This window comes from Aotus nancymaae, unplaced genomic scaffold, assembly GCF_030222135.1.
Source record: "Aotus nancymaae isolate 86718 unplaced genomic scaffold, 86718_ANA_hifiasm-v0.15.2.pri h1tg000015l_1, whole genome shotgun sequence".
NCBI lineage: Eukaryota > Metazoa > Chordata > Mammalia > Primates > Aotidae > Aotus > Aotus nancymaae.
In genome coordinates, this window is record NW_026988427.1 from 3,614,474 (window position 1) to 3,902,831 (window position 288,358).

Sequence of the window (288,358 nt, forward strand, 5' to 3'; positions counted from 1 at the left end):
ACAGATCTTAAAAAAAAAAAAAGACAGATCTTGTTCTGTTGCCCAGGCTGGAGTGCAGTGGCACGATCACTGCTCACTGCAGCCTTGACCTTCCAGGCTCAAGCAATCTTCTCACCTCAGCCTTTCTTGTAGCCAGGACTACAGCCACATGCCACCATGCCTGGCTAATCTTGTTTACTTTTTGTAGAGACAAGGTCTCACTATGTTGCCCAATGGGTCTTAAACTCTGGCCTTAAGTGATCCTCCCACCTCAGCCTCCCAAAGTGCTGGGATTATAGGCGTGAACCAACACTCCTTGCTTAACCCTCTTTATAGTGTCTTTTGAAGCACAAAATGTAGTTTGCTTTTTTTTTTTAAGAGATGGGGGGTCTCACTATGTTGCCGAGGCTAGACTCTGACTCCTGGGTCCAAGCCATACTTCCATCTCAGCCTCCTGAGGAATTGGGACTAAAGGGATGCACCACTGCACCAGCTGATTTTAATGAAGTCCATTTAACCTATTTTTTTCTTTGGTTGCTTGTGCTATTTTTATAATAATCCCAAAATGTTGGGATTATTATATCTAGGAAACCATTGTTTGCTGGGTGCAGTGGCCCATGCCTGAATTCCCAGTACTTTGGGAGGCAAGATAGCTTGAGCCCCAGAGTTCAAGACCAGCCTGGACAACATAGTGAGACCCCATCTGTACAAAAAAATTTAAAGAATTAGCTAGGCATGATGCTGTGTGCCTGTGGTCCCAGCTACTCGGGAGGCTGAGATGGGAGGACCACTTGAGAATAGGAGGTTGAAGCTTCAATGAGCCATGATCATGCTATTGCACTCCAGCCTGTGTAAGAAAGCAATACCTTACGTCCAGAAAATAAAAATAAAAAAAAGCAAAAAGAAACCATTGTCTAAGGCCATGGAGAGCTACATTCTAAGAGTTTTATAGTTTTGGCACTTATACTTAGGTCTTTGATTAATTTTGAATTAATATTTTTATTGTGGTAAAATATACATGACATGAAATAACATTTTTATTTTTTATAAATTTATATGAAATAAAAAAATAAAAATAAAAAAAGAAATAAAGATGGGGTTTTGCTATTTTGCTTAAGCTGGTCTAGAACTCCTGGCCTCAAGCAATCCTCCCACGTTGGCCTCCCAAAGTTCTGGGATTAGAGATGTGAGCTACTGCACCCAGCCTGATTTAATATTTATAAATGGTGTAAGGTAGGGGTCCAACTTCATTCTTTTGCATGTGGATTTCCAGTGTCTCAGCATCATTTGTCAAAAAGGTTATTCTTTCCCCCATTGCTTTTTTCTTTTTTTGAGACAGAGTTTTGCCCAGGCTGTAGTGTAATGGTGTCATCTTGGCTCACTGCAACCTCTGCCTCCCGGGTTGGAGCGATTCTCCTGCCTCAGCCTCCGAAGTAGCTGGAATTACAGGCACATATCACTGCACGCAGATAATTTTTTGTATTTTTGGTAGAGACAGGGTTTCACCATGTTGGCCAGGCTGGTCTCAAACTTCTGACCTCAGGTGATCTGCCCGCCTCAGCCTCCCAAACTGCTAGGATCACAGGTGTGAGCCATCATGGTTGGCCATTCGCTCCACACTGAATTGTCTTGATATCCTTGTCAAAAATCAATTGACCATAAATGTTAGAGTTTATTTCTGACTGTCAACTTTATCTCGTTGATCTTTTATATCATAATTATGAGAGTACTACACTGTCTTAATTACTGTAGTTTTAGAGTAAGTTTTGAAGTTGGGAAATTCAAAGTTGCATTGCCCTCTTTCTGCACTGTTGGATTCCATTTGCTAACATTTTTTTTTCAGAATCATAAACAGCTCTTTTATTTCTGTATTAAAATGATTTTTTTTTTAAAGACGGGGTTTCACCATGTTGGTCAGGCTGGTCTTGAACTCCCGACCTCAGGTGATCCACCCGCCTTGGCCTCCAAAGTGTTGGGATTACAGGCATGAGCCACTACGCCCGGCCTTAAAATGATTTTTTGTGGCATATTTGCCAATTTACAAAATTGTTATCTTAGGTTTGGAGGTACGTGTGAAAGTTTGTTACATAGGTGGTAAACGTGTCAGAGGGGTTTGTTGTGCATACTATTACATCACCCAGGTATTAAGTCCAGTACTCACTACTTATCTCTTCTGCTCCTCTCCCCCCTCCCATGCTCCTTCCTCCAGTAGACCTACAGCTGTTGTTTCCTTCTTTTTTTTTGAGACAGAGTCTTGCTCTGTCACCCCTGGAGTACAGTGGCTTGATCTCAGCTCACTGCAACCTCCGCCTCCCAGTTGCATGCGATTCTCCTGCCTCAGTCTTGCAAGTAGTTGGGATTACAGGCGCCCACCACCACACCTGGCTAATTTTTGTATTTTTAGTAGAGATGGGGTTTCTCTGTGTTGGCCAGGCTGGTCTCTAACTCCTGACCTCAGGTGATCTGCCCGCCTCGACCTCCCAAAATGTTGGGATTACAGGCGGGAGCCACCATGTCCGCCTGTTTCCTTCTTTTGTTTCCTTCTTTGTGTTCATAAGTTCTTATCATTTAGCTCGCATAACATTTTGTTCTAAATTATTGCATCTACATCTATGTTTATGAAGAACATTTGTCTCTCTCTATATATTTTTTGAGACAAGAGTCTCGCTCTGTTGCCAGGCTGGAGTGCAGTGGCACAATCTCGGCTCACCACAACCTCTGCCTCCAGGGTTCCAAGCGATTCTCCTGCCTCAACCTCCCAAGTAGCTGGGATTACAAGCATGCGCCACCATGCCCAGCTAATTTTCTACTTTTAGTAGAGACGGGATTTCTCCATGTTGATCAGGCTGGTCTCAAACTCCTGACCTCAGGTGATCCTCCCAAATTTCTGGGATTACAGGTGTGAGTCACTGTGCCTGGCGTCTATAGTTCTTTTTTCCTTGAAGGTCTTTGTCCACTTTTTATATCAGATATCATATTGATTTTATGGAAGAGAAAAAGGAACTCTAAAGAACAGAGGAATGCAGATAAGAAGAAGAAGGCACTACCCCTACAGCTGAGATACTGCACTTGAGGAAGAGGCCCCTCTAGGGCTGAGAGCCAGTGCCCCGTTGCTGGAGGGGATATGGCCGTGGCTTGGTGAATGGCAGAGAAGTTCCTCTTGTACCACACCAGTGGAAGTGGCTGGAAATCCCCTCTAGGACTTGCTGATGATATGCCCTGTAATGCTGAAGGGCTGTTTATAAGAGGTACCCCACTTGGAGCCATTCTGCTATGAAACTACCGGGTACTATGAAGTACCTGGAGAAACTGCTGGTTGCTAGGTGATATAGGCTTCTGTGTATTGCAGGATCTGGGCCTTGGAGAAGCTGCCCACCACCACAGAAGCCTGGTGCTGGAGCAACATATCTACTGAAGGAGCTACACTAGAGAAGCTTGTTTGTGCCACAAAAGCTAGGCACTACAAAGGCTGCACACAGCGCAGGAACCTGGCACTGGAGAATCCACCCAGGCCATGGAAACCTGCTGAGTAATGAGCCTCCTGCAATGTCTCTCCAGTGCCCTCTACTGTCAAAGCTAAACATTGTGCCAGCTGGCAAAGAAACAATATTTAAAGGGCCCATATTCATTTTCACAGAGCAGGCAATGAATAGTGAGTTTGCATCTGAGATTCAACAATTTGATAGCTGGCATAATGTTCTACCTGAAAACTTTAAAACCTATGTTTCACAACTCTTGGATATAGGGAATTACAGAAATTAAAGAATTTGCTACAGGCCCTGTGCGGTGGCTCACGTCTGTAATCCCAGTGTAGGATTTGGGAGGCCGAGGTGGGTGGATCACAAGGTCAGGAGTTTGAGACCAGCCTGGCCAACATGGTGAAACCCTGTCTCTACTAAAAATGCAAAAATTAGCCAGGCATGGTGGCAGGTGCCTGTAATCCCTGCTATTCGAGAGATTGAGGCAGGAGAATTGTTTGAACCTGGGAGGAGGAAGTTGCAGTGAGCCAAGATCATGCCACGCACTCCATCCTGGACAACAGAGTGAGACTTTGTTTCAAGAAAAAAAAAATTGCTACAAATCCAAATCTATGGGATATATGTAAAGCACGTATCTCAGGAAAAACTCATATATCGAAGGAAAATTCATAGCCCTGTTAAAAATTTTTAGACAAATTACATTAAAGCAGAATTTATTTAAGCAAAGAATGTTTCATGAATCAGGCAACCCTCAAAACCAGAACACGTTGAAATATTTGTAGCTTGCAATGTGGGAAGACAGCATTTATGAACACCTCTGTTGATTACAGCTCAGCATTAGCTTCATTTGAATATGGTCTAATCAGTTGCCCACCTGCAATTGACTGACACTTGGCTGATGTGACTGGCTGAGACTCAGCTACTGTTACAAAAGTATACCCTAAGTTAGGCTTGTAGTTAGTTTATGTGCTAAGGTTACAATTTGTTCCATAAGGACTCAAGTACAGAGGCATCCTCAAGCCAAATTTAGTTTAACAAGTCTTCCATTTTGGTCAACCTCTCAAAAATTGAGAGCATTGATGCCACTCTCTGGCACCATTACAAATGGACCTATTTGGTTTTAGTATGAAATTCACAAGTCACAAAGTCACAGCAGTTGAATAATTCTTGATGTTCTTGCTGATCTAATTGAAGTGAGACCATTGAACACTCAATGGATGGCTTCATATAGACATTCAAGATGACATTTAAGATGGGCATGGTGGCTTACATCTGTAATCCCAGCACTTTTCAAGCCGAGGCGGGGGAATCACCTGAAGTCAAGAGTTCGAGACCAGCCTGACCAACATGGAGAAACCCCGTCTCTACTAAAAATCCAAAAATTAGCCGGCCGTGGTGGCACACCCCTGTAATCCCAGCTACTTGGGAGGCTGAGACAGGAGAATGGCTTGAACCTGGGAGGTGGAGGTTGCAGTGAGTTGAGATTGCGCCATTGCACTCTAGCCTGGGCAACAAGAGTGAAATTCTGTCTCAAAAAAAAGATAAGAGGATATGGTGTACTGGGGGACCATTATGATGACTGTCGGGTGAATAATACCAAAAGACTGAAGAATACTCTTTATTTATTTTTTATTTATTTATTTTTTTGAGATGGAGTTTCACTCTTGTTACCCAGGCTGGGTGCAATGGCGCGATCTCGGCTCACCGCAACCTCCGCCTCCTGGGTTCAGGCGATTCTCCTGCCTCAGCCTCCTGAGTAGCTGGGATTACAGGCACACGCCACTATGCCCAGCTAATTTTTTGTATTTTTAGTAGAGACAGGTTTTCACCATGTTGACCAGGATGGTCTCGATCTCTTGACCTCATGATCCACCCGCCTTGGCCTCCCAAAGTGCTGGGATTACAGGCGTGAGCCACCGCGCCCGACCAAGAATACTCTTTAATAGGAGCCTTTATGAACCAAGCATCCAAATCAAACAAGTCAAAGTTCATACAATATAGGCATCTGAGTTCATTTGGTCATAGTCCTTGTTGGGGCACAACAGCAGTTGAGGAACCATTCTACATAGTTCACTGTAGAATGAATCTGATTTAAAGAGGTATCCAGTTTTGTCGTTAGCCTATTAACACAAGTCATAGTAACCTGAAGACCCACTAGAAGAAGATAAAGATTGGAAAACCTTGGAAAAGCCAAGCTTGCCATCCACCGTTTAGGATGTCTGCAAGCCAACTGTTATTTGCTTCTATAAATATATCATGCTTCCTTTTTCTTGAGAAATTTCCTTAATGTATTTGGTGGCAATATCTTAAAAAAAACCACAATATCAGGATGGATGCGGTGGCTCACGCCTGTAATCCCAGCACTATGGGAGACTGAGATGGGTGGATCATCTGAGATTGGGAGTTTGAGACCAGCCTGACCAACATGGAGAAATCCCATCTCTACTAAAAATACAAAATTAGCCGGGCATGGTGGCGGGTGCACCCAGCTACTCAAGAGGCTGAGGCAGGAGAATCACTTGCACCAGGAGGCAGAGGTTGCAGTGAGCTGAGATCGCATCATTGTAATCCAGCCTGGGCAAAAAGAGCGAAACTCTATCTCAAAAAACAAAAAACAAAAACAAAAAAAACAATACTCTGCTGTTACCAAGAGTGAGCCTTCAAGAACCCTACTGGAATTGTTGCTCGGTGGAAACTAACTTGTCTTCATACACCCAACAATTGCTCTTTTTTTTTTTTTTTTTTTTTTGCTGGAGTATAAACCCTAGCTAAAGCCATCCACAAGTTATGGTCCCATGGATTTTCCTGGAGAGAAAGGGAAAGGATTAGGGCAGCAGGGAAGAGGGGGTCAGGGGAGGATAAGGCTTTCATGGTGCAAAGACGTCTTGATCCATTATCTTCGGAAAGAGTCCACATCTGGAATGCCTTCTGCTTCTGGAGGGAAAAGTTCACACATCAGCTTTACCTTAAAGTCTTCAACAGGTATACAGCTCCAGGAGCCTTGAGGGGCTCCTTCGAATTGAGAGATGTGGATCCAAATCTCAGAGCACTGAAATTTTGCTGCAGAGAACTTGTTATGGTCCCTTCCAACAGAGTTCAAGGACAGTCTTTCTCTGGTGTCATTTCCAAAAGACTCGATATCTGAGTTTTGGACTCTGAGGGATCTAGTTGTCATCTGTTGGTGGGTCATGAAGGCCTTTTTTTTTTTTTTTTTTTTACCTAGTGAAAATATGCTTTGGCATAATGCATTAAAGCCTTGCAGGATTTAGCCATAGCAGAGTTTCTAAAAGTAGAAGATACATAAAGTTTTATTCTTAGGGGCATAGGCCTTCCAGTGACTGTTTCTTTCTTTTTCTTTTTTTTTTTTTTTTGAGTCGGAGTCTCACTCTGTTGCCCAGGCTTGCGTGCAGTGGCATGATCTCAGCTCACTGAAACCTCTACCCCACCGGTTCAAGCGATTCTCCTGCCTCAGCCTCCTGAGTAGCTGGAACTACAGGCACATGCCATGACACCCAGCTAATACTTTATTTTTAGTAAAGACAGGATTTCACCATGTTGGCCAGGCTTGTCTCAAACTCCTGGCCTCAGGTGATCCTCCCATCTTGGCCTCCCAAAGTGCTGGAATTGCAGGCATGAGCCACTGTGCCCGGCTCAGTGACTGTTTCATAGACGGTCAAGTTACATTTTCCTCTGAGGGAGGAATCTGATTGCCATCAAGGCCAATGGTAATACTGTTAGCCAAGGCAATCCAGTCAATTCAGTTAACTTTGCCAGTTTCAGTTCCAAGATGCCATTTGTCCTTTCAACCTTTCCAGGAGACTAAAGGTGATGGCAACAACGGTAATGTCATTGTGTTTTCAACACCTTATTTTATTGCTTTATAACTTTCCCAGTAAAATTGGTGCCTCTGCCAGTGGAGCATTCTCCATGAATGCCCCATAAAGGAAACACATTTTTTAGTAAACTTTTAGCTACTGTTACAGTATTGGCCTTCCTCCATGGAAAGCTTCTATTCAGCCAAAGAACATAGACTATTACAAGAATATACTTATATCCCATTGAAGGTGGCAATTGAGTAAAATCCCTGTGAAAATATTCAAATGGCCCATCAGGTAGCAGAAATGAAGCAAAACCTAAAGTTTTGTCTTTACAGAATTGTGGGTTTGACAAACCAAACATTGGTTACCACATCAATATTTTTTCTGTAATTTATATCAATTTTTTCTACTCCATGGTGAGCTATGGCATGCATAACTTTTAATACTGGAATTTTTTTTAAAAAATGAGATAGGGGCTGGGCGCGGTGGCTCATGACTGTAATCCAAGCACTTTGGGAGGCCGAGATGGGTGGATCACCTGAGGTCAGGAGTTTGAGACCAGCCTGGCCAACATGGTGACACCCCATCTCTATTTAAAACAAACAAACAAAAAAATGAAATAGGGTCTCATTCTGTCACTCAGGCTGGAGTACCGTGGCATGATCTCAGCTCACTGCAGCTTCAGCCTCCTGGGTTCAAATGATTCTCCCACCTCAGCCCCTTGAGTACCTGGGACAACAGGCATGTACCACCACATCCAGCTAATTTTTTTTTTTTGGTATTTTTTGTAGAGATGGGGTTTTGCCATGTTGCCCAGGCTGGTCTTGAGCTCCTGGACTCAAGCAATTTGCCTGCCTCAGCCTCCCAAAGTGCTGGGATTACAGGCATGAGCCACCATGCCTGGCCTAATAATGGAAGCTTTAAGGACTCAGGAAGTACCAGGCAGCCATCCAGGCTCTTCATGGGTCCACGCTTAACATTGGATTTACATCCTCTTAAACACCATCTTATTTCTTTAATTCAACTGCATAGCACTGTTTATTAAATAGGTTATCACAGGTCATTTGACTTGGATCAATCTTATGGAGTCATTCAAACTGCATATCTTAACAATTTCATTCTGGCTGACTTGGCATGAAAATCTGTCACAACAGTTCTTTGGTATTTAATTCTTCTTCTACTTGATGTTGGTTTAGCAGTTTTATGAACCAGTCAGTTTCTTCATTAGAGTTCTGGTAATTCTTAGTCCAATGGTACGATCTTTTTTTTTTTTTTTTTCCTGAGACGGAGTCTTGCTCTGTTGTCAGGCTTGAGCACAGTGGCGCAGTCTCCGCTCACTACAACCTCCACCTCCCGGGTTCAAGTGATCCTTCCACCTCAGCCTCCTGAGTAGCTGAGACTATAAGCGCGTGCCACCATGTTCGGGTAATTTTTGTATTTTTAGTAGAGATGGGGTTTCACCATGTTGGCCAGGATGGTCTCAATCTCTTGACCTCGTGATCCGCCCGCCTCGGCCTCCCAAAGTGCTGGGATTACAGGCATGAGCCACCGCGCCCGGCCTTCAATTTTAATTAATTAATTTATTTATTTTGAGACAGAGTCTTAGTCTGTCGCTAGGCGCCAGGTTGGAGTGCAGTGGTGCGATTTTGGCTCACTGCAACCTCCGCCTCCCGGATTCAAGCAATTCTCCTGCCTCAGCCTCCCGAGTAGCTGGGACTACAGGCGCAGCACCACCATGCCCAGCTAATTTTTGTATTTTAGTGGAGACGGAGTTTCACCATCCTGGCCAGGATGGTCTCCATCTCCTGAAGTGCTGGGATTACAGGCGTGAGCCACCGCACCCGGCCGGTATGATCTTCAAGTTATCAGAAACCTGTAATTGTCAGAGTCCTATCTATGAATTTACTTAAAGATAAAACATTTTAGGCTTATAGTTGCTCAGGAAAGTACCAGAGTACACAACCACTTGTGAGTTACAAAGATTAACCATTTGTGAATGGTTTAAGATCTGATTAAAGTTAATTATAATGTTAATACAATTAATAAGGAAATTTGATTATTTCTCTTGCAGACAACATTTTAAAATAACTAGAATTGTGAATAACATTTTACCAGGACTATTAGATTTCTATAAATTTCATACAATTTCTAAAACAAACATTAATCACATCCATACAAATATAATTCAAAATAGGTTTAGTATTACTTTTATTTGGCAATTCTTCCCATATAATTTAATATATTAAATAAGCCCAATTCATGTAATATCTCTCTTTTTATAAGGAAAGATATCATTCTGAGATAGTCCAAGAACCCATCTGAAAAATTCCAAAGTTAATTCAAGGTCAATAAAAAGACTTCATTTAGATTTTTATTTTGGGGACTTCATAAAAAATATCAAAGATTTAAAACATTTGATCAAAATAGGATCACAGGTCACTGTGAACAATAGTAATTCATTTAACCAAAGTGACAATTAAAAGTCTTCAAAAGCAATACAGAAAGTTACATAGCTGTAAAAAAAAAAAAAAAACCTTAGCTCAAGTGTATAAAACACTGCCTCCTGGGTTCAAGTGATTCTCCTGCCTCAGCCTCCTGAGTAGCTGGGAGGCTACTTACAGGCACGAGCCACCATGCCCAGCAAATTTTTGTATTTTTAGTAGAAATGGTGTTTCATCATGTTGGTCAGGCTGGTCTTGAACTCATGACTTCATGATCTGCCTGCCTCAAACTCCCAAAGTGCTGGGATTACAGGCGTGAGCCACCACGCCTGGCCTGATCAGTTTTTTTTTTTTTTTTTTTTTTACAACCATGTACCTTTCTGTATTTAATCAATTTAAGTGACTAAAAACCTAATAAAAACAACATGAGGGCAAGGCCCAGTGGCTCATGCCTGTAATCCCAGAACTTTGGGAGGCCAAGGTGGGCGGATCACAAGGTTAGGAATTCGAAACCAGCCTGACCAACATGGTGAAACCCCATCTCTACCAAAAACACAAAAAAATTAGTTGGACATAGTGGTGCACATCTGTAATCCCAGCTACTCAGAAGGCTGAGGCAGGAGAATCACTTGAACCCAGGAGGCAGAAGTTGCAGTGAGCCAAGATTGCACCACTGCACTACAGCCTGGGCGACAGAGCAAGACTCCATCTCAAAAAAAAAAAAAAAGAAAAGGACAACATGAGGCTGGTTTCAGTGGCTCATTCCTGTAACCCCAATACCCTGGGAAGCTGAAGTGGGAGGATCAGTTGAGGCTAGGAGTTTAAGACCAGCCTGGCCAACATAGTGAGACCACATCTCTACAAAATAAAAAATAAAAAAGTAGCCAGGTGTGGTGATGAGCACCTGTAGTTCTAGTTACTTGGGAAGCTGAGGCATGAGGATTGGTTGAGCCCAGTAGTTCAAGGCTACAATAAGCTGTGATTATGCCATTGCACTTCAGCCTGGGCAAAAGACTGAGACCCGGTTTCCTAAAAAAAAAATAAAGCACAGGAAAATTTCTTGATGAAACACAGAATCTTTTTTTTTCCCCTAGGCCAATTACTAAAAGGTGAAGAAAATATGTTCACAATTTTCTTTTTCTTTCTTTTTTTTTTTTTTTTAGAGATGGGGTTTCACCATGTTGGCCAGGATGGTCTTGATTGCTTGACCTTGTGATCTGCCTGCCTCAGTCTCCCAAAGTGCTGGGATTACAGGCACGAGCCACTGCACCCGGCCTTTTAATAGAGACAGGGTTTCACCGTGTTAGCCAGGATGGTCTCAATCTCCTGAACATGTGATCTGCCTGCCTTGGCCTCCCAAAGTGCTGGGATTATAGGCGTAAGCCACTGCACCTGGAACACAATTTTCTATTAAGAGCAGAGGCCAATACTCCAATAAAACGTTGTTTTAACAGAAAGGATCAAATTATAGTTTTGCGTCCGTGTAATTTTGCTATTATTGCTCAATTTTTTAGAAAAAAACATTCTAAATAATTCCCTTCTAATCTTAGCCAGCTAGATCACACATAAAATTTATATTACAATATTCATCTTCCACACACCTACAACCTTCTTATCCATTCAGGTTTTGCTCCTTTGGAACAACTAACCATTCTCATTTGGAACAATTAACCATTCGACTTTAAGAAAAAAAAATTACTCTCTTTTTCCCTTAACAAAAGCACATTTTTCATACATCATAGCTGTACCTACCAAAACTGTGTCTTACTTTCCTTGCATGCAGAGTTGTTTTCCTTATTGTTCCTAGTTTTTTTATTTTTTTGAGACAGGGTCTTACTCTATCACCCAGGCTGAAGTACAGTAGCATGAGTAGCATGATCATGGCTCACTGCAGCTTTGACTTCCCAGGCTCGGACAATCCTCCCACCTCAGCCTCCTAAGTAACTGGGACTACAAGCACATGCCATCATGCCCAGCTAATTTTTTCGTTTTCTTTTCTTTTCTTTCTTTTTTTTTTTTGAGATAGAATCTCAGTCTGCCACCCAGGCTGGAGTGCAGTGCTGTGATCTTGGCTCACTGCAGCCTCCATCTCCCAGGTTCAAGTGATTCTCCTGCCTTAGCCTCCCTAGTAGCTGGGATTACAGGTGTGTGCTACTACCCCTGGCTAATTTTTGTATTTTTAGTAGAGACAGAGTTTTGCCATGTTGGCTAGTCTGGTCTTGAACTTCTGATCTCAGGTGATCCTCCCACCTCAGCCTCCCAAAGTGCTGGGATAACAGGCGAGAACCACTGTGCCTGGCCTAATTTATACATTCTTAACAATTATGCTTAAATTTCTCAGTAAACAAAGCTAGCCATTGAAGGAGTTCAGGAAATGCCACCCCCAAATATGTATATTGGGTACACATATTTGTGATATATTGATTACTTCAATCTGAAGGCACTTGAACAGCAAAATACAGAGGTTTTCTGAGTTCCCTTCCATCTGCCTAAAATCAGAGATCCTACTAAAGGAGTCAGTAAGCCTCTGAAGATTAACTTTTACCGCAGGAGAGGAGGCCAGAAGTCCACCTCAGCCAGCTAGACTCTGTCACAAACCATCATCTAGTCTTCTAAGTGTCCATTTATCCTTCCTGGTAAGCATTTACTCTGAGGATCTCTCTTTTTTTCACCCCCTGACCATTTTACCCATTCCAGAAGGGATTTGAGAAGAGTTTCAGTCAACGGAGAGGTTCCCATGGGAAGTGTCTACTCAGTTCAGACACAAGGGTCTTTTGGACTTGATTTGAAACCTTCACCAAAGAAATATCATTTTTCCTCTTTCTCTCTGAGAGACTGATGATTGTCCCAGTAGTGAAGCCTTTGGGAACTTCTTCAAGTGGAAAAATAGGGCAGGCTAAAGGGAGAGAGTCTATCAGATAGTTGGTGTAAGAAATGGATAATTTCTTTTTCAGTGCCTAGCTGTTTGTTTATTTATATATATATCCGAGATGGAGTCTTGCTCTGTTGCCCAGGCTGGAGTACAGTAGCATCATCTCAGCTCATTGCAACCTCCACCTCCTGAGTTCAAGTGATTCTCCTGCCTCAACCTCACAAGTAGCTGGGATTACAGGCATCCACCACCACACCCAGCTAATTTTGGGGTGGTTTTTTTTTGGTATTTTTAGTAGAGATGGGGTTTCACCATGTTGGCCAGGATGGTTTCGAACTCCTGACCTCAAGTGATCTGCCCTCCTTGGCCTCCCAGAGTGCTAGGATTACAGGTGTGAGCCACTGCACCTGGCTGCTGGCTGTTTATGATAAAGGCAGACACCTCAGAATACAGGGTTCTTTCGCCTGGCACCCCTCAATATGGTTTAAAATATGTGTGAGGAAGTCCTCTTGTCCCTGTAGCTGTTGTGGTTATGAAGACACGTTTGCCTTTTGCAAGGAGTTTCCCCATTCTGGCCACTGTAACCCTAAGTTACCTTTGCTAAACTTTACCCATTTCTCTAGAAAAGCATGGGTTCTGGGCCTATTCCTCTTAAACATGAAATTGGTGGCCGAGCACGGTGGCTCACACCTGTAATCCCAGCACTTTGGGGGACTGAGGCAGGTGGATCATGAGGTCAGGAGTTCAAGACCAGCCTGAGCAACATGGTGAAACTTTGTCTCTACTAAAAAATACAAAAATTAGCCAGACGCGGTGGGGTGCACCTGTAATCCCAACTACTCAGGAGGCTGAGGCAGGAGAATCACTTGAACCTGGGAGGCCAAGGCTGCGGTGAGCCAAGATCTCGCCACTGCACTCCAGCCTGGGCAACAGAGTGAGACTCCATCTCAAAAAAAAAAAAGAAAAGAAAAGAAATTGGCTTGAGTTCCAGATGGAGTAGTTATAGACTCCTTGGATCCAGAGGAATCCAATATTTCCTGTTTTCTAGTAACATACCCTCTACTGAACCCAGTCTGGTTTCTGTCTGACCTAGTCAACACAGAAGGCCTCTCTACAGGACCCAGTTCTGCTTCTGTCATGACTTCCAAACCTAGTCTAGATCAAAAATGCTCAGATAAACTTGAAGAGCTCAAAATATAAGTTTGTGAAGCCCAGAATCTCAGTGAGAACTCACTTATAACCTCGGTTGCTGTGAGAGGTCAACGGGCCCAGTGGACACCTTTGGTTGGTCACTCAGTGGTCCTGGGGATTGCTGGAGGTTTACATTGCTTTTCTTTTCTTTTTTTTAAGACAGTTTTGCTCTTGTCGCCAGGCTGGAATGCATTGGTATGATCTCAGGTCACTGCAACCTCTACCTCCCAAGTTCAAGCGATTCTCCTGCCTCAGCCTCCTGAGTAGCTAGGATTACAGATGCCCACCACCATGCTCAGCTAATTTTTGTATTTTTAGTAGAGTTGGGTTTCACTACATTGGCTAGGCTGGCCTCGAACTCCTGACGTCAAGTGATCCACCCTCCTTGAACTCCCAAAGTGTTGAGATTACAGGTGTGAGCCACCGTGCCTGACCTCTTTTTTCTTTTTTGAGACAAGTGTCATTCTGTTGCCCAGGCTAGAGTATAGTGGTGCGATGTTGGCTCACTGCAACCTCTGCCTCCTGGGTTTAGGTTCAAGTGATTCTCGTGCCTTAGCCTCCCAAGTAACTGGGATTACAGGTGCATGCCAGCATGCCCGGCTTAATTCTTGTATTTTTATAGAGACGGGGTTTTGCCATTTTGGCCAGGCTGGTCTGAAACTCTTGTCCTTAAGTGATCCAGTCACCTTGGTCTCCCAAAGTGCTGGGATTACAGTCATGAGCCACAGAACCCAGTCATAATATCTTTTATAATAAACTGGCATATGTAAATAAAGTTTATCCCTGAGTTCTGTGAGCCGTTCCAGCAAATTATTAAACTTGAGAAGAGGGATTGTGGGAACCCCAATTTTTTTTTTTTTGAGATGGAGTCTTGCTCTGTGGCCCAGGCTGGAGTGCAGTGGAGCAATCTTGGCTCACTGCAACCTCCACCTCCTGGGTTCAAGTGGTTCCCATGCCTCAGCCTCCCATGTAGCTGGGATTACGACGTGCACCACCACAACCAGCTAAGTTTTGCATTTTTAGTAGAGCTGGGGTTTCGCCATGTTTGTCAGGTGGCCTCAAACTCCTGTCCTCAAGAGATCCGCTGCCTCAGCCTCCCAAAGAGCTGGGATCACAGATGTGAGCCACCACACCCTGCCAAAGGAGGTTTACTTTGGATCCCACTTCTGATGCCAATCTGTTAAAAACTTCAGACAAAGTAAATTTAGCAGAGTTTATTTGAGCAAAAAACAATTCACAAACGAGGCAACCCTCAAAACGAAAACAGGTTCAGAGAGCTGTAGCCTGCAATGTGGTCAGGCAGCATTTATGGACAGGAAATGGAGGTACAGAGACAGCTCAATTGATTACCGCTGGCCATTTGCCTTATTTGAACATGGTCTCATTGGCTGGCTGCTGAGATTGACTGAAGCTGGGCTGCTATAATTGGCTGAGACTCAGATATTAGCTCCAAAAGTATACTCCTAAGTTCGGCTTTTAGTTAATTTATGTACTAAGTTAGGTTGCAGTTCGTTCTATAAGGACTTAAGTATGGAGGCATCCTTAGGCCAAATTTAGTTTAACAGAGGTAAAACACCTGTATCAATAAATATTGAACAGTTGAGTTTAAATTAATTATATTTCCAATTTAAGGTAGAAAAAACAAAAGAAAACACAAAGAAAAAAATAATAAAGACGAAAACAAAAAATAATAAAGCCAAGAACTGAAAAACAGCAGATAAAAATAAATCAAAACGCTGATTCTTTGAATAAAGTCAGAAAATAGTCAAGCATGATCTAATTTAATTTAAAAATATGTGGGAAGGAGAAGGCTCAACTATGCAGAATACGAAACGGCAAGGGAAAGAGACCATTACTTCTTTGTCGTTGTTGTTCCCCACGAACGTGCGCTGGGGCAGTGGAGAAACAAACTGTTACTATAGAGGAAGCTGGACAGTTATAGGAGACTGCTTTGAGGTGGTAGCTCATGCCTGTAAGCCCAGCACTTTGGGAGGCTGAGGAGGGCAGATCATGAGGTCAGGAGTTCAAGACCACCCTGGTCAACATGGTGAAACCCCGTCTCTACTAAAAATATAAAAATTAGCCGGGCATGGTGGCATGTGTCTGTAGTCCCAGCTACTTGGGAGGCTGAGGCAGGAGAGTCGCTTGAACCTGGGAGATGAGGTTGTAATGAGCCGAGATCATGCCATTGCACTCCAGCTTGGGCAACAGAGTGAGACTTCGTTTCAACAACACGATAAAAAAGACTCTTTTGCATACATGCCTTGTCTTAGTCCATTTAAGCTGCTATAACAAAATACCACAAACTGGGTAGCTTATAAACAACAGAAATTTATTTAACACAGTTCTGAAGGCTGGGAGCCCAAGATCAAAGCAAGCAGATTTGGTATCTGGTCAGGACCTGTTTTCTGACTCATAGATGGTGCTTCTAGCTGTGCCCTCAAATGGTGGAAGAGGTGACAGACCTCCTTTGAGCTGACTTTATAAGGGCATTAATCCCTGTGAATGTTGTCAGAATCAAAATGGAGTCACCTGGGTTAAAAAAAAAAAAAAAAAAAAGGGCCGGGCGCGGTGGCTCAAGCCTGTAATCCCAGCACTTTGGGAGGCCGAGGCGGGTGGATCACGAGGTCAAGAGATCGAGACCATCCTGGTCAACATGGTGAAACCCCGTCTCTACTAATACAAAAAATTAGCTGGGCATGGTGGCGTGTGCCTGTAATCCCAGCTACTCAGGAGGCTGAGGCAGGAGAATTGCCTGAACCCAGGAGGCGGAGGTTGCGGTGAGCCGAGATCGCGCCATTGCACTCCAGCCTGGGTAACGAGCGAAACTCCGTCTCAAAAAAAAAAAAGAAAAATCCTGAAATGCAGAGCTGGGAAGGCCATGAAGCCCTGACAGCAAAAGCTATCATGAAAGAATGCAAAACCCATGACCTTGCACAATGCCACAACCTTACACAGAATAATTCCTCTTCGAGGACATCTGCCCAGCAACTGCCTGTCAGCCTTGGACTGACGCCACCCTTGTCATTGATCCTTTTAGCCGAAGAGGATTATTTCAAAGCAATTATGTAATCCTTCTCATTTGTTCTTTAAAAACCTTTGTCTTCCTTTACCTCCCTCAATATGCATGTAGTTTACTATTGTGGGTATATCCCCATTGCAATGCCCATTTCCAAATACGATTTTCTTTTAGAGAGTCTCCCTCTCTGTCTGTTATTTAGGATGACATAACACTCATGGGGCTCCACCCTCATGACTTAATCATTTCCCAGGCCCCACTTCTTAATACCATCGACTTAGGGGTTAGGATTTCAACATAGGAATTTGGGGAGGGACACAGCATTCAGACAACAGCACACATCTATGCGAAGAAATTTGAAAATCTAATGAAATGGATACTATCTTAGTAAAATATAGTTGAACAAAATCGACCTTACTGAAAAGTTAAATAAATTTCAAGGGAAAAATATAGCATGCTATCAAGGAACTAGCCCACATCCAAACATCAAGCTCACATGGTTTCACAAGAGGATTTTATAAAAATTATTAGCAAATAAATAGTGCTACTGTTACATAAATTATTCCAGAGTAGAGAAAATGAAGGTAAATTTCTTTTTTTCCTTTTTCTTTCTTTTTTGTATCCTTGACCAAACAAAGGGAAATTTCTAAATTATATGAAGCAGGTTGACATTGACACCATAAGCTGATAAAGAGATAAGACACAATATCATTTTAAAAAATTCTAAATATTGGCTGGGCTCCGTGGCTCATGCCTGTAAACCCAGCACTTTGGGAGGCTGAGGCTGATGAATCACCTGAGGTCAGGAGTTTCAGACCAGTGACCAATTTGGTGAAACTCTACCTCTACTAAAAATACAAAATTAACCAGGTATGGTGGAGCATGTCTGTAATCCCACCTACTTGAGAGGCTGAGGCAGGGGAATCACTTGAACCTGGGAGGCAGAGTTTGCAGTGAGCCAAGATCACGCCATTGCATTTCAGCCTGGGCAACAAGGACCAAACTCCATCTCAAAAAAAAAAAAAGCTAAATATCACCTCCTTTAAATAAAAATTAATAAATAATGTTAAATAAAATGTTAGCAAATAGATGCAAATACCACATTAAGAAAATAACAAACCATGACCAAGTGGAGTTAATAACAAAAATGTAAGAAAAGACCAATATTGCAAAATCTATTAATATAATTAAACACATTTATAGATCTAAGAAAAAAATCATATGATCATTCCCATATGTGCTTAAAAAGCTTTGACAAAACTGGCTGGGGACAGTGGCTCGCACCTGTAATTCCAGCACTTTGGGAGGCCGAGGCGAGCAGCTCACTTGAGGCCAGGAGTACAAGACCAGCCTGGCTAACGTGGTGAAACCCCATCTCTGCTAAAAATACAAAAATTAGCCAGGAAGGGTGGCATGTGCCTGTAATCCCAGCTATTCGGAAGGCAGAGGCAGAGAATTGATTGAGCCTGGGAGGCAGAGGTTACAGTGAGCCAAGATGGAGCCACTGCACTACAGCCTGGGTGACAAGATCGAAACTCCATCTCAAAAACAAAACAAGGGGCCAGGAGCAGTGGCTCACGCCTGTAATCCCAGCACTTTGGGAGCCCGAGGCAGGTGGATCACGAGGTCAAGAGATTGAGACCATCCTGGGCAACATGGTGAAACCCCATCTCTACTAAAAATACAAAAAATTAGCTGGGCACAGTGGCATGTGCCTGTAATCCCAGCTACTCGGGAGGCTGAGGCAGGAGAATTGCCTGAACCCAGGAGGCGGAGGTTGCAGTGAGCCAAGATCGCGCCATTGCACTCCAGCCTGGGTAACGAGAGCGAAACTCCGTCTCAAAAAACAAAACAAAACAAAACAAAACAACAACAAAAAAAAGAAAAAGTTTTGAGACCAAAAAAACCACAGTAAACAAAAAACAAACAAATAAAAAACTTTGACAAAACCCAGAATCCTTTGTAAAAAGTAACAAACAAAAACCAAACAACAAAAAAACTCTTGAGGAATAGGAATGGATTCCTATTTCCATGACACAATAAAAACATATAGACCTTAGTCTTGAAGCCAGTATCTTACTTCAGGGAAAACACTAAAGACTCAGAATAAGGCAAGGAAACACACTAGTTTCACTACTATTTAACATTGTCCTGGAGATATAAGCCAATGCAATTAGACAAGAAAAGTCAAGTTAGGCATAAGAATTGGAAGAAAATATATAAGTATCTCTGTTTGCCAAAGTTATGATAGCATACCTGGTAAATCCCAGAGAATCATTCATAATGCTCAAACAGTAATAGAATTCTGCAGGTACCGTATATAAAACTAATATATAAAAATTAATAGCTTTCATACAAACAATAATTAGAGCACAATCTTGCAGGAAAAATCATTTACAATGATGACAAGGAAGATAAAACATTTAGGAATAATGTTAACAAGAAATGCCCAACATGTGTATGGGAAAACTTTGAAACATAAGAAGTAACTTGAAGCTGGTGCATACCTGTAGTCCTAGCTACTTGGGAGGCTGAAGTGGGAGGACTGCTTGAGCCCAGGGTTTTTAGCCTCTTGGGGAAAAAAAAAAAAGTAGACTAGAATGAATGGTAAAACATGCCTTGTTCTTTGATAGGGTGATTCAACTTACTCCCCAAATTCATCTATGATATTAAAACTGGGCCCAATAAAAATACCAACAAATTTTGTTTTAGTGATATGGACAAGTTGATGTTAACTTCAAATGAAAAATATGGATATTTTTTCTTTTCGAGATGGAGTTTTGCTCTTGTTGCCCAGGTTGGAGTGCAATGGTGCAATCTTGGCTCACTGCAACCTCCACCTCCCAGGTTCATACATATGCAGAAGTGGGGCCAGGTGTGCTCATGCCTATAATCCCAGCACAATGGGAGGCTGATGCAGGAGGATTGCTTGAGTCCAGGAGTTGAAGACAAGCCTGAGCAACATAGTGTGACCCCATCTCTACAAATAATAAAAAATTAGCCAGGATAGTGGTGCATATCTATAGTCCTAGGTACTTGGTAGACTGAGGCAGGAAAACTGCTTGAGCCCAGGAAGTCAAGGCTGCAGTAAGCTGGGACTGTGCCATAGCTCTCAACTTGAGCAACATTGTGAGACCCTGTCTCAAAAAAAAAAGAAAAGAAAAAGAAAAGAAAAGAAATGCAGAAAGGTTTTCATTGCTGCATTGTTTACAATTGCAAAACACTGAAAATGACCTAAATATCTAAATATAGGAAATAGGTTGAATAAACTATGATACCTACAAGAGATACTCTACAGCTGCACCAAGAAAGACGACAGTCTCATGTACTGACATGGAGTGCTTCCCAAGATATTTTGTTCAGTGAAAAAAACAAAATGTATATTTAGAAAGAGGGAAAATATGAAAGCAGACATACATCTGTTTATCTTTACTAAAAGAAACATGGAAAGTATATAATAGAAAAAAATAAAGTTGGTTATCTACAATCTATTGGACTTTGGGGGTGGAGAATGAGTAGAAGGAATATGGAAGGAGTGCCTTTCTATTTTTTTTTTTGAGACAGGGTCTGGCCCTGTCGCCCAGGCTATAGTGCAGTGGTGTGATCTCAGCTCACTGCAACCTCTACCTCCTGAGTTCAAGTGATTCTGCTGCCTCAGCCTCCTGAGTAGCTGGGATTTGACATGTGCCACCATGCCTGGCTAATTTTTATATTTTTAGTAGAGATGGGATTTCATCATGTTGGCCAGGCTGGTCTCGAACTCGTGACCTCAAGTGATCCAACCATCTCGGCTTCCCAAAGTGCTGAGGTTACAGGTGTGTGAGCTACTGTACCTGGCCCCATTCTCTGATTATACTTTTTTCGTATGATTTTTCTTTTGGAAGCATTCTATTATTCTATATATTCAAAAATAAAATTAAGGCTGGGCTCGGAGGCTCACACCTGTAATCCCAGAACTTTGGGAAGCCAAGGCAGACAGATCACCTGAGGTCAGGAGTTCAAGACCAGCCTGGCTAACATGGTGAAACCCTGTCTCTACCAAAAAAAAAAAAAAAAGTAGCCGGGCATGGTGGCGGGTGCTTGTAGTCTCAGCTACTCCAGAGGCTGAGGCAGGAGAATCACTTGAACCTAGGAGGCAGAGGTTAGTGAGCCAAGATCACACCACTGCACTCCAGCCTGGGTGACAAGAGTGAAACTCCATCTCAAAAAGAAAATAATAAATATATAAATAAAACTAAATCAGCAAGAATGAGGAGATCTAAAACACCTAAAACTAAAAGCAAACTAAAACAAATAATTTAACAGCATTTCCGATGAATAATATAAACACATTGAAGGAAAGAAAAGAACTAATTCAAGTAACTTTTGAGGACACTATTTGTATATATGTTCTTGGTTTTGGTCAGGGTTGGGATTGGGGGGCAAATTGCAAACAAACCCCGAATTCCTTTTTATTAGATTTGGTTTTTGTATTGATATGGGCAAAACAACACAGAAACGACCTTAGGTATATCATAAGATTGAGCAAATGAGTAGATACATTGATATTATTGGGAGCCAGGGTCCTGGAGGACCCTTCATTGTGGAGGAAGGGCGATCTAAGGATGGGGGAAGGTCAAGAACTCAGTGGAGATGGGCTAAAATGGAAGATGTTAGTGTGAGCTCACCTTTTCTAAAATACATATAAAAATGTTTTAGCCGAGTCTCACTGTGCATGACTGTAGTCTCATCCACTCAGGCTGAGGCAGGAGGATCACTTAAGCCCGGGAGGTTGAGGCTGCAGTGAGTTTTAATAGCGCCACTGTACTCCAGCCTGGGTGACAGAGTGAGACCCTGTCTCAAAAAAAAAGAAGGAAAAAATAAAGATTGGTTCAGGGAAAATCATCAATGGATACTAAATATATAAAAGAAATTTTAATGTAGAGCTTGATATTTGTTTGACTATCTTAAAATATCTTCCCATAGATTGCTTATTTGTTGCAAGAGAAAAGAGAGTAACCGTAGAGAAGAAAAAAATGGACGACACCTTGACCAAAGGATCAAAATTAACATCACCAAAGAGGGGCAGATGGACACCTTGTGCTTTTGGATGGGATGCCCTGACAGTGATGCAGCAGCACTTGCTGAGCGTTCTCACTGGGTGTGCATAGCCTGAACGGAATCATGAGGAAATGGCAGTCAAATCCAAGTGGAGGGACGTTCTGTAATAAAAATGAGGGCTGCATTTTTTTTTAAAATGTCAGTAAAGAACAGCTGAGAAACTGTTTCGGATTACAGGAGATTAAAGAGACCCAATTCAATAAAGGACATTATTGGGTTAATTGATAAAATTGGAATATAAGTGGTAGATTAGATAAATTTATTGTATCGGTATGAAATTTCCTGAAGTTAACAACTGCTCTGTGATTATATAATAAAAGAGAATGCTCTTATTCTTAGGCAAAACACGCTGATGTATTTAGGGGGAAAAAGACAGGACATATGCAACTTATTCTCAAATGTTTCCTCCCCAGAATTTACATACAAGAGAACAGATAGAGCCGGGTGCAGCGGCTCATGCCTGTAATCCCAGCACTTTGGGAGGCCAAGGTGGGGGGAGGGGGATGTCACCTGAGTCTGGTCAATGTGGTGAAACCTCGTCTCTGCTAAAAATACACACACAAAAAATTAGCTGGGTGTGGTGGCGCGCACCTATAGTCTTAGCTACTAGGGAGGCTGAGGCAGGAGAATCGCTTGAACCTGGGAGGCAGAGGTAGGTTGCAGTGAGCCAAGATCTCACCACTGCACTTCAGCCTGGGCAACAGAGTGAGACTCCGCCTCAAAAAAAAAAAAAAAAAAGGGAATCAATGGGACAAAATGTTAACAATAATTGCAAACGATATGTTGAAATTCAAACAAATTGTTTGAAATTATTTCCAAATAATTTATGCTCTCACATGTGTCTTCAGGTCAGCTGAGACTGATTAATATCAGCTGGATTTTGCCCCAGCAGAGGGTGTCTGCCATCTTCCTTGGACCACTGGGCTAGGCAGGATACAGTCCTCTCATGATTAAGGCACTAGTGCAAGAAAGAAGGCATGGCTAGTCAGCCATGACACAAACACAGGTGTGGCCCGCTGCTGCGTCACATCTGGCAACATCCCACTGACCAAAGCAAGTCCCACAGCCAAGCTCAAAGTCAGATGGGGGATGTACATCCTGTCTTTAAAAGCAAACGAAAACAAATGGATTTAACAGCATTTCCGATGAATAATAAACCACACTGAAGGAAGGAAAAGAACGAATCCAGGTAACTTATGAGGACACTATTTATACATATGCCCTTGGTTTGGGTCAGTGTTTGGATTGGGGGTAAAGTACAAACAAACCCTGAATTCTGTTTAATTAGTTTTGATCTTTGTACTGAAATGGGCAAAACTATCTTCGGTATATTATACAATTGGGCAAATGAGTAGATACATTGATGTCATTGGGGGCAAGGGTTCTCGCTGTGGAGGAAGGGAGACGTAAGGATCGGGGGGTCCAAGAACTACTTGGTGGGAGAGAGCACAAGGTCCCAGGCAAGAGGTTTGGATGCATGGAGGGGTGAAAAACTGGGACCAATAATAGTTCAACCTACCACAGGTGGCCAACATGAGTACACGGTAGCTATCTAGAAAAATATTTGTTAAATTACAGCAAGCCAGGAATCTAAGTTAGTAGGGATGAAAATATTGCTTTTGGCTCTGAAAGGGCAGTGTCACAGCTAACAAGTAACAGAGAGAGGCTGGTTCCCCTAGCCTGTCTTACTGAGGCATCATCTCTACTTACTGAAAAAGCATGACAAGGAGGCTGTCCAAATTCAAGTGCCTGGTTTGATATTTCCATGGGAGGAGCAAGCTCAGGGAAATGACAAAGAACAGATAGATGCATATGATGGAATTCCACATTGTTCATTTATGCTGGGGAAATTAACCACCCAGCCCTGGTCACTTGTGCTAGGGTCTCCCTCCTGATGTGGCAGGCAGGACCTTTCAAGATATCCAACTACGGTTTTTTGTTTGTTTGTTTTTTGAGGTGGAGTCTCACTCTGTCACCTAGACTGGAGGTGAAATGGTATAATCTCTGCTCATTGCAACCTCCACCTCCTGGTTCAAGTGATTCTCCTGCCTCAGTCTCCCGAGTACCTGGGATTACAGGTGCCCACCACCACGCCCAGCTAATTTTTGTACTTTTAGTAGAGATGGGGTTTCAACATGTTGGCCAAGCTGGTCTCAAACTCCTGACTTCAAGTGATTGACCTGCCTCAGCCTCTCAAAGTGCTGGGATTACAGGTGTGAATTAATGTGCCTGACCCAACTATAGTTTAGACAGTTGCTGGTTAAACAAATAATTCGAGCAGATGGAATTGGATCTTCCTAAGGAACGTTCCTGTTACCTTGTGACTTTTCTTTCTCTAGTCTACAAATAAGATAAACTTTTCTCTGGATAACTGGAAGCAATCCTAAAAATCAGAGTATTGTGCCCTTTAAAAAATGTTTAGATAGAAGAATCACTTAGGCGAAGGCTTAGACAGGAAAATTGCTTGAACTTGAGAGGCAGAGGTTGTGGTGAGCCAAGATTGCGCTACTGCACTCCAGCCTGGGGGCCGGAGGGAGACGCCGTCTCAAAAAAAAGGGGCTTAGGTGGATCCCTGGCAGGTGAGGAGTAATTGCTCATAAGCAGCAAAGCTGTATGAGGCATTTCATGCATCAGAGCCGTAGGTGGGTAGACCTTTCAAAAGCAAACAGTGGCAGACATGAAACCTTTACCTCATAGCCCCAGCCAGCTAAAATTACACACCCTCTGACAACAGGAGGCCAGGGCCCAAACTGAGTTGTACACTCCCTGTACAGGTATGTAAGGGATAGGGCTTCTGTTCCCCCCATTCTTCTCCCTCACCGTACCTGGACTGCTTTTGGAAGGCAACTGCTAGGGGTCCACAAGGCAGGCCTGTACACATTCCAAGCAGGAAATAAAGCACATTTCATTCTGCATGGTGACATCAGGTATTCATTAAAGGAATACACGACCTGTGGGTGATTAAAATATAACGGAAACAGATATTCTTGGAATGGCTTCCAGAATCCAGGCAGGAGAGCACTGTTAAATGTTTGCAAATTACTGTACAGTTAGAGCATCTATACTCCCTTCTCTCCCAGACAATCCTGGGTCAGAATTGATTTTCCCTGTCTCTGTTCTTCTGCTGGGCGCATAGTCTCTCAATTGCAACATGGATCGTGATATTGTCAGAGGTGTGTGAACCAGAACAACTCCATCTTGAATAGGGGCTGGGTAAAGTGAGGCTAAGACCTGCTGGGGTTCATTCCCAGATGGTTAAGGCATTCTAAGTCACAGGATGAGATAGGAGGTCAGCACAAGATACAGGTCATAAAGACTTGCTGATAAAACAGGTTGTAGTGAAGAAGCCAGACAAAAGCCACCAGAACCAAGATGGTGACAAGAGTGACCTCTGGTTGTCCTTACTGCTCCACTCCCACCGGCACCATGATGGTTTACGAATGCCATGGGAACGTGAGGGAGTTATCCTATTTGGTCTAAAAAGGAGAAGCATAAATAACCCACCCCTCATTCAGCATATCATCAAGAAATAGCCATAAAAATGAGCAAACAAAACCCCTCGGGGCTGCCCTGTCTGTACAGTAGCCAGTCTTTTATTCCTTTACTTTCCTAATAAACTTGCTTTCACTTTGCTCTATGGACTTGCCCTTAATCAATTCTTTCCTTCCTTCCTTCCTTCCTTCCTTCCCTTCCTTCCCTCCTTCTTTCCTCCCTCCCTCCCTCTCTCTCTCCCTCTCTCTCTTTCTGTCTCTTCTCTTTCTTTTTTTTTGTTCCTCAGCTAGAAATCTCCTCTTTCTTTCTTTCCCTTTCTCTTTTTTCTTTTCCTTCCTTTCTCTCTTTCTTCCTCCCTCCCTCCCTCTCTCCCTCCCTCCTTCCCTCCCTCCCTTCCTTCCTTCCTTCCTTCCTTCTTTCTCTGTGGCCAGGCTGGAGTGCAGTGGTACAATCTTGGGTAACTGCAACCTCCACCTCCCAGGCTCAAGCCATTCTCCTGCCTCAGCCTCCTGAGAAGCTGGGACTACAGGGGTGTACGCCACCACGCTCAGGTAATTTTTGTATTTTTAGTAGAGACGGGGTTTTACCATGTTGGCCAGGATGGTCTTGATCTATTGACCTCGTGATCTGCCCGCCTCAGCCTCCCAAAATGCTGGGATTACAGGCATCAGCCACTGTGCCTGGTCTGCCCTGAATTCTTTCTTGTGTGAGATCCAAAACGCTCTTTTGGGGACCAAGACCCCTTTCCGGTAACAGCATGACTGTAAAGTGGAGTTGCTTTGTCTATATTCCCTTCTAGAGGTGAACCTTGAGGGCAGGGACAGTCTCATTCATCTTTATGGTCCCCCACCCACCCCCGCAATGCCCTTAATACCCAATTGTTGAATGGACTTGGTGAAACTCGTAATCTCTAAATAGGCCTTGTTAAAGCAAACTAAATATGGTATGAGAAGGACTCTACTTCCATATCTGAGTCCTTGTGGACAAACTGCAACCTAACTTAATAGGTAGACAAGATGAAAACCTAGCTTAGGAGTATGCGCCTGTAACAATACCTGAGTCTTGGCCAATCCCAGCGGCCATACTTCAACCACTCATGCCCTGCTGAGTGTTCAAACTGTGTAAAAATAAGGCAGACACCAACCGGTAACCAAGCCAGCTGTTTCTGTACCTCACTTCTGGTTTCTGCATGTCGCTTCCCTTTTTTTGTCTATAAATTTGTCCTGACCATGAGGCATCCCTGGAGTCTCTCTGAATCTGCTGTGATTCTGGGGCTGCCCGATTGGCGAATCGTTCTTTGTTCAATTAAACTCCCTTAAATTTAATTCTGCTGAAGTTTTTCCTTTAACAGCCTGATATTTAAAAAAAATTGAAAATACACATGCTCCCTGAATCCATATGCTTTTGAGGACTCTTTTGTGACCAGTGACAAAAACTTAACCCAAAGTCACTTAAGAGAAGAAAATCACTGGTTCATTGATTCACCTTCAGGCACAGCTGGATGCAGAGATTCAAACAGTGTCACCTACACTCTATTTTGGTTCTGCTTTCCTTTATATTAGGCTTTGTTCTCCTGTGAGCTCTGCGCTTGAGATGACCAATATGGTTACTTGCATCTGTAGGCTATATTCAGCCAGCTTAGCAGGTACAGTAGAGAAGAGCTCCCCAAGGCTGGGTGTGGTGGCTCACAGCTGTGATCCCAGCACTTTGGGAGGCAGAGGTGGAGGGATCACCTGAGGTCAGGATTTGAGACCAGCCTGGCCAACATGGTGAAACCCCATCTCTACAAAAAATACAAAATTAGCTGGGCGTAGTGGTGCACGCCTGTAATCCCAGCTACTTGGAAGGCTGAGGCAGGAGAATTGCTTGAACCTAGGAGGTGGAGGTTGTGATAAGCCAAGATCATGCCATTGCACTCCAGCCTAGGCAACAAGAGTGAAACTCTATCTCAAATAAAAAAGAAAAGAAAAGAGCTCCCCAAGGTCGGGCATGGTGGCTCACAGTTATAATCCCAGCACTTTGGGAGGCAGAGGCAGGTGAATCACCTGAGGTCAGGAGTTCAGGACCAGCCTGGCCAACATGGTGAAACCCCGTCTCTACTAAAAATGCAAAAAATTAACCGGACATGGTGGTTTGAGCCTATAATCCCAGCTACTTGGGAGGCTGAGGCAGGAGAATTGCTTGAACCCAGGAGGCAGAGGTTGCAATGAGTCAAGACTGTGCCATTATGCTCCAGCCTGGGGTACAGAGTAAGACTCCGTTAAAAAAAAAAGAAAAAAGAAAGAAGGAAGGAAAGAAGGAAGGAAGACAGGCAGAGGTTGCAGTGAGCCGAGTTTGCTCCATTGCACTCCAGCCTGGGCAACAAGAGCGAAACTCTGTCTCAAAAAGAAAGAAGAAGAAGAAGAAGAGGAAGAAGAAGAAGAAGAAGAAGAAGAAGAAGAAGAAGAAGAAGAAGAAGAAGAAGAAGAAGAAGAAGAAGAAGAAGAAGAAGAAGAAGAAGAAGGAGGAGGAGAAGAAGAAGAGAGCTCCTCTTCCTCAAAATCTCTAGCAAAGGTCCAAGGACCAAGTCTCATTGGCTTGGCTTGGTCATCTGTTCATGACTGAGCCACTTGTAGCCAGGAGACTGGGTTGTACTGGTTCCTCAAAAGAGGTTCCTCAAAGGAAAATGAGGGCAATACTACCTGAAGAAAGGAAGATAGATTATGAGTAGTTAAAATCACAAATGTCCACCATATATAAGCATTTGACAATTCAAGTGTGTGTCTGTGTGTGTGTATGCAGATACATGTAATTAATATATATGAGCAAAAGCTAATTATATGCAAACCGATTTTATTAAAATGATGTCAATAACAGTAATAACGATAGGCTACGATCATCTGAAGTTCACTATGTGCTGGCACTGCTCTAGTTGCTTTATATACATTAACTCATGTAATCCTGATGCTAACCCATGAGGCAGGTGCTACTGTGTCTTCACTTTAAGGACAAAAATTTAGATCTGCCTAAACTCAAATTAGTTAACATGTTACATTGTCTCACATTTAGAAAACATAAGTCAGAAGTGTGCTAGGGGCTGGGTGTGGTGGCTCACACCTGTAATCCCAGCACTTTGTGAGGCCAAGGCGGGCAGATCACCTAGGGTCAGGAGTTCTAGAACAGCCGGGCCAATGTGGTGAAACCCTGTCTCCACTAAAAATACAAAAATTAACTGGGCATGATCGAGGGGGCCTGTATTGCCAGCTGCTAGAGAGGCTGAGGCAGGAGAATTGCTTGAACTCAGGAGTCGGAGGTTGCAGTGAGTCAAGATCATGTCACTGCACTCCAGCCTGGGTGACAAGAGCAAAACTCCATCTCAAAAAAAAAAAAAAAAAAAAAAAGAAAGTATACTAGGGTATTTGATACTTTTTTCTTCCCCTCACTACCCTACTGGGTGGGCCCATTCATGCAGCAAACACTGAGCACTATAACGTGCTGTCTCCTACCAGATACTCCGGAGACAGAGAAAAGGAGCATGAGATGCCTGTGTGGAGGGTTCCAGTCTGGTGGAGTAGACAGACACATAAACACAGGATTATAGGGCAGTGCGGTAAGTTTTACAGCAACAATTCCTTTAAAAAAATTTTTAAATTAAATGAATTTTTTTTTATTTATTTTGAGATGCAGTCTCACTCTGTCACCCAGGCTGCAGTGCAGTGACACCATCTGGGCTCACTGCAACCTCCATCTCCTGGGTTCAAGCAATTCTCAGGCCTTACCCTCCCGAGTAGCTGGGATTACAGGTGTCTACCACCACGCCTGGCTAATTTTTGTATTTTGTTTAGTAGAGACAGGGTTTTGCCATGTTGGCCAGGCTCGTCTCGAACTACTGACCTTGTGATCCGCCCATCTCAGCCTCCCAAAGAGCTGGGATTACAGGAGTGAGCCACCGTGCCCAGCCTACAGCAACAGTCTTTATGTGGAATTCTCCCTTTTGTTTCCTTCCACACAAAAGGTTCAGAAATATCTTACTATAATTCAGCAGTGTTATGGAAAGAAGATCAAAGAATTTCAGTTAAAATAAATAATGATTTCTGCCATAGACTTCATTGAGCATTATTAGATCCAGAAAAGGGTGATCAAATGGAGTGGTCCTGTTCAGATTTCACTTTGCAGTTATGAACATGTACTTAATGTTCCCCCGTTGCCAGCTTCCAAGTGCCACGTCCACCTAGTCACGTTTCCCATCACGTCTGTGTTCTGGTTAAATTGTCCTGGGTCCCCTAGATGTAACAAAAGCATTGCAATTAATCCACTGATTTTAACGTGTGGGAAAGGTGAAACGGCACTGGGTTACAGTGTGCAAATTATCACCATTTTCAGTAGTCTTGCCATTATTTTGTTTTATTAAAACAAAAAAGTATAAAACGTTAGTCTAGTGTTCGCTTGTCTTTAACATCTCCTTTAAACATGCTAATCTCTAGAGAGAACAGGCCTCAGAGTCAGAACTTTTTAAATAGACAGCTATACATAGCTGGAACTCGATACCATTTCACTCACTTTTACAGTTACCTTCTAATTATGGAACACTATACAAGTTTTCCAATTATTTTCACAGATATAAAGCTTGCTTTTAAAGAAACGTGTTCACCTTTTGAGTTAATCTATTTAACAGGAACTATTAAGTAAATGCTGGTACAGGTGGGCTGTGCACATGGCGATATTTGCGATGGTGCTGCTCAAACAGCTCCAGTTTGGGAAACAGTGTCCTCATCTATTGGGTCCCATAGTTTTGGCCTTTTAGGCAGCTTTTCACACGCTTCACACTCAGCCAGACTTTCCTTTTTGCTCTGTGCCCATTGGACATTTTGTGCAGACGTTCTCATAACTTTCCCGAGTCCCCTGCGGCTATTAGTAGGCGTCTTCCTGGCTAGACTGCGGACTTCTCTCATTCATTTCTTCGTCTTCCCAGAAACAAGCCTGTCCCAGAGTGGGTTCCAGAAATAAGTTAGTTGTTTCTGTGCTCTTGTGGATAAAGATGGAGGTTTCAGGTTTGTACAGACAGGCACCAGACTCATTTTCCTCATTCTTTTTTTTTCTTATTTTTGAAACAAAGTTTCCCTTTTTTTGCCCAGGCTGGAGTGCAGTGGCGTGATCTCGGCTTACTGCAACCTCTGCCTCCCAGGTTCAAGTGATTCTCCTGCCTCAGTCTCCCAAGTGGCTGGGATTACAAGTGTGCGCCACCATACCTGGCTAATTTTGTATTTTTAGTAGAGGTGGGGCTTTACCATGTTGGCCAGGCTGGTCTCGAACTTCATAGCTTATTGCAGTCTGGAACTCCTGGCCTCAAGTGATCCACCTGCCTCAGCCTCCCAAAGTGCTGGGATTACAGGTGTGAGCCACCGTGCCTGGCCTATTTATTTATTCTGGAACAAAATCTCCCTCTGTTGCCCAGGTTGGAGTGCAGTGGCACGATCTCAGTTCACTGCAAACTCTGCCTCTTGGGTTTAAGTGCTTTTCCTGCCTCAGCCTCCTAAGTAGCTGGGACTACAAGTGTGCACCACCATATCCAGCTAATTTTTGTATCTTTTGTAGAGATGGGGTTTCACCATGTTGCCCAGTCTCAGACTCCTGGGCTCAAGCCAGTATTTGCTTTCACAAACAAACCCTTTAATTTTAATTTTATTTAATTTTAAGTTCTGGAATACATGTGCAGGACAGGCAGGTTTGTTACATAGGTTAAGGTGTGCCATGGTGGTTTGCAGTGCCTGTCAACCCATCACCTACATATTAAGCCCCGCATGCATAAGCTATTTATCCTGATGCTCTCCCTCCCATCACCCTCCACTACAGGCCCCAGGGTGTGTTGTTCCCTTCCCTGCGTCCATGTGTTCTCATTGTTCAGGTCCCATTATAAGTAACATGCGGTGACAAACCAACCCTTTCTTCCTCTACTTACAGCACTAGCAAAGAGTGTATTTGAGAGTTTCTCTCTTCCTGAGACTCTCTCCCGCTCATCCCCCATGGGGCATCTGGTTTGGATTGATAATAAGCCCACAGAGTAGAGTACACCCGGAGAGAGAAAGTCTCCTAATTGTGTTTGTCCTACTTGCCAGTGGCAGGATTAATCACTTAGTTTCTCAAACTTGACTTACTCAAGTTCCCTCGGGGCCTGGGCCCTGGTGCCTGGCCTGAAGCAGCCCACTGCAGCCAACATTTCTTTCAAGTCTGCAGTTTTATCTTAAAAATTCAGATGAGGTTTGAATTCTGATGCATAACATATTCTTGTTTGTTTTAATATGAAAATATCAAAGATAACTTACTGGTTAAATTGCTTAAATCTTTATTCCTCATTTTTTTTCCTATTGCCAATTTTTTGGTAAAAATGAAGTTTTCCAGGAGCAACTTTAGGTATCTCTTAACACACTGCTGCTGTGTGCACCTGGGAGCCAGCCCCAGTGTGAAGGTGGGTCCCTGGGTGATCCCAGCAGTTTCTGAATGACTTCCAAAATACGCACAGGGCTCTGGACACACTCCCCTACAGGAAGAGGGGAGACTGGTGGCAAAGAGAGTTTGCAACCAGAGAGCACCTGCCTATTCATCCCAGAGTCTGGCACAGTTAAAGGAAAGTTTAGGATTAAATAGGTCGACAGAGTTTCTCTCTCTCTTTTCTTTCCCTCCCTCCCTCTCTCCCTCCCTCCCTCCCTCCCTCCTTCCTTCCTTCCTTTTTTTCTTTCTTCTTTCTTTCTTGCTTCCTTTCCTTCCTTTCCTTCTTTTTTTTTTGACTGAGTCTTGCTCTGTCCCCAGGTTGGAGGTGCAGTGGCGAAGTCTCGGCTCACTGCAACCTCTGCCTCCCGGGTTCAAGCGATTCTCCTGCCTTAGCCTCTCAGGTAGCTGGGATTACAGGTGTGCGCCACCATGCTCAGCTAAATTTTGTATTTTTAGTAGAGACGGGATTTTGCCATGTTGGCCAGGCTGGTTTCAAACTCCTGACCTCAAGAGATTGGCCCACCATGGCCTCCAAAAGTGCTGGGATTACAGGGGTGAACCATCGTGCTTGGCCTCTTCCTTCCTCCCTCCCTCTCCCTCTTTCTTTCTTTCTTTCTTCCCTCCTTCCTTCCTTCCTTCCTTTCTTTCTTTCTCTTTCTTTCTTTCTTTCTTTCTTTCTTTCTTTCTTTCTTTCTTTCTTTCTTTTCTTTCTTTCTTTCTTTCTTTCTTTCTTTCTTTCTTTCTTTCTTTCTTTCTTTCTCTCTTCCCTCCCCTCCCTCCCTCCCTCCCTTCCTCCCTTCCTTCTTTCCTTCTTTCCTCCCTTCCTCCCTTCCTCTCTTTCTCTGTCTTTTTAGAGACAGAGCTTTGTTCTGTCACCCAGGCTGAAGTGCAGTGATACGATCATAGCTCACTGCAGCCTGGAACTCCTGGGCTCAAGCGATCCTCCCACCTCAGTGACCATTGATTACAGGCACGCACCATCACGCCTGGCCCAACAGTGTTTCTTAAGTTGGATATAAAACCTCCCTATGAGAATACATTTTTAAAAAATGGAAAAAGACCTTCTCTATGAGAATGTTTAAATTCTGAGTTTCCATTTCAATGATATTGTAAAAAACGATAGATTGCTAAAAGCCCTGAATTCAACACTATGCAATGTATCCATGTAATAAAATTACACTTGAACCCCATAAATTTATTAAAACAAAATAAAACAAGTAATAGATGCATAGGCATATTCTGGAGAATCTGAACATTGGCCCCAACAACTGAGTTCTGCTGGCAAGTGAATTAGGGTCTCAGGCTAGGACTTCAAAGTTCATGAGCTAAGGAGAAAAGAATCAAGTCGACTTCATACATTAGTGATATATTTGTGCCAAATGAGTGTTAAATACACCACTATGTGCTGCTTTAACAAAGCTTTTTCCAGTATTTCCATTAGAGAAAAATGAGTCATCACAATACTCAGAATATATAGGCAGATTGATTCCAAAAACTTACTTCGGTGTGGTTGCCTCCATCCTGTCAGTGTGAGTGGAGATTAATTTCAGCAAAGCTGAAAAAAATCAGTATATGTATGTATGTATATACATATGTATGAATTAAAAATAAAAAGCACCATCAGGTCTCCTGTTAATGTTGTTAAGGTAAACTCTGTTGGTTTTGTGCTTAACCTGTAGAAGTTTTTTGTTTTTTTTTTTGAGATGGAATCTTGCTCTGTCGCCCAGGTGGGAGTGCAATGGCGTGATCTCGGCTCACTGCAACCTCCGCCTCCCAGGTTTAAGCGATTCTCCTGCCTCAGCCTCCCAAGTAGCTGGGACTACAGACATTCACCACTAAGCCCCGCTAATATTTGTATTTTTAGTAGAGAAGGGGATTCACCATGTTGGCCAGCCTGGTCTTGAACTCCTGACCTCAGGTGATCCACCCACCTTGGCCTCCCAAAGTGCTGGGATTACAGGCATGAGCCACTACTCCTGATCCAGTATTCATTTTTTATTTGCATAATAGCTACAAGGCAACATGTTTATGTCTGGCTTATGTATAAAATATACATTAATGTTATAATTCAAATCATTTAAGTTTAAATACTGGGAGACTATAAAAATGTTATTATCTTTAAGATGGGTGGGTACAAACTCAAATTTGAAAAACTGTTGTCTTAGTCTATTTTGTGTTGCTATAACAGAATACCACAGGCTGGGTACTTTATAAGGAATAGGGTTTTATTTCTCACAGTTGTGGAGGCTGGGAAGTCCAAGGTCAAGGGGCTCACCTCTGGTGAGGGCCTTTTTGCTGTGTCATCCTATGGCAGAAGCAGAAGGGCAACAGAGACAGGTACAAGAAAGGGAAGGATCCCTCATGCCTTGGTGCTGTCCTTGAGTGAATGAGTCCTCATGAGATCTGGTTGCTTAAAAGTGTGTGGCACCTCCCACCCACTCTCTCTCTTGCTCTTGCTTTTGCCATGTGAGATACCTGCTTCCCCTTTGCATGACTGCAAGCTTCCTGAGGCCTCCCCAGAAGCTGAGCAGATACCTGGCACCATGCTTCCTGTACAGCCTGCAGAACTGTGAGCCAATTAAACCTCTTTTCTTTATAAATTACCCAGTTTCATGTATTCCTTTATAGCAGTGCAAGAACAGCTTAACGCAGTGATCTAAAACGACAATGGAATATTAACCTTAAAAAGGAAGGAAATTCTGACACATGTTACAAAGTGGATGGACCTTGAGGACATTATGCTGAGGGAAATAAACCAGTCACAAAAGGACAGACACATATACAAGGTACCTAGAGTAGTCAAACTCATAGAGCCAGAAAGTAAAATGGGCCAGGTGCGGTGCCTCATGCCTGTAATCCCAGCACTTTGGGAGGCTGAGGCAGGTGGATCACCCGAGGTCAGGAGTTAAGAGACCAGCCTGGCCAACATGGTGAACCACCATCTCTACTAAAAATACAAAATTAGCTGGGTGTAGTGGTTCATGCCTTTAATCCCAGCTACTTGGGAGGCTGAGACAGGAGAATCACTTGAACCTGGCATGTGGAGGTTGCAATGAGCTGAGATCGTGCCATTGCACTCCAGCCTGAGCAACAAGAGCAAAAGTCTATCTCAAAAAAAAAAAAAAAAAAAAAAAAAATGGCCAGGTGTGGTGGCTCACCTGTAATCCCAGCATTTCGGGAGGCTGAGGCAGGCGGATCTTGAGGTCAGGAGTTTGAGACCAGCCTGGCCAACAGAGTGAAACCCCGTCTCTACTAAAAATACAAAAAAAAAAATTAACCAGATGTGGTGGCAGACACCTGTAATACCAGCTACTTGGGAGGCTGAAGCAGGAGAATCGCTTGAATCTGGGAGGCAGAGATTACAGTGAGCTGAGATTGAGCCACTGCTCTCCAGCCTGGGTGACAGTGCAAAACTCCGTCTCAAAAAAAAAAAGAAAGTAAAAGGAGGGTTGCCAGGGAGTTGGGGGAAGAGGGGAGAGTTGGTGGGTTAGCGTTTGATGGGCACAGAGTTTCAGTTTGGGAAAATGAAAAATTTCTGAAGATGGATGGTAGTGGTGGCTGCCCAACAATGTGTTCCTAACACTGCTGAAGTGAATACCTAAAAATGATTGAAATGGTAAGTTTTATATTATGCATATTTTACCTCAATAAAAAAATACAGTAAAAGTAGTTTAGCAAATTCATGTTCACAGCAGCATGGGCATGACCTGGTTCTCAGATCTACATGGAAGCCCCCATGTGCTTCCCAAGAGCTGCCCTATCTTGATTCTTCTAAGAGGGACTTCCAGAGGGCTCCAAGTGAATGTTCTTACGATCCTAGATAAATGCAGGGAGAAAAATCAGCAAATCTTCAGTTCTTTCCAAACGAAAGACTAACGTGGCCTGGGACTTCGTCTGTTTGTCTATAACAGAATACCACAGACCGAGTAATTGATAAAGAACAGGGAGTTATTTCTCACAGTTCCAGGGCCTAGAAGACCATGATCAAGGCCCTGGCACGTGGTGATGGCCTTTTTGCTGTGTCCTCACCATGGTGAAAGTCGGAAGGGTAAGAGGGGGATGATTGCTGTGTCCTCAAAGAGCAGAAGAGCAGCTGGAACCCACTTCCCCTGTCAAGCCCCTTTATGACGGCAACTAATTCCACTCACGAGGAAGGGGCCCTCATGGCCTAATCACCACTGAAAGGCACTACCTCTTAATACGTAAAGGCCAATGTCACATTGGCAACATCTGAATCTAGGAGGGACCACATTCAAACCGTCGCAGCCTGGTTCCCCTGCTGAGGATAGTAACTAACAGGCACCACCCAACCCAGATTCCTCATATTTATTCATTGTAAGGCATAAACTAAATTTAATATAGTGAAGTTCTGAATAATGCTTAAAATTTAGGATCTACAGCAGCATACATTCCAAAGTATGTTCTGTGGGATGTTCATAAATGTTACATGTGAAAGAGCATTCTGTTGTCAAAGATATTTCGGAAATAACTGGATTGAACTAGGTTAAACAGCTTGCTAATTGCAGGCTTTGGAGTCTTTAATGTGGCAGTGTGTGGCCCTCAAGGAGGGAGATTTGGAGGATATTCAGACAAGTGTTTGTCAAATCGATTTGGCCACAAAACAGCTCTTCATGATCATGTTGAAGGAGGGTGTTTCATAAACACACTTTGGAAAGATGTCCATTTTGGGAAAAAATAATAAAATAGAAGATAAATATATCCTAGGCAGGGGTCATTAAGCTATATGGTCCTTGGGCCTAAACCCATCCAGATGCATGTTTGTTTTTTTTCACAGAGCTAAGAATGGTTTGTACATTTTCAGATGATTGTATTTTGAATAGTTATGTAAGCACTTGCATAACATTCTGGTTTTGCCTCTTGGTTTGCAAAGCCCTGAATATTTACTGTCTGACCCTTGAAGAAAAAGTTTGCCAACTCCTGTACCAGGCAATAAAAATGTCTGAAGTTTTTTTTTTTTTTTTGGGACAGAGTCTCACTCTGTTGACCAGGCTGGTGTGAAGTGGTATGATCTCGGCTCACCGCAACTTCCACCTCCTGGGTTCAAGTGATTCTCTTACCTCAGCCTCCCAAGTAGCTGGGATTACAGGTGCTCACCACCATGTCTGGCTAATTTTTGTATTTTTAGTACAGACAAGGTTTCACCATGTTGGCCATGCTGGTCTCAAACTCCTGACCTCAGGTGTTCCGCCTGCCTTGGCCTCCCAAAGTGTTGGGATTACAGGCATGAGCCACTGCACCCGGCCTGAAGATTGTTAACCTGAAGATTCTACTCTTCACAGAAACAATAATAATTATTATGTGCTATTAGAAGGGCCTACTATGTGTTAGGTATACATTATTTCCATTAATCTTTACAACAATTCTGTGAGAAAGGCACTACTGTCTCCATCTTATAAATGAGGACATCGTTTTAGAGAAGTAAAATGCATATCAGAGCCAGAATTCTCACCCGAGTCTAACCCTAAAGCCCAGAATTGTTCCTTTGTCAGTGGTCTTCAAAGAGGATTCCATCAATCCCAGGGAGTATATAAGACAAGCCATCGGGGCACACTGAACCTTCACTCTTTTCATTGTGTATTTTTTAGCATGTCATTCAGGCATGTTTAATTTAGCATATATATTTTATTACGGTACATAACACATCAACTAAAATTAGCCTAACCAGTAGCCAATAGACAGTTTCTTTATTTTAGTGACAGGGTCTCACTCTGTCACTGAGGCTGGAGTTCAGTAGTGCAATCATAACTCACTGAGGGGTCAATCTCCTGGGCTCAAGGGACCCTCCTGTCTCAGCCTCCCGAGTATCTGGAACTACAGGTGCACACCACTGTAATTGGCTTTTTTTTTTTTTTAGATGGAGTCTTGCTCTGTCACCCAGGCTGGAGTGTAGCAGTGCAATCTCGGCTCACTGCAACCTCTGCCTCCCAGGTTCAAGCAATTCTGCTTCAGCCTCCTGAATAGCTACGATTACAGGCATGCAGCACCATGTCTGGCTACTTTTTGTATTTTTAGTAGAGATGGAGTTTCACCATGTTGGCCAGGCTGGTCTCGATCTCCTGACTTCAGGTGAAGTCAAGAGTTTCCGAAAGTGGTAGGATTATAGGTGTGAGCCACCACGCCCAGCTGTAACTAGCTAATTTTTATGGAGATAGGATCTCGCTACATTGCCTAGGCTGATCTTAAACTACTGGCCTCAAATGATCCTCCTGCCTTGGCCTCTCAAAGTGTTGGGATTACAGGTTAGCCACTGCTTCCATCCACAGTAGACAGTTTTTAAGGAGGCTAACAAATAGCTCCCTGTTCTCCTCACCTGAGTTCAGAATTAACTGAGAGAGAGGAATCCGAGCGATAGAGAACAAAATGTTAGGTTTATTCTTGAGAGGGCCATGGGAGAATCCGGCTTAGGTGTGGTGCCTGGCAGTCATGGTGTCTCAAACTTGAATCTGAGAATGAAGACATGCTCACTGACCCAGTCACAGGCACCCCTGAAAGGCACTGGCCTTCTCCCACAGCCAGGGGGCAAATGGAACATGTGTCCCTGCGCCATCTGATCCTGAAGAGGAGCGAGGCTGAGCTGCGCAGGCTGGTTCCTGCTCCCCTAAATATCATTCATTCTTTCCTAGGGAGAGAGAGGGCTGGAGCCTGACTGTGACTGCAGCTCCATTCACATGGAAGGGAACAAACCAAGCATGGGGTGTTTGTAAGTTTCCCACCTAACAATATTGTCCATACCACTTATTTATTAATCCATGTATTTTGTACATGTCTCTCTCTCTATATATATATATATAATTTTCTTTTTTTAGATTGCTCTGTCATCCATGCTGGAATACAGTGGTGCTGTCTCGGCCCACTGCAACCTCCACCTCCCTGGTTCAAATGATTCTTCTGTCTCAGCCTCCTGAGTAGCTGGGACTACAGGCATGCACCACCACGCCTGGCTAATTTTTTTGTATTTTTAGTAGAGATGAGGTTTCACTATGTTGGCGAAGCTAATTGCAAACTCCTGACCTCAAGTGATCTGATCACCTCAGCTTCCCAAAGTTCTGGGATTACAGGCATGAGCCACTGCACCCAGCCACATGTTAACATTTTTACTGAGGGGTATGCAATGAAATCTGAAGTCCACTTTTCTATACTATAATGTAGAAGTATCGAAGGCCGGGTTCCATGCAGTTGGAAGGGAATAAGGACATGGTTTATTGTAGGATCTGGGCCTCCTGGGTCTTAATAGGAGACGAACGTGGGCTTTATTAACAGAATATGTATGTTCTGTACACTGCCATCATTTTGCAAGTCTCTAAAGGAAAACGTGTTTAGGAGGTAGAAACATTCCCTACCTGGTGGCTGTTTTCTGAAGTTTCATATATGTGGCAATCTCACTACAGGTTGAGTATTCCTTATCCAAAATGCTTAGGACCAGAAGTGTTCTGGATATCAATTTTTTTTTTCAGATTTCGGAATACTTGCAGAATACACACACTGGGTGAGTGTGCCTAATGCAAAAATCTGTAATCTAAATGCTTCAATGAGCATTTCCTGCGAACATCAGGTCATTGCTTCAGATTTTGGAGTATTTCAATTTTGGGTTTTGAAATACTCAATTTGTATGGCTGGGCACGGTGGCTCACGCCTGTAATCCCAGCACTTTGGGAGGCCGAGGTGGGCGGATCACGAGGTCAAGAGATCGAGACCATTCTGGCCAACATGGTGAAACCCCATCTCTACTAAAAATACAAAAATTAGCTGGGCGTGGTGGCGTGTGCCTGTGGTCCCAGCTACTTGGGAGGCTGAGGCAGAAGAATCACTTGAATCCAGGAGGCGGAGGTTGCAGTGAGCCGAGATTGCGCCACTGCACTCCAGCCTGGTGACAGAGCAAGACTCCATCTCAAAAAAAAAAAAAAATACTCAATTTGTATGGGAAAATCCTTTCAGACAACTCCAAGGTAGACCAATAGCAAATAGGAAAGCTTGGAGTTGATGAGCAGCTCTCTGTGGCAGTGAGTTACAAACAGAATTTGGGTGAAGGATGTGGCTAAGGTTAGATAGGTGTTATGGTTCAGGTAGAACGCAAAGCAGAGCTGAAGTTTAAAATTTGACATTTTCCAGACTTTATTAGGTGAAACTGCTCCTGATAGATGCTCTGTGAATGGTATCACCATCAAATACATTTGGGAAACCCAATATAAATAAACCCCTCTCAGACATTCACATTGCACAGTCTTATGTAAGAAGCTGATTTACATAAGAAGTCCTGCAATAGCCTTTATTTAACACAGTAGTTCTCAAACTAATGTATCCACAGAACACTTACTTCCAAATTCCTACTGACATTTGCTCTGGAAAACACTTTGGGAAATGCTAAGTGGGAAGATTATAGATTTGGGGACTGTTATGGTAAGGGGTTTTGGGTTCAGATGTCCAAGTTCATCCTTTTACTAGCTGTGACCATGGGTAAATTAATCTCTCAGACTGTTAATTTCCTCACTTGTAACATGGATATAATATTTCCTATCTGTAAGAACTGTAGTGAAGATGAAAAGAGATAACAGCTATAAACTTCTCAACTAATAGCATGTACTCAATAAGTGTTAGATCCTGGCCGGGTGTGGTGGCTTACACCTGCAATCCCAGCACTTTGGGAGGCCAAGTGGGAGAATCACTTGAAGACCAGGGTTCATGACCAGCCTGGCCAACATGGTGAAACCCTGTCTCTGCTAAAAATGCAAAAATTAGCTGGGCATGGTGGCACACATGCCTGCAATCCCAGCTACTTGGGAGGCTGAGGCAGGAGACTTGCTTAAACCTGGGAGGCAGAGGCTGCAGTGAGCCGAGATTGCATCACTGCACTCCAGCCCGGGCGACAGAGCAAGACTCTTGTCTCAAAAAAAGTTAGACCTTTTTCTTAATTACAGAGCTAAGTTTGGGGAAGAGAAAATATTTCTGGAAGAAGATTTGGAATCCCAGGAAATAGTTTTATCAGGATGAAAGATGCGCTTTGATTAACGTTGGGGAGGGGACATAGCTGCCATGAAGGACCAGCTTTAGTACCAGATACACCAAACACTAGCTACGCGAGCCTGTGTCCAGCACCTTTATCTTTCCAAAATGTAGTGTCTTCATATGTAAAATGTAGATCTCTACTTCACATTTTGCATTTTGAGGATGGAATAAAATAGCGTATATGTGGCCAGGCGTGGTGGCTCACGCCTGTAACCCCAGCACTTTGGGAGGTTGAGACAGGCATATCACTTGAGGTCAGGAGTTCGACCAACCTGGCCAACATTGTGAAACTCCGTCTCTACTACAAATACAAAAACTAGCCAGGTGTGGTGCTGCACCCTGGTAATCCCAGCTACTTGGGAGGCTGATGGTAATTCCAGCTACTTGGGAGGCTGAGGCAGGAGAATCACGTGAACTCAGGAGGTGGAGGTTGCTGTGCGCTGAGGTCTCACCACTGCACTCTAGCCTGGGCAACACAGAGAGATCCTGTCTCAAAAAAAAAAAAAGAAAGAAAGAAAGAAAGGAAAGAAAAGAAACAGTGTATATAAAATGCCCTGCAGTCCTGGAAATCAGTACCAGAGTATCATTTTTGAACATGTAGACTATACCAGGCAAGGTGCAAAGCCCAGCCACTTCTCAGGATGGAGCATGTGGATTATTTCCTTAGAACAGATTTTTCAGGATATTGATTCCTGCTGAGTTAGACTTTGAGGGAGTGAAGCTGAGAAATCTGTCTTTTAACAAGCTCCCTGGTGAATCATTAAGGTCATTAAAATTTGAGAACCATTGATTGGGAAGCATGAGTTGCAAGATGCTGAAGAATCCCACGTGGACCAAATGATACTTGGACGTTGAAGACCGAGGACCTGGAGAAGCGTGTCCCCGTGATGGGACTCTTGGACCTAGAAACTCACCTTAGAGGAGGGAGTGTTTGCAGGTATGTGAGGGTGAGACAGCTGGGTCATGTTCAGCATGGCTAAAGCAGTGTGACAGGGCCGGGCATTGTGCCTCATGCCTGTAATACACGTTCAGCATGCCTAAAGCAGTTTGGGAGGCCAAGGTGGGTGGATCACCTGAGGTCAGGAGTTTAAGACCAGCCTGGCCAATATGGTGAAACCCCGACTCTACTAAAAATACACAAATTAGCTGGTGGTACATGCCTGTAATCCCAGCTACTCAGGAGGCTGAGGCACAAGAATCGCTTGAGCCTGGAAGGCGGAGGTTGCAGTGAGCCAAGATTGCACCATTGCACTCCAGCCTGGATGACAAGAGTAAAACTCCTTCCCCCAAAACCAAACCAAACAAAACCAAACCAAAACAAAAACGGTATGACAGGGAAAGGTGAGTGTGACACTTCCAAGTGAGACCTGAAAGAAGGTCGTGGGGCAGAAATGTAGTGAGAGAGCATGTAGCCCGCAAAGAGAAAGCCAGGTTGGGTTCCTGATCATAGTCCCGTTGCCATCCCATCCAGGAGGCCGATGCCCCTTCAGACCCAGCTGGAAGGCCCATACCATTGCCAGTCCTGCTATCATTAAGCACTCTTGGTTTGGAAGAACTTGGGTGAACCCGCTCCCATAGGGGCTCGGAACACGTGACTTTTTCCGTTTCTTTTTTTTTTTGAGACACACTCTTGCTCTGTCATCCAGGCTGGAGTGTAGTGGTGCGATCACAGCTCACTACAGCCTTGAACTCCTGGGCTCAAGCAATCCTCCCACTTTAGCCTCCCAAGTTGCTGGACTGCAGGTGTGCACCACCACAACTGGCTACATTTTTTTTTTTTTTAACTTTCAGTAGAAGAAAAGTCTTGCTATGTTGCCCAGGCTGGTCTCAAACTCCTGGGTTCAACAGATCCTCCCGCCTTGGCCTCCCAAAGTGCTGGGATTACAGGTGTGAGCCACCACATCCTCTGACTTTTTCCTACTAATAGGAACACAGATTAACATATTTTTAATATATTAATAACCATTTTTCCTATGTAAGTTCTGCCGGAAAGTCATTATATTGTTTCCTCCAAGCAAGGATGAATGTTGCATATAAATCCCTTCCCTCCAAGTTCTTTTGTTCAGTGACTCTGCTGGTTTTCTTCTTTCCTTAGGAAGGTGGGGTGGTGGTGTCCTGTTAGTCACCTGGGACCAAGGGGGCTCCACACTGGGGTTGATCTTGCCTTGGCACTGCCTTTGGGAAAGTACTAAAACATTAGGCAGTGCTCTCCACCTCCCAGACGGCCTGGGTAGTCCTGCGGCCCGAACGTGGCGGCATTTCCCACCCCCGACTCCCAACCTCCACCGAGTATTTTTTTTTTTTAAGACGAGTCTCGCTCTGTCACCCAGGCTGGAGTGCAGTGGCGTGATCTTGGCTCACTGTAACCTCCGCCTCTGGGATTCAAACGATTGTCCTGCCTCAGCCTGGGGAGTAGCTGGGGTTACAGGCACCCACCACCATGCCTGGCTAATTTTTGTAGTTTTAGTAGAGATGGGTTTTGCCATGTTGGCCAGGCTGGTCTCAAACTCCTGACCTCAGATGATCCTCCTGCCTTGGTCTCTGAAAATGCTGGGATTACAGGTGTGAGCTATCGTGCCTGGTCCCCTACCAAACACTCCTGATCATCAGGAGGCAAGGGCAGCAAGAGGTTCACCATGCTTTGGACATAAAGGAAGCTTTCCCCTGGTTTGAGGACATTGTAGTTAAGAGAATGAAGGTGCACTATGGCCCAGAGAGGGGTCACCCCTATTTCTTGGCAGTGCTCAGACACAGTTGGCATATGTTTCTGTTCTTGGATCCCAAAGACCCCAGGGCACAAAGCTATGTACCCTTTCTCCTGCCAAATAAAATCCACAGACACTGCATCTTCGCGATGAAGCTTGAAACCAGTCAAGCACTTTTATTTTAAAAAAAAGGGAAAAAAAGTCTAACGGTAAAGTATATAGCCTATACATGCTACAGCTAGTTGTTCTCACCCCTCCCCTCATATCCTATGTATCATTTATTTAAAGTGTTAAGGGAAACAAAAGCCACCACCAGAATGCCAATTTGCCAAGAGGGTAGAGCGCGGGGATCTCCAGCGTCATCCTATGAGCAGACACGAGGTGGTGGGCGGTGCCCACTGTTCCCGGAGGGAGGTAAGAAATGACCTGTTACTTGGAAGCTCCCCAAAGCAGGAAATGTGGGTTGTAGTCTAGGTGACCATAGTTTATCATCACCCCTCTAAGTGAAAGGGGTGCTAACAATTACATGGGCACAAAGGCATACAAGGGCACACACTGGGGTAAAATACGGACACCACTGTTACATTAGAATTGCTTATTGCTGATGTAAGCCTGGTGGGGCACGTTCTTTTTTACATGAATAGGATGTCTGAAAGTGAAGGCTACTGGCTGTGGCACTGTGGTTGGCCTCTCTGAGGACAGAAGAGGTCGAGCCCTTCATCCCTGATTGGAGCTAAGAAGGCTTACTTTGGAGTCAAGGATAGAAACGGGAAGATGGAATGTTGAAACATGACGAGGAGCTCGATAACTTGGCAGGATAGCACCAGAAACCAGACGTCACCCCACGGAGCTGGGCAGTCCATTCTGTAGAAAGGTGCTCTTAAGGAGGTTTATGAGCAGGCAAGGACCGTGGGACCTCCAGTGCTAGCTCTGCGGTTCTGCCTGGGACCCTCGTGGAAACTCATTCTAGCTAGGAGCAATTCCTCCAGGCCAAGGAAGGGTGCCCTGCACCCTCAGGCCTCCATGCATGCTGCTCTACCTGTCATCAGCCCACAGTCTGACACGAGGTCATCTTTGGTCTGTGGTGAGGTATGGCTGTCTGCAGTCTATACAAAAGCCCTGCACATTGGGCCTGGACAACCCTTGGGGGATAAGATTGCCACGCACAGTTCAGGCTGTTTGGTGTTCACTGTCACAGTCCAAAGAGAAGGGTACGGCCTCCATGGGGGCAGCTTAACCCAACATGTAAGACACTTGGGCACAATGAAAGGATAGGAGCCCAGCTAAGAATGTTTTTTTTTTTTTTCTTTTTTTGAGACGGAGTTTCACTCTTGTTACCCAGGCTGGAGTGCAATGGTGCGATCTAGGCTCACTGCAACCTCCGCCTCCCAGGTTCAAGTGATTCTCCTGCCTCAGCCTCCCGAGTAGCTGGGACTACAGGCATGTGCCACCACACCGAGCTAATTTTGTATTTTAAGTAGAGATGAGGTTTCTCCATGTTGGTCAGGCTGGTCTCGAACTCCTGACTTCAGGTGATCCAACCGCCTTGGCCTCCTAAAGGACCGGGATTACAGGCGTGAGGCATCACACCCAGTCTAATGTTTTTGTTCTTGATGCCAAGTTGCCAGCTATTGGAAGGCAGGAGCAGTTTCTTCTTTTTCCCACTCCGTGAGGGGTACCTGGGAGAGGCTAAATACCAGACTGTCCACTCCTCAGCCTAAGGTCCTTTCCAAGTCCTGGCATACTCGGCGCCTGCTTGTTAATGTGACACAGGTGTTCCCCCATTTTCTACCTGGTAATGAAATCCCCAGTGGGCACAAACATTTTAAGGTGAACATTGCCTTGGAAATGGATTCTCTGGCGTGGCCCTGTGGCAGAGGTTTAAAACGACTACTGTAAATTGGCATGGGCTCTAACAATCCCCAGATAGGGAAGGGCCATTAAAAGCGGTTTAAGCTGGAGCTCAGCTCTCCCCAAGTCTCAGCCGAGACAATGACATACACCCACCAAATGGTACAGAAAGATTCTGAGCAAAAAAATGTGAGCAAAGGCCTCTTTTATCGAGAGGTGGTCCGAAGACTCAGATTTTCCAAATTTTTGGAGGTACCACCAGCTGTCCCTTTGCCCTGTGATGTAAGGTAAAGTTGTCATCACATTGTGGTGGTAAGCAGGGGTGAAGGGAAGAAAAAAAAATCTTTGTCCACCTTTTCGGTTGCCATTTGGTCTGTGACCTACTGAAATGTGTGACCAAGAGGTGGAGGGAACAGACACCAAAATTCAGAGGGAGGGTCACTTGATTCCCTGGAAGCCCTATGCACATTTCCCTGCGAATGGCAGAGGAAAAGTCATGGCAAAAGGATAAAATAAAGAAACCCAAACCCTAGATCTGAGTCCCAGCTTGGCCACTATTTGGACAAGGCTGGGACATGTGACCTCTCTCTCTGAACCCTAATTTTCTCACTATAAATCAGGGCTGGTCCTATCTGCCTCACAGGATTGCCACAAGGATTAAAGGAAGGAGTGTATTTAGGCACCGGTCACCGGCCCGGTGCTTGGCACAGCTGTCACAATGGGCCTGGACACCTTCTAGAGCCATGACTCCAGGAGAGTTCTGCGTATGTCCCACCAATTGTTCAAAGAATAGCGACCACAGTCCTGGATGGGGTAAATCTAAGTCCCCAGGTGAGGACAGCGACGAGAGTGACTGGCCATCCAGACCTACCCACTGCCAGCTCCCTGGGGAAGTGTCTAGCACTGTAGGAAAAGGAGCTGGATACAGATGTCCTCAGGACATAGACAGGACCCGCGGAGAGAATAGTGAACAGAGAGGAATGTGGCTTCAGTACCTACAGTTCATGTCAGAATAATAGTTATCATCATAGCAAAAAAGAAAGGCAGATTCTTTCATTTGCAGGAACACTTTCTGTCCAGAGGAAGGCGGGGCAAGTCTGTTTCTACCCAGCTGACCCCTGGGAGGAAGGAATGAGGCAAGAGAGAAACTCCTTCCGTGAAGTCAGCAGACAGAACTCAAAGCTCTTCCAGCTAGGGATGGAGCCACATACATCCCAGTCTACTCAGTGCCTAGCACATGGTAGGCACTCACAAAATACCTGAAAATGTCACTGAAAGCCAAAGAGCAAATCAGAAAAAAAAAAATGTGAGTTTTGTCTTTTGAAATGTAGTCAAATCCCACATAGCCTCACAAAAGTTGTTTAAACCAAAGTGGATCAAGAACTCAGAAAAGCTGCCATGGGGCCTCCTCTCAAGGGAGGGGACCCTCGAGTGGTGGCAGACCTTCCCTGCCTCCCTTCTTCCCCTGGCTGCCATCTGTCCCCAAGGTTCTGGGCACAGGGGCAAGTGGGCCCTGCAAGAGGTGCCTCAGGGCCCTGCCCAAGCCTCTCTGGGGAATGGGATTTGCAGGCCGACTGGAGGAAGGGACTAAAGATGTTACAGGTGAGCAGACGAAGCTCCTTCTCATGCAGAAGCAGCCAGTGCCCACGTGGCAGGGGGTAGAGCTGGGCAGCGGGGCAGAAGAAGGCTGTTCCAGAAAAACTCTGGCACTGCAGGTAGACAGTGAGCATCCCCCCAAAACACTGGCTTTGTGGGTCCAAAAGTATGTCAGCGGATGAACACTGTGAACTGGAGATCTCGGGCAGGGCAGGGCTACCTCGGTTGGGTAGAATGGGAAGGACTTCTGCTCTGCTCTCTTACTGTGGGCTGGGAGTCAGAAATGTTGGGTCCTGATTTTGTTTTTGCAGTGACAGCCATGCCTCTCCATGCCTCAGTTTGACAGATGACCACATCTACCCTGGGCTTCGTCCAGGGAGAAAACAGACTTGTAGGTGCATGAAAAAAGGAAAAAAAAAAAAAAGACAAATGCCAGAGAGGAGCAGGAAGCAGCTCTGCCCGGCCCTGGGCTCCCTGTCTCCTTATGGGACTGCTGCATGCTATGCTTAGCCCCTCGAGGCCGGCCCGTGAGGCCACCTCAGCTCCCATTGCTCCATCAGCTCTATTCCCCAGGGGCAACAACTCAGAAGCAGGGAACAGGGCTCTGTGCCAACCACCAGGACCCTGGCATTCTCCTGCTATGAAGACGCAGCTGTTGAGTCCAGGACAGCCTTTGGTATAAGCTGCTGTGGGCCAGAGGGATTGTGGGTGTGGGAGCAGCCACGAAGGCCCCCTCACCCCCACCACAATGAAGCCACTTGGCCACCTGCTCCTGGCACCTAGCCAGCTTCTATCTCTTCCCTGCCTGGTTTGCCTTTTATAGAGGGGAGGGCACAGGTATGGAAGTCAGGCAGGCCTGGACTCAAATCCTCTTCCCTCTTCTTCCTGGCTGGTGTGTCCCTTTCACATGGAGCCTGAGTTTCCTTATCTGTAAAGGGGATATAATATCACAAGGGAGGTTGTGAGGGTCAAAACATGAATGCAAAGTGCCAAGTACAATGTTTGGCACCACTGAGGCACTCAGCAAAAGGGTGCTCACGAGGGCACGACTTGTGAATGGGCCTCTTACTCAAACAGACTTTGAGATTCTTGCTTTAGGTAGGCAAAAATGAAATGCTTGAAGCTGGGGAGGCAATTCTTATTGAGAAGCCCCAGTGGGACCGGAGCCTACAGCAGGAAAGCGTAGCATGTGCGGGGCTGGAACCACCCTTCAGGGCTGACCATGGTCCCAAGATAGAAGGTGGGAGGCAGGGCTGCCAAGCGGACCTCCAGACCCACTCCTGGGGGAGCTGCATCCAGTGGAACCTCAGAGGTGCACAGTCCTGAGGCCTCGGGGAGGGACACTTTCCCTGGGACTGGCAATGGAATGGACTTCTTCAGGATAAAGGTATTTCTGGTACCAGGCATTTTAGGAAGAGTGAATAAAGCCATGGGCTTTTAGAAACATGAAGTTGGAGCAAGTCATCAAGGACTGGGTGGGCTGCCCCTTACTGTGCCATGTCCAAGCCATGAGACCCTTGCTGGAGTTTCTCCAGGTGATGGGCTCCAGTCCTGGAGGCCTTGGAGAGTCCTGGTCCCACTGCTGGGTGGCAATGCCATTGGCCAGGAGGAGTTCTCTTAAGGCAGGGATGCTGACGTGGACAGAAAGCAAGGGCTGTGGGGCTGAGCCTCCAGGGTGCTGTGATGGGAGGGATCAGACCCAGGGGCACCCAAGGGATCTGAAACTCACTCTCTGCCCACGGGAGGCCAGAAGCCATGGTATCCCAGGTCTGTCTGCCTTGGAAGCTGCGTGGAGAATGATAAATTAAGAGGTGTATTAAATACGTGGTAAAGCCAGCAAGGACCAGCGGGCCCTCTAGGCAGAAGGGGAGTTGGCTACGGCTTCTTTCTAAGATAGTTGGAAGGAATCCACCCTTCCCAAGAAGGGGCTCCACTCAGGACCTGGCAGAACCACCAGCCACTGCTGTTCTTCTCCCGGACTTCAAACACCGTCCCTTCCTGGAAGCTGCTGGTGTCTTTGTCTCCTTCAAAGCTGGCCACGGCCACATACAAAGAGTCCTTCAGGCCATCGGCATTGGGGACGGAGGCTACAGCTGCTTTCTCCCAGTTTTCTCCAATCTTGCCGGCCCCCCGTGGCCCCAGGCTGCCTTTGCTTCGAATATCATCTTCGCCCCCTAAAGAGTTGGAGAGAAAAGGTTTGGCTTTTGGAGGGACTTGGAGAGCATGGCCTGGGGTGGAAGCGGCCCTGCTTTCGTGGGCTTCACGCTGTGGACCTCTGATCTCTACGAGAGGCCCGGCTGACGAAGAGGTTTTCTTGGGAGGGGGTGGTCTCCGGGGTGGGACCACAGGTCTCTGCTGGGGAGCCTCTTGGAGAGGAACAGGCACGCTCTTAGACACAGGATCTGTGGTCTTGGCTGGCCTCGGAAAGGCTCTGCAGGACATCTCTTTTGGACTGAGCCCATCCGGTTTGCCCGTCCTGTCCTGGGTGCGGCCAGGCCCCTCTCCTGGGAGGAAGCTTCGGCTGAAGGCCACGTCTTGGCCCCCTACTGCCTGGGGGCTCTCCCCATCCAACAGTGACTTGTCCTGGGATTTGGCAGGCCTGAGCTTACTCCTGAGGTTGCAGATGTCGACTTGGTCTTCGCCCTGAGGTGGCTCTGTTTTGGGGGAAGGAGCTGGTTTTGGCCTAACCTGAGGTCTGGACTTCAAGAAGGGATTCTGGGGATTGGCTTCTGGCTTCTCCTCCGGCAGGTCAGTTTTGGATTTGGAGACAGGTCGCAGGTTGGGCTTCTTCACTTCCTTGGCCAAGACCTTGTGGCCATACTCCAGCCCCATGTCATTTTTCAGCTGGAGCAGTTTGCTTTTGTCAGGTTTGGGCTCTGGCCTCCTACTGTCCCGGGCTGGAGGGGTGTGCTTGGCTGGAACCATCGGCAAAATCATGCCCGGAGGCTTGGGAGCGGGGCCCCGGAGCTGCTGCGTCCTCTGCCGCTCACGCTCCAGCAGCTCCTCTTCCGACTTGATGATGGATTCTTTCCGCGGAGGGAGGCTGGGCTTCTCCTCCATGTCGGGGTCTGAGATCTCCTCATAGCCTGCTGACGCAGACATGTCTGAAGATGGCTTCCTCAGGACCTCCTTACCGCCCTTCCAGTCTTTAGACCACGGCAACCCTGAGTCCATGGCCCCATGTGGTGCCTCAGGCAGGGGCCGGGAGGGGCCCGTGGCTTCGCTGCCCATGCTGTTCTCTAGTGCTGCTGCATCCCCCAGCCGGAGCTGGGTCACCTCGTGGGGCAGGGGAGCCAGAAAGTTGGGTCTCGAGGCATTGCTGGTCTTCTTGTACTTGTCAATGAAGGTTGCCGGGGCCCATCCTTCCTTATCTTCAATCTGAATGTACCACCAGCCACTCAAGTTTTTCTCTATCACCTGCAAGGGAGGATAGAGAAAGGCACTTGGGTGCGATGCCACAGCCAGCAGATGGAATGGTTTGGGAAAACCCAACTGGAGCTCTAGAAGCTGTCACTTTGTACTTAGCAGCTTCTGCAAGTACAAGGGGACCACCAATGGAGATGTTACCATGTTCTAGGAATATTTTACCTGGGAGTAGATTCTTGTCTAATTGAATTCCCCCTAAAGCATTCCATGAGACATGGACTTGGGTATAGGTACTTTTTTTTGTGTGTGTGAGATGGAGTCTCGCTCTGTCACCAAGCTGGAGTGCAATGACACGATCTTGGCTCACTGTGACCTCCGCCTCCCGGTTCAAGTGATTCTCCTGTCTCAGCCTCCCGAGTAGCTGTGACTACAAGTGCACGCCACCACACTCAGCTAATTTTTGTATTTTTAGTAGAGACAAGGTTTCTGCATGTTGCCAGGATGTTCTCAATCTCTTGACCTCGTGATCTGCCTGCCTCAGCCTCCCAAAGTGCTGGGATTACAGGTGTGAGCCACCACGCCTGGGTGGGTGTAGGTACTTAATTTGAGAGTTGGTCTTAGGAAATACAAGTAAGGAAGTAGAGAGAGAAAGAAGGGAAGGAGGGAGGCCAATTATGAGCAAGTTATTGCTCTGGGCCATGGGGTTTGATCTGCCGGGGACCCTCAGAGAGACCACGAAGACAGTGCCTCAGAACGGTCCCTCTGGGGAGGTGCGCATTTATCTATTAACTCCCAGCCCCTCTCTACCCAGGGCATTAACTCCTCTCCCCTTCTGGGAAGCTGTCAGCTTGCAGGGCGCAGGTGAATTCAGGTGGATCAGGGCACCGGCAGTGCCTGTTATAATTCTAAAGACAATGCAAAAGCCAAAGCTACGCTGGATCCTAGCTTCTCTGGTTAAGCACCGGATGAAGAAGTTAGCTAGTCTTTATAGAGGCCACAACATATGAAAAATACCTACCTTTTTTTTTTTGAGACAGAGTCTTGCTCTGTCACCCAGGCTGAAGTGCAGTGGCATGATCTGAGCTCACTATAACCTCCACCTCCCAGGTTCAAGCGATTCTCATGCCTTAGTCTCCCAAGTAGCTAGGATTACAGGCGTGTGTCACCATACCTGGCTAATTTTTGTATTTTTAGTAGAGATAGTGTTTCACCATGTTGGCCAGGCTGGTCTTGAACTCCGGGTCTCAAGTGATCTGCCCGCCTCAACCTCCCAAAGTGCTGAGATTACAGGTGAGAGCCGCCACACCTGGCCTGAAAAATACCTATCTTTGAACATAGGAATTACACTCAGCTTGAAGAGATGCTCGTGTTTATAAACAGGGGACCTGGGGCTGGTGGAGTAGAGTAGAATTTCATCTCGTCTCTACTTCCCTGTGGATACTTGCCTGTTGGATGGAATGGTGGGTGGAATCACCCATGTTGTTTAAGATCTTGTTCTGTCTCTTTCTTGTCCAGCACTGCATGGCTGAATTTACACAGGTGAAAGGTGTGCTTGCTATTATGGGCCGAACTGTGTCCCCCTACCCAAATTTATATGTTGAAGCTCTAGCCCCCAATACCTCCAAATGTGACTGTATTTGGTAACAGGGCATTTAAAGAGGTGATTAAAGTTAAAATGGGTCATTAAGGTGGGCTGATAGACTTTGGATGTATGTCCCCACCCAAGTCTCACGTTGAAATGGAATCCCCACTGTTGGCGGTAGGGGCTGGTGGGAGGTGTTTGGGTCATGGGGGTGGATCCCTCACGAATGGCTTGGGTGTCCTTCCCATGGTAACAAGTTCCCACGAGATCTGGTTGTTTAAAGTGTGTGGTGTCTCCTTGCTACTCTCTCTTGCTCCACTCTCGCTATGTGACATGCCTACTCCTGCTTTGCCTTCTGCCATGAGTAAAAGCTCCCTGAGCCTCCCCAGAAGCCAAGCAGATGCTGGCACCATGCTTTCTGTACAGCATGCCGAACTGTGAGTCAAGTAAAGCTCTTTTCTTTATAAATTACGCAGTCTCAGGCATTTCTTTATAGCAATCCAAGAATGGCCTAATACATGGGCCCTAGTTCAATATGACTGATGTCCAGATAAGAAGAGGAGATCAGAAAACACACAGAGGCTGAGGGATGACCGCATGAGAAAGAGTGGGCAGGTGTCCATATAGAAGCCAAGGAGAGAGGACACAGGAGAAACCAAACCTGCTGACACCTCGATCTTGAGCTTCTGGCTTCCCAAACTGTGAGACAATAAATTGCTGTTGTTTGAGCCACGCCACCCAGTCTGGTATTTGTTTATGCAGCCAGCAGAGATGCACACTACAATTCCCTAGTAGGCTCTCTCTGTACTTGGAAGACACCCTGTGAGTTGGGGACTGTCACCTCACTTTACACATGCAGAATGAGCCTCAGGAGAGCTGACGAACACACAGCAGGTCGTGTAGAAAGTCCAGCGATCAGAGGAGAGTCAAAGGCAGGGGGTGGGCTTCAGAGTCACCCAATCTCACCTCTCAGAAGAGACCCTGCTTGGAGAAGGGCTGCGTCTGGGGTGAGAAATTGCAGAAGGAGCAGAGATGGCTGCGGGCACACTGTGACCCCTCTGGGAGAGGGACGCTAGCCACAGACTCAGCGCCAGGACGCAAAGTCTGGGCTCTGGGCCTGCAGTCCTGGGTTCTAGTCTTGGCTTTATCGCTTACTGCCTGAGAGGCCTGGGGCAAGCCATGTGCCTCAGATTCCACATCACAGAAGGAAGATGATAAGAACAGTTTAACACCCACTTGTAGAATTTTTGGAGCCTCAAGCGCTAGTGCATACAACAGCACTTGATAAATGCTGTGCGCTTGGTAAATGTTCCTGTGATTAAATTTGAGCGAAGGTCACTAAGCCAGCAGGATGCACTTGACAGGCAGCACTTAATGAGTCCCACTGGAATCTCCAGGAAAGGCCACTGATAAATGTAAGCTCTTTATGTGAGGAAGACTGGCATCTTATCAACACTTGATAACTCTGGTAAAAATTGCAGGCCATGCTAGGCATACAAGTCGTTGTCAGCACATTCATAAATCCAACATTAATACTCAATTCTGTGAGAACTGAAAATAGGATAATCAACATTAGATGTATCAGTAAGATTTGTCAAGTTTACACTCCATGCAAGGTATTGTGGTAGAAGCTCTGAACATGTGTGTTCTGAACCATGATAAATGGGCGTTTTCGTTTACTAGAGGGAGGCCACGAGCTACTATGAATAAAAGCAAATGCGAGATCAGAAGCCGGGCATGGTGGCTCACGCCTGTAATCCCAGCACTTTGGGAGGCTGAGGTGGGCAGATCACCTGAGGTCAGGAGTTTGAGACTAGCCTGGCCAACATGATGAAACCCCATCTCTACTAAAAATACAAAAAAAAAATTAGCTGGGTGTGATGGTCGGCACCTATAATCCCAGCTACTTGGGAGGCTGAGGCAGGAGAATCATCTAAACTTGGGAGGTGGAGGTTGCAGTGAGCCAAGATTGGGCCATGGCAATCCAGCCTGGGTGACAGAGCAAGACTCCATCTCAAAAAAAAAAATCGCAAGAATGAAGGAAAAGAAAAGAGAGTGGGCTTTAAAACCAGAGAGACCAGGGAGAGGGCGAAAACAAAACAGAAAAAACAACAGAGAGATGATCTGGCTTCACATCCCGACTCCATTGCTTCCTAGCTGTGTTACTAGAGGCAATTAATTTACCTAATGCCTCCAAGTCTCACCTATAAAACATGCTGACAGAAAAAAAAAAAGAAAAACCAACCAACCAACGAAGCAACGCCATGCTGCTGGCAGGGACTTCGTGGGACTTCTGTGAAGATCAGTTATCAAGGAGGTAAGGCACCTGACACAGAAGAGGTGCAGAGGTGAGTAAATTAAACCTCTGCCTCCCAAGGCGGAGTGGGGAGGATCTGACCACCTCTTACGCATGACAGAGTGGACTTGGTGATACCTGTGATTGGCTCACCTGCTTTTGAAACTGTCTCAAGAACCATCTTTGCCAAAGGGTTCCAAGCCCTGGCCCTTGTTGCCATCCCCTTACTTACAGGTTTTCTTGGAAATATGAGAAAGAACTATCTTTAAGCTCCAACCCCATGAAGAAAGGAAAGAAAAATACAGGAAGAGAATCCAGGGAATAAAGCCAGCAAGCAGAGGAAGTGGGAAGAAAAGGAGAGAGGAGAAGCAAGAATGGAGGTGGGAGGTGGTAAAGAAAGGCACACAGCCAGTCACACAAGACCACATACTGTGGGATTTCATCTACGTGAAATGTCTAAAACAGACACCTCTATGGAGACAGGAAGTGGATTAGTGGCTGCCTAGGGCTGGCAGGGAGGATTGAGGGGAAATGGAAGGTGACTTTTGATGGGTAAGGGGTTTCTTTTTGTTCTGGAATTAGATAGTGGTGAGGGTTGTGCAACCCTGTGAATATCATAAGCCACTGAATTTTACACTTCAAATTGGTAAACTGTATGGTATGTGAACTATAAAACTGTTAATCTCCACCCACCCAATGAAGTAGGAGGTGACAGGGGAGAAGGAGGAGGTGATGCCTGGAATCAGGAACCACAAGTAGGCAAAGGAACACCAAGGCCACTCACCTCGACCTTCAGGCCTGCCTGGAAGCTGATGCCATCTGGGATGGTTGTCTGGAACTCGGCGATGGTGTAATACTCTTCCTCCACTTGGGGTGGGATGGGCGGCTTCGGCAGGTTGAGGCCTCGAGGCTGGTACGATCACACACAGGGTTATCTCCAATGCTAAGTGCACTCCTGTGACCCTGTGCCAGGGGATACTGAGGGCCTGGGGCATGCAATCATCCTCACGAGGGTGCTGGGGACCTAGTTGGATTCTAAGGGACAACACAAATAGGACCATGCAGATCGTCATTTCCTCGGTAAGATCTCACTGGCCCATCAGCTTTAGGGAGATGAGAAGAAACATGGGGCATCCGGTTACAGTCATGAGAATCTGGAGCAAGACCATATTCTCTGAAATAAGAGGCAGTGAGGGTTGTGGAGGGAACTTGGGTTTGTTGGTTAGATCCATCTGGGTTGGAAATGCTGACAGTGGGAGTGACCTTGGGCAAATCACCCCCTTCTAGAGCCTCAGTTTTCTCTCCTGTAGAGTGGGCATAACGGTGTCTACCTGGTGGGGTTGTTCAAGTATTAAATGAGTTAATGATGTGAGGCACTCAGCACACTGTGTGGCACGCAACAGGTGCTTGAGAAATGGCAGACACTAAAAAAAAAAAAATACAACCCTGACAGCGCAAACCCCATCTCAAAAAAATATAACAAAAAAACCCCCAAAACCCATTGTTCAAAGTACTGGCTGAAAAGGTACCTAGAATTTTACAAAATGGAGTATGAGCGCAGACACAGATGGCGTACGAACACAGATGGTATTTGTGTCTCACCTCAGCTTGGGCCTCAAGTTGCTTGACCTGAGAAGACCAATCTAAGACCCAGAGAAGGGCTCAGGGAGCAGAAAGCAGGTCCCAAGGCCCAACTGTCACAAGAGCACTCTGGCCCCGTGGGCAAACTGTTTCACCTGCCTGTCCCTCAGTCTTTCCACCTGAGAATGGGACGAGCATTTATATAGCCTGTTTCTCAAGGCTGTTGTGTGGACAGGCAAGAAAGCATTTCTGGAAGGGCGAGGGGCGTGTGAGGGGCTGGTGGACACCCTTCATGGCCTTCAAGTCAGTGGCCACTCCCCAGTAGCAAGGGTCGACTTACAATGGTCATGTCCCGGCGAGGAGGGGGTCTCTGCCTCATCTTTGGTGATCCTATGGAGAAATGAGAGCTTATTACACTCACGTGCAGAGTGCTACAGATGAGATTCCTGAGCTGGGCACCAGGACAGATCTATTCTCTCCTGCAGAAGATTGAACACAGGCGTTTGCATGCTGCTGCAACCCTTCCTGCGAGAAGAGCCTGGGCAGGAAGGAGTTGCTCACGTGTGGCTCATGCTTGGCTCAGGACTCTCTTGATATAGTTTTTCCTGGATCTTTTCTACACAGGAATGAAGGGGGATGGTGGTGAGTCCTCAAGTAATGAAAATTCTCCAGAAAGGGCAAAAAGCAAAGTCTTCAGAATAACACAGAGATGGGTCCCAATCCAGCTCTGAGGCTTGCGGCTGCTGGCACCGGACAGATGACTGGACTCTGAGCCACAAGGCCCTCATCTGTAGAACTGGCATAGTGTGTGCCACCCAGGGCAGCGGTGAGGATGAAAGGAAACATCAGTGAAGCTCTTGGCATGTGGCAGGCGTACAACAAATGTTAACTGCACCTGGTTTTGTGCTCTAGAACAACCCAAACACAACAATACACAAACGCACTGAACCAAACACACTTGGGCTGATGACTCAGGGGTTTATACTCTGGAGGGGGCTGCCCTAGCTCTGGGTCTCAGGGCCAGGAGGATGAGGACTTTGCAGTGGTCCAAGGCTCCTGGCTAAAGGCAGAATGTTGACCAGGTTCAGCACGGGTCCATACAGAAGGGTAGTTTGGAGTTGGGGTGTAGAGGAGATTGCTAATCTCTTAAATTCCCATTTACCTGTCTTCTATTAGAAAAAATAGCAACAGAGTTTTGGCCAAGACACTTAGCTGCCTATATAAAGACTTCATTTCCCAGACACCCTTGCAGCCAGGTATTGCCATGTGACTCAGTTCTGGCCATTGGGATGTGAGATGAAGTAGAAAGTGTGTAGCTTCTGAGCTGTGCCCCCATTTCTCCCCCACTGCTTTTCATTGGCTGGACTAGTAGTGAGCCATTCTGGATGAGATGGATGAGGGCAACAAGACACATGCGGAGTGATAAGACTCTTGATTGCCCGGAGCTGCCATACCAGCTCTGGACATATACATAGAGTGTTTTGTGAAAAAGAAATACATACCTAGATTATTTGAGTCACTGTTACTGGATGTGTGTATATGTGTATATTCAGTGGTGGGGGGGGGGTGTCTTTGTTTTAGCATCTGAAACTACCTATCTATCTATTTTTTGAGAGACAGAGTCTTGCTCTGTTGCCCAGGCTGGAGTGTAGTGGTGCAATCATGGCTCACTGCAGCCTCAATCTCCTGGGCTCAAGTGATCCTCCCACCTTAGCCACCCTAGTAGCTGGGACCATAGGTGCGTGCCACCATGCCCAGCTAGTTAAATGTTTTTCTTTTTTTCTTTTTTTTTTTTTGTAGATAGGGTGTCTCACTATGTTGCCCAGGCTGGTCTCAAACTCCCGGCCTCAAGTGGTCCTCCAGCCTCAGCCTCCCAAGGCACTGGGATTACAGGTGTGAGCCACTGTGCCCAGCCTGAACCTATATACTAACAAAAACATTGAGGTTGCAGAGTTTCATATGCTCCTGTAGTCTTAATGGGAATACACCTATCCTCTTGGCCATGATTGACAGATTAGAATCACACAAACTCAGCTGGGTGTGGTGGCTCACACCTGTAATCCCAGCATTTTGGGAGGCTGAGGTGGGAGGATCACGAGGTCAGGGGTTCGAGACCAGCCTGACCAACATGGTAAAATCCTGTCTCTACTTAAAAATACAAAAATTAGCCGGGAGTGGTGGGTAGCTATAATCCCAGCTACTTGGGAGGGTGAGGTAGGAGAATTGCTTGAACCTGGGAGGTGGAGGTTGTGGTGAGCCGAGAGTGCACCATTGCACTCCAGCCTGGGTGACAGAATGAGACTCTGTCTCAAAAAAAAAAAAAAAAAAGAATCACACAAACTCGGGGCTGGCCAGAACCCCTGCCACAGCACATGAGAAAACACGATCCGTGACTTCTCAGGGCAGCTGAGCAGAGTATGAAGCTTGGTTGAGGGACTAAAGAAATTAATTGCCACTTAAAAATAGCGGGGAGAAGCCCAGCCAGGGGCGGTGGCTCTGTGGGTAGCTCAAAGTCCTTTCTTAACAGACAAGAGTCCACTGCCCTGCATGACCAAGACAGGATCATGGGCACTGTGTGTGAGTCCCGGGCACCAGTGTGCCCATGCAGACATGGTATGGTAGCCAGTGTGACCAGGCTGACCACAGTAATGAACTCTACTCTCAGGTGTGCTGGGAACATTAAATAGTAAAATATACACGAGGAGGCTTTGAAAAGCAAGATGGGAGAGGCACTGGTGCCGGAGTAAACCCCACAGGGTCGTCTTCTTCTTCCTCTGGCTTAGAAACAAGGCCACATGGAGGAATAGAGAGCACAGCACTGTCAGGGTCAAGTCCCTGTCGCTGACGTCCGCTAGCTGGGGGCCTTGGGCACACCCTCTCACCCTTCAGACTCCCAATCTGTAAAACAGAAAAAGTAGTAATTCCCTCAAAGGTAGTTAGGAGGAGTCAATGAGACTGATTAGAAGGTTTCTGGCATGTAGCAAGTGCTTGAAAAACAGTAGCCAGTGTGACCACTGTGAGATGGTGGAAAGAATGTCACCTGGGGTAGGAAAGCAACAGCTTTTTTTTTTTTTTTTTTTTTTGAGATGGAGTCTTGCTCTTGTCACCCAAGCTAGAGTGCAATGGTATGATCTTGGCTCACTGCAACCTCCACCTCCCAGGTTCAAGCAATTCTCCTGCCTCAGCCTCCTGAGTAGCTGGGATTACAGGTGCCTGACACCACACCTGCCTACTTTTTGTATTTTTGGTAGAGACAGGGTTTCACCATGTTGGCCAGGCTGGTCTCAAACTCCTGACCTCAGGTGATCCACACACCTCAGCCTCCCAAAGTGTTAGGATTATAGGCATGAACCATTGCACCCGGCCAGCAATGGCTCTTGACTCAGATTCTGCAACTCATGGGCTGAGTGACCTGCAACAAGTTACCTGGGGTCTCTGAGCCTCTGTTTTCTTATCTAGAGGATGGTGGGGTGGGCAGCTGGGCAGCTGGGCCACTGTGAGGATGAGGGATGATGTGAGGAGCCCTAAGCACAGAGCTGGCATACAGGGGGCCCCGAGCATTGGGAGCTTGGGTGGGCATCACTCACTCTGCTTGGCATCGCTGTCGGGCACCGGGCGGCCTTCAAACCTCCCATCCTTCTGGCTGCTGAGCAGCTCCTTCTCCCTGCCCACTGCGTTCTGCTGCCGGGAAACACCATCCGAGTCAAGGGCACCCAGGTGGGCGGGTGAGCCGGGACCTGGCTTTGGGGGCAAGGGCTCCCCACTGTTCTTCTTTAAGTAGGAGGCAGGGGCCCAGCCTTCTTTGCCCTGGTACCTGTGAGGAGGAGGAAGGATGCTGTCAAACTGCTTTGCCAGGCCCAGGGGAAGAAGCCTTGCTCCTACTGGGAATCACATGACAGGTCCCAGGGGGCAGAAACAGGTTGTGACTGCCCAGGGCCAGAGGTTGGCACACCATGCACTTCCTCTGGATGAAGCCTAAGCCCTCAGCTTGGCATTTTCAAGGCCTTTCCAACTCGGCCTCTACTTCTCCCCCTCACAGCACCCTCCACGTCCCACTCAGTCAGAAGGGCTGGGCTTAGAACCTCTGTGCTTTGCTGCCTCTTCCCACAGCCCCAGCTCTGGGGCCAAAGCCTGGCATAGACAGACGGAGCTCTGTTCACGCTGGTTAACACGGAGATTAAACATGTTTTCACATGGGATTAGCAGGTCGAGGGCTGGGTCCAGGGCTTGCCAAGTGTCAGCTGGCCGTCACTAAACTGCAGAGTGATTGAAAACCTGACAGAACAGCTTGGTGTCCTCCCAAAAGGGAATTCGATGAGTGTCATCATCACCTAATCTTCTGCAGGACAGATTCAGTTTTTGAGCTAGGGTCTTCCTGTCATCCAGGCCAGAGTGCAGTGGTTCAATCATGGCTCACTGCAGCCTTCAACTCCTGGGTTCAAGTGATCCTCCCATCTCAGCCTCCTATGTAGCTGGAATTACAGGTACATACCACCATGACCAACTATTGATTTATTATTATTTCTTGTAGAGATGGGGTATTGCTGTGTTGCCCAGGCTAGTCTCAAGCTCCTGAACCCAAGTGTTCTTCCTGTCTCAGCCCCCCAAAGTGTTGGGATTACAGGCATGAGCCACCCTTCCTGGCAAGATTTCAGTTTAATAGCAATGACCAGGAGTGTGCTGCAGTCAGTCACACCAGCTGTGACAGCCAGTCGGGCACATCTCTCCCAATCTCTACATTTAGTCACATCACACTGATAGCTTGAAATCGACCACAGTGGCAGTATTTGCACCATGACAACTGGCAAACACCATACATAACTCACAGTACCTTCCCCTGGAGAGCTGGTCGGTAAACATTTACCAGCACCCACAAAACAGGTGTCCAGACCTTTGGGGAAAGCTGAATAGACCCAAAGGTAGGGTCAAAACTCTTGTCAAGTATTAATTCAAGAACTAAATAGCACTGGGTTTTAATGAAAAAAAAAAAAAAAGGTCTTTCTTGACTGGAAGCAAATTTAAAAGGAGGTAGAACTCTGCAGTTTAGTGTCTATCAATCTTAAATACGTGCTGAGAGGGAATATCCTAATTAGAAGATGTCAGGCTGTATATAACCCACACCCTCAGTGTGACACCGTTCATTGTTTGGGGACACAGAGACGTAAGATGGGAGGTGATGTACAGTGCTGAGTGGGCTCTGAAATCCTGACTGCCGTTTTCCAGCTTCAGTCAAATCTTCAGATGACTGCAGCCCTTACTGACTTCCTAACTGCAACCTCGGGAGAGATCTTGAGTTTAATTAAGCTACTCTTGAATTCCAGAGCCACTAAGTTTTGGGACAATTTATTATGTTGCAAGATAACATACTATTCAATAAATATTATCCCCCTTTTTTTTTTTTTGAGATGGAGTTTCGCTCTTGTTGCCCAGGCTGGAGTGCAATGGCGTGATCTCAGTTCACTGCAACCTCCACTTCTCAGGTTCAAGTCATTCTCCTGCCTCAACCTCCCAAGTAGCTGGGATTACAGGCATGTGCCACCATTCCCAGCTAATTTTGTATTTTTAGTAGAGACAGGGTTACTCCATGTCGGTCAGGTTGGTCTCAAACGCCTGACCTCAGGTGATCTGCTCGCCTTGGCCTCCCAAAGTGTTGGGATTACAGATGTGAGTCACCGTGCCTACCTGTTTGTTATGCTTTAAAAAAAAAATTAATGTCTTTAATTTTAGAGATGGGGTCTTGCTGTGTTGCCTAGCCTGGAGTGGCACCATCATAGCTCATTGCAGCCTCAAACTCCTGGGCTTGAGTGATCCTCCTGCCTCAGCCTTCTGAGTAGCTGGGACTACAGGCATGCACCACCATGCCTGGCTAATTTAAAAGATTTTTATGTAGAGACAGGATCTTGCTATGTTGCCTGGACTGGTCTTGAATTCCTGGTCTCAAGTGATCCTCCTGCCTTACCTCCTAAAGTACTGGGATTACAGGCATGAGCCACTGTGCCCGGCCCATGTTTGCTATTTGATATGGTTTGGCTGTGTCCCCACTGAAATCTCAACTTGAATTGTAACTCCCAGAATTGCCATGTGTTGTGGGAGGGACTCAGGGGGAGGTAATTGAATCATAGGGTTGCTTTCCCATGCTATTCTCGTGATAGTGAATAAGTCTCACGAGACTGATGGGTTTATCAGGGGTTTCTGCTTTTGCTTCTTCCTCGTTTTCTCTTGCTGCCACTGTGTAAGAAGTGCTTTTTGCCTCCCGCCATGATTCTGAGGCCTCCCCAGCCATGTGGAACTGTAAGTCCAATCAAACCTTTTCTTTCCCAATGTTGGGTATGTCTTTATCAGCAGTGTGAAAACAGACTAATACACTATTACTATCATTATCCTTCTTCAAATTTAAGTTGAGATCTCTCCCAGGAAGCCTTCCTGACCCCCAAGCTGAGGAGCCCCTCTTCTGTATACCAAAGTCCCCATGCATCCCTCCAACACGCGGCCAACTACCTGCTCTATCACTGTTTATGGGTTTGTCTTCACTGGGTGGTGTGAGCTTCTGTGTCTTGCTCACTGTCGACTCCCCAGCTCCCAGAACAGGACTGGGCCCAATAGAGATTCTTGGTGTGTGTTTGTTGAATAAATGAATGAATGCATTGCTACATGCTCAGCTTCCTGGAAATGGCCCGAATGTCCTGAGACAATCATGGTGCAGACACTAGATCACAGGAACCTTGGCTTCCTCTCTTGCCCTAATTTCCTGTGGTCACACTGTGCCTATTGGGGGTGATCAAGGAGGGGTTCCCAGGACTTTTATTATTAAAATTGGAGAAATAGCTGGGTGTGGTGGCTCACGCCTGTAATCCCAGCACTTTGGGAGGCTGAGGTGGGTGGATCACAAGGTCAGGAGTTTGAGACCAGTCTGGCCAACATACTGAAACCCCGTCTCTACTAAAAATACAAAAAATTATCCAGGTGTGGTGGTGTGTGCCTGTAATCCCAGCTACTTGGGAGGCTGAGGAAGGAGAATCGTGTGAACCTGAGAGGTGGAAGTTGGAGTGAGCCGAGATTGTGCTACTGCACTCCAGCCTGGGTGACAGTGTGAGTCTCAGTTTCAATAAATAAATAAGTAAATAAATATATAAAACTGGGGAAGTCCCAGGCAAGGCAGGATAAGCTGGCCACTCTGCCTGCCTATATGGCTCTGATTTCATCACATAGGTGAAAGCTACGAAAGGCGTTTGGAATGCAGATGCCCTGCTTTTACCACTGGACTTTTTGAGAGATGAAGGCAGATTATCAGCTTAGGACGAATTACAGTCCGTGACATGTTTATCCTCCATCTTGTTCTCAGAATGGGGCTGGAGGGGGCTGCCACTTACACGGGGCAGCTTTGGTCTTCAACTGCTCATTATGAGAAACATCTGGAGGTGGAAACCAGCCTTGCTTAACGGGGTTGCTGCTATTTGTGGTTCAGTTGTTTGGAGAAGGTTTTGCTTATTATGGACTTTTAGGGAAGGGTATGGGTAGGGAGGGAGGCCAAACAACACAGAGGAGAAGTATCCTTTTATGGTTCAGGCAGAAACTTCACCCAGATGCAATCACTTACTGACCTCTGTGAAGCCGGAGCCCATGTGACCCCAAACCCACCCAGTGACAGCGGGAGGCAGCGGCGGGTACCTGATCTTCCACCAGCCTTCCAGGTTTTTCTGGATGACCTCCACCACAGCCCCCCTCTCCAGGTTCATTTCATCCTGGTCCCGAGCCGTGTACGGGTAGATGACTGTGTACTTCTCCTCTGTGGGGACAAAAGGAAGCTGGGGTCAGAAGAGGACACCAAGAGGCCTGGGAGGCTGTGATCCCTGTGAAGGCCTTGCTCATCGGAGGGAAGATTTCCTCCAGAGAGTTCTGGGCACACCCCTGGCCCTGACCTAGCCCTAGATGGCCCTGCAGGTAGCAACAGAACACAGGACAAAGCGCAGGTCTCTATCCCTCTGAAACCCCTCAGAGCCACACACTCAGCCTCACCTGCTTCAATCTGTGCTTCGAGGTCACCTTCCTCGACCACCTTATACAGTATTTCCATCCATGGCATTCTCATCCCCCTTATCCCGGTTTATTGCCCCCCACCCATACCAGGAATTATTTGGCTTATTTATTGTGTTTCGTAAGTGTGTGTGTGTTTCCTCTGCTAGAATATGAACGCCATGAAGGCAGGGTTTTGTCTGTCTTATGCATTCCTATGTCTCCAGCACTGGGCATGGTGCTTGGAATGTTTAGCAAATCAGTCAATATGCAGTAAATGAGCAAGACCTGAAGCCCCGGTGGGAGCCACCTTGATCACACAGAGGGGGTTAAGCTGTCTGTGGCTCTTTACCAGCTCTTGCTGGTGGAGTTCAGGGAGAAGCTGAACTTCGGCAGTGGAGGGTTTCAGGCTGAAATCACTAAGGAGGAAACGGCTCACGATTTTCATTACCTTGCTGGTGGTTGATCTTCACTTTTTATTAATTAGGTTCAAGTCTTTGAATTCAGCCATGCTCAAAGCCTGAACTTTCATTCTTGTGACTGGAATGTCTTCTACCCCACTTTCTGCGGTCCCTCTGATCACTGAAGCCGTGGGACCATCTTTACGGCCTCACCCTCCTCCCTGAGAGCTGCCCCCAGCTGCGTCCCCTCCCACAGTAGCCCTGGAGGCCTTGGGCTCAGCGGGGTGGGTTGCTCATCATCGCACTCTGGCAGGGTGTCCCACAGAGCCAGGAACAGCTCCCACCCTCAATGTTATCTGCTATGACAGCTGAAATGGAGAAAAATGGATTTGTGTCTCAAGGGAGCCAGGCAAGGCAAGGAGAGGGCTCTTCTGTTTTGGTTCCATTTCTGCCCCTGGTGAGTGCCTGAGCCAGCTGTGGCCTGGTGTCATGGTTAATATGCTGCTGCAGACGCTGTCTCTTTGGGAAGACACCACATGCCGTCCGCGGCCTGCCCAGCTGGTGCAGAGGGAGGCGGAAAACACACAGGGCGTTTATTTATTTATTGATCTAGCCTGCTGACCTGCTCGGTTGGGGGTGAGCTGACTCAAGCTGCACATATCCTGTGCTCAGCACAGTCAGCTGTTCCCCTCCTTCACGGAAGCTGCAGGCTGGGCTGCTGGGCTGGAAGGGGTGGAGGGAAGAATCCAACCCTAGGTGCACAGAAGTTCTGTTTGGTCCAGGTGGGAAAGGGTGCCACCTGGGTCTCAGAATGAGTGCAGTCAGTCCTATGAGCCTGGACTCCTGGGGCCCACACCCTTCAGCTGAGCTGCACGGATGGATTTTCTATTACTGGAGTCCCTCTCTGAGATCCATGGGATGCTCAGTGATTGCACACACAGCAGAGGCTGGAAGACCTTGCAGACTGCATGCCTGCGGCTTCCTCACTCGTGTGCATTTGCCCTTCCTGTCTCCACGGCTTAGTGAGGCCAAGCTCACCACCTCCTGGAGGGAAGGAGTAGGTGTGGGACCCTGGCCTGGCCAAAGTGTTGCAACTCCCAGCCACTGTGACTGGCTTCATGGATGGCAAGTGACCCTAGTGGGTCAGCTGAAAACAATCCTAGGACTTGTGTTGAAGGAGAAGCTCTTTCTTTGGTGATGTCCCTGAACGGCACTTGGAACTGCTGTCATCACGAGAGAATGATGCCAACAAGCAGAGAGGTGGTGAGAGAGTCCCAGGTCCTGATGACAGTTTCAACCCACCGGATCCAGCTCTGTTTGAAGCTAGCCCTACCCTGGGCTTTTTAGTGATATAAGTCAATACACTTCCCCTTTTGCTTAGCCTGGTTTACATGGATTTCTTTCCCTTGCAAGTCAAATGAGCCTGAATGAAGGAACAGGTCACTGGTTCAGCCTTATAGAAACCTGCAGGCATCATTTTTTAACCTGAGACACTTTAGAGCCCCAAGGCCAACAATACCCAGGCCCACTCCTCCCAAACCCACATGCCAACAACATACGCGTCACACAAGACAGACGAGATCACTGTTTCTCACATGCAACAGGCACGGGCGGTCCCAGAGCAGGGAGGCTCATGCAGGTGCAGGGACCTGGCTCCAAACACCGAACGGGGAAGAAAACTCCGAGGTAGGCACCTTGACGCCAGCTGATGGCATACAAGTCCCCCAGAGTCCGGCGGCGGCCCAGGGGCCGGGGCAGAGACCAATACCTCCATGAGACTGGACGGGCAGCATGTAGGGGGAAGGGCAGAGGGCAGAGGTAAGAAGAAGGCACCACAATGTGTAGAGGCAAACGTGGCACGAAGCACATGTCCCCACCCGGGATAGCATTATTTCTGAGTCTATTCCAAGCCCCAGACATCTTAGGAAGACCAAGTTCCTCAGTATTAATCATGAACTTGGGTGAAGAGGCTTCCAGCAGACATAATTCCATTTCTAGCATGATTATAAAGAGATGCTAGGCTGAGGTGGGAGGATCACTTGAGCCCAGGAGTTCAAGGCTGCAGTAAGCCATGATTGTGCCACTGCACTCCAGCCTGGGTGACAGAGTGAGACCCCATCTCAAAAAAAAAAAAAGCCAGGTGCTGTGGCTTACGCCTGTAATCCCAGCTTATGGTAGGAGTTCGAGGCCAGCCTGGCCAACATGGCAAAACCCCGTCTCTACTAAAAATACAAAAACTAGCTGGGTGTGGTGGTACACGCCTATAATCCCAGCTACTCGAGAGGCTGAGACAGGAGAATTGCTTGAACCTGGGAGGTGGAGGCTGCAGTGAGCTAATGCCACTGCACTCTAGCCTGGGCAACAGATCGAGACTCCATCTCAAAAAACAAAACAAAAAAAGGTACTACGTGTGGTCGAGGGAAGAAAATAAATGTACAAACTCAGGAAAACGTGGTCTCGTTCTCATCTTCTAGCTGTGTGACCCTGGACAAGTCTCCCTGCCTCTCAGACCCCATTTCCTCATCTGTAAAATGGGGACAGTCATGAGTGCCTGACAGAGGCGCTCTCACGGTGGTCATCATGAACCATCTCAGGGCCTCTAGTTTCCATGCAGTACATCACTAAGGGATTAATTTAACCCCTTAATCTGAGTTAATTCTGGCGGTAACCTCGTGTTACCCCCTAGTGCCTGGCGGGCCCCACAAACACAGAGCAAACCAACAGACGTTTTGCTCTGAGGGGTGTTGGCTGTAATAGAACTCAATGCAAAACCCTATGTCAATTTTTGCTAACCTTTGAATATAGAAATATCCCCCTTCTTCTGATACTCTTATCTGATGAAGATACGTTTTATGTGGCTTTGTGCTTTCTCATAACAGTCAACTAAAAGCCAAGAAAACTCAACTCTAGGTCAGGTATTGCTGATACAGTAATAACTGTTCCTGGTCATTTACTGTTCTAGGTTCTTTGCATGTGGATCTCATTTAATTTTTTTCAAAAATCCCATGATATAGATATCATTGTTTCCATTTTTAGATGAGGAGGCTGAGGCTTAGAGAGGGTAAATTACTGGCCCAAGATCACTCAACCAGTAAGTGGTACAGTTGAGATTAAAATTCAGGTGTGTCTGATTCCTAAACCCCTGTGCTTTTTGTTTGTTTGCTTGTTTTTGTGTGTGTGTGTTTTTTTGAGACGGAGTTTTGCTCTTGTTGCCCAGGCTGGAGTGCAATAGTGTGATCTCAGCTCACAGCAACCTCTGACTCCCAGGTTTAAGCGATTCTCCTGCCTCAGCCTCCTGAGTAGCTGGGATTACAGGCATGTGCCACCACGTCCAGCTAATTTTGTATTTTCAGTAGAGACAGAGTTTCTCTATGTTGGTCAGGCTGGTCTTGAACTCCTGACCTCAGGTGATCTGCCCGCCTTGGCCTCTCAAAGTGCTGGGATTATAGGCGTTATAATCCCAGCCTCCTAAAACCCCTGTGCCCGGCCTCCTAAAACCCCTGTTTGTTAGTGAAGGTGAACTCATGCCCTAGTTTTAGGAAAGTTTCTAGGGGGGAAAGGGAGTCGGTTGGGACTTAGCATTTCTGGCATGGCAGAAATCACCATTCAGGTCATGTGTAGGGAAGGTTCTCTGGGAAACAATGGAATGTGTGTGTGTGGGTGAGTGGAGGGGGATACCTGGTCAGGGCCACTGAAACCCATAGAGAAAACAGAGGCCTTTAAATGGATGGGATCAAAAGTCTTGCAAATGAGCTGAAGCAGCTCCACCACCTTGGCCACCAGAATAATTCTAGGGAGGAACAGTGAACTGTTGTTGGGGATCAGGCTGATCTGACCCCTCCTGGGGTCCCATGGAAGGGTTAGGGCTTGAGCTCTGGCCAGGCTCACCTAGGTTGCTAGTAAAGGCCCCTAAGAGAGGGTGGGCTTGCTCCTCAGCCCCAATACCATGGCCTGGTTTTTGGTTCACAGGCTATGGAGCCTGAGTCAGTGGGCTGCTGTGATGCAGAGGCAGAGGCCAAAAGAAGAGATTGGGTGAAAAGGCAACCCAGTATGGGTGATGACTCTACAGGTCCTCCCCAGCGAGCAGAGGCTCGAGCTCCTTCCTACCTTCTTCAGGCTGCAGGGAAAACTCATCCTGCACCCCATCCTGGCCTTCGAGGCATGTTGCAGGGACCCAGCCTTGCTCCTCAGCAGTGCTGACGAACCACCAACCTGGGGAAGCGAGAGTGCAGAATGGTGTTAGTTGGGTCAAGTGTGAGGCATGGGGGTCAGAACATAATAATCTATTCGGCCAATATGCCAGTGAACTCTGGGGTAAGGCTAAAGTTACCATTTTACTGGTAGAAGACAACTACCAATGTTACCTGCTAACTGCTAAAAGCAGGTTCAGAAACTTGCTCCTGAACCCAAGACAGGGAAGAGTAAAGTTATCCCAAATGACAACAATAAAGAGGCCGGGCATGGTGGCCCATGCCTGTAATCCCAGCATTTGGGTGGACTGCTCGAGCCCAGGAGTTCAAGACCAGCTTGGGCAACATGACAAAACCCTGTCTCTACAAAAAGTTTAAAAACTAGCCAAGCATGGTGGTGCGTGCTTGTAGTCCCAGCTACTTGTGAGGCTGAGATGGGAGGATCACCAGAGCCCGGGAGGTCAAGGCTGCAGTGAGCTATGGTTGCCCCACTGCACCCAGCCTGGGCGACAGAGTGAGACCCCATCTCAAAACAACAACAACAACAACAACAACAACAACAACAACAACAAAAGTTCCCCTTCACTAAGATGTGTGATGCACTCATCATTTTACTTGCATTAAATATAATCTTCACATTATCATCCCAATTGTACACATGAGGAAACAGGCTCAAAGAGGCAAACAGACTCATCCAAGTTCACATGGCTCGTGAAAGAGCCGTGATTTGTGCACAGGGCTGTTTGACTCATCCAAGTTCACATGGCTTGTGCAAGAGCCGTGATTTGTGCACAGGGCTGTTTGACTCATCCAAGTTCACATGGCTTGTGCAAGAGCTGTGATTTGTGCACAGGGCTGTTTGATTCTAACGGCGTTGTCCTTATCTGAGATGCAGATTTAGTATCTGCTTCACAGGCCTCTCACCCTGTGAGGCTCAGACATTCCCTACGGAGAAGTCCGTGTCTGAATCCCCCAAACCTATAAATATATTAAGTTACATGGCAATCATTAAGGCTGCTAATCTGCTGACCTTAAAGTAGGGAGTTTACCCTAGATTCTCTGGGTGGGCTTAACATAATCCCAGGGGTCCTTAAGTACGCAAGAAGGAGGCAGAAGTCACGGGGAGACGTGGCTGTTGGGGAGAGACACAGAGAGGTGCAACGCTGCTGGCACTGAAGAAGGAAGAAGGGGCCATGAGCCAAGGCGGCCTCCAGGATCTGGAAAAGCCAAGGAAACCGATCCCACTGGGAACCTGAAGAAAGCAATGGGGCCCTGTCGATTCCTTGATTTTAGGCCAGTGAGACCATGCTGAACTTCTGACCCACAGACTGTTAGGTAAACACGTGCTGTTGGCCGGCTGTGGTGGCTCCTGCCTGTAATCCCAGTTACTAGGGAGGCAGAGGCAGGAGAATCACTTGAACCCAGGAGGCAGAGGTTGCAGTGAGCTGAGATCGTGTCACCGCAGTCCAGCCAGCCTGTGAAACTCTGTTTAAACAAACGAACAAATAAGTAAGTGCTGTTTTAAGCCACTGAGTTTGTAGTAATTCATCACAGCATCAATGGGAAACTCTACAGGGACCAACTGGCTCTGTATAAAATAAATGGAAAAATGGGATCTGTTCCCCAAGATCACACACCTCCAAGCCCTAGAGATCCCAGAGGAGAAGAGAAGGAAGGCGCAGACTCTTGAGAAAGACTGCTGGTCTTACAGAGAGGCCTGTGCTCTCCACCTTCCAGAAATGGAAGCTGCCTTCTGCTTTACTTGATGTCAGGTTCCAAAATACCTGTGATGGTGGCTGATTGTTCTGTGTGTATATGTGAGTGAGAATAAATGGAACTCTGAGGCTCTTAAACCTGTGGAAAACCAGAAATTAGAAAATATGCTCTACGATTTTCTAAAGATTCATATTTGTAAATATTTGTATGAAGATAAGGAAATGGTCATAAAACAATAATAGCAATGACAGCATTGATGTGTCAGATACTGTCCAGAGTGCTGCACGTCCACTCCTACCTTGCTGGATCCCCACCACAGCCTTATGAGGTGTGTACCATTACTGCCCCCATTTCACAGATGGGGAAGCCAAGGTTCGGCAACTCTCTCAAAGCCACAAAGATAGAAAGTAGCAGAGCCAGGTTTCAAACCCAGGCTGTCTCTGAGCTCTAAACTATTTTTACGAATGCCTCACGCATTGCTAGAGGGAGGATAAATCATAACAGCCACTGTTTTGGAAGCAGATAAATTGGTGGTATCTTAAGACTTAAATATGTGTATCTTGGCTAGGCACAGTGGCTCACCTGTAATCCCAGCAGTTTGGGAGGCCGAGATGGGTGGTCAGGAGTTCAAGACTAGCCTGACTAATATGGTGAAACCCCGTCTTCACTAAAAATACAAAATGTAGCCAGGTGTGGTGGTGTGCACCTGTAGTCCCAGCTACTCAGAAGGCTGAGATAGGAGAATTGCTCGAACCAGGGAGGCGGAGGTTGCAGTGAGCCAAGATCTTGCCATTGCACTCCAGCCTGGATGATACAGCGAGACTCCATCTCCCCCTCCCAAAAAATAAATAAAATAAAACATGTGTATCTTATAGTCCAGCTGTTCCACTTCTTGGAATCTAACCTAAAGAAACTGACATGCACACTGTGGCACTGTTCACAATGGAGTATGAATACAAATATATGAACATGGCTTACTCAGGCATTGAATACTATGCAGATGTGGAAAATCAGAGGAGCTAGATACTAACTAAAAAAAAGTTAGCTGCAGATCAAAATGTATACAATAACACCACTGGGTTTTTAAAAAGCCCACAAAAATACACACAAAATATAATGTGTTTATGTATATGTGCATGTATGTATGTATGAATGAGTACATGTGTATGTGTGATTGTATATATTCACATATACACACACACACACGTGTGTATATAATATTTTCAAGAAAGGGTCATACCTAATGAATAGAAGGGTTATCTGGGGCTCAGAAAGGGGGTTAGGGTTGAAGCTGGTGGAAAAAATAGATTTTAGTTTTATCATTAATGTTTTAAGAATAATGTATCCATGCATTACTTGGATAAGTACAATATAATTAAAAATAAATGTCGTTATTGTGTTGGCTACTTGAAGATGTACCCACTCATCCTCTCCCTTCTTTCTGCTACCCTCTGGACATACCAGCACTCGTTCCTGGCCCCCACTCTTCTTCCCAGTAACCCCACTTTCCTGACTTCCTGCAAGCTGGGGGCCCAGTGCAGTGGGTGCTCCTGTCTTTCTGTCTTTACGTCCCCATGGTGTGTCCTAGCCACATCACACAGTCTGCACACATTCATTCTCAGGAATTGGAAAGTCACACGGCCTTAGGGGCTGCTGGAGTTGGTTTGGAAGTCCAGCTCTGCAGCCCGTTGTGAGATGTGGGGTGAATGACTGACTCACTTGGAGTCATGGTTGCATTAGCTGTGAAGCAAGGATGGCAACTCCTATATTGAGTAATGAAGGAAGTTTGGCTGGCTGGTGTTGGTCTCATGACTAATGCCACCATGATCCAGTTGATGTTGGAAACATCGTCTTTCCCCTGTTCTTTGGATCTTAACTAGCCATTGGGCTGTCACAGAGACTGACGCACTAATGATATGATTAGCTAATGTCACATGGTAGCCACAACAAACCCAGTGGTTTCCACTGCATTTTCTCAGGGAGGATCTGCTTATTTTCTGCTCTTTGCCTTCAGTGGGGTGCAATGGCTGCTTTGTGGCTAAGGAAGGCAAAGGCGAAGGAAACCCACGTTTTTTGAGCATCTACTATGTGCTAAGCACAAGTTTAAGCACTCTTTACATATTACGTCACTTCATCTTTACAATCACTCTTTAGAGCAGAAGTTTTTATTTTGTTGATAAGAAAAGTAACAGAATAAAGCCACCTGAACCACTGTGAAATGTGGAATTCCGATGGAAATCCAGGTTAAGGGTCTTAATCATACCACATTCTGCCCCAGACCCAGCCAGTGTCCATGACCAGTGATCCCTATGATGGGCAGGTAGGCTAAGGACACAGGGAATATGTCTGTCCCATTAGAGCCCAGAGTGATGGAGCCTTCTTGAAGACTCTCATGGGTAAGCAAAGGCAAACCAACAGAGCACATTTCCAGTGGAGTGCTGGACTCTGTGTCTGCAAGTGCTTTAGAACCAGAAGGAATGTTTATAAAATGTGAACCTCAGAACAAATCGGTACCATCTGACCCAACAGGATACTGGTGAGTGGTGACCAGGTGGGATGTTCGAGCACAGTGATCAAACAGGGACCACTTTCTAAGAGACCTTCTGCCAGATCTGTGGGAACTGGCCAGCCTGGAATGGCCATTTCCGTTTCTGAGTTTCCAAATGTTTCCTGTCCTACGGGCTTGGTGACAGGGTAGTAGGAGAGGGAGGTGGTCTAGGTCCCCACCTGACTCATTCTTCTCGATGATGTCCACCACCTGCCCCACGCCGAGGCTGATCTCTGAACTCTCCTGCTTCTGGTAGTTGGCCACCACCACATACTGCTCCAGGACCATGGGGTCCACTGAGGTTTGGTCACCTCCTGTGGATAGGAAACAGACATGACATCTGGCCACCACCCATGCATGAAAGAGCAGGAGCCAGAGCAGTAGGGTGGGTCAAGAGGGCATTCCAGATAAAAAAGAAGCAGTTACAGGACTCATCTCAAGGGTGACTTCATCCATTCATTCTTCTATTCATGTGCTTATTCAACCACCCAAATTGACCAAGTGCTATTCTGTGCATGAACTGGGGATTCAGAGTTGATTAAGATATGGTACCTGCCCAGAAGATGCTGACACCCTAGTGTAAAAACTCATTCATTCATACTTAGCCATCCATCCATTCATTTTTCCATCCATATGTCCATCTGTCCATCCATATGTCTGTCCATCCATCCAGCCATCCAGCCATCACATGTCATTATCCAACCATCCATCCATCCATCCAACCAAACATTCATCTATCTGCCCTCCATTCAGCCATCTATCCACTCATGATATATCCAATTAAACACCATCATCCATCAACCATCTCGTCATCCATCCAAAACACTCACCTATTAATCTACGAAATCACTAGTGATGTTGACTCCAGATACTCTGAAGAGTACAAAGGTGAATAAAACAGCTATGACTCCCAGCCTCAAGTAACTCAGTCTAGTCACAGAGATAGACACATATGTAATTGATAAGATATAGAATTATATAAGCATTAGTTTATGATAAATTGCTGGAAACAACCAGGATGTTGGGACAGAAAATGAAGGGAAAAGACAATGTTATATTAAACGGGGTGGCTGGCAAGACCTGAGGCAGGAGGAGGGATCATGATGAGAATGGGGGGAGAGTAGTGTAGGCACACTCTGAGATGCGAAAGGACTTGGGATCTTTGGGACTGGGAGGAGGCCAGGTGAGGAAGTGCATGGAAAGAGTGGTTCTGAGTGAGGTCCCCGAGGCAGGCACGGGTCAGATCAGGCAGGATCTTCAGGGCCAAGTAAAGAAGTTGGATTGCTTTTAACCTTGAAGAGGAAAGTCAGTTAAGGGCTTTAAGAAGAGCATAACAAGATAAGAGTTACATCTTTAAAAAGATAATTCTGGGTGGGGCATGGTGGTTCACGCCTGTAATCCCAGCACTTTGGGAAGCCAAGGAGGGTGGATCACCTGAGGTCAGGAGTTTGAGACCAGTGCGGCCAACATAGTGAAACCCCATCTCTACTAAAAATACAAAAATTAGCTGAGCATGGTGGTGCACACCTGTAATCCCAGCTACCCAGGAGACTGAGGCATGAGAATCGCTTGAACCTGGGAGGCAGAGGTTGCAGTGACCTGAGATTGCACCACTGCACTCCAGCCTGGGTGACAGAGTGAGACTCCATCTCAAAAACAAAAAAAGACAATTGTTGAGTAGCGTGTGAAAGCCAGTGCACAGAACTGACTTTGTGCATCTCTCCCCACTCTGTTGGGTGGTGTCTTGTTGGTAGCTCGAAATTGGCCATGGTGGGAGTATTTACACCACAGAAATTGGCAAATGCTACAAAGCAGGGCTTCCCCACTGGAGAGCTGGTTGTTATGTATCTACCAGCACACCACTGCACTCCAGCATCTGCCACCAGAAGCAGCACAGAAGCCCCTTGTTAGAACCATGCGGTCCGGATTTTTGATATGAAAAAGCAGAATAGGGCATTGTAGCTGGGTGAAGGGTCCTGCTTCCTGGCTCTGTGCCCATGCTCTGGCCACTCCCGCTTCCTGCCTGATGGTAACAGGGAAATAGGAGGGCCTTTAGGCTGGGGACAACCCTGCCACTTGCACCCTGCATAGAGAACGCACAAGGAGAACAGAGGAAGAGAGAGCAGGAAAGAAACGGAAAGATGCAGACTGACGGTTCAGAAGATCGGGCAGGAAGCAGCCTTAATGAGGGCCTATTACAGGCCACAGACAGCACATAAACCATCTCAATGCATCTGCCCTGCAAGCTGAGTACTGCCACCAGCATTCTGTGGGCAGGAACACAGAGGCTCAGAGATGTTAAGTGACTTTCTCTGGATCACACAGTTGTCTATGGACAAAGCTGGACTCTGTCCACTTGGCTGCAGGCTCTCCTGTGTGTCAGGGCACAGCAACGACGAAAGAAAAGATGATGGAGGAAGAAGGGCGGTCTGAGGTCTGCAGGCTCTCCTTCCCCCGGGGCCTGCTCAGGCTCAGTCTGACATCTCTGTGCATCTCAAGGCTTGTCTGCTATTGCCAGCCCTCTCCTCAACCTCCAGTTCCCCTGAGGTCAGGTGGCAGGGCCAACTTTTTCTAGACTCAAGAAGCCAGTTCCCCCAAGCCGGCTCAGTCACATGAGCAGTGGCCTGAGAGTGGGCTGCTTCATGTCCCCTTCCTGCTGCCCCACAAACCATGAGCTTCTTGAGGGCAGTGGCCTTGACTGCCTTTGAACCACCTGGTACTTACTAGCTCCTTGAAGGTGCTATCTGGTGAATGAATGAATGCATGTAGGATGGTGGCTTTTAGAGGCTCTTGACTACCTGTCCTGGTCATCGGACTCACTCTTCACTGTGAATCCAATCCAGTCTACCCCAGGATACAGTCTGCCCAAGGGCTCAAAACCCAGGAGTGCAGCTGCCCTTCCGTTTGGGCCCTCAGGTGAGCTGGACCAGGTAAGTGTGCTTCCCTGTGCCTCAGCTTGAGAGAAAGTACTGGAAAGAAAAGAGGAAAAGCACCCACTTCACAGACAGGTTGGTGCCCGCACCTGCTGCCCAGGTTAATGCTCAAAGAGAAATGCCCACGTCTTCCAGGCAGGCAGTCGGCAGCTGGTGTGGGGTCAGGGAGTGGCTGTGAGGACTTCCTCAAAGATCCACAGGCTTCATTCGGGCAGTTTTCTCTTCAGTGCTCCAACACCCGGCTTCACCATGTCCTCATGGAGCCACACCCTCTGTACCAGGGTCTGAGGGGGGCTTTCCCAGGGTCCAGGGAGGGAAGGCAGATGGTGTTACTGGTCTCTGTCCCGCCCCTCCAGTATGCCCTCCATACAGCAGCCAGAATGCTTGCTCAAAAATGCTGCTCTGATCATGCCACTCCCTGCTCAGCACCTGCCATGGGCTCAGCTTGCCTTCTGGCCACTTTATCCCTGGTGCACCTGCAAAGCAAAGGTGCCTTTGCAGAGGCTATTTTCTCTACCTGGGATGTCCCTTCCTCTCCTTCCTATTTCAATGGGAACCACCTATTCTTAGCCTCCTAACTGGTCCCTGCTACCAGCCTTGATCCTGCCTTTTTTTTTTTTTTTTGAGACAGAGTCTTGCTCTATTGCCCAGGCTGGAGTGCAGTGGCACGATCTCAGCTCACTGCAATCTCCTCCCCTGGCGCTCAGGCAATTCTCTCGCCTCAGCCTCCCGAGTAGCTAGGATTACAGGCATGCGCCATAATGTCCGGCTAATTTTCGTGTTTTTAGTAGAGATGGGGTCTCACCATGTTGGCTAGGCTGGTCTTGAACCCCTGACTTAAAGTGATCCGCCTGCCTTGGCCTCCCAAAGTGCTGGGATTGCGGACTTGAGCCACCATGCCCGGCTGCAATCTGTTTTCAATATAGCAGCTAGAGTGATCCTTTTAAAAGATGTGTCAGAACATGTTTCTCAAAGGTCAAGTCTCTGTGATGGTCCTCGCCTCACTTGTGAAAAGCCTCAGTGGCCTACAGGGCCCTGTCTAATCCACCTCTGATCACTTTTCTTTTCTCTTTTTTTTTTTTTAAAATAGAGATGGGGTTTTGCCATGTTGCCCAGACTGGTCTTGAACTCCTGGGCTCAACAAATCCACCCGCCTCAGCCTCCCAAAGTGCTGGGATTACAGGTGTGAGCCACCGCGCCCGGCCTGTTTTTATATTTTTTAAGCGCTGTAAAGAAGGAGAAGAGGAAAGAGGATGAGAAAGAATGATTATTAGTAGTAGTAGTGACAGAGACTGTGTGGCCTATAAAGGCTAACATATTCACTATTCGGCCCCTTAGAGAAAGTCTGTCAACCCCTGGCCTAGAACACGGATGGCTTCTTACTAGGGCTCAATAAGTGTCTGAATGAAGGAAGGAACCAGTTTAAAACTCAGCTTTGCTGGGCATGGTGGCTCACGCCTGTAATCCCAGCACTTTGGGAGGCAGAGGCAGGTGGATCATGAGGTCGGGAGTTGAAACCCCGTCTCCACTAAAAATACAAAAATTAGCCAGACATGGTGGCATGTGCCTGTAGTCCCAGCTACTTAGAAGGCTGAGGCAGGAGAATCACTTGAACCCAGGAGGTGGAGGTTGCAGTGAGCCGAGATCACGCTACTGCATTCCAGCTTGGGCAAGGGAGTGAGACTTCCTCTCCAAACAAACAAACAAACAAACCCCTCTGCTTTAATGACGTCCTATCTCAGGGAGCGTTCAAATGCCTTCCTTCACATTTCATTTTGTTTATACAAGTGTCTTTTCTACCAGACTGTGAGAATGGTTTCCACCTGGGAACCTAGAGCACCGCCGGGTACAGATACAGTTACTCATTCAATATTAAGCACCTAGTAGGTGCTTAAATTATAAATTAATTATACATTTATAAATAAATATTGAATGAATAACTGTACCTGTCTTGTTCATTCAGCATCCAGCATAGGTGTGCAACAGACATTTGTCAGGTGAATGAACAAAGGAGAAATGAAGACTTCTAGAAACTCTTCCTACACTATACAAGGCTCCAGGCCTTCTTATAAGTTTATAATCTTATAAATTAAAGATGACTCCTTCTTGCCTATGTAGAAAGAGGGCTTCAGTTGAGTTACTCTGTCCAAAAAGCTCAACTTTTGCCACCCAGTTTTAACACCTCATGGTGGCACAGTTGCACCACGCACAGTTTTCAGGACCCTGATGAATGCGCCGGGCATTTCTGCACTAATCTCCTAACCAGTCTGCCAATGGGATTTGGCAAAACTATGAGCAGTGACAGAATGACAGAACCAAGGAATCATGAGATTTGCTGTGAGCAACACATAGAGCCAGGAAATGAGGAGGGCAGGGAGCTCTGGGCTGGGACTCTGGGTTAGCTGGAGCAGAGCATGGACTGGCACAGGGCTCAGGGCTGGCACTTCCTCCAAGACTTGCTCTGGGGCCAGGTCCAGGACTACCATCTCCTTGCTGTTTTTCCATGGCAGTAGCTTAGGCTAGTTCTCTGCCATGAAGTGGTTCAGAGAATGCATAGAGTTGCTGTTTCAGCACCAGTTCTTTCAGAGTAAGTTGGCTTATTTTACTCAGAGCACTCAGCTTATTGAAACTGATGAAAAAAGTTCATTCATTTGATCTACCAGGAGTCTCAAATTAGGCTTCAGGCCATTTACTTGTTAAGTGAAGACACCTACTGGTGGAGGGTGATATTGCGGCCAAGCTCTATAATGCCATAATAATTGCAATGTCTAAGTGTTGAGGCAGGCAGCTAAAGCTAAATTCTAGGAGTTGCCAAGTGTGAAATCAAAGGATTCCTAGGCAAGGATATCACTTTTGTGGCCCAGTCAGAAATATGAGAGAAGAGGTGATGAGAAAGAAAAGTCTGACATTGGAAGGGCGATTTTATTATTAAGTGTTATGAAATATTCTTAAGATGCATAGTGTCCAATCTACCACAGAAGTTTTCTATTTGGGCATATTTTTTCTTCATGATGATATGTCTTGAGTTTTTAAAATGATGGGTAAAGTGGGATTTTCCTTCCAAAGATTCACTATACTGCCAATCTTGCTGAAAGAGTCAGTAAACAAAGAATGCTTTTAAGTAAAGGTTAGAAAAATCAGGAAGAAAGATGCTCCTCAAATAATCGGATGATCTCTTGACTTTTGGTGAGAAGATTCATTTTCTACAGCAAGAGCAGAATTTGAGACCATATTAGCCAAAGTCTGTAGGAGCCAGCCAGTCAGTCATGACTGGGAAATGCCAGAGGCAGATAAGCCTTCTCCAAAGCAGAGTTTTGGTACAGAAATCTCAGGAGTTAGTCTGTCAATGTTAGATCCCTTTAAAATTCAATCCAAAACGCCAATTCTAAAATAAAGGAAGTGTTCAAAGGTCAATAAGATACACGGCTAATCCCAGCTTGGGTTCTTAGTTTGAATGAAGAAAGATGCTATTTTCCACCCAGTTGAATTATAAATAATCCATCCCCATCATTTCAGGTGAATGATACAACAACAGTCACCACAAATTAGAGCTTCTTCCCACTTTTCCAGACAAGACCCCTCATCAAGCCCATTCCGACTGGACATTTGTGTTTGTCACAAACCAGAGCTGTCTCTTTCCTCTCTTCTCTCCCCTCCCACACTCATTCCTTCTAGGGAAAGTCTCTACACACTCAAAACCAGAAACTCTGCCAGCCCAAGAGTGGCAGCTCCTCTTCTCTCTGCTCTTTTCTAAGAAACATATAATTATCCCCGGGGCTCAGGAACTATTTGCAGCTTTAGCAGGATACCACGGCTCTGGCCAGTACCCATTAAACTAGAAAGAAGAGCTATAAGCAGACTGTTGGGAAAAGGCTGAAGTTAATTCCGACGCCATTCCTTGAGGCAGAGAGAATGACTGTGGGGCCTGTCAGGTTGACCACAGGGCCCGTACTCAGGGGCAGCAAAGGTACTGCGGCTTTTTAATTTGGAATTTCTACTTGATACGGTTTGGATCTGTGCCCCCACCCAATCTCACGTCGAATTGCAATCCCCAACATTGGAGGTGGGGCCTGGTGGGAGGTGATTGGATCATGGGAGTGGGTCCTTGATGAACGGTTCAGCACCATCCCCTTGGTGCTGTCTCGAGACGGAGTTATCAGGAGACCTGGTTGTTTAAAAGCGTGTAGCACCTCCCCTCTCTCTCAGTCCTGCTCCTGCCGTTTAAGAACTGCTCGCTCTCCCTTTGCCTTCCACCATGATGGAGAGCTCCCTGAGGCCTCCCCAGAAGCTGAGCAGAAGCCTCTATGCTTCCTGTAAAGCCTGCAGAAGCATGAGCCAATTAAACCTTTCTTCTTTATAAATTATCCAGTCATAGGTATTTCTTTATAGCAGTGTGAGAATGAACTAATACACCACTGCTGGTCAGGGGCACCCATGTACTTTAAGTAATAGTAGTAGTAGCAGTAAAAACAGCATCAAACATACATTACCAACCATGCGCCAGGCACTGTTCTAGGTACCTTACGAATATGATTATATATCCTATAATAATCCCCTAAGGCAGCCTGCCATGATAAACCCCATTTTACAGATGAGGAAACTGAGGCCCATGAGAGGATGCATCCTTTTTCACTTCTAGGATCTCTGCTTGCACCCCGATCCTCATCAACCCTCTCAAACCTCCTAGAATCCTAGGAAATTAGACAGTGTTGGATTCTGGAAGTTGTGAAGTCCACATTGGCTCCAGGTGAGGTATGGGCTGGGGCCTTTGCAGATGATCTTGGGTGGCAAGAAGAAGAAGGTGGGCCACTGTTTACATAAATTTATAAACCCCAGGGGAGAACTCAATCATTCCTCTGTGCGTTCCCAAATCCCACCTTCTCTTTCTCCATGATTGCTTCTGAGAGAAGAGTTGTGTCGTCCAGGCAATGGAAAGATGATTAGGAAGCAATATAATGTACTTTAGGGAGGATGGCAATAGGGATGGGAATTGCTTGACACTGCATCTGTCATTGCCCAAAACAGGGGCTGGGCCTGGTGCCGAGGATGTCAAATGGATACGGCCCAAATCTACCACACATTCCTGCCCCCCAGCCTGTGCTTGGCCATCCCCTCAGCCAGGGATGCCCTTTACTCTATGGAAAGCTCCAGCTCCTTTGTCAAGACCCAGGAGGAAGCTGAGGCCCATGAGAGGGTGCATCCTTTTTCACTTCTAGGATCTCTGCTTGCACCCCTGATCCTCATCAACCTCCTCAAACCTGGAATCCTAGGAAATTAAAGAGCGCTGAATTCTGGAAGTTCTGAAGTCCACATTGGACTTCTTTCTGACCCGTTATCACACCTGCAAAGAATGCTCTAAGCTCTCAGCTACCATATTACTCTGTATAAAGTGGAACAAAGGCATTTACCTCCCGATATCATAGCTAGGAAGAAGTCTGTCTCCCCATTTCCATGAAGGCATTCCCTGGAAAAGACTCCAAGTCTCAACCACTTGCCAGTTTTTTTGGCGTATTAGATGAAACAACCTCAAATACTATTTTTGGGAAATGGGATGGGGTATCACCCAATCAATCAAACATCCATCCATCCATCCATCCATCCATCAATTCACCCATCCCTCCTTCCCTTCCCTCCCCTTCCTCCCTCCCACCTACCCACCATCCATCCATCCACATCACTGTATCTCCAGCATGGAACCCAGGGCCTGGCACACAGGAGGTGCTCAGCTGGAGTTTGCTATACACTGAATAAAGAGAAGAAAATAGAGAATATTCTTACCAGGTTTCTTTTTCCCAACGTGCTCCCTATACAGGAAAGAAAGGGGGTGGGAAAGAGTAATAAGTCAGTACTTGTCATGTATTAACATGATCTCCACCCCCCAACAACATCATCAGTGAATGAATAAAATCCAGGCCAACTAGAGGGATGCTGACTTCTCCCATCTCTACTAAAAATACAAAAATTAGCTGAGTGTGGTGGCATGTGCCTGTAATCCCAGCTACTTGGGAGGCTGAGGCAGGAGAATCGCTTGAACCTGGGAGGTGGAGGTTGCAGTGAGCTGAGATCATGCCATTGCACTCCAGCCTGGAAGACAAAGTGAGACTCTGTCTCAAAAACAAAACAAAACAAACAAAAACTCATCCTTTAAAAGTATAAAATTTACTTGTTTTCAGTATATTCACAAGGTTGTCCAACCATCACCACTAATTCCAGATCACTTTCATCACTCCAAAAAGAAGCCCGGTACCCATTAGGAGTCACTTCCCATTCTCCCTCCTCCAGCGCTTGGCAACCACAAATCTTCTTACTGTCTCTCATTTGCCTATTCTGGACATTGCATATAAATGGAATCATATGATGTGTGGCCTTTCGTGTCTGGCTTCTTTCATTTGGCGTAATGTCTTTGAGGTTCGTCCATGTTGTAGCATGTATCAGTACTTCATTCCTTTTTGTAGCTAAGTAATATTCCATTGTGTGGATAGACCACAATTTGTTTACCCATTACTAAGTTGCTGGACATTCGGGTTGTTTCCACTCTTTGGCTATTATGAATAATGCTTCTGTGAACATCTGTGTACAAGTTTTTGTATGGACATGTATTTTTATTTCTCTTGGTTATATACTTAAGAGTGGAATTGCTAGGTCTTAAGGTAACTCCAGGTTTAACTTTTGAGGAACTGCCACACAGATGTCCACAGTGACCGCACCATTTTATATTTCCACCAGCATTGTATGAAGGTTCCGTCTTCTTCATATCCTTGACAACACTTGTTATCTATCTTCTTTTTTTAATTTTAATTTTTAGATGGAGTTTTGCTCTGTTGCCAAGGCTGGAGTGCAGTGGCATGATTTCAGCTTACTGCAACCTCCACCTCCTGGGTTCAAATGATTCTCCTGCCTCAGCCTCCCAAGTAGCTGAGATTACAGGCACCCACCACATCTGGCTAATTTTTGTATGTGTAGTGGAGATGGGTTTCACCATGTTGGCCAGGCAGGTCTTGAACTCCTGACCTCAAGTGATCTACCTGCTTCAGCCTCCCAAAGTGCTAGGAATACAGGTATAAGCTAGCATGCCCAGCCTATCTATCTTCTTGATTACAGCCATTCTAGCAGATGTGAATTAGATCTAGTGATATTTCATTGCAGCTTGGATTTGCATTTCCTGATGGATAATGATGCAAGTATCATCTCATATGCTTATTGGCTATTCGTGCATTTTCTTTGGAGAAGTGTCTATTCAATGTCTGGGTTTTAAACCACCAAGTAATAATGGTTTGGAGCAACCTGGGAGAGAGCAGGGAGGGAGCTAAGCCAAGCCCAAGAGCCAGGGGCTGCACTCCTCCGGTATGTCTGGGAGGTGCAGCAGAGTCTGGCCAGGTTGGGCTGGGGCAGTGGTGATGTCCTCCCTCCAGGTATTACATCCCTGAGGTTGACCTTCACAGCGCCCGTAAGGAGACGGTGAGGGTCAGAGTGTATGTCCTAGCCCACCTTCACTGGCACTCACTGGGTTCCAGTCAGAAAGCTACATCTGGGCTGACTCACTACATCCTTACACATCCCTCTGAAGATTACTCTATTTTGCAGATGGAGATACTGAAGCCCAGAGGTGAGGTACGAGGCCCAAGACTGGAACCCAGGAAGTCTGGCTGGAGCCCACTCTCCTGACCACCACCTGGACAGTCTAGTGACTGAAGTTCCCCTCTGGGCTGCTGTTCCAAGATGCACTAACCAAGGTTCCTCCAGGCTGCTTCCACAGAAAGCACCAGCTGCCGGAGTTGCTGTCCAGGCCCGCGAGCTGAGCCGTGGTCTGTGCTTAAGTACTGGGCTCTTACTGGGCCACACACCCCTGCTTCTATTGTCCCAGGCAGAGCAGGGGAATGGGGATGGCAGGAGACTCGAGCGTTCAGGCAGCTGCAGCATGCGTTCGCTCAAGCAGGTGCGTCATCTTCTTGGTGTGACACGCTTGGGGTGTTCCCAAGTTTTCCTATTCATGGCAGCCAAAACCCTCCTCCAATAGCACTAGCTGGCTAGGAAAGACCCCCAAAGTCCATCTCAAGCCCTAACATGGGATGAGCTTCAGGATCCTGACCAACAGAACAATCCCACTGAGTGTAACCCTCAAGTTCACTATCCCTAAATCAACAACCAGGGCCCAGCTGAGACTGCCTGCTGTGCCTCCAGAACCACCTCTTGGGCCCTTGGCAACCTCCCCACCTTCCTTCCTTTTCAAATCCTGGCTTAAAGATAGGAAGGCATCACTAGGTAAGCACCTGCCCTGTGCCAGACACCGTCCTTTATGGGCAGGATCTTGCTTAGTGCTCACAACAAAGCTGTGAGCCAGGGTAGTGGCACCCACTTTACTGATAAGGAAATAAGCTCAGAGAAGTCAAGTCATTTCTCTGAGGTCACATAGCTGGGAAGGGACAAAAAGATTTGAACCAGACCAGGCGCGGTGGCTCATGCCTGTAATCCCAGCACTTTGGGAGGCCGAGGCGGGTGGATCACGAGGTCAAGAGATCGAGACCATCCTGGTCAACATGGTGAAACCCCGTCTCTACTAAAAATACAAAAAATTAGCTGGGCACGGCGGCGCGTGCCTGTAATCCCAGCTACTCAGGAGGTTGAGGCAGGAGAATTGCCTGAACCCAGGAGGCGGAGGTTGCGGTGAGCCGAGATCGCACCATTGCACTCCAGCCTGGGTAACAAGAGTGAAACTCCGTCTCAAAAAAAAAAAAAGATTTGAACCTTCCCTTTCTTTCCAGGAAGGCTCTCAGAACCACATACATATACTCCAGCACGATGCTTGCTAGCTTAGCTCAGCTGTTACTTGGCGCTTTCTTTGGTACAGTCTAGGCTGTGTTTCGTATTTTTAGTGGATGTTCTATTTGTGTATGCATGGGTGCCTGTGTACCCACATGTTCACGCCACCTTTCCCACCACTGTGGAAGTCAGCAGGCCCTCCTTATCTGCTGATGAATGAAGAACAAAGCCAGTGGCCTTGACTGGATGCAGCATGGGCTGAGAAATCCTGTCTCGCGCTGTTTCCACAAGCCCCAGCCAGCAAGCTAGCAGGGCTGCCTCTGCCACCAAAGAGAGGAAGCCAGAGAGTGCAACAAAGCCACCATGCAGCCTCCGGGACTTCCCACCTCCTCTTAAGGGCTGGCTCCCACCTTGTGTCCCGGAGTGTCCTTCCTTCTTGAAGATGACCAGACTCCTCCCAGGCACAGCAGCTGCCCCTGGCCTGGCCCTCTCCCCTCTATGTGTCTAAGTTGGTCTGAAGCTTGCTCAGAGACTGGGGCCACTGCAACCACCTTCGCCAGGGAGAGGCCAAAGCCATCCTAGCACTAACATTCGGAAGGGCTGCCAGGGCTGGGCTGCTTCATTTCAGGTCCATGTACAAGATTCTGCACAAATGAGGACGTCCTGAAACTGCAGGTGCTCTTTCAGGAAGAGGGAAGAAAGCTTTTGCTGGAATCTCTAAGTGGTCCATGATGCTCCCCAAAGTTAAAGTCTCTGGGACACTGAGATAAGGGAGAAGAAAATCTGGCTATCTTTGAATCCAGGGGTCCATGGAACACGAACCAACGTCAATACTACTCTCACAGCTGGCGTTTTCTCCCTTCCCTGCGCTTGGGCAATCAGGTCTGTAGAGCATGTCCCAGGTGCTTTCCTCTACATCTTATTTGATTCCCCAGGCAATGCTGTGAGGCAGGTGTCATCAGGCCCATCTTACATAAGAGGAGACTGAGGCAAGGGGTGGAAAGCCCAAGCTCACCCAGTTTGAAAGTGGCTCCTATAAACTGAGTTCATATGTGGAAACCCTAAACCCCAGTGTGATGGTGCTTGGAGATGGAGCCTTTGTGGGTAATTAGGTCATAAAGATGGAGCCCCAGGATGGGATTAGCGCCTTTATGAGAAGAGACACGAAGGTAAGAGGATCACTTGAGCCCAGGAGTGTCAGACCAGCCTGGGCAACATAGCCAGACCCTGTCTCTACAAAAAATTAAGAAAAAAAATAGAGAAGACATAAGAGAGCTGGCTTTCTCTCTCTCTCTTTTTATCTCTATCATGTGGGGACACATCTGCAAACCAGGAAGTGGCCTTCACCAGGCACTGAAATAGCTGGCACCTTGATTGTGGACTTCCAGCCTCCAGAAAGTGAGAAATACATTTCTGTTGCTTAAGCCACCCAGTCTGTGGTATTTTTGTCATAGCAGGTGGAACAAACTAAGACAGTAGTCAGGCAATTCTTCCCGCTGAGGGTGTATCAGGCTGGGCATCTTGATCAACTCTTAAGAGACAGTGCTGGAATAAAGACAGCAACGTCTGGGCATTCCGAGAGGGGCAGTACCATGAGCTGCCACCTCCTGAGCAGCTGGCATGGTCTTAGAATTTTTCCCTGTGGCAGTCACTCAGTCCTCGCCATTACCCTAAAAAGTACAGCTACTCCCATTTCACAATGGAGCAAGTGTGGAAGCCCAGAAGCAAAGTGAGGGAGGCCCACGCCACACAGCCCAGGAGTGGTAGAGGCGGGATTTGAACCTGGGTGTACTAGACTCCAAACTCAAGTTCTTATCTATTAAGTAAGCCTCTTGTGTGGGACTGAGCTTAGGTTCAGACTCAGACTGACACAGGGAAAATTCATCTTCACCTCTTCCAAACTGTGCCTCTCTTTCATTATTATTTTGTTAAAATTCTCTTTTATCATTCTGAACCTCAGCTGCCTCATCTGTAAGCGAGGAATGACAGGTTTTCTGTTTTTGTTTTTGAGACAGAGTCTCCTCTGTTGCCCAGGCTGGAGTGTAGTGGCAGCGATCACTGCTCACTGCAGCCTTGACCTCCTTGGCTGGAGCAATTCTCCCATCTCAGCCTCCTGAGTAGCTGGGACTAGGCACCACGCCACCATGCCTGGCTAATTCTTTTGATTTTTAATAGAGACAGGGTCTCACTATGTTGCTCATGCTGGTCTCAACTCCTGTGCTCAAGCAATCCTGGCTTAGCCTCCCAAAGTGCTAGGATACAGGCGTGAGGGAATGACAGTTTTTATCTGGCAGTTTTGTGAGAAAATGAAGTGGAAAGGGAACACAATGAGCTCTGTATCCTTTGATTCACCTTGTGCAGAAATTGTAATTGAAGCCAGAGGCTACGAGCCTGAATGGCAGTTCACTCCTGCAAGCCTGGGAGGACTGTAGACAAAGGTGGTCTGAGAATATTTCCCCATATTTCCTGATGGCAATACAAGTTGGGAAATGCTCACCAGTTACCAACGCCAAAGACACTAAGAACAAAAACATTAGCCAGCATGAGCTTAACACCCCAAATTATCAGATTTATATTCTGTATCTTTATGATTATTTTTAAATTGATGAAACCGTGTCTTGGTTCCTGTGTTGGCAAGACATTCCCTTGTGATGTGTGATTCAAAGGGTTACCGTTGCCTGTTACAGAATGTCTCCCTTGACTCCAAAACCACGCGCTTCTGTGCACTCACTATGAGAAGCTGTATTTATTCCCTCCGTGCTCATCACAGGAAATGGTGCATACTGGAATATATTTTTGCAGGAACTTAGGTCTACTCAGCTGTGTGCTAGCAAACCATCCATCCTGAGTGGTGCACTCAGAGACCTGTGGCCTGTGAACTTAATTTTGGAGGTCACTGTGTGTATGTATAAATTATAAATGGCCTGACTTCACTTGTTAAAACACTTTGATGCTTTCCTCTCACGAGTCTATTTAAAAAATTTTTGTGACTCCAGCAGATCATTTCCAAAAGGCAGCACCTGTCTTTCTCTCTCGATATGTGTACGGTGCTCAGCACACCGCCCGCCACGCTGGCTGTTAGGCAAACTCAGCCTTGGTTATGGCTGCTGCCTGGGGCATCCAGTGAGCGCAGGGCTAAGAGCGGCTGCGCCTACTTCTGGAACAGAGCCTGGCTGGCACTTTTTAGCCCTTCTCGAATGAGCCCGGACGGACCCCAAACTCTGCCCACTCTTGCTCCTGTGACCCCAGGACACTCCCAGCACCGTGGGCAGGTCTCTTTTCCCCATTGCTATTTCTCCATTAGCCAGATCCCTTCCTGCTTTCCCCAAAGCACCATGCGTATGTCAGTGTTTCGGGCCAGCCAGGGTGTTGGGTGTGTAAGTGCAGGTAGGCAAGTGGTGCTTGGGTTTTATGTGGTGTGCACTACGGCATCTGGGCATGTGGCCTGTCCACTGTAGGGAGAGGCGACAGGGAGGCAGGGCTGTGGTGGACATTTTGGACAGCTTTGGAGCCTGGCTGAGCAGGATGAAATCCTGGCCCTGTCACTTGCTGGCAATGGGATCGTCGTCGGTTTGGTTTGCTCCTGCATCCACGCCCCCGGCAGTTCCTGAGTACACCCACCTCTGTGGACAGAAGCTAGATGAATCTACGGCTCAGCCCCTGCCTCGCAGGCTCAGTCTGCCCAGTTCTGACACACCTTGATAAGTGCTGTGGGCAGGTGCAGAGTATTATGGGATGACAGGAGTGGCACTCAGCCAGTTTCCTTCACCTGTCAAACGGGACACTTACTATCCACTTACAGTAACTCTGAAGGCTACGTGAAGTGTGGTCTCCCAGGGGCTCAGCTGATGAAACCCACTTTGGGCTGCACTTTGCTTTACTTGGGGGTGGCTGGACTGGCAGGAGGAGGGCTGCGGGGCTCCATCTGGGGAAGCCCACAAACGAACTTACTCTTTGGGGGGATTCAGGTCTTCAGGTCTTGTCTCAAAGAACTGCAGCACCTCATCACACTGAGAGATGTAGGGAGGCAGCTGGATGAGGGCCTGGAGAAGAGAGAGGCAGGTGAGTGCAAAGGAGGAGAGAGGGCTGGGCGTGGCGGCGCACACCTGTAATCCCAGCTATTTGGGAGGCTGAGGCAAGAGAATTGTATGAATCTGGGAGGCGGAGGTTATAGCGAGCGGAGATCGTGCCACTGCACTCCAGCCTAGGTAACAGAGGAAGACTCTGTCTCCAACAGATACACACACACACACACACACACACACACACATGCATGCACACACACAAAACCAAAAAGAAAAGGAAGGAGAGGGGTGTTAGCAATGCCATACACCAGTGCTCTCAAACCCAGGAAGGCACCAGAATCACTTGGAGGGCTTGTTAAAACACAGATCGTGGAGCCCCACCCGAGTTTCTGATGCAGTAGTTCTGTGGAGGGGCCTGAGAATGTGCATTTCTAAAAAAGTTCCCTGGTGATACTGCTGGTTTGGGGAACAACACACACACACACACACAAGTCACAGTATATTTGTTCAAGTAATATGTCCACATTTAGGCAAAACCAGACCATACTGTACATGCTATTTTGTAAACCGATGCTTTCACTTAGCTATAAATTGTCAACTTCATGACATTTCATTATTCTTATTTATGTATTTATTTTGAGACACGATCTTGCTCTGTCACCCAAGCTGGAGTGCAGTGGCGCAATCTCAGCTCACCACAACCTCTGTTTCCCGGGTTCAAGCAATTCTTGTGCCTCAGCCTACCAAGTAGCCGGGATTACAGGCATGTGCTACCATGCCCGGCTAGTTTTTTTTTGTATTTTTAGTAGAGACGGGGTTTCGCCATGTTGACCAGGCTGGTCTCGAGCTCCCAGCCTCAAGTGATCAACACACTTCAGCCTCCCAAAGTGCCAGGATTACAGGTACCTGGCACATTTCATTATTGTTCTATAACATCATCTATACTGGATACTGGATGTCTATCTATAGCTGTAGCACACTGTATTCAACTAGTTGTCTACTGGTGAATCTTCAGGTTATTTCCAACATGCTCACATACATGTCTTAACTCACGAATCTGAAGCATTAAAGTGAAGGGACTGTTTTATGATTTGGAGAGAGGTTCAAAGTCTCCAAGTTAATGTGGGGTTGAAATAGATCTTCCATTAGCCAAAGTCCACATTAATCTGCCCCAGTCACTCACTGGCTGTGTCATAGAGCCTCAAGTGTGTCTGGCAACAGGTTGGACAGAGGGTAGGTGCAGGGCATAAAGTAGCCCTCCACAAAGCTGGTTTATCTACTAGCAGGTATTCATTCAATGATTCAATGAGCATTTTCTTTTTTTTTTTGAAACGGAGTCTTGCTCTCTTGCCCAGGCTGGAGTGCAGTGGTGCGATCTCGGCTCACCGCAACCTATGCCTCCCAGGTTCAAGCGATTCTCCTGCCTCAGCCTCCCGAGTAGCTGGGATTATAGGCATGCACCACCACGCCTAGCTAATTTTGTATTTTTAGGAGAGACAGGGCTTCTCCATGTTGGTCAGTCTAGTCTCGAACCCAACCGCAGGAGATCTGCCTGCCTCGGCCTCCCAAAGTGCTGGCATTGCAGGCGTGAGCCACCATGCCCAGACTCCATGGGCATTTTCTTTGTGCCCAGCACTGCACTAGTTTCTGTGCCAAATACAAGAGAACTGCAGGGTACACTCTGCTTATTAAGGGATCTGAAACTCAGACATGGCCATCATGAACAAACAGCTCAGTTTAACAAATATTTACTTAAGCCTCGTTTGGCCTGGGTCCTGGACCAGGGTAATGAGGATGCAGATCTGAGGGTGGTTCAGGTGGTTCACGCATACATTCTGTTGCAAACACCTGTGCAGAGAGCACACGTGCATATGCATGAATTGCACAAGTGATTCTGCCAGCCAAGCCACCCAGGCAGTGCATGCTCTGCATGAGGCTGGACTCTTCTCTCCTAGAGAGCCTGTTTCCTGGTGCCTCTCCTGTGCCTTCTCACCATGCTGAGCCTGAGTTTGGAGTCTGGGCTAGAAGAGAATGTGTCTTGCATTTTCTATATAGCCAGCCCTTAATAGCTCACCACCCAGCTCCCAAAGTGATATGTCAACCCTGCAGCAGTCCTGGGCTCTCATGGACCAACGGAGAGATGAACGAAGTCTCCAGTGTGGTACCTTTTACGGGGCTTCAGGGATATCTCGACCCTACATGATTATTTCTCCCATTAAAAAAATTAAATTGTGGTAAGTACACACAGTAAAAAGTTTACCATCTTAACCATTTTAAGTGTGCTGTTACAGTGCATTAAGCATTTCATACATTCACACTGCTGTGCTACCAGCACTGCCATCCATCCATCCACAGAACTCTTTTCTTCTTGCAAAACAAACTCTGTACCCGTTAAATAACAACTACCCTTCCACCCTCCCCCTGGGAACCACCAGTCTACCTTCTGTCTCTAGGGATTGATGGTTCCAGGTAGCTCATGTAAGTGGAATCATACAGTGTTTATCTTTTCGTGTCTGGCTGATGTCATTCAGCATGCTCATCCATTCAAGGTTCATGCTTGTAGCAGGCGTCAACACTTCCTTCCTTTTAAAGGCTGAGTAATATTCCATTGTATGGATACACCACCTTTGCTTTTCATTCACCTGTCGCTGGACACTCGGGTTGCCAATCCTACATGACTTTGAGTCAGGCTCTAACTTTAAGCCAGCTCCCCCGAGGTGCGATCTGCTCCAGACTCAAAATGGAAAAACACATCTTGAGGGATGGGGATGGCTTAATAGGGCACCTTCCCCAGTCACTGTCCACCCTTCCATCCTTCTGAAGGGTGACTGAAGGGCTCACTGATTTTTCACATTAGCCTTTAAGCAGCTTCTGCTCTGCAGCAAATCCTTCAGGACGGACTGTTTCCAGAGCTGAAGCAGGAAGTCCCAGAGACAGGACAGGCCTTTCCTCCCCAACCTCCTGTTTCTGGTCTCCCTTCATTTTCTGGTTAGAGCAGTGAGTGGTCATTCTCCTGGCCAGGATGAGCTGCTGTCTGCTCCCCCCTCCCCACGGGCCTCTTTTTCCTCTGAAATCCTGCAGCCCTTGCAGTTGGAGCCACATCATGAAGGAGCTGATTATATGCTGGACTGTGGTGTGTCCTGGCTGCTTTGTGTGCAAATATCTTGTGGCTCCCCCAAGACTGCAGTAACAGCACTCCCCGACCTTGGCTCAGCACTGGGTGGCTCCTGAAATGTGTTCATCTGTGTCACTTTATGTAACCCTGGGAAGGCTGGCCCCCTTAAGAAATGGGGAAATGGAGGCTCTGGTGAGGTGGCTTGGGCTTGAGAGGTCAGGAAAGGCCGACTGCAAACCTGTACCTTAAATCCACAAAAGGCGGCCGGGTGGCAGCTGTTCCTCCTCCACCTTCCCTATGTGCCTTGACAGTGCCGGGGAGACCCTAAATAACATGAGGGAACAGCCCGGAGCTGGCCACGTGTCTCTGTTAGAGGAGAGCTGGGTGGGTGTGGGGCACCGCACCTGGAGGTGGTCATTGTCTCTGCCTGGAGGGGGCCTCCCAGGATGGGCAGAGGCCCCAAATGGACCAGGAGGGGAAGGGACAATGACGCCCATGGAAACCTCCCGATGATGCCAAGTTCTTTTCTGGTTTTGAGCTATTCCTAGGAAGTAAAAGCCAAACCAAACCCCCAAACCATAAAAGAAGTCAAGTTAGTAATAAAAGGCAGGGCTGAATGCTTTGATGTTGGCCCGTTTCATTTGGGATGGACTTGGCTACCAGTGAAATGTGACCCGTGCCGAGAAACCATTCTGCTTCTGCTTCCAGGACTGTCCTAGGTTCCGTCAGTAGTGACAAAGAACCACAGCTCCAGCAAACTCAGTCCTGTTCTGGAAGGAATTCCGGTGCTTTGGACAGATGTGGCTGATGCAGGCACGAGAGAGGAGAGCAAGTCCTGCTTGCAGAGGGTAACAATAAAGGTCAGACAGAAACAGCTCCTGATTGCAGCCTCGTCACTTCCTGGCTGTGAGATTCTGGCCAAGTCCCACTGCCTCTCTGAGCCCCAGTCTGCTCATCTGTAAAGTGGAGCTAAAGAACACCCATCTTGGAGGGATGTGCTATAGAATGAGGAAGTGGCTGAATGGTTTCCATCGTACACTAGCTGTTGACAGACAGTGGTTAACCCTGTTGGCTCTCTATACTGCCCCCAGGTACAAGAATATAGTGGTTTCCAAAGACAATTTCAGAGGCAGCCAGATGACGATATTAAATGACAACGCCTTGGTTAGAGAGAAGGTTCAGGTTTTTTCAGTTCTCTTTCAACCCTCTTTAATTTAAACAAGAATGCCCCAGAGAAGTAACACTCGTCTACCTTGCTTCCTGAGAGCAGGATGGGTTCTGCGGAGCCTCGGGTAGGCAGGCAACAGCAGCTAGCTAGATTTAAAAACATTTTCTGTTGTTGTTTCATTGTTTTTATTTTTACTTTTATGGCAGGCACATGATACCCATTTTTGTTTTGTTTTGTTTGCCTTTGAGACTGTGTGGCTCTGTCGCTCAGGCTGCAGTGCAGGGTGGGATCTCAGCTCACCGCAAACTTCACCTCCTGGGCTCAAGATCCTCCCCACCTCAGCCTCCTGAGTAGCTGGGATTACAGGTGTGCATTACCGTGCCTGGCTAATTTTTGTATTTTTAGTAGAAATAGGGTTTCGCCATGTTGCCCAGGCTGGTCTCAAACTCCAGGGCTCAAATGATCCGCCTGCCTCAGCCTTCCAAAGTGTTGGGATTACAGGCATGAGCCATTGTGCCCAGCTGATATCAGTTTTATGTTATGGTTGGGATATAAAGTTTCCTCTAAGATATATGTTTTCAGAAGTTCAAAAAGTGAGGAAGCCCCCTTAGCACAGTAGGCAGCACATCAGTCTCATAATCTGAAGAAGTTCAAAAAGTGAGTTGAAGAAAAATATTAATAATAATACAGGTGGGTAGTATATGACAGAACTCCAGAAGGGAAGTCTCAAGTGACTGAAGCCTGGTAAATACTGCTGTTATGTTGCCCATAGTTTAAAATACTATAGCAGGGGGACGCACACTCACATGTGTGTATGTTTATGTGTGTGTTAGATTTAAGCTACACTGTATGAAGGTTAGTTAATACCTGAAGTTCCCTCATTGGGAATAAACACTGGTGCAAGTGAAAGACTCTAATTAGAAGTCCTTACTTCAGAAAAGGCTGCTTCAGGGCTTTAGCTGTCTTCATAGTAGATCAATGAAGTTAGGCCGTCATTCATTAGCCTAACGGTTGTTAGAAAGAATTTTTTTTTTCTGCTGGTGAAATGATCCTAGAAATATTCTCAGACACTCTGGGCCTTGCATGAACAGAACCTGGTGAGCCCAGTACTGTACCTTCTTCAGAACGGGGCCCTGGGTCTAGGATTTGGGGTTCAGAGTCTTCTTGAGGATTTTACTGTCAGACCACGGTTAGGATGAGCTGACCCTGCCTCTAGAACATGGCTGCATCTGCCTCGAGGAGTCATTCATATAAAGAGGTATCAGACAGACAGCTGGTATTTCAAGGAGCTTCCAGAAAAATCTGAGTAACTATTTATGAGGTGGCTTGATAATAAATGCTTGTATGCATGACAGGATTCAGCTGACTCATATTTTCCTTGTGTCTTTCTCGATGAACAGAAGTTCTTATATTTAATGTATTCAAATAAATCAATCTTTTTGTGCCTGGTATGCTTTTTGTATCTTTAGAAATCCTATACCTAGAGATTATAAATATATTTTCCTCTGTTATCTCCTAAAACCTTTTGTAACATTGCCTCTTACATTTATGTCTTTAATTTTCTTGGAAATGATTTCATGTGTGGTGTGAGGCAGGGATTAGTTATCTTTTTTGTTTTTTCTTCCCATGTGGATACCCATTTATTGAGGAATAATCTGCAAGGCTGCCTTTTTCAGTATCACAGTGTCTATCCAAATACTCATGGATCTGTTTCTGGGTTTTCTATTTGTTTCAAGGGTTTGTCTATCCCTTGTGCTAATACTGCACTATGTTAATTACTGTAACTTTACAATAGGTCTGGTAAAGCAGAAAGTTTCTTCCATTGCAAAATACACCTGGTAGCTAGCTTTCTGATATCATCTATAGCCCTCATTTATCTCTATCTGTTAGAGACCTTCCACTTTTACTAAAATAAAACTAGTTGTGATAGATCAAATTGGCTTAAGTCGGTTCACAACGTCAGTAACAGACACCCAAATGTCATGTAACAGCCTATGTAGTCTATAAAAGAAAGGGATCGTTTCATCTCTCTCCAGGAGGGCAGTTCCTTTGAAGCTGCGTCCAGGGAATCTGGCCAACCAAAACTCCAAATATCCACTCTATTTCTTACGTTTCATTAATAGCAGGGGGTAGTAACTTCCACGTGGCTCATTTAACATAAGCAGTTTCCTCCCTGTGGTTAGTCCAGGTGAATTCATTATCTCTGTACCATTCCAAGCATCAGGCAGATGCAGACAGCTGCTGCTATCCTGTATTACTCCCAGATTTTAAATTTCCTTTTCAAAACCAAAAGTCTAGGAGTTGGTGAAGCCCTGGGTGCAAGGAAAGTCTGACTCTGGAGAGAAGTCAGGTGGGCTAGGCAAGAGGCAAAACAGGCTGATTTGGGCTGAGGGACAACAGATTCTGGGGAAGGTATGAACTAGAACTTCCCAGCTGGGCAAGGTGACCCTTTTTTTTTTTTTTGAGATGGAGTCTCACTCTGTTATCCAGGCTGGAGTGCAGTGCCACAATCTTGGCTCACTGCAGTCTCCAACTCCTGGATTCAAGCTGTCCTTCCACCTCAGCTTCCCAAGTAGCTGGGATTATAAGCATGTGCCAATATGCCCAACTAATTTTTGTATTTTTAGTAGAGACAAGGTTTCACCATGTTGGCCAGGCTGGTCTCGAATTCCTGACCTCAAGTGATCTGTCTGCCTCGGCCTCCCAAAGTGCTGGAATTATAGGTGTGAGTCACTGTGCCTGGCCATTTTGTTAATGGTACCTTTTGAGATATAGAAGTCTGTAAGACCATTTAATTAAGTTCAGTTTTTATCAGTTTTTTTTTAAAGGCTCCCACTTTTGGGGTCATAGCTAAAAACTGCCCAACTCAAGGTTGTGATAACTTTCTCCTATGTTTTCTTCTAGAAGTTTTACAGTTTTAGCTCTTATATTTAGGATTAGGATCCACTTTGAGTTGATTTTCATGCATGGTGTAAGTGTCTAACTTCATTTTTTTTCATGTGTATAGCTGTTGTGGGCTATATTGCTTTGCTCCCCACCCCCCATTCATATATTAAAGTCCTAACCCCTAATCCCCCAGAATGTGAATATATTTGGAGACAGGCTCTTTAAAGAGGTAATTTAAAGTAAAATGAAGTCATTAGGGATATGCCTTAATCCAATATAACTGTGTCTTTATAGGAAGAGGAGATCAGGACATAGATAGGTACAGAAAAGACCTTGTAAAGACACAGGGAGAAGAGTCATCTCATCTATATACCAAGAAGAGAGGCTGTCTAGACTTCCAGCCTCCAGAACTGTGAGAAAATAAATGATGTTGTAAGCCACCCAGTCTGTGGTATTTTGCTATGCAGCCCCAGGAAACTAATGCAACAGCTGACTGTCCCAACTGTTTGTTAAAAGACTGTCCTTTTCAGCCTGGCATAGTTGGCTCACGCCTGTAATCCCAGCACTTTGGGAGGCCGAGGTGGGTGGATCATTTGAGGTCAGAAGTTTGAGACCCACCTGGGCAACATATAGTGAAACCCGTCTCTACTAAAAATACAAAAAAAAAAAAAAAAATTTGCCAGGCCTGGTGGTGGGTGCCTGTAATCTCAGCTACAAAGGAGGCTGAGGCAGGAGAATCACTTGAACCCAGGAGGCGGAGGTTGCAGTGAGCCGAGATTGTGCCACTGCACTCCAGCCTGGGCAACAGAGTGAGACTCTGTCTCAAAAAAAAAAAAAAAAAAGGATGATCCTTTTCCCATTGAATTGTCTTGGCACCTTTGTGGAATATCAACTGATCAAACATTTTGTAAGATTTTATTTCTGGACTCTCAATGTTGTTCCGCTGATCTATATGCTATTTTTGTCAGTACCATGTTATCCTGATTACTGTACCTTGTAAGTGTTTTGGCTGTTCTGGGTCCTTTATATTTCTACATACACTTTAGGATTTGCTTGTCAATTTCTATAAAAAACCTATAAAAAAGATTTTGACAGGGATTGTATTGAATATGTAGATTCATTCTGGGAGGAGTTCCATTTTAACAACATTGAGTCTTTCAACCCACACGTGTGGACTGTCTCCCCATTAATTTAGATATTCTTTAATTTTGTTAAAATGTTTTGTAGTTTCAGTATATAAATCCTGCACTTCCTTTGTTAATTTATTGCTAAGCATTTCATTCTTTTTGTTGCTATTGGGAGTTGGACTGTTTTCTTAATTTCATTTCTGGATTATTTGTTCCTAGGATATAGAAATACAACTGTTTTCTGTATATTGAGCTTTTATCCTGATCTTACTAAACTCAGTTATTTGTTCTAGCATTTTTTTTGATGGATCCCTTATGATTTTCTACATAGAGAATCATGTCATCTGTGAGTTGAGAGTTATATTCCTTCCTTCCCAATCTGAATGCCTTTTCTTTCTTTTGTGTGTGCTTACACTGACTAGTCCCCCAGTAAAATGTAGAACAGACGTGTAAGGGTAAACATACTTGCTTTGTTCCTGATTTGAGGGGGAGTTTGTTCACTGCTCCATGTAAGAAACATTTCTTGCTATTCCTACCCCTCTCCTATTAGAATCGCTAGTGATTTTAAGGTGGAGAAATAAATACCAAAGATAAGAAAAGCTGCTAAACAAAATAAAAACATGCATCTTTCTGACTGTAGCCTCAAAACAAATGAAATATAACCAAAAGACAGGTCCCTTGTTGTTTAGAACGTTCAAGGGACAGGAAGCTGCTGTACCATCAAATGAAAGGGGTTGGTTAAATAACTTTTGAGGCATGCTTGTATAATGGAATACTACATGGTCATTAAAAGTAGGCTTAAGAGGATTTTTTTTTTCTTTTTGAGACAGAGTCTTGCTCTGTTGCCCATGCAGGAATGCAGTGGTGCAATCTCGGCTCACTGCAACCTCCGTCTCCCAGGTTCAATCAATTCTTCTGCCTCAGCCTCCCAAGTAGCTAGGACTACAGGCATGTGCCACCACACCTGGCTAATTTTTGTATTTTTAGTAGAGATGGGGTTTCAACATGATGGCCAAACTGGTCTCGAACTCCCGACCTCAGGTGATCTGCCTGCCTTGGCATCCCAAAGTGCTGGGATTACAGGCGTGAGCCACCATGCCCAGCCAAGAGGATGTTTTAATAGAAGAGAAACTCTCATATAAGAATTAGGGCAAAAGAGAAAGAGAGACAAAATAACGCATATTGAATGGTCTCAACATCATTAAGAAATGCACATAAAGAAAAGGTGGAAAGGAAATATATAAATCCCTTAATAACTGTTGTCTCTCGGTTTAATGATTTTCCCCCCTGATTTCTTTACATTCCATTGAATTGCATAAATTTTTATCAATGAGCATCTTGTAGTGAGAAAAAGAAAAGAAAACAGAACACACCTACAGGGAAGACTGTGTGGGCATTTCCCAGCCTTACCTTACAGTATTCATCAATTGGTATCAGGCGTTTGACAGCCACGTCCCGGATGTGGCTTCGTCTGAAGAGAATCTTACCTGCAGAAGATGAGAGCAAAGACAGTGTTGTCAGGGAACAGGGACAAACTCTCAGCAACCTGAGAGGGTGTGGACGTGGCTGTTTCTAAGGCAGGTCTGAGTGGTGCCAAAATTCCTGGCTGTGATGAAGGTTCTCCTGCTGGACTTCCGTGGGGCTTGGATAAGCCCATATTAGGCCCCCTAACCCCTGTTCATAGCTTTAGCTCAAGAGCTTGGGGGAATCGGACCCATGGAATACGTTTTGGTGAGATAAAGGAGGCTGAAAACAATTGTGGAAGGAAGCCACTCCTACCCGATGAAGAAAGAAGGTTGGACTCAAGGATGTGAGGTCCTGTCCAACTCCAGGATTCTGACTGGTGAGCAGGACAGTGGGTAAGCAGACATGCCCTCAGCAATAGTTCAGTCCTTCTCCCTTTTCTTCATTCACCTTCTGCCTTCTCCTCACGTTCCCTAAACACCCCTGCTCTACCATTCTGAGCCCTCCCCTCTGCCTGCACACAGCCCATGCAACCCCGCCACCCCCTCATATGGGTTAAGAGTTCTTGGCTCTTTCTGACTGCACACATTATTTATTTTTATAGCACTTCTTTTAAATTTATTAAATTAAATTTAAATTTTAAATAATTTATTTAAATTTATCTAATTAAATATTTATTATATATAATATATAATTAAATATAAATTATTTAAATTTAAAATTTAATTTAATTTTTAAAAAGCACTTCTTTTTAATTTATTTTACAGCACATTCCTCCCTCCCTCCCTTCTTCTTTCCTTCCCTTCTTCCCTCCTTCCCTTTCTTCCTCCCTCCCTCTCTCCCTTCGTCCTTCCTCCCTTTCTACCAGTCCTATCATATGCACTGCACAAATAGGAACTGACTGCATCTCAGTCCATTTTGTGACACTAATGTTTGATAAATGTATGAATGTGGCTTCCACCTACAAAGATGACAAATCCCTCCAGTTCCTTCCCCAATTAGTGTTTGTAAGAAAAGGGTTTTGAGTCCTCCTATTTCACCCAGTATTAACTGAGAGCCCACTACCTGCTTTATGACACCCGAAACTTTGGGGCATGGGGCTATGAACCACCAGTATGACACATGAGTAGAGAATGTGGTTCACAGGAAAACACGGGTTTTCATCCACACATGATGCCACTGAAGATCTCTAGAAATATCCAAGACATTGACATATCATGGGCGATGTTTGTTTAAAGCAAATCAGTGGGCTCTCTAGAGTCTAGATAGAATATCCTCTCTTTGGGAGATGGAGGTGAAGTATACAAACTAAAGATTAAGACCACCTGGCTCACCATTCTGGCTCTACCACAGTCGGAGGTGGGGGAAATCAGAAATAAGACATAAAGAAGGGCCAAAGACGTGGGGGATGGAGATAAGCACCTCTACCAAGCTCATGCAAAGTGACTGGGGGAATCTATGGGTAGGTCAAGGGGAGGGCGTGGGAGGACCACAGCTGCTCTGGAGAGCAGAGCATGGAGACCTACTAAGAGCTCTCTATATTTTCTGGTCCTAGGATGTTGGTTAAAAAGACGAATTTGAGTCAAGAGCCTGGCAAGGTGAGGAGAGATTACTATTGATCTAAGATGGTTTCTGGTGAGACCACTGTCTCCACAGATCAAGCTTGGGTGAGCAGGGATAGGATGGCATAGAAAAGGCTAGTAAGGGCCAGGCACGGTGGCTCATGCCTGTAATCCCAGCACTTTGGGAGGCCGAGGCAGTGGATCACTTGAGGTCAGGAGTTTGAGACCAATCTGGCCAACATGGTGAAACCCTGTGTCTACTAAAAATACCAAAAAAAAAAAAAAAAAAAAAAAAAAATCAATCAGCCAGGCATGATAATGCATGCCTGTAGTCCCAGCTACTCGAGAGGCTGAGGCAGGAGAATTGCTTGAGCCCAGGATGTGGAGGTTGCAGTGATCTGAGATCACACCACAGCACTCCAGCCTGGGTGACAGAGTAAGTGAGGCTCCCTTTCAAAACAAAACAAAACAAAACAAAAACGGTTAGTACAGTAAGAATTTTCACAATATGACAAAACTGGAAGGGATGCTGAAAAACAACCCTACTGACTTTTAAAGATTTGCAATGCAAAGTGGTAAAGGAGATTTGCACCCAAAAAGACCATATGGCTAATCCAACATTTTAAATAACTGGACAACTTTCTCTGATGCCAAAGAACACTATTTGGAAACTAGGTAGACATGGTAAATAAAAAAAAAAAAGAGATAGAGAAAGCCTTTTTTTCTCTCTCATTTTCACCAATTAAAAAAGTATCTAGGCCGGGCACGGTGGCTCACGCCTGTAATCCCTACACTTTGGGAGGTCAAGGTGGGTGGATCACCTGAGGTCAGAGGTTTGACACCAGCCTGGCCAATGTGGTGAAACCCCGTCTCTGCTAAAAATACAAAAATTAGCTGGGCGTGGTGGCACATGCCTATAATCCCAGCTACTAGGAGACTCAGGCAGGAGAATCGCTTGAACCTGGGAGGTGGAGGTTGCAGTGAGCCGAGATCGTGCCATTGCACTCCGGCCTGGGCAGCAGAGCAAAACTCTGTCACAAACAAACAAACAAAATCTGGATGAATCAGCTTCACGGAGTTCAAAGTGCTTGTCTTTGAGGAATAGAAGTGAATTCTGGTTTTCTTCCTTACACTTTCTCCTCAGTTCCTGCCGTAAACATTTATTGCTTTTAGAATCAGCAAATTTTCATGTCATTAGCAAAAAATGTAAATGAGGCAGTGAAGTGGGAGGGGTTTTGCAGCTGGATTTCCCTAGAGCCGATGATCTTCTTCACTGAACAGGCAGTCTCTGTGTGAGCCCTTTCTGTGCCGCGCTTTGGGGCTGTGGCCTGCCCTCCTGTTGCCGACAGCTGGTGCTTCCCAAAAGCAGGGGAGGGGGCCCTGCTGGAGTTTGGGTGGGGCAACGCTTCCCTGGACTGGCCCTGCCCTATAGGGTGTTTAGCATCCTTGGTCGAAATCCAGATGAAGCTGGTAGGCTTCCCAACCCCACCCACCTCCAGTCATTGTGACAATCAAATACTCCCCATCTCCATTTTATTGTCCTCGTAGGTGGAACTACTTGCAATATAGAACCCCAGGAATGTCCTGAGCCTTCAGGAAAAACAAAGAACGTGTGCCTATGAAGAGAAATCCTACCCAGCAAATGCTCCCTGCACTCGAATTTATTTCTCAAAATGGGAGAGGGGTCCCTAATCAAAAATATTTTGGTCCCCTTCTGTAAATTTTTCCTCTGTAAAACAGGGGAAGGGTGGAGGGTGGGTGTACAGGCATCTTACTGAAAAGGTCGTGAGCAGGCTCAAAGCATCTCCAACCTCACGGGACAGCGCTGGCCCATGGCAATAGGCACAGGCTTGTCCTAAGGCTGCCACCGACTAGAGACCAAAGGTAAGGATCCACGCAAGGCTCGGTCTACAGGAGCTGAGAGGGAACAGAAGACTCGGGCGCACTCAGCATTTCCTGGGGGGGTGACAGAAGGACAAAGTGTCACTCCTGTACCTGTGTGACCTCAGTGAGATGGGAATCTCTGGGTGCATGTCTGGTGCCCTGCCAGCAATGAGGGCAGGATGCCCTGTGGCAGCAGCGGGGCCTACTGGAGAGGTTCTGCAGTCAGTGAGGCCCTGGCCAATCCCAGGCAGCACCCCTTTGGGGAATGCATTTACCTTCCGGAGCCTCGGTCTCCTCATCTGTGAAATGGGACAGCAGCCCCTAGCTCTTAGAAGCCATCTCCATGATACCCAGCACAGGGGTGGCCCTTAGTAGTGCTTGCAAAGGGGCAATTCCTTATTATTTTTTTTAGACTTTAGATGACTCATGCACTCCCAGCTTTCTTAAACCTGCCTCCTATGGGCTAATTTGTCATTTATCCATAGCAGAGCCCGAGTTGTGGCTCAGGTCCTGGCCATGGGGCAGACCGTGTGGCCAGTGGTAGGCATGGGAGCCAGCACCTCCTTGGCCTGGGCCTCCCTGGTGAGGTGCCATGGGCAGCAGCCCTGGCTTGTGCCTGACATGAGGTGTTTCTGAGAGCATCTCGGGGAAGGAGGGGGAGCCGGTTGCCTTCCTGGAGTGGAAAGGGTGTTCAGAGGCGAGCACGGCCTTTGGTGGGAACGGTCGGCTTTTGTTTTCCACCGTGGAGGAAGGCCAGACTGTAATTCCTATTTTTCAGGCAGCATCCTCTGCCAAGTTGGCTTCCCCAGCTCCTGCTGGGATGGAAAACTGTGCAGGCTGCTCTCCCCTCCCCCGTCTCTGTGCTAACATGAGACTTGCTTTTGTTCTGCTGACGCGGCAGTCTCGGCAGAAAACTGACCCCTGGAAGAGGGGGCGCTTCTCTGTGCTTCCCTGCCTTGGCCTCACCCTCGGCCTCGAGGAAAAGCTAAGAGGCGGCTCAGAAGGGGTGGTCCGGGGTCCTGGGGCCCAGCGGGACCTCTCCAAGCCACAAGTGGGTGCCTTGAGCAGGGACCAAGTCCCGGGAAGGGCATTTTGATTAATTCTTTGGTGGAGAAGGATTACGTAACCATGAAAGCGTTTAAGAGCTTGGGAGAGGGTCGGCTCAAGTTCTTCTCTGTCTTGGGTAGTTTTCCAGAGCTGGTTTTGCCTTTTTATCCAGTAAAGAGTTAGAAATCACTGCTTTCCTTTCCTTTCTTGATTTTTTAAAAAAAAACCCACATTAGGAGTCCAGTATACCTTGAATATCCAGAATGGTCATTTAAGGAGGTCTCTAACATGTGAAACCAGGAGATTCCAAAAGCATGTCCCAGAACCCCGTTTCTGCCTTTCCCAAGAATCTACTATGTGCCAGGAGCTGGATCTTGTGAAGTAGGGGTCACTGTCCCGTTTTTAACAGATGTGGAAACTGAGGCTCAGAGGGGGATGTCGCTTGCTTGAGGTCACAGGCTGGTCTGTTTGACTCTGAGGCACACGCTTTGGAGAGCTGACATTTGGCTGTCGCAGCTGGCCAGCTGGGTTTTTTTCCAGCAGGAAAGAAAATTCCAGCATGGTTGTACACTTTGCCAGGGAAGGAACTACAAATGTTAGCTTTTTTGGGTGAAGGATTCTCCCAGCAGAGGAGGCCTGGCAAACATATGTGCCCCGTCTCTAAACCCATTAAATGATGGCAATACCTGAAGAACCCACTATGTCCTGGACTAGGGGGTTGGGAGACTGGACTTGTGTGACCCAGGGAGTCCCCCACCATCTCTGGACCTGTTCCCTTCTCTGAAAAAAGATGTTTTTTTAAAAATTTCTGAGATGGAGTTTCGCTCTTTCGTCCAGGCTGAAGTGGCGTGATCTCGGCTCACAATAACCTCCACTCCCCGGGTTCAAGCCTCAGCCTCCTGAGTAGCTGGGATTATAGGTGCCCACCACCATGCCCAGCTAATTTTTGCATTTTTAGTAGAGAAGGGGTTTCGCCATGATGGCCAGCTTTGTCTCAAACCCCTAACCTCAGGTGATCCACCCGCCTCGGCCTCCCAAAGTGCTAGGATTACAGGTGTGTGCCTGGCCTTGAAAAATATCTCAAGGGCCCGTCCAGCTCTAAATATCTGTGACTTAGGGTGATTGTCAGATTGTTGATTTTCAGTACATAAAAATCATCGAAGTGCTTGATGGCTGTTAGCGACCTGCTAGGCATTTGCATAATCATCATAACAACTTCATTATTTTAGTACCATTATTATCTCCAATTTGCAAATGAAGTCATCTACCCAAGGTGACAGAGTTGGTGAGGGGGGCATGCTGGGATTGGAATCCAGGTTGTCTGACTCCAGGCATGAATTTTGGAGGCAGCCATACTTGTGTCTGAATCCCAGTTTTGCCATCTGTGCAAGGGCCTATAGGTTCCCTGAGCCTCAACTTACTCATCTGTGAAATGGGCACAGTAATGCCTATGCTGCAGGGCTGCTCTGAGGACCAAACGAGGTAATGAATGTAAAGCACTCAGTGACTGGCCAGCAATAGGGAGCTATTATAATACTTGAAGCAGTAATGCTGGTTTGGGTAAGCCCTCTCTTTTTTTGAGACAAAGTCTTGCCCTGTGGCCCAGGCTAGAGTGCAATGGCAAGATCTTAGCTCACTGCAACCTCTGCCTCCTGGGTTCAAATAATTCTCCTGCCTCAGCCTCCCAAGTAGCTGGGATTACAGGCGCCCACCACCACGCCCAGCTAATTTTTATATTTTTAGAAGCGACGAGGTTTCACCATGTTGGCCAGGCTGGTCTCCAACTCCTGACCTCGTGATCTACCCACTTCTGCCTCCCAAAGTGCTGGGATTACAAGTGTGAGCCACTGTACCCGGCCAGGGTAACCCCTCTCTTTGAGCTGAAGCCATGACAGTATTCTTTGGCAAGAAATTTTGGGGGATGGAGACTGACTGCCTTGGGAACAGAGACTATGCATAATTGCATTAAACACTGCACAGCAGCTGGTGTGTACCTGGTAAGCTGTGTGAGGTAGGTTCATAAACTGTCTAAAATATCCCCCAAGGATGTGCCGCCCTAATCCCCAAAGCTTGTGTATGTGACGAGCTATTATATGCCTTATACCTTAAAAGAGGGAGATTATCCTGGATTAGTCAGGTAATAACCGTATGAGTCCTTAAAAGCAGACAGCTTTCCCTGACTGGTGGCAGAAGGTGAAGTCAGAGGGATCCGAAGCCCAAGTCAGATTTGCTGCCCCACTGTTGGCTGGGAGATGGAGAGGGCTCCTGTGATGAGGGATGTGGGAACCTTTTAGAAGCTGAGAGGGTGACAGCCAGCAAGGAAACAGATCTTGGTCCTGTACATGAAGAACTGAGCTCTGCCAACAATCTACGTGGAGGCTGGAAGCAGACTTTTCTCTAAGTCCTCCAGATAAGAGCTTGCTCAGCTGACATCTTGCTTTTAGCCTCATGAGACCGTGAGCAGAACCCAGTTGGGCTAAAAACCCTGCCTGCACTTTTGGCTCACAGATCTGTGAGGTCATACATGGGTGTTTTAAGCTGTTAAACTGGTGGTAATTTGTTATGCAAGAATAGAAAACAAATACCATAGCTATAGAAACAGAAAGCACTCACTACAAACACTTACTGAGCTTGAATTATTCCCATTTTAGAGATGGGAGCAGCTGAGGATGCCAGAGGTAAAGGGTCTTCCCAAAGTCATTCATCAGCTAGTAAATGGTGTAGTATCTAATGCCAAAACCCAAGTACTTAGTCATTAACCTACTTATGCTTAGCGTTCCATTATTGGAACGCTAAGTATGTGGGAGTTATTTATATCCTACTGCTCAAGGTCACCACTAAGGTCTGATTTTCCACTCATGCAAAAATTTTAAAAAATTGCAACCTCTGGCATAAATGGGTTAATTTCTACAAATGGCTGAGATTCTGGTCAGTGGGATGGTGTCCCCTGATAAAGGAAGACAAGCTGATAAAGTCCCAAGGGTCTGGGAGTCCTCAGTGTCCCAGACTGAGAGCACCCATCTCACCTACCTGGCAGAAAGGGAATGATCCGCTGCTTAGGGTCCTTCTGTCCTCCTTCCATGGGAAATTTGTCCAACATCTGCATCTAAATAGAGGGGAGAACACCAAAAACAGAAACCTTTCACAATACAATAAACAACATCTTGGACCTTTTAAAGGAATGATGTGAAATATGTGATGTGACATACAAAAAGTTCACTTCATTCAGCTTTCCAGAAACCCAAACTAATGGGAAAGGCAATTTCAATTGGATCTAGAAACTCCATAAAAACAATGTTTATATTGACAGCTGCCAGATTTGTGAAGGGTCAGAGTTAGGAGAGACCATTCCTGGCTTTCCTGGAGTTCTCTATCCACAGGATCTGAAACGTGAACAATACTCTCAGGGCCACCAGGATTTCATGGACAGCAGGTCATCCTGTTTTTTAAGAATTGCTGGGTTGAGTAAGGAATAAATCACTAACATTCAATCAATGTGGTTAAGTTTACGCTTATGAGAGTACTGTATTCCCCTGACTCAGAAAGAATTCCCCAGGTTGGCCTTCCAGTGTTGGGATTACAGGCGTAAGACACTGTGCCTTAACTGGGTTTTCACTTTCTGGTTTCTTTTTAATTTTTAAAATTTCATTTTTAATTGACACATAATAATTGTATATATTCATGGGGTACATTAGTAATGTTGTGATTCACATAATATGTAGTGATCACATCAGCATATTTAGCGTATCCATCATCTCCAACATGTATCATTTATTTGTGTTAAAAATATTCAGTGTTTTCTTTCTAGTTATTTGAAACTATATAATACACTATTGTTAACTACAGTCATCCCACAGTGCTATACAACAGTAGAACTGGCCTGGCATGGTGCCTCACGCCTGTAATTCCAGCACTTTGGGGAGGCCGAGGTTGGTGCATCACCTGAGGTCAGGAGTTCGAGACCAACCTGGCTAACATAGTGAAACCCTGTCTCTACAAAAATACAAAAAAATAGCTGGGCATGGTGGCAGGTTCCTGTAATCACAGCTACTAGGGAGGCTGAGGCAGGAGAATCACTTGAACCCGGGAGGTGAAGGTTGCAGTGAGCCGAGATCACGCCATTGCACTCCAGCCTGGGCAACAAGAGCTAAACTCCATCTCAAAAACAAAACAAAATAAAAAACCCCAAACACTAGAACTTATTCCTCCTATATAGCTGTGACTTCGTATCCTTTTACAAATCTCTGTCTCCCCACTTCTCGGCCTCTAGTATCCTTTCTGCTACTTTTCACTTTTATGAGGTCAGCTTTTTTAGCTTCTACATGTAAGTGAGAACTTCTGTTCCTGGCTTATTTCACTTAACATAATGTCCTCCCGTTGCATCCATGTTGGTGCAAATGACAAGATTTCCTTCTTTTTGATGGCTGAATAGTATCCAATTATGTAAGCATACCACATTTTCTTCTTTCTTTTTTTTTTTGAGACAGACTTTCACTCTCGTCACCCAGGCTGGAGTGCAATGGCTCAATCTCAGCTTACTGTAACCTCTGTCTCCTAGGTTCAAGCGGTTCTCCTGCCTCAGCCTCCTCAGTAGGTGAGACTACAGGCATGCACCACCAAGCCTGGCTAATTTTTGTATTTTTAGAAGAGATGGGGTTTCACCATGTTGGTCAGGCTAATCTCGAACTCCTGACCTCAGGTGATCCACCCACCTTGGCCTCCCAAAGTGCTAGGATTAGAGGCATAAGCCACCTCGCCCGGCCCATACCACATTTTTGTTTAATCCATTCATCTGCTGATGGGCACTTAGGTTGATTCCACACCTTGGCTGTTGTGACTAGAGCTGCAATAAACATGGGATGTGTTATCTCTTAGATATATTGATTTCCTTTCCTGTGGATAAATGCCCAGTGGTGGGACTGCTGGATCACATGGTAGGTCTCTTTACAGTGTTTTGAGGAACCGCTACATTGTTTCCCGTGGTGGCTATACTAATTTATGTTCCCATAACTATGTATAAGTGTTCCCTTTTCTCTACATTCTTGCCAGTATTTTAAACATGTGGTTTTATTTGTGGTTTCTAGTCATTATCCCCTGCTCAGTGTTGCCTGGTGAGGCGGAAATGCTTGGTCCACTGTCATTCAGAGACAGGTGAGGCCACACTGGGGCCTTGCTGGAAAAGGCAATCTTTCTTTTGTGAATCCAAGAGCTCTTCAATGCCAGCAGGTAGTCAAGTAGGTGCTCAATAAAAACTGGCTGAACCAGCTGTTGCTAAGGGGACGTTGTGAGTGGGGAGGACAAGGGGGTATGCCCTATACTTTCCAGTCAATTTTTCTGAGAACCTAAAACTTCTTTAAAAACAGAAGTTTATTAATTAAAAAAAAAAAGGACTGAACCAATGAATGCAACTAAGTGAATGGTTTGGGAGGCAACTTCAGGAGATGCTTGCTAAGTAACTCTGAGGAATAATATTCATATTACTAATATTAAATAATTAGTAATCACAACCAACATTTCTATAACAGCTCACAGTGAACACGTCCTCTTATATACAATTTCATGTGACCTTCACAGTAACCCTGTGAAATAAATGTTACAATCCCCTTGTCACAGATGAGGAAACTGAGGAGCAGAGAGGGCAGTGAACTTGTCTGAAGTCACACAGCTAAGTGGTGGTCCAGCAAGTCCAAGCATCTTTGTCTAAATTCCATTCTTTTTGCCTAAGACCACTCTTTGAAGCAGCTGCAGAGTGTCATCTGAACACTAAAGTCAGCCTGAGATGAGGTGAGTTTAATATTCTGTGCACATGTGGACAGCATGCTTTCTTTTCAAAAGCAGAGCCATTAATCAGTCTCAGCTGTGGAGTATTTTAGAGATTTATAGGTTTTTGCCTAACACTATCTACTTTTTCCCTTCTCAATTTTATTTGTTAAGACAATGAAACATCGTTAAGGGGAACTTTATTTTTAAAGAACTCACCAGTAATCCATCTACCCTAACACGACTATTTCCAATCTCCGAGTTCCTTTGCAGTCCCCGCCTGAATGTACATATCAGCCAATGAGTCCTGGCACTGTTGTGTTTTCAGTCCTCAGAGGGGTCAGTACCGCCTGGTCTTAGGAAGCTGCTCTCTCGCCCTTTGTCCTGACTTGGTTTTACCCAGATCAGCATGGCCCAAGGAGGGGAAGGGCTTCCCTTTGTGTTATTTATTATCGGAGGAGGCAGATCTGGGTTTAAATGCTGCAGAGTCTAACCACAGACATGACTGCTGGGGACCCAACAGCCCTGGGGTTCAATCCTGAGGCTTCTTCATGCCAGCTGTGTGTCCTTGGCCAGACACTTCATCCCCCGGGCCTGTTTGGCCATCTGCAGGATGAGGGACACGGCCTGCTCCGCAGCGGGGCTGGGCAAATGAGTGCCGTGTGGAAACTCTGGGGAGCGCACCAGATGCTCGGCAAGAAATTCCCCCTCCTTGCACTCTGCCCATATTGAATGTTATTTTGAAAGTTATTTGGGGATAACTTTTAGTGGTCTGTGAGGCTGTATGGTTTTTTAATTGTGTTAAATACATACAACATAAGATTTACCATTTCCACCACAGTTAAGTGTACAGTTCAGTGGCATTAAGCATATTCACAATGTTGTGCAAACATCACCACCACCCGGAACCTCTTCACCATCCAAAACTGAGACGGTACCCACGAAACTGTGACTCCCCACCCCGGGCCCTGCCATGAAACTGTGACTCCTCCCACCTCCCTCCTCCTGGGCCCTGGCAACCACAACTCTGCAGAATGTCTCCATGAATCTGACTGCTCTAGCTACCTCCAATAAGTGGATCACACAATATTTGCCCTTTTGGGACTGGCACATTTCACTTAGCATAAGATCCTCAAGCCCCATCCATGTTGTAGCATGTGGCAGAATTTCCTTCTTTTTTAAGGCTGAATAGTATTCGATTGTGAGGCTGTGTTTTAAGGTTGGCAAAAAAACTCTCGGGACTGCCCAGGTGGCCCCGTGGCTGGAGTGGGGGTGTCTGCTGGAACTTTCTGCCATGATGGAGGTGTTCTACATCTTGCTGTCCAACCCAGGGGCCACCAGCCCCCAGGTAGCTATTTTTTTTTCTGAGACGGAGTTTTGCTCATTTTTTCCCAGGCTGGAGTGCAATGGCACGATCTCAGCTCACCGTAACTTCTGCCTCCTGGGTTCAAGCAATTCTCCTGCCTCAACCTCTCTAGTAGCTGGGATTAAAGGCATGTACCACAATGCCCAGCTAATTTTGTAATTTTAGTATAGACTGGGGTTTCTCCATGTTGGTCAGGCTGGTCTTGAACTCCTGACCTCAGGTAATCTGCCTACCTTGGCCTCCCAAAGTGCTGGGATTATAGGCGTGAGCCACCACGCGTGGTGCCCCCAGGTAGCTACTAGGCATGAGAAATGCTGCTCCTGCAACTCAGAAGCTCGATTAAAAAATTTTCTTTAATTGACTTGAATTTACATTTTAATACCCTCATGTGACAAGTGGATACCATCCCGGACAGTGCGGGGCTGGACTATGACAATCATCCTCCTACGTAAGCCACATCCAGTTTTCTCTCATTTTCTTCATCACTGTGTCAGTGTCAATGGCCATCTGTAAGTTTGCTAGTTGCAAAGACTAGGACTCAGGGTAAGAATGTGGGAGGAGATTAGAGCCTTGCAAGCTTTCCTTGCCGAGTTGGTCTTGGTGTGCCCAGGTTTACCGGCCACCAACTGTGTCTATGCAGAGAACTGTAACACTAGGCACCCGAAGGCCTTGAAGTAGGTTCTCCAAGGGACCAGGCCCAGGCTGTCTGCAGCACCAGGAGCGGAGGCACACCCCTCAAAGTCTAATCAATGTCATCCTTGGTAATGAGAAAAAACCCCCCACCCCTGTTCCCTGCCAGACAACAAAAGAAGTGGTGCTCAGGGGGAGGAGGACTGGGAACCGAAGAGGAAGATGAGTCATGTGGGGAGCAGGAAGGGAGAAGGAGTCACACCGAGTTGCCACATCACAGGCTTCCAAGAAGAAAGAGAGAACACTCCATCAGCAGTTTCAAGACATCAGCTTGCGGTAGAGGGAATGCAAGACACGTTGTCAAAGAAACGCCAAGGAAGCAGCCACGGCACGTGGTTTGTGTTAGCAGCAGCCGTCAAGGCCGAACGTGGGAGGGGTTTACCCCCTCAACATCACGAAAGCCCCAAGTCCCAGAGGAGCACGGGCAGGAAGTGGGGAGAGGTCTGGGACCATCATGTGCAGCTGCAGGCTGGGCCTCGTCACCATCTGTGGCTTGTTGTCTTTGAGGATTCTGCCCCCGCCGCGAGCTGGTCTAACTGTCAGTATGCCTGGTGTCCTGATGGACACGCCGCACGGAGGCTGCTACCGCCTCCCGTCCACTTCTCTCCATGCTTAGTGCTCCCGCTAAGTCCATGTTTGTATTTTCTCAGTTCCACCTCCCTACTGTCTGTTTGCCCTCTCTTCTGCCCCACTACCTCCTCGCTGGTACACGGCAGGCACCTGTTAGATAGCTGTGTGAAGAATGAATAAATACATGAAGGAATGAATGAATGAAAAAAATGAATGAGAGAAAGTGGTTAACCGGTTTGGTGAGCCACTGTCTGGGAAAGGAAAAATTACATACCAGGTGGCAGCAACGGGGCCTGGACCTCGGCTTAGCTGCAACTGCCCAAGATAATCATGCCTCTTTCTATTTTAGAAATAAAGAATTGCTAACTGTGTGGAAAAAGGCAACTACTGTATTTTCCCAGCGACACACCTTCCATATGGTAATAACTTTTAGTGGGAAGGGAAAACTATTCCATTTAAGTATGCACAACATGTTGGAGGCATACTCCAATTTCAGAAGATAATGTCTGGGGAAAAAGTGTGTCTGAGGATGGAGTAAATGCAGTATTAGGAGAAATATGGTTGGTGGAGGCTTGGGCCAGATGTTGGCTGGGATCTTGCTGGGAAGGCTTCCTGGCCAGGCAAGGACTGCCTAGGGAGTGAAAACTCTTCGATTCTGCCATCCCTAGACCTGTCCTCAGACAAGCTGGAAGAAAACACTCCCTTCCCTTTGGCCTCTGCAGTGGAGCATGGGGGCTTCTGAGCAGACAGTCCTATAAAGTACATTTGGGGCTGTCAAACTCCCAAGAGGGCCGGGGTGGAAGGACCAGGATCTTAGAAGGGGACAGGTCAAGGCCGGGTGCGGTGGTTCACGCCTGTAATCCCAGCACTTTGGGAGGCCGAGGCGGGTGTGATTTCTTGAGGTCAGGAGTTCAATACTAGCCTGACCAACATGGCAAAACTAAAAATACAAAAATTAGCTGGACATGGTGGTTTGTGCCTATAATCCCAGCTACTTGGGAGGCTGAGGTGGGGGAATCGTTTGAACCTGGGAGGCAGAGGTTGCAGTGAGCCGAGATTGTGCCACTGCACTCCACAAAAAGGGAAAAAAATGAAGAAGGGAACAGGTCAGTCCTAGCTCAGTGGAAACTGGAAACAAGTGCTGCATGACTTGGGACAGTTTCCGGAGAGACAAAGGCATAGTTGGAGGTGCAGCCTCCACCTGATTTGATGCATCTACGAAGTGCTCGAGCTGCAAGCCCCTGTGCCTATCAGCAACCCTGCAGCACACTGTGCAGAGCAGGAGAGGAGCTGGAAAGGCTTCTCTGGATCCCTGAAGCATGAACTTCCCAGTACGGAGTATTTCTTCTTACAGATGTGGCTGGCACTTCTCCCAAGGGCTCCTTAACGGGCAGAGTGACTCAGCTGACTCTGTGCCCCCTGCCAATGTCAGAGTTCTGGAAGATGCCTAGCTAAGGCTCCTGTTCTATCACACCTCTGCACCTTTGCATATGAGGTGTCCTCTGCATGCAACGCCCTCCCTGACTCGGAGGAGGGGCAACTCCTTATTCATTGTGAAGACCCTGCTCAGATGTCACCTCCTCCAGGAAGCGAGCCCTGCCTGAGCTCCCTGGCTAGGAGGGAGGTCCCTTTCTGAGCACCTGGGTTTATCTCTATCTGAAATAACATGTGCTTATTCCCAGTACACTGGAGGCTTATGGAAAGCAGAGATCCATCTGGGTCCCTTATGGCAGCTCGAGGTTTGGGTCAGCAATGTTTAACTGTGCCTTCGGTGAGGGAAGCCCTGGCTCCAGTGGTGACCATGACTCTTGGCCTGGGTGACACAATGAACCAGTGGGGAAACTCAGAAGGCAAAGATTGCACAGCACAGTGTAAAGTGCACTCCTTACTGGTCTGAGATCTGTTTGCAATGTGCTCATGTTTTGGTCAGAACTGGCCTCTGTGGGATAGACGCTGCCTGTATCTTAGAGGGAGGAGCCAAGTGGGCCTTAAGAAGGGTCAGAGGTGGGCAGGACTCTATGTGGGCAAGTCTATCTTTGAATAGACAGATTCAGAGATAATCCGGGAGCCCAAGGAGGCAGGGAGGTTTGAAGCACGAGTTTCAGATCCAGCCACACCTGGGCTTGAATCCCGGCCATGCTGCTTTCTGGGCATGTGACTCTGCCTTTCTGAGCTTCAGTTTCCTCATCTGTGAAATGGATACAATACTGACCTCATGCTCGTGAGGACTGAAGGAGATGGCATACAAGATGGGCATCTGGCACCTTCCAGTTAATGACTGCTGATATTGTTACTATGTGGCTCAACCCAGCCACATTTCCGCTAGGCACTGCCCTCAGCTCTGTGGGCACTCCCGTCATTCCCAGTGCTCTGCTTGGTTGCCAGCCTCCTCTGTTACACTCTGATGGACTCTTCAGGGTAGGCCCAAGTTAGGGCAGAAATGGGGGTTCAGAGAGGCTGGGTGACCTTCCCACGGTGGAACAGCTGGTAAGGCAGAGTGAAGAATACCTGACACCAGGTATTCTTATTTCAAGCCCAGGGCTCTATCCCATCTCCTGCACCCTCTGGTGAATGAGACGCGTGGTTAGATGTCAAGTAATAGCGCCAGGCAAGACTATCAGGCCTTTCTAAGGTAAGCAAGTCAGGAAACCAAGTTGGAAGGTGAATCTTCACAAAGGGGACCTTCCAGCCAGGCGTGGTAGTTCAGGCCTGTAATCCCAGCACGTTGGGAGGCCGAGGAGTGTGGGTGGCTTGAGTCCAGGAGTTTGAGACCAGTCTGGGCAACAAAGCAAGACTCCATCTCTACAAAATATTTTAAAAAATTAGTTAGGCGTGGTGGCACACGCCTGTAGTCTCAGCTACTCGGGTGTCTAAGGTGGGAGGATCACTTGAACCTAGGAGTTTGAGGCTGCAAAAAGGTGTGATGGCACCACTGCACTCCAGCCTGAGAGACAAAGTAAGACCCTGTCTGTTGTTGTTTTTTTTTTTTTTTAAAAAAAAGGACCTTTTCACTGTTGACTGTGAGACTGAGTCGCTCTCTCTCTCTCTCTTTTTTTTTTTTTTTTTGAGACAGGGTCTCACTCTGTCACCTAGGCTAGAGTGCAGAGGCGCAATCTCAGCTCACTGCAGCCTCAACCTGCCAGGCTCAAGGGATCCTCCCACCTCAGCCTCCTGAGCAGCTAGGACTACAGGTGCGCTCCATCACACCTAGCTAATTTCTAAATTTTTTGTAGAGATGGGATCTTGTTTTGTTGGCCAGGCTGGTCTTAAATTTATGGGCTTAAGTGATCTGTCTGCCTCAGTCTCCCAAAGTGGTGGGACTGCAGGTGTGAACCATTGCACTCGGTGACTGTGAGTCTCTTTTCCCACTGGGAGCCTGGGTGATGCTCCAACTCCTGAGTGGCCTCTCTGCAGACTGTTTTCTCTGCCTGAATGTCCTGTCCCCATTGGAGGGGGCATATTGTTTTCTATCACGTACATGCTCTTTCCATCATGTCCTCCAGGGAATCTAACACGGCTCTGTTAGTCTCCATGCATTGGCAGGACACTGATTCCACTTTTAGTCCCCAGGCTGGTCCTGAATAGGCTGGTCATATGACCCAAAATGAACCAATGAGACTTTTGCTTCAACTGTTGGGTGTTCTCTCTTTCCCTGAAGTCACTGTGCTGATCTGTGGGATGCAGCCTGGAGCTGTGGCTGCCACCAGACTGGACACCACCTGGCCTGGGCACAAAGAAAACCAAGAAGTGAAGAAAGCCAAGTCCTCATTGACAGTGTGGCCCCTAGATCCAGCCACACCTGAAGCCAATCTCCTTAGACTTCTCAGTTACATTCAGCTAATCAATGCTCTGTTTGAATAATCCATCTTGACTGGGCTTCTGTCATTTGTACCTAAAAGAGTTCTGATGGTCAGCAAGTGGCAGAAGTTGGATCAAAGCCCAGCCCTGTTTAATCTGAAAGCCCAGGATCTTCGCCACTCTATTGACTGGCATCATCTCCTCCTTTAATCTTAATGCCAAGTCCTAGCAGCACCCATGCCCATCAATAACCCTAAGAGCTGACATCTGCTTGGTGCTCGACAGCCTAGAAACTGCTCTGGCACTCACCATCCCCTTTTAAAAACCCTGAGATATACTTCACATACCATAAAAGTCACCCTTTTAAAGTGTACAATGCCGTGGTTTTCAGTATATTAATAAGGTTATGCCTCCGTGACCATCAAATAACTCTAGAATATCTTCATCACTCCTAAAAGGTACCCAGTACCCATTACCAGTATCTCCCCATTTTCCCCTAGCCTCTGGCAACCAGGAACCTGCTTTCTGTCTATGAATTTGCCTCTTCTGGATGCAGACGATAAATTTTAACTCATGAGAACCTTGTGAAGTAGCCACTACAGAGAGGAGCCCCAGACAGCAGAGCGGCTAAAAGTGTGGATACTGGGGTCGCTTGCCCAGTTTCCAATCTGAACTCTGAGGCTCACTAGCTGTGTGACTTCAGGCAAGTGACTTAACCTCTCTGAGCCTGGGTTTCTTCATTTGTGTAACTGGATAAGCTTGTCTGGAGGACTGAATGAGTCACTACATCAAGATGTTTAGCAGGATGGAGCCCACATTCAATGCTCCAGAAATGCCAGCTGTTTCTATTGTTATCACCCCATGTCACCAATGAGGGCTCTCAGGCACAGAGGGGTTAACGGGTGTTCCCAAGGCCACACAGCTGGTGGGCGGCTGGGGCCCAGGTCTCCTGACTGAGTCCTCTGCTTTTTCCATTACGCCGCACTGGCCTTGCTGCTCCTCCACCAAGGCTTGGCTCTCCCCACGCTGTTTGGGCCAAGTTACTTCTGAAAAAACCAAGGCTGCTTGCCAGAAAGGAGGGAGGGGAGGGTGGAATCATGAAATCATCTAACTCCGGGGTGTTGCAGGCCCGCGAGGGCTGGTGTGATCCTGTGCTAAGCTCTTCCAGCTTTCCGCGCTGGGGCGTGTGGGGGAGGAGAAGGCCAGTTCCAGGATGCTTCCAGGATGAGCAGGACCCTCTGGAATTCCATGACTTTCCCACTCCAGCCCCCGATCTGTGACTCTGGCTGCAGCCCTGCCTCAGACAACTTTGTTACAGGAGGGAAGGCTGATGCGGCAACCCCCCAGTTATTACCCATTATGCTAAGCATGGAGGAGAGCCTTAAAGTTCTGGCAGAAATAAGAAAGTTGAGTCAGAACAGGAGAGTGGAAGGAGCATTGGCTTTGGGCCAGGAAGACCCGTGATCAAACCCTGGCTCAAGTATTCCCAAAGGGTATCAGCTTGGGCAGGTCACACCAGTGCAGAGGACAGCTGACAACGTGCTTACTGAGCCAGGCGTGTCCTGCTTAACTGGCACAAACATGCACGAGGAAGGCACTTTCATTTCTACTATGCAGATGAGGAGGCTGAGGCTCAGAAACATACAGAGGTGGCCCCAAGCTGAGCCCTAAACAGGCAAAGCTGAGATTTGCATCCAGGTCTGTTTGACTGAAAACCAAGGTCTTAAGCCTTAGGCTATGCTGGAATAGGGAACTCAGAGAACCCAGTCTACCTTGCACCGGGCCTGGTCCACAGGCCTCGACATGTCAGCAATGAACAACATTTACATAAGCAGTTCTAGGGCCCCCTTCCCACTCCGCTTCTCATCAGATCTTTTCCAGATGACTCCATGTCCCCACCTCCCCGGCAACGGCTGACAGGCTCGGCAGTGAACTATGATCCAGGACCCTTGGGACAGTCAGATTCTCCCTGCTGGAGACTGGAATCAGCATCCAGAAACACTAGTGCTTTGACAACAGGGAAGATCACTGCAACTTTGGATGGAAAGTGCTCACTGGCAGATGCTCCTGGGGGATGTGGGCAAGTGGCAACTGGAGGAAGTAGTCCAGAACAGGCTTGATGGGAGATCCTAAGGCCACAAGGACAGATGGCCCGGGAACTGCCAGCTGGTTCCTGGCCCTTGCAAGGCTGGCTGCATTTTCTGCTCTGAGTTTCAGGGAACACACCTGCCTCTTCCCATATATCCAACCCCACCCCTCTCTTTGTGCCTAAGCTAGCTTATTGGGCTTTGCTCTGTGGAAGTAAATAATTCCTAGGATAACAATCATGTGTTATTGTTTCCTACCTTCTCTTCTGCTCCTTGGAGGTGTCAGGCAGGCAAGAGGCCTGAAAGCAAAATACAGGTAGCCCTCCCTATCTAGACCCTCACTGCATGAAAAGTCAGTCCAGCAACTTGCAAAAATGTTTACCCAACACTCACTCTTTGAAGATCTACTATAATGAATCTGCATAAATCACCATAGATCTAGGTAAAGAATGTGGAGGGTCCTCCATTTGTATCTCATTCATTCTCAGCCAGGACTGCGTCTCCTGCCCATGGCATCACCACTGTGACCCTTCCTTCCTCTCCCCCAGGGCTTAGATCTTTCTTCCCCTGCCCCCAGGTTCGCTCCTGTCAAGTTCACTTTAGATGGTATCTTGGCATCTTTAACATATAGCTGCTTTGTTTATTTACATTCTGTTTGCTGCAGAGCAGAAGCAAAAAATATAATTTGTTTACAATTCTGTTTGATATTACTGCATACTGAACACAAAACATCACTGATGAGTTCATTACATTTTAAATAATTAGGTAACTGGGTCTCACTTGCTTTATATTATGCAATGAGTCTTGGCAGTTTGTTATGTAGGCGTTTTAGGAAACCAGTTAGGAACACATTATTTCCCCCCTCCCTACAAAATAATGAAACACAAGCTCTGAAAATTCTCTATTCCACACTGTCAGGAGCAGATTAGGTCAGAATAATGAAGGATGCCAACCTTCTGAGAGAACCTGTGAGGCAAAAAGACAGGATGATGTACAAAGGACAGAGGCGGTCTTCTGACGGCCCAGAAATGTCGACTTCACCTCTGATCACAGCAGTTTGTGAAACTACAGCTCTCTGGATCTCGGTCTCTACCCTCATTGACTTCTGGGGTGGAGCAGGGACTGCGGCAAGCCCATTGGCTGGCACATTTCTCACTCATGTTGATTGGCATTGAGTTGAGCCTATGACACACAATAATGTGTTTGCTGGGACTTCTGACAAGTGACTTTGACCCTTTCCTGCTGGGTGTGAGCCCAGAGCTGTTGCATCATTGTGCAATCATGTGGGATTCGAGGATAAAGCCAACACCACGGAAGTAGGAATTGGAATAAGAGGAAGAAGCCAGATTAGGTGACACCACAAAAACTTTGGATTAAGATGTGCCTGAAGCCTGGGAGACTCATTCTCCTAGGACGTTCAGTTCCACCTGCCAAAAAACCTCCTGTTTACTTCAACCGGCTTGAGTTGGGTTTCTGTCACTTGTAACAGAACCATTCTGACTGAAAAGAAGCTTGTCTTCTCAGGATGGAGACATGTGTCGGCCTGAGAGGTGACACGGCTCCTTACCGGGAGGCTGGGAGAAGACACATGTTCAGAAAGCCAGGCAAGTCCCCAACGCCTCCGGAGGGTTTTCTAAAGAACTCCATTATATGTTACCAGGAGGAACCATGACTACTTCTCACACTTGCTGTGTTACTTGCTGTTAGTGACGTCAAGAAGAAACTACTGACCCATTGGTTAGACTTGTTTTCCCCTAGTAGGGATGGGCTTATACCAAGCTGTTCACATTCTGCCTGGCTCCCTGTAAGCCTGGTGGTGTATATGGTGTTCATTCGTTCATTCGTTCATTCATTCATTCATTCACCAAACACTGACTAGACACATGCTGTGTGTTAGGCCTTGAATAAATTATTAAGGACACAGAGGAAGAGAAAGATGTGGTTACGATAGTCAAGTCTAGGCGAGGAGACAGACAAGCAGACAGCTTCAATACAGAGAGACGCGCAGAGCTGTAGGGGCACAGAATGGGTGGCCCTCACTGGCCAGAGAACAAAGTCAGGGAAGGCTTCCCAGGGCGTAAGAGTCCTGAAGGGCGGTAAGGGTTACCTGAGCCATGAGTGAGCCAGGAAGGCACAGGAGCATGTAGGGAGGGCAAAGGCCTGCGGGGAGAAGCCAAGGTGAGGCAGGAGATTCAGGTCTGTCTTCAGAGCTGAATAACCCCGAAAGTATAGACACATTCAACAAACCCAGCTCACCAGCAAACACGATTATCGTTCAAAACTTAAGTTCAAATGCTGCATGCCAAAGCCATTTGGAAACGATTTCCAGGTTACTCTCCACTCTGGAGCAGTCAACAGGTACCCTTTCTCTTTTGGGGGAAATATAAAATATCAAAGCATAAAGTAACAAAGCACATTATTTGTGTCCCAAAATGGATTTGTGTCCAAAAAAAATGGATGTCATTTTCTTTCTTTCTTTTTTTTTTTTTTTGAGACAGAGTTTTGCTCTTGTTGCCTAGACTGGAGTGCAATGGCATGATCTCAGCTCACTGCAACCTCTGCCTTCCAGGTTCAAGTGATTCTCCTGCCTCAGCCTCCCTAGTAGCTGGGATTACAGGCGTGCACTACCACACTTGGCTAATTTTGTATTTTTAGTAGAAATGGCATTTCACCATGTTGGCCAGGCTGGTCTAGAACTCCTAACCTCAAGTGATCCGCCCATCTTGGCTTCCCAAAGTGCTGGAACTACAGACATGAACCACCGTGCCCAGCCATGGATGTCATTTTTAAGTCTGGGAAATAAAAAAATTCTAGACTCTAAAGCTGTTGAAGAATGAATGTCCAATTAAACTCTTTCCCACCATGCAGGTCACCAGAGACCTCAAATCCTTACCTGGAGGTCAAAGAACTTGCTGTAGCGCCGGTAAATGGCCTCGGTGGAGCCGCTGGACCACGTGACCCGGATGATGTAGACCTGTGGGAGCAACAGAGGAGATGGGTGTAAACATCAAGGCAGCCTCCCAATCTCAGGAACCAGGGGGAGCACAAGACTCAGAGTCAGAAAGATGTGGGCTTCAGCCTTAGCTCTGCCAATGACTGGCTGGACAAGTTGCTTGCTGTAAGCCTAACTCCCTCCTCAATAAAATGGGTATAATAACCCCCAACAGAGTTGTGCAAAGGATGAATGACAGCAAGCATGGGGATGCAATGGCACCGCATCAGCTCAGGAGAAGCTGCTGTTTTCAGCACTGCCAGGATTTCTCACTACCCGGTCAACTCAGCGAGCCACAGGCTGGCTATCTTGCCAGTCATTCCTAAAACCTTGACTTTCATCAGGAGATGTCACAAAGACGTGCAGCTCTTGGCCATCTTATATTTTCCACAGGCCAGCCCATCATGCTGTCTCCACCACCGAGGACCTGGGCCAAGTTATTTTTTCCCCGAGTCCCAGTTTCTCTTGTGAATGGGGCTAACAGCACCTGCTTTCTCTGCCTCCCAGGATAGATGTGGGGCACTGATGAAATTAAGGACAAAGGACCATTTTATAAACCATTGGGCTGCACTTCCAATCTTTGTCACACGTCACAGCACACACAGAAAACAAGACACTGATAACAAATCCGGGCAAACTGAGGTGACTATTAGAGGTCAGAGGTGCCCGGCTGGGGCCTTCAGTGGCCCTGGACACACCAGGTGGACATCTAAGAGCTAAGGGGTCAGCATACCTATGACCCATTACTGGACCGCATACCTATCTATCTGTTGCTATAGGGTAGTTGTGACAATTGAAATACATGCATATGTGAAAGCTGTTTGGAAACAGAAATATCACAGAAACACAAGATGCTCAGTGCTGTTAGAAGCCCTGTCATCCACGAGCTGAGAGTTAGCAGGAGAGACAATGCATATATAAGTGAAGACGACTGACTCCTGGGATCCCCTTTCCCTACCTTCAGCTCACTCCCTTGGATACAGAGGGGATGCATTCTCCGTTCATGGTGATTGGTTGAAGGGAGAAAATGTGACTTGAGCTGGGCCAATCAGAGCTAGTAGGAGTCCGCCCTGGGACTTTTTTTTTTTTTTTTTTGGAGATGGAGTCTTGCTCTCTGGCCCAGGCTGGAGTGCAGTGGGATGATCTTGGCTCACTGCAACCTCCACCTCCTGGGTTCAAGAGATTCTCATGCTTTAGCCTCCCAGGTAGCTAGGATTACAGGTGAGTGCCACTATGCTCAGCTAATTTTTGTATTTTTAGTAGAGACCAGGTTTTGCCATGTTGGTCAGGCTGGTCTCGAACTCTGACCTCAATGATCTGCCTGCCTCAGCCTCCCAAAGTGCTGGGATTACAGGAGTGAGCCACTGCCCCCGGCCCGCCCTGGGACTTTTGCTCCAACTCAAGAAAACCAAGCTTTCCTCCTGGGATTGCCAGGTTGTCAGGATGTGGAGCTGCTGGGGGCCACCTATTCTCACTGAGGGGTGCAGGGGAGCCTGCCTGAGAAAGGAGTCACCATCCCAGTGACACAGTCTAAGCTTACATCCAGCTCTGCCTGAAGCTAAATTTATTCCTGAACTGTCCAGTTTCCTGGGCCAATAATTACATCTTGGGCCACATCCACTCTCTTGAACAACTTTTGCAGTCAGCTTAAGTTGGGTTTCTGACCCACGTAATCCAGTCCAGGTTGATACAGGAAGGGGGCTGGAGAGAGATTTCTAAAGCCTTGAGTCACCACAGTGTACCCTGATGGACAGGCAGGATTTAGACAGCAGGGGAGGAACGCAGTGGCTGCGGGTGGAGGGGAATGAGGGTGGAACAAAGACCAGCTCAGGGTGAAGTCACACTACGCCTGGCAGCGGTTTCCACAGTGGTTTTAGCCAGAGTCTCTTTTCAAATGAGTTCTCAGGAGAACACTCACATTCTAAACAGAAAAATATAGAGCAGCTTTAGGGGCTGGGGCCAGACACCAGTGTGAACATCAGGGATTTATAGGGGAAGATTCTCTAGGTGAGAAGAGATGAAAAATGTGAAGATAAATCAGGACAAGTTGGCAGTAACCTTGAATGCCAAGCTAAGGAGCTCACCAGGCATGGCCTCGTCAAACTCAACATGGATTTTATTTCAAAACATAGCAGACGGGGGAACTTCGGCTCTAGAGTCAAGAAGCGCTGGACTCATACCATTTCCTAACTCCTGGAGCCCCAGCTTTCTTATCTGGTAAAATGGGGTCATCAAGCATACAGAATTGTGATTATCACAAGAGGCAAAACTCTGAGCACCTTGCCAGGGAGAGAAAATGTTCATGAAATCTCAGCACCTTGCTCTCAGACCATCCAGTGCCTACCCATCCCTGCCCATAAAAACAGGGTACTTTGACACCAAGGACTTGGGTATCCAGCCCACCCTTCTTCCTTGTTTGTGCTCCCTGTTCCTAGGTAACTGACAGAGCCAGGGAAGAGGGCAAGGCATCCTTTAGGAGGTAAGAGTCAGTTACCATCTCAGAAAGGCGAGTTTGTGATGAAAAAAAATCCTGAACAGTCATGGTGAGTTTCGTTTAACAAGCGGCCTTCAGATCTGTTTCTTGGCTTTCCACCCTGCTTCCTCAAGACTCCAGCATGGAGATTTTGAATGGTTTCCATTCATTCACTCATTCACTCTCCAACATCTATTAAGCACCTACTGCATGCCAGGCCCTCTGCTAGGTGCTGAGTTACAATGGGGAGCAAGGCAGACCCAGACTCTGCCCTTGTTAAGTGGAAAGATGGGCAATAAACCAGCAAACCTGCAAACGTGCTGGGCGGGACCCCAAAGTCTGCATGAGGAAGGTAGGTGGGGGACCGGCTACTTAGATACGGGGGTCTTGGAAGGGAAGGCCTATCGGAGGAGGCAACCTTTGCACCGAGAACTGTGAAGGGTGAGGAGCTCGTTGAGAGCTGAGGAAAGGGTGTACAGGCAGAAAGAGAAGTGGGAAGGAAGATGCGGTCGCAGGAAAATGCTCGCCTGTGAGGGGATCAGAGACTGACAGCTGACAGCGCTGCGGGAGGAAGGGGCTGAGTGGGGGAGGAGGCAGCAGCTGACGATGAGGGGTTCGCGGGCCACAGAGAAGCGTCTGGATTTCATTCTATTGAAGAGTCTGAAGGGGTGAGGGAGGTATGCAACAGGATCCAGGGTATGTGTTTAAAAATATCCACGCGTATCTCTCCAGCTGCTGTGTGGAAACGGCTTAAAGAGGGGCAAGGACACCAGGAAGGCACCTTTTGCACCACTGACAGGAAGTTAGAGCTGGAGGGGACCACAGAATGCAGCTCGTCAAAGGGCTGCACCTTCCAGATGGGTAAATTAAGGCCCAGAAAGGGAAACTACCATACCAATGGCCCCTGCCACTGGGGATGCTTAAGTAAGGTTTGAATGACTGTCGAGGACACTGTCAACAGGGATTAAAAAAAACAAGAAAAAATCGTAAAAATTGTCAAAGAATTGATTTTTCTTCTTAAAACCAACAAAAAGCACACTTCCATAAATGGAAAAAAAAATCTGCTTACACAATTCATCCTCGATCCCTTGTTTACAATTTTTAAAGTTCTGAACGTACAGTACAAGGACTCTGCAGCAAGCCTAATTGGTTTATTGGAATCAGCCCCTGAACACAACGTGATGTCTGCATTTTTACGCAGAGATCTAATTTTTTAATGAGAGTTGCCCTAGTGCAGAGCTTTGTCTCTGTCCTGGGTTTGGGGGCTGGTGAGAGAGCATGCATCCCGGGTCCCAGAGCCAACTCTGCTGCTAGAGAGACTCACAAGGCACTCACCTCTCCGGCCACCCACCCTTCTCTCTAAAACGAGTACAGTAATCTCCCTTGATGGGTGAGCCACAATAGCTAATGGAGATGGGGCCAATGCCTGGCACGCACTAGGAATGCAAGGTTAGCTTCCCCTCACAGCAGTCAGCCCATGTTCCTGCTTGTCCGGTACCTTTCCCCTCCTTTCGGTAACAAAATCCTGATTTCCCATGGAGAATCCCTCCTGTGGTCTTCATGATGGGAGTGGGCATGTCTCCCTCCCAGGCCCAGCCAACCACAGCCCTGCCAATGAACAACTGATTCAGGATGGACACGTGACTGATGAGACCCCATTCTGGGACTTTTGATGGCACTATCAGGGAGGAGACCCTTTTGCCTGATCAATGGCTGCTGGGAGAACTCTACACCAGGAGTTTCCCATGGAAAGCACCTGTCACACAGAAGAAAGCAGTGCCAGAGGGAGAGAGGAGGGCTCAGACCCCATGGTAGCATTTGAACCCCTGGATCCAGCCTGAATCCGGGGCATTTCCCAGATGCAAGCCAAAACAGTTCTTTTCTTGTTCACACCAATCTGAGTTAGTGTCTGTTACTTGCAACCAATGCAGTCCTAACACACTAGACCTTTACTTCGTTACATCCCCAGCCCAGGTAATACATAGCGGCCTGGGGCTAAGGAATGAAAGACCTCCTCACAGTAGTGTTATTCACAAGAGCCCAAAGATGGAAACAACCCAAGTGTCCACTGATGGATGGATGCATAAAGAAAATGTGGTTTATAAATAAAACGGGACATCATTCAGCTCTAAAAAGAAAGAAAATTCTGACACATGCTACCCTATAAAGGAACCTTGAGGATATTAGGCTATGTGAAATAAACCAGTCACAATAGAACAAATACGGTATGATTACAGGAGGTACCTGGAGTAGTCAAATTCACAGAGACAGAAAAGAGAATGGTGGTTGTCAGAATGGGGGGATTGGGGAGTTGTTATTTTTCATTTTTTTTGAGATGAGCTCTGTGGTCATAGCTCACTGCAACCTCAAACTCCTGGACTCAAGTGATCCTCCCACCTCAGCCTCCCAAGTAGCTGGGACTACAGGCACGTGCCATCATGCCTGGTTAATTTCATTATCATTATTTTTTGTAGAGACAGGGTCTTGCTTTGTTGCCTAGGCTGATATTGAACTCCTGGCTCAAGTGATCTTCCTGCCTCAGTCTCCCAAAGTACTGGGATTACAGGCATAAGCCACCATGCCTGGCTGGGAGTTGTTGTCTGATGGGTGCAGAGTTTCAGTCTAGGGGGATAAAAAAAGTTCTGGTGATGGATGGTGGTGATGGTTGCCTAACAATGTGAGCGCACTTAATGCCAGTGAACTGTACGTTACAAAATGGATGAAGTGGTAAGTTTTACTTATGTATTACCACAATATAAAACAAACCATTTTTTTTTTTTAGATGGAGTCTCGCTCTGTCGCCAGGCTGGAGTGCAGTGGCGCAATCTCGGATCACTGCAACCTCCGCCTCCCAGGTTCAAGCAATTCTCCTGTCTTGGCCTCCCGAGTAGCTGGGACTACAGGCGTGAGCCACCACGCCCAGCTAATTTTTGTATTTTTTAGTAGAGATGGGGTTTCACCATATTGGCTAGGATGGTCTCGATCTCTTGACCTCGTGATCCACCCACCTCGGCCTCCCAAAGTGCTGGGATTACAGGTGTGAGCCACCGCGCCCGGCAAACAAACCATTTTTTAAAGGAGGTTTCCTGCAGAGATTTACATACTGCATGTCAAGTGCCCTAGAAATGACACTAAAACTTTCTCCACGGTACAGCCTTCAAAACATGAGCTGCACATCTGAGAAACAACTTATACGCAGAATACATTTCTTGAAGTCTTGGTTGTAAGGAAACAACCAATGGGATTACAACATGGACAAAGGACTTGAACAGACACTTCATCCAGGAGGACATACGGATGGCAAGGAAGCACATGAAACATGGTCACTGTCAATAGCCAGGCAAAGTGAAACCAGGAGGAGATGCCACTACTCATCTATCAGAATGGCTAAGATTAAAAAACACCGACAGTAGCAAGTGCTGATGAAAATGTGTGGCAACTGGACCCCTCCTGCCTTGCTGGTGGAGAAGCAAAACGCCACAGCCACTGTGGGAAGATCCTCAGCGGGTGCTGAGCCACTGGGTAAAAGGCTGTTGAACAGGATACTCACACGGTGTCAAAGTATAACCCCATGATTACTTTCCCAGCCAGGGGCAAAATGTGTAACTCTGTACAACTGTAACCAGGTGACCAAACCTAGCATCACTGATAGGGGGACAATCAGTTACCGTGTGGCCCTAGAGGTGATGCGATATGAAGTATACACAATCTGCTGTTGCTACTGTTGTCAAAAATGTTTAACCTGAACTCAAGCTCTTGACTTAGGTTCTACTTTACAAGAAATATAGGAGGTAGAGGAACAAGATGAATGACATCATAAGGAAGCAGGCAGATCTGGAATGGGGAGTGTTCTACAAGTCAACTAGCAGGACACAGCTCAGATGCTACTGCCTCCGGAAAGCCCTCTCTGACTGCTCCCTGCCCACCAGTATGAGGTCGGGTACCCCTGCTATAGACCTATAGCACCCACTTTCCCTTAGCACCCACTTTCCCATCACAAAGCCAATTACACTTTACTGAAATTGCCCAAGTGTCTGATTTCCTGCTGGGTTGTAAGTTTCACGTGAGCAAGGACCTGGCCTGTCTTGTTAATGGACTGCTGTATACCCAGCACTGGGCAGAGTGGAAAAATCTATGCTTCGTGAATAAATTGGGAAGAAAATGAGATGCCAGAAGGCCAAGCCCTCACAGAGGGGAGTGCCTCTCCTTGGCAGGCCTTTGGTCTGTAGAAAGGGACCCTGGCCCTGTTGCTGAGGTGGTCCTGCCCCCTTGCTTTTTCTCTCTATCCCCTGTGCTGCTTCACCACAATCGGCAAACACCTCGCCCTTTGGGAGCAGCATGTTTTGGGCAGCAGCTGGGACTCCTTCCCTCTGCTCAAGGAACAGGGAAGCACAGAAACCACAACTGGGGTTAGAGGGTCACGGAGGTTTCCTTCTGTTTCCAGACAGGTCTTGAGCTGGAATCACGCACCCTCTAAATCTCTTCTTACACAATCTCAGTAGCAGGGCCTGTGTGACCTAACCGAGTTCAGACTCTCCAACCTGATTGCAAACCCAGTTTCACCAGGACCAGAAGTCCTGGGTTTCCTCACTTCCTCTAAGTCAGTGAGAAGCTGAACTGGTGGCGAAGGGATGGTGGGGGGCATTAGGGTGGGGTGTGCTGAGCCACAGCCAGGATCCTTTTGCAGAGGTGGGTAGATGGCTGAACTTGGTTTCTCCCAAATCCCCGAGCCAGCAGCCCAGGCTAACATTTCCCATGTTTTCCTAGCAAGGGACGGAGGCTCAGAAGTACAGTGCCTACGGTCGCACAGCTATGATACGCAGAGCAGGGACTCCAACCTAGATCACCTCTAATCCTGCCATGCTGTGCCCCGGCTTGGCTGCAGCTGGAGCGTGGGCCAGCAGGGAGATGTCTGCTCACCCTCCTAACTGTCCAAGTGACCAGAACATCCTCTTACTGTCCTGGGAGGTTGGGGAGTTCTAGGGTTACGATGACCTGGATTTACATCCTGCTTCCTTCTCAACGAGCTTTTTGCACCTGGGAAAGTGTCTTAACCTCCATGATTCAGTTTCCTCATGCAGCAGCATCATTGTGAGCACAGGGTCATAAAACTGAGGGAGCCCTTGGCCCTGCTCCTTCTCCCTACAAATGAACTTCCCACAGCCTGTCCCACCTCTCTCCATCCCACACCCATTTACCTGGACTCTGCCTTCTCCACCTGTCCTCTGTTCTCTGGGTCCCACAGGGGTGCAGGGGGATGGCCCTCACAGTCCTGGGAATGCAGTCCCACCTTGCCTGAGGCTGTGGCACAGGTTTCCTAGCTGTCGGAGAGTCAGGGCTCTGTCCTTCCGCATGGGTGCCTGTGGGGAAGGCCCTGACATCCCCATCCCACCCAGGGCCTTAGTCTGAATGGAAGGGAGCCATTATCTCGCCCAAATGCTAACTGCCACACACCGAGAGCCTGATTGGTGCCCAGGCTTCATCTTCCCTGGCTTTCTTCCTCCACTTAAGGTTGAGAACTGTCCCCGAGGTCCCAGGTCAGCTTGACCTTGCCAGGAGCTGCCATTGGGAGGAAGAGTGACATTGCTCATAGATAATGTTAGGTGTTTTGTGACCTGAGCCAGAATAACCCCCTTCCTCTGAGGACCAACCTGTCCTAGGGCCTCCAAAAGCCACTTTTCTTAAACTTGGACCACTTTGAAAAGGCAGGAAAGAAAATCAAACCCCCTGGTCAATGCCCCACTTGAGAAGTAATCACCTGTTCCTTTTTTTTTTTTTTTTTTTTAAGATGGGAGTCTCGCTCTCACTCAGGTTGAAGTGTAATGGTGTGATCTTGAATCAAAGCAACCTCCGCCTCCGGGATTCAAGTGATTCTCGTTCTTTGGCTTCCCGAGTAGCTGGGATTACAGGCACCCACCACCACGCCTGGCTAATTTTTGTATTTTTAGTAGAGACAGGGTTTCACCATCTTGGCCAGGTTGGTCTCAAACTCTTGGCCTCAGGTGATCCACCTGCCTCCGTCTCACAAAGTGCTGGGGTTACAGGCGTGAGCTACCATTCCCAGCTGTAACCACCTGTTCAGCCTGACCCCCATGGCCACAGCTGATTGGCCCATGGACATAGTCACGTGATCCAAGCATGGCCAATCAGGTTCTTCTTTCTCAAAAATCTGGGATTAGCCCTGAGCATGCCAGCTCCAACCAGAAGAGCTGCAACCTGGAGCCATGCTCCAAACATTAGGTCTGCAGAGAGGACAAATGAAGGAGAGGTGTGGGGAGAAGAGCCTGGGGAGATACTCGCTTGGCTTTGGGCAGCACTCCAGTTCCTGCTTCCCAGGCCTGCCCGCCTACCGGAGGCTTCTATGACTCACAACAGGGGCCTGGGCCTTCCAGTTAATTCCCCTTTTGGCATGATGAGGGTTTTTGTGCAACTAAAACAATTCCATCAATCACAGGGGAAAAGTTCAGACATTATCTTAGGTAAAAAGAACAAGCTAAAACAATGTAATCTCAATCTCGAAAAAATTCTATAATGATATCGACTGTATATAAATGTGTGTGGGTGTTTACATACGCAGACAGCCATTGCACACACACAAACACAGCTGATGCTCATTGTTCGCGGTAGTTACGTTCTGCAAAGTCACTGAGAACACTGATTTAGCAAATACCCCAGGAGAAATACAGGGTTAGGGTCTTTCGAGCCTATGTTTTGTTTCTGTCAAGTAATCAACACATAACTTTGTTGCACGTGTATTTCGGTTTAAAGATACTTTATTTAGGCTGGGCGCAGTGGCTGGTAATTCTAGATTATGCCTATAGTCCTAGCACTTTGGGACACCGAGGTGGGAGGGTCACCTGAGGTTGGGGGTTCGAGACCAGCCTGGTCAACATGGTGAAGCCCCATTCTCTACTAAAAATACAAAAATTAGCCTGGTGTGGTGGCGGGCACCTGCAATCCCAGCTACTCGAGAGGTTGAGGCAGAAGAATCACTTGAACCAGGAGGCGGAGGTTGTAGTGAGCTGAGATCACGCTATTACACTTCAGCCTGGGTGACAGAGTGAGACTCTGTCTCAAAACAAAAACAAAAACAAGCTTATTTAATATGCACGGTTAATTCATCAACGTTGAACTTGCAGTCAATAGCACTACAACTCGTGCCTGAATGAAGCTTCTCCATAGGCACACCACAGCCATCTTGCGTTTAGCATCACCAGACAGCATGTCAGCACTACATTTGTGGGCCATACTAAACAGCAAAATCAACAAAAAGCTCAAAAATGTACAAATGCAGCACTAGACTAGGGCAAGGATTATTGTTCAGAGTATGGGAGCTGAAATGAGCGGGGAGAGTCCCTCCTCATTCAGCCTCAGCTGGGAACGTGCATGTTGGGTGACTCAAATTCTTCACCACTCTGCACATGTCCACGTCCGAAAATGCCCGCAAAAGTGCTTCAAGTATTGCTTTTTGGTTACAAATAAATTTTAGCAAGTGGGCAAATCCACAAACATGGAATCCATGAATAATGAGGATTGACTAGCTGGGTGCGGTGGCTCACGCCTGTAATCCCAGCACTTTGGGAGGCCGAGGCGGGCAGATCACCTGAGGTCAGGGGTTCAAGACCAGCCTGGCCAACATGGTGAAACTCCATCTCTACTAATAATACAAAAATTAGCCAGGCATGGTGGTGCATGCCTCAGCTATTTGGGAGGCTGAAGCAGAAGAATCACTTGAATCTGGGAGGCGGAGGTTGCAGTGAGCCGAGATCACGCCATTGCACTCCAGCCTGGGCAACAAGAGTGAAACTCCGTCTCAAAAAAAAAAAAAAGACAAAAAGGGGATTGACTGTACTGTATCTAAATGTGTATACACACACACACACACACACACACAAACACTTATGTATCACCTAATGATGTTTTCCAATGATGTACTGCATATATGATAGTGGTTCCATAAGATTATAACATGGAATTTTTACAAAATCTTTTCTACGCAACACAATGGTATTTGTGTATTCTACTCAAATACTCACCACTGTGTTAAAATTGCCTACAGCATTCAGTAAAGTAACACATGTACACGTTTGTAGCCCAGGAGCCATAGGCTATACCACACAGCCTAGGTGTGTAGTAGACTATACCATCTAGGTTTGTATAAGTACACACTATGATATTCACATGATGAAACTGCCTAGCGATACATTTCTCAGAACTATCCCTGTCATTAAATGACACATAACCAAGCATACATATGTCAGTGGCTCGCTTTGGGGTGGTAGGAATATGGGGGATTTTAAAAATTCTGTTCTTGATGCTTATATTTTCCAGATTCTTTATACTTTATTTTATAAGCAGAAAAAAGTTGCCACTTTCTAGGAGCACTGAAAGAAACCGGTCTGTGGGCACTTTCTTGTCTTGAACCCCAGGCCAGCATCTTCTCCGTTACCCTGGCTCAGTCCTAGGGCCATCAAGGAGCCCCTCCCGGGTACCATTCTGGCTGATGGCAGAGGGATGCCTGGGGTGGGGGTGGGAGGACACTGTCACCGGCTAGAGCCAGCAGACGGGCCCCAACCCAGAACTTACTATGGGAGTGAGGTTAAGTCGTTGGCCTCTTACAGCCTCTCTGTTCTCTGAAAAATAGAGATAAGATCCATCCCACCTTGCAGGTTAAAATCTCCAGAAAGGGAATCCATGCTGGTTAGAATCTCTGTTCATGATGGACTTGAGGGCAAATGTTCACTGAATGTTGCCCAACCCTTCACCCTCACTTCCTTGTGGGGTCTAACTCCAGTCTAAGGGGATGGGGACTCCCAGTGTCCAGAGGGCCCCCATTATGCATGCAGGAATTTGGGCCCCATTTCCAAGCAGTAACAGCCAAGGGGTCAGCTCTTCGATGAATAAAGTGCTAACATTCAGTAGCAGAGTAGATTGACTACAGTTAACAAAAGTGTCTTGTATATTTCAAAATAGCTGGAAGAGAGGACTTGAAATGCTCTCAACACATAGAAATGACAAATATTCGGGGGGACGGACACCCCAAATGCCCTGATTTGATCATTACATACTCTATGCATGCAAGAAAATATCATAAATGTCCCATAAAAATGTAGAAATATTATGTATCAATAAAATATAAAAAGATTTAAGCCAGTATCAAGCTTAGATGCCCTTGAAAAACAACAGGGCAGGGCCATAAACAGGCAAAGATACCTCTGCAAGCTCCCAGCACCCCTGGGTTAGCTGACATCCTCATCCCTGTCGACCCACTGGCCCAGATCCCTGCACAGGGCTATAGCTCTTGGAAAGGCCCCAGAACTCCATGGATATGCCATCCCCAGGGTAGGATGATGTGAGACAGCTGCCACCCTGCTTCCCCTGGCTCCAGAGCTCTATGAGCTCCTAAGTTTTCACCATGTGAACTCAAAAACATGTTTTTGTCCCGCTAGTAAAGTCCCCGAGGTATGCGGGAATGTCATCCAGTCTTACTTTGCTTTGCAAATCTATCTGGGGGGGTTTCTAGGGTTGTTAAAGAATCCAGCCGAAATTCCAAGCTGGCATTAATTAGGAGAGGTGGGGCTGCCGGACTGATCCCGTGGCAAAGTCATTACATTTTGGTCCTTGGATGGCCAAAGTTTATTTTTTTTTTTTTGAGAGATCTCTCTCTCACCCAGGCTGGAGTGAAGTGGCACGACCTCGGCTCACCGCAACCTTCACCTCCCAGGTTCAAGTGATTCTCATGCTTCAGCCTCCCGAGTAGCTGGGATTACAGGCATGCATCACCACATCCAGCTCATTTTTTGTATTTTTGGTAGAGACGGGGTTTTGCCATGTTGTTTGGGCTGGTCTGAAACTCCTGAGCTCAGACAATCCACTTGCCTTGGCCTCCCAAAGTGCTAGGATTACAGATGTGAGCCATCACGCCTGGCCAGTCTCCTTTCTTAAAGAAGGAACAGAAGACCTCAGAACAGGCGACGCTAGCCAGGAAGAACTTAACACATTGATTTTCTCTTTCTTTTAAATTTCATTTCCTTCTATTTTTAGCAAGAGCTACTACTGGTTTTCCCCATGTATAGTAGACAGCTAAAATTTCCATTTAAAAGTAATTTAAGTAAAAATGTGAGTCAATTTGAAGAACAATACTGTATTAGGAATATATACTGTAAGGAGTTTGTGGATATGTCAAAAATTATGATGGTGCTGGTAGGATAGAGAAGGAGGATGGCACTGTGTTAGTGAAATTTCTTGCCATTCTCACTGTATCTTTTTTGTTTGTTTGAGACAGGGTCTTGCTCACTCTGTCATCCAGGCTGGAGTACAGTGGCGTAATCACAGCAGCCTTGAATTCCCAGGCTGAAGTGATTCTCCAGCCTCAGCCTCCCGAGTAGGTGGGATTACAGGCATGCACCATCATACCTAGCTAATTAAAAAAAAATTTGTAAAGATGGGATCTCACTATGCTGATTAGAGTGGTCTCGAACTCCTGGCCTCAAGCGATCTACCTGTCTCAGCCTCCCAAAGTGCTGGAATAACAGGTGCGAGCCACCACACGTAGCCAAGTTTTTTTTTTTTATAGATTGACAGCTAGAACCTTTCTGAAGTCAGAGCCCTCTACGAGGCTGATGAATAGCCAGGAACAAATTGGGTAACTGAATGGGGCTAGGGCTGTTTCCTTACAAGGGCTGTGAGAAAGGAGCATCTGCAAGACAGAGCTCTGTGGTCCATTAGCAATGTCTGCTAGGATCAGGCAGGGGCTGAGGGCAGGATGCTACCTACTTGGCATCCCTGGTCTAGATTAACACCTCTATTTTACAAATGAAGATAGAGAATGGCCGGCTGAGAGGTGCAGTGACTTGCTTAGGGCTGCACTCTCAGCTGTGGACTCTTTCTGCCTCCATGGCAGTGTCTGAATTTCCTTGCAGGTTCCTTGTGCCTCTCTGGGCCTCTTGCATAAGAGACTTCCCAGGGAGCTTTAATCTGGAGGGCTCTTGGAAGTGACTCAGGCCAGCAGTGAAACTAGCCTCCAAGAAGTCCCAGGACCCTGGAGAGGCCCTGTGGGTGCGCTTCTGGGCCGTCCACCCGGTTTCCATAGCACAGCGCCAGTTTTGGCTCTTCTGTATACACTACAGGGTGTAACCCAGCAGCCTGCAGCCAAATCACCACCAGGGCTGCCTCTATCCAGGGCCCGGGCTCCTTCACTGGTCACAGCCCTGTTTTGCCTGCTTCAGGGAGAGAGCAAAGGGCTCCAGGCCTTTAAAATATTCAAAAGTCCTCTTCTAGACTTTCTTTCATTCTACAGTTAGGGATATGAGGCCAGAGGGGAAAGGGACTTGCCCACGGCCAGGTAGCCAGCAGAGAGAATAGCTGGAACCAGAAGCCAGGACTCCCACAGGGAGGTGCTGAGAATGCGGGCCCTCTGCTCCAGACTGCTGTTTCTCATACGCACCAAACAGCAGAACCCCGTGGAGATGAAGGGAGGAAATATGCTGTCTCTCACAGTGCAAGGAGGGGCTAGGGCTTCTGCTCACAGGCTACACAACTTCTACAGCAAGTCATTAGACCATGATTGCCAAAGCCATCCTGCTCTGTAGCCAGAGCAAGCTTAAACACCAAAGCACAGGCAGCGTGCTGGCTTCAAGATCCAGGTGAACTCATTTCCTGCAGAGAAGGGTTCAGGACTATGTTCGAAGGTCCCAGGAATCCACAGACTCCAGTTTCAGAAGGCAACTGTAAGAGGGGGTCTGGATTCCCTCCATCAAGCTCCTATACTGGTTGGGTTTCCAGGTGGCAGATCCTGGGAAGAGCTTGGGAGTTAGTGACTGGCTGGGTTGCAGATGGCCCGCTCTGGGAATACACCATCTTGGTCACGTAGGCCCAAGGTGATGAGTAAGGTCCTCACAGGTGCTGGGGAGGGAGAGAAACAAGGGCGGAGGAGAGGAGAGCAAGGAGAGAGCAGGGCAGGCGGATGGAAGTCCACGGGCTTGACTAATGGGAAAGCTGATTCTGCCACTCTTCGTGAGACCCTGGGTTCCCTTTGGTTCTGATTTGTCGACTCTCCCCAGCTTTGTGCCCAACATCTGGCCTATAGAGGTCAGCACCTCCAACCTCCTCTTGGAACTGCAGCACCCGAAGTTTGTTTGATTTCCCCACACCCCAGGGCAGCATCACTGCCAGAAGTGCCGAAGGGGGAGAGGAGGAAACCGAGGCACAGAGCCATGCTGCACCTGAGGTCAAGGCTGGGAAGTGGGTGACGTGAGATCCAATTCCAGCCCTGCCAGGCTCCAAAGCCTCCTCTCTTTCTTCTCCCAGCATCCCCAGGCCTTGGCTCTCCTGGCTCCAGGCCAGAGCTTTCCAGTCCCCACGTCAGCGCCAGGAATCACCAAGCTCAGCCTCTGTAGCAAGTGACATACTGGAGGTGGCAGGGTGCCAATATTTTGTTCCCCTAGTTTTTTCAATTAAGTGAATGCTTGGATTAGGGCCCAAATACAAGTGCTTGTGGCGTCTCGCGTCAGATAAGACGTTCCAGCTTCAGGGCTGTGCTCCCACCATGCTCTGTCCACAGGGCACGCAGTGAAGGCTGGGGTGGCTGGTTGAACTGAGGGCTCTGCCTTTCCCTGTGTGCAGAAGTGTGCCAACAGGGGAAACGGGGGCAGGAGCAGGGGCAGAGGAGCAGCCTCCAAAGTGAGAATCTGATCTCTCTCCCCCTCAAACTCTTCAGTTCATTCATTCATTCAGCATATACACAGAGACCTACTGTACACCAGGCTCTGCTCGAAGGGCCTCAATCAAGAAAGAAAACACGTGGCACAGGCAAAGCGAGCGGCTTAGGAGCCTCTGCACGCTGCCCCTCCTCCGCTCCAGCCTGGCTGGCTTTCCCTTGCCTCCAGGACTCAATGCCTGCCACTGCCTGTGGTGGATATTTCCTCTCCCTTCCCTGCTCACTCCTCTTCATTGCTCCAGCATCAGCCTAGAAGTCACCTCTCCTTGGAAGCGAGTCTCAGTCTAGCTCCCATTCTCTGAGTTCCCACAGGGCTAGGGCCACCCTCTCTCAGAGCCTGCTCCTCTAGGGGTGCTGTTCTGTTTGCATTACTGCACCCCCACTGGCCTGGGGGCCCTCAGGGGCAGGGCCAGGTTTGTCTAGTCAGCATGGTCCCCCCAGTGCCTGCCGACAATGAGCTCTCAGGAAATGTGTGGAGAAAGAGACAAAAAGCCAAAATCAGGCCACACAGTCAAAAACCAAGGTGACCTCACCCAAGGCTCTCTGCGTCCAGAGAGTAACATGCTTGTGAAATGGCTGAATGAATGGCTCTACTGCCAAGGGTGCCAGAAACAGAGCCAGCTTTGTCACAGAGAGAAAGTGGGCAGGCATGGGACCCAACCCAAAAAGAGAAGTCCCCGTTCCACCCTGGGACTTTTCTGGAGAGGTAATAGAGAAACAGAGAATACCCCAGGAGCAATTTAAACCCCAGAGGGATGCCTCATCCCACTGCATTTCAGAGACAGGAAAGTCTGGGGGAATTCTTTGGGGTGTTGGAATTGCTCTGTAGTGGTGGTTACAGGAACATACACATCATAAGATGTTACACCAAAAAAGGGAACTTTACTGCCTAAACGTAAATTAAAAAATGAAAATCACTCTTGAATGTCATTTAAAAAAAAAAGGTGGGGGGACGACCGGGCGTGGTGGCTCATGCCTGTATTCCCAGCATGGTGGGAGGCCAAGGCAGGCGGATCATCCAAAGTCAGGAGTTAGAGACCAGCCTGACCAATATGGTGAAACCCTGTCTCTACTAAAAATGCAAAAATTAACCAGCCTGTGGTGGGGTGCACCTGTAGTCCCAGCTACTCAGGAGGCTGAGGCGGGAGAATCGATTGCACCCAGGAGGCGGAGGTTGCACTGAGCTGAGATCGCGCCACTGCACTCCAGCCTAGGCCACAGAGGGGGACCCTGTCTCAAAAAAAAACAAAAAACAAAAAACAAACAAAAAAACACACAGGCGCTGGCTTTAGAATACCCGGCTCTGAATCTTGCCTCTACAGCCTGAAGCTGCTGTGACTGTACGAGTTACCTCACAGCTCCGAGCTTCCATTTCTTCACCTGGGAAATGGAGGGAACAGTACCTACGTTAGAGGGTTGGCTGAGGGCTAAAGGCTCTAATGCATGACAGGTGCTTGGCACACCATCTGGTCACAGACAGCTTCCAGGGTCATCACTAATAACCCATTACAGAGATTAGACACTGGAGGCTCCAGCCAACTGAGTAGCCATCTCCCTTGGGCCAACTCAAATCTTGCAAAGTGAGATATGTTAAGAGGAAAAGCAGGAATGTCAAGCTGTAAAAACCAGGTATGTGCACACGCACACCATACACATATACACCACACACACACACCACATACACACCGCACACATACCACATACACACCACACACATACCACATACACACCACACACACCCCACACACACCACACACATACCACATACACACCACACACATACCACATACACACCACACACATACCACATACACACCACACACACCCCACACACACCACACACATACCACATACACACCGCACACATACCACATACACACCACACACATACCACATACACATCACACACACCCCACACACACCACACACATACCACATACACACCGCACACACACAAAACACATACACCACACACACACAACACACACACACCACACACACACCACACACATACCACATACACACCACACACCCCCCACATACACACCACACACATACCACATACACACCACACACATACCACATACACACCACACACACACAAAACACAAACACCACACACACACAACATATACATACACCACACACACATACAATACACATACCACATACACACACCACACACACACATACAATACACACACCACACACACAGAGCTGCCCAACCTCTGGGCCCATTTTGCTCCCCTAACTGATGGAATCTTATCCAGTGGCATGGGCAGCAGGAACTATTTCCAGGGCTGGCCAGGCCAAGCACCTCTGCTCTTGTCGACTGAGACGCTGGGCTGGTGGAAACACTCGCTGCTCCAGGCGTGCAGCTCCAGCCCAGGCCTCTGGCTGCCAGCTCACGCACTGCTGCTCGCACACATCTGGCCCGAGGCAGCGTGGGGAACTTTCCAATGGCAAGCAGAGGTGCTGGCAGCTGGAGCCCAGGCTCAGCCGGAACCAACCTGAAGGCTGGCTTTCTAGGAAAGTCTCCAGGGCAAGCACTTAGGGCTTGTTGAGATCTTCAAGGCTGCCAGGAGCCTGGGCAATGCAGGAAACAGACCTGGGTGAAAGATTTCAAGTGAGGACCTCCTCGTGTTGACAGAGCTGCTCAGAGTGAATGGTGCCACCAACAAGAACACCCACTATGCGCAAGGCAGTAGCATCAAAGCTGTCTTCAAGAGGCACGTGGTCGAGATGGCAAAGTAGCAATCCTGCACGTCCTCCAACACAATCACCCGCCTGGGTTTCTGCCACCCTGCCTCCCCCCAGGTCTGGCCTCCTACCTCCAGCAGCCATTTTGGCCCTGCCTTGATGGGGCTGTGGGCAAGGACGGGATCTGGGGATGCTGTGCCTGGATCCAGAGTCTGGGTACCAGGACTTGGATTTAACAAGTGGGCAGGAGAGCTCAGGAAGAACATCCCTCCCAAAGTGCAGAAGGAGAATTGACACATGTCCTCCATTCACCTTTCAGCCCCACAGCCAAAGCCAAAAATGTAGGAGCAGAAAACTGCAGAAGTCGAGACAGTTCAAACCCAAGCTCCCACTCAGGGCTAGAAACGGGGGCTCTGACAGCCAGCGTCACGGGGAATCTCAGGAGGCAGCCACCAGGTCCCAGGCAGGGGTTCCTAGAAAATATCCGGGGCTCTCCCAGCTGTGAGGCAAGGCCATGACACACGCAATCGGCAACCGAGGCTCAAGACAGCGATGGTGGAAGCGGCAGACCCTGGGCTGGACAGACCTGGGTTCAATCCCGACTAGACTTAACTGGGGTCCTAGAGAAGCTATTTAGGAAGCTCAGTTTTCCCATCTGTAAAAGGGGGGTGCTGATAACCTGTCTCTTGGGTGCTGCTGTAAAGTGTAAATGGGATTGTGTCTATAACACCCCTGGGACAGTGATGGCTTATAACCCCGTTCCATGTAAGCAGAGTGAGTTCCACAGGCCCAAATCAATCCCAAAACATTAGGATGAACCAAGTGAAATTGCCATTTTTATAGGCTAAATGTTGACAATTTCATATGGTTCAACTTAACAGCATCCCAGGGGCTACAGGATCTCATCTGTGTCCACTGAACTAGACTAAAAATCAGTACTCTTCACTTCAGTGTCTGTTAGGCACAGTGATGACCCTCCTTCCCCCTCATTTAGAGATGAAGAAGATACTGGGGTTCTGAGAGGTTAAGTAACTCAGCCCAAATCACGTCACTAGAAAGTGACAAAGCCAGGGTTTGTACTCAGGCCTGGCTGCCTCCAAAGCCTGTCGCTTAACCACTATGACACACGGACTGCTTGGCCTGGGCCAGCAGGGTTTCATCACGTGGAATGTGATTCTGTCTCAGCACCAAGGACGTCAGTGGCTGTTGCCTTAGAATCACGGGACTTTGGGACAGGCAGGGCCCAAGCAGTTAACAGCTTTGATTGAGAAACACACTTGGGCTGGGCATTTATTCTAGGCAAGGCCCTGAACACAAAATGGGGGGTCACACCCTAGACGATGATGAACTCAATGTGTACATGTGATGATGGGATTGTGCACTGGGGCCTCAGCATCAAAGCTGGGTAGCCTGGTGAGGTAATGGAAGGGTTGCTCAGAAGCAGGCCAACCAGGCTGGTTTAGGATCTCTAAGAACCTCTAGAATCTCTGGCATCTGAGGAAATCCATAGACCCCTTCTCAGAATGATGTAAAATGACTAAAACACATAGACTCCAAATGAAACTAATGATACTGAATTATAGTTATCAAAATGTTTCAAAAGACAAAATCGTGAATACGTGTACACTAATATCACCACGGGTTGCTGCCTTCATTCACAATAGGAGGCAATGCTCAATTTCAGTTGGAGGTTAGTGAAAAATAAGATGTCATCCTTCCCCTTCCACATTCAAGGACCCTCCGAATTCCACTCAAGTAAAGAACCCCGCCGCTAGTCAGCTTTCCCAGCCCCTGAACACCCCGAACTCTCTTGACAATAACCCAACCGAGTCCAGCCTCATCCTCCCTTCCCACTGAGCTTGGGGTCTGTAGAAGGAGAAGAGAACTTAGGATAGGAATGTAAAGAGCATCCTCTCAGATCCTGGGGACAGCCACCTTTCAGGGGTGTCACAGGGGAGGAGAAGGGATTCTTGCGTGAAATCATATGTGGTTCGATTTCGGTGGGTCAGATTCTGTGGGTACCCCTGGTCACTCCTGGACCCCTCCCTTTTTGGGCTCCTAATCTGGCAGAGACTAATCCCTGCCCCTGTCCCAATTTGAGCCTGTGTGGACTCATAAGCCATCCTTGTAACACTGTCCCCTCCCCTCTAGAGAACACTTGGATAATAAATAAAATGTAGACAATTTGCCATAATCACTAACAACATTTAAGAGTCTAGAATGTGCTTAATGTGTTCCATCATAGCAATTCTGTGAGGTCGCGCTGTCCTCCATTCTGCAATGGAGGAAGGTAAGGCCCGAGGAGGCTGGGTAACTTGTTCAATCTGGGAATATAACGGGCTGACTGCAGAGTCCGAGGTCTTAAAAACTATCCATTTCCACCATCAGAGATGAAGCTTTGGGCATACTTCTTCTCAGACCCTTTTTCTATGCATAGGAAGATTTTTCAAAATTAAGATCACACTATACATATGATTTGGTTTTTTTCATTTGGATGAGATGGCAGGGATTTCCCCATTTCATCAAACATCCTTTGGACAAACCACTTTTAAAGATGTCCTTATAGTCCATTGTAAGGCTCTGTATATCATTTATTTAATCATGGCTCCAATGATAAACATTTAGGCTACTTTGAACATTGTTTAAATTACCATACTGCTGAATATCCAAATATATAAATCTTTGGGGGAAAGCAGCTGTAAATTTTAAGGAGTACATCCTTAATTAGAGTCTGTTTCTTAATATGTGGTCATTCCAGATGGCCTGTGTCACGTCATTTGGGGTTGCTTATTAAAAATGCACATCACTAGTTAGATAAATGATGATAACGATGATGATGATGTTATAGATAATAACAGGTAATTTATTCAGCACTTTCACATGCCAGGAAGGGCTCTAAACCCTTTACATGAATAATCCGCAGTGGATACTCTTGTTATTCTCATTCTGCAGAAGAGGAAACTGAAGGACAGAGAGGTTCAGTCACTGACTCAAGATCACACATTGCAGAGCCAGGTCCAACCCATGCCATCTGGCTCCCAAGTCCCACCTCTCTACCCAGGGGTCTTTCGTCTTTTTTTGGAGCCATACATCTCTCTGGCATCTGAGGAAACCCATGGACCCCTTCTCAGAATGATGTACAATGAGAAAAACACATAGATCCCAAATAAAACTAATGATACTGAATTATAGTTATCAAAATGTTTCAAAAAACAAAATTGTGACTGTATGTACATTTTTATTAAGACCACAAATAACAGAACCTAGTGGTGGGTGTAATGACACCACAGCTTGGAAGTAGTGAGGAGTATAGATACTCTGTGGGGATCCATGCGACGACCGTCAAGTAAGATGAAAATATCAGGGACTTGCTATTGGTGACAAAGTCACATGTATTACTAATATCACCGCGGGTTGCCGCCTTCATCCATAATAGAAGGCAATGCTAAATTTCAGCTGGAGGTTAGTGAAAATTAAGATGTAATTCTTCTCCTTCCACGCTCAAGGACCCTCTGAATTCCACCCACCTGAAGAACCCCGCTGCTACTCGGCTCCCAGCTCCTGAACACCCCTTTGCTTTTGAACCCACCCGAGAGTGTACCTCTCTGTCCCAGCAGGAACGGGTACTCCAGGCCCCATCGCAGTCCTTATCCTATGGAGATGCATTCTGAACGGACGGTGACCTCTGTGAGGAAAAGACTGTGCCTGATCATCTCAGCCTCTCTCCGGCTCTGGGCCAAACCTGGCCCAGGGCAGACAATAAACCCACATATGTGGAACTGACTGGAAGCCAAGAGTGGCCTGAAGCCACAGGCTGCTGATTCACACCTTGGCTGAGGAGGAGGAAATGGTGACGCCACCGCGTGGGTTCTAGCTTTCTTTGCCAGCACAGCAGGCGGGGGGCCATGCGATTCTGCTTAATGAAGCAAAACAGAAAATACCATGCTTGTGTGCTTAAAGGCAACGTTTTCCTTCAGGACTGAGATAGGGGGTGGAAAGGTGACTGTCCCCTTATAAAGAGTCAATGATAGGCAGGGGAGCCAAGCGTGATCCTGACAAACTGCTTCATCTTTCTAAGCCTCAGTTTCCACATTTGTGAAATGGGCCAGTAACAGCATCCGTGTAGCAGACATGTATTTTTTTTGCCTGCCCAAGCTCCATGCTCCCTTCTCCCAGCAACAGAGCCCTGAATCTCCTTCCACAGCTATCCCTCTCACTACCTGCAGTTCCAGTGGGGCCATCGATCTTACTATCCCACTCACACCTGGCCTATAGGGTCAGGTCATCTGGTTGGGCCAGTCAGTCTCTCCTTCTGGAACTGGACTCTTGAGTGGCTAAAAGGTCTGAAAATAGGTGGATCAGCTGCCTGCCTGGTGATGTCCTAATATCTACTGGAGTTCCCACGCCCTGGATGGCTCCAGCTGCCCACGTTCTTTTCGAGACTGGGTGCTGAGCTTTTCCTTTGATTCTGCCAGCCCCACCAACTGGAGTTTGGCTTAAGTCAGCCACGTCTAACTTAAGAGACTAACTCAATACAGTCTGCTTGGCTTAAGTTAGCCACGTGTGATTCTGTCACGTGGAGTCCCAGAATCCTAATACTCCTTATCTCTCAGAGCTGCTGTGTAGATTCAAAGACATAAAGCATGAAAAGCCTCAAGCACATAGTAAGCACTCAGATAAATGATAGCTCTTTATACTGTTAATAATAAAAGTTACTATTGAATCTTGAGAACAAAACAAATCTGGAGTTATTTAATCACCCTGGAAATTCAGAATTAGTACTGGCTTACACAGTCCCCTCTAATCACCCTCCTCCCTCCCTCCTCTTTCTCTCCCTCCATCTCCACTGTCTGCACATGGCTACCCATTTGGACAGGGGCTCCTGGGTCTCTGTGTTCTGCTTCCTGCATCCTTCTGTGAAGGGCTCTTCTACCCATCCCTCAAGCTGGGGAACTGCTTCTGAGCACCAACCAGCTCCTCCTGCTACTCCAGTGACTTGTATCCTGAACTGCCTCTGGTCCCCAGCCTGGCCTCAGCCTTCGTGTGCTGTACTGGGGCTATGGTCTTCCTGAGGGGGGCCCATGCCTTCTCTCCTATGGTTCTTGGGCCAGCCAGGAGGCCCCAGATCCTTCTGGCTCCCACCTGCCCACAGAGCTTCATCTCCATCACTCAGACCTCTCCTGCTTTTTCAAGCACTCCATGTGCCAGGGTTTCCCTTTCCTTACCCTCCTGTTCTCTCTGCCTGGACTGCCTTCACCCTGGCCCACTTGGCGGCATCCCTCTCATGCTTTGTGACTGTCCTCAGGTCACCTCTGCGGTGCCGCCTTCCCCAGGACCAGGTCCCCCAGAAGCTCAGGGCACCTGGTCTGCCTGTCAGGACACTAACCTTCTTGGGGTCTCAATCCCCATTTTGCCTATCCACATGTTTGTTATCTCCGTCGCCCAGGCTGGAGTGTAGTGGCGCAAATACGACTCACTGCAGCCTCTGTCTCCTGGGCTCAAGCAATCTTCCTACCTCAGCCTCCCAAGTAGCTGGGATTACAGGCAAGAACCATCACACCTGGCTAATTTTGTTGATTTTTAGTAGCGATGATGTCTCACTATGCTCCCCAGGCTGGTGTCGAACTCCTGGGCTCAAATGATCCTTCCGCCTTAGTATTCCAAGGTGCTGGGATTACAGGCATGAACTACCATGCCCAGCCCATAAAATGAAGCTTTCTTGGTGGTTGCTGTTGTTTTTTCAAAGTGGTAGTTCTGGCAGCCTTGCCAGATAAAGAATAGGATGCCCAGTAAAATCTGAATTTCAGATAAACAATGAATAATTGTTTCTCATAAATATGTCCCAAATATTGCATGTTTATTTGAAATTGAAATAGAACTAAGCATCCTGCATTTTCTTTTTTTTTTGAGACGGAGTCTCACTCTGTTGCCCAGGCTGGAGTGCAGTGGCACGATCTTAGCTCACTGCAACCTCCATCTCCTGGGTTCAAGCGATTCTCTTGCCTCAGCCTCCTGAGTAGCTGGGACTACAGGTGCCTGCCACCACACCCGGCTAATTTTTGTATTATTAGTAGAGATGAGGTTTCACCATACTGGCCAGGCTCGTCTTGAACTCCCGACCTCATGATCCACCCACCTCGGCCTCCCAAAGTGCTGGGATTACAGACGTGAGCCACTGCGTCTGGCCGGTATCCTGCATTTTCGTTTGGTAACTCTGGCCACCCTCAGCCCTGGGACAGCCTGAGACAGGGCTGCAGAAGCAGGCAGGTGAGCTCTGCCCACAGCCCCTCCTCCCTTTACCATTTGAAGAAGGTCCTGGGCTGAGAGTCACGCCCACCTGCAGGCGTGCATCTAGGCCAGCAAATAAGGAAGGAGAAAGTACTGCAGTTTGGAGAATGGAGCAGAGTCCGATGGCTTGTGGCAGAGCTCAGGTTTGCGGGCTTCTGCAGAGGAAGAGTCCTTAGGAGGCAGCCACAGAAGCCCGGGCCCCGCCCACTGCTGGAGGCATGGAGTCTCCTGAGTCTATCTTGTCAGCCGGTTCTCATGTCACATCAGTGGCAAAGGATGCCAGCTTCACCCAGGGGCCAGCTGACCCCCCCGACAAGGGTTCTAGGATAGGGACCACAGAGCCTCAGGTTCTGGGCATTACCCAGGCCAGCAGCACCCCTCCTCAGCCATTCTGCATAAAAGTTCATTGGATCTCCCTAACAAAGCCCCCTATTGCCCAGAGAAGGCTCAGGACCAACAGTGAATGAATGACAGAATCAAATTAGAACCCAGGCCCAGACGGCAGAAGCCACACGGCCTTCTCAATAAACCTCGTCTACTCTTTTGGCCATGTGTGGGTGCTCACAACTCACTGATTGAACCCATCAGACTAACAGGTTGCTCAGGGGACAGCAGTTTCCTTTCCTGCAGCTGCAGGGACCCACAGCTGGCTTCATCGCTAAGGGGAAGGGGAAAACTGAGTCATGCAAAGCAAGACTGCTCCCCTGACGTTCCCTCTACCATAGCTCTCTCTCCGAGGAAAAAAGGATGCACAATTTGCAAGCAGGACGTGAGTGTCATGGAGGGAATGGCACGGTCCCTCCAGCCTTCCTTGTTTGGCAGTATGGTAACTGGGCTGCTTGCCAACCTGCCAGTACCTCCGGGGGGAGGCAAGAGGACACACGGAACGCCCAGGGAAGTGGGCCGTAGGGCACACCTCTGACCTGGATGACGTGTCTGGTGCCCTGTGACCTCAGACTACAGACCATGCCGGATCTGCAGAACCTGAACCTGCAATTCTTCCCGACCCTATTCAGCTGTAAGCACGATGGGAAAGGGCCCGGACTTGCTGAGCAAGGAGCATTTTAACCAGGAAAGCATCTGCCCAAGCCTTCCCTCGTGGTATTTTAAACTCATCGCTTTCTATTTCTCTAGCTCACAGACTGGAAAGCCACATCCAGAGACCTCCCTCTGCGGCAGGAGTTGGGAAAGAGCCTCTGAGGCAGGAGGACAGGAGAATCCTTTGGGACAGGACAGGGCAGCAGGATGTGGGGATCCGGCTGGAGCTGCCCCAGCTTGGCACAGCTTCTTTTTAAAAATGAGCATTTGCTGTTTTTTTATTTTTACTAAAAACAAGAATATGTGTTCTTTGCAGAACATTCGGAAAACAGAAAAGCACAGACAAGCAAAAAAAAAGGAATGACATTTTATCAGCTGTATTTCTGAGCTTAGACAGACTCGTATTTTCATCCTTCATTTGTAATCAGGTGAAAATCAGCCTGAGTATGTTATTTTGCAAACCAGCTTTAGCTATTTAATATTCTTGTGACAGAAGATGGAATAGTTCTACCATCTTGATGGTATTCAAGCACATGGATACAGCACAATTTAGCTTGTTCTCTACTGATGCACTTTTAAGTGGTTACCCACCTTTTATGATCATAAATGATACTAGGTTTGTACACTCCTAATACAGTTTACCATTATCAAACCTCAATTAGATGCTAGGCCCCTTTAATTCTCACATTATTAGCCCTATGAATTGGAACTATTTTTATCCCTATTTTATAGATGAGGAAACCGAGGTGCAGAGGCTTGTCTGAGGTCACAGTTGGTAGGTGGCAGAGCAGAGATTTGAACCCAAGTTGTCTGATGTACTTTCTCAGCCCACTAGAGGCACAGAATGGCACTGATTCAAAGTCTGAACTATAGTGAAAAAAATTTTTTTTTGAGACGGAGTTTTGTGCTTGTTGCCCAGGCTGGAGTGCAATGGCACGATCTCGGCCCACCGCAACCTCCACCTCCCAGGTTCAAGCAATTTTCCTGCCTCAGCCTCCCAAATAGCTGGAATTACAGGCATGTGCCACCATGCCCAGCTAATATTTGTATTTTTAGTAGAGACCGGTTTCTCCATGTTGGTCAGGCTGGTCTCGAACTCCCGACCTCAGGTGATCTGCCCGCCTCAGCCTCCCAAAGTGCTGGGATTATAGGCATGAGCCATCATGCCCGGCCTAAAGTGACATTTAAATAGTTTGAAGATATAACTGCTCCACCTCCTTTGACCTTGAGACACCTGCCATACACAGAATGTACCAGAGCAGGCTGCAGCTTCTCCCATTGAGGATGACCAACCAGGTGGGCTGAGATGCTTGTGCATTGCACCTATAGGGTCGGGGACGGGATGGGGGAAAATGGTTGACCAAGTCTCTAGCAGAGCAGAGCATCAACACAGAAATGCCGTCTGCTTGCCACTCACTTGGCATATATAGCTTGCCTGTGTGACAAGCACCTACTTTTTCCCAATCAAAAGAAAGCAATAGTCATTAAATAAAAACCTACCCAAGGGGCCTTAAGAGGGCCCTACCTCTTGTGACACAGACACAGTAGAGGACAAGAACCCCCTGCACAATAGGTAGGAATGGCTCTGCCTTGCTCCCGGGCCTATCCCAGCAGCAGCACGGGCCCAGCCTGGGGCAGGCATCCCCCAAAATGCCTCTTGAATGAAAGACCGTGAAAACTGTATAGTGTACCCTCGGGGCAGCACGCAGGAAAGCAGTGCGGAAATTCAGATCTGACTGTTATCATCATCAGCTGTACTTTTCATGACTACCATTTATGGAGTATCTTTACTTCATTTGATTTTAGCCGACAGTCTCCCTTTGTCACCCAGGCTGGAGTGAAGTGGTGCAATCTCGGCTCACTGCAACCTCCACCTCCCAGGTTCAAGAGATTTACTGAGTGCTTTTTATACCCATGAGGCTCAGTATTGTGCGCTAGGTGCTATGACTATTCCCATTTTACAGATCCTCACACAGTTCAAGGTCGCCCCGCTCAGGAGCTCTTGAAGAGAATTCAGAGCCAGGTCTTTTCATCACGAAGGTAACGGTGGGTTGGTAAGACATGTGCTGGCAGTTGGCATTCTTTCCAGCAGCAGGACTGGAGTACAGATTCCGTGCATACATCACCGAAAGCCTGCACAATCATCTTAGAAGGAAGTCACTGCATCTATCTTACAAATGTAAAAACCAAGGGGGGCATTCAGCGAGCTGCCTGCCCAGGGCCATGCAGACTTGAACCCAGATATTTGGCTCTAACACCCAAGTTCTTGCCACTCCACTTTGCTGCCCTGCCCTGTGTGTTCCCGCAAAACGGGTGCCAGGGATAGGAGGAGGTGGGGATCTGATGGGAGGAGGTGGGGATCTGATGGCTGGGGAAGAGAATGCAGCTAATTTGGGCAGCAGATCCGTGGTTTGTCCTAGACCATTGGGCTCACCTGCCGGAGGCCCCGATGGGACTGAGAATGCCAACAATGCCTACTAAGGGCACGATCTACTCTTCCAAACTCAGCTGCTCAGTACAGTGACCCCCGGGCTTCCGGAGCCTGGCAAATCAAGGAGGGAGGTTTCAGAGCTGGCAGCACAGAGCCTGCAGAGCCATCACTCCAGCGGTGCAATCCACCCAGAACTTCTTGGAGTGAGAATGACTGAGGGCTGGCGGTGGCCTGCACTTCTTCAGTCAGGGCTGAATAAACGGTGAGATCAGAGAAGGGCCTGGATGGCCCCAGTATTTCATACAAGAGGAAACCGGGGCCCAGAAGCCTAAGTGACCCACCCAAGATCGCTCAGTTCCATGGTGGGATCACAGGGTCGCCCCATGTCTCTCCCAGACAGAAGGGCATCTAGCCCAATTCCCACAAGCCACTCCTTGCTGTGTGACCTCAGGCACATGCTTCCACCTCTCTGAACCTGCAGTCTCCTCAAGGGGAAAACAGAAAACTAATGTTATTACCCGAAGGATTAGTATCCCAAATGTATAAATAAATCCCATCAATCAATAAAAGACAACCCAATATATTTAAAAAGAGGCGAAGGATAAAAACTGGTAATTCACAGAATAGGAAACTGAAATGGCTGATAAAGGTATGAAAAGCTGCTCAACCTCACTGGTGTGAACAAGCGCCACTTTTGCCCCCATCAGATTGGCAAAGACTGAAAAGTCTGATGATACGGAGTGTTAGCAAGAAGAGAGAGCAAAGGGAACCCTGGAGATGTAAATGAAAAGTTGAAAACGCATAAACCACAAGGCCCAGCAATTCTCCTGTGGATCCCTGCGCAAGCAGGCAGCTGTAAGACAGTCAACTGCTGGAAACACTCTAACAGTTCCCAGCAGGAGCTTGAAAAAATAGGGGCATATTCATCAATGCCATAGTAAACAACAGTTGAGATGAACTGGAGCTACCTGGATCGACACAGATCTCAAAAGTGTAATGCTTTTTTTTTTTGAGACGGAGTCTCACTCTGCTGCCCAGGCTGGAGTGCAGTGACACAGTCTTGGCTCACTGCAATCTCTGCCTCCCGGGTTCAAGCGATTCTCCTGCCTCAGCCTCCTGAGTAGCTGCAATTACAGGCGTGCACCACCACACCTAATTTTTGTATTTTAAGTAGAGGTGGCTTTTCACCATGTTGGTCAGGCTGGTCTCTAACTCCTGACCTCATGATCTGCCTGCCTCAGCCTCCCAAAGTGCTGGGATTACAGGCATGAGCCACCACTCCTGGCCATGTAATGCTTTTTTATAGTTTTAAAACATTCATGACAATACAAGATTTTAGGGAATGGTAAAAAGGAAAAGACATTAAAAGGTCCACGGGCTGGGGTGGGAAGGGGACTGATCACAAATGGGTGTAGGGGATCTTTTTGGGGATGATGGAAATGTTATAAAACTGGATTGTGGTGATGGCTGCACAGCTCTATAAATTTTCTTTAAAAATCAGTGAATTGCACACTTACGATGGATGAATTTTATATATGTAAATTATACCTCAAGAAAGCTATTAAAGAAAATACCCTATCTATTAGTCTATTTTTCACAAGTGCATGGGAATGATCAACATCAAATGCAGGATAGTGGTTTATGGGGGAGGGGCAGCACTGGGGAGCGTGCACAGGGGGCTTTGCAGCTGTGATGCTTTATTTCTTAAAAATAAAAAAGTTTTGAAATCAATACAGCAAAATATAGAGATCTGAAGACTTGGAAGGTTATTTAGATATAGATATTTATTTTATTCTATGTATCTTTTCTATGTGCCAAATATTTTATTACTATATTGACAATATACCTATTTGAGCCAGGCGAGGTGGCTCACGCCTGTAATCCCAGCACTTTGGGAGGCCAAGGTGGGCAGATCACCTGAGGTCAGGAGTTTGAGACCAGCCTGGCCAACATAGCGAAACCCCATCTCTACTAAAAATACAAAAATTAGCTGGGTGTGGTGGTGAACGCCTGTAATCCCAGCAACCCGGAAGGCTGAGGCAGGAAAATCGCTGGAACCCGGGAGGCAGAGGCTGCAGGGAGCCGGGATTGCACCACTCCAGCCTGAGTGACAGAATGAGACCCCGTCTCAAAAAACAATTATATATGTACCTATTTGAAAGGGCTGCTGTGATGCCTAAACACACCTAGAGAGCCTGACCCAGTGCCCTGCTCAGGTTACTGAGCCACTGTTATTCTTGCTGCCATAAATACTATAACCATCTTGCTCCTCTTAACACTTAAAGATGTTGAGACAGAGCCCGCCAGCATCTCCAGGCCCCTGCTGCTGAGACTAATGCTTCTGTACATCCCTCTCCAGTGTGGGAAATGGGGTGATCCAAATAAAACCCACAAATTCTACCTGGAGCTCTTCTTCCTCCCCTCAAGCCGAAGACAACCTAGCTGGGGAGGGTCTCCCAGGATGTCATCCTCAGAAGCCCCCTCTCCATTCATCCCCAAGCCCTCGGGCTCTAGTGCAGGAAAGACGCCAGCAGAGAAAGGAAGCAGCCCCCGAAACCTTCATCTCCCTGCTTCCAACAGAGGGCGGTGGCTCCAGGGAGACACTCTCCAAACAATATTATGGATAACTGTCATCAACCTGCCAGGATCTCAGAGTCCCCTGGAGCTTCTGGCCCCACATTCTCCAGACTTGGCCTGTGGCTCTGCTCCTGGGCCCATGGATGATGGCTCTGCCTGTGGGTGACTGAGGCTGGGGCTGGAGACGATACCATTCCGATCTTGGAGAAGGCACCATTTCAGATGGAGCAGGTGGCCCAGCCCTGATGGGCAATCCTGAACTCTGGGTGCAGTTCTCCAATGACATCTAAAGCACCCATGACCTTGTCCATCACAGGCAATGGGTGATGAACACGTGGTGGCCGAGATGGCTGCAAATGGGGAGGGGGTAGTGGGAAATTAGGGGGTGTAGTGAAAGGGACTCTCAAAAACCGACTTGTGTATTCTATGGTGTAGTGGCTGGGGTAGGATGTGTGTGATGCTGCCCCCCAGGAGGACAGGCAGCAATCAATGCCCGGAGACCTTTTGGGTGCCACAGCTGGGAAGGGGGATGACTAGTGGGTAGAAGCCAGGGATCTGCTAAACATCCTACAATCCACAGGACAGCCCTATAACAAAGAATGACCAGCCCACAATGGCAAAACTGTTGAGGCTGAGAAACTCTGCCTTTGAGCGATGTAGTAGTATTTACACAGAAGCTAGAGCTCAGAGAGGCAAAGCAACCAGTCCAAGGTCACACAGTAGGACTGTTCAACTCCCCAGCTGATGCTGTCTCTCCAGGGTGGCTTCAGAAAGAGGGATACCAAATGGCAGTCAAAGTCCAGGCCCGCCAATAGCTGCCTTCATGCCTGCTCTTTCCAGAGTTTGTGTGGGGCTGGGGTGGAGCTTGGGAACAGCAGTGGTGGTCGCCCGCCACAGGCATCCATTTCCGTTGGGTTCAGCCCCCCTGCCATCATGGCAGTAATGTTCCTGTGGATGACTCGGGCTTCAGTTCAGCCCATCGCCTCTCCTCATCTGATGAACCCAGAAGGCTGGACTAGAAGGGAGAAGGCCCCTTGAATCACATGAGTGACTAAACCCACATGCAGAAAAACAAGGTCTTGGTGAGTCCCCCCAGCATGTGACTTCGGCATATTCCCAATCAGTGACAAGATACCTCGGGACAGGCAGGCAGGGAGCTAATGGTTAGGGAACTCCACCCCTGCCTGCCACGTGGCTGCTCCCCCAGGAAATGGACAATACCATCCCCATTACACAGATGAAAAACTGAGGCTGAGAGGCGACACAGCCACCAGCTGGGAAGCCAAGATCCAAACCCCAATCTATGTTTTAACATAGAAACTTGTCTCGGGGGCTCCTAAAAAGTGGCTGAAAGCTTCGAAAGATGCTTCTCAAAGCTGCAAAATCTTAAAAAAACTGGCAACGATGGAGCTGACAGAGCAGAGAATGAAAAGCTTCCAGGTTTTCACTAATGATATGAGAGATTTCCCAGTTTTTCAGAGGACTTTGCTCAAATTATGGGGGTACTGGATCTGGGAAGTGGTGTGGTCTTTTCGGCAACCAACGGACCTGGATTTACATCCCTGCTTGGCTCCTGACTGTGACCTTCGGCGTGGGACCTCACCCTGCTGAGCCCTGGTTTCCTCATCTGTCAAATGGGTTTAAGACCCTCAAGCCTGATATGGAGTGGCCAGGGAGGGCGTGTGGATCACGATGGCCGGGCCTCAGTGGCGGTATCTATTCTCATTTTGCCAGCTCACAGACCTGGTGGGAGGTGGCATGGAGAATTCCAGACTTCCTCCTGTTGCCATGTTGGTGAAATCTGTCTTCATGCCCAAGAGGCAAACTCAGTTACGCACTAACAGGCTCAAACAAGAAACTAAGATTTGGCAGCATTTGGAAACAGTTAACAAAAAATCAAAAAAGGAAGAAAAAAAAAGACAATTTAGCTCAGCTCTGGAATCAAGGGAAACTTCACTCTATTTAAAGATGCCACAGGTCCAGGAAATAGCTTCCCACCGCCTGGCTAAGGGCTGAACAACTGGCTGCCCAGCCAATAACAATACAGAATCACACAGCACACCCTTTCTTGTGGAGAGCTCGGAGTGGGTTCCCGGCTATCTCCTTTCAGAATTTCACAGGCTATTCATGGAAGGCATGTCGATCTACTGTGTAAGAATTAGTTCTTTTAAAAAAAAGATTTGAAGACGACTTCCAGGGAGGTCAAGGAGCTTAATTTAGCCAGCCAACGCCCTTTTCTATTCATTGTTCTATACTTCTTTGTTAGGATTTTTTCCCTCCCTCTTGCTCTTTTTCCCTTCCTGGTTAACTTCTCTGCAGCCAGGCTCAGCCACTGCCCACTTCTCACCGCCAGAGACACTATAGCCCCCTTCCTGCTGTAACGAGGCCCTCCCCAAGGCCTCATGTGGGCCCATCACCCCACATCCCCTTTATCTCCACCCAGAACCTGAAGAGGTGGTCCCAGGGCCTCCTGAATCTGCAGACGTGTCCCCTAGGTTGCTGCGGAAGCCACTTTCCACCTGCAGGTCACCGTCAGTCCCAGGACCCTTTCTAGAGGGAGGGAAGCCCGAATGCAGCTCTGTGTTCTAGGACCTGCAACCTCTGAGCCTCAACCTTCTCATCTGCAAAACAACGCTACTGTCCCATTTTCTCAAGTCCTTGCCAGCTCCAAACAAGATTCCCATGTTCCAGAGGGAGATGCCAGGAGAAAACTTTCATACATTTTTTAACAGAAGTTCCTGGAGAGAGGGGGCAGGGGATGTTTTTAACCCTTTAAAGGTGCGGCCACTCAAATGATCCATACCGAGAGCTCTCCTCCATCGCCCAGGCTGGCTCTTGCAAAAGAACGGAGTCAAACTCGGCGATCCCTAGAGGGGCTACCTGTGGCTGGGCACTGCGGGTCTGCGCGCCTCTGGACAAGGAGTGGCAGGGCAGGCGGCCTGGGAACAGGCGCTTCTCTCTCTCCCGCTTTCTGTCTCTGCCCCCTCACCGGCTGGGGCCAGACTTTTCCACTCATGAGCAGGACGGGAGTGGGGTGGGGGGCACGGAGGAGACAGAAAAGTGTAGAGGAGCCGCAGAGAGGCGAGTAGGGGGGCGAGGCGGGAGAAAGGGATGGAGGAGGAGAACGGGGCAAAAGCGGGGAGGGGAGGAGGGGGGAGGAGTCGGGAGGGACCCGGGCAGCGCCGCTGCAGGGCCAAGGGGAGAGCAGGGGAGGAGGGGACGGGAAGCGCTGGAGGCAGAAGTTTTCCGAGCCCGGGGGCCTCGGTCGCCCCCGGCGGGGCGCGGGCTCTAGGGGGCGTGGGGTCCGCGCCGCACTCACATAATGCTTGTTGGGCACCCGCCGCTTCTGCACGTCCAGCACCTTCACCTCCACGATGCTGCGCCGCGGCGGCATGGCCGCTCCTCCGCTCGCCGCGGGCCGAGCGCGGGTGCGGGGGACACGGGGTGCGGAGAGCACTGGGGGCGCGCCGCCGCGGGCCGGGAGCCTGGAGCCGAGCGCGATCGCCACCCGAAAAGAGCACGAGCCGCCGCCGCCGCCGCCGCCCTTCGCTCGGCGCGCACTCCAGCCCGGCCCAGCCGCCGCCGCCCGCCCCCGGCCCGCCCCCCGCACCGCCCCACGCGCCGCCGGCCCGCCCCCCTTAAAGGGCCCGGCCCCGGCCCCCGCCCCCCGCGCGGGGTCCCCGCCCGGCCTTTGTCCGGGTGCTGAGCCGCCGCGCCGGGGGAGGGGACGGGCCTGCACTCGCCGCCCGTTCATTGACTGATGTGTCGATTCAATCTCGCACGCTTGCTCAGGCAGCCGCTGCCACGGCCAGATTGGAGAGCCGGACTCCCAGGTTCGAATCCGGCTCTGCCGCTTTTCCACTCTGTGCCCTTCGGTGAGTTGCTTAAACTCTCTGGGCTGGGTCTCTTCATCCCTAATATGGGCCTAGTAGTACTCCTGCCAGCAAGCCATTCCGCAGTGCAGTCCATGTTAGGAGTGCTGGCAATCCTAAACCCACCCCAAGCCCTGATGATTCAGGAAAAGCAAGAGGCCAGTGACCAGGTTCGCCCAGGCTCACAGTCTGGGACATGGGGAGTGAGGGAGAGAAAAACTGCAACAAATGCACGTAGGTAAAATGTAATTGCGATGAAAGCAACAAAACTGGGTAAAAGGGTGGTGACGATGTGTGAGGGGCACCTGGGTGCTTGATGGCAAGGCCATAGGTTCCCAGTTGCGGACCATTTACTGCTCAGCAGGTGCCGTGGGCCCTGCTTTTCAGAAATGTTGATTTTGCATCCTCAGGCCGACTCTAGGAGGAAAAGGTAGTTGACTCATTTTACAGAGGTCGCGGCAGAAGGCGGCCGTTAGAGTCGGGGAGTAGGTGGATGGAGCCCATCACTGCCCGGCTCCAGGTGGATCTCACTCGTTGAAGCTACCGTGGCTGGGGCAGCTCCTTGTTTCTTCATCTAGTGCCTCCTGGCACTGGCTGGGCACGGAGTCACTTTCAGGAGATGTTGGCTGAATGAATGGGTAAATGAATATATAATGCATGGACGGGAGGTTTAGGCCCCTAGCCAGTGTTCTCACGGCCAGTAAGGGGGCTCTTTTCAACAAACCGGATGGCTCGCCTCCATGCCACGACAGAGTTCTTCCCCACTTCTGTCCCAGACCAGCATTTGAAAGAGGGTGGGCTTATCCAGGGGAGGACTACTCTCAGCTACCCTGGCCAGGCCACATGGATGATTTGGTGCTGATTCACTTTGGATCCGCCCCTCCATTTGCTCCTTTGACTTCCTTGCCAGACTTTACAATCCTGCTCGGGCCCCAGAGGCTGGCCTGTGTGGATTTCACTGTCCTGGTCTTCCTGTTGGGCTTGGTGGGTAGGAGGCCCTGGGAGGAGATTGATGGCAGGAGAGAGGGAGGTCTGGGTATTTAATCCCCAAGCCCCTCCTCCCTGGTGGTTTTTACCAAAGGTGCCCTTCCTCACGTGGTCTCTCTCAGGGTTCCTGAAGCCACTTTTCTTCTCAGGACAGTGACAATCTTGCTGTTGCAAGCCTTGGGTACTGCGCCATCCTGGGCTCTCCCTTAGCCCCGCCCACACCTGTATACATTGACCCTTTACTAAACTGTCTTCATGGACCCAGCTTGAGGGTGGCATCTGTTCGGTGCCAGGACCCGCACTGGTAAAATTCCCATAAGGCACATTCTTCTGAAGTACAGTTCCCAAGTCAAAGGGTCCTAAGGTCTCATTGGAAATGTCCAAAGAAGTGAAGGTCTGCTTTTCTTTCCCTGCTACCTCGTTCGTTGCCTTATTAGCAGACAAGCCTTCCTAATAAAGCAGAAGCTAGAGGCCATCTGTGAATCAGCCAGCTTCCTGGGTTTTTCCAGAGAAGCAAGAGACCTGCCTCCAGCCACACCCTGAGTGGCAGAGGTGGGTCCTCCTGAGCGTGCCCATCTCTTCTGCCCTGGCAGGCCTGGCCTGGGGAAGACAAAGTTCCCCCCACAACCACCTGCAGCAGAAGTTGCTATCCCTCTCTGCATCTTTCCATATCTTTCCTTTGTCTTTTTGATTGTAGTAAAAAATACATTACATAAAATTTAACATTTCAACCATTTTTAAAGCATACAGTTCAGTGGTATTAAGTACACTCACGTTGTTGTGCGACCATCACCACTATCCCTCTCCAGAACCTTTTCATCTTTGTAAACTCGAGTCTGTCCCTATTAAGCACTGACTCTCCACCACTTTCTCCAGGCCTTGGCAGCCATCATTCTACTTTCCATCTCTGTAAATCTGACTACTCTAGGTACTTCATGTGAGTGGAATCACACGGTGGTTTTTGTTTTTTTTTTTTTGTCTGGCTCATTTCACTTAGCATAATGTCCTCAAGGCTCATCCATGTTGTAGCATCTTGGAAATAGATGTTGGAAATAGATGCTCAGTGCTGCAAAGAAAAATTAGCACTGAGACGAAGGATCTTTCAGCAAGGCAATTTTCACTTCCTGGACTGCAGGAAGGGTACCCTCGCTAACCATCATGCCATGAGAGTACAGTGAACAAAGGAAAACACACAAATTGATCCCTTACACATTTGGGGTCATCCTTACTGCTGTGTCTGGTCTCTGCTGGCTGGAGCCAGACCTCACAATTTAAACTAAAACCCAATTGGCTAACAACTTAAATCTTTTCTAAACAGGTAAAAGCAGTGGAGAGTTGGGACATGCCTGTGAGCACGTCAAGCACAGATATCTTGGTTAAAGTACAAGGACATAGAATGTACTATGTACCTGTAAGCATGGCATGTCTAACAGCTACATAGGATAGGGCTTAACAAAGTTAGCAAGAAAGGAAACTTTAAAAAGGAACTTTTCTACTTCCCACATAGCATGTGTCAGAATTTTCTTCCTTTTTATGGCTGAATAATATTCCAGTATACATATATATATATAGCACTTTTTATCCATCTGTCAATAGTCACTTGGGTTGTTTTCATCTTTTGGCTATTCTGAATAATACTGCTGTGAACATTGGTATAAAAATATCTGTTCAAGTCCCTGCTTTCAATTCTTTTGTGGATATACCAAGAAATGGAATTGCTGGATCATATGGTAATTCTATGTTTAATTTTTTTTTTTTTGAGGAGCCTCTAAACTGTCTTCCACAGGGGCTGTGCCGTTTTACATTTCCTCAGCAATGCACAAAGGTTCCAATTTCTCCATATCCTTGTCAACACTTGTTATTATGTGTTTTTTGTGTTTTTGTTTTGTTTTGTTTAACACAGTCTCACTCTGTCTCCCAGGCTGGAGTGCAGTGACATAATCTCAGCTCACTGTAATCCCCACCTCCCAGGTTCAAGCAGTTCTCCTGTCTCAGCCTCCTGAGTAGCTGGGACTATAGACACCCACCATGCCTGGCTAATTTTTGTATTTTCAGTAGAGATGGGGTTTCACCATATTGGTCAGTCTGGTCTTGAACTCCTGACCTCAGGTTATCCACCCACCTCAGCTTCCCAAAGTGCTAGGATTACAGGCATGAGCCACCATGCCCAGCCTTGATTTGTTTTTTAAGAGACAGGGTCTCATTCTGTCACCCAGGCTGGAGTGCAGTGATTTGATCATGGCTCACTGTGGCCTCTATCTCCTGGGCTCAAGGAATCCTCTGCTTCAGCCTCCCTGGTACCTGGGACTATAGGTACCCACCACCACATCTGGCTAATTTTTAAATTTTTCTTTTGGAGAGACAGCATCTCACTATGTTGACCAGGCTGATTTTGGACTCCTGGCCTCAAGTGATTTTCCTGCATTGGCCTCCCAAAGTGGTGGGCTTACAGGCTTGAGCCACTGGGCCCGGCCTGTTTTTATTTGTTTATTCATTCCTTTGTTTTTGATAATAACCATTCTAATGGATATGAAATGGAATCTCACTGTGGTTTCCATTTACATTTCTCTAATGATTAGTGATAGTGAGCATCTTTTCATATGCTTGTCGGCCATTTGTGTATCTTTGGAGAAGTGCCTATCAAGTCCTCTGCCCATTTTAAAATTAGATTCTTGGTTTTTTTCCTTCTTGCTTTTCTATAGCTCCCATTTACCTCCTGGACACCTTGGGCTTTTCTGAGTGGCCACCTTCATTTTTGGAGAACTGAATTGTGGGCTAGTGATGCAATTTAGGCTGACTGTTTGGACTGGAAATCTCCATTTAGGCTCTGCTTGGGAGAACTGAAGATTATCTGCTGAGAAAAAGCTTAACCCAGATGGTCACTACAGTTCACTGGAACTGGACTAGTTCTTGTTACAAACACAGAACACTTCTGCAAATTCAAGTTCATCAGAGAGCCCAAACCTAAGGGCGAACTCGAATGGAAGAGAAATCCCACTTGGAATTCAAATCCTAAGAATGGGTTGTCACCGCAGTTATATTTCTTGAGGTTTGCTGATGGGGCTGGTCCTGGGTTATGGTGCTTTATATACACGATCTTAATTATGATAATAGCCCTGCAAGTTGGATGCCATCCTTTTCATTTGCTGGTGGGAAACGGAATCTGAGTGAAGCGAAAGAGTCTAAGGCCATGAAGCTGGTCTGGAGCAGGCATCTGGAGCCAGCCTGACTCCAGACTTTGTGTTCAGCTGGGAATCGGTGTCCAGAGCTTGCTCGGCCACTTGCCAGGTGTGTGATCTTGGGCAAGCCACTTGACCTCTCTGTGCCCCAGTCTCGTTATCTGTAAGATGGAGATAAGACCTGTAGGCTTGTTCTGAGAGCATCTAAATTAGATCACATGTTTAAAGCCCCATGTATTTTTTATTGTTTTGCTCCTGGCCAAACTGACAACTAAACATCTCCCTTTAACCTGCATCCATATTTATTTTGGATGGATATCTTTACCCATCCAAATCCCAAAGCTGATTTTAATCTGAGTGCTGCCCTCAACTGCATTCGCTCTTTTCTCATCCGGACCCTCTTTATAGCCCCTGGCTGTGTGTTCGGGTTCACCTCCCACCAATCACCTCCCTTTCTCCATGTCCCAAAAGTAGATATCACTTGTCATCTCTAGAAGAAAATAGATTCCATTTTTTCCCACTGTCAGAGGTGTTTGAACCAGAGTGAGTCCAACTTGTATAGGGGCTGGGTAAAATGAGGCTGAGACCTACTGGGCTGCATTTGCAGGAGTTTAAGGCATTCTTAGTCACAGGATGAGATAGGAGGTCGGCACAAGACACAGGTCACGAAGACTTTGGTGATAAAATAGAATGCAATGATGAAGCTGGCCAAAACCCACCAAAACCAAGATGGCAATGAAAGAGATCTCTGGTTGTCCTCCCTGCTCATTATACATTAGTCATAATCCATTAGCATGCTAAGAGACATTCCCACCAGCGCCATGACAGTCTACAAATGCCATGGTAATGTCTGGAAGTTTCCCTATATGATCTAAGGAGGGGAGGGACCCTCAGTTCCAGAAATCCCTGCCCTATTTCCTGGAAAACTCATGAATAATTCACCCCTTGTTTAGCACACGATCAAGAAATAACTATAAGTATACTTAGAGTCCTGCTCTGCTTATAGATTAACCATTCTTTATTCATTTAGTTTCTTAATAAATGGCTTTCACTTTACTCTATGGACTTGCCCCCAGTTATTTCTTGCATGAGGTCCAGAACCCTCCCTTGAGGTCTTAATCAGGACCCTTTCTAGTAACGTCACCAGCATGCCTTGCCATGTGCAGCTCGTTTTCCCACCTTGTCTGCTGGTGAACTCTCATTCGGCCTTCAAAGCCCATAGTGAACGTCACTGGCATCACTTCCTCTAGGAAGCCCTGACTCCCTGGAACGTAATTGTCTTCTCCCCTGGCTGCCACTGTGCCTTGTCCCAGCTGTCATTCTGGGCTGTGATTGTTTTCTTAATATCCAACTCCTTTGCCAGACTCCAAGCTCCCAAGGAGCCGGAATGGCCTTATTTGTCTCAAATCCCCCACCCTTGGCATAGAATTAGCAAAGAGAAGCCTCAAAGACATGCTGTGGGCTGAATGAATTCGTCTCCATCTCATGGACTCTGACCTAAGTCCTCAGAGACATTAACTGAACCTCCAGGGCTGGGCTTGCTGTCACCCCTGCCCATTCCCCAGACCTCTGCACGCCATTTCCCTGTTTCATGCTGCTCCGGGAGCCCTGGCACTTCCCCTGATTGAGGTGTGGAGTGTAGAGGGTAGAAAAGAAGGTAGATCTTCCACCTTAGCTGACTTCATTCCTCTAAATTCCTGTTCTAGAAGTGCATTTTTCAGGCTCGAGAGCTGTAGACCATAGACAGTCAGTGCTGGAGCCAGCCAACCGCAGAGTTCCACACGGCAGGTTTCTTTGTGATCAGGGCCACTCGTTCAAGGGGCATTGAGTCCATCGACCTGAATCAGCTTCTGCTCTTTCTGTGATTTCACTGTCTGCCTGGCTGGCAGGCTGCACTTCTCCCAAACCCCAAGTCCCAGGACAGATAGCCAGGCCCAGGGAGCTGAGGCCTGCTCCTTTTCCTCTCTCCATCCACACCTCTGGGAAGAAGTTGGGCTTGGAAAGGGATTCCCTCCGTGACTGCTGTCTGATTGGCTGGCATTGCAGGGTGGTCATAACTAATGTGGCCATGCTTTCTAATGCTCAGTGGCCTGGCACACGTGGTCCTGTGAAATAGACCACAGGCTATTAAGAAGGCAGACCTTGTGGCAAAATTCCAGGTGCCTGGGTTGCAGGGCAGACGAGCCTTGGGGGTGGGGAGGAGGTTGAGTGATGTTACAGCTCAGGACAGGGAGAAAGAGAACTCAGCTGCCTCCGTCCCATCTTCTCCCTCTTTCCTGGCCGCCAATCGTATCTGCCTAAAGGGAAGCTCTGTGGATCCTCCACTGCTCAGAAACCTCACGGGCTCCTACTACTCACACATGCTCACGAGCTTTAGGCTGGCATTAAGGTTTCCACGGCTGGTTCGTTCAGTACTCCTGTCACGTGTACCTACTTTGCATTTATAAATTGTGCATCTCTCTTTTCCCCACTTTGCAAAGGGATGTGTGTGTTGTAATGTAACTTTCCTTGAGCACTAACCAATCACAGAATACGGCACCACATAGTTTATGTCAGTTTCTGCATCTAATATGCCCAAGAAGTCTGCAGAGCACATAGTATTTTTCCCATTTCAGTGAGAAAATTGAAGCTTAGAGAAGTTGCCCGTGGTTGTAGCACAGGAAAATTGTGGAGCTGGGATTTGAGCTCGGATCTGTCTGGCTGCTTGACTTATGTTCTTTTCATTGAAGCAAAATTTCCCTTGAGGACAGGGGCTGTTGTCCACTTTCCTCCATGATGTAGGTGGGAGTGGATACAAAACTAGGAAGACACCAGTCCCTGTCCTCTAAGCTGCCCTTTATCACTAGCCAGACCGGTCTTTTGAAAAAGCAAGTCAGATCCTATTCCCCACCCCCACCCCACCTTTGTTTAGAATGCTCCAGTGACTTCCCATTGCACTTAGAATCAAGAGAAGGTCCTCACACCCAACCCCCAATGCCCTAGAGGATCTGGCCTCTGGTGAGCTGTTGACGTCATATCCTGCTCCCGAGCACACTCCCCTGTAGCACGCTGACCTCTCCATTCTGCTTTTTTTTTTGAGACTGAGTATCTCTCTGTTGCCCAGGCTGGAGTGCAGTGGCACAATCTTGGCTCACTGCAACCTCTGCCTTCCAGGTTCAAGCAATTCTCCTGCCTCAGCCTCCTGAGCTGGGACTACAGGTGCCCACCACTACGCTTGGCTAATTTTTGTATTTTTAGTAGAGATGGGGTTTTGTCATGTTGGCAGGCTGGTCTCGAACTCCTGACCTCAGGTGATCCACCTGCCTCAGCCTCCCAAAGTGCTGGGATTACAGGTGTGAGCCACCACGCCAAGCCATTCTCTCCATTCTTAAAACACACATCTCTTTGCACATGCTCTTCTCTCCTCCTGGAATGCTTTTCCCCCAACTCTCAATCTTTCAAACTTTCCTTTAAATGTCGCCTCTTCTGAGGCCTTCCCTAAAGTAACTTCCCCACCTCCCAGTGTATTTCCTTCACAGTACTTATTGCTGTTGTCATCCTTTTCTTTTCTTTCTTTTCTTTTTTTTTTTTTGACGGAGTCTCACTGTCATCAGGCTGGAGTGCAGTGGTGCGACCTCAGCTAACCGCAACCTCTGCCTCCCAGGTTCAAGCAATTCTCCTGCCTCAGCCTCCTAAGTAGCTGGTATTACAGGCATGTGCCATCATGCCCAGTGAATTTTTGTATTTTTAGTAGAGACGGTCAATCTCCTGACCTCACGATCTGTCCGCCTCGATCTCCCAAAGTGCTGGGATTACAGGCGTGAGCCACCGTGCCCAGCCTCCTTTTCTTGTTTCTCTCCCAACTAGAACTTCCCTTGAAGGCAGTCCAGTCTGTCTCATTAATTTTTATCACCCAATGCCAGCACCATACCAGCAGGCTCTTAGTGAATAGTTGTTGAATACGTGTATGGCTGTCTTTTCCACAAGAAGGGCAGGGACCCTTTTGTCCCACAGTATCTGGCCCCTGGTGTGCTCAGCAAATCTTTGTTGAATGGATGGATGGGTGAATGAATGGATAGATGGACATGTGCACATATGAAAGATCATGTTGATCACAAAAGAGTTCTGGGTTATGTTTTATGTCAATGGGCACATACTTCAGCGGCGTCTGAGGCATCCAAGTCTGGTGACTCTCATCTTGTTCACAGAAGCCTGGAGATACCTGCAGAGAGACTAAGGGTGGTTGAAAGATGGAGGTTACCTACCTTTGAGCTGCTTGGGTGCATTTCCCTTTTTAGCCACAAGGTGGCAGCCTGCCATGGCCTCCAAGGCACCGCCTCCGGTAAGGAGCAACAGTTAATGTTTAATAATTGCTCCCCAGTGCTTCCCATGCCTCGCATTCCCTGGGGAATCTAACTGCTTTGTTACCCCGTGTTTGTTCTGTTGACTATAAAGATTATGGTTCAGCCTTTCCTAATCTATAAAGTGCTTCAGAACATGATCCAAAAGCGCAGGGAGTCTAGTTAATGTGTTCACCAGGTCAACTAGTCTTTACAGAGCGCTTGCTACGTGCCAGGCACTGTGCTGTGAGCTGCTTGGGATAAATCAGTGAACTAAACAGGTGAAGATTCATTTTCTTGTGGCACTCACATTCTAGGAGGGAAGCCAGGCAATAAGCAATAAATATACCTAAGGAAATTGAACAGCCTGTTAGAAGGTGATGAACACAATACACTATGAACGCAACAAACGTAATGCAGGGATAAGGGGGACGGGGCGGCTTGGGTGGGGACAATAGGAGGCAGCTTAAAATAGGGTGGAAGGTCTTCATGGAAGGTGACATTTGAGTAAAGACTAGGAGGAGGTAAGGGAGGGAGCCCGTGCAGGTGCCTGGGGGAAGAGCCTTCAAGAAGGCAGGAGCAGTCAGTGCAAAGGCTCAAAGGTGGGAGTGTGGCTGGCAGGTCTGAGGAAGGAAAAGGAGGTCAGTGTAGCCGGAGTGGAGTGAGAAAAGGAAAGAGAAGCAGGACATATGGGACAGAGAGGCACCAGGACACCAGGGCATGTGAAGCTTTGCAGGGATCATGGGAACACTGGCTTTGACTCAGGGAATTGGAGCGAGAGAAGCAGGATGACCTGACTTCTGTTTTGGGGAGCTGGCTCTGTCTAGAAGGATAGATGCCAGCTCTCCTAGGCATGGGCTTGGATGGTAGTCTTCTACCCCTACCACTCTGAGTGGGTCCTGTGACTTGCCTGGCCATCGAAATGTGAAGAGAAGCAAGGTGCTTCCCCTCCAGGCAGGAGGACCCAATGGGCAATGTTGCCTCTATTTTGCACCTGGCAGTGCTCCAGATCAGTCTGGGTCTTGGAGGGACAATGAGGAACAGAGCGCCTCTGCAGACCTGCGCCGAAAGTGTGAGCAAAACCTTTGTTGACTGAGTGACCGGGCTTTTGATATTATTTTTTACTTCTGCCTATCGCATCCTATCCTGATTGCTAGATGCAAGTGTAGAAGGGGGTGGCCTGCTAGGAGGTTACTGCAATGGTCCAGCTGAGAGATGATGGTGGCCCAGACCAGGTATGAGCAGTGGAGATGCTGAGATGGGGCTGGATTCTGGATATGGTGAATTTTACCCTGTTGGGTGCTGGATATTTTTATTATCATGTAAATATTCTCGAGCTTTGTTCTGGAATGCTGTAAAGCTATTTGGAAATGGCTTGATCCTTTCTGATCTCCTCTATATATTTAGGCCATGAGAACTGCATTTCATCTAGGGTTAACTTTTCCCCACTACTGAGGCAAGATCCTTCTTAGAAATCCGGCTGATGCCCTGTGAGTTATGAGTTATGACCTTACCATTCTTACCATTAGAAGGAAGCACTATTCCCAGCCATGTGTGAGCTTTTTGAACTTTTGGCTGTGATCTTCAAAGGTAGTTATTTCCCTGGCATTGAGTCCTTTCCTTGTGCACATGTGAATCTTTCTCCTCCTCAACTCTGTGCCCTGAGAACTCTTGTTGCCTTGACTTTCCCTGTACTCCTAGCCTCTTCTTTATAACTCAGGGAGGCTGCCAGGGTTTCCCCAGCCTGTGCTGTGGTTGGACAACCACAGGGCTCCCCTCATTTGTTTCTTGTCCTTCTGAGTCATTGACCTTTATTTTCTGAAGTCTAATGTCTTGACTATTATTGTTTATATTTTGTCTCAGTTTTTAGTTATTTCAGAAGGCAGGGTAAATCTAGACTCTGTTATTCCATTTTGGCTGGAAACCTTGTATTATGTTTTGATACTGAAGCCATGCGAAAGATTGCCCATCATTCACCAAGCTGTGCAACTGGAGGTAGGAGAACTTGTCAAATCTCTTGCCATGGATAAAATAAATTTCAAAGCAATGAGAGACTAATGTGGCTGATGGGCAGCCTGTCTTTCTTTTTTGATGGAACATGAAATGATGCTGTCTCTTATAATTAATGGCATGTTGAAGTTGATAAAATACGCAGTTTCACAGTTTTTCTGAGAATTCCAACTTCTGGAATTCTGTAGGTCTGTTTCTAATGTCTGTTGTTTCTGCTGTTTCTAATTCATTTTGTCTTATCTTTTTCTATCGTTTTTTTTTTTTTTTCTGGATACTTCATTGAAAAAGCATTTGTTGAAATAGTTTGAGGCCTAATGACATTATCTTCCCTCAGAAAGGGTTTTGGGACCCTATGGCCTAAGTTTCAGGGTTGATGCTATAAAACCAAACTATAGTCTATTCCATGGCTGGCTTCTTTCTTATTTACCCTTATTTCCAGAAGGCAGCCTACCAGAGTCCCAGCCCAAAAGGTGGAGGTGGTTTACTAAGATCTCATCCCTTGACGGTCCCTAATTCTAAATTGTGCTCACCTAGCACTTTGAGGCTGACAAAAGGGCAATTCAGCCTCTCAGCGGCTCAGATTGACAAATGCTTCCTGTGTAAAACTGGTCCTGAGTTCTTTGGTCACCAATTAGGATTCCTCGCCTGGGGACACAAATGTTAGTTTTTTTTTTTTTTTTGATGATTTGGGGACTTTAAAAAATACCTTCCAGCCTTTTAATTTATTTTACTATATAACCTACCATTAGTGTCATATATGCATTTTTATTTATTTGCTTATTTATTTCAGTTTTTAGAAACAGTTTCTCTGTCACCCAGGCTGGTCTCAAACTCTTGGTCTCAGTGATCCAGAGTGTTGGGATTACAGACATAGGCCACTGCACCAGACTTATTTGCTTATTTAAACAGATACTATGTCGCACTTGCCCTTTCACATATTTCTAAGCCTCTAAGATCCTCACAACAAGGCTATCAGGTAGGTACTATTTTTGTTCCCATTTTGCAGACAAGGAAATGAAATACAGAGAGATTCGATGATTCATGAAAGCTCTTAAGTGGCAGAACCAGGATTTGAACCAAAGTAGTCTGCCTGCAGAGTTCATGTACATATGTCCCCGGCTGTTTATAAACTTATGCTCACAGCCTGTGATGGGTGCTGTGAAGTGGTAGGAGGCCAGTCCAGCCTGCTGGCTGCCCTGAGAAAGTCATGCTTAAGTTGAGAACTGATGGGTGTAACTGACCTAATTATGGGACTGGGTGGCAGATTAAGGGAGCAGCATGTGCAAAGGTCCTGAGGTGGCCATTCAAGGAATGGTGAGAAGGCCACAGAGGAGGAGCGTGGTGTAAGATAAGGCAGGGATGTAGCGGCAGTAGGCTCTATTCAGTGTTTTGGATTTTATCCTAAGGTCCCTGAGAAGCCTTTAGAGGATTTTTTTTTTGAGACAGCATCTTGCTTTGTCATCCAGACTGGAGACAGTCTCACTTTGTCACCCAGACTGGAGTGCAGTGGTACAATTTTGGCTCACTGCAACCTCCACCTCCCAGGTTCAAGCAATTCTCCTGTCTTATCCTCCTGAGTAGCTGGGGTTACAGGCACTCACCACCACGCCCGGCGAATTTTTTGTATTTTTAGTAGCGATGGGGTTTTGCCATGTTGGCCAGGCTAGTCTCAAACTCCTGAGCTCAGGCAATCCGCCCACCTTGGCCTCCCAAAGTGCTAGGATTACAGGTGTGAGCCATCGTGCCTGGCTGACTTTACAGGATTTTTAAGGAGAGGAGTGACTTGGTCAGCTAAATATGCCCAAGCTGTGTATGCCTAGGGCTTAAATAAATCCCTGGGGTAAAAGAGGCTTGTAACTCTTCGTTCACCATCACCCCAGGTCACACCAGAGAAAACTTAAGATCACTGAGGTGAGGATTTCTTTGAAGAGAGTTTTTGGGGTGATACATTTCTATTTCTCTTGATCCTCTCCTTCCCTCTTGGAGACCAAAAAGGTCTTGGCCTTCAAGACAACTGCTTGTAGAAAGTAGGGGTCAGCCCGCAGGGAGACTGACACTTTCTTCTTTGTCCCCCACTCCACCCCACGTTTGTTGAGCTACAGACCCTGGTGGGAGCCAGTGCAGGGTGGGGGGGGGGAGTGGGTGGAGCCAAAGCCACTGGATCCTGTCTGTGCTCTGGACAACACGGGGAACCATGGTGGACTGGAGCCCCCCATGAGGGTACGGCCAAATGAGAGAACTGAGGCAGTGGCCTCACTTCCAGAATCTGGCCAAGCAAAGGTGCCAGCCGTTCCTTTGGGGCCAGTGCGTGCTGGGAACGTGGCTGGGCCGGAGCCACCTGGAAGCACGTGGACCGAAGACAAAGGCCCTCCGAGGGCTCTGTGCCCGGCCATGCCTGTTGGAAAGAGGCCAAGGAGTGGACCTTCAGAGCAGGGTGTAAGGGGAAGCATAAAGAGAGATGCCAGGGAGTGGGCAGGAAAGGGCCTTAGTAAGGGGGATGGAGACTGGAAGGCCTTACAAAACTTCAGGGAGAAAGAGCTACAGATCTTCCAGAGAGCTGACAGTGGTGGGAGTCAAATCTGGTTGCTTTCTGCCTGCTCCCTAATGCGTCTCTGCTCCTTCAGTCTTCAGGTACAGGCAGCCAGCTCAGGTCAGAGCAAAAAGTGAGGTGGGCGCAGCCAGATGTCACTCTCTTTCTCCTTGGAGTAAATTTCCATAGCTTGCTGTCTTGTACTTCACCTTCCTAGGAGAGGGAAGGTCTTTGTGAAATTTCTGCTCAATATCCCCAGATTTTTAACTACTTCTTCAGTCTCAATTTCCATTAGAATCTTTCAGTTCAAGAATACTGAAATATCTTTAGAGTCTGGTAAGTTTTGTACCTGTTTAAGAAACTGCCAACTGTTTTCCAGAATGGCTACACCATTTTCCATCCCCACTAGCAATGTATGAGAAATCAAATTTCTCTACATCCTCACCAGTATTTGACATTGCCGCTATTTTAAATTTCAGCTGTTGTAATAGGTGTGTGGTGATATTCCATTGAGCGGATATAACACTGTGAATGTTTAGTCACTCATAAGTTGATGGCCATTTGGGTTGTCTCCATCTGGCAATTGTGAATAGTGCCACTATGAATATTTGTGTCTAAGTTTAGTCTGAATACCTATTTTCAGTTCTTTACGAGTGGACCTGCTGAGTCACGTGGTCGTTCATTAACTAACGTATTGAGGAACCATCAGATAGTTTTCCACGGTGGAGGTATCATGTGACATTTCCACCAGCAACGTACGAGGGTTCCAATTTCTCCATTTCCTTGCAAACACTTACTGTTTCTTTTTTTTTTTTTTGATATGGCCATCCTAATGGGTATGAAGTGGTATCTCAGTGTGATTTTAATTTGCATTTCCCTAATGACTAATTATATCGAGCATCTTTTCATGTGCTCGCTGGCCATTTAGATACCTTCTTTGGAGAAGGGTTTATTTGGCCCTTTGCCCATTTTTGAGCTGGATTGTTTGTCTTCTTGGTATTGAGTGTCGGGGTTCTTTTATTCTAGTTACAAATCTCTTAACAGGTTATGATTTGCAAATATTTTCTCACATTCTGTGAGCTGTTTTTTCACTTTCTTAATAGTGTCCTATGAAGCATAAAAGTCTTAAATTTTGATGAAGTCCAATTTATCTACTTCTTTTATTGCTGCTGTTGGTGTTTTATCTAAGAATCCATTGCCAAATTCAAGGTCATAAAAACTTATTTCTGTTTTTTTTTTTCTGAGTTTTATAGTTTTACCCCTTATATTTAGGCATTTGATTCATCTTGAATTAATTTTTGTATGTGGTATGAGTACAATTTCATTCTTTTACATGTGCTTATCCAGTTGTCTCAGCCCCATGTGTTGAAAAGAATGTCTATAATGTTTTTGAGTGTATCATTTTGATTAGCTTATTTTAGTGCTTGCTCTAGGTATTATATATTCAAAGCTTATCAATGTCTACTGGTGTCAACATTTTATAAGTTCAAATGAAGTATAGAAACATTATCTCCCTTTATGCCCTCTCTCCTTCCGTTTATAATATTTAAATATTTCCTCTTCATACATTGAGAATCATATTAGACAGTGTTATAAAGCTTGTTTCATAGTCAAGCATAATTCAGAAAACTCAAGAGAGGAAGGAAAGTCTATTGTATTTACCCATATATTTGCTGTTTCCATGCTTTCATTTTTCTTCCTGATGTTCCAAGATTCTGTCTTTTGTCATTTCCTATGTTTAGAAAACTTCTTTCAATCATTCTTTTAGGGTAGGTCTACTGACAACAAATGCTCCTGGTATTCCCTCATCTGAGAATGTCTTGATTTCTCCTTCATTCCTGAAGGATTTTTTTTTTTGCTGGATTTACAATTCTAGGTTGGCAGTTTTGGCATCTGAAAAATGTTTTGCCACTTCTTTCCGGTCTCTATGGTATCTGGTGATAAATAAGTTGTCATTTGAATTCCTCCCCACCCCCCCATCGGTAGTGTGTTGCTTCTCTTTGGCTGCATTTAAGACTTTGTCTTTAGCTTTCAGAAATTTGACTTTGTTGTGTCTTTTTGTGGATTTCTTTGAATTGATCCTATTTTTTTCTCAATTTTCTAAATCTGTAGACTTTTTTTTAGCCAAAGTTGGAACATTTTCAAATCCTTTTTGGGCACCACCCTCTTTATCCTTTTCTTTCTCCTTTCCGTCTGGAACTCCAATAATACGAGTGTTTGATCTTCTGATACAATTGCACATGTACCTGACACTCTGTTCATGTTTTTCCCAATTTATTTTTTCCCTGTTGTTCCATCATCAAGTTTACGAATCCTTTCCTTTATTATATCCATTCTGGTGTTGAGATATCCATTGAGTTCTTAATTTTGGTTATTGTACTTTTTTAGTTTCCAAATTTTTACTTGGTTCTTTATATCTTCAATTTTTTTTGCTGAGACTTTCTATTTTATCCTTCATTTTAAGTGTGTTCTTAATTGTTTGTTGAAACATTTTTATGATTTCTGCTTTAAGATCCCTGTTAGATAATTCAAAAATCTGTGTCATCTTGATGATTGTCTTTTCTCATTTTATTTAAGATCTTTCTGATTCTTGGTATGATAAGTGATTTTTTTTTTTTTTTTTTTTTGAGACAGAGTCTCACTCTATTGCCCAGGCTGGAGTGCAGTGGCGTGATCTTAGCTCATGGCAACCTCTGACTCCCAGGTTCAGAGGTTGAATTATCAACCTACCTCAGCCTCCCAAGTAGCTGGGATTACAAGCGTGTGCCACCACACACGGCTAATTTTTTTTGAGACAGAGTCTTGCTCTGTCCCCCAGGCTGGAGTGCAGTGATGCAATCTTAGCTTGCTGCAACTTTCACCTCCTGGGTTCAAGTGATTCTCCTGCCTCCGCCTCCTGAGTAGGTGGGAGGGACTATAGTCATGTGCCACCATTACTGACTAATTTATTTTATTTTTAATAGAGATGGGGTTTCACCATGTTGGCCAAGCTGATCTCGAACTTCTGACCTCAAATGATCCACCTGCCTTGGCCTCCCAAAGTGCTGGGATTACAGGTGTGAGCCACTGTGCCCAGCCTGATAAGTGATTTTTGATTGAAACTTGGACATTTTGGGTATCATAAGACTCTGGATCTTACTTAAATCTTAGGTTTTAGCAGGATTATCTGACATTGTTGTAGAGCATATAGGGGACATCTTCCTCGTTCCTGCCCAGTGAGGGTGGAAGTCCAGGTTTTCCACTTGACTTCCACCCGCCTGATGCAGGGGCTTCTTGTTACTGCTGGGCAGGGGTGGGATTTCCAGTCTCCCATGTGGCCTCCACCGCCACTGTGTATGTGGGGTGGTCTTATCATTGCGGAGTGGTGATAAAAGTCCTGACTCTCCGAACAGGTCTCCGCTGACACCACTCCAGCAGGGAGCAGAAACAAGGGTGGGCTGGAGTCCAGGCCCCCCTGTAGTCTCCACTGACACAGTGGAGGAGGCCTCAGGACCCCCAGCTTCCTTCTGGGTCTCTCCAACACCACCCTGGAGGTGAAGCAGAGGAGGCTTGCTACCACTTGGCCAGGGCGGAAATCCAGGCCCTCCCCTTGGCCTTTGCTGGCATGGGCAGTGTTTTCTGTGGAGCTGGGCTGGAGCAAAGTAGTTATTATCTAAACAGTTCCTGTCTTGCCAAGCTGCTCCTCGCCTGATCTTCTGGTTAGCACAGGCTCTTCCTGGGGCTTCTTCAGTCTACCTGTTGACGTTTCTGGGTTGCTGGCTTGCCTAGTATGGGATATGTGAAGCAAAACAACACAGCCCAGGGAACTCACCACCGTGCCGTTACGTGGGCCCTAGCATCCCAGCTGGTCTGTCTTCTTCTCTTCACCTTCCAGAGTCTTCTTACTTTTGTTTTGTATCAAATGTCTAGGTTTGTCTTTGTATTTAGCGGGAAAAAGAGGGAAAACCATGCTTACTCCATCTTTTTGGAAATTCTAGAGCAAGGTTCTTTTCATTTTGTACCTATTAAAACCCTCAAATGATTACTTCACCTGCTGGGTTCTTGGGAGGATTGGAGATGAGGCATAGAAAGGGTAGAGCACACAGTAAGCACGGGGTCAAGAGGAGAAAGAGATGTTGTGATTTTTTTTTTTTTTTTGAGCCAGAGTCTTGCTCTGTTGCTCAGGCAATGGTGCAATGGTGCAATCTCGGCTCACTGCAGCCTCCACCTGGTGGGTTCAAGTGATTCTCCTGCCTCAGCCTCTTGAGTAGCTGGGATCACAGGCATATGCCACCATGCCTGGCTAAATTTTTTTGTATTTTTAGTAGAGACAGGGTTTCACCTTCTTGGCCAGGCTGGTCTTGAACTCCTGGCCTCAAGTGATTCACCCACCTCGACCTCCTAAAATGCTGGGATTACAGCTCTGAGCCACCCACCCAGCAATTCTTATTCTTATTGTTTTGTTATTTTGGGAGCACTAGTAGTTAATTCCCTCTTCATTCAAGCTACTGCTAGATAACAGTAGGTCTGAGGTTTTGAATTATTGATAAGTACTATTTTATCTTCCCTGAAATAAACTTGTTTGAGCTTTCTGTCTGAGTTCTCTTCCTGTCCCGCCCCCTCATGTAAATGGCAACCATTTTGATTGAGCACCTTCTGTGTGCCAAATGTGTACTCCAGCCTTGATACCATCTTTCAAACACACAGAAACCCTGAACCGTTAAGAGGGGCTTGTTAGATCTTGGGCTGTGTTAGGGGATTTGGGAGAGGAGTCAAAGAGGCAGACTTTTGCTCTGGATGGGCTGCTGTCAGGAAGCAGGAGTAATTCAGAGGCTAGTAATACTTTTTATCTAGGAGGCGGGATGGGAGGTGGCGGGGGAAGAGCCGTGTTGCTCAGCTTGGGCGGGAGGGGAATCCATGCTGTTTAGGGCATTGCCCAGGGTCTTTGTTTTTGTCTCTGCAGGGCATGATTAAGGAGTGATCTTTTTTTGGCTCTGTTTTCTCTCATTCACAGTGTCCTCATCTGACGTTGCTATTCTGTGAAACTGTGTGTTCAGGATGGAGTGGCATAGCCTGGCTGGAAGCAGAAGGCCAGCTACCAGCTCTTGGTGCCAGGACTGCTTTCTCTTTCTCTCTCTCTTTTTTTTTGAGATGGAGTTTTGCTCTTGTCATCCAGGCTGGAGAGCAACGGCATGATCTTGGCTTATTGCAACCTCCGCCTCCCAGGTTCAAGTGATTCTCCTGCCTCAGCCTCCCAAGTAGCTGGGATTACAGGCTCCTGCCACCACGCCTGGCTAATTTTTGTATTTTTAGTAGAGATGGGGTTTTACCATGTTGGCCAGGCTGGTCATGAACTCTGACCTCAGGCAATTCGCCCGCCTCGGCCTCCCAAAGTGCTGGGATTACAGGCACTCAGCCAGGACTGCTTCTTTCTTTTACTTTCTTCTTCAAATCCTGCTCTCCTCAGGGGGCTCCGGTTTAAGAAGGAAAAGTCTTGCTTCAAATCTCCCAGGTGCAAAGAAGCCGGGAGCCAGCTCCCTGGTTGAATTTGGGGAGAGAAAATATTCCTGCCGGGAGGAAACAGGAACTTAGGTGTAGAACGTGTTTCTGGCCTCATGGGCTTAGATGATTTCTGCTAAGCCTGACCAGGGCCTTAATGTCAGGAATGGGAGACCTTACTAGAGAGCCAAGGTTGAGAGAAAGGGAAATGTGTGGCCCAAGGTAACATAGCCAGCAAGGGCTACACCTGGATTCCAAAACATAGTTATTTAGTTCCGAAGAGTCATTTTATGCTTAGAAGGAGGTATAATTTACATTGATGCTGGGAGTCAGTCACAGGCCTCTATGTGCTGAAAAACAGTACGACAAAATAGACAAAGCAGAAGAAAGACATGGAAATAAAGCCAAGAGGGGAGGGGTGTGCTAAACTTCCATCCCGTTCATTGCTAGATCGAATAAACAAGAAATGAAACCGAACATGGAGCAATGTTCTTGGCCATTTTAGAGCAGTGAATGAGCTCAATGGAGCCTCCTCTGCCCAGTGTACATCTGCAGGTCTGTTAGTCTTTTGCACACAACTGGGATGTTTATGACACCCCCATGAGCTCCATGAATCTCAAGTGAAGAGCCCCTGACATGGAAGACTTTAATTATAAACTAGCCCAAGCTTAGGAATCGGAGCTAAATCGAAATCCCAGCCCCACGTCTCTGGTTATGTGACTGTCGACAAGTTGTTGAACCTCTCTGAGCCTTAGTTTCCTTATCAGTAAAAGGAGGATCACAAAAGACATTTCTTGCAGGGTGTTGGGGACTGAATGAGAGAAATTCATGGAAAGGGCTCAGCACAGATCCACGTACACAGCAAGGCCTCAGTGGATGGTGGCCGTTACCATTGGAGCTATAAGGTGGAGTTAAGGGACACACATTCAGTTTTGTACTTTGCAAGTAAAGAATGAATCTTTATGGCGCCTGTGGACCAAGTGCAAAGATGAACTCTATCTGAAGCCACCAAGAAAAGTCAAATTAAATACAAAAGACAGAAAGTGGATTGTCCATGTCCACTGGCCACAAAGCAATGAAATCAAGACATGAATGCCACAGTTTAAGTTAAAGAGCAAAAAAAAAAAAGACAACTACTGAGAAATGGAAAACAACAACATCAAAAGCGTTCTTCTAAATGGATCCTGGACCCAAGAGGAAATCGATAAATGTCCTCTTACTGTGATTAAGAAGCTGTTGGCATGTCTGCTTTGGATGCCAGGGTCTAGAGGTCCCTCTGTTCACTGGTGTCTGGCTGCCCCAGGGCCGTCTTCTTTTCCAGGCAGAGTTAAGGACAGACGTGAAGGTTCCTGCAGGCACTGAGGTGTGCAGGAGGAGCTGGGGATGAAGGCTGAAGTAGAGGAGCTGCCTGGGCCTGGAGCCAGGGGCAGCAGTGACTGTGGCTGTGGCAATGGCCCTCATTGTGAAGTTAATCAAAAGGAAAGTGGATCCAGGAAGATACAGGCTTTACAAATGGATGCATTAAATGGAACGGGGGATAATTGGGAAGTCCTAAACGGAAATGGAAATCAATATGTGTTGCTTTGATTTGAACAGGCCAGAAGACCAGAGAATAGAATCAGGCATAGAACATCAAAATACAGAATGGAAAGCAAGTAGAACAGGTCTGGAAAATGGAAGAAAAAGAATACGTTACAGTAAGAAGAGAAAAGGGACAATTTAATAAGAGAAAGATGAATCATTAAGCTGTATTTTATTTATTTATTTTTATTTTTTTGAGATGGAGTCTCACTCTGTCACCCAGGCTGGAGTGAAGTGACGTGATCTCGGCTCACTGTAACCTCTGCCTCCTGGGTTCAAGTGATTCTCCTGCCTCACCCTCCAGAGTAGCTGGGATTGCAGGCACCCATGACCACGCCCGGCTGATTTTTGTATTTTTAGCAGAGATGGGGTTTTACCATGTTGTCCAGGCTGGTCTTGAACCCCTGACCTCAGGTGATCCACCCTCCTCGGCCTCCCAAAGTGATTAAGCTGTATTTTAAAGCAAGCTAGCACAGGCAGACGATGTAACAAATCGAATGAAGAATTGAAAGATGGATGACTGCGTTAAAAGGTGGTAAGTGTGGAGGGAGGCAGGACTGCCTGAGCATTACTTTTAGATTTTCGCACTGGCAGGAGACCTAAATAATGGGAAGAACATTTGTGTAAATGTCTTTTGTGAATTAGACTGAATGTGAGAGGAAAGCAGGCAATGAAGGGCGTGTTGACAGATGACTGAGACACATTTGTAACTCAGGTCTGGACAGGGATCCCCAAGCAGCGGAGAGCTTGCAGGAAGAGGTGAGATGTAATCATGGCCAGCAATGAATGGGGATTTGCAAGAATGCTCAATGATTGGAGTGAAGAACTTTTTATCCTTCATAAAACAACTGTGAGATTACATTGGAAACACATGATTATGGGACAAGAAGCACGAAGCTACATTGTATTTCTTGGAGAATTATGGCAAAATCTTGTTTGATGTGATGATTATAAGAGGTCTGAACTAACGCTTATGCATGCAGTAGCTATCGTGGCTTTCATATGTTGTCCTGTGTGAACTGTGTGCTCTCTGTGCCTGGCATGACAGTCCTCATAATGATACACAATCCTTAACCAGCAACTGCTGAGCTCTGATTGAAGCTTTACACATATCTTAGTTTATTTACATCGTCAGGGAGGTGCTGTTATTTCTCCCATTTCACAGATGGGGAAACTGAGGCATAGAAGAGTTAAATAACTGCACAAGGCGGACCAGGACTAAGGTGAGCTGAGGGAGGTATTTGTCTCAGATGCAAAATTTAAAGGGGGGTGCCCCCTAAGACTCTTATCAAGATAAATAATACATTAAGGCTATATGTGTATGTATACATGTATACATATATGTGTGTATGTATGTGTATATATACGTAGATACATCTTTTTTTGAGATGAAGTCTTGCTCTGTCACCCAGGCTGGAGTGCAGTGGCGTGATCTTGGCTTACTGGAACCTCTGCCTCCTGGGTTCAAACAATTCTCCTGCCTCAGCCTCCAGAGTAGCTGGGATTACAGGTGCCCATTATTATGCTAGGCTAATTTTTGTATTTTTAGTAGAGACGGGGCTTTACCACATTGGTCGGGCTGGTCTCGAACTCCTGACCTCAGGTGATCCACCTGCCTCGGCCTCCCAAAGTGCTGGTATTACAGGTGTGAGCCACCGCACCTGACCCAGAATGATTTTATAATGTGATACCATCTATGCCAGAAAACCTCCAAGAATAAACAGAAGTTTATACCTGCATGGAGAAAGGTCTGGCAGAGGAAGAGCAAGCTCTGGGAGGCTGCAGAAGGGTTAGGAGGCTGGAGGGCACTGAGAGAGGCCTTTAGCCTTGCATGCAATGTTCAACTGTAAAGCAAAGCCAAGAGTTTTGTTTACTTTGGTAATTCAAATTTAATTTAAAAAAACAGATTGAGGAAGGTTTCTATGAGCCGAATGGAGTTGTTTCCAAAATGTATTGTTAAGTGCAAAGAAGTTCCAATGTTTTTTTTTAATAAAAGCATTACAATTTGTAAAAATGGAATATGGGAAGAATAAGTCCAGCAATAATGGAAATGATTACCTATGAAAGTAATAAATGAGAGAAAAGGATAGAGATGGAAGAGTCACTTTCTTTTTATAATTTTTGAGTTTTGAGCCATATAAATGATTTACTGAATAACAAAAATTAAATAAAAATGATGGGAGGCCGCATGCGGTGGCCCATGCCTGTAATCCCAGCACTTCGGGAGGCCGAGGCGGACAGGTCACCTGAGGTCAGGAGTTCGAGACCAGCCTGGCCAACATGGTGAAAACCCGTCTCTACTAAAAATACAAACATTAGCCTGGTGTGATGGCACACGCCTGTAATCCCAGCTATCGGGAGGCTGAGACAGGAGAATCGCTTGAACCCAGGAGGCAGAGGATTCAGTGAGCTGAGATTGAGCCACTGCACTCCAGCCCGGGCAACAGAGTGAGACTCCATCTCAAAAAAAAAAAAAAAAGAAAGAAAGAAAGAAAAAGAAAAAAGAAAGAAAGAGAAACAAAATGATGGGAAAAGCAACCCTAAACTTGAATACAAATAGAAATAAATGAACCTGCCTGTCAAATTGATGGCAACCACACAGACAGTGGAGTAATTCCAGGACTGTGACTGCACACTCCTGGGGGGCTACATTTTATGGATGGAATAACCTCCACTCAATCATGAACTTGGTCGAGCAGTTGTTGGTAGTGGCATTGGTGTCGTTATTTGTCTGCACTGTGGAGTGGAGTGAATATACAGATGTTACTGTCAGCCAGAGTTCTCACGGCGGAAGAAGAGAGGTGCAGATATGGCATAGGGAAAGCGTGGGAGAAACCTGTGGTGTTGAATTTGATTTGGAACAATTGTTGTAAACTAATAACTAAAATTAAACTAAAATGGCAGTGAGGACACCTCTCCCCAGGTCTTGGTTTCTAAAGACCATTCCTCACTAACTCCTCAAATAAACGGACAGGGAACATACAAGGTGAGTCTGGAGCAAAAGGAGGGGCTCAAAGACTGACGTGGACGAACTATTCATAAACGGACGAACAGGACAGCGGGTCTGTTGGAAGGGGCTCCAATGGTCAACTCAGGAACAACTGAAATAGCAAAAGAAGAGTGATGGGAAAGGGTTATCACATATTAAATGAAAAGCCCCATGAGCTTATAGTGACGCTAAAGAAGGTGGAAGGGAGTTCTGTCCTACAGAACTACGCCGACTAATACATTTAAAAGCCATGAAAGAATCGGAAAATCATCATTTTGCAACCCGTAATTGGCTCAAACAAAGATCATATCGGTGAATGCTAAAACCAATAGACGGATAGGTTGTTGGGAGTATATTCACATGGTCTCAAAGAATTGTCCCACACATGACCTCAATCACAATAGGTATAGGGTACAATGGAGTGTCTGGTGGTTGGTGGATGCCACCTGCACCAAGCATGACAGCCACTGAGGTGCTCTGTTCAGCTCTCCCTTCAAGAGGACCCACTGTGGGAAGCACACTCGAGAGACAGTTCAGTGGCCATACCTTTCCCCCCAGTGGTCTACTCTGCCGTCACACTTAATGCAGCCAGAACTGAGCACAGTGGGAATCCTGGAGCCAGGCCATTCCTGCCCTACGTGGGATTCTTCCATGGGCGCCTTGACTTGGGAACTTCCCATCAGCCTGGCCATGACTTTCCCAGAACTCTGCTACTGTCTGGCGCTCTTCGTCCTTGGTCCTTCCCTCTTGCTCTCCTTTCCTAGGTGTTAGAGGTACATAGCACCCAAGCTCTCCCCGCCTCCTCCTGCCCCCTGTCTGTCCTACACAGCCATTTCCACCAATACATCTCTTGCATGTTGAATCCTATCTTGACATCCACTTCCTGGCAGACCTGAACTGGCACACCACATGATCACACTTAGCAGTGCCCATAATTTCTGTCTGCCGGATCTGCCCCCTACATACACAGGCTCTGGCTCCTGGGTGGGCTACTTGTCTTCCCTGTGTCTCATTTTAAAATCAGGATATGTATTGCACTTTCTTTGCAGGCTTATCGTCAGGATTAATGAAAACCAGTGGTCTGGGTAATGCCCTTAGACACTGCATGCATAGCATGCAGTAAGCACTTGGTGAGTGAGGGCCGCTGTTATCATGAGGTTCATGTTATCTGCTGTCTTATCAGCTCAGGCTGCCATAACAAAATACCATAGACTGCATGGCTGGAACAACAGGCATATATTTCTCAAAGTTCTGGAGGCTAGAAGTTCACGTTGGAGGTGCTGGCTAATTCAGACCCTGGTGAGGACCCTCTTCCTTACTTGCAGACAGCCACCTTCTTGCTGTGTCCTCACAAGATGGAGAACCAGAGAGGGAGCTCTCTGGTATCTCTTCTTATAAGGGTGTTAATTCCATCTCAAGGGCCCCGCCCCCATGACGTCATCTAACCCTCCTTACGTTCCAAAGGCCCGTCTCCAAATGCCATCACGTGGAGCGTTAAGGATTCAACATGAATTTTGGGGGCCCACCATTTCAGTCCATGGAAATGGGACGCAGATTATGCTCAACAAGTGTTCTTTTCATTCTTTTCTTCCCTCTTTCTCCATCTGACAAATAAAGCCTGGACCCTGAGTTTGTGATTGTGTTATGGAATAACTGAGTGACATTGGCCAGAGCAGTAAGCCCCTTGGAGCCTCAGTTTTCTCTTCTGTAAAATGGAGCCTTGTGGGAGTGATTATGAGGATTATATGAGATAGCACATGAAAAGAGCCCGGCTCACAGTAGGTGCTCATTAAACCTGCTGTGATGTCACGGTGGGACCGTTGTCACTCTTCCAGGATCTTTTATCATGAGTCCTACATTGCTGACTCCCGCCAGATGGGGGCACTCACTGCCTTCTTACTCCTCATGTGCTCAGGGGGACGTCCCTGAGAAGCGGGCTGACTCGCCACTAGAGGGCTTTGTCACCGCCCTTCAAACCATCCTCAGGCAGGCAGACAGACAGACAGACAGACAGACAGAGGGAGTCTTGGATGAATGGCAAACCCTTTAGATTCTAATTTGTTTCTCAATCGGTTGCTTCATCATGTGAAATGAGGGGTCAGACAGCTGATCTATTTGAGACGCCCATGGCTAGGACCTCTGCCCCCATTCCCAACATCTTGCTGGGCACTCCACCTTCCAAAGAACATGCCCCAGGCACACAGGTGAGTTCCCGCCATGCACTTCACATGAAAGGGAAGCCATCTGGAGGCTTGCGGCACCTGAAGACGCTGGAGCTGCCGCTGTCAGGGACGCACGCCCTGCCCATTCATCTGCCTTCTGCGCCGGGAGCCCCCGCAGACGCAGGAAGATGCAGGGAATGATTCAGCCGCAGCTTTAGTAAGTCAATTTCCACTCATTCACAACTTACGATGGTTTCACACAGAGTGCTGGATTGATGCTTAATGTTACTCAGCGAGGCTTGCTTCTGCGAGAGGGAGGAGCAGTGGTGATGTGGGGGAACCTTCCTCGGTGATCCCTACTTGTCCAGCACAGTGCTCAGGACCCTGCAAGAGTCCCAGCGGGAGAGTGACTTGTTTACAGTCATACAGCTGGAAGAGGCAAGCTGGATTTGAACCCGGAGTGTGGGGCTCTGGGGAACCATGGTGGGGTGCACCCCTCCCACCCCCGCCAGTCTTAAAGTGGCAGCCTTTTGTGGAGTGTCCAGGCTGTGCCCAGGCCTGTGCAGGGAACCTCTGGGAAACGCAAGAAGAGTGGCCGCCTTGTGGCGTGATAGGAGACACGTTTATCGCTATTGCTGTTTGTTGCCACCCTCTCAAACTCTCATCCTTAGAGAAAACGAGGCACCGAAGAAGATGGGTAAAGAGGAGCAGGGTTTCCTTTTTCCTCCCAAATGGATGATTGAAAGAAGTAAGTTTTCCTTCAATTTACATTTCAGTTTGGGCCTTTAAAAACAGTTCTTTTTCAGTTGTTTGACTGCATAATCTTTCAGTGAAGATTTGCACAGATTTTTGGTTGTCTTGTAATATTTTTCCTGATGAGTTGTGGAGAGAGTCTGGGTTCCAGAGTCCTGTTGACCTGGGTATGAATTTGAACTCTGTTACCACATGAGCTTTGTGACTTTCGACAAGTAACTTAACCTCTCTGAGATTCATATTCTTCATCTGAAAAACAGGGAAATTAGAGTATCTTTCTTATATGTTCTTTGAAGAACTTTTTAAATATGCTTTTTTTTTTTTTTTTTTTTAAGATGAGGTCTGGCTATGTTGCCCAGGCTGGAGTACAGTGGCTAATCACAGACACGATCCTCACACACTGTAACCTTGGACTCCTGGCTTCAAGTAATTCTCCTGCCTCAACCTCCCAAGTAGCTGGGACTACAGGTGTATGCAATTGCACTTGGCTAATTTATTCTTTTTTATTTTTTGGTGAGACAGGTTCTCACTCTGTCATCCAGGCTGGAGGGCAGTGGCGTGATCAAGCTCACTGCAGTTTCTGCCTCCCAGGCTCAAGCAATCCTCCCATCTCAGCCTCCCGAGTAGCTGGGACTGCAGGTGCACACGCCATGTTTGGCTAATTTTTTAAAAAAAAATTTTAGGCCGGGCGCGGTGGCTCAAGCCTGTAATCCCAGCACTTTGGGAGGCCGAGGCAGGTGGATCACGAGGTCAAGAGATCGAGACCATCCTGGTCAACATGGTGAAACCCCATCTCTACTAATACAAAAAATTAGCTGGGCATGGTGGTGCGTGCCTGTAATCCCAGCTACTCAGGAGGCTGAGGCAGGAGAGTTGCCTGAACCTAGGAGGCGGAGGTTGCGGTGAGCCGAGATCGCGCCATTGCACTCCAGCCTGGGTAACGAGCGAAACTCCGTCTCAAAAAAAAAAAAAAAAAAAAAAAAAAAAAAAAAATTTAATAGAGAGGAGGTCTTGCTATGTTGCTCAGGCTGGTCTCAAACTCCTGAACTCAAGCAGTCCTCCCACCTCAGCCTCCCAGAGTGCTGAGATTCCAGGCATAAGCCACCACACCTGGCCTAACATACTTTCTATGATGAAAAATTTCAAAAACAAATAAAAAACTAGAGAATAATACGATTTGAAGTCCAAGGTACTGATCTTACAGTTAAGTCTTCAACTTCTGGCCACTCTTGTTTCATCAATTTTACTTGTAACTATTATGATATGTATCTCTAAAACAGGGGGCCCCAGTCCTGGGACCATGGACTGGTATGGGTCAGTGGCCTGTTAGAAACCAGGCTGCATAGCAGGAGGTGAGCAGTGGGCGAGTGAGTGACGGAAGCTTCATCTGTATTTACGGTTGCTTCCCATCGCTTGCATTACCCCTTAAACTCCGCCTCCTGTCAGATCAGTGGTGACATCAGATTCTAATAGGAGCACAAACCCTATTGTGAACTGCGCATGTGAGGGATCTGGGTTGCGCCCTCCTTATGAAAATCGAATGCCTTATGATCTGTCACTGTCTCCCATCACCCCCAGATGGGACTGTCTAGTTACAGGAAACAAGCTCAGGGCTCCCATTCATCTACATGATGGTGAGTTGTGTAATTATTTCATTATATATTACAATGTAATACTAGAAAGTGCACAATACATGTAACGCACTTGAATCATCCCCAAACCATTTCCTGCCCTCCTTGCCCTGTCCATGTACAAATTGTCTTCCACAAAACCAGTTCCTCATGCCAAAAAGGTTGGGAACTGCCACTCCAAACGATAAGCTTTCTCTTTTACAACGTAACTGTTGTCATTAGGATTATAATTGTAATCCTGATGATCATTTGTGGAGGACCTACTGTGTGCTGAGCCACACTTTTACGGCCCTTTGAGGTAAGAGTGACTATCTTCATCTGTAGGTGAGAACGAAGAGGCACAGAGAGGTTGAGGGTTTTTCCAGGTCACACAGCAGCAAGCAGTGGACCTGGAGTTTGAAATGAAAGCCCATCTGACTCCAGAGCCCGTGCCCTTTCCTTTGTCCTGTGCTGTTATCGTCAGTGTTTTGTGTGGCTTGTCTGTTGCGATTATAAATTGTGCAAGGTTAGGTCCCCACCTTAGATTTCTGTATTTCCACAGTCACTAGCTGTTTGATGATTGTCAGACCAGTCATCATCATCATCATCATTGATTTGGACGACCAGGAAGTGCTTGTTAAATACCTGTCTAAAGGACTGCACTCAGACCCTGTGCATGTAAAAGTCACGGTCTCTGCACTCTAAGTTGCTTATCAGGAGTCAGTTTAGACATAACAGCGAGATGGGACAACTGATGGGTATCTTCCTGCCGATGGGGCTGATTTCTTCTCTGAGTGGCCTCAGATTCCACATGAAGACAAAGGTGTGGGCATAAGCTGAAGAGACATTCCTCTGTGCCCACTGTTGTGTCATGAGTAATACTAGGATCTAGGGATGGCAGAGGAAACACGACGCGCAGCCTTTGAGGCCAGGGGAAGAATTTGGCTTTTACTCTCAGCGTGATGGGAAGCCAGTGGATGATGATTTTAAAGTGTGATGTGAAATCCCTCCTTTGAGTCTCTTGGGTGGTGGGGCAGGTGCATCCAGCCAGGTCCTGGGTGCTGCCTGGTGTTCCCCTCTTGGAGCTAGCCACGCTGCTGGCCTGGGACAGGTCCACACATGTGGCAGCCCCGGGCCCTGCTTTCCTTTTGCCTCTGGCTTCTCTGGCATCTCCATGCTGCCTCCAGAGGGGCCCTTCCAGAGCACTTGACCACATCCCTCTTTGTGGCTTGCATCACCTTCTGGATAAAGTCTGACCACTGTAGCCTGCCTGCCTGATGGTCCCCTATGACCCAGACCCTACTCACCCTCCCGCATCGCCTCTTCCCTCTGCTGCTCACGCTCATATGTCTTACGCTCCAGAACTAGCGGCCCCTGTTCTTCCAGACCTCCGGGCCTTTGTTGTGCTCCTCCTAGTGTCTGCAGTGCTGTCCACCCTAGTTGACCTGGTGAGCTCCTAATTATTCACCAAGGCCCAACTTAAAGCTGACTCTTCTCAAAGCCTTCTCTGACTTCCCAATCCCGAACAGGGAGGTGCCTGTTTCTATTGGCGTGCTTTTGGCAGTGTGTAACAGACCCCTCAACTACAAGAAGCTTAAGCAATGAGAAGTTGATCATTTCATTTAATAAGCAACCTGGAGGTAGGACAGTTTCAGGTTTTGTTGATTCAGGCACAACCAGGTCTTCCTTCTTTGCCATCTAGGTTGTTGGTGATGACTCCCCTCATGATGACAAAATGGTTGCCACAGCTCCAGACAAATCTGAAAATGACATCCAGAGAGGGGTGGTACTTTGTTTCCTGTAGTGGGGAGGAAAAACTTTCTCAGGAGCCCCTCTGCCGACTTCCCCTCAGGTTCCCATGGCCAGGATTTGGTCCTCAGCACATTCTAAACTAATTCCAGGTAAGGAATATGGGATCACATGATTCACTCACATCAATCAGATTCTCTCTTTGGAGCTAGAGAGGATTCATCTGATCAAAATTGGGATTTTGTTGGCAAGAGAGAAGGGGAAAAGGTTATTAGTGTGGTTGTTGGCTTCCAGGATGGCTCCCAATGATCCCACCTGTTGCAATGCTCAGCCTTGCCTTGCCACCTCTCACCTTGCACTGGGTTGGTTTGTGTTACCAATAGCATGGGACAGAAGGGATGGTGTTTGCTTTTGAGATGAGGTTGTAAGCACTGTGGTTTCCATAGTGGCTGCTCTCTTGCTAACTCACGTGCTCTCTCTTTCCTTTGGGTTCCTTACTCTGGGGGAGGCCGTGTCTTGAGCTGCCCTGCAGAGAGGCCCATGTGACCAGGAGCTGAAGCCTCCAGCCAACAGCTACACTAGCATGCCTGGGAGCAGATCCTCAGCCCCTTCAGTGGCTGTGGCCCTGGCTTGACTGCTACCCCCTCTGAGAGACTGTGAGCCAAACCCACCCAGATGAGTGTTTCTGGATTTCTGACCCTTATAACCACGTGAGATGTCAGATGTCTGTTGTTTTGGACTGCTAAGTTTGGGGTAACTTGTTATGTGGCAGTACATAACTAATACAGCTGGCAAACAACAATTACTGCCGAGGCGCACCCCACTGCCCCCTGAAATCCCCATCAGAGCGTTGTTTCACAATCTGTTTGTTCCCTCTACGAGCTTGTGAACGCCTTGATTTTCCACTTGCTTGTGCATGGGGGTCTGGAGTTTGCATGTGTGCATGCCCGGGGGTGTGCAGATTTGTAGTGTATGCTCATGTGTGTGTATGTATGCATGCTCAAGGGTGTGTGTTTGCATGCTCGTGTGTGTGTGCATGCTCATGTGGGTGTGTGTGTACATGCTTGTGTATGTGTGCATGCTTGTGTGTGTGAGTGCATGCTTGTGTGTGTGTGTGTATGTGCATGCTCGTGTGTGTGCATGTTTATGTGTGTGTGTGCATGCCCTTGTGGGTGTTTGTGTGCATGCTTGTGTATGCGTGCATGCTTGTGTGTGTGAGTGCATGCTTGTGTGTGTGTGTATGTGCATGCTCGTGTGTGTGCATGTTTATGTGTGTGTGCGCATGCCCTTGTGGGTGTTTGTGTGCATGCTTGTGTATGTGTGCATGCTTGTGTGTGTGAGTGCATGCTTGTGTGTGTGTGTATGTGCATGCTCGTGTGTGTGCATGCCAGTGTGGGTGTATGTATGCATGCTTGTGTATGTGTGCATGCTTGTGTGTGTGAGTGCATGCTTGTGTGTGTATATGTGCATGCTTGTGTGTGTATATGTTCATGCTTGTGTGTGTATGTGCATGCCCGTGTGGGTGTATGTATGAATGCTGGCGTATATGTGCATGCCTGTGTGTGTGTGTGTATGTGCATGCTCATGTGTGTGTGCATGCTTGTGTGTATATGTGCATGCTCGTGTATGTGTGTGCATGCTCATATGGGTGTGTGTCTGCATGCTTTGTATGTGTGCATGCTTGTGTGTGAGTGCATGCTCATGTGTGTGAGTGCTTGCTCATGTGTGTGAGTGCGTGCTTGTGTGTGTGTGCATGCTCGTGGGGGACAAAGTCCACCAGTCTGCTTTGAGACTCCTTCCTACTGACCTCTGTCTGGATTCAGGATGGCTTCTAATTTCCTCTGTATCTCTGAGACCTGGCATGGGGCTTGGCACAGAGTATCGTCAGGGAATTTGGAGGGAATCAACAAAATGAATAGGATGCTGGGGTGGGTGAGAACCCACTTGGCTGCCATGACAACTGCAGCATGGAGGCCTCAGAGCAGCCTGGGTCCTATTGATGGGCTGGGAGGTTTTGCAGCAATTTTTCTGTGAAATGACTTGGGGAGGGGAAGGCAGTTTCCATTCTCACCGTCTTGGAAAGGCAGTGCCCAGAAGCATGGGGCAGGATTTGAGGAGGTGACAGGAGTGCTACCCCAGGAACAGAGACCTCCCACTTCCATGTCCTCAGCTGTGCATCACCATAACTCTTCCATGTCTGCCTTTTGTTTACTGAAGACCTACTATGTGCCAGTCTCTTGGCTGAGCACTTCCTGCTCTGCTGTGGTCCATAAGCCTCTCTAGGGCAGGAGCTGTGTCTGTCTTGTCAATAACACAATGCCAGGCACATAGAAGGGGCATAATACATCCCCTGTGAGTGAGTGAATGAATGAATGAAACGACTGAGCGAGTGACTCTGGCTGATGCCTCACATAAAAGATAAAAGGAGGTTAGCCTTGGAAAAGTTAGGCAAAGGGAGGATAGGCAGAAGGGTGAGTAGGCTGGGAAGAATGTTTCAGGCATGAAAAGTGCATGTGCAAAGGCCCTGGGGTGAGAAACAGCTGCAGTCGGAACCCAGGCTCCATAAATGGCTCTTTGATCCTACCGCATGGTCCTCCTGGGTAAGTCCTTTTATTGCCACCACTTTCAATTTGAAAAGTCCTTTCCATCCCCTCCAAAGTGTTATGGAGAACATATAGAATAGTGAATTGGAGTGCAGGCTGCCTGGGCCTGGGCCTGGCTCTGCCCCTAAATAGCTGTGTTTATCTGGGGCACTTGTTTCAGCGTTTCTATCTGCCAAGTAGGGACGACAGCAGAATCTACCTCGTAGGGTTTTTGTGTCACTAAAATGGGCTCATAGAATATATTATCTCGTGGGAAATAGCTGTGCTGAGTCTCTTGGTTAGACAGCCCTCTTGCGGGGGTGGGCAGAAGGACAAGAAGAGCATTGGCCATCCGCTGCTGGAGGTGAGAGAGCGTGCGGTCAGGCCTGTTCCAGCCTCACTGTTCTGCCCAAGTCCCCCACCCGTTGGCATTGATCAGGAAGGAAATCGGGGCAGAAGATTTGTCCTTTGCACCAGGCCCCCGTGTTATGAGAGTTGGTGATGGGGATGGTGCGCTGGGCCCATTGTTTCCATTTCCAGACAGTTCCAGACAGGACCGAGCGTGGCTGCGTCAGAGGAGCATGGAGTGAGACAAAGCTGCTATTTTAAGGCAGCTGCGGGAGCTCGGAGGGCGCGCCTGTGTTCTCCTGTCACAGGCTTGTCACTGTTGCTGGAGTGAGCCTGGAAGTCAGGGCAGAGGGGGCAGGACGAGGAAAGAAGGGGCCCTCGCTGACTCACAGACAGACCGGGGAAAGCCCGGGTCCCAGAGGAAACCGATGCAGCAGAGGGACCCTCAACGAGGGTATCTGTATGGGGCAGAGAAGATGTTTGCAATCACAGGCTGGGCAAATGGCCATAAAGGGAGATCATTTAGGCAAATGCCTCCATTTTACAGGTGAAAAAACAGAGGTGAGGGACGCATGTGTGGTGGAGGCGCAGAGTCTTCTTTTATTTGTAAATTGGTGAAAGCATTTTGTTTCAAATACTCAACGTATTAAATAGTTAAATAATGTATGGCACATTGTGGTATTTAAAAAAACAACAAAATCTGTGTGAACCAACTTGGATTTCTAAGACTTGTTAAGAGAAAAAGAAGTTGTAAGAGAATGTGTGCAGCGTGTACTTATTAAGAAACAGAGGCGAACCAAGATTTCCTATTTCAGTAGGTGCAGGTATGTCTATCAAGGCTTTGAGAAAGCTCTGGGAGGATGTTAGCGTGAAGTATGATGGTCAACCTTCAGAAAGGACTGGATGGGGAGTGTGGGGCAGGGGAACTCCACTTCATCAGGATTGTTCAAATTGTTAAGAGAAACTTTCCATGTGTTACTTGTGTCATTAAAACACAGGAGGATACATAATATTTTTTAAAATTGTTTTCCAAAGGCTTGTTTGGCCTTGAGGCTGGGTTTGTCCAGAAAACATTTCTCTCCTGGGTATCAAACCCCATGAAACCCTGGCCTCTCCTCTCTGAAGCCTCACCCTGCTCCCACTCCCCCACCACACATTGGATTTTATAAAATACAGAAAAATGATAAAAATGCTAATTAAAATACATCCACTCAACTCTTTCTGCCTGAAGGAAGGCCGTGAGAAGATGCCTTTTCTCATGATGCTTCAGGCTTCCAGGAAATTCCCGAGCCCTGGGGGCAAGGCCTGTGTGGGTGCACCACCTCCCAGAGAGGCGATCAGAGGTAGGGATGGGACCCTGTGTCCCTCTTCAGAGCTTGGCGTGCTTCCCCTTCATCACTTCCCACTCTGCCTTGAGACAAGCAGTCAGCACCTGGGCATGCTCCTCCCAGAAAAATGCACAACTTTCTTTTCATTATTTAATGATGTTTTCATATTTGCTATTTTTTCAAAATTAACATTTAAGAGCATGAATAAAATAGAATAAATTCTCCGTGATGGGAAAGGGAGTTCTGGAAGAGAGGCAGACACCATAAATGAGGCTAAAGTCGCTTTGAACAGCCTCCCTCTCCAGGGGTAACCACTGCTAACAGTTTGGTGTGATCCTTCCAGCCCTTTTCCTAGGTGTTTATATGGAGTTACTTGGACTCACAGGACTCTGACGCTGGTGTGTGTGGAGGATGGTTAAACATGACCACAGCCAACTGTACACGTGGGGTAATGAGAGTTTGCGGTTGCTGGGCTGTGAGCCCTGTGTGGTGATTCCATCGTTGCCCTGTTCCTCGTGGTTTCCACCTGCCTGGTGCATGGCAGGTGTCTGGGAGGTCCCCTCTCTGCCTGGCTTCCACCTCGAGGCATCGCCTTGTGACTGACACTCTGTTGCCATGTCAGACGCCTGAATGTGCCTCTGTTCCTAACGGTGCCTCAGAAGGGAGGCTTGAGGGTATGACTGAGAGAGGAGTGGCCAATCAGAGCACTCCTGGGAGAAACAGCCCTGGAGATCAGAGCCTTGTTGGGTGGCCACATGGCCCCAGAGAGAAAAGAAGTGGGAGGAGAAGGTCTTGTGGAAATCGGGAGGGGAGAGGGCAGGGCTGGGACTCCTCACAGCATCCCTTGGGAAGAAATGGCAACCTTTGATGTGGGAGTGGGCCCTTGAGTGTTCTCAGTGGGAAGGCCTATGCTGGGGGCTTGGGTCACAGCCCCTGGGAGGCTGCTGGTGCCTTCCCCAACAGAAGCCTATCAGGCATCCTAACCATGTGGAGAAAGTAGACTTGGTGACCAGTCTGGAAGGGAAAAAGAGACCATCTTTAGATATGAATAGGCCTCTTAACCAAACAAAATAGGAAAACCCACTTCCCATGCTTCTGTGGAAAGTCAGCTGAGCACTTCCTGACTCTGGGCACTTCATGTTCCTACCTGGCAGTACCAAGCTGTGTCCTGGGCATATTGTGGTATCTTAACCAGCCTCAGCTCACCTGCTCTTCAAATCAAGAGCCCTACCATGTGTAAGATGGTGGTGTTGAGCTCTGGAATAAACTTCATTGATTATCTGCATGTCAGCGTCTGAGTCTGTTCTCACACTGCTATAAAGAAATACCTGAAACCGGGTAATTCATAAAGAAAAGAGGTTTAATTGGCTCGCGGTTCTGCAGGCTGGGGAGGAAGCATGGCTGGGGAGGCCTCAGGAAACTTACACTCATGGCAGAAAGTGAAGAGGAAGGAGGTGCATCATCACAGGGCCGGAGCAGGAGGAAGAGAGGGAAGGGGGAGGTGCCACACACCTTTAAACAACCAGATCTCATGAGAACTCACTCACTATCATGAGAACAGCAAGGGGGAATCCACCCTCACGATCCAATCATCGCACACCAGGCCCCTCCTCCAACACTGGGGATTACAATTAAAGGTGAGATTTAGGCAGGGACACAAGTCCAAACCGTATCAGTCAGTATCAGGGTTCTTTGGTTGCAAGTGACGGAGTAAAAGCTCATGTGCTCTGCAGTCCAAGGCAGCATCCTCTGGGAATTCTCAGTTTCTCTCCATCTATTTCAGGGGTTGGCTTCTTCAGCAAGGGCTTGATTGTTGGGCTGACCTTCCCTCTGTGGTTCCAAGACAGCTGCCAGCAGAATCCAGAGCTACATCTTCCTTCATTCAAATAGAGTGGGAAGAACAGGCACCTCTCTGCAGCATTCCCAGCAAAGCCTTGAGTTTCCCTCGATGGGTCATCCAGGGTCACAGGCCCTCTCTGGAGTGGGTCAGCTCAGCTGGGGCATAGGCACTGGAGGTGGCCAGGCCAGTCACAAGTCCACCGTGGAGTGGGGTAAGTCAATTTCCCTTGTGCCCCCAAGGCCACAGGAATATGGAGCCTTCTCCCTGTGCCCACGAGGTTGGAAGGTGAAGCGGGTATCAGAGGTGAGGATGGAGGCTCCTGAGTCCACACACACCCCAGAGCTGGGCTAACCTGACCAGGGAGGAGAGGTGCAACTACCCCAGTGCTTTAAATATCATCCTGTGGTGGCTGGGCATGGTGGTTCAAACCTGTAGTCCAAGCACTTTGGGAGGCTGAGGCGGGCAGATCACCTGAGGTCAGGAGTTCAAGACCAGCCTGGCCAACATGGTGAACCCCATCTCTACTAAAAATACAGAAAGTAGTCAGGCGTGGTGGCATGCACCTGTAATCCCAGCTACTTGGGAGGCTGAGGCAGGAGAATCACTGGAACCCAGGAGGCGGAGGTTGTATGAGCCGTGATCGTGCCACTGCACTCCAGCCTGGGCAAAGAGAATGAGACTGCACCTCAAAAACAACAACAAAAAAAATAAAAATCGGGCCGGGCGCGGTGTCTCACGCCTGTAATCCCAGCACTTTGGGAGGCCGAGGCGGGTGGATCACGAGGTCAACAGATCAAGACCATCCTGGTCAACATGGTGAAACCCTGTCTCTACTAAAAATACAAAAAAAAATTAGCTGGGCATGGTGGCGCGTGCCTGTAATCCCAGCTACTCAGGAGGCTGAGGCAGGAGAATTGCCTGAACCCAGGAGGTGGAGGTTGCGGTGAGCCGAGATCGCGCCATTGCACTCCAGCCTGGGTAACAAGAGCGAAACTCCATCTCAAAAAAATAATAATAATAAAATAAAAATAAAATAAAAATCACCCCACGGGGATCGTTGCTTTTAGAACCTGGATTTCCCAGGAGGGAACATCAAAATCTATCATTGTACGAGCAAGGAAACAGGAAAGTCATGACTTGCCCAAGTCACACAGCAGCTCAGGGCCAGAGCTGATGGCAGAATTCAGGGGTTTTGACTCCCAGGGGAGTGCTCGGCTTAGGGGCGTGATCGGCGAAGTGTGTGATCATTGCACCAAAGGTGGGGGTGAATAAATGCTCCTAAGTGGAGGTGGGTGAAGTGTGGGCCATGGCGTGGCAGGGCGTCATTCCTGCAATGTCTGTTCTATGTCCTTTGGGGGTGGGGTGGGCTGCTGGGGAGCTGGCTGGGCCCTTGCTAGTCGAGCGTGACTCTAGGTCCTGGCCCAACAGAGTAGGCAATCCCAGAAGCTCTCCCGAATGTGTGATGTGTCTCCCTGCTGACACGGAGGCAGACACGTCTGCCACTTGATAGCTGTGTGACTTTAGGCAAGTTACTTCACCTCTCTGTTGCCTCCTCAGCTGTGTAATGAGACCAACCATCCTGCTTCTCAAGGGAGTTGGAGGAAGGAATGAGACAAGATGTGTGAAGCATCCAGCACGATGACTATCCATGGTCAGTACACATGAACTGTGTGTGGCTCCCTACGGGGGCATAGACGGTCCATTCTTGGGCACGTGTGTACCCTCCTGGCTTAGTCTCAGGGATGGGTCTGAGGATGCCCGGGAAGGAACAGGGGTTCTGCCTGGTGTCTGCAGGTGAGCAGGAATTGCTTCCAGAATGCCAGGCCAGCTTGGGCATGCTGCTCGTGAGGCCTGGCCACCCACACACTGGGGAAGCTGTTTTCCTGGCCCTGCTTCTGGGGTTCCAAGGGGAGGCCTCGGATCAGCTGCAGATCAGCTGCAGAATGAAGACAGGGTGACTCACCGGCAGGCAGGGAGGCCAAGTCAAAGGATCAAAACAAAACAGAAAGACTTCTTTTCTTCCCTAGGGACTATGAGAAGATTGGAAAGGGACCCACGCATCATCAATTATTCATGAGGTCTGCAGGAGCCTGCGAAAAAAGCCCAGCTGGGGAGCAGGGTGGGGTGACGGTGAGAAGCTCCTTTCAACAGGTTCCCTCCTCGAGCTAAGCAAAAGCGTTGAGGTGACACGTGTCACCTGTTCCTAGTGGATCTGCTCTGAAGGCGGGGGAAGCAGCACTTGCTGTACCCAGCACCGGGCATGCTGCAGTGGTGACACTCTTGCGAAGGGATGTGAGCCACATTCTGCATGCTCTACCCCTGAGCCAAACCCCTGCACTGAGAGTCAGGGAGAAGTGACTTTTCCAAGGTCTCACTGCTGCGAAATGGCCAAACCAGGGATGAATGAAAGGACTGTGCCCCTCTGAAGGGGAGTCCGTGTTTGCTGGGCATCCACTGCTGCTCTACGGGCTGTGGGTACCGCAGTGAACAAAGCAAAGCTTTTGCCTTTGTGGGGCTTATATTTTATGTGTGAGGCAACAGACAATGAACAAGCACATAAATAAATGCATGAAATAATTTTAGGGAAGGATAAGTGCTAACAGATGGGCTGAGGGCCATCTGAGACGGTATGCAGGGCCATGGGCACTGCAAGTGGCTAGGCTTGTCGCAGGTCAACCCCGGAGTGGGGTCAGTCAACTGACCTGATTGCTGTGAGGTCTGAGGGTTGGAGACAGTGGGCAGAAAAACCCCTGTAGCAGAGACAAGCTGCTAGTTTAGATGGGGTAGCCAGGAAAGGCCTCTCTGAAGATGTGATATTTGAGCCGAGGCCTGAATGAAGCGAGGAACTGAATTTTTAAAGGCCCAGGGAGAACATTCTAGTTAGGATCACAGCAAGTGCAAAGGCCCGGAGGCTGGAGACTGCTTGGTGTGTTCAAAGTGCGACAAAGAGGCTGGTGTGGTGTAGGGCATACAGAGGGGTAGGAGATGGGGTTAGAGGGGTCTCGGGGCCAGAGGTGGGGGGCCTTTGAGTCTACAGTAAGGAAAGGGCCTTTAGGAGGAATATGAGGTGCTGAGGCCCCAGAGTGCACGAGATGGCCTCCTCCCCTTCCAGGTAAGATCATTCCTGGTTTTCTGGCCTCCTTCCCTCCTGAAGAACCACTGGAGGAACTGGGACTCCCAGCCTGTGGAAGGAAAGGGTGAGGGGCTCACAAGTCTCTCTTCACACACCTGAAGAGCTGCTGCCACGGTTCTCTGCCTCGTTCCTGTCATTTCTTTCTTTTCCTTTTTTTTTTTTTTTTAGAAACTGAGTTTTGCTCTATTGCCCAGGCTGGAGTGCAGTGGTACGATCTCGGCTCACTGCAGCCTCCACCTCCTGGGTTCAAGAGATTCTCCTGCCTCAACCTCCTGAGTAGCAAAGATTACAGGCACCTGCCACCATGCCTGGTTAATTTTTGTATTTTTAGTAGAGATGGGGTTTCACCATGTTGGCCAGGCTGGTCTCGAACTCCTGACCTCAGGTGATCCACCCGCTTCAGCCTCCCAAACTGCTGGGTATACAGACATGAGCCACTATGCCTCGCCTTCTGTCATTCCTTTAGTGTGATGTCCTACACCTGGCCTGAGGAATATGCACATGATCTTGTTTATTGTATGCCCCTCCACAACCCTGGGAGGAGGCACACATACCATCATCCTACATGACAGATGAAAAAACTGAGGCTCAGCCAGGACAGACTTACTCAAGGCCATGCAGCTGGAAGTGGAGCAGATCTGAGCCCAGACGTTGGGACAATGCTTTTAGCCCAGGGCAGGTCTTTGAGGACACTGACATGTCTGCAGCTTGAATCCCCTCCAGACCATGAGCCTCCCAACCCCTCCCTGAAAAGGCAGGGGTGTGCTTTATCCATGGACGCTTGTGTCTCCAACTTCCCTTCTTCTGCAGTCTGAGGCGCTACCCCTGAGCTATACCCCCGCACCTTCTCTTCTTCTGGCTTCCAGGTCTTCCAGGAACCTTGGACACCCTGTGAAGCCATTAGCATTATCAGCCTCCCGTAGGGAACTATGAACTCTGCTGACCAGGGAAGGGAGTCTCTGGTGAGAAATTGCATTCTAGTGCCTTCTTGACTCCTTACTAGATGAGCACCCATGAGACTAGAAAAGGCGATTCTTCAAAGTGAGAATTAAGTTGGAGCCATTTAGAACTAGATGTTAGCCAGCTATTGTGGCTCAAGTCTGTAATCCCAGGTACTTGGAGGCTGAGGCGGGAGGATCACTTGAGCCCAGGAGCTCAAAGCTGCAGTGCACTATGATTGTGCCATTGCACTCCAGCCTGGGCAGTAGAGTGACACTCTCTCTCTAGAAAAAAAGAAAAAAAAGTAGATATTAAAAGTCGTAAAATATTCCCTTATTTCTTGGGCCACTCAGCAATTCTACCTCTTAAAATCTACGCAGGGAAATCATAAGATGTGTGCAAAGATAAATATCCATGCAGTGTGAGCACAGTGTAGCAAACAAGTCATTTGTGACCCCCGCCCACTCTAACTGAGCCCAGAGCATACCAGTTGCTACATATTTTGAAAGTCATCTCTGCATATAAGGATATTCATTGTGTTCTTAATTGACATTAAGGGGGACTGGAAACAACCTAAATGCACAATGAGGGGATTGGATTAATAAATTACGGTGCATTCGTTGATAGATGACTGAGTAGCAATTCCAGAGGCAGGCAGATCGCTTGAGCTCAGGAGTTTGAGACCAGCCTGGGCAACATGGCAAAACCTTGTCTCTACAAAAAAATACAAAAATTAGCCAGGGTTGGTGGCGCATGCCTGTAGTCCTAGCTACTTGGGAGGCTGAGGTGGGAGGGTCACTTGAGCCTGGGAGGCAGAGGTTGCAGTGAGCCAAGATAGTGCCACTGTGCTCCAGCCTGGGTGATGGAGGGAGACCCCATCTCAATAAACCAAGCCAAACCAAACCAAAACAAAAGGTGCTTCTGAAGAATATACATAGTGGTAAATGAAAAAGGGTTACAAAACAGCATGTTCCCAATTTGAAGAAACAATGTAAAGTTTTCCGATCCTGGCAGCATGACAAACTGAGTTGACACTTCTCCTTCCTCGCCATAACTGATGGAAACACCTAGAAGAGCTGGATCAAACAGAAGTATTAAAAACATGTGGCTGAATTGAAAGTAAGTAAAGGGAATCCCCTGTTGGGACAGCAGAGATGTGGTTCTGACGTGCTGTGGTAGCCAGGTAGAAGTGAGATGCCTGAAGGAAGCGAAGACCTCGGCAGGCAGGTTTCCTGACGGAATATTTCAGAGCATGTCAATGCCTGCGCAGGTTGTCCAGACTGGGAATGTTCAAGAGAGTGGTTACTCCTTCAGCTTTGGTCCCCGAGGGAGGATGTCGGGTACAGAGTTCTCAACTGATCCCTGGTGGACATGGAGTATAAGGAAGAAATACAACCTGGTTGCTGTGTTAGGCCACTGGGAGTTGGGGTTTGTTTATTGCCACAGCAGAATCTCACCTATTGTATTAGTCCATTTTCATACTGCTATGAAGAAATGCCCGAGACTGACTGTGTAATTTATAAAGAAAAAGAGGTCTAATGGGCCTCACAATCGTGGTGTAAGGTGTAGGGGGAGCAAAGTCACATCTTACATGGTGGCAGGCAAGACAGCGTGTGTAGGGGAGCTGCCCTTTATAAAACCATCAGATCTCATGAGACTTATTCACTATCACGAGAACAGCATGAGAAAAACCTGTCTCCATGATTCGATTACCTCCCACTGGGTCCCACAACATCTGGGGATTATAGGAGCTACCATTCAAGATGAGATCTGGATGGAGACACATCCAAACCGTATCACCTATCCTGCCATAGCCCTCTATGGAAGGAGGGACTAGAGAAACACCATCCAAAGTGTCATCTTAACTTTGGGCTCTCAATTGGAATTAAAAAATATACTTTGGGAACTTGAAATCACAGGCCTGTACCATGTGGGTGAATGGAGTTTGAATGCACACTACCCAACTATTACAGGAAGCCTGAACCAAGAAAATACTGTAAAAATTGGTCTTGCCTAGTAAAAGCTCAGGACACCAGCAGGAGCAAAGAGGAAGATGATTTTCAAAAATATTTCCCAACCCAGTGTGCATGGGAGTCTCATAGAAGTCACAGCCCGGGGAAAAGATGAGGTTACAATAAAAAACGATAATCTACACAAGGCAAATGATCACCATAAGGGAGAGTCGGAAAAGAGAACGAGTTAAAAGGATGTGTATCTCAGTACCATGAGCTACTAGGGCAATCAGAGGCTCAAACTTACATACTTTTAAAATGATTTAAGATGGTGACTTTAAGAAGACAGAGTAACCATAAGAGAAAAAAGAAGACGCTTGAAAAACACAACTACTTGCATAGAAAAAAGACTGGAAGAAAATACATTCTCATTCTAAGCTTATCTTTTGGTGATGAGAAACCCAGTGATTCGAATGCTTTTCTGTACTGTTAAAAGTTTCTACTATGACTAGAAATTACATTTGTTTCAGTTTGCATTAAAATTGTCTGTAGTCCCAGCTACTCAGGAGGCTGAGGTGGGAGGATCACTTGAGCCCAGGAGTTCTGGGCTGTAGTGCGCTATGCCGATCAGTGTCCGCACTAAGTTCGGCATCAGTATGGTGACCTCCCAGGAGCCGGGGACCACCATGTTGCCTAAGGAGGGGTGAACTGGCCCAGGTCAGAAACGGAGCAGGTCAAAACTCCTGTGCTGATCAGTAGTGGGATCGCGCCTGTGAATAGCCACTGCGCTCCAGCCTGGGCAATATAGAGAGACCCTGTCTCTAAAAAAAAAAAAAAAACTTTGTTTAATCATGCAGGTGCTACACAGATACAATTAAAAGAAGGTAATACAGGCCAGGTATGGTGGCTCATACCTGTAATTCCAGCACTTTGGGAGGCAGAAGTGGGAGGATCACTTAGGTCCAGGAGTTCAAGACCAGGCTGGGCAACATAGGGAGATCTACAAACAATAAAAAAACTAGCTGGGTGCAGTGACCTGTGCCATAATCTCAGCTATTCAGGAGGCTGAGGTGGGAGGACGGCTTGGCCCAGGAGGTGGAAGCTGCAGTGAGCCATGACTGTGCCACTGCTGGACACCTACACTAGGAATGAGTTTCAAAATAGGGGCTCTAGTTTGCTTCAAGGCCTGGCCACTTCTCAGCTTTGGGGGCTCAGGCAAGTCATGTTTGCTTCTTGGGCTTCAGTTTCTGTGTCGAAAAATCCAATGAAAATCTGCTCTGCTGCCTCACAGAGAGGCTGTGAGGATCCAAAGAGAAAAACTCTGTAAATGGGACAAGGTGGGATAGGGGTGTGTTTTGGCAGAGAAGGTGAATGGCTGGGCATAGTGGCTCACCCCTGTAATCCCAGCACTTTGAGAGGCCAAGGTGGATGGATCATCTGAGATCAGGAGTTCAAGACCGGCCTGGCCAACATGGCGATACCCCGTCTCTACTAAAAATACAAAAATTATCTGTGTCTGGCTGCAAGTGCTTGTAATCCCAGCTACTCAGGAGGCTGAGACAGCAGAATTGCTTGAACCCGGGAGGCAGAGGTTCGTACCACTGCACTCCAGCCTGGGTGACATGAGTGAGACTCTGTCTCAAAGAAGAAGAAGAAGAAGGAGAAGGACACACACCATCTGGATACCAGAAGGAGTAAGATAGAGAGGTGGCCGTACCACCTATTCCCCCCAGGCTGATGAGTCCCAACATTCTAATGACAGGATCCATTTTTGGGCTCTGATCCTGTGCCAGGCTCTGGAGGAGGTGCTTGGGCTACAGGAGCAACAGAAGTGACATAGCTCTGGTCTACATGGAGCTTAGGGGCAGGGACTGCAGTTCAAATAATCAAAGTGGTGTTCTGAAGGGGGCACATGTTTTTGGAGCAATAACAGGGACCTGAGCCAGTCTGAAGTCAGGGAGGACTTCCTGGAGTGGGTGACCCTCAGCTGAGAGCTGAGCATGAGGGAGATCATGGAGCCAGCTGGTGGAGGACAAGCACTCTGAGCAGAGAGGGCCCACCTGGGGAAACCAATGCAGACTGAAAAACCACGTGTTAACATTGCCAGAGGGAGCACCGCCCCATGGGAAGCAGGGACACTGCTGCCTAGGGACGTTCTCTTGTTAGGGCCTCAGGAGGAGCCAATGAAATAGGGGACTGTGCCCTCTTGGGGCTCTGGGACTCAGAGAGTTTGAGTGCCTTGCCTAAGGGCATTCAGCCTATAGGATAGTCAATGGAAGGTTCACATTTAGGGAGGAAATGTGGCTTGAGAATATACCGCCGGGACAATAAGGATGTGGTTGGGGAGCTGAGGTGGATTTGTTCCTCCAGGCCATGGGGAGCCAAAGATGTCTTAGAGCACTGCAGGTTCCTGGCACCCGTGGCAGCCATTTAGCTCCAGTGTGAGAAGGCTCAGGACAGTTGCTGAGGACAACATGCCATGGTCTGGGGATGGACAACATGCATGTTGCTGGGGACAACATGCCACATGCCATGTTTAGTTATGGTCAACAGAAAACCTCAGTCCTCTTTCAAGGCCGTCAGTGATGACAGGGATGGCATCTGAGTGTAATTGGCAGTTGCTGCTGTGGCTGCTCTGCCCTTTGAAGGAAGAAGGCCAGCTTCTTCCCGTGAGTTGCTTGTTCTGGGAGGGACAGGGCTGGGAGAGGGGAGCTAACATTTCCATTTCCAAGCACCAACCAGGAATTAGGAAGGGGTGGGAAGTGCACCCAGAGCAGGGCAGGGCAGCAGGTCAGTGAAATCAGGTCTTTACCACTCTTCTGCAGCTGCAGAGCCCCAGTTTTGGCTTCACTGTATTTATTTTCATGATTACCTTCTATTTATGGTGAATGTGCCTGGTCTTCTTTTTATGGTAGTGATAGAAAGTTTCATTTCAATTCCTTTTCAATATATATATTTGAATAATAAATCTTAGTCTGTTTAAAGAAGAAACAAAATCATTAGTAAATAATACAGGGGAGCTGAAAACTGTGACCTGCAATGCAGGAATGGTGGAGATCCAGGAAGCTTTACCTCCTGGATCTGAAGCAAGGACTGTCATCCCCATTTTACAGCTGGAAAAGCTGAGTCTCCAACAAAGTAACTCACTTTGTGCCCCAAGCCAAGTCTGGAACCTAAGTATCTTCCCCCCTCACCCTCCCACTTTCACCAGTGAATGAGCTTCCACACACTCCTTGGCATTTCAGAACTCTCCTGATGCCAGAGTTCTAATCCAGGCCCTGGTGCCACCGTGGACAAATTGTGGCTTTGTGCAATTGTCTAACTCTTTGTCCTTGGTTACTGATTTGGTTTGGCTGTGTCCCCACCCAAATCTCATTTTGAATTGTAGCTCCCATGATTCCCATGTGTTATGGGGTGTGGAGGGGACCAAGTGGGAGGGTTAATTGAATCATGGGGATGGGTCTTTCCTGTGTTGTTCTAGTGATAGTGAATAAGTCTCACAAGATCAGATGGTTTTATAAAGGGGAGTTCCCTGCATAGGCTCTCTCTCTCTTGCCTGCCGCCATGTAAGGCGTGACTGCTCCTCATTCACCCTCCACCATGGTTGTGAGGCCTCCCCAGCCATGTGGAATGTGAGTCAATTAAAGCTTTTTCCTTTATAAATCACCCAGTGTCTAGTATGTCTTTATTAGCAGCATGAGAACAGATTAATACAGTTACTCATCTTAAAATGGGACCAATACATATATCTCAGAGGAGTGTTACAAGGATTTAATGAGATGATATCTGTTATTTTTCCCAGTTTAAAATGAGACAATAGAATCCCAGAGCCCTGAAGTCACTTGGCCAAGGTCACAGATGTGGCAAGAGGAGGAGTTGGATGTCAATGTAGGTAGGTCCAAAAGGCTTCCACGCTATTTTTAATGATCCCATGGTGCTGCCTCCCCTCTATAGAAAGCTGCCTCATGCCCAGGTTGGGAGCTGAGAAAGCCCAGTGGACAGAAAAGAGACATGAACAGCGTCTCCATGGGGAAGGGGCTCAATTTTCTTTAGGCTGGAGCTGTGGACTCTGCCAAGATCCCCAGAAGCAGGGAGTCGGAGTGTGGAAGGGCACTTTCCTGTGGGAAAATGTAGGGCGCTTCCACTTATAGCCTGATAATTGGGTCCAGTGAGGTCTGAGCTCAGATGATGTCATTCATTCTCTGTGGCCTTTGGGGCTGAGGAAGCCTCTGGGGAAAGAGGGGCTGGGGAGGAAGGACTGGAGAACAGAGAACTTGGAAAGAATGACAGATAAAAACAGGCATCAGAGTTTGGGGCATGCATGGACTGTGGCCAAGGGAGCTTTAGAGCCGTTGTGGCGGGACAGCCCATGGCAGGAAGTGCTCACAGAATCAAGGGCGGACGGCCGGAGCCCAGTGCTGGCAGGCAGTGCTGGGGGTGAAGGAATGAAAGAGCTGGGATGCCTGAGTGAATGGTCGGCTTTAGTGCAATGCCAAGGAGTGGAGATCCGTTCCTGGAAGGCAGCTGAATCCGGGGAAGGGTTGTGCACACAATACTGGACAGAGTTTAAATCCCAGTAGAAATTTATCAGCTGTGTCATTTGGGCTAATATCTGACCTCTCTGAGCCTCCATGGAGCAGATGCTGTCAATTTCCAACTGGATATCCATTTCCCAAGTTATCCCTGCCTACAGAGTCCTGATTCTACTCAGGATGGTCATGCAGACAGCCTGAGACCTTCTGCATTCCCAGCCTCCTTTATAGCCAGGGGTTTGGCTGAGAGCCTCAGTCTCTTCATCTCGGAATGAAAATGATTATACCCCTTCTGCAGAGATTTGGGGAGGATTTAGGCTGGCACGTGCTGAGTGAACATTGCTGAGAGCATGGCCAACTTCTACTGCTGATGGTGTGTGTGAATTTCCGTCTCCAGCATTCACATCTCCAAGTGCTCCTGAGCCCCCTACCTTGGTTGTTGCCCTTGCCTGGAATTCAACAAACCAATCTAGACCCTGCACAGCCATCCCCGCACCCCCGTGTTCACCCCCAGCCCCCTGTCACCCGCTTCATCTTTGGAGCCAGTGGGGTGGACTTGAATCTCAGCCCAAACTTCCAGCTTTGCATGGCTTTGCAATTACCTGACAGGGATGCTAACAGCACCTACCTCCTACAGAACTAGGGTGAAAATCAGCAGTTCCTGCGAGGCCTGTTCAGTACCATGCCTAGCACATAGTGAGTGCTTGTGCAAGCTGTGTGTACTGTGGAGAGGAAGGCCGACTCCTTGGCCTGGCCCACGACGCCCGAGTGACCAGGACCCTCCGCTCTCTCCAGCCGCAGCACCTGGCCCCCTCCTCACGCCAGTTCCCTGCCTCTCTCAGGCCTCCAAGGCTTAGCACTTGCTGGTCTGCCGGGAATGTTCCTCTATTCTTTTGCCCTTCCTTCTTTCTTCACCTGGCTAATTCTGCTTTAATTATTTTAAAAATAATTTAAAACAAATCATTTTTGTCCCCTTCTTTGAGAAGCTGCCCCTGGCTCACCTCTCACCAGTTGGGCTTCCCCAGGCTTCTGTGCGCTGTCCACTCAGAGGCATTATCTCCGTGTTGACACGGTCTATGGTCTGCGTGTCTGCGTTTCTCCTTCTCAGCCCCTGCTCTGAGCTCTTCAAGGGCTCGTACCCAACCTCATCATCTCTGTCCCTCCAGGGCCTGGCTCAGGGGGTCCTGCATAACTGCTGTCACGCCCCCTCAAACACAGAAACACCCCCAGTAGCGCAGTGAACAATATGGCAGCTACCACTCAATTGCATTGACTGCACTCATTTCCATGCTGTGCCCAGCCCTCTTCTCACAACTTCCCTGTGGGGTAGGACTGCTGTGACGGTTTTGTCACCTTGGCTGGGCTACTACGCCCAGTGGTTTGGTCCACTGCTAGTCTAGATATTGCTGTGAAGACAGGAGTTCGAGGCTACAGTAGGCTGTGATCGTGCCATTGCACTCCAGAGTGAGACCTGATTAACATCTACATAATCAGTTGACTTTAAGTCAAAATATTACCCTTGATAATGTGGGTAGGCCTCACCTAGTCTGTTGAAGGCCTTAAGAGCAAACACCGAGGTTTCCTGAAGAAGAAACGATATTCCCTCAACTGTAATAAGGAAATCTTCCCTGAGTTTCCAGCCTGCTGGGCTGCCCTACAGATTTTGGACTTACCAGCCCCCACAACCATACGAGCCAATTCCTTAAAATAAAGCTATATCTCTATCCATTACCTCTTATTGACTCTGTTTCTCTGGAAAACCCTAATACAACTGTCATCCTTATTTTACAGATGGAGAAGCTGAGACTCAGAGGAAGTTAGTCTCATGGCCGGTGTCATATGCCACTCAGTGGCAGGGCCAGGACTAGAACCCAGGCCGCCTCTCTAGGACCAGCATTCTGGACCACCCAGCTGATGCTGGGATCCAGGTATGTCACCTCCTCAGGTATTTCCAGGGGCCTAGAGCCAGCTTCCTTAGCCAGGGAAGCTGATCTGTGAAGCAGTCCCTTTTCAAAGAGCCACAGCACTTTATAACTCTTCTACACTGTGTTTTCCAGAGAGACCCAGGGAAGCTTCTCTAGGTGTAAAAAGAAAAAAGAAGAAAAACACTGGGTGCAGTGGCTCACACTTACAATTCCAGCACTTCAGGAGGCCGAGGAGGGTCCCCTGAGCCCAGGAGTTCAGGACCGGCCTGGGAGACAGCCAGACCTTGTCTCCACAAAAAAAGTTTTCAAAAAATTAGCCGGGTCTAGTGGCATTTATAGTCCTGGCTACTGGAAAAGCTGAGGTGGGGAGGATCACTTGAAGCCTGGAGTTCTAGGTTATAAGTGAGCTATGATCATGCCACTGTACTCCAGCCTGGGTGACAGAATGAGACACTGTTTCTACTGAGAGAGAGAGAGAGAGGGAGAGAGAGAGAGAGAGAAGGAGAAAGAGAAAGAGAAAGAGAAAGAGAAAGAGAAAGAGAAAGAGAAAGAGAAAGAGAGAGAGAGAGAGAGAAGGGAAGGACCTGGGAACCTGGGAGTAAGTCCTTTTCACTTCCTGTCTGTGGTACTGTGAGCAAGTACCTTTGCCTCTCTGAGCTTTAATTCTTACTGCCTAAAATTACCCCCAGACAGTGGGACAAAGTCAGGAGAGTCTCTGTGTATTGACATAGAAAGACTTTTAAGATAAAATGTAGAAGGAAAAGAGCAAATCTTAGGACAGTGCATTGCCTTTATGTAAGAAAAAGGGGGACTTTTTTTTTGAGACAGGGTCTTGCTCTGTTGCCCAGGCTGGAGTGCAGTGGCATGATCACAGCTCACTGCAGCCTCGACCTCCTGGGCTCAAGTGATCCTCTGACCTCAGGCCCTCAGGTAATTGGGATTACAGGTGTGCAACACCATGCCTGATTGATTTTTGAATTTTTTTCTAGAGACAAGGTCTTTCTGTGTCACCCAGGTTGGTCTCAAACTCCTGGGCTCAAGCGATCCTCCTGCTTCTGCCTCCCAAAGTGCTGGGATTACAGGTGTCAGCAACCATACCCAGCCAGACAAGGGGGATTTAAAAACATATTCTGGCATTTACATAAATGGACTCCAGGGAAATACACTAGAAACTAATAAAAATGATTCTTTAATGGAGGGTAATAGGAACAGGATGAGACTTCTCACTGTGTTCCTTTAATTTTTGAAGCATGTGATTAAGTTATCTAGTAGAAAATAAATATTAAAAATTTTAAAATGAGGATAATGAGAGTATCTCTTTTAAATTGTTGTATAGTTAGGGTTAAGTATAAAAATAAATGTAAAATGCAAAGCACATAGTAGGTGCTTAAAAATGGCAGCCGGTCATCTTGTCACAGCGACCTTCCAGGGTATTTCTCCAGGAAAGGAAAAGATGATCATAATGATGTCTTGATTTCCTGCTTGAACCCAATACATGCTTCCTGCTGAGCTGGGTCCTCTGGGGGACAGAGGAAATAGTCCCCATCGGCCCTTGCTTTCAAGGCTTTAATAATCCATCTGGGGATCCCAGACTAACAGCCATGGGCTGTGCAGTGCTCACCATTCATCCACCAAAGATTTGAAGGGACAGAAAGGTCACTAATGGGCAAGGGGAGGGGCTTCATCAGATGGGAGCAAACATTCGTAGGGCTGAACCAGGTGTTCCTGCATACACTCCTCCTGTAATCCTCATATCAGCCCTGAGAGGAGCAGTGACTGCGTCCATTTCGCAGAGAAGGAAACTTTCCAAAGAGCCACGACACTTTATAAGTCTTCCGAGGAACTGGCAGAGTTAGGCTCTGAGCCCGTGTCTCTCCAGTGGCAGGTCCCCTTGTTTTCCCACCACACTGCAATGCCTGGCCAGGGTCTAGAAGGACCCATTGGGTTAAGTGAAGTGTAGGTAGCTGGTGGGACGGGAGCGTGGTGGTAGCGGCAGCGGAGAGTGATCCCAGGATACCCTCTGAGGACCATTTTAAACTTGCTAACAACCCTACTAGACAAGCAGAAGACATAGTGCTGTCTTCTCCATTCCCTCACTGATTCATTCATTCATTTCTCCATTTAGCCAATCATTAACATTTTAGTGAGAACTAGTACTTCCCAGGCCTTATGCTGAGAACTACAGACATCAAAATGAGTGGGTCACAGTGTCTACACCCAAGGAGCTTACAGTTCAGCAAGAGAGAAAGACCCACAAACTGAGGTAGACAATTGGATGCTGGGATTGAAGGTGAACATAGAGCCTAGAGGAGGTAACTTGCAGGGCAGGGGGGTCTTGGAACATGTATGGGAATTTTCCATGTGTGGAGTGGGGCTCAAAGGGACAGCACATGGTAGGGACCAAGGAAAAGGAAGCACAGTGAGTTTGGATAACAGCTAGGGCTCGGAGTGATTGATGGGGCGCAGGTGCAGAGGGAAGATGCTATGTATGGAGAGATGGCTTGGGAAGAGTCAGGCCACGAGGCATTTTGACAGAGACTGGACACCATCCTGTAAGCCACAGAGTTAAGCAGGGCAGCGGAGTAGCCAGGCCGATCTGGACTTTGGAGCAACCATGCTTCAAAGAGGACCTGGAAGGCAGGGCAGGGACTGGAGAAAGAGGCCCTTGGTCCGTCCTAGGGCACTCTCTAGTGCTTTGGGGTCCTCCATGGTCTTGTTTGTGCTACTCTCCACCTTTTTTATTGAAAAATTTTGAGACAATTGAAGATTCACAGTCATAAGAAATGACTCAGAGAGACCACTTGTGCCCTGAGCCCATTTCTCCCCAATGGTCATATTTTGTAAAACGATTCCTTTTCTGCTTTTTTTTTTTTTCCGAGACCGAGTTTCGCTCTTGTTACCCAGGCTGGAGTGCAATGGCGCGATCTTGGCTCACTGCAACCTCCACCTCCTGGGTTCAGGCAATTCTCCTGCCTCAGCCTCCTGAGTAGCTGGGATTACAGGCACGCGCCACCGTGCTCAGCTAATTTTTTGTATTTTTAGTAGAGACGGGGTTTCACCATGTTGACCAGGATGGTCTCGATCTCTTGACCTCGTGATCCACCCGCCTCGGCCTCCCAAAGTGCTGGGATTACATTCTTTTCTGCTTTTGAGAAGGAGGTGGTGGGGCCAGGCTGGGGGGTACCAGTATATTGAAGGACAGATGCCCAGAGAGCTCTGGTGAGGGCTTCCTCCTTCCCCATCACCCTCCCTCTCTCTGTGAGCCAAGACTGTTCATAAGTATATAATGGAACAAGTTTGGGAAGCCTTGTATAGGCAACTCACGAGTTCAGCCCCTTTTCCATCTCCTCACAGGAGCCCAGGCCACTTTCCTAGTGCACCATCCTTGACATGACCACATCCAACACACAGGGGATGAAGCTGAGAAGATCGACTGACCAATATAGGGTCAAGTTCCCCTTACACATCTGTCTGGTTGTGGGGCTGGTGGGTGCCTGCCTAGCCAGGAACTACATTTCCCAGCACTCCCTGCTTCCCACATGAGTAGTTTTCACCAATGCAGTGTGAGCAGAGCGATTTAGGTGCTGTCAGGATGAGGGGTTAAGTAGTGGCTGTGCCATCTTCTCTTTCTTCCCCCAGTCGGCTGTTAGGATGACACCAGGACAACCTTGGAACCACAAGATGGTAGAAGAGCCTAGATAGAAAGACAGAAGGGGTCTGTATCTCAGGGCAACTATTGGAGGAAAACCACCCATGAGAGTCACGAGCCAGGGACACGATCATTGGACTTTGTATGAGGGAGAAATAAACATATGTAAAGGCTTCAAATATACAAAAGAAGCAGAGAGCACACTAATGTAACTCATCTTAGCTATCACTCAGTTTCCAAAAATTATCAACATTTTTCCAAGTCTTCTTTAATTTACCACTCTGACCCCATTTTAAATAGCTTGCTGGAGTATTTTAAAATAATTGCCAGACATCATGGACAAGGGCAAACACAACCAAAATGTAAACACCCTTTATGGTGCTAAGCCACTGAGACGAGAGGCTGCTGGTCACAGCAGTTAGACAGCCCTGGCTGATGTGGTGGACTCTCTGTACCCAGCCGTGGAATTGGACATACGGGCCTGTTCTCCTAGGCTGGGCAGTGTGCAGAGGAATGCATCTGGGCCCAAAGCAGTGAGGCTGCCAAGCCTTCCAGCCCTCCGAGAAGGAGTTCTCTTTGTTTTTCTGGTCCGGCTGCACCTGGCCCCTACCTCCCACTTTTTCCTCCTTCCAGACTGGGGCTGCCCAGAAGAGAAGCAGACTCAAGGTGGGATGAGAAACAGAGTGTTTTGCAGGCTGGGTCTGGCTTGGGCTGGGCTGGGTGTGGCGGGGTAAGGCTGTGCTAGAACAGAGAGAGCAGGCAGAAGGCATGGATGTTGGAAAGCCAGGGCCTACAGCAGGGGCTGGAGCCAAGGGAGCAAAACCTTTTTTGCCTTTTGGCTTGGACTGTGTTCATGACCCTGAAGCTCACAAGCTGGATGGAACTTTGTGGTTAGAACCTCCAGAGAACTTGAGTCCATTGAAGAAGTCATTACTGAGCACCGGTGGGGCAGCTCTGTGCTGTGGGCTGAATCCTGGCCTTAGCTACTTCCCAACCTTGTGACCTCAGAAAGGCCCCTTCAACCCTCTGAGCCACAGGCCCTCTGTATTGAAAGTGAGGATGGGAATATCAGTTTTGCCTGGTCTTGGGGAAATCAGACTCAATGTACAGAGAAAGCCTGGCACACAGTAGGTTCTCAATGACTCATAGCCATTGCTATTGATCTCCGTGAATGAAATGACACAAATTTAGGAGTGAAAATTTGCATCCATCCAGGGAACGGACCAGGACACCAGGATGCTGGGCCTCACCCTCTTGGGAGCTGTTTTCAGAGGAGGAGGAACAGAGAATGCAGGGAGCCAAAGGGCTTACCCTGGGAGCGGCCAGGTCTAGTTTTGCGTGTCAGAGGAGCAAGGGTGGGTGGAATCCTGCAGTTCAGGGACTCTTTCCTGGAAGGGGCTGGATTGGCAACAAAAGACTCCCTCCCTTGGAAAGTAGCCTCACAGCTGTCAGGAAAAAACAGCTGTGTGGCTTCCTTTCAAAGAAGTGAGACCTCAGTCCTATGGGGAAGCAGAGCAAGACGTGATGGAAAACAGGAACTCCCAGGCAGGTTCTCTAGCAGGGGATGGACGGGGTTCAAAGCCCAGCTCTGCTGCTTGCTGGCTGTGCAGCCTTGGGCAAGTCACCTCACCTCCCTGAGCCTTAGTATCATCATCTTTAAATGGGGATAATGAGGCTCATCTCACAAGGCTGTTGGGAGAAAAGGAAAAGATAGTAAGTCGAAAATGCCCTGCTCAGTGCCTGGTACTCAGGGAGCACTTAACAAATTGTCATTGTAAATCGCTCACCCCTAGGGCTTAAAATGAACGCCTCTTTCTTCTCTCAAGAGACTTCTAAATATGGGAGACTCCGTCGCCTCTTGCTTTCCCTGCGTCGACTCCCTGGATGGGCTTGTCCTCTTCCCCAGCGTTAAACACCGTTCCATGACATCAGCTCTGGAGATGGCATTTGAAACCAGGCACCCTTGCCATTGCTGGTCACAGATTTTTGATATTACCCTAAATGGCACCCCCACCCCCAGCCCCTCGCATATGTGGAAAGGGCCTCCATTCAGCTGTAAGATCTTTTTTTGTGTTTGAGTACACAGTAGGTATATATATTGATGGGGTGCATGAGGTGTTTTGATACAGACATGCACTGTGAAATGATCACATCATCGGGAATGGGGTATCCATCCGCTCAAGCGTTTATCCTTTGAGTTACAATTCAATTACACTCTAACTTGTTCTAAAATGTACAATTAAGTTACTATTGGCAGTAGTCACCCTGTTGTGCTATCGAATAGTAGGTCCTACTCATCCTTTCTATTTTTTTTGTACCCAGTTAAAAGATCTGGATTATTGTCTCTCCCCACAGCCTCCAAATCCAACCCACCAGGAGGTCCTGATGGCTCCAGTCTCAGCTCGTATCTCTGATCTCACCCCTCCCCACCTCCACTGCCACTGTGACGGTCCACCCTACCACGGTCCCGGTTCTCTGCTGCACAGACCCCTCCCCACACTCCCTGCTCTCACTCTCGCTCCTTCTACAGTCAGCTCTCCACACAGCAGCCTCACCTTTTTCTTTTAAGTTTTAACACAAATCCTAGATTTACAGAAAAATGGCAATGGTACAAAGGCTTCCCACACAGCCTTCCCTCTACTCTCCACATTTGCTTGTCTCTTTCTATCTACGGACATATTTTTTCTAGAACATTAGAGTCAGTTGCAAACATGGTACCATTGCCCCTAAATACTCACATGAGGGCAGCACGGCGATCAAAAGCAGCGCTCGTGACGCGGTCCCGGCAGCGGGTCTGCAGCCCTGTTCACTGCTGCCTGTCTCCCAGAAAGAGCATCTGGCTCACGCATCACCTTCTGTCCTCCTGCCTCTTCAGTCTCCTCTACCTGGGAGCAGTACCTTCAGCTGTCTTCACCTGTCACGACCTTGGCATTTTGAGTACAGTCCAATAATTTTACAGCACATCCCTCAATTTGGGCTTGTCTAATATTTCTTCACACGGTGAGCTTTTAAAAGGTATGGGAGGCCAGGCGTGCTGGCTCATGCCTGTAATCCCAGCACTTTGGGAGGCCGAGGTGGATCACTTGAGGTCAGGAGTTCAAGACCAGCTTGGCCAAAATGGTGAAACCTCATCTCTACTAAAAATACAAAAATTAGCTGGGCATGGTGGCACGTGCCTGTAATCACAACTTTTTTTTTTTTTCTGTTTTTGAGACAGAGTTTCGCTCTTGTTACCCAGGCTGGAGTGTGATGGCGCGATCTCGGCTCACCGCAACCTCCGCCTCCTGGGTTCAGGCAATTCTCCTGCCTCAGCTTCCTGAGTAGCTGGGATTACAGGCACACACCACCATGCCCAGCTAATTTTTTGTATTTTTAGTAGAGATGGGGTTTCACCATGTTGACCAGGATGGTCTCGATCTGTTGACCTCGTGATCCACCTGCCTCGGCCTCCCAAAGTGCTGGGATTACAGTAGTGAGTGTAATCCCAACTTCTTGGGAGGCTGAGAAAGGAGAATCACTTGAACTCGGGAGGTGGAGGTTGCAGCGAGCCGAGACTGTGCCACTGCACTCCAGCCTGGGCAACAGAGTGAGACTCCATCTCAAAAATAAAATAAAATAAAAATAAATAAATAAAAGGTATAGATCTTCTTATTCACCGGCTCTCAACCTTGCAATGGCTGGCCACCACACCCTGAGAAAATGCCAACTCCCCACCAGGCCCTTCGCCAGGAGAGCTTTGCCCTACTCTCTCCCTCTGCTCTCTCAACACCAGCACTCTGACCTCTGTCCTCAGTGCCCTGGCCCTGGCACTCCTCTCTGGGGACTGGTGGGAGGTTTTGGGGGGCTCCCTGTGTTCTCACCTTTCACTCACTATTGGCTCATGAGTGCCCCTCTCTCCAAGAAAGTATGTTAACCCATCCCCTGTGATGTTGTAGAATTTGTCTTGAGCCCTGGCGTGCAACAGGAAAGACCCAGAAGGGACTCCTTTGTATGACACAGGTAGACCTGGCGTGTCATGCCCTGGTGATAATTTTTAGCTGTGTGGCCTTGGACAAGTTACTTAACATCCCCAATCCTCTATTTCCTCATCTGGAAAGAGGGAATAGGAACACTCAGCTTGGTGAGCTGCTGGAAGAAACATTGAGATAGTCAGTATAGAAGTACCTGACACATAAGAGGTTCATCTTCTTTCTGGATAGTGAAATGGGACCCATTACATCTTCTGGAGGAACTGGAAGGGGCTTGTAGTGGGTCCAATGGTGGCCACCCAGTCCATATCCTAGTCCCTGGAACCTGCAAGTGAAAGCTTACTTGAAAAAGGCATCTTTGGGCTGGGCGCTGGGTGGCTCACACCTGTAATCCCAGAACTTTGGGAAGCTGAGGCCAGTGGATCACCTGAAGTCAGGAGTTCAAGACCAGCCTGGCCAACATGGTGAAACCTCATCTCTACTAAAAATACAAAAATTAGCCGGGCGTGGTGGTGGGCACCTGTAATCCCAGATACTCGGGAGGTTGAGGCAGGAGAATCGCTTGAACCTGGGACGCAGAGGTTGCAGTGAGCCAAGATTGCTCCACGGCACTCCAGCCTGAGTGACAGAGTGAGACTCCATCTCAAAAAAAAGGAGAAAAAGGGCTCTTTGTCAATGTGTTTAAGTTAAGGATCTCAAGATGAGATGATCCTGGGTTGTCCAGTGAACCCCGATTCCAGGGACAAGTGTCTTTAAAAGAGACACACAGAGGAGAAGACAAACACAAAGAGGAGAGGTGATGTGAAGATGCGGGCAGAGAGCAGAGGAACTCAGCAGCAAGCCAAGAAAACCAAGACCTGCTGGCAGCCACCAGAGGCTGGGAGAGAGGCCCGAGTCGAGGCCGCCTCAGAACCTCTGGAGGGAACCTGGCCCTGCCGACACCTCAGTTTTGAAGTTCTGACCTCCAAACTGTGACAGAATAAATTTCTGTTGTTTGAAGCCACCGAGTTTGTGGTAATTGGTTGCGGCAGATGTAGGAAACTAATACAGGAACGAACTTGGACGAAACAACAGCTGGAAGGGCCTGGTCCGGTGGAGCCCTTCCTGGAGGGCACTGTCCCCACCCAGGGCTTCGTTCCCTCCCCACGGAGGCAGGAGTGGAGGGGCCCTGAGGGCTGAGGGTGGGAAGTGGCCCAGCCTGAAGCCTTCTGAGCCAGGGGTCTCCCAACGCTCCCCTCCTTCTCTCCTTGGAGTCTCCCTTTGAAAGGGCAAACACGAGAGAATTGCTCAGTCCCTGGAGAATCACAGGCTGCTTGGATCCAGGCAGAGTGGCATCGGGGAGATGGCTGTTTGCAGAGGTCGTTTGGGGATGCTGACTGCCAGCACCCAGGGGCCAGTGGGATATTATAGTTCCCCTGACATGGTGGTGGGAAGAGGGGGCCATTAATCTGCGGGAACAGGCTGGTCCTCCTGTAGCTCATCGCTTAGACGACATGGAATGAAATTCTGGGGCCCTTTTCAGACAGCTCTGCTCATGATACCCATCTGTCTCCAAATTGTCACTGTTTCCACCACATCACATGCTTTCCCAGAGAACTCGGCATTCTTAGCTCGAATCTAACACTTGGCTGCGTGGCTTGCGACTGGGCTCAATAATTTCCTTGACAGCTCCAGAAAGCAGGTGCAGGCAGCATGAAGTCCATGGCCACAGGTCCTTGGTGTGATCTGTTGCCCAGGCTTAGGCTTTCTCTCATACAGAGATGTCCCCAGAGTCTCTGCAGTCCTCTAACGGAAGGCCCCAAAGCTCCGTGTGAGTAGATCATAGGCAAGGTAGGGCTTGAGAAGCCACTTCCTTGCAATGTTCACTACCTGAGCTTTTTTTCCCTTGGGAAAAGCCACTCCCCTGTTGGTACAAGTCAGCTGCATCAGAGGGCGGGCTGTGGCACCCACACCGGCCTCAGACTCTCCCCACTGCACCCCCACCTCTATCAGGGCCATCTCAGGGGCTGCTGATGAATTCCCCTGCGAGGCTCACTCAGCGGTCAGGAAAAGGAAAGCTGCTCTGGGAATAGCAAACTCCAGGGAGCCAGGACCACAGGCACGTGGGGGAGGCAGCGGAGGTGGCTGTTTCACACTCTGTCACAATGGAGGTAGCAGTTTCCTTTTGAGGGACTGGAAATGTGACCTACTTCCTTGTAACAAGGATGCTGCGTCAGCACTTGGATGGAAAATGCAGGTGAAGGATGTGCTCCTCCCAGACAGAGCAAGAAAGAAAAAGGGCTGTGCCCTCCTTTTCAGCATGCATTGTTCTCCCTGCCTGCAACAGTCCTGCTCAGCTTTTCCATCTGCAAACCCCCTCTTTGTGCTTTGCAAACCAGCTGGAGGAACTTCCCTAGGGAAGCCGTGACCTGTCCATGCTCTGCTGTCCTTGCTGGGGGTAAAGTCACAGCCTTCTGAGTTGGATACTGGGCTGTTTCAGTCATCTGAGAAAGGGGCCATGTTTGCTCTGATTACGGCCAGCCCGTAGCACCGTGGCCCACACATAGCAAGTACTCAGAAGTGTTTGCTTATCAGCCGTGGAAGGTGGGCAGGTGGATTAAATTCTCTGAGCCTTGGGGTTTTCATCGGACCACAGGGCTAGTATACAATAGCTGCCTTGATCGAGACCTTTATATTGACACACTTAGGAGGTAGGGGCTATGGTTAGTCTCATTGTTCAAAAATGTAAAATAACTCATCCAAGGTCTCACAAGCTGGTAAGTGATGAGTATACCTCCTCATACCTCGTTTGAGGACCGTGTGTGTGTGTGTGTGTGTGTGTGTGTGTGTGTGTGTGTATCTAATTCAGAGCAGTCAGTGCTTGGTAGATGGTAACTGCCCAATAAATGTTAGCTGTTTTGTTTACTACCACTGCTGTCCGACTACTGCTCCCAGCACCTCTCCAGGCACTGATCACACCATGTCATACAGTCTTGTCCAATTCTCCCTGAGACAGGAGATCTCTGTGCACAGGTCTGCCCAGAGTAGATGCTAATTACATGCTAAAGGCATGAATACAATGAGGAGGTGGCTTTAAACCCAATTTCAACTCCTAAACTAAAAATGTAGATCCCAGCGAGTGTCAAAGCCACTTCTATAAAAGGACACTGTCATTGCTGAGTAAAATTTCATTGTACTCATCTCTGCAGTGTGCAGAGAATTTTTCACATTGGAAAATTCTTTCAAAACTGTAATGTCAGTTGATCCACCCAGATATGTGGTACAGAAGGGCATCTATTGTTCCTGTTTTGCAGATATCGTTGGCACCTGTTTTGTGAAGGAGGTGCTTAATGGAACTTTGGCTAATCGATGTCCAGTTCATGCTCTAGCACATCCTCTGTGCAATCTGGGGAAAGTCATTTCTTCATTCTGAGCCTCAGTTCCTACATCAACAAGATGTAAGTAATTCTATGTACCCATCTTGACCTAAAGGAAGAAATTTAGGCAAAATTAACATAAGTAGAGATTTTATTTGGGCTAAATTTGAGGACTGCAACCCAGAAAACACTTCCAAGTTACCTTGGGAAGTACTCCAGCGAATAAAGGAGAGGCCCCAGCTTTGAAAGAATAAAAGATGAATCAGGAGAGGCAGGGATTACAAAAGATGTTTCTCAGGAATTCTCGTAGGTTAGCGGAAATAACATTGATTAATAATTTGCTATATATTAGTATAGGTTATGAGGTATAATGTCCATGTGCAACATCGTTAGGTTAATTTATAGTTTCTTGGGGCATTAGTGAGTCTAGAGTCCAAATAGCAAGTGGCTTCAGGAGATGATTACTTAGCTCAAGGGAGTGGGGTGGGATGTGACTGCTGTCTCATTCCAATGCCTCCCTGGGCCTGATAATTTAAAGGGGACTCACATTCCTCAGATAAAAAAGTTTTTTTGCTTTCTCACCCAATAGAATTGCTGTGAACTTGCATGAAACACTCTATAGGAGGGCAGTTAATTAGGACCAAACCACCCAAAGAGGACGATGGAAAAAACCATGTGGAAAATAACATCTTAAATGTATCAAAGAGCTACTAAGAGAATAAAGAATTAGCTGACTAAAATCTGGTAAAAAATGAGAACCCAGAGAAGTAAGCCTACTATGCAAAGCTGCATTTTCTCTAAGGACATTTACTAATCCAGAAGAAGCAGCTATGGTCTTGGTCACCTCAGGAAAAAATATAAGGTCCAGAGCCTACCAAAAGTGGGGCCTGTGCTAACTGTTCCTCTCTCTTCTCTTTCAACTGGGATCTCAAATGGCCACTCTGAAAGTTATGATGAAGCATAGTGAACTCCCATAGACTTATAGGTTCTAGTCACCTGGGTCATCCAGAAAACCATAAACTTTGAACTTGAATTAAGGTGGTTCCATGCTGGTAGAGTTCCCAGACTCTTGGTAAAAGCAAACAAAAATCCTTTCTGCAGAAAAATAGCATCATTTTAGGTAACAAATCATTCTTACAAATAATTTTTCAAATCAAATGTCTTGCACACAGTGAAAAATAGTCAGGTACTTAAGGAAATAAGAAACTGAGTGAGAACAACAGAAACATACACAAAAACTTTATTAGAATAGTTAGACACAGACTATAAGGAAAATGTGTAGTATGCTTAAAAAATACTGGGTGACAAAAAACTATGAGAAACAATATTGTAAATTTAACAAACAAAATAAATTTTAAAAAATAAAAAATTAAGAACTCACAGTCAGTTTAATGGTACATTAGATACATCTGAAGAGAAAATTAATAAACTGGAAGGCAGATCAGAAGAAAGTATCCAGAATGCATTCTGAGAGACAAAAAGATTAAATATATTTAAGAATGAATGAGAAAATACAGTGAGAACATCTTACTGTTGTAATTGGAGTGGAGTTCTAAAAGGAAAGAGAAACATAAAGAGATGATGGTTGAGAATTTTCAGGTCTGTTGAAATATACCAGTTTCAATATTCATGAATTCAAGAACCCCAGTAGGATACAAAAAAAAAAATCCATATCTAAGCACATCATAGTGAATCTGAAGAAAGCCACAAAGAAAACGATCTTAAAAGAAGCTTGAGAAAAGGGATAGTATTTTCAAAGGAGTGACAGAACAGACTTCTCAATAGCAACAATGGAAGTCAGAAAACAGAAAAATAACATCATTGATATACTGGGAAAAACATCCCAAAACCCTAACTTAGTATTCTACACCCAGGGTAATAGCCTTTAGAAATGGAAGTAAAATAAGTGGAATTTTGGACCAAACACCCCCCAGATAATTGGTCACCAGTAGACACTCACTAAAGGTATTCTTCAGAAGGAAGTAACCCCAGACAAAAGAAGATGAGCAACAAAAGGAAAAACAGGTAAATTGGATTTCATAAAAATGAAAATATTTCGTGCTTCAAAGAATACTATCAAAAAAGAAAAAAGACAACTCACAGGATAGGAGAAAATATTTACATATCATATATGTATACCTAAAATATATTAAAAACTCTTGCAACTCAATAATAATAAAAATAACTCTATTAAAAATGAACAAAGGATCTGAATAGACATTTCTCCAAGGAAGATATGTAAGTGATCAATAAACACATGAAAATATGTACAATTTTATCAGCAAATCAAAACCATTCAATACCTCTTCATACCTACAAGAATGGCCAAAATGAAGTAAAGGAATAACATGTTGGTGAAGATGTAGAGAAACTGGAACTCTCATACACTGCCAGTAGGAAAGTAAAATGGCACAGCCACTTCGGAAAAAGCTTGGTAATTCCTTAATAATAAACAGAATTACCACATGACCCAGCAATTCCACTCCTAGGTATATGCCCACGTAATGAAAATATATATTCTCCCGAAAACGTGTACACATATATACAGCAGCATTATTCATAATAGCCAAAAGGTAGAAACAACCCATATGTCCAGCAATAGATAAATGGCTAAAAATGTAGTATATCCATACAATGGAATATTGTTTGGCCATAAAAAGAAGGAAGGGGACTTCTGGTTTCCAGTCCATCACATAAGGAACTTAGAAGTTGCCATTCTGCCTTAACAAGTAAAAAGCTGAACAAACTGAAAAATAACTCTTCTTGGATCTGTGAGAGAAGTGAGGTCACTGGGCAAACTGCTGTCCCCAAACTGAAGAGACAGATAGGTGAACATAGAGAATAGCAACTTAACCAGAGCAGAAACCCATGAGTAGAACCCTCCACGAGAGCCAGTGCCAGCACAGGAAAACCTGAACTATAACTGGAGAATTGCTGGAGGCTTAGTGTGGAGGCTTAGTTTGACAGTTAAAATCCAGGGGGACCCAGTCACAGAGGGACCACCACACTTTTGTGAGTTTTATCTCCAGGAGCTCTACTAGGTCCTCACAGTGAAAAATCAGAGAAAAATCCCCTCATGCTTCCAGCAGGGGAGGGCAAAATGAACCATTCTGAAATACCCCAGAGCAGGGGTCCCCAACCTCTGGGCTGTGGACCGGTACAGGTCCATGGCCTGTTAGGAACCGGGCCGTACAGCAGGAGGTGACCGAGCATTATGGCCTGAGCTCTGTCTCTTGTCAGATGGGTGGTGACATTAGATTCTCATAGGAGTGTGAACCCTATTGTGAATTGCTCATGCAAGGGATCCAGGTTGCGTGCTTCTTATGAGAATTGAATGCCTGATGATCTGAGGCGCAACAGTTTCATCCCAAAATTATCCCTGCCCAACCCTGTCTGTGGAAAAATTATCTTCCACAAAACCTGTGCTAGGTGCCAAAAAGGTGGAAAAACAACTGCCCCACTGTTCTTCTCAACAAGAGCTGGCTGCAGAAGAAAGTATTTTACCAAACTCTAATCTGCTGGGATATATCCAAGCCTTATTGACCTGGGGAAAGAGAAATACCCAATTCCAGCCAGCCTTAGCCATCCTGTCACACATAGAGGGAAAAAGCAAAACAAAACTGAGAGGCATTGATGAAGCTCACAATCCAGAGGTACAGGTTGATTAAAAGATTGAGATCTAGACCAGGCGTGGTGGCTCACGCCTGTAATCCCAGCATTTTGGGAGGCTGAGGTGGAGGTCAGGAGCTTGAAACCAGCCTGGCCAGCATGGTGAAACCCTGTCTCTACTAAAAATACAAAATTAGCCAGGTGTGGTGGCACATGCCTATAATCCCAGCTACGTGGGAAGCCGAGGCAGGAGAATTGCTTGAAGCTGGGAAGTAGAGGTGGCAATGAGCCGAGATCATGCCACTGTACTCCAGCCTGGAAAATGAGAGTGAAAAAAAAAAAAAAAGGATTGAGACCTAATTATAGAACTATAGAATGTCTCCCCCTCACACACACCTTACCACTACGTTATTAAAGGCTGATTTACTGCAGGTACTTTTACCCAGTACATCATATCCACCTTTCAACAAGAAATTACAAGACATACTAAAAAGCAGAAACAAATTTCGAAGAGACTGGACTAACATCAGGACAAGAGTTAAATAAGCCTGGAATGTTAGAATTATAAGACAAAAAATTCAAAAAATATATATGATTATTATACTAAGCGTTCTAATGAAAAAGATAAAAGGCATATAAGAACAAATGAATAATGTAAGCAGAATGATGGAAATTCCAAGAAAGAATAAAAAAGAAATTATTGGCATCAAAAACAGTGTAATAGAAATGAAGAATGGTTTCAGTGGGCTCATTAGTAGACTGGACGTGGCTGAGGAAAGAATCTCTGCACTGACGGCATGACAGTAGAGACTTCCAAACCTGAAAGGCAAAGAGAAAACAAAGACCAACCCCCACCCTCCCACCCCCCAGAACACACTAACCAAGAATAGACTATGAAGAACTTCCAAAAGGGTGTAAGAAACATGTCATGGGAATATTAGGAAGAGAAAGAGACAGGAACAGAAGCAACGTTTGAAGCAATAATGACTAAGAATTTTCCCCAAATTAATGCCAGACACTAAACAACAGATACATAAAGCTCACAGAACACCAGGCTGGTCTCAAGCTCCTGGGTTCAAGTGATATGCCCCCTGTGGCCTCCCAAAATGCTAGGGTTATAGGCGTGAGCCACCATGCCTGGTTCTTATGAGAAATTTAAAAATATTTTGAACTAAATGAAAATGAATATACAACTTATCAAATCTTGTGGAATACAGTAAAAGCAAGGTTTAGAAGAAAATTTATCACATTGAATACATATACTAGAAAAGAAAATCTAAAATTAATAATTAAAGCTTCCACCTTAAAAAAACTTGAAAAAGAAGAGCATATTAAACCCAAAGTAAGCAAAAGAAATAACAAAAATTATAGTAGAAATCAATGAAATTAAAAATAGAAAATCAATAAAGAAAATCAAAACCCAAAGCTGGTTCTTTGAAAAGATCGATGAGGTTTAGAGACCTCTAGCCAGGCTAACTAAGAAAAAAAGATAGAAGATACAAATTATTAATATCAGAAATACAGGAGAGGACATTATTCCAGATTCCATAGACATTTGAAAGATAATAAAAGAGCATTATGAAAAACTATGCCAACAAATTTGATAACCTAAATGAAATGACCAATTCTTTGAAAGATACAATCTGCCACAACTTACAGGAATTCCTTACAAACATTTAAGGATAAATTATACAAATTCTCTACCATCTCTTTCAGAAGATAAAGCTAGATAGAATACTTCCTAACTCCCTCACTCATCCTATGTGATCAGCATGACCTTAATACCAAAACCAGACAGACATTAAAAGAAAACTACAGACTAGCATATCTCATGAACATACATGCAAAAATCCTCAACAAAACATTAGCAAATTGAATTCAAATGCATAAAAATAAAGTTATAAACCACCACCAAGTGGAATTTACCCTAGGTATTCAAGGCTGGTTCAACTTTCAAAAAATCATCGACAGACAAAGAGGAATATCACATGATCACATCAATAAGTGCAGAAAAAGCATTTAACAAAATTCAACACCCATTCATGATAAAAACTCTCAGAAAACTAGGAATAGAGAGAAACTTACTGAACTTGATAAAAGAGCATTTACAAAAAAACCTACACCTAATATCATACTTAATGGTGAGAAACTAGACACTTTTCTTCTAAGATGAGGAAGAAGGAAAGAGTAGCCCCTCCCCTTTTCAATTTCATATGGGAAGTCCTATCTAATTCAATAAGACAAAAAGGAAATAAAAGGCATATGCACTGGGCAGGAAGAAATAAAATTACCTTAGTTTATAGATGATGTGATCATTTATATAGAAAATCCCCCCCAAAATTGACAAAAAACTCCTGAAACTAATAAGTAATTGTATCAAGGTTGCAAGATACCAAGTTAATATACAAAAGCCCATTGTTTTCTTATATTGAGCAAAAAACAAGGTGGAATTTGAAATTTTAAAAATTACTATATGCATTAGCACCAAGAAAAATAAAATACTTAGATATAAATCTAACAAAATATATACAAAATCTATATGAGAAAAATTACAAAACTCTGATGAAAGATATCAAAGAAGTAAATAAAAGAAAAGATACCCCAAGTTCATGGATAAAAAGACATAATATTGTCAAGATGTCAGTTCTCCCCAATTTAATCTATAGATTCAATGCAATCCCAGTCAAAATCCCAGAAAATTATTTTGTGGATATTGACAAACTGATTCTCAAGTTTATATGGAGAGGCAAAAGACCCAGAATAGCCAACTCAATATTGAAAGAGAAGAACTTGGTAAGAGGACTGGCACTATTTGACCTTAAGACTTGTGATAAAGCTACAGCAATCAATACGGTGTGATATTGGTGAAAGATTAGGCAAATAGGTCAATGAAACAGGTTAGAATGCCCAGAAATAGACCCACATAAATAGTGTCAACTGATATTTGACAAAGGAGCAAAGGCAAGACAATGGAGCAAAGATAGTCATTTCCACAAATTGTGCTGGAACAACTGAACATCCACATGTTACAAAATGAATGTAGATATAAGTCTTACATCTCCCACAAAAACTACTTTAAAAGGATCATAGATGTAAATATAAAACACAAAACTATAAAACTCCTAGAGGATAACATAGGAGAAAAATTTAGGTGACTTTCAGCATGGCAATGACTTTTAGGTACAACACCAAAAATATAATTCATGAGAGAAATAAGTTGAACTGTATTAAAATTAAAAACATCTACTCTCCAAAAGACAATGCCAAGAGAATGAGAAGACAAGCCACAGACTAGAAGAAAATATTTGCAAAACACATCTTATAAATGACTTATTCAAAATATACAAAGAACTCTTGAAACTTAACAATAAAAAATAAGCAACCCAATTTAAAAATGGGCAAAAGACCTGAATAGACATCTCAACAAAGAAGATATACAGATAGCAAGTAAGCATATGAAAAGGTGCTCCACATCATGTCATTACAAAAATGCAAATTAAGATGACAATACTACCACTACATACCTAGTAGAATGGCCAAAATGCAAAACACTGACAATACCAAAATCTGATGAGGATGTGGAGCAACAGGAACTCTCATTCATTACTGGTGGGAAAACAAAATGGTATAGCCATTTTTGGAAGACAAAATTTGGCAGTTTCTCACAGAAATAAATATACTCTTACCATACAATTCAGCAATCATACTTTTTGGTACAACCTTAAATGAACTGAAAAGTTATGCCCACCCAAAACCTGCACAAGGATGTTTATGGTAGTTTTACTCATAGTTGCTAAAACTAGGAAGCAACCTAGATGTCCTTTGGGAGGTAAATGGATATATAAACTGCTATATATCTAGACAGTGGGATACTTACTAAACACTAGAAAGATTTGAGCTATCAAGTTATGAAAAGACATGAAAAAAACTTAAATGCATATTACCAAGTAAAAGAAACCAATCTGAAAAGGCTATATATTATATGGCTCCAACTACATGACATTCTGGAAATGACAAGGTTATGGAGGCCATAAAAAGATTAGTGACTGCCAGGGGCCCATGGGGAGGAATGGAGGATAGCAAAGGACAGAAGTTTTTTTTTTTTGTTTTTTTTTTGTTGTTGTTTGTTTGTTTTTTTGGGCAGTTGAAACTTCTATGTATAATACAACGGTAGATACATGTCATTTTACATTTGTCAAAACCTATAGAATGTACAACTTCAAGAGTGAATCCTAATATAAACTATGAACTTTGGGTGATAATGATGTGTAGGTTCATAAATTGTAACAAATACACCATGATGGTGTGGGATGTCACTAGTAGAGAAAATTTTGCATGGGTGAGAACAGGCAGTGTATAGAAATCTGGGAACAGGAACTAAATGAGAATCTCTATACTTTCTGCTCCATTTTTCTGTGAACCCAAAACTGCTCTAAAAATAAAGTTCATTATTTTTTTTAAAAGAAATGAAGTCCTGATACATGCTACAACATGAATATACCTTGAAATGGTTTTGCTAAGTAGAAGAAGCCCATCATCAAAGTTCACATATTATATGATTCCATTGATATGATAGTCCAGAGTAGGGAAATCTATAGAAACAGAAAGCATATTAGTGGTTGCTTAGGTCTGGGATGGGGAGTGGTAGGGAATAGGGGGTAATAGCTAATGGCTACAAATTGTTTTTTGGAGGTAATTAAATTTACTAAAATTGGCTGTAGTGATGGTTGCACACTAAAATCTACTGAATTGTACACTTTAAGTGGGTGAATTTTATGGTATGTAAATGACAGTTCAATTAAGTTGTTTTAAAAAGGTAAACTAACTTTAACATTAGCAAAAGAAAAAGGAAATGAAAGAAGGAATGAACAACAAAGAAAGTGGTAAGTCTAAATGAACACCAGTGGAGCCTTAAAATACATGCAGAATTAAAATACACAGCAATTATAATACAAAGTTAGGAGGGGGACAAATGGTGTTAACATGTTCTAAAGTCTTTCTACTATTTGTGAGGAAGATAAAAATGCAAATCAATTAGTCACTGATAAGTCAAGGATGCATGGTAAGCACTAAAAAGGTATATAACTTCCAAATTAGAAGGAAAAAAAATCCAAAAGACGTCAGTATATAAGAGAAAAAAGAACTATTAATAATTATATTAAATGTAAATGGACTAAATTATTCTCTTAAAAGATTAACACTCAGACTTGGGGGGTAAATACAAAACCTAACTATATACTATTTATAAGGGTCACATCTAAAACATAAGACTACAGAATGGTTAAAAATAAAAAGATAGAAAATGAAATACTATAGAAGTGCTGAGCAAGGCAAAACTGATGTAGCTGTGTTAAATTCCTGTAAAATAGGCTTTAAGAATACACAAGTGTTTATAGCATCATTTGTAATACCCTAATATGAAACCACCCAAATATTCACTGAGAGTAAAATGGATAAATTGTAGTGTATTCATACAATGCAAATGAATGAACTACAACTACTCACAACCTTGGTTCTTAAAAATATAATGTTGAGCAAAATGGAGTGAGGCCTAAAATAATACATACAGTATGAATCCATTTTTAAAACTATTTAAAAAAACAGGCAAAACTAACAATTTTATTTAGGGAGGCATACCTAGGTGTCTATGAGGGCCCTATTCATCCTGTCCATATTAAGGATTCTTCCTGCAGAAATACAAAATTTTTGACAGGCTCTATATCTGGATGGGCTCTGCCAATAGTAATGAAGAGCCAGGGCAAAGAGGGGAACTTTAGAGGCCAGGATGAGCCTAACAATCACAAAAATTGAGGCTTCCTTGACCACTCCTTGCTATAGGCAAAGAAGGTCCCAAGGGAAAGGGATGATAAGGGTGGAGCCAGAGAGGAGAGAACAGAGCCCTTCTTATCTTCCTGGCCTGTACTCTCTGGCCCCAAGATGCCAGTACTGGCTGCCTTTTTGGGCCATCTTTTGGACTGGTGTGGCCATATTTAGTATCACATGACTCTCATTCCCAGCTGACTCATCCACTGCAGCCTTGGGATCCTGGAGTCTACAGGGTGTGGAATTAAAGGTGCTTAGGCCAATTTCCCCTTTAGTGCATTGAACAAGGGAGGTCTCAAACCTGAATTGCAGGAGCAATTAGGATAAAATAATCTCAGGCTATTTGTATAGTTAGATTGGCTCAGAGTGGGGTTTCATTAGGAATAGGGCTTCCCGATAGTGGCTTTGGCTCAGTCCCCTAAAGCTGATCTTTTCCCTTATCTCCTCCATCTGATTTAGCCACATCTGCAGCTGGTTGGGGAGTCTGCACAAGTGAGTGCTTCCACTCAGACCATCTGATGCTTCAAGTGGCAAGAGTAGAAACTGCTGGTGACAGTTTACTTGACCTAGTGATTCTTACAGGGTGAAAGTGATGCATGGCTTCCCTCCTCCTGCTCTCCTTCATTATCTCCTTTCTTCCTGCCCTCTCTTCTCTTTTTTTTTTTTTTTTTTTTTTTTTTTTTTTTGAGACGGAGTCTTACTCTGTCACCCAGCCTGGAGTGCAGTGGTGTGATCTCAGCTCACTGCAACCTCCACCTCCTGGGTTGAGGTGATTCTTCTGCCTCAGCCTCTCGAGTAGCTGGGACTACAGGCATGTGCCACCATGGCTGGCTAATTTTCTTTTATTTTTAGTTGAGACGGGTTTCACCATCTTGGCCAGGCTGATCTCATATTGCTGATCTCATGATCCATCTGCCTCGGCCTCCCAAAGTGCTGGGATTACCAGGCGTGAGCCACTGCGCCTGGCCCCTCTTCTTTTTTTTACTCTTGATTGGCATTAGGATCTTAGTTGCAAATAACAGAAATCAATCTGGACTTACTTGTGCAAAAAATAAAAAAAAAAAGAAGCTTTATTGCAAGGATCCTGGCTTGGCAGCTTGAAGAAGGACTAAAGAAGAGGCTGGTGGGCCAAGGACCCACAGAGAGGTCATCCTCAGGTCTGATTGGAACACTGCTACTGCTATCCTGGCTGCCACTGGTCACGGGTCCACTGAACTTGCAACTCCATTCGGTTGCAGCCAGCACTCAAGGTCCCAGATGCCACCAACTTCATGATGAAATGAAATAGGAAGGATTTCTGCTTCTGTCTGTCCCGCATACATGTCTGTGATCCCGACGGAGTCATTGGACAGGCTAGCTGTATTGCAGGGGCCAGAAAAACATATGTCTGGCCTGTTTGGCTTCTGTAGAGAGAGGTGGGGCTCAATAGGACTTACACAGTGACTGTTTCTTCGAACCCAGGAAGGGGCTCACACATTGGGCACACAAAAAAGTGATGAGCACAGACTGCAGTGTGGTACTTCCAGGGCTGGGCACCAAGGGTGAGAGGGGAGTCAGGCACAGCTTCTGCTACCAGGTGGGATACAGATGCATGAGCAATTGCAACATGGGAATCAAAGGGCCACCAACTTAGCACGAAGGACAAGGAACCCAGCCTCAGTTTCCCCATCTGTGAAATGAGCGTAGTAGTCATAGTGCTTGTTTTATATGGCTGCTGTGAGGAATGAAAATAGTGTATGTAAAGCACCTTCTATTGCATGGGCATGTGTGGGGCCCTGGACTAATGGCAGGTGTTGGCATTAAAGAGGCAGTCCAGCACAGTGGTTGGGAATGTCATCACTCTTGCTCTGGTGTCCCATGGCCCTTCTTCAGACACAGAATAGTGGAGTGGTAAAGACCACAGGCTCTGGAGCCAGATTGAAACTCAGTTCTCACTCATACAAGTTAGGGGGCTGTGGTTGAATTAACTGTCCATGCCTCAGTTTCCCCATCTGTAACCTGGGAATTGTCATGATATCTCACACAGTTGCTGTGAGGATTATACAAGTAACAGCCTTAAAAGGTATCTGAGGCCAGGTGTGGTGGCTCACACCTGTAATCCTAGCACTTTGGGAGGCAGAGGTGGGCGATCACGAGGTCAGGAGTTTGAGACCAGCCTGACCAATATGGTGAAACCCCGTCTCTATTAAAAATACAAAAATTAGTCCCACCTAGTCGGGAGGCTGAGGCAGGAGAATCACTTGAACCTGGGAGGTGGAGGTTGCAGTGAGCTGAGATCGCACCATTGCACTCCAGCCTGGGCAACAGAGCGAGACTCTGTCTCAAAAAAAAAAAAAAAAAAAAAAGGCTCTGAATAGTGAACAGTGCCTGGCATGTGGTTACAATCTTAAATAAATGTTAGTAATTTTTATTTTTCAGAGGCCCATTGTGGGCACAAAGCCCTGACAAACTCCAGACAGCCCTGTTTCGGATGGAGACAACAATCACACATGACAACCAAGGAGAAGCGAGGCATGGAGTTAGTGAAGGCTGAGCGTGCTGTTCCGGCTCTGTGTCAGCAGCCTCAAGCCTCCGGAGCACAGCCCGTGTGTGTCTGAAGCCCCGCTGGATGCTGCCAGCTCCCACCCAGTTCCTACTGATCCCCACTGGGCTGTTCCTCACCCGAGTCTGCCATCTTGGTTGAGCCTCACACAAGTTTCACAGTACACTCATCTTGCTCAGGATTGCGAACTCCACCAAAGACTTGAGGAGTAATAGATTTGAGTGCCATCTGGCCCTCTGCCATCTTGCTCAGTCCCATGCCCCAGATTGTCCCAGGCTCTTTCTTCGTTAGTTACTGGGCAATGTGGTCCAATCTTTCTTTCCAAGTCTTGTCTTGGGAGCAGCCCTGTCATCCAGTCTGCCTTTCCCTTACTCTAGAACAGCGGTTCTCAATCAGGGATGATCTTGTATTCTAAGGGACATTTGGCAGTGTCCAGAGACATTTTTTTTTGTCACAATGGGGGCTGGAGTGAGGGAAGTGCCACTGGTCTTTGCAAGTAGAAATCAGGGATGCTGCTAAACATCCTACAGTATGCACAGGGCAGTCTCCTACGAGGAAGAGTTTTCCAATCTCAAGGCTGAGAAACCCCATTCTAGGAACTGTGCTGAATGGAATGGTCTGTATCTTGTTACAGTACAAAAGCATAATGAGGAAAGCAAAAATGCCCCCTGATCACCATCCAGAGACAACCAGTCCTCATTTTGGTACCATCCCTCCCATCTGCATATTTACATGTAGATTTATAGACGTGTATAATTTGACAGAAACATGCCCAAGCTATATGTTTTGCAACCCAATTTTTTTCTTTCACTCAACAACATATGACAGGTATCTTTTCACTGTCAACGAATGTAAATCTGCAACATCTGTTTTAGAAGTCTGCACGGCATTCCATAGTAGGGACGTAACACTTTATTTAGACAATCCCTTATTGATGGATATTTAGATCATTTCCAGTATTTTGCTGTTATAAACAACACTGTGATGAATATCCTTGTATATACATCTTACTGCACTTGTCTGAGTAAATCCTTAAGATAAATTCTAAGAGTGGAGTTGCTGGCCAAAGAATAACATGTCCTTTTTGGACTTTTGATACTCAATGCAGAACTGCCGCTTTAAGGGATATTAACTTACACAATTTCCAGCAGGACCCAGGAGTACCCATCTCTCTGCCCCTTCCTCCACACTGGATATTATAAATTGTCTTAATCTACAACAGCAATTTTTTACAGCATTAGCAGAGAGGAGCCAGGAATGCTCAAAGCTAAGTGTCTACATTTCTCTTTGGTTGTTGAATCCTGGGATTTGAGGTACCCCTTCTGGAGCCTGATTTTATTTTCTCTCCCCGAGCTTTCTCCCTTTGTGGGCTCTTCAGCCAGGCCAGGGCAGATAAGAAGAATTTGGTGAACAGACCGGGGCCCACTCTGGGGCTGTTGCTTCCCTGTCCTGTGGTCCTCTCTGAGTGGCTGAGAACTCTCTTCCCTTCCTTGGTGGCTGCTCTGCTCCCTGGTAGCGAAGGAACCAGGGGTGTGTTCCTGCTGGGGTCACCTCTGTCTATGGCCTTAACTGTTTCTATCTATGGGGCCATCTCTATCTATGACCTTAACTATCTCTATCTATCTGTGGGGCTATCTCTATCTATGACCTTAACCATCTCTGTCTATGGGGCCATCTCTGTCTATGACCTTAACCATCTCTGTCTATGGGGCCATCTCTGTCTATGACCTTAATCATCTCTGTCTGTGGGGCCATCTCTGTCTATGACCTTAACCATCTCTATCTATGACCTTAACCATCTCTATCTATGGGGCCATCTCAATCTATGGCCTTATCTGTCTATGGGGCCATCTCAATCTATGGCCTTAACCATCTCTGTCTATGGGGCCATCTCAATCTATGGCCTTAACCATCTCTGTCTATGGGGCCATCTCAATCTATGGCCTTAACCATCTCTATCTATGGGCCCATCTCTGTCTATCACCTTAACCTGAAGCCTCCCCCTGCTCCTTGTGCTCTTCGAGGGCTGCTCCCTATTCCTGGTGAAGTCTTACATAATACCAGCTCATACGGACACAGCAGTTTCAAGCTTAGAGTGTGTGGGGTTTCTTTTGTTTGTGGTTTCCATGATTCCTCCCAAGAGCCACGTGGAGTGGTTATCATTCTTGCTCTTATTTTTTCTCAATGCAGTAACTGAGGCTCAGAGAGAGAAAATGCTTGGCTTAGTCCCACCGCAGGTGAGCAGCAGGGCAGGTGGGATTTGAACTCGGACCTTCTGTTTAAAAATGTACCCAGGATTTGTTTAAATTAGGTATGGTAAGACCCACAGACACAGAAACAACTGTCATGAAGAGCAAAGTGTTTACACTCACAGGTCCCTAGAAATAAGAGGCATCGCACGCCATGCAGCCACATGTGGAAGCGTCAGCATCCGGCAGGAGGAAGAAGGAGTGAGGGGAGGGGTTGGCCAAAAGTTTTGACTGTGGTTTCCATGGGAAAAAAATGGGTGAGGCAGGTTAAGTTGGTTTAGGGCTGGCCGGTTTGAACAATTTAAGCAGGCTCCCAGGTGTAGGGACTGCCCCTCATAGTCTGATACCTGGCCCTGGATTGATTAGGGCGGGGGGATATGGAAAGAGGGGCTTGATATAGGAAGAATCTGATAAAGGAGGTAGTTGGAAAAAAAAATAAAGCCCAGTTGGGCTAAATTGATTGATACGCATATGGAAGGCATAGTTGCAAGAAAGGCACACTTGTTTGCTATATCTAAAAACTGGCTAGGCCTGGGAAGGGCAGTCTCTCTTTACTCAGTGGGGCCACAGATGCCAGAGCATCAGGCATACAGAAAATAAGAAAATACACACCTCCCAGCTCTGTGGTGCTGGGCTGAACCTATCTCAGCTCAGCCTGTGCACTTTCCTGCTCCCCGCCCTGATTCTGTGTGTCTGGGATAGTTTTCCTAGAGAGAAACCTTCTCTCCAAATGGCCTCCACATATTGAGAGCCTCCTGGGGTGTAACACTACCAGTGTGCTATTTTGCCTCATCCTGGAATGACCCTGCAAGGAAGCAGCCATTATGCCTGTTTTTCCGGTGAGTCCTGAAGAGGGGAAGTGGTTGGATCCAGGGCACGCAACTGAGCGGGACCAGGTGCCCTCACTCCAGGGCTTGTTCTCAAAGGAAAGGAGCTTGCAACGAATGCCTGTTTCACATGGACTAGGAAGAGGGGAAGATATTTAAGAACGCTACCCTGCACATTTATCACACCTACTGGTCGAGGAGCTGCTTTTAGCTGATGGAAATTCTTGCTGTTTGGCTTTGAGGTTCTCACAGACAAAAGCCTGTGGAGAGACTACTTGGTTTTTCCCTGGTCTTGTCCGAACTTCAGCCCCATCCCACTCAAGCCCATGCCTGATACCTTCCCTCTTCCCTAAACTTATCTGTCCAATGTTCTGCCATTTCAGGAGCTTGTGTCAGTAGGAGCCAACTGATGTAAGATTGTTTGCAAGAAACAGAAGCCAAACTCAAATGAGATTACGCCAAAAACAAGGATGTTATTGGCTCCTCATAGCCAATGTGAGGAAAGGCCAGGAATGGAGCTGGTCTTAGGGCCTCATGTGCCACTCTCTACTCTCCACTTGGCCGTTCTTTCTGGCTCTGGCTCTAGCTCTGGGCTCTGTGGCTTCACATCCATCCAGGTCCATGGCTTAAGGGACAAGAAGTTTCTCCAGCGAATCTTGTCAGACGAAAATCACAGAGAAGATCTCTGATTGGTCCACTTTGGGTCATATGTCCTTCTCGGGACCAGTCGGTGGCCAGGGAATGGAATGCTATGATTGGTCCAGACTGAATTGTGCTATCTTTATGGGGAACAGGGTTAAGATTTATTACCTGGAGAAGAAGTTCCTGGGGGAATATTTTGGACAATTGAAGACAATATGCTTTTGACTGTCTTATCAAGTAACATATTCACACTTTCACAAGGGACTTCTGAGGATAGAATGCCCTAATGCAAGGAGATGGAATGGTGGGAATTTCAGGCACTATGACAGGAATTTAATGGAAGTATTTTTGGCTTGGGAGAAACTTGGCTTCTAAGCTTGAAAATTACTCCATCTTTTTTGCCAGCAGTGCCCCACCAGCAAATTCCCAGAGTGAAAACTAGTATGTATATACTGTATTTTAGAATGGTGTGGGAGTTTATGTTTCTGAAATTAGAATGCATCTTATAATTGAAGTGCATATTTAATGTGTTACCAGGCAATAGACTGTATTAGTTAAAAGTGAGAGCTCCTTCATTGGCTGAATTTAGTTCAAATCTTGGTTTACCAGTTCCAAGCTGTGGAAAAGTTAAATCAAATGACTTAACTTTGCAGCAACCTCCATTTTATGTATGCAAAATGGTGCTGGTAATAATATATACCCCACCTAATTATTGTGAGGAATAAATTAAAAAACAGATATGATTGAGCATAGTGCCAGACACACAGAAAAGCCTCAGTGAATATTAACTATTATTTTATTTAGCAAATGTTTGTAAACCTGGAAGCTAAAATTGTAAACCCATAAGCTAAAATCAAATTAATGGTTTAGAGTGAGGGTTCTTGAATGGAAGCCACAGAAACGGACTTTTAAAGAGAAAGGGAACTTTTAGAAGGCATATCAGCGCTCATAGAATATGCGAGGCTGTAGACTCAGGCTTGATAAATGGGCAGAACAAAACAGATCTAGGTGGGGATCAAGAATCAAGAAACACAGTAACAGTCAGAATCAGAAACCACTCTAGGTATTTCTAGATATATCAAACGGTAGGTATTTAATACAAAGCAATTAGTTACAAAGATGTTGGAAAGGCTGACAGGCAACAGAGAGAAGACTCACAAGGAAGAGTAAGGCTGTTTTCTACAGGACAGGAAGCTGCCGCCACTCCCTAGGCTGGAGCCTGAGAGCCCACGTGCCCCACTGAGCTGCTGGAGGTGCCATTGCTCCTGCTGTTAAAACTTCATCACTGTAGCTGGGTAGGAATCCCAGGGCCATACTCCTGCAGATGCAGCTAATGCTACATCGATGCTGCTGGAAGCCCCCTGTGGTTATGCTCAGTTGTTTGCTGCTGATGCTGAAACCAATTGCCAGAAACCTGAAAGAAATGACTTCTCCCTTCTTCTACCTTCTGATTTCCTGTGAATGTGTCCCATTGGCAGACCTAATAAGAGGTCATTACAAGGGAAACTGGGAGAGAAAGTTTTCAGATTCCCAACCCTGACGATACAGAGGAGGTAGCATGGGGGAGTGTGGAGGCGAGAGGCATGGACACTGCTTAGTTCTTGTCCTTATCAGGAATAGGGTGGCCTAGACACTTTTGTCCTGACCATGGGGGTGCCTCTAGCACTTGGCATTTTGAATGCCAAGCTCTACGTAGAAGCACTTCACACGTCCTGGTCAACAGGGAGTGGTGAGAGGGAGGTAGATCCCCATTTAGATTTGGGGGAGGCATGGTGGACCCGAATCTTCCACAAGCATACACAGTGTCAGGAGGTTCCCAAACTGAGGTGGTGGGCAAGGTGCTGAGAAGCCTCAAAAATGACAAATATTCAACTTGATGAAGCCCCACAATCAACAGAGACTTAATGAAAACCTAGGGATGGTGCTGCCATTTTTACTAGAAGGACAAAGTAGTGACAAGACATTGAGTGAATGTCAAGAGGCGGGAGCTGGCTAGTGACTCCCCCAGGAAAGTGGTGAGGGTTAGAACTGCCAGTGCATAAGTCCTTCAAACCTGTGTCTGGCTTCACTGTATATGCAGAGTGCTGAAGGAGGGTCCAGAGGAGCTGGGTCTGCTGATGCCAGCTCAGCACCGCAGCAGGAGCCAACAGCGAGCCGCCGGTGGGCACCAGGCCAGTGCTTGCCATGTATTCCTCAGGTAATTGGCATGGAACATGTCAAGCACACAGGATTAGCATCTCATTTTACAGAAGTGGAAACTGAGGCACAGAGCCATAAGATAAGTTATCTAAAAATCACACCACCGTTAAGAGGAGAAGCCAGAAGTCACCTATAGATCTGTTTGATTCCAGAGTCTGTTTACCGATTTTAAGGGCTGGGAACTCCTTTAGTGTTTTCTAACCTGTGGGTGGAGAAACACTGACATCTTGGTGGGGGCGGGGTGGGGAAATTCAGCCTACCGATCCTTAAAAATGCATTCAAGTCCTTTATTCATTCAAGTAATAAGAAGTGAAACTGAAAATTTTAGATGAAGCTCCATGACACAACAAGTATCAGAATCTAAATGACGTGGTGAGATGAATTCCCCTGGGTACTTGTGAAATGATCTAGCCAGCCTCTTGTGACCTGATTCTTCCGCCCCTCTCTCATGTTGAGGCTGTAAAAAGGGAGGGAATGAAGCCTGGAAGAGGAGCTCGGGCCAGGAGCCCCATCCCACCCCAAGAATGGTTTTCTTTTACTTTAGGTCAAGAGAAAGGAATTTCAGTAGACCACTTGGGGGGCTTCATCCCTGTCCCTTGCAGTCAAGGGATTCCGTAGTGGGCAGCGTCTGGCTCTTGATTGAAAAATCTATGAGATAATACTGTCTTGGTGATCTCGCTGACTGTCCCAACAGCAGACGTGAAAGAGGTTGCAGCCGCATTGGAACTGGCCACCTTCTCGCATGTTTTGGGGAAGGCAAACATGGACATTTCCCATGGATTAGATGGGGGCCACAGGGCAAGAGCTCTGTCTAAAAGACCCCTCCCCAGAAGAAGGTGAGCTCTTAGCAGCTGGAAGCTGGATAGGGCAGCTGATTCTGAAAGGCTGTGGATAGAGAAAGCACTGATGACAACAGACGACATCACCTACATTGAGGTCCCAGCAGTGGGGGGTCTCTGAAGAACTCACAAAAGCACCCACAAGAGTCAGCTTTATGCTTGCGAGCAGAGGACAGCGTAAGACAGTCCCCATCAAGTGGAACCTCTCCTGCCCCCTTTTACCTCCCCCTCCGTCCTCCCTGCCATCCCCATCCAAGTGCGGAACAGTCACAGCAGCTGGCAAGTGAGAAAGGGATGAGTTGGAAGGAAGAAACTGGCCTACCTTACCCTCTTCACAGAAGGCAGGCAGTCTTCCTGCAGCAAGAGGCAGCTTTCAGCCAAGCATCCTGCAAGCATTTCCAGGGTGCCTGGTTGCCACCAGCCCCTGCTTGGGAGTGAAGGTAGTAGGGTCATGGTTGAAAGTGAAACTAAGCTGTGACTCCAGCAGAGCCCCTGCCATCTGGAAGCTGCCGTTCTAGCCTAAGAGGCTGGCATATGAAAGGTACTTACAGAATGGTGGGATGCACAGTAACAAAGGCTCATCTTCATTGAGTACCTACCCTATGTGCTAGGCACTTTGCCTGCGTGCTCACTTAATCCCCCTAATAACCTCATGAAGTGAGTACTGTGGTGCCCATTTTACAAAAGAAAAACTTGGAGCTCAAAGAGGTTATGTGGATTTGAACTCAGTGCTGTCTGACTCCAAATGCATGGTTTTGTTTGTTTGTTTTGCTTTTTTGAGACAGAGTCTCACTCTTTCACCCAGGCTGGAGTGCAATGGCTCAATCTCAGCTCACCGCAACCTCCGCCTCCCAGGTTCAAGCAATTCTCCTTCCTCAGCCTCCCAAGTAGCTGGGATTACAGGCACCTACCACCACGCCTAGCTATTCTTTTGTATTTTTAGTAGAGATGGGGTTTTTCCATGTTGGCCGGGCTGGTCTTGAACTCTTGAACTCAGGTGATCCACCCGCCTTGGCCTCCCAAAGTGCTGGGATTACAGGCGTGAGCCACTGTACCCGGCCCAAATGCGTGTTTTTAACCACACTGCTATAACAGTGCACAGAGGAGGCACTGAGGGTGGGTGGGGTGTGGAAGAATGGGGTTTGGGAGGATGTGCTGATAAGAGAGAGAAGTGCATTCCAGAAAAGTGAATCAGCATTTTCAAAGGCTGTGTATTTGTGTGGGTGCAAGACACTGTTTGTGTAGCTGCTAATTAGCACTGATTGAGCACTTACCGCATTTCAGGCACTCTCTATGCATTTAATCTTCACAGCTTGCTGTGTATTCTCACCGACATATTTTATAAAGGAGGAATCTGATGCTCAGGGAGGTGTGGCCCAGAGACCCACAGACAGTCGAGGAGAGACACCAGAACTAGCACTCAGCTCTGTTTCAGACTAGCCCTGTTCTCTGCACTACAGCAGCCGTGCGGCTGAAAATGAGCATCAATAGGAAAGGGCAGGGGTAGCAGACTTTCTTTTTTTCTTTTCTTTTTTTGAGATGGAGTTTCTCTCTTGTCTCCCAGGCTAGAGTGCAATGGCACAATCTCGGCTCAGTGCAACCTCAGCCTCCCAGGTTCAAGCAATTCTCCTGCCTCAGCCTCTCAATTAGCTGGGATTATAGGCGCCTGCCACTACGTCCAGCTAATGTTTGCATTTTTTTTTTAATAGAGATGGGGTTTCACCATGTTGGCTAGGCTGGTCTCAAACTCCTGACCTCAGGTGATCCACCCACCTTGGCCTCCCATAGTGCTGGGATTATAGGCGAGAGCCACTGCACCTGGCCAATAGCAGACTTTTGAGGGGCGTTCTAGTTGCTCCATCCATCCCCTTTTTTGGAACTAGCCTTCTAATTTCATTTTAGGAAACCATAGCTCCCAAATCATCCATCCTCTTGCTCTGAGTGGAACCACCTACTCCCTGCCAGTCAATATATTGACTACCGCTGGCCACACGATTGATCTGTTCAGAGATGGGCACGTGACCCCCACTGGTCCAAGGACTGGGAGCTCTGGGACTTGAAAAGGTGCTTCTGAGCAGAGGCTCTCTTTCCACCTGCCCTGAACTGGGAGGGCTGGCCATGAGGTTCTTTTGTCTTCTTCTTCTTTTTAGTTTGCAAGCATTTATTTTATTCTATTCACACTGTAATGTTGTTATACAACCTGCAAAAAGTACAAAAGCTGAATCCGTGTTTCAGTGCCAGGTCCGAGCCAAGCTGCAAAAAAAGCACAGACCGTTACAAGAAGAGCTCAGGTGTCTTGTACAAGCCACAAGCCTCACTGTCACGTGAAGGATTTAAAGGTGTCACTACCGCCACAGGAGAATCTCTGGTCTTTGCAGCAGCCACACAGAGGTAGTGGGGGGAGGAGGACTAGGCTTCAGCCCAATTGGTGTGAAGAGTGGTGGGGGGAGCCCAGGAGTGAAGGCAGAATCCTGGGCGGCCCTAACGTGGGCATCTGGTGGGCAGCAGGGCCCCTGACCAAACCTGGCAGGCAGAGCCACTGTGGGGGGACCACGTGTTCTCTTTAAGCGGACAGACCATGCTATAAATGAAACTAGGGAGAGTCCGGGACCACTTGTACTTTCTCTAATAACCGCCCACCAGACTCACAGACACAATGTGTCCTAGGTGGGTCATCAACATGAAGGCAACTGCACTTCATGTCACGGTAATAAATAGGAGGCTGAGATTACAGTTAAAAAAAATGAGAGTGGACATTTCTGTGGGATGGCACAGTGCTTATCATTCTGAATAATGAGGCATTCCTTTCAGTATCTCGAAATGCCGAATCCCCTCCAGCCTGGGGCTTTGGCACACCCAACTTTTGCCTGGACTGTTTGTTCTTGCACCATGTCTTCACCCAGATCCCATCATCCAGATCCCCACATGAATTGCGTTTCTCTGGACCCTCCCTGGGCCCCTGGGCTGGCAGCCCCTGCCCCTGGACTCCCATTGTTTGTGGCTACCAAGCAGAAGTCAGCCTGCCTTGTGGTCAGGCTGTGAGCTTTCAAGAGTAGGGACACCTTTTCTAGTGGTGTCTCCTCTGTCCCTGATGCCTAGCCTAAGTCCCTGACACACGCTTGTTGCCTGATTACATAAAGAGAGGGCAGGAATTGTGTCTGATTCATCTCTGGGTGGTCATCACCCAGGGTTGGCTTCAACTGGCCTTTTGACCAGTGCCGTCACATATGGCCCTAGAAAGATGGGGCCTTGGTCATCCTGTGTGCTGTCACCATCACTGTCTTGAAATTTTTAATGATTATTTTCTTTGAATTTGTGTTTCGTAAGTGAAGTATGATGGGGCCACTGAGCATGCTTTAGGGACTTGGAGCCTCAGCTCTCTCACAGTCCTGACTTCCATCACCTCCCTGGGGTGTGTCACATACCCATCCCTCCACCTCCACCCTTCTGCCCCTGCCCTATGACTGCTGCTGCCCTCCACCCAGCAGGCATGCAGAGGATTAGGAGTAGGCCTGCACACTTGGTGGCATCTTTCAGTGGGGCATGGCCCAGGGTTAAGCACCACAGTACATCTGGTGGGTGGCCAGTGCAGGCTGTGTCTCAACAAGGTCCAGCCTTTGCCCACCCCCGATCCAGGTGCCCAGGGCATGTTGGCCTGGAGCTTTAAAGTCCCGAGGATCCCAGTCTGCCGTGGGTTGGAGAACAGGCTGTGGGAAGAGGCATGCTTGGCTCAGCTTCCCCAGACCCTGCCCTAGGCAGGGCAGGTCTTGTCAGTCCAGTCACTGGCTGAGGGTGAACCCAGCTGCCCTCAGACCCAAACAAGCATGTATGTCCCATGTTGCAGGGTAAGGCCCCAGGCACTTGGGAACTTCTGTCCTCTCTCTGCTAGTATCCCCCATACCACAGAGAGTATCCCTCTACCAAGGAATGCTCCAGCAGCTGGCTCTGTGTCAGGGGTGGGGGTGGGGGTGTGTGTGTGTGTGTCAGGCATGTGTGTGTGTGTATTTGTATGTGTGTATATGCGTATATGTGTATGTGTGTATATGTGTGTGTGCATGTCTCTGTGTGCATATGTGTATGTGTGTGCATGTGCATATGTATGTGTGCATGTGTGTGCCTGTGTCTGTGCATGTGCATATGTATGTGTGCGTGTGTGTGTGCATGTGTAGGTATATGCATGTGCATGTGTGTGTGCCTGTGTGTGCAAGTGTGCATGTATGTGCATGTGTGTGGTTGTGTGCGTGTGGGTGCGTGTGTGTGCGTTTGTGTATGTGTGCATGTGCATGTGCATGTGTGTGTGCATGTGTGTGTGCGTGTGCATGTTTGTGCATGTGTGCATGCGTGCATGCATGTGCTTGTGTGTGTGTACGTGTGCATGCGTGCATGTGCCTGTGTGTGTGCATGTTCACGTGTTTGGTGCATGTGTGTGCGTGTGCATGTGTGTATGTGTGCATGTGCATGTATGTGTGTGTATGTGCATGTGTGTATGTGTGTGCGTGTGTGTGTGTGTGTGCGCGCGCGCCTCTCCTCCTCCTTTCAGCCTTATTGTGTCTGGCCTGTTTGTCTCTTGTGGCCACTTGAGGCACCCCCCCGGGATGAGGCACAAAATACAAACTAATTCCAGTGATTTTGATTATGCATTAAATGCTCACTCTTTTGCATTTAAAACTGGAATTTCACAATAGAAAGCTGAACGGCAAATTCATGCCAATAATAAAAAATTTTATTTTATTTTTTTACTTAGAACATCAAATAGCAAATGAGTAGCATCATAAGAAATCAAGAGAGAGACCATGAAGAAAGAATCTTTAACAGTGCTTTTTCCATGATTTTTGAACAAGGAGCTCTAAATTGTCATTTTGCCCTGGCCCTGTCCAAGCTCATATTTGTTGAGTGAAAGAATAAATAAATAAATGCATATGTACATGTTTATTAAAACATGGAACACCCTGATTATCTTCCATTTCCCGACAACCCTGTATGTAATCAGGATTGCAGGTGTGTTATGAAATGCTAGAATAGCTGAATATTAAAATTACTCTGGAATCGTATGCGCTTTATTGTTGGGATTATTTGTCGCATTGCCAAAGTCATCACAGTTTTCTCAGCACCAATGTCCTCATCTCACCCGAGTACTAGTTCTAGTCTTAGTGGAATAGATTGTATCAGACTAATCCTCTGACAGACAGCAATTATAAACTGTGGACAAAATTTGAAAACAACTATTTAAAGATGCCAGAAAGCAAACAAAAACAGACAAATTAGAGGGACTTCAACCCATGAAATCAGTAAACGTACCCACTGAGGCTCACATTCACACACATTACAGAAGGACAGAAGCTCTATGGAAGGAGGACCCTTGTCCATTTTGTTGATGGTACATAGTAGATGCTCAATAAATTTTTGTTGTCAAATGAATGTTTTGTTTGGCCAAGCTCATTTGTTGTTTTTTCAGTTTTACTGAGGCATGGCTTAAGTAAAATAGAATTCACACTTTTTAATTGTACCATTTTATGAGTTTCACAAATGTAAACAGTTGTGTAACTGCCACTACGATCAAGATGTAGAGTATTTCCATCACCATAGAAAGTTCTATCATGCCCCTTTGCAGTTCATCCCTTCCCAGCCCCAGCCCTTGGCAATTGCTGACCTGATTTCTATAGCTTTGCCTTTTCCAGAAAGTTGAATAAATGGAATCACACTAAATGTAGCCTTTTGTGTCTGGCTTCTTTCTTTCTTTTCTTTTTTAAAAATGATTATTTTTGAGATGGAGTCTCGCCGTGTCACCCAGGCTGGAGTGCAGTGGTGCGATCTTGGCTCCCTGCAACCTCTGCCTCATAGGTTCAAGCAATTCTCATGCCTCAACCACCTCAGTAGCTGAGATTGCAGGTGCATGTCACCACATCTGGCTAATCTTCGTATTTTTAGTAGAGACGGGCTTTATCCGTGTTGCCCAGGCTGGTCTCAAACTCTTGGCCTCAAGTGATTCACCTGCCTCGACCTCCTAAAGTGCTGGGATTTCAGGCATAAGCCTATGCCTGGCTTCTTTCTTTCACTTGTATAATACCTTTGAGATTCATCCATGTTGTTTGTGTGTATTAATAATTTATTTATATTATGTCTGAGCAGTATTCCATTGTGTGGACAGATCTCAAATTGTGGATGTTCAGGTTATTTCTAGTTGTTTTTGTTTTTTTTTAAATGACCTCCAGCTGTATCCACGTTGTTGCAAAAGATACGATTTCATTCTTTTTTATAGCTGCATAGTATTCCATGTTGTATATGTACTACATTTTCTTTTTTTTTATAGTGTACTTTAGGTTCTGGGGTACATGTGCAGATCATGCAGGATTGTTGCATAGGTACATACATGGCAATGTGGTTTGCTACCTTCATCCCCTCGTCACCTATGTCTGGCATTTCTCCCCATGTTATCCCTCCCCAACCTCCCCACACCCTGCTGTCCCTCCCCTAGCCCCCCAGAACAGACCCCAGTATGTGATGTTCCCCTCCTTGTGTCCATGTGTTCTCATTGTTCAACACCTGCTTATGAGTGAGAACATGTGGTGTTTGATTTTCTATTCTTGTGTCAGTTTGCTGAGAATAATAGTTTCCAGATTCATCCATGTCCCTACAAAGGACACGAACTCATCCTTTTTTATGGCTGCATAGTATTCCATGGTGTATATGTGCCATATTTTCCTTGTCCCATCTGTCATCGATGGGCATTTGGGTTGGTTCCAGGTCTTTGCTATTGTAAACAGTTCTGCAATGAACATATGTGTGCTTGTGTCTTTATAATAGAACGATTTATAATCCTTTGGGTATATATTCAGTAATGGGATTGCTGGGTCAAATGGAATTTCTATTTCTAGGTCCTTAAGGAATCAACACACTGTCTTCCACAATGGTTGAACTAATTTACATTCCCATCAACAGTGTAAAAGTGTTCCTATTTCTCCACATCCTCTCCAGCATCTGTTGTCTCCAGATTTTTTAATGATTGCCATTCTAACTGGCGTAAGACGGTATATCAATGTGGTTTTGATTTGCATTTCTCTAATGACCAGTGATGATGGGCATTTTTTCATATGTTTGTTGGCCTCATATGTCTTCTTTTGAAAAGTGTCTGTTCATATCCTTTGCCCACTTTTGAATGGGTTTGTTTGTTTGTTTCTTGTAAATCTGTTTTAGTTCTTTGTAGATTCTGGATATTAGCCCTTTGTCAGATGGGTAGATTGCAAAATTTTTTTCCCATTCTGTTGGTTGCCGATTCACTCTAATGATTGTTTCTTTTGCCGTGCAGAAGCTGTGGAGTTTAATTAGGTCCCATTTGTCTATTTTGGTTTTTGTTGCCAATGCTTTTGGTGTTTTAGTCATGAAGTCCTTGCCTGTGCCTATGTCCTGAATCGTTTGGATTAAGCTGCCATATTTGCATGTGGGTCTTTGTGTGGACAGATTTTCATTTCTAGGAGTGACATTGCTGGGTCATATGGGTAAGTGGATACTTAATTTGGTAATACACTGCCAAACTGCTTTCAAAGCAGCTGTACCAGCAATGTAATGAGAGTTCCAATTGCTCCCCATTTTCACCAACACTTAGCATTGTCAGCATCTAAAGAAGTTTTTAGCCATTCTAATAGTATGTAGTGTTATCTCATTGTGGTTTTAATATGCATTTACCTAACGATTAATGATGCCAAGTATTTTTCATGTCCTTATCCACATCTCTTTTTTGGTGTGAAGGTTATATTGAACTCTTTTGCCCGTTTTAAAAATTGGATTGTTAGTTTTCTCATTACTGAATTGTGGGAGTAATTTATATATTTGGGATACAAGTCTTTTATCAAATCTGTGTTTTGCAGCTATTTTCTTCAACCTGCTACTTGTCTTTTCATTCCCTTAATATTATCTTTTTTTTTTTTTTTTTTTTTTTTTTTGAGACCAGTCTGACTCTGTTGCCCAGGCTGGAGTGCAGTGAAGCAATCTTGGCTCATTGCAGGCTTAACTTCCAGGGCTCCAGCAATCCTCCCACCTCAGCCTCCTGAATAGTTGGAACTAAAGCACTCACCACCACAGCCAGCTAATTTTTTGTAGAAACAAGGTTTCACCATGTTGCCCAGGTGGGTCTCGAACTCCTGGGTTCAAGTGGTCTATTGGCCTTGGACTCCCAGAGTGCTGGGATTACAGGCATCTTAATAATGTCTTTGGAAGAGCAAAAGTTTACAGTTTGATAAAGTTCTATTTATCAGTATTTTTCTTTTCTACTTTGTGCTTTTTATGCCCTAAGAAATCTTCGCTTAATCCAAAGTCACAAAGATTGTTCTCCTGTATTTTCTTCAAGAAGTTTTACAGTTTTAGGTTTTATATATTTAGATCTATGCTCAATTTCAAGTGTTTTTTAATATATAGTATGAAATAGGGGTTGAGGTACTTTTTTTTTTTTTTTTTGCATTTGTATGTGTAGCTGTTTCAACATGATTTTCTGAAAAGGCTATTCTTTCTTCACTGAATTGCCTTTGGACCTTTGTCAAAAATCAATTGGCCAGCCAGTCGCAATGACTCACATCTGTAATCCCAGCACTTTCGGAGGCCAAGGCAGGTGGATCACCTGAGGTCAGGAGTTCGAGACCAGCCTGGTCAACATGATGAAACCCGGTCTCTACTAAAAATACAAAGATTAGCTGGGCATGGTGGTACGGACTTGTAGTCCCTGCTGCTCAGGGGGCTGAGGCAGGAGAATTGCTTGAACCCAGGACACAGAGGTTGCAGTGAGCCAAGATCGTGTTGCTGTACTCCAGCCTGGGTGACAGAGCTAGACTTCGTCTCAAAAAAAAAAAAAAAAAGTTGGCCATATAACTGCAGATCTGCTTCTGGATTCTAATCCATTGATCTATGGGTCCATCCCTTTGCTAGCCCCACGTTATCTTGATTACTGCAGCTTTATAAGAGGTCGTAAAATCTAGTAACTTAGTCCTCCAATTTTGTTCTTCTTTTTCAAAACTGTTTTGGCTATTCTAGTTCCTTTGCCTTTTTATATGAATCTTAACTTCTGAATTTCTACCAAAAAGTCCTATTTGGATTTTAAATGCTGTTGTACTGAATTTTTGGATTAATTCAAGGAGAATTGACATCTCAACTATATTGAGTCTTCCAATCCATGAACACAGTATATCTCTCTGTTTAGGTCTTCTTTGATACCTCTCAGTGATTTCTGGTTTGATAGTGGTCAGTATGAAGCCCTTGCACATATTGTATTAGATTTATCTCTAAGTATTTCATGTGTTTTTGATGCTTTGTAAATTGAATTTAAAAAGATTTTTCAAATTCCAATAGTTCCTTTTTGGAGTATAGAAGTTAAATTGATTTTTATGTATTGACTTTGTATGCTGTGACCTTGCTAAATTCACCTGTTAGTTCAAGTTGCTTTTTCACGGATACTTTGCAATTTTCCACAGAGCAATTGTGTCTCTGCAAATCAGGATGTTGAACCCTAATATTTCTGTAAACTCATCATAAAATGTAGCTGTGCAGAACACGGCTTTGCAGTCAGACGTGGGTCGGATTCTGGTCCTTTCATTTCCCAGCTATGTGACTGTGGCCTAGTGATTTGGCCTCTCTGAGCCTCCATTTTATCACTTGTAAAATGGGAAAAAATCACCCCTCTCTAAGATTATCATTAGAGTATCGTTAGTTTCCAGAAGTGTGATTGTAGGTGAGCAGGCAGTCACAATTTTAAGGCTCTTGGTATCTATTGCCAAAATGTTTGGAGTGCAGCTCTTCACTGATCCCAGCAGCATTGCCGCTGCTATAGTCTGAAGTTTTGTGTCCCCCAAAACTCAGATCTTGACATCATAATGCCCTAAGATGATGGTATTTGGAGGTGGGGCCTTTGGGAGGTGATTAGATGATGAGGGTGGACCCCTGATGAATAGAATTAGTGTCCCTGTAAGAGGCCCTAGAGAGCTCCCTTGCCCCTTCTGCCATGTGATGACACAGGGAAAAGACAGCCATCTACGAACCAGGAACCCTCATAAAACACTGAATCTTATGAAACACAAAACTTCAGACTGTAGTGGTGGCAATGCTGCTGGGATTAGTGAAGAGCTGCACTCCAGTTCAAATATTTTGGCAATAGATACCAAGAGGCTTAAAATTGTGACTGCCTGCTAACTTACAATTCCACTTCTGAAAACTAATGATTATCTAATGATAATCTTAGAGAGGGGTGATTTTTTCCCATCTCACAAGTGATGCGATGGAGGCTGAGGCTAAATAACTAGGTCACAGTCACACAGCTGGGAAATGGAAGGACCAGAATCCGATACACCTTGATTTTGGACTTCCCAGCCTTCACAACGGAGAGAAATAAATTTCTGTTGTTTATAAAGCACCCAGTCTATGATATTTTGTGACAGCAGCCCAAATGGACTAAGACATACATTTATAATTATGTGTGCTTTAAAAGATTTGGAGAATAACATATACATACATCAAAACATCATGTTGTACACCATAAGTATATGCATTTTTTATCTGTCAACTTAAAGATTAATTCGCTAATTAGTTTTAAAAAGAGAGACTTGGAAAGAGATTCTTACCATGTTTGTTTGTAATTGTCAGCCAATTGATCTTCTTATATTTCCTGTCTGTTGTTTCTGGCCCATAGATTGCCATGACTGTTGGTTTATATATCTTATTCTTTGATGTTTGAAGTGTTTTCCTTTTCAAACTGGAAACTTGATAACCACAAGAGCAAGAAGAATTGACCTTCAGGGAGCACTTCCTCCTTGCCAGGCTGTGCTTCTCAGATATTAACTAATCCCCATGACAACCCTACGGAATCTCTTCTTACCTCTGTTTTGCAGGTGAGAAGCTTGAGGTGAGAAGTCATTTGCTCAAGGGCACAGCAAGAAAGTAGCAGAGCTGGGATTTTTGCCCCCTCCCCACCTGCACCTCATTCAGTAAACCTAGAGTCTGAGCAAACTGGCCAGGGCTGAGACCAATTCCTGTCCTTATGAGCTGGGTACCCGTGAACTAAGCTCTCAGACCCTCTGATCCAGCTGGCCCCTGCTTACAAAATTTTGATGAGTCTTCTGTGTCAGGCTCTCTGTTAGGCTCTAAGCCTCAGATTCTTCATCTGTAAAATAGGTCAAATGATTATGTCTATGGCACCTGCCTGTTGCGAAGACTGGATAAGATGCTGGGGCCGCAAAGGCTTATTGATGAGCTTATGAAGGTTGGATTCTCAGCAGTTCCTGGCCATGAGTGGGGACCTTTGAGAAATGGTCAGTCTCTTTGACCCTGGTCTGTGCCTGCCTTCTCTCTCCAACTTCTCTTAGTATAAAAATGCCAACTCTGTTCTTTTCAATTCTCACCTTGGGAGGGGAGAAAAGAAAAGCAGTGCGAATTTCTCTTCCTTGTCCTGAACTGGGACGGCAGGAGGGCTACCTCAAGCAAGAGGCGGCAGAGTCAGGAGAACCAGCTTCTCATCCTCGCCCCACCCTTCCAAATCTGCATGGCTCTCATCAAGTGACTGCCTTTCTCTGAACTTCCGTTTCCTCTTCCGCAAACTGGGGAAGATTCTTCTGACCCCCGCACGAGGGCTGAGTGAGTTGCATGAGATAATGAGTGGAACACTATTGTAAACTACAGGCTAAATGTGTTTTTATCATGGGTCTGCTTTGTGTCTCAGGGGTTCTGTGTGGTCGGAAGACAATGGGCTCTCGGCTGGTTTGGCTCTGGGCTCTGTAACTTATCAGAGGGGAGCTTTGTTTTCCTCTTCCATAGAACGGGGACAATATTGGGGTAGTCCGCTTGTGGGGCATTCTGCCTCCAGTGTACATGGTAGGATTGCACGTGCTGGCCTCCCTGTGTGTCAGTGGGGCCACATGACTAGCTGTGGCCAATGAGCTGTGAGCTAAAGTGACGTGACACTTCTAGGGGAACAGTTAACTGCTTGAATTCACTGTTCTCTTTGTGTGTCCTGGCAAATCTGCACATAAATGGGGCCTCAACCTGGCCTCTGAGTGAAGCCCCTTAGGTAAAATATGTATCGTCAGCAAAGAAGTAAATAAGCAAATAAATGCAAGCTTTAAAATGTGAAGCTATTAAAATCCTGAAGGGTTATTGGCTGTCACGGCATAGCTGGGCCTATCCTGGCTGAGACACCCTCCTTCCCGAGGTGGCTGTGACACTTCAATGTGAGGATACATGTAACACTCTTCGTTAAGAACCTGACAGGTAGTAAGCGCTCAGTGAATGGGAACGGCAATTATTATGGTAAGAATACAGCAAGAAGCAGTTGGATTCGAATCCCGGCTTTGCTCTTGGCCCTCTGGGTGACCTTGGACCAGGAACTTAATGCTATACAATTTGGGACTCACTGTGGGGGTCACAGGAGCTGAGCTGAGAGCCAGTGGTTTTAGGGCCCTGGGGCCACACTGCCTGGCTTCAAATCCTGCTGTGACCAAACCCCGGGCAAGTCACTTAATCTCTTTGTACCTCGGTTTCCTCATCTATAAAATGGTGATAATAGAAGTACCTACTTTAAAGGGCTATGAGGAGAATGAAATAGGTTGACGAATGCAAAATGCTTAAAAGATTTCCTGACACATGTAAGCCCTCCAGAAATTTGAGATCTTTGTTACTGTCCATTGGGCAATATGGAACCGTGTTTGAGAGCCCTGGCTGCATCCCAAACCTGTGTCTCATCAGCTGTGTGATCTTGGGGTGTCATATGACTTCTCTGAGTCTCACTTTCCTCATTCATTGAACACGGGTAGTAATTCCCATGGCCATTTTGTGAAGATTAAGTGAGATACTGTATGGCGCTGGTAATGTATGCAGTGCCTGGCCCTACAAGAGCTCAAGCGATACCAGCTGTGATGATTAGCCCAGGAATGAACACGGGCACCTAGTAGGCACCTGGTCAATATTTGTGCTTCCACCATCCCTCATCTTGGACCGTCTCTCCAAGGGAAAGACAAGGCTCACCCAGGCAAAGCAAGTTTCCTGACTCAGGTGTGCTGGTGACCATGCTGGGGCAGGACCCCATTCTCTGCACTCTCACATCCCCCACCCGAGCTGGAGAGGCCACCACCCTGCTGGCGCCATGGCAGGCCCACTGCTGCCCACCTGTGCTTTGCAGTCGGATGGTGAGTGGCAGCTGGACTCCGAGGGCCAGGTGGCAGAGTGGCGGGTCTCTCCCCTGGGCATTGCAGCCACTCTTGTTACCCTCTTGGATTTCCTCACTCTCCAGGCTGCACACTGGGTGGGCCTTTGGGGGCTGGTGAAGTGCTCAGCATCTTCCCCTCATCTTGCTGTTTCTGAGGCCCAGGGGTACTGCCGGAGCTGGGCCCTTTACCTGGGCCACCATGCAGCGAGCAGATCCCCAGAGAACCTGTTCCCACAGACCATGTGGGGGTTGCGAGACCCTGTCCCTGCGGAGTGAGCTGAAGACTGGGAGCTGCCAGCGGCTGCAAGGTAGGGAAAGCCTCCCAGGCCCAGCAGAGAGCTGTCCCCCAACATACCTGCCTGGGAACTCCCACCTTGGGGAGAGCCTTTGGGGGCATGTGAGGGGCCACTTGTTTCTCTCAACCTACCCAGAAACGTACATGGATTGAACCCTGACTCGGAGCTGGCCTGATACTAAAGCTTGAGCCCAGCTCAGAGCACAGCTACAAACCCAGGGCCCCTGCAAACCCAGGGTCTCTGCAAGCTCAGGGCAGGAGAATGAGGGATGCTGAGGAGGAAGGGCTGTGGGAACCTTTAAAACCCTCTTAAAATTTCTGTATTGGTGTATAATAGTTGTGCATATTTTGGGGGTACGTGTGATATGTTGATACACTTACACAATGTGTAATGGTCACATCAAGGTATTAAGGAGAGCCATCATCTCCAACGTTGATCTTTTCCTTGCGTTGGAACATTACAACTCTTCTTTTCTAGCTACAAAAATTCTCTTTTTAAAAATAGTATGCACCAAACTAGATCTGTTCAGCACAACAAAAATGTATTGGGCACTGTATTAGTCAGCTCCGGCTGTCACCACCAATTACCACAGACTGGGTGGCTTAAACAACAGAAATGTATTTTTTCACAGTTCTGAAGGCTGGAAGTCTCGGGTCAAGATCTGGGCTGGGCTCTGGTGAGGGCTCCCTTCCTGGCCTGCAGATGGCCACCTTCTGGCTGTGTCCTCACTTGGCCTCTTCTCTGTGCATGCATGGAGGGAGAGCAGTGAGCTCTCTGGTGTCTCTGCTGATAAAGACACTAATCCTATTGGATCAGGACCCCACCCTCATGACTTCATTCAACCTTACCTACTTAGTAAAGGCCTTGTCTCCAAAGACACTCTTGGCGGGGGTTAGGGCTTCAGCATGAGTTTCAGGGAGGGGCACGGGCCTTCAGTCAGTAACAAGCACCTACTTGAGTCATGTGCCAGCAACAGGATATGTGAAGTTCTCATTACCACGGAGCTTATGCTCCTGAGGGGTGTGTGTGTAGGTGTGTGCACACGTGCACATGGCATGCACGTGTGGACCATTACCAGCCAGATAAATAAGCACATGAGTTCATGGGCAAGCCGTGGCCAGCCCTCTGGTTTGCAGTGCCCGAGCAGAGTGGTGAACAGTGCAATGTTTGGAGCTGGAAGGACCAGGCTCACTCATCTCCTGGGTCTGTCACCTGCACGCTGTGTGTCCTCGGGCTTTCGCTCTCGTTATGTCAGCTTCCTTATCTGTGAAGTAAGATTAGCAGTACCTACCACAGAAGGCTGTTGATGACTGAGCATGCCGGTTAGTAAATGCTCGGTACAGGGTTTGGAAGGGTGGTTATGAATAATAGGTGGCTGTTATCATCATGAACAAGGAGATTACCTCTAATTGAAGTGGAGGCTTTGAGCTAGAGGTAGACTAACCTTTGAGGTCATATGTTGGAAGGTCTTAGCCACAGAGAGGAGTATATCGGGGAGAACAGGCACTATTTGAGTCTGATACGAATGCTCTTCTTGGGTGTCTATCATTTATTCATTCACTCATTCATCATATTTTCATCAAATATGATGGGGCCACCATGCAGTGAGCAGGTCCCCACTGCCCTCCCAAAGCCACCAAAATCAGCTGAGACCTTGTCCACCTTGCAACATCTACTTTGTCACGCTGATCTGGCTCAGATTCTCAAGGGTCAGGCAAGGGCTAAGTTTTATGAGTGCGGCTGGCTGTTCACCAGATGCAGACAGATGGAAGCTACCTGACACCCTCAGCAATGCCAGGAGGCTCTGAAGAGGATGCTGACTGCCTGATGGGGCGGTTGAACCCACTGTGAATTCAGGGTTAGCACGCAGATGTCTGGGCAGGAGACGACATGTCATGCTTTCCAACCCAAACTCTTTAAATATCCATTCAATGTATTGAGCAGACTGTGTTCCCTGTGTCGTGGAAGGCAGGGCCCTTCTGGTGGCTGCCACAGCCTCTCCTGTACTGCGGTTGGCATTTGGGCTCCAGCCCCCACTTGGACACCCAGCCACAAAACAAAGCCCCATTGTTCACCTGCTGTCCCCAGTCCCCTCAGAAAGCCCCTCTGGGTTATAGAGGCTCTTGTCTTGAAGATCTAGGCTGGGTGGGGTCTAACCTTCAACCAGAGGAGTTTATAGAAGGATCCCTCTCAACCCTTCCAGTCCCTGCCTGAGAAGAGGTCTGTGCTCCCTTGTCCCCATCTCATCACATCCCCACGGCTGCCCAAGCACCTCCTGGAGACTAGCACCTCAGGGCCCGGCCTCTCAACCTTTCCTACCTGACCTGGGGCCCCTGAGCCTTTGCAGGGCAGCCTGGTACCTGAGAGGGGTGGTTGGGCTGAATGGACATGCAAGTTCCTTTCCTCTCGGCTGTTCTGAGGTTCTAAACACCCACCCTCTGCCCTTTCCTGGCTTCTTGGTGGGAATTCGGGGAGGGACTAGGCTTGAGCCTGCCCCTGGGGAAAGCACAGCATCGTGTGCCCTTAGCCCACAGTGGGACTGCCCCTGCTTCAATTTTCATCATCTGTAACGTGAGGATAACCGCAATAGTGTCTGCCTTCCAGAGCTGTGCTGAGGATTAAATGAGTTAATTCACGTGCAGGGCATAGACTAGTTCTGCCACATGGGCCCTCTGCAACTGTTAGCTCTGTGCTTGGTTTGGGGTTGAGCCCATCCAGGAACCAGCAGCGGAGCAAGATGGGGGCGGTAACATTCCAAATCCTATTGACAACTGCATTTTCACCTTTGGAATGAGATCTTGCAGCCAAAGTGCTGTGGGAGTTCTGGGATCAACACAGTATACGATGGCTAGAGTTCAATCCTTTCAGAGCTTGAGTCTGGGTCACACAGATGCATCCATCTACAAGTATTTATTGGCATACGTACTACATGCCAGACACAGATTTCGCCACTGGGAATACAGCAACGAAAAAAAAATTCCTGCTCTTGAAAAACTTACATCCTAGTAGGGAGGCAAATAGCCAATAAACCTATCTTGGATGGTGACGAAGGTTCAAAACAAAAGTAAAGCAGAATGTGGGGACAAAGAGGAATGGGGGCTACGAGGGGCTTTTGGTTTTTTTGAGATGAAGTTTCACTCTTATTGCCCAAGTTGGAGTGCAATGGCATGATCTCAGCTCACCACAACCTCCACCTCCTGGGTTCAAGTGATTCTCCTGCCTCAGCCTCCTGAGCAGCTGGGATTACGGGCATGCATCACCATGCCTTGCTAATTTTGTATTTTTAGTAGAGACGGGGTTTCTCCATGTTGGTCAGGGTGGTCTCGAACCCCCGACCTCAGGTGATCTGCCTGCCTCGGCCTCCCAAAGTGCTGGGATCATAGGCGTGAGCCACTGCGCCCAGCCCAGGGGGCTTTATTTTATACAGAAAGGCCTAGGAAGTCCTCTTGATGTCACTTGAATAGAGGCTGGAGTGATGGGGTACTGAGCCATGCGGGCATCTGGAGGAAGTGCATTTTGGGCAGAGGGAAGAGCCAGTGCAAAGACCCTGTGGTGGGAGTGTTTCTGGAATGCATGAGGCACAACAAGGCTTGACCCAAGCAGAGCGAGCGAGGGCAGGGGGGCAGGATTTAAAGTCAGAGAGGTGTGGGATCCAGATCACAGAGGGCCTTGAGGGCTCTTGTGAGGTCCTAGCTTTTACTCTGAGATGGGGGCTTCTGGGGTGGGGGATAAGCAGAGGAGAGACAGGATCCAACCTACATTTTAAAGGGATCTTGGCGTAGGCTGAAAAATGCACCCCTAACACGTCCACAGCTAATCTCCAGACCATGAATATGGCTAAAATAACTTTGCAGATGTGATGTAGGTCAAAGTCCTTGAGATGGGAAGACTACCCACTAATGTAACCACAGGTGTTCTATAAGAGGGAAGCAAAGGAGATGCTGGTCCAGAGGAGGAGGGGAGGTGATGCAGAAGCAAGACACGGAGAGACGCGAGCCAAGGCGGGCGATCTCCAGAAGCTAGACAGGGCAAGGACTGGACTCTCTATGAAGCCACTGGAAGGAGCCATCCCTGCTGAGGCCTTGCCTTTTTCAGTGAATGTGAATTTGGGCTTTGAGCCTCCAGGACTGTAAGAGAATAAATGCGTGTTGTTTTAGACCATCAAGTTTGTGTTAATTTGTTACAGCAACTACAAGAAACTAATACAGATCCCTCCAGCTCCTCTGCAGAGAATACGCTAAACGTAGTCTCGGGAGGAAGCAGAAAGACCGGTCGGGAGGCTTTTCAACCATCCCCCAGAAAGGCAAGGGGGCTTGGGCAGCGTGGCGGGGGTGAAAAGATGGTGGAAAGTACCTGGGTTCTGACTCCAGGTTGAAGGTAGAGCTGGGGAGAATTAGATACAGGGTGGCCGAGGAAAATCAAAGATGATCTCAAGATTTTTGGCCGGAGTAACTGGCAGAGCAGGCACTCTTTCCTGAGATGGGGAGGGGCTAAAAGAGGGGCAGGTTTGGAAGGGAGAGGGCAAAATCAAGAAATCAACCTTGTGGGTATCAAGTGTGAGTTGCTTATTAAGCCACCAAGTAGGAACATCCAGGAGATCATCAAATATACGAGTCCATTTCTGGGACAAGGTCAGGATAGTGTCAAAACGTGGGGGTCTTCAATCCAAGTTCTTGCTGTCTGCCTGAGACACGGGTACGCTTTTCCCTAAAGGCAGGTTTTTTGGCAGTGGTCCTAAAGAGCTGTGTTTATCTGATGACTGCCCTGCTCCAGGCCCTTTGCACATTATGTTACCTATCCCCCACCGAGGCACTGTTATCACAATCTCCATGCTACAGATTCGGACGTGGAGGCTCAGCAATGGGGCGTAAACCGCCCACAGTTCATCAGGAAGGAAGGGGCAGAGCTGGGATTTGAACCCAGGTCTTCAGGGACACCAGGGAACCTTCAAGGGTTAAGCTGGAGTCTGGCTGCTTAAATTCCTCCCACTGCAGCCTGGGAAGGTGAGTGCCATTATTTCCAAACTGTGTTGGCAGCACAATACCCCTTGCAAATGGAACCAGGTTTGGAAGGTTTGCCAGAAACGACCAGGGGGAAATAGAAGCTGCATGGCCAAAAACCTTGAACTTGCTGAAGGCCTGATCTTTCTGTAACTTGTGCCTTAGGCATCCCCAAAATTGATCACTCAGGGGAAACTGAGGCAGCACATCAGCCTTGTGCTCCTTAAAAGCTGGGCTCAGGTCAGCTCCATCTCTGCTTCCCTCCTGGCACGTGCAGTCCCTTACTCGCAGGAGGTGAGGGGGTTGGTTCTATGGAGCTGCCTGTACTACGTCGGGAAGGGGAGTTGCTGCTGCAGCCTGTCTCTGATCCCTGGTACCCTCACTCTCCAGGCCTTGCCAGCTGTAAGGCTGCTGCACACACTGGCCCTCTGATGCCCTCACACCTGAGCAGCATAAGCCAACAGAGTGTGTGAGTGGCTTCAGAGAGAGTGTGGTGGGTGGGAAGTAAGCTGAGAACTTTTCTATCCAGATCCTGTGTCTCGCACAGATGCATGAGCCACGGCTATCCACCAAGGATGCCTGTCATCTCCTGCAAGAGCTGAGCTGCTGCCCAGCCTCTGACAACTAGAAAGAGCCTTTGTTTCTTCTGTGCCCGGAGGAAGGCCTCGTATTGTCTGTTTGTTCAGCGAATAGGCTCTGCCTGATTGTGGGTCATTAATAAATGCATCTGTTTGGATTTCACAAGTATATTTGAATTCCCAAGTCTTCCACAGCATACCAGGAAGCAAACACAGCCAACACTTTCAGAACTAATACCCCAGCAGGACATGTGCAGGATTAAACTGGAAACTGCCAGAATGGAATTGTGCAGAGAAAGCACCTGGCACATTGCGAGGACCTGCTGTGTGTTGGGTGAGGTGGGCAGAGCTGGGCTATGGACTCAGACAGACCAGGCTTCCAAACCTGTATCTGCCATTGACCAGCTGTATGACTGTGCCAGGGACTGGCCTGTCTGAGCCTCAGTTTCTTTGTATGCAGCTGAGAATAGGAACCCCGAATTGCATGGATTGTGTGGTATAACGTGTAGAGTGGCTGCACCATTGCCTCATTTATTCCTTACTCTCTAAGGCAGGTATTAGGCATTCCCACTTTCCAGATGAGAACACTGAGTCTCAGAGACAAAGTCAATTGCCCCAAGTCCTATAGCCAGGAATGCTCTGTTGGGTTACAAAGTCACTGCTGACTGCTAGTCTCTGCCTAGGACTAGCCAGTTAGCTCTCCAGTCCTCGCAAACCTACGCAGGGATTGGAGCTATGGGATGACCTTGCCCAGGCCTCCTTACAGACCAGGCTGCTGGTGGGCTGGGTTAGGGAGTATGTGGCCTTCCCCTGGACCTCAGGACTTTCACAAAGGGCAGCGTTGGACCTGATGGCAGCTCAGCCAATTGTTTCAGCATGGCCCGTCTGCTCTCGGCTTCTTGGTTGCAGTTTGAATTGCTCTGTTCCTCCTGACACTGGGCGCCTGCTGGGGGCTTCCTGCCTGCCTCTGGGGCGGTCCATCCTGGTGGATGTGGGTTTCCATGGATGGACTCAGCATGGCTCTTCCCAGACTCCGGGCTGACTTTGCACATGGATGTCTTTTTTTTTCCTCTCCTCTAGCTTCCTGGAAGATGGCCGGTTTGATTTTTATAGGAGGTGTCACTGTAATTAACCTTCACTGAGTTCTGCGTGGAGCCTGACTTAGGCTTCGTCCAGGAAGGAATAGTGAAGCAATGTCTCATTTCTGCCTCTCACTTGCTGAAGGATCAACTTACATGAGCAGATTTCACTCCCCCGAGACTCAATTTCCTCCTCTGTGAAATGGGCATAAGGAAACTTGAAGGAGCCAATGAGATGACATTAACTTCATGTTTGCTAGGAGGATGAAGGAGACGTCCTGTACATAGGTGGCACGGTGCGGGGCACATCCGTGGATGAGCGCAAACCCCATGAGGGCAGGGCCCCCATCAGCCTTGTTCTCGGCTGCATCCACAGGGCCCAGAATGCTTCGGAGCTCCTAATGGGGCTTGGGGAACGTGTGTTGAATAAATAGTTATTGCCATCACCTGTCTCTAGGGGTGTCCACTTAGAGCTTCATAGTCTCAGAAGAGCGCTAAGAGAGAGGGCAGCTGGAACAGTCCACAGGCGGAGATGCCTGTGAGGAGGGAAGGGTGTAATTAAATTGCTGCTTAAGGAGCAGCTCATCCGCATGCTGGGAGCGTCCCTGCCTGGGTATGGTGCACACGGCAGGGAGCGGGGCAGAGGCCTGTCACCTCCTGCGTGCCGGGTGCCACACTAGGCAATTTGTGCATCTTAACTCATTGAATGCTTTAAGCATTCCTCACAGGCAGGAGGTCATTCCCATTTTGCTAATGAAGAAATTGAGGTTCAGGACGGGAAGTGACTGGTCCAAGGTCACACGGCAGGGAGGAGGGGAGCCAGGAAGCCCAATAAAGTCCCTGGAGAGTGTGTCTTTATGTTTCTGCCCACCAGCTTCTCCTCCTTTTGGAGAAACACGCTCCTCTGCTCCATGACCCAGGCTTGGCCACTCAGAGGGCCACACCCTGGAGGCTGGGGAAGAGGGCTCTGTCTGTGGGCATGGCTGAGCTGGCACAATGGGGTCTCAAGCTGCTGGCCATCTTGCCCCTGTGGGGAGGGCCTCCTGAGACTGGACTCCCACAGAGAGCAGAGCCACACACAGAGAGGTCCTTCCCGACAACATGGTAGAGCCCTTGAGGCCAGCTCTGCCCTTGGGCTGTTCAGTCTTGGGAGCCAGTAGAGGCCCATTTGGGCTAAAGTTAGCTGGAGGTGGGCTTCTACCACTTATAACCAAGACAGTCCTGGCTTGTGTCATCTGGGGCGTGAGACCAGATAAGCTCTGTGAACTGAAAAACGTGGAGGGCGTGGCCTCACATGCTGAAGTGGAGAGGGGCTTCCTCCGTGGGAGAGGATTTGAACCGTGCATCCAAGATATAGGGGAATCCAACCAACACAAACGGTGCTGGCTTTGGTTCTTTTTGTGTCTCCTTGAGGCAGAATCTGATGGTCATGGACAGTTGGGTGAGAGTCTTTTCCTTGACTGACCAAGGTAACACCCTATGAGTAGACTCCGAGCTTTGGGAGAAAAAATTATATCTTTCCTCTCAGCATGAGCTGACTCCATCAACCTACCGGCTTCCTCCCGCCTCTGCCTGCCCAGCACTGCTTTGCTTTCTGAGAAGGGACTGGGCAAGCGGATTCCCTGTGACTGGGTCCCAGAGTCCACAGCAGGTAGATCTGATATCTGGGGAGACCCCCACTCCCAACCCTTCCTTCCCAGTGTCCCCAGCCAAGAGCAGGGAGAGTAACAGCTCGGAACACCTCAGCCTGTACCAGGGCTCACTCCCGCCAGGGAGAGCTCACTCCCTGGAGCCCAGGAAATGCCAGGGCAGCATTCTTGGCCAGCAACCTTCCCCTCTACCCCTCCAGGCCTCCCTCGTTCTTCAGCCCCTCCTTCCCCGTCGCTCAGAGGCCAGAGTAGCGGTTCTCAGAGTGTGGGCCCTACACCAGCAGCATCGGTATCATCCACATGCTTGTCAGAAATGCAACATTCCAGCCCCATGCCAGACCCACTGTAATAATTTGCTAAGGCTGCCATAACAAAGTCCCACAGTTTGGGTGGCTTAAACAACAGAGACTTCTTTTCTCTTCTTTCTGGAGGCTAAAAGTATGAGATCAAGATGCCGCCCAGGTTGGCTTCGCTTCTTTCTTTCTTTCCTTCTTTCCTTCCTTCCTTCTTCTTTCCTTCTTTCTTTCTTTTTTTCTTTTGACAGAGTCTGGCTTTGTCACCAGGCTGAAGTGTACTGGCACTATCTCAACTCACTGCAACCTCCGCCTCCTAGCTTCAAGTAATTCCCCTGCCTCAGCCTCCTGAGTAGCTGGGATTGGGGTTTCACCATATTGGCAAGGATGGTCTCGATCTCCTGATCTTGTGATCTGCCCGCCTTGGGCTTCCAAAGTGTTGGGATTGCAGGTGTGAGCCACTGCACATGGCCCGGGTTGGTTTCTTCTGAGGCCTCTCTGCGTGGCTTGCAGACGGCCGCCTTCCTGCTGTGTTTCACACGGTCATCCCTCTGTGTCTGTTGGCTCACTGTGTCCTGATCTCCTCTTCTTATAAGGACACAAGTCATTGGATCAGGGCCCACCCCAGTGACTTCATTTTACCTTATTTAGTTCTTTAAAGAACTTATCTCCAAATACAATCACATTCTGAGGTACTGGAGGTTAGGGCTTCAACATGCAAGTTTTGGGGGGATGCAATTCAGCCCATAACACCTAGTGTGTCAGAAACCCTGGGGTGAAACCTGGCAATCTGTGTTGTAAGGAACCCCTGGTGATTCTGCTGCCTGCTCAAGTGTGAAAACCACTGGACTAGCATTTAGATCACCTATGAGGTACCAACCACTGTGCTAGTCACCTAATGGTCAACAAATGGTGTTAGCTCCTAATCAGTGGGTGCTGGGTCACACATAAAACCGTCCCTAGCCTCATCCTCCTGGAAGGCACACAGTCTGGACCAGTCTAGACAGGGGGACAGATGCAACAATTGATTTAAAACATTCTATTAAATGATTACGAGAGAGAGACCAGGGCCGGAAGATACTCGGGGTGCCCTGGAGCAGAGGAGGCTTCTTGGAAGAAGCGAGGTGACTGCCTGGATCTGAAGGAAAAATGACGGTTACCAAGATCAGAAGCAATGGCTTCAGACAGGTGCCCCAGCCTAGGGATAGCATAGACCAGGAGCCTCGAATGAGACCTCCGGTACCCCGGGGAATGTGCAATGTAATTCCTTGGGGTGCAGGAAGAAATCATTAATTTTTTTAAAAAAACTTTGATAAACATTCAATAAAGGAATCCAAATGAGGATCCACTAATGAGGATCAATGGCTCTCACACTGGGTTCCTTGGGACCCTGGGATTCTCTGGAGATGCCCCAGGGGAGTGGTGGGCGTTTTCATTTTCATTTGTCTTATATGTTTGGATCGTGCATTAAATTCCATTTGAACAAAGAAATCTGTTGCTTCTAAAAACCTTTTAAAAGTTTGAATACAAGTGGATTAGATGTTCTGTAAAGGTCTTCCAGGCCCTGAGCTGATGAATCTTGTTGCAAAATCATAATGGGCTAGCAGCTTAAGTCATCCATTATAAATGTCTCCCTGGCACAGAGTTCAAGTTTCTCACGTATAATCCCTGCCCCCATTAGGCCCCATAATGCCTGTGCACCAGGATGTATAATGCCTCTCACCGCCTTAGCTGCCATCTGGCCCCCAAGATTTATGGGTGGCTTCTGTTTTTCCTCATGCAAACGCTGCCCTCTCAGTTCCTTCCATCTTTCCTAATAAGTCATCTTCCTCACCCTTCGTAATCGCTCTCACTTTTCCCTGGACCACCTCCAGCCAGCCTTGATTTATGCAGCAGGCAGATGCCCATCGGCAGCATCCAGGGGCTCCATGTGAAAGGGGCCTCAGTTCAGTGGGGGTATTTGAGATGAGCTTAGGGCTGCAGGTCTCAGACTTCAGTGAACATCAGAATCTCCTGGCAATGCAGTTTTCTAGGCTTCGGGTCTTCTGACCAGGGGCTGCCACAGAGTCCAGGAATCTGAACATTTAATGAGTCGCACGTAGGCTTCTGAGGCAGCGATCTTGAGAGTGTTCTAGGGGTCTAGGCCTCAGACCTATAGGCCTCAGTGTTCTAGAAACAATGGCTTTAGATCAAGTTGAGAACCACTGCCTCTTTCACTCACATCTCTCCTTCATTCATTCATCCAGCCAATCTGCAAACCCTCACTGAGCACCCACCTACAGCCAGCGCTGCACTGAGAATGAAAAGATAAGCCAGACTCCGACTCTCTCCTTGCCAAACGCATGGTAGAATTTGGGAGCTTACCACTTTATGTCTAATAGAACGAGGCATGAAAGCGGCAGGTTAAAGAGGAGATGACCCAGACTTTGGAATGAGATGGGCTGCTCACTCACTTAGAGGCTGTGATGGTTAATACTGAGTGTGAACTTGATTGGATTCAAGGATACAAAGTACTGATCCCGGGTGTGTCTGTGAGGGTGTTGCCAAAGGAGATCAACATTGGAACCAGTGGGCTGGGAAAGGCAGACCCTCCCTTAATCTGGGTGGGCACCGTCTATTCAGCTGCCAGTGCAGCTAGAATATAAGCGGGCAGGAAATGTGAAAAGAGAGACTGGCCTAGCCTCCCGGCCTACGTCTTTCTGCTGTGCTGGATGCTTCCTGACCTCGAACACTGGACTCCAAGTTCTTCAGTTTTGGAATTGGACTGGCTCTCAGCCTGCAGACAGCCCATTGTGGGACCTTGTGATCCTGTGAGTTAATAGGTAATAAACTCCCCTTTATATGTATATCTATTCCATTAGTTCTGTCCCTCTAGAGAACCCTGACTGATACGGTGACCCTAGGAAAAAAGCTAAGGCTTGCCCTGCCGTGCTGTTATTACAATGGTAATCATAACAGAGTGTGCTGCTAGGGGTTATCAGGAAGATTAAACCGGCTCATGGACAGGAAGCTGTTAGTCGATGCCTGGTACACAGCAGTTTTCAACAAACAGTAGTAAATTCGTTTTAGGTTGAATTTGCTTTTGATATTTAGAATATCCTCTTTAATCATCCAAGTCATATCACTGCAAGAAAAAAATATTTCCATACTTTGCTTTTTGTATTTCTTTTCAGATCAAGGGTACCTTTCCCAGAATGCCGTGGGCTGGGGCATGACTAATTCCTTCTCTAAACAGGTCCATGGCCATGTCCTCTCTTGGGCGTGTGACTGAGAACTCAGGCCCCGTGCCGGGTGGTTTGAATCTGGTTCCAGCTATGTGGCCCTGGGTAAACCACTTCACCTCTCTGAGCCTAAAGACAGTATGGACACCATAGGACTGTCGAGATGTCACATATAGTTAGATCGGCAAAGTTTATCTAGGCACATTTTCAGCAGTCATGAACTAACAGCAACAACTCGTCATTCCCTGAGTGGCTATTTACAGAGCACCCACAATCTGCCACATGTTGGACTTTACACCAGTTCATTCAAAAACAGGCCCAACCATAAGTAAACAAATACATACATAGATATGTCAGGGGCTGAGTACCAGGATGAAAACTAAAGCGGGGAAAGGGATAGAGTGTGATGGAGGTGTGGGGTATTTAACTAGGACCCATGTGATGGGGGTGTTTAACTAGGATGCTGCAGGAAGGCCTCATTGCAAATGTGCTGCTTGAGCAGAGCCCTGAATGAAGGCGGGGAGAAGGCAAGCCCATCTGTGGTGTCTCCCGACCGGGGCTGGGTGGCGGGAGAGACAGGGACTGCAGCCCCGCATTGGCAGCAGGTCTTCCATGGTGGGGTGTTCTTCTCAGCTCCCAGCTTCCCTCCTCCTGCTTGTGCTCCCTTTTGGCAACCCCAAGAGGCTGAGAATGTCCTTGGCCACTGCTGCTCCCTGGGACCAGGCTGTCTCCCCAAGAAGGAGTCCAGTCTTCCCTGTGGAGCTTATGACAGTCTTCCCTGGGAACACAGGCGCAGAGACACCCAGGAGTTAACAAAGTCACTGAACTATTTAGCTTAATCTCTGACTTCTCTCTCTTGACCTCTCCTCCAACCAAGTAGATAAATGGTCTCGCTCTGTTCAGTGCTTCGCTCGGGTCACAATAAATCAGCTGGCTGTGTATGTGTGCACGCTCGCTCTCCCAAGCTCAGCCCAGCCTTCCTGTGATAAACCACCAGTATTTATTCCAGCCTGTCCCGTGTGTGTCCTGGAAACAGAAATGATTTGGGGTTGGGGTGTGTTTTCAGGTTCATGCTCTGCTCTTCTTATCCCCCAGCGTTTGACAGAGCTAAGCCAAGCCAGAGTTACACTGACACACAAAAATGACACAGGCTAAATCACAAGTTTCATCATCCCCGTCCCAAAGGCAAGCCCCTCTTCCCTCGAGTGAGGATACCTAATGTGTGTCAGGGGACTCTCCAGGATGCAGACGGGAAGCAAGCCCCATCCTGCCCCAGAAGAGCTTGCAGGCCGGTGGGGAGGGCAGACACCTTTCACCTAGGACAAAAGTTGCTAAGGAAATAAGGAGACATCACATTTTCCTGAGTACTCACTCTGCACCAGGAGGTGTTCTAAGATCCCAATTAGTAGTAATGCATTTAAACCTCAGAGTGGCTCAACATGGTAGAGGTGTTTTCCCAACCACAACACTGCGCTCACACCAGACAGCCTGGGAGGGCCATGGGAGCCAGACTGGGTACGACCCAGCGGCCTGGGGGCAGATGTCTGCAGCTTTCCAGAGAAGAACACACTTGATTGAGCCTTGCTGGGGTAAAGAAGCACCTGACAAGTGGAAAATAATTCCAGGCAGAAGGACCAGCGTGAGCCACGAAAGGCACGTGTGGTCCTGTGGAGTACTCAACCAACCCCAGGTCCCATTATCGGGCCCATTTTCAGAGATCAGTGAGGTTGAGCAAGTTGCTCAGGAACACATAGGAGACCTGTTCAGATTTCCACTGCTGGTCACTTACCACTAGGTCAACTGCCTCCAGACAATGCTGGTCACAGCCGCACATCATATGGGGCCTCTTGGAGGGCTCGTTCTCATCCCAGCTGTCAGGAGGCATGGTCCAGAATGTTCAGGGCCCTGAGATCTGGAGGCTGAGTAGACCAGTTGTAAGCAGGCTCTGGAGGCTGTGGCCCCAGTAGCCCTCGTGACTTAGCAGGAAAACCACAGCCTGCACCAGCCACTCACATCCAGACCCCACACCAGGGGCCCCTGAGAGAGGGCAGGATGTGCTTCTGGACTCCCAGACACCCACCTCCCAAGACAGTCCTCCAGGGGGCCATTAATCCACACAGCCTTTCCTTCTTCCTCTAGGACCTCTGCCCTCAAGAGGGACTTTTTCATGAGAGAACAGAGCTGCTGTATCCCACCCAGTCCCCCTTCCACACAGGGGAAGCAGGGCTCAGACCACAGGGAGGGATGGAGAAGGGGGAGCTTGGAGGCTGTTTGAATGAACTGGGCTGGGGGTGAAGGGCATTCCTGTAAAGGAGAACTCAAGGCCTCCACGGGCTGGGGCGGGAGACAGGCAGGCTACTTGGCGCAGTCATGTTTCAGAGCCTCGGCTTCCTCACCTGTAACTTGGGGACAGTGGCCGTTCCTTGAGTCACGCCAGGAGGGGAGAATGAAGTAGACTATGGAAAGGGCCTCCCGTTGTTCCCAGCACGAGGGGGTTGGGTGGTGGGTCCCCTGGGAGGACCTATTTATTGTTAGTTTGAGCCACAATAGCAATCATCCAGCAATGCCTTCTGTGGCGTGAGACCAGAATGGAGGACACAGGGTGGAGAAAGGCAGCCCTGGTTGTGCTCAGCCGCACGGGGCTGTTTTCCTTCTGCTGGTGGCTGCGGCTGGGGGCCGAGGGGGCGGGTGGGGGCTGAGCTCAGCTCTTAGCTGGAGATGTCTCAGCATCTGATGTGACACTGCTGTTGTTTTTGGCTTCACATCCAAGACTCTTTCGCGGCTAATTATTCACTGTCTTGGGAGACTGGCCCAGGAGCCTGAGAAAGGAGAGAGGAGAGAGAGTGTCGGTTTCTGTTTTGCAATCAGTTAAGGAGGCAGCAGTGCTGGGACCCATGGAGCTGGCTGGGAGGAATAAGGTCTTTTGCATATTCTCAGCTTTATTGAGCTATAATCTACTTACGATAAAATTCACAGTTCGGATAAACCTACTAAAAACCTACAAAACCCATAAAACCAAAAAATCACCACCCCCATGAAGATTTAGAATATCTCCAGTAACGTTTCTTCTTGCCCCATCTGTCAATATCTACACTGCCCTAACTGATCACTAACCTGCCTTCTGTCACTATGTGTTGACTTCACCTTTTCTAAAATTTTATATAAATGAAATCACCTGGGATGGGCTCTTTTGCATCAGACTACTTTCATGTGACGAAATGTTTCTGAGATTCATCTACGTTGTTAAGTGTATCACAGATCCATTCTTTTTTTTTTTTTCATTCTTTCTTTTTTTTTTTTTTTTTTTGAGACAGAGTCTTGGTCTATTGCCCAGTCTGGAGTGTAGTGGTGTAATCTCAGCTCACTGCAAACGCTGCCTCTAAGGTTCAAGCAATTCTCCTGCCTCAGCCTCCCAAGTAGCTGGGATCACAGGTGTGCACCACCACACCCAGCTAATTTTTGTATTCTTAGTAGAGACAGGATTTGACTGGGTTGGCCAGGCTGGTCTCGAACTCCTGACCTCAGGTGATCCACCTGCCTGGGACTCCTAAAGTGCTGAGATTACAGGCGTGAGCCACCATGCCTGGGCGGGTACATTCCTTTTTAGTGCCAAGTTGCATTGAATTTATGTGGACACTACACAATTAATTTATCCATTCATTTTCTAGTAACCATTTTAGGTTGTTCCCAGTCTTTGGGTGAACATATGCTCTCATTTCTCCTGAGTAAGTACCAGGAGAGTAACTATCAGTGGAGTTACTGGTGCATATCATAGATATATGTTTAGTTTTATAAGGAACTCCCAGACCTTTTCCCAAAAGAGGTTGTACCATTTTACATTCCCATCAGCAATGTCTGAGAGTTCCAGTTACTCCATATCCTTGCCATCACTTGATATTGGAACTCTTCTAAATTTTAGCCATGTGGTTAGTAGGGGGTGGTATCTTACTGTGATTTCAATTTGCATTTCTCTGGTGATTGATAATGTTAAGTATCTTTTCACAGGCTTGCATCTCTTATGGGATTTTGAAAGCAAAATGTGGGGAGTCTTGAACCAAGGCCTTGACATTCCCACGAGAGGACCTTGGAAATTGGGGAGGGGATTAGAGGATCATGTGCCACTATCCCTACCTCTCCTAACTTTTAAAACTGGAATGGTTTATTACATGAGTAACATACATAAATGCATTCATCTTGGAAGAATAGGAAAAACGCCTTATGTAAGACTTGAGACTCCCATGACTGCACTGAAGGATCCCTTTATGACCGCTTGTTTCTTCTCAGAGATTCTTCTTTATTTTTATTTTTTTGAGACAGGGTCTTGCTCTGTGGCCCAGGCTGGAGTCAGTGGTGCAGTCACAGCTCACTGCAACCTCCAGTTTCCAGGCTCGAGTGATCCTCTCACCTCAGCCTCCCAAGTAGCTGGGACCACAAATGAGTGCCACCACGTCCAACTAATTTTTGTGGGTTTTTTTTTTTTGGAGATGGGGTTTTGCCATATTGCCCAGGCCAGTCTTGTACTCCTGAGCTCAAGCGATCCGCCTGCCTCAGCCTCCCAAAGTGCTGGGATTACAGACGTGAGCTACCACGCCTGGCCCCTTCTTTATACTTGCAGACGTGTCCCCCCATCACAGATATCCAGTGTGTGATTTTATGGGTGTGTTCTTACACGCATGATAAAATGCTGTACAAATCATTCCTCAGCTTGCTTTTCCCAATCATCAAACTCTAGAGGTCTTGCCATGTCGGTACATGTTGATCTGCCTTGTTCTTTTTGTTGCTTAGAATTCCATTGTAAGGATGAATCATAGTTAATGAATCAATTTTCCTACTGCTGGATACCTAAGTTTGCTTGTGGTGTTCCGTTGTTGCAATGGTGCAGAAAACAGCCTTGTCCTTGCTTTTTTTGCCGATATGTGTGTGTTTCTCAAGGCTGATTCCAAGGAATGGAACCATCAAGTTTTTGTATCAGTTGTCTATTGCCACGACAATGCTGTGTTACAAACAACTCAAGAGTTAATGACTTAAAACAACAATCATTTATTCTCATCAGTCAATTGGTTGGTTGGCTGGTTCTGCTGATCTGACCTCAGCTTAACTGATCATAGCTGAGTGTTACTTATGTGTTCAGGGCTGGCTGGTGGGTCAGCCGGGGGCTGGCTGGTCTTGGATGGCCTTAGCTGAGAAACTCATCTCTGTTTTAAATGGCCCCTCTTTCTCAACCAGACTGGCTTGGGTTCATTCTCGTGGAGCGGGTAGGGGCCTGAGAGAGAGTGAAATTACTCAGCGCTTCTTGCAGTCTAGACTTAGAACTGGCTCACCATCACTCATGCTCCATTCTATTAGTCAAAGCAGGTCAAGAGGCCACTCAGATTTAACAGGTGGGAAAATAAAATCCACTACAGTCTCTGCCTCCTGGGCTCAAGTAATCCTCCCACCCCAGCCTCCCGAGTAGATGGGACTACAGGTGCCTGCCACCACGCTTGGCTAATTTTTAATTTTTTTTTTTTGAAGAGAGGAGGTCTCACTATGTTGCTCAGGCTGGAAAACTCACTTCTTGATAGGAAGAGTGGTAAGTCACATTGCAAAGGGTATGAACACTGGGAGGGGAGGCATTGGGGCCGTTTTTTGCAATCTACCACAGTTTTTGAATATGTACATTTTCCATTTTATTGGATGCTGCCAAATTGCTCTCCTAAATGGTTGGTCCAGTCTACACCCCACGGGCAGTGGGCAGGAAGGATCGTTTCCCTATAATGTGTCATGTTTAGAGTCTGTTCACTTCGCCAGCATGTGAACCAGATCTGTGATTCTCCAACATAGTGCAAGAGTTCACAGGAATGCAGGAGAAGTGAAAGGCATCCTCCAAGAGCATTCATTTTCCTCATCTTTATGGAGGCAAAAACTCATGTCTAAAAGTTAAAACAAACATGGATTATAATGCATGAGCATGCAAAATTCATATGACATTTAAAGGTAAACCATAAGATTTCAAAGACATGTCTTACTAGCAAGGCCAGCTACTTCAGACGTGACATTGTACGCTCAGAACATCTGCATTTGCTCATCTGTGTGCCCAGCTAATACTTAGAGATTGCCTCCAGCATACCAGGCACAGTTCCTCATACGGGGTCATAGCAGTAGACATGAGAGGCAAGGCCTCCGTCATCTTGGAGCTAAACATTTAGGGGAAGGAAAGAGATGATAAACATTCATAATTTCAGAAAGCAATAAATGGCACAAAGAAAATAAAATAGGGTGATATGATAGAAAGCCACCAGGGCTGCCAGCTGTGCCCTAGACTTAGAACTCCTGTGGGATCAGAAGCCCTGGGCTTGCATGCTGCCTCAGTTTCTCATTAGCTGTGACTCCCTTTCATGGGCCTCAGTATCCCCATCTATTAAAGAAACTTCCCACTCCCAGATCCCATCAGACAGGAGACCGGCTACCTTCCCAAGGGGATTCCAGGAGAGTGGGGACAGAGATAAGTTGATGACAACCTCCTCCCGTGTCCCCTCCCATCACGTGCAGGGTGGAGTGGGGGGAACAGAGCCAGCAGATGAATATCCCAGGAGGTTATAAGCCAAATAAACAAGCAAAGAAAACACCACAAGCTTTGTATACCCAGCCCTGAGGCATGCCAAAGAGCTCCTTTGAGGTTTGTATTGGGACTGCTGCTGGCAGTTAGGTCTTGCCCCTGCAAGACAGGGCCTGGGAGGCCCCACACCATCCCTGAGAGATGAGAACCCTTTCCTAATCGATTGCCTGAGTTAACGCACACTAAGCAGCATGGGCGGGTGAACCGACACGAGCTGTGCTCACATCGGTACACACGGTCTTAGGCAAACACTCGGCTTGTTTGTTCAGGTTCAGACGCTGGCTGAGCACCTGCCATGTGCTGGGGCTTTCACCTACGTTGCTTCATCTGATCCGCTCCATGAAAGCTGGGGAGCAGCTTGGCAGCGGGAGACACTCTTGGTTTGTTTGTAAATTTCAACCAGTGACCAGGCAGCAACATACGTGTTTCCTCATTCAAGTCTTCCAACAGCTCTTGGAGGTGAGGGTTTTCATCCCCCGCCAGACAGATGAGGATAAGATGCGCCGTGCTAAGCTCAATATGAGCGTTATTTCATTTGCTCCCCTCAACGGCCCTAAAAAGTGGGTGCTCTTATTACCCCTGTTGTATCAATAAGGTAATGAGGACTCGGAGTGGCAATGACCCAGCTAGCAGAGGCAAAAACAGGATTTGAACCCAGCTCTATGGACATCAGACTTGGTGGCTGACTACCCAGCTGGGGCTGGGTTTGGGGAAGGAGCCGGCAAGGACAGAATGGGAGAAATAAAGGATGCAGAGCCTACTGAAGACACAGCACTTCTCTTAAGACCTCTCTCTCTGCAGCGGGATAGGGACACGTCGCTTGTGGTCCCGGGGCTTTGTAGGAAGTGAAATCCAGGGATGAGGCAGGCAGCCAACCTGAGCCCTGTGGGCCCTGCTGCACTGATGGCAGCTGGTGGCTTTTCTCAGTCAGTACCTGGCTCCGAGAGTGCTTTAGGAGGACTCAGTGCTCCAGCTATGGGTGACTTCCCAGGGAGCAAGGACAGCTCTGTCGGGATTGCCACTGTCCTGCCCCCTGGAAAGCAGGAGAGCATGGTGGTCCTATCTTTGGCCTGGAAGAGGAGGGAATTGGACCTGAATCCCAGCTCTGCCACACCCTAGACAAAGAACTCTCTTCCTGCTTTCCCATCTGTAAAATGGGGCGATCACCAATCCCTCTAAGGTTGGCAGGAAGACTGAATGAGGACTGAATGAGGATGCGGGGGACTGCCACAGGCTCCGTCTGGCCTGGAAGACTTGCCGTCTCTGGGACCTCCTTGCCTCCTGTGGTCTGCAGGGAACATTCAAACATGGGGTGGGAAAACCCAGATTGCTGGCAAAGAAGGCCTCCCCCTTGCAGAGAAGGCAGATCACTCCTGCTGAGTGCCTGTGGAGAAATATGAGTTTCTGAGGGCTGCTGTAGCAGCGCTGACACAGCGAGGGCCCTAAACTGCAAACGCGCATCATCTCACTGCTCTGGAGGCCCGACGCCCGGGATCGGGGTGCGGCCAGGACTGGTTTCTTCTGAGGCTGTGAGACCTGTCCCATGCCTCTTCTCGAGCTTCTGGCGGTTTGCTGGCACTTGGCGTTCTTGGCCTGTGGACATGCCACCCAGTCTTGGCCTTCATCTTCACAGGTGTCCCTGTGTCTGTCTCTCTGTGTCCGCATTTCCTCTTTTTATCAGGACACCAGTCATATTGGGACCTAGTCCACCCTAAAAACCTCATTTTAACTCGGTGGCCTCTGTGAAGAGCCTGTCTCCAAATATGGGGATCCATTTGGGAATCCTGGGGGTTAGGACTCCAACGTGTCAATGTGAGGACAACACGGTTCAGTTCCCGACCGCTGAGCAGGGAAGGAAATGGCCTCTTCCACCTGCTGTCCTTGGGAAGCTGTAGTGAGGCCAGGCTCCCATCTGCAGCACTGTCCCCCAGAGGTACCTTCTCCCCATTAAGAAGAAGGTGAGGCACTCCGAGAGGTCGGACGAGCTGCCCCATCACACCAATGCAGGGAAGCGGGGCCAGCAGAGCAGGGCTGGGACACTCCACCTCTCTGCAGACATCGCCACTTGGCTTTGCATCTTGGGAAGTTTGTCAAAAGGGGCAGGTGGGCCTGGGTTTTCTGAAACACCTTTCTAAGAAAAAGGCCACCAAATTCTCAAGGCCACCTTCCACCACCTGGAACACCTCCAGGGAAGGACCTAGACATCTTCCATGTGTGTATCGACACCGGCTGGCACTGGGCGTGGTTGGGGAGTGTAAGGAACTCTGGCCTTCAAGTGCCCGTCCTACCTCATCCTTGCTGTGTGGCTTTGGGCAAGCTGCTTGGGATCTCTGAGCTTCAGTTTCACAAGTGATAAAGTAGAGGTAGGAATTGTTCCTACTTTCCAATGTTACTATAAGGATGAGCTGAGAGAGTGTGTGAGAAAGCAACTCAGGGCTAGGCACACAGTAACCACTTGGAAAACATTGGCTCTCCTTATAACTGATTATTGCACGGAACGGAGGGATGGATGGAGGGAATGGTTCTTAAGTTGATTGGTTTCCTGGACATTCTCTCCTTTGAGAACTCATGAAACCTGCTTCTGGCATCAGATCCCAATACCAGCCCCATCACCTACTAGATGTGGCTTGTTTTTTTTTTAAAGATGGAGTTTCCCTTCTTCGCCCAGGCTGGAGTGCAATGGTGCAATCTTGGCTTGCTGCAACCTCTACCTCCTAGGTTCAAGCAATTCTCCTGCCTCAGCCTCCCCAGTAGCTGGGATTACAGGCATGTGCCATCATGCCTGGCTAATTTTTGTACTTTCAGTAGAGATGGGGTTTCACCCCATTGGCCAGATTGGTCTTGAACTCCTGACCTCAAGTGATCCACCCGCCTTGGCCTCCCATAGTGCTGGGTTACAGGCGTGAGCCACCGTGCCCAGCCTATATGTGGTCTTGAGCAGTTACTACCACCTGACCTTCAGCTTTCCACCTGTAAAATGGGGAGAAGAAGAGGCCACCCACAGAGAGTTGATGTGAGAATAAAATAATGTGATGATGTCTGGAATGAGCTTAACCCAGTGCCTGGCACGTGGGTGCTCTTGGAAAACGCCCGCACTATCTTGGTGGCCGAACAGGCATTCAGAAGAAAGTCGCTTTCATCCACGGGTGGGCTGCCCGCACAGCCATGGGAAGCCACGCCTCCTCCTGCAATAGTGTTTCCATGGCAGGCCCAGGCGCATTCTATTTTCAGATGACACTCAGTGACATCTTAACAACCCTGGAGCTAGATAGGACCCGCTGAAACAACCTTTTCCCACCAACATCAGAGCCTTGATGGCCAGGGAGGGAGGTGTCCCCGGTCCTGGTGCAGCCCTGAGCTGGGTTCTAGCTGAACAACAGAGATCAGGCCCTGTGGTCTCTGCAGATGACCTCCTTGACCTCTCCTCTCCCTGTGTGGCTCTGGGCTCACTTTCCACTCAGCTCCCTGACCTGAGGCCCTGGAAGCCACCTACATGGCCTCTGTAGCAGCTCCATTGCACAGAGGCTTCTAGCTGGGTCCAGATGACGAGAGTGTGGCAGGGGCCAGGGCACTGTTGCTGCAGCTGTGTACCTATAGGGCCTCTGCAGGCTGGCTTCCACCCAGGCAACACTGCCCACAGCCCAGGGTATGACCGGCTTCCCCAGTGCCCAGCTCTGGGCTTGCACTATGCCATGCTGATTTCCCTACATTCTGCCCACCTCTTTGAAAATAGCTCCTCAGATTACCCAGCTCGAGTATACCTTAGGTTACCTTTCACATCCTATCGATGCACTGCCTTCATCCACCTCTTCCTCCCTCCCCTCCCTTGCTGCCATCTTCCCTCCCTTCCCCTTGCTTTCTTCTTTCCTTCTGCTGTAATTATTGACGGAGCATCTACCCTGTGCCAGTATCTGTTCCAGGTGGCACAACAGTGAACGGACAAGGTCCCTGCTGCCCCCGTGGAGTTGGCATTCTCTGGGGAGACAGGTGAAAACTGCAAATAAAGAAACAATTTCAGAGAGTGGTGTGTGCTAAGAACTCAAGCAGAGGGGTGGCCAGAGAGGGATGCAGGGCAGAAGAGGTACTGGAGTGGGTGGCTGGGGAAGGCCTCTTTGAGGACGTGCCAGCTGGACCAGGACCAGATTCCAGCCATGGGAGGCTCTGGAGGGAGGGCATTTTAGGCTTGGGAACAGCAAGAGCAAAGGGGCTGAGGCTGGCTTGAGCTCAGTGAGTCAGAACAGAATAAAGGTCAGTGTGCCCTTCACAAAGAGCCATGCCTCTTCCTCCGCCGGATGGGCTTCCTTGCTCCAGGCCAGGTGAATGTTGATTAATCCTCCATCCCCAGCTCCAACGTCCATTCCTTCACAAGTGGGGGGCTCCCTCTCCTCTCGTCAACAGCCTCAGGGTCCTCTGCCACTAAGTGCTGGACTTCACTGTCTGCACTGTCACATCACAAGCCATGGATGCCCATGTCCCACAACGGGACAGGGTGGGAGCTCCTTCCAGTCCAGCTTATACCGAGTTGCCTTTGTGTCTTGAGTTCAACCAGATGCCCTGGGCCTGGCCTAGGGTGGATGCATAGTCAACATTTATTGGGTTAAATAAATATACTGATGGAAAATGTCCAGGGAGTTCAAAGGACAGGATGGTCACAAGGAGCAGAAGCAGTCAGGGAAGCCTTCCTGGAGAAGGTGGGGCTTGACCTGGGCCTTGAAGGAAGGGTATGGTAGGGACCAGTGAGGGAGTTCCCAGTAGTGGGAATGGCATGTGCAAAGGCCCAGAGGATGGATCAGGGGCCAGGAGAAGCTAGGGAGAGAAGTTAGAAGGAGACAGTAAGCCCCTTCTAAGCCTCAGTCTCCCCACGTGGAAATTGGGATAATAATCTCATCTGCATTAAATGAGATTGTACACATGTGGCACTTGGTGTGTTATAGACCTGGCCCATGGGGGTTTATCAGCAAATAACATGGAGTGAGCTGGTGTCACCCCAGCAAGTGCAGGACCCCAGGTCCTAAGCTCATCTCTACATGTGCCTGAGTCAGACTCTTGCTTCTCAGGAACTCAAACTGCCCGGCTTCCTGGATCTGACTGAGCTCACAACCAGCAGGCTCCTGACCCTCCTTCCCTAATCCAGCCCCCATCCACACTCTCAGAAATTCCCAGCCTCCAAGCCTATCCTGCTGTGGGACATGCTGATCTCAACAAGGTTTCCCCAAAAATACGTAGCAGGAGAGAGGTCCTCCCAGGTCTGCTAGACTGGATTCAATAGTGGATGTGAACTCTCACAGCTGAGCTTGGAAACATCGCAGGACGATGGGGGTGGCTTACTCACCCAGCACTGTACAGTACTTAGAGCTCACCAGATTGTGGGGCCCGCAAAAATGTTTTGATTTACTGTAAAATCATAAGAAAAGCTTAATATAATGTACTCTGGATATACTCATCTCTACCAATGCATTCATAATTTTCAATAATTTTTTCTGGAATAAGGGGCCATGGAGACAACAGCCTAGGGCCCACACATGTCATATCAGAGCCCTGCCCATTGGAGGGCACACACAAACCATGGGGGGACATGGAAACTGAGGCTCAGACCTGATGACCCAAGGTCACACAGCATCTTAGTGTTAGAGCTGAGATTTGAACCCAGGACAACCTGGCTCCTAAAATCCTTAATGGTGAGTTTTTTTTTTTTTTTTTTTTTTTTTTTTGAGACGGAGTTTCGCTCTTGTTACCCGGGCTGGAGTGCAATGGCGCGATCTCGGCTCACTGCAACCTCCGCCTCCTGGGTTCAGGCAATTCTCCTGCCTCAGCCTCCCGAGTAGCTGGGATTACAGGCACGCGCCACCATGCCCAGCTAATTTTTTGTATTTTTAGTAGAGACGGGGTTTCACCATGTTGACCAGGATGGTCTCGATCTCTTGACCTCGTGATCCACCCGCCTCGGCCTCCCAAAGTGCTGGGATTACAGGCATGAGCTACCGCGCCCGGCCCGATGGTGGGTTTTTTTCAGATGACCTATCAAACCTACATGTTCCAGTCTTCTTTGAGGCCTCAGATTTTCTGACTCCAGTGATCAGGAGGTGGTAGATGTCCCTTCCCCGCCACCCACCCATGCACACAGTCGACTGCACCCCTCATACCACAGGCATCCTAATGGGGAGAGCTGGGAAGAGTCTTTCTGGAGCATCTGGTCTACTCAGCTCACCACACAGCCGGGACTCTGAGGCTCCACATGGGGAGGTGCTCTCGTGGTGCTGGGGGTGGGGTGGGATTGAGACTACCCATCACCCAGTGCTCCCTTCCACTCCCCACCACCTCGTTTACATTGAGTCTGAGCTAGACAAGAATCTGATATTGTCCAGATGGAAAAGTCCTCCTGATTTTGGCTGAAAAGCTCCTTGCTGAGGGAACTATTCAAGGCAGGTGTGTTACAACCCAAGCCCTGCTGGAAACACTCACCCGGGGTCAGAGATCTGCTTTCTCTCCTGCCCCCGCCCCACCGGTCCCACCTGTCTCCGTCAGAACAGCAGGAGCCAGCCAAGAGGCCAAGCCCCATCGATCCTGTTTTTCTGAGGGAAAGTGGTGGGTTAACTGTGTTCATTTAAGGGCAGGCTGTCATCCTGGACAGTGACTGGGGAGACTTCTCAGCGGCACCCTGGCCTGAAGACATCCCCCTCTTGAGTGCCTAAAATCCCACCATCTGGGCTCGATTCAAAGCAGAAAGGTTGTTTACTGGGCATTTCCTTTAAAGGAAAAGAAGTGAATGACTCTGTCAAGATCATCTTTCCCTGTGGCCACGTGCCTGGGCAGCATGGGGACTCTGGGGTTCTGGCAGGGAGTTTGGAGAGGGGGAGGGGATGTCATCACCGCTTTGGCTCTATATGTCCCTTTAGGGTCAACAACCTTGACCCGTCCTGTCCAGGGAGGCAGGAGAGCTTTGCAGTTAAGAATACAGGCCAACCTGGTCACAGTCCTCACTGTGTCTGTGAGTCCCTTCCATCTGTCAAATGGAGATAGAAATTTTCTAGAAATATTTTGAACATATTCAGCCAGTACATTTTCTTCTCTCTTCCCTGTTAAAGGGAAGAAGAAGGAGGGAAAGATGGAAGGAAGGAGGGAAAAGAGGAGAAGGAAGGAGGAAGAGAGGGAGGGAAGGAGGGAAGGATGGAAGGAAGAAGAGAAGGATGGAAGGAAGAAGAGAAGGATGGAAGGAAGAAGGAAAAGGAGGGGGGGAGGAAGGGAAGGAGGGAAGGATGGAAGGAAAGAGGGAAGGAGGGAGAGAAAGAAGGAGAAAAGAGGGAAGGAAGGAGGGAGGGAGGGAAAGGGAAGGGAAGGCGGGGAGAAAAAGATCCCCAAATATGGAGTTTGCCCCTTGCTCCTAGGGAGGAAGGAGGATTTATGAGAATGACCCAATTTAATAGGAAGCAGAGAAAGAAGCCCCCTCAGTTCCAAGCTGGTTGAACATTTGTGAGTGAGGGACATTTCCTAAACATTCAGAGTGAGAGATCAGGAGGAGTTTACTCACACAGATACATATGCTGTACAATGTTGGAGTGCCCTCCTGAAAGGGACTTTGAGGCAGCACTGCAGCCCTTCCGCCCTGGCCCTCATTTTGTCTGGCCCTCTCCCTGCATTTCCTTTCTCTCTCTTCCCTGCCCATCTCTTTCCTTCTCCCCTTGCAGAGCCCAGCACCTCTGGGCTGTGTCTCCAGGCACCGTGCATGTTACCTGCACCTTCAGAGTCTCACTCTGCACTGTGAGGTCATCTTGTGAGCCACATCACATCCCTGCCAGGAGGGCGCCGCTGCTGCCATCCACACCTTACAGATGAGGACACAGGAGCTCAGAAAGGTGAAGTCAGTCCTTCCTGGTCTACCTTCTTGCCCATGGGGTCAGGGTCCTGGGAAGGAAGCTTGGAAAACCCGAGGACTCAGGGGTTTCCATGAGAAGGAGAGCCATCTGTTCCTGCGTGCCTGGCAGCTGAGAGGTAGCACGTTGTGTTGGAAAACAACTATCACTGAACCAGGATTTACACTCAAGTTGGAGCTAATAATCCCCCTGTGGCAAATCTCAGTTAATCTCAATTAAGTGAAACAAGTTGTTTTAATCACAAAGCTAGCGAGGAACAGAGCCAGAATCTGAGGTTACATCTGCATAACATCAAAGTTTGTGCTCAACCACAAATATGTTCAAATCGCAGCTCTTCCCCTTGTACGTTGTGTGGCCTTGGACAAGTCATTTGACCTCTCTGTTCCTTAGATCGCCAACTGTGAAATGATAGTAAAGCTTCTGCTGTTTATGCTTATCTAGAGGATTAAATGAGATAATGTCTAAAGTTGTGTTCCTGTGGGAATTCTGGGTGTTACTGCCCTTGTCTCAGCTCCCATGAAGCGATGGTGATGAAAGCTGACATTTGACAGGTACCACTTCACTTTATCCTCACCACGACCCTATAATGAGAGAACTGAGGGACAGAGAGGGAGAGTCATTTGCCCAGGGGTCACAGAAGCCACACCAGCCAGAGGCCTGGTTGTTCTGTGCACTTAGCCCCATGCAAAGCTGCTTCCTACATTAAAAAAAAAAAAAAAAAGTGAATGAAGTTAACCGTTTAAAAGACGCAGCATTAAAAGTAGAGGATTTCAGCCCTTTCTGAGAAACAGAGTCAGAGGCAGCCCAGCCATGCAGAGATGCTTGTTGTCCACCAGGCTCTGTGCTAGGATCTGCTATCTTGGAATTTGCAGCTGTGTGAGAGGGAGTGGGGCTGAGGACAGACAACATGCCGAGACCCAGAGGCACGAGAATAAGGCCAGGACAGGGGGCTGGGGAGGGGTGTTGTGTGAAACCAGGGCAGGGAGGCATGGATTCTGCCAGGGTTAGGGGCCAGCCTTGTGCATGTTTTTGTTGGGGGGGATGTTAAGGGTCACAGAAAACTGAGATGAGGAAGGTGACAGGTCAGCCCAGTTGGTGGACAGTGGGTGGGTGCCAGCAAAGGCTCAGTAACCAGAGAGCTGAAGGAGTGTTTAGGGAACAGCTTGGCTGGGACACAGGCTGCTGGGGCAGGGTTGGCAGTGATAGGGGGTCAGAATGGAGGCCGGAGAGAGATCTGGAGCCCAGGGATCTGTTTTTAATCAGCACCAGGTGCTTACCATGTGCGTTGTCCAAGGTTTATGCTTTGGGAATAACAGTCTACACCCAGACAACCTGTCCTGGGGCCGCTACTCCAGGGTTGGGAAGGAAAGATGGTGTAGCTCCGACAGGGGTCAGGATGACCTGGGGACCAGCCGCCGTCTGGCATTGCTGGAGCTGTGCCCTTAGGCGAGTCATTTGCCTCTCTGTGCCCCAGGCTTCTTGTGGGTAATATTGCACTAATACTGAATTTCTAAGAAGGCCGTGAACATTAGCTCTAAAAAAGATCTGCAAGTCACTTGCATGGTGCTGATTCATAGCAGGTGCAGGAAGGAGCCTTCCTTTCTTTCTCCTTCAGAAGACGCTACTGTCCCCTCATGTGAGCAAAATCACAGTGACCATTTGAATTAGTCAGGTTGGTTCTATTGTCAGGGACAGAAGCCGACTCAAATCGTCTTGAAAGAGAACTGAAGAGGCTCCCATCAAAGGGCCCAGCAGCAAAGGAAGCACGTGGGTGTCGGCCAACCAGCATTGTGTCTGTCTCTGCTTCTCTTTGCCAATGGCCTTGTTTCTCCTCCTGCTGCTGTGTCGTCTCCAGGAGGCCGAGACTGAGGCCCTCAGAATCCCCTGATCAGCTACCCAGGGGAGGGAGAGCCACTGTCTCCTGGTACCTGTAGCTCAGTCCCAGGAAAGGCTCTGATTGGTTGTACTTGGATCATGTGCCCATTCCTTGGGCCAATCACACTCACCAGGGATGCAGTATTTTAAGTGGCCAGACCTCTGGCCAGGGGAATGCCATCTAGGACCAGGGGAACAAGCAGCCCTCGCTGGCCAGAAAAAAGCCCAAGCGAAACAGCTGAAAACCCAGAGCCAGCTCAGAGGCTTCTTCCTTTCTGTGCATAACCTGCCTCGCACGGCATCTTCCACGCTGCCTCTTGATCATTTGTCTCTACATCATCTTCCTCCAAATGCGAGTTTCTCCAGATGGGACTGGACCCCGCATCTCCACAGCCCCGATGCGTGCTATGGGGCTGGGCACAGAGCAGGGGCTGACACATCTTTCACAGCCAGCGTCCAGTGTCCTCTCACAGCCTCCATCTGAACCCACCCCCTACTCTCTGCCTGCCTATGCCCTGCCTTCTTCTAGGCACCGCTCCTAGGACTGCTGTGTCCTCTGGCTGGTAGGCAGATGCCAGCTCTTCCTTCCTTCTGAGTCCCCGAGGTCTGGCTGGAATCCCAGAGGCTGGCATCCCAGGTCACATGGTTACGTGGCTTCACGGTTGAGCCTTCCTTCCCTCCCTCCCTCCCTACCTCCCTTCCTTCCTTCCTTCCTTCTGCCTTTCTTCCTTCCTGTCTTTCCTTCCTTCCTGTCCTTCCTTCCTTCCTTCCTTTCTTTCTTCCTTCCTTCTTTTTCTTCCCTCCCTCCCTCGCTCCATCCCTCTCTCCCTCCCTCCCTTCCTTTTTTTCTTTCTTTTCTTCTCCATCCCTCCCTTTCCTTGTTCACTAGGAAGTTCAGTGGTCCTTCACAAAATGACGGCACTATTTTATGTTCATCTTCTCCAACTCTAGCCATGAAGTTGAGGAAGGGAGGGCTGGCGCTGTTTCTGCGTGGGTTAGGCTGACCCCGCTCACAGCCCCTCTTCCTCTTTGTGACTGAGCACCCTGAAGCCAGGCTGACTACACTAGAGAAAAGAGCTCCTACTTCTCCCCAAGCTGAGTTCCCCGCTCCCCTCCCCCAGTGGTCCATGCCTCCTTCCAAAGAGACGTTTTTTCTTTTTCTCTTTCCTTTTTCTTCCCCCCTTTTTTTGGGCACTGTTTAAAAGCGAGTAATATAAGTCTCAGATCCCCTCACATCATGTTAATGTTAAAGTACGACTAAAAATAAATTGTGGGTTGCCATAGGAACCCTGGCTGTTGCTAGGTTTAGTCTGTGGGGGATTGGGAGCCCTGCTTTTTCTGGCCCTGCTGGAAGGCGGCCTCTGTGGCTGCCAGAGCACCTGGGACGGGCCCCCAGGGCACCACCCCACCCCGCAGGCCCCTCGAAAGGTGGCCTTGGAATCAGTGCTCCACTGGGAGCACTGAGATGACACTGGAAGAGGACTGGGTCTCTGCAAAGCCTCCGAAAAGGAGTTTCCAAGAAGGGGGTTGGAGAGGGAGAAAATAAAGTAGGGGAGGTAAAGGGAGAGAAGAAAGGGAGAGAGGGAGGATGGACATGGAGGGGAAGGAAGGGAGAGGGCACAGGCTTGGCTGGGCCTGTCTTCCAGCCAGACCCCCTCCAGGTACTTTTGGACAGACATGCTGGTCCTCCACAACCTTCTTGCTGTGCAGATGTGGAAGCAGAGGCACCGAGAGGGCAGGTAACGCGCCCAGTGGCACACAGCTAGAAAGAGGTGCAGCTGAGCCCCAGATCACAGGCTTTCTGACCCAGCCTGGGCCACAGGGTCTTTTCTGACCATTTTTTCCCCCCTCAGTTCTCTCTGCAGCTGGACCTCTGCTTATCCAGTGGGCCTTGTACCACTCTGGCTCTGTCCATCCCTGTCCCCCGAGTGGACTTCCCAATCTCTGTCTCCTAATCAGGGCACACTGAGGACATGGTATGCCAAACCCTAGCTGTCTCCCATGTGCTGTGGGAAATGCCTGTGTCCCTTCTCAGTCAGCCCTGTTTGCAGCACGGCTTGGGATCAAGACAAATGAGACTTGAGAATCTGCTGACTTAAGAATCAGGCAGACAGGAGTTCAAATCCAGCCCCAGTGCTTACTGCTGTGTGACTTTGAGCAGTCTTCCTGCCTCTCTGAACTTCAGTTTCTCATCAGCGTGGATACCTGCCTCAAGGGGTTGCTGTGGTGAGAAGATGCCTGTGGGCCCTGGGCCCTGGGCCCGGCACGTTTGAAGAGCTGGCTGCCCTTGTTATCTGGATGATCTCACAAAGATTTCCCCATGTCTGCAGCCACAGCACATGGCACCAGCTCCTGCCCCACAGGGGGTATGTCTCCCAGCCATGTGACCCAGGAACGCATTAGGACACTTGAGTGTTGTGCAAGGAATGGCAAAGAGGTGGGGGACCCTGGCACAGGCCCCAGGCCGTGGCCCCCATGTGCATTTCTAGAACTGGCCAGACAGTGCTGTCCAAGGGAGCCGCTTGCGAAGAAAGCAAATGGCAACCAGGGCTGAAAGGAGCTGGCCATCATGCAAATGCCATTGTTACAGACCCTCCTCTCTCCCTCCGGCAGACGCTTCCTGGTCGGAGCCTCCGTGCTGGACACAGTGCCAGGGCTCCAGCAAGTGAGAGGACCACTCTGCTTAGTTGTCCATGACATGTGGAATAAACAGAACAAACGCTCCATTAGAAGAGGATTCCAGACGCCCACAAGCTCAGAGACTCATCTCCAGCGACACCCAAAAGGCAGAGGGAAGCAGGAGCTCTCAGCTGTGGGGGCAGGCCTTGTATTTTGTCTGTCATAGGCTGGAGCTCATGGGTTCACAGCCCCACTGACTTCAGAGGACCTGGATGGTTCTGTCATCAGGTCGAAGTAGGATCTCCTACCAGCAGGGAGGGGCGTATTTAAGAAATGACTGTTTTCTGGAGGTGGCTTCTGAAGAACAGGAAGGCCTAAAAGAGGAGGGGGAAGGAGGCGCGATGGTGAGGGAGCCAAGGCGGGCTTGGGTGGGGGTGGCAGCTTCAGGCTTGGCCATGCGGAGTCAGCCTACTCCATGATCCAGATGCTGATGAGAGGATGGGGTGAGGTCGGAGACCAAGTGGGACTCCAGGGGCCCAGGAGGAGTGGGAGAGGACTTACAACTACAAGAGAAAAAGAACACCAAGGGGCCAGGCTCACGCCTGTAATCCCAGCACTTTGGGGGGCCGAGGCGGGAGGATCACTTGAGGCCAGGACTTTGAGACCAGCCTGACCAACCCCGTCTCTACTGAAAATACAAAATTAGCTGGATGTGGTGGCGCACACCTGTAATCCCAGCTACTCAGGAGGCTGAGGCAGGAGAACCACTTGAATCCAGGAGGCGGAGGTTGCAGTGAGCTGAGATTGCGTCATTGCACTCCAGCCTGGGTAATAAGAGTGAAACTCTGCTCAAAACAAGAGCACAAATGATGACCAGCTCCCAGAAGGGTCAGCCTTCCTCGTTGCTGGGCTGCCCTGCCCTCATCCACAGCTTGGCCCTGAGAGAGAGCTACAGAAAGGCGGGTTCTATTCAGACAAGAAGAATTTTTTAAGGGGGAAGTTTGAACAAATATTGTGCTTGGTGCTTTGCAAATAATACCTCATTTTAACCACATTAATGTGAAATAAGTGATATTGTTACCCCACTTTATAGATGGGGAATCTGAGGCTCAGAGAGGTTGAGTGACTGCCTGAGGTCACGCAGCTATCCAAAAAGCCTCTAACACTGTACTCTTTTTTTTATGACATCCAGTCTTTGTATTGCATAAGAACGAACTTGGCACGGGGGCCAAGGAAAAGGGAAGGAGCATTTACTGATCACCTACCAGAAAAGCCAGGCACTCTCCTGATTTAAGGGGCGTATCCTCACTTTACAGATGGGAAACGGAAGTCTCAGAGAGACAAAGGCATGGGACAAACAGCCAGAGCTGTGTCTTTTTCAACTGCACATCCCAGCACAGAGCCCAGCGCCAGGTACACAAAAGGGGATGGTGTGTGTTTCTGGGCCCAAACTTGGGGGCCAGGGTGAGTCAGATTCTTCAATCTACAGAGGGTCACAGCTGCCTTATTGGTAGTGAGATGCTCATTTTGAGGAGTTCAAGGCTCCTGCATGAAGCGTGGTAGAAAGAAAAGGACCATCCAGGAGCAGTCTTCCGTGTCAGTTTTTAAGTTCAACCGTCACCCATCAGCGCACCACTTGCACTGACACTTAACACTTACCTTTTATTATCTCCTTTTTAAAATTAATTAAATCCATCCTCATTCTAAACTGTATCTTGAAAGCATGTACACGACAGGCTAGTCATGTGATTTTTCTAATGTGTCTTAAAATTAATGCATACATTTAAATGTTTAAAGAAAAGGCTTCTCTTTGCCCCCTAAAATCCTGTCATGGCCCACTCCTGGGGAGTGCTGTCCTAGAGGCCACCAAGGGTCCTTCAATCCCTGAAGTCTGGGACTGAGGCATAAATGGAGCTGGAGGGTGGAGTACTCCAACCTGTGCAGACACAAGCAGGGCCCGGGATCCAAAGGCAGAAAGTTACCCCCAACACACCCGCTTTGGCTCTGTCGGTCCCAGGGAGATGGGGATTTGCTGAGAAATACACAGAAGATAATGGGGACGCTCACATCTGGTGGAGTCCTGCCTATGGGGATGGGGTTAGCTTTGAGGGGCCTCCGGGGGTGGTCAATGTCCCCTCTTCTGCCCCTCCTGGGGCATGGGCAGGTTGAGTTCTCCCTGCTGGACTCTGGCTGCCCTCATTTTCTTCCTCTCCTCCTTACTCTCTGCCCTTTTTTTTCGTGGCTCCTGCCTCCTCGTGGCTCACTCGTGGCCTGTCATGGCCCCCAGCCTCTACTCCGGAACTTCATGGCTCTGCTCCTGCTTCTTCCAGCTCAAGGCCTCTGTGCCTCCAATTCCTCCATTCTCAAGGCCTCTGCACCTCCAATTCCTCCATTCTTAAGGCCTCTGCACCTCCAATTCCTCCATTCTTAAGGCCTCTGCACCTCCAATTCCTCCATTCTTAAGGCCTCTGCACCTCCAATTCCTCCAGCTCGAGGCCTCCCCACCTCGAATTCCTCCATTCTTTAAGGCCTCTGCACCTCCAATTCCTCCAGCTCGAAGCCTCCGCACCCCCAGTTCCTCCAGCTCAAGGCCTCTGCACCTCCAATTCCTCCAGCTCGAGGCCTCCCCACCCTGAATTCCTCCAGCTTGAGGCCTCTGCACCTCCAATTACTCCATTCTCAAGGCCTCTGCACCCCCAATTCCTCCATTCTTAAGACCTCTGCACCTCCAATTCCTCCAGCTCGAGGCCTCCCCACCCACAATTCCTCCAGCTCGAGGCCTCTGCACCTCCAATTCCTCCAGCTCAAGGCCTCTGCACCCCCAATTCCTCCAGCTTGAGGCCTCCCCACCCCCAATTCCTCCAGCTCGAGGCCTCCCCACCCCCAATTCCTCCAGCTCGAGGCCTTCCCACCCCCAATTCCTCCAGCTCGAGGCCTCCCCACCCCCAATTCCTCCAGCTCGAGGCCTTCCCACCCCCAATTCCTCCAGCTCGAGGCCTCCGCACCCCCAGTTCCTCCAGCTCGAGGTCTCTGCACCTCCAATTCCTCCAGCTCGAGGTCTCCCCACCCTGAATTCCTCCAGCTCGAGGCCTCTGCACCTCCAATTCCTCCATTCTTAAGACCTCTGCACCCCCAGTTCCTCCAGCTCGAGGCCTCTGCACCTCCAATTCCTCCAGCTCGAGGCCTCTGCACCCCCAATTCCTCCAGCTCGAGGTCTCCCCACACCCAATTCCTCCAGCTCGGGCCTCCCCACCCCCAATTCCTCCAGCTCGAGGCCTCCCCACCCCCAGTTCCTCCAGCTCGAGGCCTCTGCACCTCCAATTCCTCCAGCTCGAGGCCTCTGCACCTCCAATTCCTCCAGCTCGAGGCCTCTGCACCTCCAATTCCTCCAGCTCGAGGCCTCTGCACCTCCAATTCCTCCAGCTACAAGACTCCGCCTCTCCAGTTCCAGGTCTGGAGAGCAGGGTTTGCACCAGCCAGCTCTTTCTCGCTGGAGTCAGTCCCACCATGACCTGCAAGGAAGGGATGGAGATGAACTGATGCTGCCACGCAGCTTCTGTGTCCAACATCCCCAGTACAGTCTTCCAGATGAAACAACACGGGGGCCGATGGTGGCAGCTAGAACTCTGCCCTGCCTCCATGGGCCAAAAGCCCTACCTGGGAGTTGTCAGAAATTTCTGGCAGACAGAGCACATGAAGGCAGACAGAGACTTTTGCAACCTTGCTGTTCTCCCAGCCAAGGACCACCCAACCTGGAGGATGTCAGATACCATGGAAATTGGTCACCCACAGGCAGGTGACCAAGGGGGAGCTCTGTCTGGCTGCCCTGTGCCATACTGCCCCACCCACCTCCATCCCCACTTGCTGCCAAGTGGGGCTGGGATAAAGGGCCGGGCTCTGAGCAGCGCGGTGACACCAGTGCTCTTGGCACAGCCTGAATAGCATCCAGATGCCTGCCTGGAGAATAGGAGGCTGGCCCCTCCTCTCCCCTAGTGTGGGGGCAGCAGCCTGCCAGCTGGACCCCAGCTTTCAGGGCAGATACCCCATCCCTAGAGCCCCCAGTGATCCTCCCAATTCACACCTCGTCATTCCCCAATCTGACCCTTCTAGTAGCTGCCTGGGAGCCCACAGACTCACAGCCATGTCATAGGGGTGTGACAGCCAAAGGCCTCTGTGACCTGGCCTGCCTAGCTCTCCACCTGTACGTGCCCAGCTCCCATGTGACACACCAGCAACACTGACCTGCTTAGCTTCTCGCACGCCCCATGCGGTTCCAGCCTCAAGCCTTTGTTTTTGTTGTGCCTCTGCCTGCTTCTCAAACACCTAGAAAGGCCTCTCCACTCCCCATCCCTGCTTCCACCAACCCTCGCTTCTCTCTAAGACTTGGCATTGGCACCCCCTATGGAAGGGGCGTCCTGTCATCCTCTGGGAAGCCTCCAAGGCCTTTCATGGTGCTTCCCTGTCACCCCCAACTGTGCCATCTGCCGTGTCACTGTCTTTGAGGGACGCCTGTCTCCCCAGCTGCTCCTGGAGAGCAGGGGCTTTGTCTGCATCATCTGATTCCCTGGTGGCCAGGGCAGGGTGCAGAGCACAGTTGGGTCCTAAGATATTTTAACCCTAATCTTCTGCAAGGGGACAGTAAACACATCCTCTCCCTGGATGCAGGGTTTGGAGGTTTCTCTTTTAGGCACAGAAGCGGTGAGACATTTCCCTTGCCAAGTTCTCACTGGGTTCCCTTGAAGCGTGGGAATTTGTCTCAGGTCCTCTTGGAAGGTCCGTATGGTTTTGGGGGTTTCTATTTTGGTAGTGATAGGATAAATAGATGCAAAGTTTACAGATTCAGCCATTCCAAAGAGGCCACAAGATATCTAAACCTGGAAATTTGCATGCTGAGCCATGCCCACAAGGTCCAGGCCTGCTGATGAGGTCAGAGACGCCCTCAGAAAGGGTCCTCAGTGTAGCTGAACCTCTCAATTTCGATTTCTTGGGTTTTGTTTGTTTATTTGTTTGTTGTTTGAGGCAGGGTCTGGCTCTGTTGCCCAGGCTGAAATGTAGTGGTGTGATCTCGGCTTACTGCAACCTCTGTGCTTCCTGGGCTCAAGCCATCCTTCTACCTCAGCCTCTCCCTAGTAGCTGGGATTATAGATGCGTGCCACCATGCCCAGCTAACTTCTGTATTTTTTTGTAGAGATGGGGTTGCCCAGGCTGGTCTCAAATTCCTGAGTTCAAGCAATCTACCCATCTTGGCCTCCCAAAGTGCTGGGATTACAGGCGTGAACCACCTCGCCTGGCCTCAGTTTCTATTTTTCAAACACCATGATGGGAATTCCTGGTTCCCAACAACTTTTCTCAAAGGCCCTCTTTCCTCTTCTATCTGTTGCCTCCATAGCCTGCAGCTCCCTCCGCCTCCCCTGTTCTCCTAAATTCGTATCATCGACAGCCCAAAAGAACTGGGGATAGTAGATCCTTCCTAGGAGAGAAGGGGAAGAACCCGAGTGCCCCTTTCAGTTCAGGGCCCAGACAACAGGTGGGACAAAAAACTCCAGTCTCCGAAGGAGGGGTCAGCGCAGCGACTGTTTGCAATGGTGCTGAACATCACAGAGACCACCTTAGGCCTGAAGGGAAGAGCGGAGGGAGCAACTGACCTGAATCTAGAGGTTGTTGGAAACCAAGGAAATAAAAGTTTGACCTCTCTCTCCTCCCTGCTTCCCTCCGGCCACCAGCACTGCCCACTGGGAAACCTGACTGGAAGCTAAAGGGGAGAACAGTGTGGCATTGAGCAGGGTGGGGAGGGACAGGGTGTCTGGAGACACAAAGACAGGACATCCAAGCCAGGACGCTCTTTAGTGGCCAGGAGAAGGGAAAGACCAGGACACTCAGACCATCATTTTGCTTGGAGCAAGTGATGAAGAACAAACAAACACAATGAAACAGTTTTTGATAATAATAAATTTAAATTTTTTATAATGTATTACCTTCTTTAAAAAAGGATGAGTAACCAGGTCCAAGGACAAGCCTCAGAAAGTTCTGGATGATTATGCCATGCGTCAGGCAGCTGATAGGAACCCAAAGAGGGGTTTTCAGAGCAAGTACAAGCCACCTACCTGGCACCAAAGAAACCCATTAACTGATGAGATGCTGTCTAATTTTCTTTCACTGACATATCCTAATCTAAGGTCTCAACCTCCAGATTTGCAAAACGAAATGAAAATGATTAATGTAATCTGCTGCAATTGTTTTCAAGCTTCATATTCTGCCTAGAATTGTTCAGGGAAATGTACTGTAATTGCATTTTAAACCATGACATGAAAGAAAGGGTCTAGGGCCAGACAGACAGAGTGTGGGAGAAGCTCCATCCTGGAGACCAATCAGTGGCCAAGAAGGAGACCTCTGGGTGGAAGGACTTTGGGGGAGATTTTCAACAAGTGAGGTTAGTGAGTGTAGGTGGGAGAGAGAGCCTGGGGGAGGGTCTCACCCCGGCAGCCCTTGTAAGCCCTTCCAAAGGAACCCAGAGCTGCTGGGGAGAAGCAGAGACTTTATTACCTGGCACACAGTAGGAACTTAAACACAGCTCCAAAGAGCAAATGAAATTAGGCAAAAACTGATCAAAATTTTATTTCTCAAAATGTATTGTTCAAACTACTAGTCCCATGAGGTGCCTTTGGAAAAGACGGTTTCATGGTCAAATATCATGGGGAAGAACCGAATGTAAGTCACGGAGCTCATTAAGTCATTGAAGAGGCTGAGTGAAAATACACTGAACCAGACACCACAGTATCCACTCACAGGGCCGGGGCCCGTGGCGTGGATGGCTACTAACATCCTGCGGCATGGCCCTGAGCAGAGCTCCTGGGTGGTGCTCTTGGATTAAGCCAATGAGGAGGAGGCTCCCTGCGGAGGAGAGAGAACCAGGGCTGCGGTTGTTTTTTCCCCATGACCGAACACCAATAACGTGTCTTTTTTTTTTTCTTGGAAGGGTGAGATGACCATAGGTGACCCAAATAAGGCTACATCCAGCTCTTCCACTTCATCTGGCAGGGACAAGTCCAAGATATTTGAAGTTCATTCATTCATTCATTCAGCAAACATTTGCTGAGCACCTACTGTGTGCCAGGAACTGTTCTAGGCACTGAATGCATCAGGACACAAAACAGACAAAATCCCAACCGTGAAGGAGCTTACATTCCAGGAGAGTACCATGTCCACTCCTTCTCCCACAGCACTGGAGTGTCATGTGACACCCCTAGACCCATCCTGCCATCACTGCTGACTGGGCCAGGGAGAGACACCTGATCCAGGAAGACCCAATCCAGACACTGGGCCGGGCCAATTCATTTCAGAGCTCAAGCCTTGGAGCCCAGCAACCTGGGTTCAAATCCCAACTTCCTTACCCATTAACTAGGTGATCCTGGGCAAGTTAACTCCTCCTAGCTTCAATTTCCTCATGAGTTTATTATCCTCATGAGTGAGGATGACAATCAAACTTGCCTTGAGAGGTTATTTGGAGCATTAAATGAGAAAACCCACGTAAAGACCCTGGACCAGTGGCTGGCACGTCACTGGGGCTCCACGACAAGTCTGCGGTTGGGTCGTGATGGTCATTCTTGCTACCAGATAGGCAAGGGCTGCATTGGTTGCCTGGGCCTGGAGGACCTGTAAGGTTTGGGAACGAAGGCTGCCATTTGAGGACAGCCATCTGGGGACCCTCGTGAGCAAACAGAGGGAGCTGATCTCCAAAGCAAATCAGAAAAAATGGTGATGACGGAAGAGAGGTGGACCAAGAAGGGACAGGGTGAGCGTTCCCTTTGCGCCTGACAGTTTGCGTCTGATGGTTTTTCCTCTTGAAGCTTGGTGGATCCCCTTGGGCTCCATGACCTTTCCTAGTCTCCTACTAAATTCAGTTATTTTGACTGGGTTTTCTGTTCCTTAGAAGTGAGTAGCCCCTGACCAAGCCAAGGTATCCCGAAAACCCTGCTCAAGAGTGTGACCTAATCAGGAAAAAAACAAGTTGTTTACAGCGAACCCAAACTGGAGAACAAACAGGCTTCCTCTGCCTGGGTTTCCCCTCACGAAGTGGGGCTCCACATTGCACCTCCCAGCTCCTGGAGGAGGAAAAGGAAGGAGGCATTTGGAAAGTAGGAGAAAGGCCAACGAGTGGGACCCAGAAGCTCTCCCCACCCCACTCTGCCAGGCCGGAGGGAAGACGTCTAAAGCTCATTAGCAAGTCCCAAGAGCCATTTCCTGTGATTCTTCAAGGCTGACTGGGTCACACAGAGGAGCAGAAGACATCTGCTGTTTCTTCCCCTGCTGGAGATAGAGTCCCTCTCGAGCTAAGGAGGATAGGCCTGGAATCATTCCAGAAAAGCCTTCCCTCTGTTCCCTCTTCCTGGATGAAGAGCCAGGGACACGGTGCTCTCCACAGCCCCTCTGAATGGCACTTCCACTGCGCTGAGAGGCCTGGACCAGTGCTGAGATTAGAGAAGGGGGGAAGGCAGGGAGGCCCCTGAGCAGAGGTTGAGCATGTGGCCTTGCTGGGGGAGAAGGCAGGAAGAGGGGTTGGAGTTGGGGAGTTGATAGGTAGACTCCAAAATGCATGGAATAGATAACGGCCTTGAATGCTGTATCAAGGAACAGGGGAACCTCCAAAGGTCTTCAGGAGAGCGTGGCAGGGTCTAACCTGAGTTTCAGGAGGTTGCTTTGGAAGCACTACAAAGATCTGACCAATGACAAGGTGTGGCCTGGTCACAAAGAACAAGAAGCTGGGTATGCAGCTGAGCGCATGGCATCACACAGGGACCCTGACAAGGTTGATGGGGATAGAGGGGTTGACCTAGAGTCCTTCATGTCTCTGCCTGCTCCCCCCATGCCAGCCACAGCGCTGAGGGCTGGGCCTGTGTGTGGAGCCCAGCTGAGCTTGCAGCCTCACTAGGGAGCTCCTTCACGACAGGCAGCCTTGGGCTAGAGTGAGAGATCCATGGGAGACAGGACAGAGACAAGACAATGTCATATGCTGTAGTCATACTTGTTCACTCAACAAACACTCGCTGCACGTCTGGGCCAAGCTCAGCAGACACTTCCAGCCGTCCAGGGAGCACTCTTGATCGGGGCGCTCTCCTCTTCCTCCTCCTCTTTCTCTTTTTTAAACCCTTAGCCCTCTAGTGCGTAAGTAAGACTCGCTCTTTATATTAATTTCCTGTGGCTGCCATAACAAATTATAAAAGCTGGGTGGCTTACAGCAGGAATTAATTCTCTCACCATTCTAGAGAACCTGGACGTGTAAAATCAAGGTGTCGTCAGGGCCATGCCCCCTCTGAAAGCCCCAGGAGAGAATGCGTCCTCGCTGCCCTCTTAGCTGTTGGTGTTGCTGGCAAAACTTGGCATCCTTGGCTTGGTGACACCTTGCTCCAATCTCTGCCTCCATCCTCACACGGCACGCTCCCTGTGTGTCCCTGTGTCTCCCCTCTTCTTACAAGGACACAAGTCATATTGGATCAGGCCCACCCTCATCGGGTATGATTTCTATCTTAACTTGATTACGTCGGAAAAGATGACAATTTCCAAATGAGATCACACTCACAGATAGCAGAGGTTAGGACTTCCTCCTACCCTTTGAGCACACAATTCTACCCACAAAGACCTGGGTAGGAAACTGTAGGGAATTTGTAGGAAAACATACAGATAAGCAAAAGGAAAAAAGAGATAAAAATAACATTGTTAAAAACTTGTATTACCCAGAGATAATAACTCTAACCTTTTAGGATGTCTCCTAGCTCTTCCCTCTCTATAAACTGTGTCGTTATTTATGCAAAAATTCAGTTATCCTGTGCACACCATTGGGACCTGCTTATCTCACCCGATGAAATACAGTGTGTGTTCTAATTGGTTTTCCAAGCCTGGGTTAGATCTTCCCTATTACAATTGAGCCGCACTGTCTATGTGCCCTTCTTGACGCAGAAAATAAGACTGATACCGTCTTAGCCTTGCTTACTGGTCCCTGAGTATATATCTTGTTAATGTCAATCTCATCACTTCCCTATGAGGTCAATATTATTGGCCCCGCTTTACAAGTGAAGATATAGATTTCAGAGGTGTTAAGTACCTTGTCCCAGGTCATGAAGCCAATAAGCAGCACCCTGGAGCTCTGCACCCAGGGCCAGCTGAGGACAGAGATGTTTCTTTGTATTATTACTTGAAACTGCCTCCTTTCTTAGAGCTGCAGCCTGGGCGTTACTCTATGGGGGGGGGGGCTATTAAGATTCACCTTGTAAGTCTTGATGGATGGGAATGAAGGAGAATTTGCAGGTGAAAAGGCAGGTGGAGGAGGTGTCATGCTGGGAAGGAAAACACAGAGCTGTTTGCTATAGCAAACAGTGAGGCAGGGTGAGCTGGGAGCGGTCAGCTGGGTCCTGCAAGGAATCTGGGCATATCCAGAAAGCCATTGGAGCCCCTGGCACTGCCAGCAGAGAAAGAGCTTGTGTTTTGGAGAATTCATTCCAGTTGCAGGGTGAAAGATGATTGGGAGAGGTTGGCCAGGGCAGAGAGATTGGGGAGCCAGGGGGTGGGTAAGGGTACCGGTGGGGGTGGGGAGTGGGGTGGGGTGCGGGTTGACCAGTTGTACGAGGAAAAGTGAGGCTGGGGAAGGTAGAGTGGGACCTGAGATCTAGCAGCTGCTCTCTGGTCTTCAGAGGAAGCTGAGGTGCCAGCCTTGCTCTGGGGGCTCTACTTCAGCCCCTGCTGGCCAGATCGACAGTCCTCATTCTCTTTCTTGGCAGGAGACCTCCTAGGTGGCATCAAGCTAAGCCTCAGGCCTCGCTGGTTGGAAGCCTGTCTCCATGCCACAGAAGGCACAGCGATAAGTGATGTGGCAGATGTACCGGAAACACGGGATTAAACACTTAGGGACTGACATAAGCTGCCCTCTAGAGGGTGGGAGGTGGGGCCTGGGCCCTGCCTCCTGTGCAGGCAGGCTGGGTGGCGGGGGCTGGAGGAAACAAGCCCCCTCTGGGTAGTGGAAGCAGTCTCACCCCTCTCGTTGGTGAGGGCTGATGCCTGGGGTCTGCCCCCCGATGTGAGGACCTAGCCCACACTTCCCTCATCCCATCCTTCGGGCATAAAGATGTGCTTGTTTCCTCTAGCTCTTGCCACCCAGTCTTCCTGAGCAGGAGGCAGGGCCTGGGCCCCACTTGCCACCTTCCGGAGGGCAGCTTTATGCACACAACAGCAGTGCGGTCCACCCCCAGGAGGCTGCGCTCGGGTCCTCTGTGTAGGCCCAGGAAGTTTGGGCAGAGAATGCTGGGCTCCTGGGTGTCTGGAGTGAGGTCAGAAGTGGGGAGAAGGAGGGTTCTGGGCTCTGGGTTCTGGCTTGGGCAGCTGAATAGACATAGGTGCTGCTCCCGGGTTTTGAAATCCCAGAAAAAGGAAGAGGCAGCTGGGATGAGGGTGATGATGGGTTCAGGGTAATCAGGTTGCCCTGAGGGGCTTGTGGTCAGAGGAGACTGAATGAGGGAGCTCACCAGCCCAGCCCAGGCTTAGCTACAGACCCAGAAGGACCCCAGCTGCTGACCCCGACCCCAGAGAGACAAAGGATTCCTTCCAAACTCCTGGGCCAGTTGCCCCTCCCCTCCCAGGTGCCAGCTATAGTTACAGAGCTTGAAGCATGGAGGATGGCCGGCCCTGTCTCCTCCCCTTCCTGGCCTGTCCTATGGAAGGTCTCTCGGGGGCTGAGCCTTCCAAGAAGAGGAAAAAACAAGATGTCTCCACTCTAAGGTCAGGGCAGTTTTCTAAGGAGTATCTGGAGGCGGAAGAGTAGGCAAAGACATGAAAATAGGAAACCTGGTTAGGCCAGAGCATAAAGAACTCTGGAACAGAGATAGGAAGGAAGTGGCCACTGACGGACAGAAGGACTCGTTGATTGATTGATTGATTGATTGTAGTAAAATGCACATAACATAAAAATTGCGCCGTCAACCATTTTAAAGTGTACAGTTCAGTGGCATTAAAGACAGGCACAATGTCGCACAATGCCCACTATCGAGTTCCAGAGCTGTTCATCACCCCAAATGGAAACCCCATAAGCTACCATTGATTCCGGAGGAACTGTGTGCTGGGCACTGCGCTGCGTGCTTCACTCTCAGTAGCTTAGCTAACCCTCCTCCGAGCTTTCAGAGAGACTCTTTCGCAGATGAGGACAATGAAGCTCAGGAAAGAACAAGAACTTGCTGAAAGCCGTACAGGTGGTAAATGCCCAGGACAGGATCTGTGCCCAGGTTTGTCCAACTCCAGAGCCCATTCTGTCTGCAGGGGCAGTTGGAGGGTGCTGCGGCAGGGGGGTAACCAATCCAGCTGCTACTGCTGTCCACTGGGGTGCAGCTGGGTTGATCAGTACACAGACCCCAGAAAATGGTAGTAGACCTA

General features: G+C 47.6%; 1 protein-coding gene and 1 long non-coding RNA gene across 4 annotated transcripts; one reads left to right on the forward strand and one right to left on the reverse strand.

Moving 5' to 3' along the window:
• Nucleotides 1-48,876: 48,876 nt before the first annotated feature.
• On the reverse strand, nucleotides 48,877-153,581 carry SH3PXD2B (SH3 and PX domains 2B). Of its 3 annotated transcripts, XM_064376562.1 has the most exons (14): nucleotides 141,455-141,514; nucleotides 119,864-119,944; nucleotides 105,730-105,805; nucleotides 98,153-98,229; nucleotides 88,373-88,464; nucleotides 81,440-81,465; nucleotides 72,908-73,042; nucleotides 68,382-68,486; nucleotides 65,969-66,052; nucleotides 63,529-63,646; nucleotides 59,448-59,674; nucleotides 56,201-56,250; nucleotides 55,064-55,189; nucleotides 48,877-50,452 (listed from the first exon to the last, which is right to left on the reverse strand). In XM_064376562.1, exons 3-14 carry the CDS (start codon nucleotides 105,803-105,805, stop codon nucleotides 48,911-48,913), a joined length of 2,658 nt encoding a protein of 885 aa, XP_064232632.1. In that variant the 5' UTR covers nucleotides 119,864-119,944; nucleotides 141,455-141,514; the 3' UTR covers nucleotides 48,877-48,910. The 3 variants fall into 3 exon arrangements, with proteins under 3 accessions (XP_064232632.1, XP_064232630.1, XP_064232631.1); XM_064376560.1 differs by lacking the exons at nucleotides 65,969-66,052; nucleotides 141,455-141,514 and adding an exon at nucleotides 153,507-153,581; XM_064376561.1 differs by lacking the exon at nucleotides 141,455-141,514 and having other exon boundaries at nucleotides 119,864-120,102.
• Nucleotides 153,582-190,880: 37,299 nt separating this feature from the next.
• Nucleotides 190,881-201,927, forward strand: LOC135275156 (uncharacterized). Its single transcript, XR_010342859.1, has 3 exons — nucleotides 190,881-191,155; nucleotides 191,532-191,634; nucleotides 201,852-201,927. It is a non-coding gene; the product is annotated as an uncharacterized LOC135275156 (long non-coding RNA).
• Nucleotides 201,928-288,358: the final 86,431 nt, after the last annotated feature.

Coding starts and splice junctions, on each gene's coding strand:
- SH3PXD2B (XM_064376560.1), bottom strand. CDS start 153,581: ATGCCGCCGCGGCGCAGCATCGTGGAGGTGAAGGTGCTGGACGTGCAG. Junction 105,806..119,863: donor GCAAGTTCTTTGACCTCCAG/GTAAGGATTTGA, acceptor CCCTCTATTTAG/ATGCAGATGTTGGACAAATT. Junction 56,251..59,447: donor CGACAGCGATGCCAAGCAGA/GTGAGTGATGCC, acceptor ATTTCTCCATAG/GATCACCAAAGATGAGGCAG.